The 243,793-nt window shown below is 44.8% G+C and overlaps 6 protein-coding genes across 7 annotated transcripts; 4 read left to right on the top strand and 2 right to left on the bottom strand.

The window, feature by feature from the left end:
• Window positions 1-46,142: 46,142 nt before the first annotated feature.
• On the top strand, window positions 46,143-59,037 carry DGKE (diacylglycerol kinase epsilon). The gene is made up of 11 exons (XM_067308193.1): window positions 46,143-46,579; window positions 48,014-48,173; window positions 49,664-49,783; window positions 51,152-51,295; window positions 53,162-53,319; window positions 53,616-53,667; window positions 53,819-53,932; window positions 54,692-54,763; window positions 55,323-55,450; window positions 56,401-56,512; window positions 56,844-59,037. Exons 1-11 carry the CDS (start codon window positions 46,149-46,151, stop codon window positions 57,033-57,035), a joined length of 1,683 nt encoding a protein of 560 aa, XP_067164294.1. The 5' UTR covers window positions 46,143-46,148; the 3' UTR covers window positions 57,036-59,037.
• Window positions 59,038-66,735: 7,698 nt separating this feature from the next.
• On the top strand, window positions 66,736-70,840 carry LOC106493101 (meteorin-like protein). The gene is given in 5 exon segments (XM_013953061.2): window positions 66,736-66,857; window positions 68,050-68,139; window positions 68,141-68,448; window positions 70,058-70,117; window positions 70,827-70,840. Coding segments are annotated over 5 exon segments (594 nt in total).
• A 1,825-nt stretch (window positions 70,841-72,665) lies between these two features.
• TRIM25 (tripartite motif containing 25) lies at window positions 72,666-84,246 on the bottom strand. Its single transcript, XM_013953070.2, has 9 exons — window positions 83,641-84,246; window positions 82,234-82,329; window positions 81,068-81,301; window positions 80,387-80,543; window positions 79,685-79,765; window positions 79,172-79,237; window positions 78,360-78,386; window positions 77,893-77,991; window positions 72,666-77,276 (listed from the first exon to the last, which is right to left on the bottom strand). The coding sequence occupies exons 1-9, from the start codon at window positions 84,238-84,240 to the stop codon at window positions 76,744-76,746; spliced, it is 1,893 nt and encodes a 630-aa protein (XP_013808524.2). The 5' UTR covers window positions 84,241-84,246; the 3' UTR covers window positions 72,666-76,743.
• A 3,739-nt stretch (window positions 84,247-87,985) lies between these two features.
• COIL (coilin) lies at window positions 87,986-94,530 on the bottom strand. 2 transcript variants are annotated; one of them, XM_067308373.1, is made up of 7 exons: window positions 94,270-94,530; window positions 92,871-94,071; window positions 92,439-92,525; window positions 91,326-91,373; window positions 90,652-90,721; window positions 89,607-89,695; window positions 87,986-89,143 (listed from the first exon to the last, which is right to left on the bottom strand). In XM_067308373.1, the coding sequence occupies exons 1-7, from the start codon at window positions 94,524-94,526 to the stop codon at window positions 89,054-89,056; spliced, it is 1,842 nt and encodes a 613-aa protein (XP_067164474.1). In that variant the 5' UTR covers window positions 94,527-94,530; the 3' UTR covers window positions 87,986-89,053. The 2 variants fall into 2 exon arrangements, with proteins under 2 accessions (XP_067164474.1, XP_067164475.1); XM_067308374.1 differs by having other exon boundaries at window positions 89,060-89,143; window positions 90,611-90,721.
• Window positions 94,531-94,678: 148 nt separating this feature from the next.
• Window positions 94,679-106,025, top strand: SCPEP1 (serine carboxypeptidase 1). The gene is made up of 13 exons (XM_067308433.1): window positions 94,679-94,782; window positions 95,132-95,277; window positions 96,077-96,166; window positions 97,088-97,243; window positions 97,717-97,791; window positions 97,928-98,000; window positions 99,002-99,039; window positions 99,234-99,362; window positions 100,741-100,825; window positions 101,646-101,759; window positions 102,410-102,547; window positions 104,261-104,424; window positions 104,566-106,025. Exons 1-13 carry the CDS (start codon window positions 94,722-94,724, stop codon window positions 104,629-104,631), a joined length of 1,335 nt encoding a protein of 444 aa, XP_067164534.1. The 5' UTR covers window positions 94,679-94,721; the 3' UTR covers window positions 104,632-106,025.
• Window positions 106,026-114,621: 8,596 nt separating this feature from the next.
• On the top strand, window positions 114,622-239,028 carry RAB11FIP4 (RAB11 family interacting protein 4). Its single transcript, XM_067308478.1, has 15 exons — window positions 114,622-114,765; window positions 158,641-158,728; window positions 168,659-168,747; window positions 223,713-223,936; window positions 227,613-227,804; window positions 229,339-229,473; window positions 231,022-231,057; window positions 231,981-232,080; window positions 232,508-232,611; window positions 233,144-233,284; window positions 233,820-233,901; window positions 234,180-234,317; window positions 234,780-234,938; window positions 235,310-235,453; window positions 237,161-239,028. Exons 1-15 carry the CDS (start codon window positions 114,631-114,633, stop codon window positions 237,275-237,277), a joined length of 1,884 nt encoding a protein of 627 aa, XP_067164579.1. The 5' UTR covers window positions 114,622-114,630; the 3' UTR covers window positions 237,278-239,028.
• The last annotated feature ends 4,765 nt before the right edge of the window (window positions 239,029-243,793 follow it).

A 243,793-nucleotide genomic window follows, 5' to 3' on the forward strand; every position in this document is an offset into this window, starting at 1 on the left:
TGGGCCCCGGAGGTAGTTGTTCTTTTCCCCACTGTCTGAAGTACAATTGCTTTGAGTGTTCAAGCTTATGCTCTAAATAACTAAGAGAACCAGAGAGAGGGAGAGGGAAATGACTTATGCAGGAGGTTGGAAAATAAATTCATCTCTTCGAGCAGTGGTTCCCTACCCACCAAATGGAATTTAAAACATTTTTATTTCTATGTATATTCACCTTGTTTGGAGCAGGGAACTTTAGAATCTTTCTGTTAATTCAAACGGTGTCTGTGCCCCTCTCCTTCTGCTTGCAGGTAGACAAATTAGTTGGCTTCTTCTAGCTCCTGGTATTTCTTACTGCCTTCTGGTCAGACTTCATGGTGGTACCACCTACTTTGCCTTTAAGCAATTAGTTAGCAGCCACTAGAGGGAAAGTAACAGTACCAGGCAGTTGTAGCCCGAGATACTGAAATACTCTGCGAACAGCGACCCTCATACTCCCTCTTTCAAAGAAACATAGAGGCAGAATTAGTTTAGAGCAGATTTTGTTGTGACTCATCCAAGGGCCTGTATTGAGCGAGTGGCAGATGCAGCATGAACCCAGGCTTTACCGGTCCCGTTACCCTGCACCCAGTGACCCCTCTTCTGTACAGTGGCGGTGTCCCGACCGGGTGCTGCGGGCCTGAGCTGGTAACCTCCTTATTGGGAGGAGCTCAGTAAAGCGTAGGCCCGATACTGGTGAGACCTGATCTGTGCGCTGATGGCCTACAGTGTTTCTAGTCTTTCACGCAATTTCTTCCATCTCTGTGAAAAGGGGACTTTGTCACCTCATACCCACATAAATGTAACAAAAAAGTATTGAGCACATTTGAAGGCGAGGAAAATGAAGAGCACTGCCTAAAATCTTACTTGAAAAGCTTTGGAGGGGTTGCAGTTTTAAATCAATTGCCTTTTCCCGAGTCAAGGGTTTTCATCTCCTCTTTTTTTTTTTTTCAACATGCTTTATCTTACTTTATTATTGCTCAGGTTTAACAGGGAGTTATGTAATGTGTAAGTGGCCTGAACTTTTGCTGGTGAAAATTGCTAAAAATCCCTGAAACTTAAGTAATGTCACATTGATTCACACCAGCAGGAGACTGGTTAGCGTAGCCAGAGCACAGTCCCTGCCGAATCCATTGAAGCTTCGCTCACATCAGAAGAGATTTTGGTCCAAGATGCACTATGATTTGTGCTTAAGGTGCCTGGCAATGTGGTAATGAGCAGTTTTATAAATAACTTTATATTATTATCTTTATGTCTTAGTAGTAGTATTGTTATTTTTATGGTACTGTAATGTTTATTATGGCTATTTTATGGTGTAATTTGATTAGTGTGTTACCCTGATGTCACATAGAAAAGGGGTGGGCATTCCTATCATACTTCTGAACACTAACCCCTCTGTTTTCATCTGAGGAACCCAAAGCCCTTTGGCGATCATTAATTGTCCCACACCATATAAGTAAACTCAAGCACAGAGAACTTAAATGAATCCCCCAAGCCCACACAACAAGTCGGTGGCAAAGCTGAGAGTTAGACCTCAAGAGTCCTGACTCCCTGACGTCTGTGTTAACCACTAGAAAACATTCCCGTCACAGTAACAGCAGGTATAATAGAAATGAAGATTGTCACTTTGGAGTTTTTTAGGTCAGTTGTAATGAGAACACTCAATGTTTTATAAACCCCTTAGGTTTCCTGTTTAGGACTTGATCAAACCATAAACTGCTCGTTTAAATAAGCTCCAAAAACAAAATGTACTAGAAAGCTGAGGAGTAAGGAGACAACATCCAACAGCAAACTTATGTTTATTGCTCGTTTGCTTTCCTTGCTGGGATGATGCCGTGTACTTAGATTAAATATGCAGAGCCAAACTTATCCCTAGGGTGTAATTTTTTGGACTCTGAATGACACCAGGGTGAATTTGGCACATTTACACTCAAAATTAATATGGGTTTTTACGAATATTTGGAACAGTGTCAAAATGTTGTGGGTTAAATTCTGTTCTCAGCTCCACCAGTGCTAGCCCAGGTTAACTCCGTTCTGATCTCATGCTGGATTTGCAGCAATGTAATTCTGCTGGGCCGGTGTTCAGCTGGTGTGAATTAGTTTATCTCCACTGGAATGCAAGCAGCTCAGCTGCTTTACACCAGCTCGGAGTCTGACCCATGTTTAAACAGAATCACTCCTAAAATACACGGCACATGCATGGCAATTGCAATATGAATCAGAGCCGCTGCACCCTGCGTTTGCGCCAAGGAGACGCGACAGAAGCGGGTTCTGCAGCTAGGCTGTGCAGCAGCGCGAGCTGGCTAGTGTCGCAAACCTGAACCTGACCCCATTCAGCCTGCTGATGCTTTATAAGTTTTAAAATAACACCGCAGTAAGCATTACACATGCTGCAAGTGTGTAAATCATCCCAAACTGCTGCAAATCACTGTCCATTCTCTTGTTTCAAAGCAGAGATTGGGAAGTGCTTGGTGATATTTGGGTGCAGTTCAGATATTCCGAAGCTTGGATGGATGGATTGTTTTGATTCTTTCTTTGAACTTCTTTCCCACCCCTGCTAAAAGAAACAGACAGATCTCCTCAGCTCAGCGACAGACAAGTCGGAGACAATGAGCCACTGCCCTCCCCGGTACCACCCCCCACATGCCAAATTTGCAGACATCTGCTAGCTGGAGCCCAACTCTGCGGTAATAAAGAAGTGCTGGTATTCATGTGATGTACTGCCTTCAGCATTCACAAATGACTGAAATTAACCTCTGTTCTGTGGGCCTTAACTTGGTTTACGACTGGGGGTCTTTTGTTTTATACCACTATACAGAGGTGCCTTTGCCATGCTAAAGATTTAACTAAATTATAATGAATGATCCTCACCAGCACTGTGCCCCTAATTAGAACAAGTCGCACAGACATATTGTCTCCTTGATTTCCTCTGTTACATTTCTCTCACTCTCTTTCTCTGCCTGAGACACATGGGTCCCATTAAACATTTTAGCATTTAATGTGGTTCCCTTAAATGACTTCTCAAGTTTTCAAGTTCCATTTAGAATTGTATGTTACTCTCCTGACTGTGGTTTTGATTTTGTTATGTTTCATGCGTTTAGCCAAAGCCACTGCTCCTCTTCCCCCTCTAGTGGGGAGTGTCTTAGGTCTGTGTAAGCTCCTGTGTTTAAGTAGAGCATAATATGCTCACCTATATGCCTTGTAGGCATTTGTACAAATGTCTGCGTTTGTATACAAAACAAGGCAATAGGAAAAGCTCCTAGCTGATTTATGCAAGCGTGGTTAGTGTGATGTTTCCTCAGTGCTATACAGTTAATCTGTTAAGGAAAACAAATCATCTCTTAATGCTATAATTTATTATTGGTGCAACGTATTCCCATCAAGATCTCTTCATGATAAGGGTTGTGAATATACAGAACTTCTTACTTATTTTTAGATATTTCCAACCTGAATATAAATCATTGGTAAAGTGTTTTTTGTAATATTTATGGTTATATATGTTATGGTTATATATATATGATACATATATCTCCCCATTAGATCCCCCGTTGTATGGATGGAGTGCTGAAGGACAGATTTTGTTGCTGATTGAGTTGTCTGCAGTGTATTTCCTCTGCAACAGTTACAATGAGAATAGCAAACTGTCCTTCGGTCTCTACCCCAGCTTTCTGAGAGTATCAAGTCAAGTTCAAGGTCTGGGCCCTAATCCTCAAGGTATTTTGTGGCCTTGACCCAGGGTGTCTCATAAAGCTTGTCCATGCTTGTCTCATAAGGCTTGTCTATACCACCGGAGTGATCCCACTTCAGATCTATGCCTGGATAACTATTTTGGAATAAGAATGCCTTATTTCCCCCATTTTCCCATTTAGCTTATGCTGCTTTGAAATTGGTATATATTTAAGGCATTTTTATTCCAAAATAAACTTTTTTCCAAAATAGTGCTATAACACTACAGAATATTATAACAGCATATAACTACAAAAGGTAAGTTCTGTTTAAGAGACAAGGCCTTTCCATAGTCATAGAGGGAATCTGTTACAAAACTCAGTAGTAAACCTGGATCTCCTGGCTCCTAATTACATATATGGCATCATATTGAGGACAGTTATGTTTAAAGTTATTTTCTCTGGACCAGACTGACACCATTCGCTAAAAATTCTGTTAGGATTTTGACTCCAGAAGCTTTTTCCTTCCTGTTGAGGGACTTGATACCCTAATTCTGATACCAACATCACAATATAATGGTCACTTTTGACATGCCATAATGAGAACATAAAAAATAATTTCAGTGATAAAGAGTTGGCTGCTTAGATCCCTCAGACATGAAATCAGCTAAGGTTTAATTATGGCAACTTACCAACATGTTCTTTAGATAATTAAGTTTCTGATGTATTGGCTTCCAGGTTTAAGCCACAAGAAGCTTGAGATTTATCTCTGGAGCTAAGGGTGGTGTGGTTTCCCCCCCTGCCACCAAAGATTTAGGTTTCATTAACAGTTAAGCCTTCTCCTAGAGTGCTGAAGTGTTCTGCAATGGGTAACTCTGCTTGTTAGTAACATTAGCAGATTTGTGAGTCCTCAAACACGTCTATGGATAATTGCGTTTCAACCTTGTGTTCTTTATTATAATCCGCTGCCTGATAATGGGTGACAGGGCAGATAAGGGAAGGAAATGTGCCAGTAGTTTTTGTTCAGTCTCCTACGTTCTGCCCACAGCTGTGGTTTCCTCTGAGGTGATCTGATTTGGCATCTTTTGCTTTAAAACAGAGAAAGCCACGATTGATGGCAGGCTGCTCTAATGCTTTTCTTACCAGCTGCTCACGGAGACTTTAAGATTATTGAGAAGAGATATCGCAGGTTTAGGAATTGCTTTCTGGAATCGTGCTTCTTGCAATAGTGCAAATGGACATCTTTTGCTTCTATCACAGCAACAATCACTATTTAAATTAAATATGGCTCTTTGAAATTTTTTTGACAGAGTAGTTTTCTGTTGATGAATGCAGTTTCACTAAAATTGAAATGCTTCTCCAGGGAAGGTATCCATTTTGGCAAAATTTTCCATGAGAAAAAGTTTAAGAACAGGTATCTTGGTTTTATTGAGCGGAATTTTATGAAGTTGAAATATTTTGTTTTGACTGTATCTTTTTGATTAATGTTGTTTTAGATTTTAATTTTATACTAAGATTTAGGTAGTAGATATTTAATAACACATAATTGCATTTAATACTATATTTTATGTTGTTTCTACACTATCAAAATGAAACTGGTTTTGCCTTACCTAAAATGAAGTGATTTAACGTGCCAAATGTTTAGATAGTTCTAACTTTTGGAAAGTCTTAGAAATTTTGATTCATGGGAAAACTTGGCATTTTATTTCAATTCAGAATGAAAATAAATTTAAAACAAATTTAAAATATTGGAATTTCCTAAGAAAAAGGAATTCTGGTTTCTAATTCCTGTATTGAATGCAGACATTACTAATCTCTCCAGTTGATCTTTGCTTAGTTCTTTATAGCTCTGCAGCCTTCTGAAAAAATAGTTTTTATTTCCTGAGAGCTGTTCCTTAAAAGGCTATCATGATGAATATTTGCCTTTCTGGATTAGATGCAACAGTTCTTCATCCTTCAGAACGGTAGCTCTCTTTCCCATTGTACCTTTGTCACAGTACTGATAATTTCATTTATATTAAACTAAGGCTTATTATGAGTACCTCTGCAGCCTTTGTAATATATTACTATAATTGCAACACCACTGTTGAGGTAGAGATTAATTTCATTTTATGAATTAAACAATGAGGGCAGGGAAATTAAGATCCAGATTCTCAAAGATACCAAAACACTTTTTGATGCTTTGACTCCGAATGATTTTTCCAAGATCACACAGAAGGTCTCTGACAGAGCAAGGAATTGCACTTTCCTTTTCCTGATCACTTTGTTGCAAGCTTCTAGCAGCAGCTGTGTGGCTGTCTCTGACTACAGCCCATGCCGAAAAATACTGACTCATGTAGCTTAAAGGGTTAAAAACCAAGGAGGCACACCACCACCAACAAAATGGCATGCCTTTGATTTAATAAAGAGATAATCCTCTTTCTATTAGCCACAATAATAATGACTCACCAGTAGTAAATGAAGGAATACACACAGCAATGACATCATGTGAACAGCACAGTGTCTGTGGGACTTAAAACGAAAAGGATTATTCCAATATATCAGTTCTGAGCCTAAAACTGGCAAGGATGGATCTGGGGTAAAATTTAACATGAGAAATGTTTATTGAGGCACTAACATGAGAAAGGAATTATATAACTGAAGTTATTAAAAACAATAAGCTCCTATTTCAAAAGCCTTAATTTCAGTAGAATAATATACACCCAGCTCGACATAAGGCTGTAATTCTATTGAGTCATTCCAATGACATCATGAACCACAAGAGTGGATGTGCTGTGGTTTATCGATGTCTGCAAGCCCCACTCGATCTCCTGGATGGAAGTGGAGCCGCCTGCTTACACTGGAGGCCAGATTCTGGCCTGGTTCTCAGCAGGGATGGAATTGCCCTGAAATCAACGGAGTTAGTCCTGACTGACACTGGTGCGAGGAAGAAAAGTAAATAACTCATGATTCAGGATCTCCAGGCCTCCTGCTTCTAGATGGCCCTTCCATGTGCTTTATTAGAACAGGAATTTCCATCTCCTCTCTGTGGCTCAGAGCTTAGTTTAAAAAATGATAAACTAAAGAAAACTAACATTTCATTCATAGGGTCTTAATCTGATTTTATAGACGGGGGCTTCCTTTAAAATGATTCCACTGGCCCGCATTGTCCCTAAACTCCACAAAGATTTCCTTGCTCCCATCGAGAGGGCTCTAAGGAATGGCTGGAAGTAGTCACTTAGTCTAGCTTAGGACTCTGACCTAGATGGTAGTTTTGCTATATCGTGAGCTGAGAGAGGTTCCTGTAGAGAATGATTCAGAGCAAAAGTCATTGACGATTAATGCAATTGAGAGATTTGGGCACCATAATCCTGTACTGGAAGTGGGCGGTGTGACCAACCCTTCGGTGCCCACTGCTCCAGGCTTGAAAAGGCTTCTTTTTAGCTCTGAGGCCCCACCGTAAGGGACCATAGTTGGCAGGATACACTCCTGAAGCTGGTCCCCCAAAACACAGAAGATCTAACACCCCATGGGCTGTGTTACTCTCTCTGTCAGAAAATGCAGCTAGTATCATGTGTGTTGTGTAGGTACCTAGGCTGAATACTAGTAAAGCTTTAGTCATACTAGGTTTGGATCAAACTTTTTTACTACAATAAGTAAAGAAATGCAATTTAGATCTAACAGACCAAAGTCTGCTTCTATTTACTAATCTTCTATTTACATGCTAAATCCAGAATATCTCTATTTCTAGTGAATTGGATTCCAGTTTTGTGTGTATGAAGAATAATTCAGTAGAGGTCAATGAGATTCAGCGGTGCCACCAGGGACAGGTCCAATGATCCGTCTGGAGAAAGTGAGAGTATGCCTCTGTTCATCTGCTTGATGGCTGAAGTGCTGGGGAGCTGATGTCTAATACAATCCTTACTATGCTAAGGCATCTAGGAAGACAACTTTGTTGTTTGAAATCTAAATAGAAAATGATGTATGTGATTCTGGTAAGAGAGACTAGGCAATAGAGTATTCTGCTTACAATTTTGGGATAGAAACAATTCCTTACACTTCTTCTAGAAAGAAGGAATTTTTTTATAAAAGGAATGTGTTGTCACAGTTTCCAACAGTCCTCAGCAGGTCTGTATTCCCTCTGCGCTTCTCTTGTCTCTCCCCACCCACCTCCCCTTCTCATTGAATGATAAATGTAGAAATTCTCTACTTAATTCATCTGGTTTCTTGTTTTGGATGCTGGACTTTAGTGATGATAATGTGAATCACTAAACTCCTGATTAAATTTACTCCGCTGTACTGCGGCAGATTTTGTTAGAAAGGCAAATACCGGATGAAGCCACATCAATAAAAAAGTGGATAAATAAATGAATTGGGAAGAAGACATTTTGGAGCAGAGCTCTAAAGCTTCTGAGTAGGGTCATTTTTCTAATTATAGGATGGTGAGGTTGAAGACTCCAAATGCCCAGGCAAAGATGGAAAAAAAGTATCCGACTGAATAAATAAATCTCTTAAAGAAAAAGATAGTTGTCTGCCAAGAAATTTAATACGAAATGTTGAGAGTGCAGTTCTGAAAAAGATTTAATTGGAGATATACTCCTAAGAATATGTAAATAGTCTTTCAATTTCTTAACTAAAAGGAGAAACAGATGCCAGCTCTAAGATCTGAGATCTAATATGAAAAGTACTGAGGCCTCTAAATGTCACTTTAAACGTATATAATTAGATTCTTATCTTGTTAAGAGGCTGGGCAGGGCTTTCCTGGTGGAAGGTATAAACTCTTTATATACATTCTACAGCAGAGGTTTCAACTGGTTATTTTAAATGCAGTAAAATTCAAACATCTGGTTTTTAAAATGTAATTTAAAATTTGAGATGGGCTTAAGACAAAACACTGAGATTTCAATTTTGACCAACCAACATTTTGGCTCTCATTTGTTTATACCTATTGATTAGGGATCCAATATCCACTCAGTATTTGAATATGCCAATAGTAAAGATTTCAGAGATAGCATGCGGACTTGACTTTATTTTACGTTAAAATATGACTTTAGTTATATGACAGCATGGAGGAATGAATTTGAGTAAAATAAGTAAATCCATTTTACTAATTTAAGGGCCCAGTAGTCAAAGGAATTTCTATTCTTGCATACAAAGGACAGCATTTCCATAGGGCTGGAGATCAGTCATTTAAAAAACTGTATATATTTTTGCCTTTCCTGAATTTGGCCAGGACCATTAAGGAGAGCACTGAATCGCTTAAAGTGAGTGGAAATTAATCTTAACAGAAGGGATGACTCAGTCACTGCCTGACATTGCAATTTCTTTCACTTACATGAGGACATCAGATAATTCAACAGAATTAAGACACCCTACTCTTCCTTCATCATCAGCCAACAGACTAAGACCCAGGAGTCTTCTGTTTCGTTTGTCTGGGGTTATAGCTCCGACTCCAGCTTTCCTGCAAGCCAAGACATAAAATGATTGCGGCATTGCTGATCCAGTAGGAATTCGTAGTACCAGAAACCTCAAGCAGCTTTCACTCTAAGTCACAGGCTCAGGTAGGAGACTCAGACCTGGGCTGATTTTGTTCAATTTGGAGTACTGCAGCAAATCTGACATTGAAACCAAGCTCTCCAGCACTGATTTTCCAGTGATGCCAGGCTAGATTTATGGTTCTGGGAACAAACCATACAGTTTTGCATAGAATGTGATGTTGCCATAGTGTCATAGACCTGCGAGTCTAGTGCAGTCCCTCGCCTGCCCTGAACCAACATGAACTCTACCTACAGCCTTCCTGGCAGGAGTTCCTCCAGCCCGTTCTTAAAGGGCCTGGGAATGGCCATTCTTCGGTCTCCCGAGATGTTCCCAGAAAAGCATTTATGGAATGGAAATAGCATAGGCCACCTCCCTCGTTGTTACACCTGGGGGTAGTTCGGTTGCAGTTGGCGCAGGGTGGCTGTGGCCGTGCACAGTGACCAGATCTTACTCCCCTCGAGTGTTTCCATTTCACTCTTCAAAAAATGTCACCTCAGTGAAAGTTTGTGGAAAGCTATGGGGAAATAATGGTTGAAATGAGTCTATTTCTCTTGTCTTGAGAAAAATCTTAGTTTAAAGCTTAAAAATTGGTACTTCCTAGTTTTTCCAAAGAATTGTCCAATTTTTTATGAAATTGCAACAGAAACTAAAATTCTCCAAAGCTGACATTTTCCAACAGTTCTCAGTGAAAGTTAAAAACAGTGCTTCAACTGGAATTTTATCCTGTTTTCCTTTCCCCCCCCATCCCCTCTGGAGTAGGATCTTAGAAGCTCCTCTCAAGGGACGCGGGAGGAGATGGCACGTGGCTTTCTGTGCCTGTATAGCCCAGGGGAGCCCTGTCTGTTGGCTCCCGCACACTCTGCATCAGGCCCTGTCAGGAAAATCAAAAAAAAGACCAAAGTGAAACGAAAGATGACCCCCTGCAAGTTGAGGAAAGGAGGAAGCCTGGGCAGGTAAAGGGTGTCTAATCCTCCCGCGCTCTTCTGCGTTGCCGCAAAGGCGAAGTGCAGCTCTCCTGCAAAGCGTGCCTCCCTTCGCGCAGTCAGCTGCGCAAGGCCGCTGCAACCCGCGCTGCGGTCCAGCGTGCCGCTCCATTGCTGCGCCGCCCTTCGTGGAAACAGCAGCAGAAATGTTTTCCGTGGTGGGGAGAATACCTGGGAGGGGTTGTGCTGTTGGGGGACGGCAGGGCTGGCCCTGGGGTGGGCTGTGAACGGGACGGCAGGACCGACTGGCACCGCTGCGGCGGCTGGAGGCATCTGCCTCGCCTTCGCCGCCCGCCTCAGCGGCGGGGTCTCCGCGCGGCGCTGCAGCGTGCCTCTCGCCTGCTCCCCAGCTGGCCGTGGCGGCTCTGGGAAGGTTTAATTTAGCTCTCATTGAATCCCTTTGTGCTGCCAGAAAACCTGAACTTGGGTTGCAAGCAGAGCTGAGGAGTCCTGCTTCCCGAGAGAGGGGGAAGAGCAAGGGAGGACGGGAGAAAAAGTTGCGCTCTTCAAAGGAGAGAGAAAGATGATACTAGATAAATATCTTTTTTCTTTTTAAAGGGACAGTTGTTTCGTATTCTCATCTAATTTAATGCTGGAGCATGAAAGATGCATGACCAGCTCCAAAATTTGGGGTAGCAGCGACACCCGGTGGCCAGCTGTAGCCCCCCCCCCCCCCCACGCAGGGTTTCCCCACGGCTTTTGGTGGCTCTGCCAGGGGGTGACACAATTTTCTGGCTTCCCCGTTTGCCCTGAGGAGCGCCAGCAGGGCCTGGCCCTCGCCAGCAGCTCCTGCCTTCTCCTGCCAGCAGGTTCCCACCTTCCTGCAAAACGCCAAAGCACCTCTTGCATGCTGCAGTCTTGTGCCCCAGAGCCCGCAGAAAGGGGACCAGAGACCGTTGCCTTGCCTGATGTAAACCACCATCGCTCAGCTGAAATCAGTACAGTCTGGGTAAATCTTGTCTTGTTAGCAGAAGGGTAGCGATATTTGGTGTGTTGCTTAGAGCTCCAAATCCTCTAGTCATGGGAATGCACAGGAATCTCGGCTCTCTTTTTAGAAAGCCCTTGTATTTTGAGAAGAGGCTTGGTAGTGTGACCCAAGCGCTCCCTAAAGATGCAAATATCAGGAGGCAAACTAAAAAGAAAAGATCCAATATGTATTTTCTGCTATGATTTCAAATTTTCAAAACAGTTTGATTATTCTGGAGTTTCTGATGACTGCTCTGCTAGTTGGATTGAAATGAAATTTTAACAATTTGCAGTGTCTGAGGATTTGGTCTGAAAATGTCCCTGATACAATACTGCAGATATGGAAGGAACCTTTTTTTCCTTTCTCCTAGGAGAAAGACCTGCATTACAAGCTACATATGCCAAAAAGTAACATACGCCATTTCCTGCTATTTCTCCCTTTTTAGGCTGCTTTCCACCCTTTTCAGTGACATAAGTATACATGACAACTTATGCAAAACACAGCAGCTTTGATCTTCTCAGTTGCTCAGGTAACTAGTCAAAGATTGTGAGTTTGAGGCTATTAATATAGTTTTTGGTGCCATCCCAACAATTAGACAAAGCAAGACACACTTCATGTGTGTATGTAAGCAGCAATTACACAGTGTAGCAGCCACAGGGTCTGCACTTGAAGGAAGATATTTCTACTGTGATAGGCAGTTTAACAACCAGCTGTCAGGGGAAAAAACTCTGAGACTCCTCAGAAGACCAGCAATGGGCATTTGCAATGCTCTGGCTGACCTCAGATGTCAAACTTAATCGGGTTAACACACCAAGTGGTGAGCTGCATGGAGCTGTCAGCATATTCCAACACTAACAGCCTAAGGGCCCTGTTCTGCAGCTCACTCACCAGCAAGCGGGACTACTGACACAGGAGAGGGCTGCAAGAATGGCCTCTGGGAAGTAAAACAGCAGGATTTCTCCAAAGAGTTCTGTATGAACTACTAGTGGTCATGAATTTACCAATAGCTGGAGGCTAAGGTATGATGGGAGAGGCAAGAATGAAGACAGTCAGGTCTAGAAAGAAGAGTTTCACTGTGGAAGATAGTTGTGTGCTATGGCAAGGGACACCAACATAAGTCTTCAGCCAAAGACTACAGAGTGCAGGGTGTGAGAATAGGCGCTAGTACTTGCACTGGAGATGTCAAAGGGTCTTAGGGGAGTTAGGCATCTCAATGCCAGAGGCAGCTGAGTGGTATTTGAATACATCATTCCTTTACACTCTCTCCAAAAATTCTGCAGCAGTTCTCAAAAGAATGATACTCAACATTTGAATACAACACCTCCAACTTTGTGAACTTAAATATTTTATGAAAAGGAGACTAGGAAAATAGCTTTCCTAGAGAGGGCTTCCAGGTTATCAGTTATAGCTCTTGATAGTCTAGATGCTACATAAATACCACACGTATCAGGCTTCATTAACTCCTTTTGGAGATTAATCCATGGTGGCACAGATTTCTTCAAACCTGTGCATCCTGATCCCCAGTATTCATCATGGGCCTTGCAGCTGAGGGCTGGCTGATCCCACTGTTAGGGGCTTTCTGAGCCATAGGATATAAGCTAGCCTACGGGTATGTGGGAAGGCACAGAGGTGCCACTTCTCCATTGCCTTATTCCTGATAGATCCATTTCTGCAAAGTCATTATAAATCACCATTGGTCTGATTTGGCTTGATTTTTCCATTTCATTTGCACTGCCTTGAACATACTGACTTCACGCACTGTCACTCCTGATTGATGCGAGGTAAGTAGAAGAATTGGGTTCAAATGTAGCTGAACTTTTAAATTCGTGCTGTGGGTCAGATCTTCTGCTGATACATTTCAGCAGGGATGTTACTCTACATCTGCTTGAGGATATAGCTTCTGGTTTTTGATTAGCCAGAAAATAGCTTCCAAAAACCTGGGAATATAATATGCTGAGAATTCTTCAGAGATAGTTTTTCTGTTAGACCTGGCTGCTGGCCTGCTTATGAGGCTGTCTGACATCAGGTATATCTTTCCTATGAAGTCTCCGTTATCTTATACTGTTATTTTTTTTTGTGACAGTGATTGAATTAAGCTATTCTGTTCTTATTTCAAAATGAAACCATTCTAATGTAAAAGCCATGCATGGATAATATCCTTTAATTCAGCTGGCCTAAGACACTTCCTTTTGTTTCAACCAAAATCAACCTAAAAATTGAAACAAATTTTAAATGTTAAAAAAAATCTATTCCAAGACAGCTCACAAGTTACATGAAAGAGCTGATCAGAGAGCCACCTAAAACAGTGGAAGTAAATATTGATCTCATTCACACTGATCTAAACTCAGAGTTACATGATGAAGGTCATAGGAACCACATAGATTGGCCCCTGGCTCGAGATCAAAATTGCCTGCTATCAAACAGCAGTATATTGTTACAGTTGCAAAGTAATTCTTGCATCATTCCAAGAAAGCACCATGCTCTCCTTCAACTGTGACTTCAGGAGTAAGGAGTGTTTGGGGTTTTTTCCTTACTGACCAGAGCTGAGGAGAGACTGATGAGGTGTTATGGTGAGACACCTCAACGGAACTGATTTTTGGAAATCCTCAAAGTATCAGGCTGTTCTTAAGGCTGGCTCAAGTTAGACAACCCAGAACCCAGAAGTTAGGCATGCAAAATCACTAGTCCTTTAAAAAGGTCAGTCTTCATCTGTCTGACAGGCCTATTGTGAAATCGAGCTAATGTAGAAATACTAGCTGTGAAAAGCCTTGAAAGTTCTACAGATCTTAAAAAAAAAAAAAAAAAAAAAAGGACTTATTAGTACCTCTAAAATCTCTATGTATAGTGCAGGTTTTTTCCTTTCACTAAGCAGTAGGACATGCTGTACTGTAGCTATCATACCCAAGGAACTGCTAAGGATGCTATAATTACGAATAGTTATTAGAAAAAGCTGTCTCTTGCTGTTCTGGTACTATGCCAGCCCACCTACTTGCCTTTATTCTGATATAACTGATACTGACTGGGACATGCTATTTTTAAGGATGAATTAAAGCAGAGAAGGAAATATTTTTTTGATAATGATGCAAACTTTGAAAACAATTTTGGCTCAGTTTGAAAGAATTGTGCTTTAGGTTGTTTGGGAAGCAGCTCATATCAGTTTGCACACCCACCCACGTTACCTTACCCGCATTATTCTCCAGTGTTATCTGCTAGCAGGCCTAGTTAACACCAGTGGGATAATTTATCAAATAGTTGACTTCACCTTGCAGTTGGAGACCCTGAAAATAGCAGTTCTGCTTCAAACATGTTAAGAATGACTGCAACATGTTAATATGGCTGCAGCTTACTTTCAGCCTGCTTCTAGGAACATGTAAAAGGTACTGGTAATCCACCACTGGGAACTGCACACACCTTGACACGTTCATTCGGGGTTGGATTTTTTTTTTTATTTTTCTCTCACCCCCTCCCACCATGCCTACTCCTGAACAGCATCTTGGGATTCTGAGGAGGGATGTAAAAATTAAATTAATGTGTTGGCTGTGAGAGGCAAAGTGATTTTGTCCACCTATGATGATAGTAACATTTACAAAAAACGAATGAAATGGGTGGTGTTATGATGTCAGAAGGATCGGAGCCAAAGGTGGTTTTCTGAAGGGAGACTCTGCATGAATCTCCCCAGACTGCCCAGCAGTCAAGGAGATTATATTCTCAACTGTTAAAGCTGTTTACACATACCAACCAGCACTGACTGCCTCTTTGTGGCAAGTTGTTTACATGAATTTATTTTGGGAAAATTCCATTAGACGGGACCAAGATTTCTTCATAAATCATTGAATCTAGCTTGTGTACTGATAAAATCTGGTTAGTCATTTATTCTTCTGAGCAGCGCTTCGTTATGTGTGTTCGTTATTTGTAAGGAGCGACTTACACGGGTAATACAAAAATAATGGATTGCCTATGGCTGTTTTTAGCTGCAGATGTTTTACTCTGCTGGAAAAAATGGATTAGAAAATGACCTTCCTTACCCATTTATATAATATAACAAAGGACTCATTAACTGGAGTCACAGACCTAATGTATGCTTTACATTTTGCTAATTTAGCCAGCAAAAATCTCCCAGTGAGACACTGAAACCACTTTGAAAATGGTCCTGCAGATCTGTTTGCCGAAGTCTGTGTTAGCTGTGTCCTCTGCAGCAGCAGGGATCTGGCCAGAGATACTGCTGCTGCTGCAATGCTCCGTTCTCTCTTCAGCAAAGGGGGATCAATGCTGCTGGACTCCAAAGTCCTAATTCCGTGTGTTAGCAGAGCCTGAGTTTTCACAAAGTGCCATTTACCAAATCATGGTAGGGATATACTTGACTCAGAATTTGAAAAGAAACAAAATTCATTCCCTAGTATTGGGCAGAAAGTTATTCTTTCTTTGAAATGTGATATGTGCTTGCTATGCAATTTCAGATGATCATTCAAAATGCCTAAAAAAGAACCTAATTCTTTAAATTCTATAACTTATAAAGCATCTTTCTTCTGATTTGTGACTTCTTTACTAGCATTTGTTGTAACATGTTTGTACAGAAATATATTATCACTATAAAAAAAACTATTAAAAATGGGCCCAAAAGGCAAAACTAACCCCTAGACATCAGGTTTAATACAAAGTTCTGGCATGTTCAGACCCAGAATTTTGGTTGCTCCATTTCAGGCAAATGGACCGGAGTCAGATTCTTTGTCAGTATAACTGGAATAACTTCATTACAATTAACTGTCTGCGTCAGTTTACACCAACAGGGAATTTGACAGCTTTCCATCAAATGGAAGGTGTCTTTTCATCCTCCAAATTCACATGGACATACTAATTCAATGCTGAGGTTTGGCATAATCTCTAATTTTATATAGCACGTTTCTTCTCCAAGTGCCTTACAAATATCACTTAAATGCAGCCACGTCTGGTAGGGAAGTTAGAAACATTCCACAGTGCTCACCAGAGAAGGCAACTTAACGCCTCCTTTTATTTAAAATAACATTAATTCAGAGAAGTACAGTTTCAATTGTGTTGGAAATATTCAGTCACTCAGACTAAACGGCATGAAGCTCAGTTAATGAGGTGTTTAGTTGCTCCTTCCAGAATCTGTACCTCTGCCTCAGGCAGTCTCTGTCTCTTCGATGATTATAGATCTTTACCTTGAATGAATAATTTGCACATAAGAGATCCTGTTCAGAAGATTTCTTATGGTAATATCCAGTTCCCATAAAGACAAACTGATTACACCTCATGAAAAGAAGGCAGTTCCCACTGGAGTTACATGATGGTGAACGGTTGGCAGTAGTGCTGCAGGGCTAGGGGTATTTCTTTACAGAACCTCTGATACATGACATGTTTGGTGCTGTTGCATTTCTTGTTCCATGAGGTGTTGCCTTCACCAAGAAATCTAATATGCAGGTTGTTGTGTCTACTAGTGTGTCTCTGTCCTAAATACAAAAGTCCTCTGAATAGGTTCTCTATGTGCAAATAATTCATTCAAGATGTAGATCCAGGCTGTTCTCCCAAGATAGAGGAAAAAACACAGAAACCTCCCTTCTAGATAATAGGAGCAAGCTAGCATGACATAGATGGTTCATAAGTTAGTCTCTGATGGATTCAGTCAAATAAAGTCTTCAGTGTTAAAAGCTGTAAAGGTTGGTAAGACAAACTGAAGTCTGTGGACGTTGGTTGCCTATGCAGGCAAGGGAGAAATGCAGGGAGAACAACCATAGTGCTCCCAGAAGTCTCCTTCTGTGGTACGCTGCAGATGCTGATTTCGGAGCTGCCACTCGCCTTTGCGGAGGCAGTGGCTGCTGTGAATGTCAAGGAGTGGAAAGCAAGTTCCACATGTGCAGGTCCAGGTGAGGCATTCCCCTTGCTGGATCTCAAGCTGCTGCACCATTGCTGATGTTCAGAAGGACTTCCCCTGCATGAAAGACTGCTTTATTTTACAGCTGGAGCTCTTGAAGGACTCTCAGCAACTTCTTGAGAAATGCACAGAATCACCCTGTGTCCCAGCCAGTTTGGCTCTAAACTCTGCTTGTTTGGCCCCGCTAACTTTACGTGCTGCACCAGCCACATCTAAGCATTTGAGCCTCCCTAAAGGAGTTGATGTTGCTGGAGCCAAGAACCTGGGTATGAATTGGGCCCAAAAAGAGTACACTTCCTACTTTACTTTCACTTGACACAATGTGGGAAATTCTTGAGTAGCAACAAACTTTAGGCCAAGCAGTTAGTTAGGTTTTTTTCCCCTCTCTCTGTTGATTGTTTGCTTTTAAAAAAGGCTGGCAAATTTAGTGATCATGAAAGCCCTGGACAGACCCAGATGCAGTGTGGACAGGTTTCGTGTGAGCTCTTCCACAGAGCTCTGCCAATGCACTTTTGTCCTGGCCAATTCCTTCTCTTCTGTTCCAACCCTTGGCCTCTCCAGTGCAGACACTACCAAGTCAGGAAGAACTGAGACATATTATTAGGTGGTTTTGAGTTGTGGATACTTGCCTACAAAAAATGCTTTGCTTGCTTTCTCCCTTGACCAGACACAGGGATTAGGCGAGGCTTCCAGAGGCAGAAAGTGGAGCAAGACTAAATGTGACTAATTTGGAAAGGAAATAGTGAAGAAGGGCCATATTCACAACACTCCCCAAAGTATGCCCTGTGGTGAGGGCTGTGCTGTGGGAGCTCCAGGAGATGCTGTGCTTTCTAGAGCGTTATGCAACGATGTGGCTCCAGTCTGTCTTGGGGATAGGATTCCCACTGCTGGCTGAATGTGGAGACCTCTATCTTTATTTAGGTTGTTGTGCTATGCCTATCTCCATGGTGTCCAAACCCTCCCTGGCTAAGCGTAGAACTGCAGAGTCCTTCTGCTTCCAAAGAACAAGGAAGGCCCTTGTGGGCTTCCCCAGCAGAGCTGGTTGGTTGGGGAGCTGCTGGCTGTTCTCCCCGCAGCAGTTTGCGTGCGCACATGCTGAAGGTAGACGTACTCGGGTGCTGAGGAAGGCCTGGGAGGTCGCATATCTTGTGACCACGGCACTGAAGCCCTGGTCACTGAAGCATCCTGAGAACATGGTTTCTGCCTGACTCTGCCAGATTTCTGTGTGACTTTGGGAAAAGCGCTTGGCATGTCTTTTTCTCTTCACCTTCTTTGCCTGTTATATGTTCCTTAGGGGAGGGAGCTGTCGTATAGTTGAGGGTACTGGAGGGGGCTACTGTGTTATAAATGATGAGCCATTAAAGATCATGTTCTTCATGCTGGTAAATCTCCCACTGAAATGAGGATATGCAGAAACTGGGAGGTCTTTGGTGTTTCACCTGATAGATAGCAACTTTTAACTGATTAAAATTACAAGATTAGGGGAAAACTTTAGCTTCCTAAAAAAACAGCCAGAGTAAAGATAAGTAATTAGAGGAAAGCTATCTATCAAGTGAAATACAGAACTCACAGAAAACAGTTTCCCCTATGGCTAAAAGGCATGGGCTATAAAATAGATTTTTTTCCCCCTTCACAAATCATTTAAACATAAGTAAGAAATCAGTAGCTCCCTCTTCAGAAGCACCCTAAGGAATAAAAATGCAGTGAATCATGGGTATTTTATTACTAGTCTGTGTGTCTATCTGATGGCAAGCATCAATGGCTTCCCTTACACAGGGTGCCCAGGGGGATAGAAGAATGCAGGGAATAGCTTACTAGTTTCTGTGTCTGTCTAATGGCAGAAATCCATGTTTTCTTATGGAAGACGCTGCAGTAATGCACGGGCAGCATTTCAGTGTGTACTTGGCTTTCTGGTGGCAAATCATAAAGTGGAATTGAAATTTTCCCACTCATGAAATGCCTGCTGTGCCAGCTAGGCATGATTCGTGGGCTGAGAGCCTTGCAGTAGAGGCAGAAACCTTGTCCTGCAGGTTTGTAAAGGTAGATGAGGAGGACAAGAAATAAGAGGCAGAGAATGCTGGGGCAGGGGGGAAGCCGCAGGGAGAATGTCCGCAGATTTTAATAATAGAAACAAATACCGAAATAGGAGTTTATTCCACCATGTGGAGAAGGAGCACAAGTAGAAAGCATCTTCTGAGAAAGTGATTGACATTCTGCTTAGGATGGAAGTGCTATACGGCATGAAGCTCTTTCTTATGTTAGCAGGCATCGCGTGGTCTCAAAGACAGTTGCTTCTCTGTGAATCGTTAAAGCAAAGCAAAGCAAGAGGGTAGAGCAGCCTGGCTCCCAAAGTGCTCCAAGGTAAAAGACAAAAATAGGGGTCAGGGAGGGCCGAAGGAAGCCAGTTCCAGCGGAGTTAGCTTTTCATCCGTATTGCTGAGTGATCACTGTAAGTGTTTTTATTTTGTCTGCTATGCTTTAGAGAAGGGCGGTACATCATCCAGTGATAATCTCCGCTGAGCCCATAATATCACTCTGAGCTTTACTACTTCTTGTAGAAAGTCAGTTAGGTTATATCTACACTGCAGACTACAGGGAAGAGCAAAGATACATAGGCTAGCTTGCAGTGAGCTGGTAGGGACAGAGAACAGTCTGGCTGAGCTCAGAATGGAATGATTTACCCTACCAAAAGGCAGGATAAATTGGTCCGATTAATTTGTACTGACTCTGCCTTTCTCCTGGTAGCCTCGTGCTAGTTTGCGAGCTAGATGGTTTTAAGATGGTCCTCATGTCTCTGCTTTGCATCACAGAGTGAAACACAGACATGCACCAACTCTTGATTTAAAGACTGTAAGTAACAGGAATCTTGTTCATCCCTAGATAAGGCACCACAGTGATTAATTGGCCTCATTGGTAAAACTGTGCATGTTATTAATACAGCTGCAGTCTCTGCTGTTGATATTCTGATCGTGAAGGGAGAGGGCTTCAAAAGCCGGTGGCTGGGTGCTCCTGAACCTACTGGCTGTTTCTGGAGATTGCTCTTTTCTGAGAATGAGCCCTAACTGTTCCTCAAGATCTATGAAAAAACCAGCTGTTTGCTCCTTAGTTTGGTTCGCACTTCTGATCGTCATTTCCTTATAGTAAAAAGTAATTTAAAAATCAAGCCATATAAAATTTTGCTCCTCTAGTGATTTATTTTCTTTTCACTGGGTCTGGAGACATGATGTGCTTCCTTACTCTCAGAGTGGTTATTAGCATTTTGCCTGGCTGTTTTTTTGCGGAAAATCATAAAAATATTTGGTGAGCAAAAGAGATGTTAAGTGCTTTGGTGGTCTGATCGGGGAGGATATGCTGAAAGACTGGATGTTTTGTTTTGAATTAAATAACTAGCTGTATCCTTTATGGATGGCAGGGACACACGGAATTGCAGAAGAGTTTTGTATTTCTCTTCTAAATCATTCTTTTCATTTAGAATGTTTGAATGTTTTGCGTGAAACTTTTAACGGCCATGTTTTCAGTTTAAACTACTTCTGGTGTTTTGGTGAAGGTAAATAAGCATCCTGACAAGGCAACCCTTGGAGCAGGCCAGTAGCCAAGGCCTGCTGAGATTTAATAATAGAGTTGGGAGGGAAGAATTTCCAGTGTCGCAGAAGATAGAGAGTCATGGAAAAGGGGGTCTGAGGCAAAGGAGTGGAAATGGACTTCAGCAGGCTTTGGATCAGGTGAGTAAGAGGAGCGGGTCAGCAGAGAGAGGACAGCTTCCCGGAGGAAACTTGTTAATGCTTCAGAAGCCTTTGGTTGGGGGGGGCGGGAAGCTGTAGTCAAACGTTATTAGGGCCAGAAATACCCTTTTCCCAATGTCATAATAAACATTCAGCTTTTAGACAAGCCACTTCGGTGAAAACATGCTTCCTTCATTCAGTTTTAACAAGTATGTACTCTTAGAAAACCAAATTTTACTAGATTATCAGTACTTTGGGGCTGAGCTATTATTAAGGAAAAAAAACAGTTCAATATTCTTTCCTAAATATATTGAACTTGATAAATGTGAAAGAACAAACTCAAGAAAAGCTATCACTGAAATTATATGAGACAATCTGAAGCTTAAAATATTCAGTTGCTCAAAATCAAATTAACACACTACAGAATTAAAAACAGATTCATAACAAATTATCAAAAGAGCTAAATCACTTCAGTAATATTGCAAATAAGCCATGCAAATCCTAAACAAAAATAGAAGGAGATGGCAAAAAAATAATGTGCGTTATAAACACACTGGGACATGGCCGCATTCATAATGGCATTCGGATAGTCATTTTATAAGTCGTCCTAAGTCACTTGTGGTCCAGGCATGAGACTACTGTTACCAGCATTGGTATTGATGGCATTATTGCAGTGACCAAAAATAACATTATGCCTGTTCTTGGACCCCACAGCAGCTCTTGGATCTTAGCACAGCCTGATTTATTCTGCTTCTGTGATTTCTGCGTAGATATTGTCTAAATCTGAACTGTACAGGTAATGAGTTCGGCACGCAGCCTCTCCGGGAACGGGGCTGTGGCTGACGGACCGCGCGGAGCGAGCACTCGCTGAAGGCAGCGGCAGCGCTAGGGGCCCCGTTGCGTTGGTCGTAGGGCAGAACAGCCCGGTGCCGGAAACTCTTGATGAAGTGGTCAAACTCTCATAATTCTCTGAGAAACTTCATAAAGACTCAGGTGCCAGGTCTTTTGTCGTGGCTTCCAGTGTAAGAAGATTTCGAGATGACCAGTGGAGAAGGGTTTAAATCTTAAAAGTTTGGACTCCGCAGTTCATCCATGCTCTGCTTGGGGAATATGTGGCCCTGATTAGGCGAAATTAACAGCTACCGTGTAAGTGGGTATCGGGGAGGCAGGCTTGGTAACTTCCTTTTGGAAAAGACTGGAAAAGGTATAATTTTGGAGCAGCTAACTGAATCCCCCCCTCCTTGTGTGTATTGGCAAGCGTTAGGATGACTTCTTAGGCTAATTCTCTTAGCTGAATGGGCAGGTGTTTGGCAATAAATTAATGCTATGCCTGGCATAGGAAGCATCCAGACCCATCACAGTAGCAGGAGTGATGCTTGTGAATGGATAGGGATGGTGCAAAGGGGGAAGGCTGGCATGGATAAATATTCCACAAATGTCCCTTATAGAGATTTATTTTTTCCCCTTTTTTAAGGATCTAAGTGAGTGCAGATGTGAATGTTTTTTTCAGTAACTGATTTCACAATAGGTCATGGTATCACAAGCCAGAATTTCAACTGGAAAGAATGACTGGTGGCAGTTTGGATAGTATATTGGCCCCAAGTCTTAATGCCTGGGTTTGGAATTAACCCTTGCCTCATTATAGGTCTATTGTCAGCACAAACTAATTACCAGCACTGGGTTATAAGAAGTGCCATTTATCAGGTGCAGATTTACAGGGGAGCCAAGGGAGGCAGCGTTAACCCCTACCGCTTGTCCTTGCCCAGCGCTGCCGACTCCCACGTTCCCAGAGCAGTGTTGCAGCTCTTCACGTGCCAGGTTCTCACCTACCCAGGGGTTGAATCCTGCACCAGCATGTAGTGGCATTTCTCCCAGCTTTGCCTCCAAAATAAGTTCTGTTTGCTTCAGCCATTATGAAGAAACACCACGTTGAATCACTTCCTCTTTATCCACATGTTTTGATCAGCAGTGATATGGCTAAAACTGTCGATATTTACTAGATATTTAACCCCAAGCAGCCGAGCTAACCTACCATCAAAATGAAGCAGGCTATTCTTCCATTAGACCTTTTGTTTCAGGCTGTCAGCTGATTCAGAGAAGCATTTATTCACAATTTCAAAACTGTTTCCACAAAGTGATTTGCAGGGAGAGAGAAAATTGTGTTGGGAAACTGAAATTCCAGGTTGGAAGCTCAGACCTTCCTGTATCTGCCAGTTCTTGCCCAGAAAGAAGATGTGTTAGGGAAAGTAGAAAATCTGCAAAACACAGTCAATATTTTGTCAATATTCTGTATCAGTCAATATTCTGTATCAACCCCTTCTCACTACAGTAGTTCACTAACTGTCTCTAACTAATATATTTGCACACACGTATGCACACACACGCTTTTTTATTTACCATTTCGTTTAATTCCTCTGTGCTAAGAAAAATACTAATATTTATTTCAGGACACTGTAAAGCTTTTTTGCTGCAATGACTGCCTTCTGATTCTGGGAGAACACTGTCATGTGAAAGAACCTATTCAAAATCCATTGCATTCCCGTCCTTTTAATTTATGCAGTCACATTTTTACTAAACTTCACATATCAGTTCTTGTCTGCTCTTGAATTCATTTGCTTTCACAGCAGACAGAGCTGCTAAAGTGGCCACATACACGCCAGCCTTCTCACATTGGAATGATATTGTCCCTACATGGGTTTCCTCGTAATTGCCACCGTTCCTCAAAAAAATTCTGGCAGAGTGTGGAGCACATCACAAGTTTAGCAAATGTGAGAATATCAGATGATAAAAGCTCGTTTGTGCGGCTCTTACTCAGCATGAGTAATAGCTGATTCCTCACATGCCCAAACTGAAATTAAGGGGGCTACTCAAAGAGATTGTGCTTACACGACCACTTTAGTCTGGCATAGACCTGGCTGCTGCTGAAAGGGTGGTTCCGTTCCTCCCTGCCCTTCCTCTGCACCCCGGCACTTCTCCTGCCCCCTCCTGTCTGGCACTAGTGTTTACAGGGCTGCACAACGCATTGGAGCACAGAACTGATCCGGCTGAATATCAGCCCAATAAAAAAAGCAAAGCTTACAACTATTAGTTTCTTTGGGCGGCACAGCCACGGGAACGCTTGTGTTGGCTAAGAGAGAGCAGAAATGAGTGCCTGGGGGAAGAGGGACTAGAAGAATCGCTTCAGCAGCAGCAGCCCAAAGGGCTCTTGAAGGTTGGCCTGGTTAAAATACAAGTAGCAGCGTCCAGCCCACACAAATGAAACTACCTAGGCTAGGCTGTGAGCTTCTCACATTCCTTGGTAACTCCTCTGTTCCTTTCTCATAAGCTCCTTCCCATTTCTCACAAACCACTGAACGCTTACAGTTTTCAGGCATTCTTTGCCCCGGGAATCCTCTGTCCATCTTTGCAGCAGTAAACAGACTTATCTGTGTTGCCTTCCTTCTCAGCTTGCTCAGACTTTCCTTTCTGTAATTTCTACAATCCCCCAGCAGTCCTATTCCCGCCATGTCAAATTAATTCAAAATGCCTGTTTATTCTCATTTTTTCCTCTTTACCACAATGTGCATGCCATCCTAAACTTTCCAGAGGCCACTCAACCAAAGAAAAACAAGGTATTTTTCCAAATTATCTAAACAATGAGTATTTCAGTTCCGTGACACGGCCCAAATATCCTTTCCCAGTTCAGTGAGATATTGTCCTAGTTCTGTTGGGCTTTCTTAGGGTCAACGTGCAGTATACAGTTGAGCTATCCCAACAGCAAAGTGGTGCTTCAGTTGTGGCCCCTGGGTTTCCTCCTTTCCAAAAGAAGCAATCCATGTTAGCATTGTGCTTGGCTCCAGCTGCTTTCCCCTCCTTGCCGCCTGGCTGCCTCGGTGTGCTAGGGGTGCCAAACCAAAATTCCTCAGCTCCCCTTCCCAGCCCACTTGTTCCCCACCCGTCTGCGTGGGAATGGGGAGAGCCGCCACGGGATCTGCCGCACCAGCAGCCAATATGAGAGGAAAAAGGGAAAACTCCCACTTGCAGGCTCCACTACCAGGGGAAAATTCTCATACCCGCTACTCAGACTGGGCAGGTTCAAGCCCTTGATAATGGTTTTGCGGTATCTGTGACTTTTTGTTTAATTTGATTAATATTACATATCTAGAAGAGCTCCTTGCGTGGGGCACAGCTGCAAAGACTTGAGAGCAGCAATGCACTGGCAAAACTACACATGGAGCCCAGTAACAGAACAACAACAACAACAAAAAAAAGCAGACTCCTGGAAATCTTCCAGATCGGTGTTTTGTGCCTTTGTTCATGCTCGTTTCAGTTTCGTCGCAGAGCTGATGTTAGCTCTGCTAGCTAACACGGGGTTAGCTGGACCCTTCTGAAACCATGGGCACAACACAGTTTAACAAACTCCACAGGTTTCAGCCTCTACTGGACCATGAGTTGCAAGAAACCTAAAAAGTGTGAAATCTTATTGGCCAAGAGCAACCGTTTGGGGCAAGCAAGGTATCCATGAGCTAGAATTTAGGACTGAAGGTATTAGATCAATCTATCTCAAGGTCTAACATCTCTTAATACCTGCAGTTGTGAGCTAGCTCTGATTGCCTGTTTCTAGGACGGTTTAGATGCCCACTTTCAGATGCCATCAGCCTGAAATAAGCAGAACAAATTTGTCAAAACACCACGGAATGAAAACTGGCCAATTTCATGTCGCTCTACCATTGTTTCAGTTATAATGGGCCAAATTCTGCCCAATTAATATCACTGTATTCTACAAACCACCCTTTCAGTAAGGGCAGCAGAATCTGGGTGTCCTATTTTTCCCCTGTGACATGGAGGCTGATATCTATTGATATCCATTAAGTCAGTGATCCATCCAAGTTTCAGACAAATGAGGATCTGACCATTTGGCCTAAACTTCTTTGTTGGAGAAAAATTTATCCTAAAATCAGGTTTTATTATCATGTGGAACCTCTGAAATCAGCTTGTTTCAACTTGACGCGGAGAGTAATACCATTCTACTAAAATGTGGTCTGGTGGGACTACTTGTGCTATTAGGATAAAACTTAAGGTGACAAGAAGTGATAGGCTTGCAGCTTTACTGTAACTATCCTCTGAGATAAATCATATGCATAATTTAACAAAAGATTTTTTTATGAGAGAAACTGGGGTTCCTGCAGAGAATTATCTTAACAGTTTTAATAAAACATGGGGAAAAGACACAAATCTCTCTTACTTCACAAAATTTTATAGAAGATATGCCCTTTCTTGCCTTTTTCTTTTCTTTTCTGGTAGCTTGAATTGATTTCTTATCCTCTGAATAACTCTGGTCTGTTATATTCCCTCCCTGCTCTTTGAGCTAATTTCCATTTCTTTGTCTTCAAAGATGATTATTTGTATCATCTCCAGACAGGTCATAGGAGGTGCATTGAGTACATACTGGATATGTCACACATCTGTTTTATATCCTCCTCCAATGAGCCACTTCACATCCCAAGATGCAGTATTCCTGTATCGTTGCCATATATCAAAACACAGAGAAAGAAGCACAGACAGTAGAGCTAAGTGAACGCAGCTACAGATGACGGGATCAAAGCTCTATCAATTTAAAATAGCCACTTCTCTTTTAAATGCACTTCCTGCTTGTTGAAATTCCTGCTTTTTGAGACAACAAGCTCAGTATTCTGGGTTTTCTTCCCATCAGCCTTTTTGCATTTGAGTGTAATCCTGAGAAATCCATTTCAGGGACAGAAAAAAAGAAATGCTCACTTAAATAGAATCTGTTGTGTTCTCTGATTTTTCATGATATGTACCAAAAGAGAGATTGCTATACTAGCCAGTTTTTTGAAGATAACTTCTGAGCGGTCCACAGCTCAGGGGCTTCCAACAGAGGGGATGATGTTTACCCTGTAGATGACCAAAGGACAAACTCGATGGCAATGCGGGTCCTTGGTACCTTCAGACTGACAGCATCTGCCTGCGTTCCTCGTGTGTGACAGCAAGACTCCCTCTCAACTGGCACAGGACAATAGCTCTGGCAGGGATTTGGAAGGACAATGCCAACATAATCCCTGAGGCACCGTAAGCGTGGGTCAATAGAACATAGGAAAAAGATGAAGATATGTAATTTGTGCTGCCTTTTACTTCTCTGAATCTGGCACTTAAAAAGTCTCACTGGGAAAGTCACTTGTCCAATAAGCAGGTTTGGTTTGGCCTGTTATCAGCAGCAGAAAGTTTCTTTGGGTTCATTTGTTTAGTCAAATCTGCACAACATTTCAGACCGGTGCAATGACGCAAGCCTGGAAAGGCTAGAGGCATTTGTAGGCTTGCAATTACTTGACGTGATTCTGAGGTGCTCTGGTTCCCTGATGGAAAAGGCTTATCTTAGTTACCAATTAAAAAAAAGTCTATTTTCTATTATCCAACTGCAATCATAATTTGGCATCCTATCCCCTTGTTATACTGCCGTGCTCCTCCTGGCTGGCTCCATGAAATCTGGGATGTGTGCTGCCCAAAAGAAGCTTAGAAGAAAACACATTAAGAAATGTTTTAAACTCCATTAACATAAGCATTAACCCCACTGCCTGGGCCTCAGGGCCGTCACCATCGCCTGCGTGAGCGAGCTGAAGCAGCCACACGGAGGCAGCCGTGCCGCTGGCTCCGGGGACGGAGACCAGGACAGAGACCAAACCTCATGGTGACTGCACCTGTGTGTCGTCCCACCCCGTTACCTCATGGCCAGTAAGGAAAAGCCGTTCACCAGACAGGGAGTCCCCAGCCCTTGGGGATCCTCAGCAGCCCGTGAGGTCCCACCATGGGAGGACGGGCCGCCTGGCTGTGCCCCCCGAGGGCTGACCCCGTCTTGGCTCGCAGGCCTGGCTGGTGGGTGTCAGGCTCGGCCCCACGGCGCCACCGCCCTGGGATCGCCCCAAAAGCACGGGCCGCGTCCCGCAATGGGGAGACCCGAGGGTGCCGTCACCACCATGACTCCATCGCCGCAAGTTTCACAGATGTGAGGGATTTTGTTTCAAAACGCAACGCTGTCTTTGCCCCGCTCCGGCCAGGCCTGGAGAGCGTCCCTGCGGGCCCGGGCCCTCCGTGGCGGGAAGTGGGGCTGCGCCTGTACACGGAGCGCACTGCCGGCAGACAGGGCGGTTCCCACCTGGCTAGTGGTGGGGCCTGCCGGCTGACGCGCGGATGGACTGACGGACTGACAGGTGGACGGATGGATGGATGGACGGACTGGTAGGCTTACTGACTGACAGACTGATGGACAGACTGACAGATGGACTGAGGGACTGGCTAACGAACTGACTTGTGGACTGACTGATGGACTGGCAGACTGACAAACTGATTGACAGACTGATGGACTGACTGACAGACTTATGGATGGACTAATAGACTGGCAATGGACTGACTGACTGACAGACTGACTGACAGACTGAGGCACGGGCGGGCGAGCAGACAGCTTTGCTGGGCAGCCCCAGAGTGAGCAGGTTCGTTAGAGCAGGAGAGCGAGGCTTGCGGGAGCCACCGATCCAGCACTTGGAAAGGTTTCTCCAGAAGATGGTACTGTGGCTCTCATAGTTTAAGTCTCTGTTTATATAAGGTTTTTTTTCTTTAAAAAAAAGGCCTTCTGCTAGTGAGACCTGGGTGCTGGGAGGGTGTGACGGAGACAGGGGCTGGCTCAGGCAGCCCAGAGATGCAGCACCAGTTGGCTTCTGTGTCCGTCCATCTGTCCCCCCAAACGTCGTGTACGCCTGCACATACCCACACAGTTTTACTCTAATTTGCCCAGCAATGAGTCAATCCAAAAGAACAAAGAGTAAAGGTGAGACACTCTTTCCACCCGGAGCATTGGGCAGGACCCTGTTCTCTCAGAAATCAGCCCAGCGTTGTCCCTGCTGGCCTCACCTGATTCAATCAAAACACAGCCAAAGGTCTCCGTTTCCAGCCCTAGCTCCCCCCCATCATATCCCCTCCCAGCTTTCTTCCTGCATGGACGCCTTCCAACTTCACCCCATGTTCTCCCAAATGCCAGAAAACCTAATTCCATTTTTTCTCCTCTGAGCTGGCATTAAAGCTGGAAGCAAAGACATTTCTGTCTGGTCAAAGAGAGGAAGAAGGTCTGTTCCAAAGTGTTTTTGCAATATGTGCACATTTTGAAGTGCATGTCAAACTTTATGACGCTCCTTTTAGAATAGCAGATTTTGTTTTTTCTTATACAAACTTTGGCACAGCAATTTTCCATGTCCACATGCACGCAGACTGCCCTTTTCCTGGGTTTTGAGAAGCTGGGTCTCCACTAAGTGGTGCACACAGCTTCTTAATGTAAGCTTGCATTTTTGGAAGTATTATGCCAACAATTTAGCTTAAGGTTCTTTTGAAAGTGTGGCTCTCAACAAATAACAAGAGTATATAGTTATGGAGCTTCTCAGTTAAATGCCAACTTTTAGTGCCAATTTAGGCAAAATTAAGACACTTTATCTACCAGTAAACTCAAGACTTTCAGACCCTGTAGTTCGTTATTCCACCCTAAAAATTTGAGGACAGTTTAGGTGACGTATTTATAGTTCCTAAGTACCCCAGGCTAATAACACAATCAATGTGAGCAACGGCACGCATTGTTCGTGTGATAGCAAGGGAGATCAGGACGAGAGGTTCGTGAATGAATCACGTAGTAAAATCTGGTCGTGAGGCAAGTGGAGTGAACAATGTCTGAATGCTAATGTTATGGTAAATGGTGATCGCCCGGATTTTCAGGAACCACTACAATTGCTTGCGACATCTAATCAACCCTGTCACCCCGGGGGTGAGTATAGCCATTGCAGTCTGAAGTTAGTAAGTTTGACCATGCCTAATATGTAGCAACATCATACAGGGAGCTGTTTGTACACTACTTGCCGTGATGGGACTTGAGCTTTAACTGGGTATGTCAGGCACTTCTGAAACAGAAAATCCAAAAGTAAAAAAAGGTTATCAAAAGGTGCATAAGCTAATACCTAGCATCTTTTCTAGTCCTTTTCCACTGATAATGCTCTGTAACCATGTCTTACAGGACAGAGATAGCAGAAGAGCAAAGCTGAAAATAAATGAGAGACATGTGTGGGCTTGAATTGGAACAACAGTTAAGGAAAAAGTGACCTTGCTGTCATTTCATATATTTCTTGTCTTGTTTAATTTAAGGAGGCACATTCTAAAAAAAGCATGTTTTGGTGTTTCTGTTGTCTCTGTGTTTCTCATCCTGTGCTGGTGATTTACTGTGTGCAGCCCGGTGCTGTAAGCAATTGCTCCTCTGCTCAGGCACATGTGTCCTGCTGGCACAAGGCTGGAGCCACGCATGGTGCTCGCTTTAGACCTGCTCTTCAGAGAATGGGGTTCTCTAACAGCAGAGCTATTTATGCAGGTGGAGCAGAATTCAAAGCTTGGGAGTAAATTAACCGGGTGGGCTTGAACACTTGACATGCCTGGGAAATAGGAAATAGATGAGCAACTGAAATGATGGAAGTAGCCCCCTCCTAGCCCCTTGCAGCCGTGAATTTCAGACAATGCAGGAAGAGAAAACTTTTTTGAAGCAAAACTGAAGATGCGTCAGCATTTTGGGTGTGCAAATAATGCTGCAGCCCAGTAAACCCAGTTACTGTATCATCTCTGCTAGAGCCGTGCGTCCTCGAGATGGATCCTAGCCAAAGTTACAGCAGTGCCCTCTGTTCAGTGCTGCACTTGAAATCTACTGTGAGGCTATTTGGGTTGAGGAAAACATCTACTTCTTTCTTGGCTTGGATGTAATACTGTGGATATAATACCTTTGGTGTGGGTCTCCTCCAGGTGCAGCTACAACAGTTAGTACACAGAAAGACCTGTGACAGAATTAAACAAGACAACCACAGTGTATATCCTTAGATACACTCACTATGGGGGTTAAGAAAGCTTTAGTTTCCCTCCTGATTAGTTCTTCTCCACTAGTTCTACTCCTCCCTCTCCCAGGGCCGCAGCACTGACAGCTTATGCTTCCTGCTGCTGCACAGTGCCATGTCTTCTCTCTGCTTTCTCCAAAGCTAGAGGAAACTGCAGCAGTGTTCGGCAGCTGGGAGCACTCGTGTGCACATTGCAGCCCGGCACAGCAGGGCGCTCTCACGTGGAAGCCTGCTCTTACGCAGAGAAAGAGCAAAACTCCCCCAAAAACGTCAGTGCATCTTCACCATGGCGAAGCTCCTCTGAGAGGCGCTTGCTACCAGAGTCCAAGTCACGATACTTCGCACCGGACAGACTTCGCTGCCTTATGAGGGATCATCTCCCCTTGGTGTTCATCATAGCAAGAGTCTGGAAGGCACCTGCAAAGCATGTTTATTTCTAAACAATTTCTTCTGATCCACCATAATTTTTACAGTTTTATAGTTTTACTGTGTAGTGAAATAGTATTTATACATATAAACCTCTCTTAGCAAAACATGAAAAAAGGTCTGGTGAAAAAGGAGAAGGCTCTTAATGTCCAAAACTGGCATGAGAAAAAGCAGGAGAGCTGCCATTCGCAGCTTGCGGCGCTTATGGGAGTTTGCTTGTGGGAGTTTTCTCGGAGCAAGTACTGAAGGATGTAGCTCGCAGGGTCTTTGTGCTTTGTTTCTCCAGCTGTTTCAGCCTGTTCTCATTGTTCCACTGAACTAATGCCCATGAAATATTGAACAGGTAAATGGGAACTTCAGCAAAATGATGAGCCGAGATCAGGCTCTCTTGTAGCTTCTTTATCTTTGTGTTATATATTCATAACGCTCGTTAAGTTTCACCTGTTATTCCCCCAGAAACAAGAATTGCCACTATTTTATTACTATGAGAAAACTCAGTGTGACAGCCAGTGCTGATGCTTCTGTTGTATCGCCTGTTTGCTGTGTGTCCTTACCCGCGAGTAAGGAATGGCACAGAGAGGGACTTGCAGAGGGAGAGAGCAGCTTCAGTTAGCGGAGAGAGATACAAAAGGGGACTTGGCAAAGGGAAGAGAGAATTAATTGAGGGACTATCATCATTCTTGATGATAGTAAATCATCTTGTAATGATCGTAAGTTAGTACTTTGCTGAAACTCATTGCATTGAAATGCCTCTTAAGAAATGCTTTTAGCCCCAAAGCCATATTAATATTTAAAGTGTTTTTCTCCAGCAGTGCAACAGCTGTGCAATGTGAAATAGAAGACATTTTTCTCTCTTTCCCTGGGCAGCTCTAAAGCATCAAGCGGTAAATAGAGAAGAAGGGAGGGGAAAAAAAAAAGAAAAAAGAAAAGTTTTGTTTCTGGCATGGCGCTTATCTAAAACACAGAATATTAATCCTGGCCAAAATCTCCTCCATGGCTATAGATTTTGATGTTAACAAAACTTTGTATATCACTGAAATGCACTCAAATATTCAGACCTTAAAAATAAATTACTCTAGGCAGAAAGCATTCTTGAAAACCTTCGTTTCTGCAGCTGGACCACTGAAATGCAACTCAGATCCATCCACTGTTGAAACATAAGCTGAACTTCTATCATTTAGAGTACATATAAATATCTGTAAATATATAAATATATAAAAATAGATACAAATCTATTAAGTTTATTTCTTTGTTTTGATTTGCTTTGAAATGGAGTTTGTTGCAGGGTTGTTGCCTTGAGACTAAAATTTTGTTTTTCACAATTGGAAAGTAAATGTGCCTGCATGGTTGGCAGGGGTGAATGAAAGCAAGCTATGGCCCACCATGGTGTCCCAAGGTGCCTCTTGCCCTCAGACTTTAGCCTGGTCCTTCTTAGAAACGGCAATAAATTTGAGGATTGAAAAGAACAGAGTACGCCACATGGCTTGGAACTACACCCTGAAGGCTCAGGCGGAATCTGCTATACACAATTCATATCTTAAGCTTTTCTCCGTAACCACAGGCACTGGAACCGTGTTTTCTAAATGAAAGCTGAAATTCTGGTTTCTTCATGTGGCTCTAGGAGGTGAGTGATAGCAGTTCAATCATAATCCATAGCAGACAGTATTTTTAATACCAGCTTGTTGGCCTCTTCTGTGTTATCAAGGAAGTGAAGTATAGTTATGAGTTACCCAAATTTACTTTGGTAACAATAGAAAAAAAATGTTTGAGTACCAGAACGACTTTAGTCCTGTGGAAGCCAGGAATTCACTGGATGACTTCCATGGGTAAGATTTACTCATATTTTACAGAATGGGGCCCCGAATATTTATTTTCTAATCACATATTTTTAAACAAGTTATTTTTCAGGCTCAAGGACTCTAATTATTTTGAATAAATGATATTTGGCTGTTGTGTTGTCTGAGAGTTTCCTTTTCTGTGACCTGATACATTTGAACTGAGCTTCACGCAATACTATAGAGCTGTAGCCTAAATAGTAGCAGTAGCTAGTATAGAATAGTACAATGAGGACAGTATAGAATAATCTCATATAGACTAGAATAGAATAGAATAGACTGGAATAGAATAGAAACAAATCAAACCTACAGCTGCGCAGTATGGCTGTGAACAATTCTCTGTAAGTACAGCCACAGGTTCTAGCCGGTATGTGAACAAAAGAGCAGTCTCCTGACACTCTTACTTTGTTTTCTGTGCAGAAGTCTGTCCTTATTTAACCCTAAATACCTGTGAGTTGCTTCTAGGAAGATTTTTCTTTGTGAACATAACTTTTCAGAAGTTTTTTTTTTTAAGTCATTGCAGTTTCATTTTTAGAAAGGCGAGGCACCCAACACACTCTACTCTGAGGAGGGCTCTTTGATGGATTGGGATACTGCATGAATGATAAATACGTCTGCAGACTCAGAGTAAATATTCAATGGCATGTAACTAAGGTATAAAGGAGTAAATTTTATACAAGTTGGCCACAGGCGCCTTGTCATTTCCCAGTAAATTAAAGGGTCTTCCATTGGACCCATAAATTTATCGTACTAGTATTCTTCCATGACTACAGAAACAGACTGACCCTGTTTTGTTGGCATGTTTCATTCCCTACAGATAACAAGAGTCTGGGGCTGCTCCTGTGTGTGCCACAGCGCCAATAAATTGAGCACAAACCCCATTTTTGCTGCTGTTCCTGTTGCTGCTGCTCAGTGTTAGTCTTTCTCTTTGACTGTTTTTTTTTTCCAGCACCTTGGTCAGATTCTTTGCCAGAAAAAAAGTGTTCTCATGTGCTCTGCCAATTACTTATAGACTTAGAAGCCATGTTTTGATGTTGGAAGCATTGCAGGAGGATGGAAATCTCTCTTCCATTATGAATCACATGATAGGTGATCCACAGAGGCTGTGACAACCGTCACAGTAATCATCAGGCTTTTTCTGTTGGGGTGAGTTTTGGCCAAAAGTAAAGCTGGCCACCAAAACCTAAGCAATCTGCTGGTTGAACTGGGTAAATCCTATATACTAAGACTATAAATCTTGAATAACCAGGACAAGCTGCTTGAAGTTTATCATTGACCTTGGGACTATCCCCATAAAGTATATGGGAAGGAGAAAAGTACATCCTGATTGCATTAGGTGAATTATTGGTCTTTATGGGTTTCTGGACAGCAGAAGTGCTATATATCTGATCATCCAGGGATTTTGTGGACTAGATTCTGGTCTCATTTTTATAGGCACATATTCAGTCACACCAAAAGAGTTCAAGAGTTCAAGTATATTCTGACGTTTGGAGCATTTTGCTGAATACATTTTTTGCAGCCACTCAATGGTTGCTCTTTATTCTGCAAAAATCATTCTGAAGCAATGTTCTGCTCCAGTGACTCTGTCTTTGGTCTAAGATCTCCTGTGTCTAAAGTTGTCTTACTGGCTTTGATAAAGGTATGTTTAGGATGCTTTGTTATATGCACTGTGCAAAAAGAGAGATGCCCAAATGGATCCTTAGATCCAAATCCCCCCAAATTTGGAAAAATTGTGCTTCAACTGATTGTCATTTCCTGAAATGTCCTGAAGAAAAGACAGGAACTACTGAAATGAGCCTGAGATTTGGAAAAACTCTAGTGCTTCAAACTCTTTGTTTCATGTTGAGCCTACACTGGGCTAGACATGCCTGTTTGATAGAATAAGGATAGTTGCGTTAGCTCAAAGTTCATTGAACCTTTTCTGCTTTTTACTGGTTTTCGTTTTAATACACATCTTCACCCCAAGACCTGAAAAAGGATTAAAATGCCAGAAAGGAGACAGATCACTCAGCATTTCTAATCACATACCAGAAATCTCAAGACACATAGTTCTCACAAGTTCTTCTGGTCTTTGTAGATCATAAAAGGCTCAGATAACCTTCTGAAGTCCACTCTGATCTCTTTAGTCATTAAAAATTAAAGTTTTTACTGAGAATCTAAGCTGGATTCCCACTCCAATGATCACATTCAGTCAATCCAGTTTTCCTCTGCAGTTTCAGACGATGTTATTTTTGCATTTATTCATTAAGGCAGAGTAACAGAAGTCTTCATTCAAAAGAAAATTCTAACAGGGCTCTAACTATTGCAAAAAAAATGCTGAAAACTACTGCAGGGAAATAAGTTTCCCTATACATTATTTAATTTCATATTGTCTTATAAATTTGCTTTGTTTTACTCATGTGTGTTCCCTTTTCACAAATACTTTAGAGAAGCAGTGCTGTCCTCGTGAATAGAAGAGTATACTCACCTGTTTGGGCTCCATAAGAAGCAAGCGAATACTAGATCGTCTAAACTACAAATGGGTGAATTCCATTTACTTGCATTTTCCATTACCTTCACTACTTTGAAAGTGGATTTCAAATAAAGTAAGTCACTGACCTGCTTTCAGTGACACTGCTGGAAATTCCAGTCTTAGTAAGTAAGTACTTCTCGTGCATGTTCTCCTGGAAGGTAATGTAGCCTAGTAGAAATAGACAATTAGTTAAATTGCCAGATTGCTTAGTTACGATAGTATAACTACTTCATATGCCATTTATCTGGGTTTGATCAAATCTTTTAATGTTGGCTTTGCCAAGGAAGTTGATGCTTTTGGAAATTCCAGTGCTTGTCTTTTTTCCCCTAGTTATTGCATGTTTAAATTAAAGTTGATATTATTCATCTACCCTGTTTATAGAGGGGTACTATGTTTCAGGCCCCAGGCACAGACAGCCTTCTCAGTACAGGTTCATACAGCACCTAGCACCTATTCTCCCAAGATATTAAAGATAATAAATATTATAAGATAATGGCAAGCCACAAAGAGTGATGCTTTTACCATATAGTTAGTCTGCGCCTTACAGTTTGGGGATCCTGAAGATAGCTCAAATGGGATCCATTCTGAGAGGGAAGAACTTCTGCAGATGCACAAAATCTTTCCTTAGGATCTCTGTTTGAATGATGGACAGAGTAAAGCCATAAGCTGCTACAGTTTGCTGTGTAGAGGCTTTCAAACATTTCTTTCTGGAGTAATTGGGCGCACACACATAACCAGAACCTCACTAACATCCACATTCACAGCAATCTTGGATCCAAAGGGGAAAAAATCAGCCATTGTCTATAGGTCTTTTTTTTTTTTTTTAAAGGCAACTTTATTTCAATCGTCTGAGCTGGGCATTTTAAGAAAAGGGAGTAAAATAACGAGGAGGAGCAGGAGGGATGTAGGGAGCATATTTTGAGAGGAGAGGCAAAGTTGCCATTGAGCGCTGTGATGCAATTTGTATGCAGAAACAGTGGCATCTAGTGGACACTTACTTCATTCGCAAATGCGTGTATCCACCGCTCAGGGCCCCGTTCCAATTTCCCATGAGAAGAGACAAAGTGTTATCAGACATACTGAATATAAAACAAGTCAGACAACAATAAAAGCTAGTGATATGTTTATCTCTGTCATAGACGAAAGATTTTCCTGGGCCTGTTGTAATCCGTTTATGTAAAAGCATTTGGAAATCAACTATTTTGCCAATTTTCCCATCTTCAGTAGGCAACTTTCTGAACACTTGTTCTTCCTGTTTTAATTATATTTCAGCCCTTGCATGGCTTTAATATGTAAATTCTATTTACTTAGTGTCACATAGATTAGCATAAATCTTCACCCAGTAGGGAAGCCAATGGTTTGCATGCATGTATAAGTCTAGCATTTTTCACCAAGATTTTAGACATGGGCAAAAAGAAACCTCCAACTAATCCTTGCACATGCTTATTTAGTTCAATTTTAGATAATTTCAAGCACAGAGAGGCTTTCAAAGAAAGATCCGTGTAGAGGAATAGAATAAAAACACAGTGGAGCACCCACACTGAAGAGCTTTAGAAAAAGCTTAATTATAGAATTTCTGTAGATACAGCTAAGTATGTTTATGCAGTGTTAACCTTTTATGTAAATTGATATAAGAGTTTTTCACTGCTAAGTCATTGTAAATGCTTGAGCTAATTGCATTTACACCTGACCCTAAGATCCTGTTCTTTTATAAGCCCATTGGATTACACGTAAAACACTATGTATTTTATGGACATACAGAAATAACGTATAATAAGCAGGATGAGGGGTTGCTACATCTGTGGCAATAGTCTAGAGTGGTCTCTTGCCTTCCCTCTCCCTTTAAGTTGCAGAGCTCGCTAGTGCTGAACAAGCTTTGGAAAGTCTGCTGTGATGTGGCTGCCTTCATCTTCTTTGGCCTCCTCTCCAGGTAGGGCGAAGTAAACAGTTCCTCTGTTTACCTGCAGGACCCAAATTAATTTACATGAGGGGAGTACTTGGCTTCTTAAATCTGGTGGAAGAGCTGGATGTCTGGAAACGTCTTGACTGTGTTCTTTGTCCTCACAGGTCTGCAGAGGCACTGATGTGCTTCAGTTTAGTTTTCTCTTTCTTTCTTTACCCTCATGATTTTCTGTCCTCTGTCTTTTTCTTTTTATTTTCTCCCCCCTTATTCTTTATGTTTCAAACTTTCCTATATAACATATGCTAATTTTTTCATCTCTGCAGAGAAGGAGATACTTCAATGATCAGTTCCACCATAAAACAGGAGTGTAGATACTTGTGAGAGAGTTTACTTTTGTAAAGAAGCTTAAATGTTGGAATTCTAGAAAGGCTGGTGAATTTTTTATTTGAATCTGAGTGCAAACATGGGTTGGCTCTTCAGCCTTTTGGCTAGATGAATTGGCCTGAGACAAAGGAGGGCTAAAGAATATTAACACCATGCCAAATTTTTTTTCCCCTTACAAAGTGGGAGAGAGCAGGGACCTATAAGTACTTCACCTTTCTATGTTCTTATTTTTCTCCTTGCAAACTAAAGATAATAATTCTTAACCTTTCTTTAGAGATACCTATGATATCTTCCTAATGTGGAAAAGCAAGCTTAAAAAGAATAAACAACCTCTACTCCCTGTGTTTGCACCAGGATTAGCTCAGTGTTACTGTGGTAGACCTAAAAGCTACTGGATTACCTTACTAGTTATCTAACTCATGAGTGACTATAACTAGGTGGGAGTTCTATTATTTCAGTGAAGTACTTAAACCCACTTTCACTGGATAAAACTAGGCATAATTGAGACTGGCATGAATTTTTTTGCTGAGTAAGAGAGACCAGAGCCAGGATTTCCCTTAATGACTTTAACTTCAATGGAGATATGCAAATGGAGATCTATATGGCATAGAGTATTATGAATGAAGCACACAATAGCAGCCTGATTACATTCTTTTACACTCCCAGATTTAATCTGTGATTTCATCTTGAGAGTAGTGGAAGGTAAACCTTTGATGTTTTGAGATTTAAATTATTTCCTTGGAGTCATCTAGGAAAGCTCTTACTGGAAAGAATATATACTAGGACTGTTGATCTATTTCAGCCTACCAGATGCTCTGTTACTGCAGTAGCTACCTTATATATCTTCATAAAATTGTTTTTTATTTTGCTACCTGTCATTAGGTTCTTAGAGTGACTGCAGTGGTGAACTCTGAAAGTTACTTTGGTCTGTCCATAACTAATTCTATTGCAATTACAAATCACAAAAGTCATTCAAGACCCATCAAGACCTTTCTCATGTTGTTTTGCAGATATCATATATTTATCATCTGACTTTATAAGCAATTCTGTTCCAAGGTATAAGTTATAAAGGCACACTGACAGAAAAGGGGTGGCTGGATACATGTGGCTGAGCTGGCAGAATTATAAAGGAAAGGGAGAAGTTGTGCAAAGAAACTACAAAACAATTAGATTGCACCTTCTTCCTTCCCAGTTGCTGATTCTAGTAAGTCCTCTAATGTTTCCTTGAGACTCTGCAATACTGAGCCTCACTTTGAGTGATTTTTATTAGCACATAGTATGGGAGTCCAGGGTAACAAAATCAGCTGAAAATGGATTTGAGTCAAGCGTTTATTATGAAACAATACATGAAATACTCATCAGGCAATTAAACATAGATTAGCGTTGCATAAATGTTATATCTACTAATTAAGGTTTCCTCCAAAGTCCAGAAGGGTGACATTTTCTCCATGTTTATATTTTCCAATTTTCTACAGTCCTTCCTGTTATGCTCCTTTTGCTTCAGATAGATAGTCTAAAGCTGTACCCTTAAAAAATATATTCTAATGCTTTTAGAATAACTGATTGGTGATTTATTCTTACCCATAACTCAGATCTTGGGGGAAACCTGTGATCTTTTTATTCATGCATGCAATCATTATTTTCTCTACAGGTAGAAAACATATGGTGGTGTATAATATATCTAGCCATTTATGGTTGAAAGCCTTGCTAAATCACTAGGATTGCACAGTATTCCAAAGAGGTTCAGCTCTACAGTTAGCACATAGCCAGTGCAGGAATAATCTTGTCCACCTTAACACAAAGCACATATCCTCTTAAATGCACATGAAGAGATCTGCAGAAAAAGTGGAAAATATAGTTAAAACACATAAATACATTGGCTATATTATTCACACATGAAGGGCTTCAAATCATTTAAGCACTTCTCTAACATTAATTCTTCACAATAGCCTGTGAGCAGGGTAGGACTCAGACAGCTTTCAACTGTGTCTCAGCTGGAAGATTTTTTGAAAACTGCCAACTTACCTCCTAGGGCTAAGTTTGGGAATTCTATGTTTTTGTTTTAAATAAGTTTCAGACCTACCGCCTACTGTGCATTAGCATAGCTCTATTGAAGTCTGTCCCAATATCCACATTTTCAAAATTATTCAGATATGTACAGGTACAGATAGATGCCCAGTAGGATCTTACTCAGATTAACTTTGTGACTTTCAAATCAGATCAGTCCTGACAGACGCTATCTCCATATTCTAGTGCTTACTTTTTTTTTGAAAATATGGCCCTAAATCTTCAGTTTTTATGTCACAAAGTTAACTATGAGATTGTGAATAGACTGTAAACTGATGTACTAATATATTGTTCAGTCTTTAGAGAGCCAGGACCAATGGGAAAAGGTAAATTAAGCCTGAATATAATCTCTGCTGAGTATTAAGCAGGTGGCTAATGGTGATAATTCAAACTTATCCCAGCTGAACATATCTTATCTGTTTAGAGACTGTAAGAAAAAGCCTGTTATAAAAATATACAGATGTGCATATATCTTCTCTTTTAGCATCACAGGTGGCTACGGGTAACTGGAAGAGTTTAAGAGGATCAATACTTATATTTTACAAACCTATGCCTGCCTTACCCCCAAAACATCAGTTTCTGAATGTAGTGATGAGCTGATGTAACTGCATGCAAAACCACAGAGGGAAAAAAGGATGACCATGTCACAAACCTAGTGTACATGATGTACTACTGGGATGTGTCATGTTGTCACAGATTGGCTTGTGAGTAGTACCTGCTTTCTGGGCTGCACTTTGGAGTATATTTTCCCATTGAACTCTAGCTCTATCATGCATATGATAAACAGAGGCAATAAAGCAAATTATGTTCTCTTGCACTGATGTTGAAAACCAGGAACAGAACTAATAACCCATGAAAGCACTATGGAAATGCTCTGTGTTAATGTTTACTCTACGAGCATGTGTACTAACTAAATACTGAATTCCATTTAAAAAATCAGCAGCCAGCAAACTGTTATAGCTGTGAGAATGTAAAACAAGCTCAACTCCTAACGGAATCAGGCTGTATCTGAGATATCTTAAGGATGACAACTATGAGTTTAATCCTGCCACGGTCCCACTGAGAGCTAAGTGAACAAGTACAAAAAGATGAGTTGGAAAAGGAGCACGAGCAGACAGGAAAGAATCAGGAGCAATTTCAAGGAACATTAATAATAATGTTGTGCAGTAACCAACTTATACCCATATAGCAGAGAAATGCATAACCAAATGTTTCATTAGCATGAGCAGAGCTACAGTGATGCATCTGATGTTTTAAAACACTTATGTTCCCTGCCATTGCCAGACACCTTTTCAGCCCAAGATGCTTCTTCCAGCCACTGGTGCTTCTCTCCCCTTACAGTTTGTGGCTCTATCTTTTATTAGGAAGGAAGAAATGTGCACTGTAAAAATATATAAAAATACCAATTATGGGGCAGGTAAATCCGTTAGATTGGATGGACTAAATCCCTGTTGCAGTGTGGGAAGCAATGCGGATTTAACCAGTGTTCAAGGAATTGTTCTTCTGATCTCTGCTCCAAGCGCTGGAGGTAAAGCATATGCTCCTATTCAAAGAAAATAAAACGTCATTTAATTATGTAACCATTCATGTCTGATGTCAGCTCAATGAACCAGTAGAATTTTATAGTTTATATAAAAGGACTGAATTTACCCCTGAAAATTAAGTTGAATGAAATGGGGCTGCCAATCAGTTTGCCCAAACCTCAGCGATGTTAGCAATATTTAAAGAATGACACCAACAACCAGGTTAGCCTCCACTTCTTTTCTTCCCTGAAGGGTTACTGAGAATCCCTAGGTAGTAAAACAATCTCCTTAGATGCTATAGGAATGGATAAATGCTTGGTTTTCACATTTTCTTCCCCACAGAATAGGGGTTAACGATCCTGCCTGTAGAACTTGCTGGTGATGCTCTTTGAGCTGACCAGAGGTTTGCTGGATGGCAGTGTTAGTGTCCTGCCTCTCACTGTGGGGCACTTGGCCCAAATCCCTTGGTGAGACTACATTGTGAACCTGCAGAAAATAGGCCTACGTGACTGAGATGATGCCACATGACAAAAAGCAGGGTCTTGGTCAAAGTAAGATTAAAATACATTGTTAACATAAATGACATTTTTTAAATAATAAAAGATGGCTCCTCTTGCTGTCTGTAGCTGAATAGGCTTTTTGATTCAAACTGCACCGTAGAAGTCAAACAGCATCACAAAGAATTACAAATTAAATTCTCCAGCCCAGCATGATCTGGCCTAGTTCAAACAGCTTTTGCTTAAAATAGATGAACAGAGGTAGGTTCATCCCAGCATTAATTTCGTCTTGCTACAAAGAATCCATACAAAATCAGTTTTTCTCCTTGTGCCTGTTGCAGGACTGTGCACAGGGATACAGCAGGCATGGTCCTTTATTTGGAAGGGAAAATCTCCATGTTCCACATGGGGAACAGATTTTTATCAGACGACAGTTCCTTTTCTACTGAAAACCTTGACATTTAATGAAAAAACAAGTACTCTTGTGTTTGGGTTTTCCTACACAAAGCCAGTTTTGTCAGATAAAAAAAAGAATAGGTTGGAATTTCTCATCTAAAAAAAGTCCCAAAAAAGTATTTACTACTAATCCTAGTAGTATGGAAAGTGGCCAGAACAGAGCAGCAGAGGTCAGGAATCAAATTCTTCTCTAGCCGTAGCTCCTTTTACTCCCCACCTGTATGCACGTAACTTCCTATAGCACAGGATTTAACTCAATCCAGCTTCTCTACTGTTTTATTTATGTTTAATATATTTACTATATAAAGCATCATATAATCATGGTGATATATTCTTGGTGGTATATTGAGTATAACCATGGATGGGAACTGTACTGCTAATTTGCAAAAACTTTGCAAGGCTCATTTAACAACAGTTTGGAAACTAACCTCATCCTGAATGTTGTGGTTAACAGTGAAGTCCAGGCCTACTGTTTTTTGGCTCTGTTTTACGGTCTTAATTGAACAAGGTTGTTAACAAGCATGGTGCAATATTCTTGTGACAGCTTTGATTTGTTGTGGCCATCACAGCTGACAAAGGAGAAGTGTGTACATCAGAAGTGGTGTAGGGTCAGCCACCCACAACTGCCAGGTGGATTCTTTTTGGCTGGTATACAATAACCATTGGAAAGGGAAAACCACTAGCTGTCTCCACAAGCCTGGCACACATTGAGTTCAATCCTGCAAGGTGCGTAGCCCTCTTAATGTCCTACGCAGTTCAGAAGGGTTCAGCACCTTGCTAAACTGAGCCCCTCACGTTCATCACACTTGCACAGTCTATTGTGTGTTTTCTGGCTTCTGTGGTTTTAGCCTCTTCAGAACCATGTAATTTTAGCACAGTTTATTTACTTTGGAAAGAAATATGCAGTAATTTTAAAATACCTTAAGTAGCTCTTGAGAAGTGCAGAATTATATGTTACATCTTTTCAAAGCAAGGAAAACAAAAGGCTCCTAACTTCATTTGCTTTTTCTTTTGTTGTAATGAGGTTTAGAAATCAATAAATATTAATATTAAATGCAAAAACAATGCTGTTGCATTATGCTTGCAACTAAAAACTTGTGCAATATCATAACAAACCATCCTGTCTGTAGCATTCATAAAAAAGTGAATGAAAGAAAGTGATTTTAAAAGCTGGTTGAGAAGTACCTCAATCTCCACACTGACCACTGACACCTGCATCTCCTTTCTGCCTTGAGTGCAGAATGTACTGCAAGCAGAAGACCATTTCCTGTTATTTTAATTTTTTCAGGAACAACCCAATGAACTCCGCATTTCTACAAATGAAAAGGCACTTTCTTCTCAATAATTTAATCTGCATTTTTGAACTGTGATACCTTTAGATGATAAATAATTCCACATTCTGCAAGCATACATTTCTTGAGCAATATTCAGCATTTACAGAATGCTACTTAACAGTAATTGAAGAATGCAAAGGGGTTTAAAAATATTCCACAGAAGAATTCAACTGTTTAAAAGGGTGATATTTGTAACTAATTGCACTTACTGCTTGGAATTATATTTATAAAAATCCAATATTAAGCACAAATGACACTTTTTTACTTAGTTTACTTTCAAAATAAATATCATAAATCACCCTCATTGGCTCATCAGGGAAACCAGCTTTTCTTGGTCTGTCTTCACGACGAGTTCTCAGAATCTGTTTGGCTTCCTTTTCATTCAAAATTGGTGAAGTGTCTAAAGATGCAAAAGCAGAGATTAAATATGAAATTACTGAAAAGTTAATATTTTATCTTTCAGTTGTAAAATGAAATGTCTCTACACCTGATTTCTGTCTATATACAAAGTGTTCTTTCATTACAGCCCCTTCCCAGGGGGTATTGCGTTCCAGGAGATATGAGCGGAATTTTAAACCATTTTTTATTCTTGCTCTTTCTATAGTCTAGTTCTGGCAGGATGAAGCAAACCCATCTCATTAATGTTACTGTCTAAAATGAGAAAATACGACAGCGCCATTTAACCACTGACATTAGTAACTTCCCTTTCTTTGTTCTTTTTTGTGTTGCTTTACTTTTTAAGATGATGTTTTGAAGTAATGTGTTAGACTTTTGTTGCAATAGAGAGATTGCATTGACTATTTAACTTGTGGGGTCTTGGTAAAATAGTATTAAAATTGTAAGCTCATAAAATAAGACACTTTTGTTTTGCAATAAATGACTACAGTGTGGTAATGTAGAGAGTAAAATATCTAATACATAGCATGATTGTTAAAAATCAAATCATGGAAATCCTGCAACATAATATATTTAATTCTTTATATAGTTAAGTGTTAAAAGTAAAATGCAAAGATATTAAATACAAGTGTAAAAGACCCACATTATTATAATATGCTCTGCAGCTCTACATGCATAAGCAGATTTGTTTTATATAAACTCCTACCTGTAAAAATGGCCAGAAGGACCAAAATGAAGATAAACACAAGTAACTTCTTCATTTTGATTCTGCCTCCTCTCAGTCTTTTCCAAAGTGAATAATGCTGACTGGGGCATTAGCCTACTTGAAGTAGCTACGTCAGTCACAAATGTTTGTTTATGCTTTAACTAATTTGACTTATAGTATGATTTTGAAGACATCTGGCCGGAGGTTTTGAATATGGCTATTATCTGCTCAAACATTCTCAGCATAACTCTGTTCCTGAGGGAAGGAAAACAGAAGACTGTTTTTCCACCTCAGGCTTCAGAGTTACACTGGGTATTTGAAGTTTGTGAAAATTAAACACGTTACCTCGCACTTAGCAGAGCAAGTGATGCTTCCAGTTGCCTAAAATAAATGACTGTTTTTAAAAAAAGACAATTGCTGAACACTCCTTTCAGGGCAGCCGCAGAGGGGCCTCTGTCAGCGGCTGCCGGGTCTCGCCCTCGTCACGCACAGAAGCGGGTGTTAATTTGCTTTAGCTCTAGCAAAGCCAAACTACCACTGCTGAAAAACAAAGCCGGGAGCCGCCGGTCTCAAAACACTGAGACACGAGAAACTTCAGCAAATCCAAGGGCGAGCTGAAAGCGGGACCCGCTGCTAAAGCCCCTTTCTGGAGAGACACCTCGGAGGCGCGCTGGGCGCCATTACCTGCCGTTACCCGCCGGGGGCGCCGTTAACCGCTATTAACCGCCCGGGGCGCCATTTCCCGCCGCGGGCGCCACCGCGAGGCCGGGGCAGCGGGGCAGCTCGGCTGCTCGCCGGGTTGTCTGCGAGCCTAAGCGGCCGCGGGCTGCCTCAGCGCCGCGGCGGGCGGGGGAGGGCTAGGCCGCGAAGGGAGAACGGGGACTTCCGCGGCTCTCATGTCGCATCTTGTTATGGAGCTTTTGTTGTAAACACGAGCATTTTCAAACTGTGCAATATTGTTTTGTTTTTTTCAGCATCCGTTTGAATTTGCCAGCAGCCTGGACTGCGAGGGAGGCGCAGCTCTACACGATGCCGGTCGTGTTTTGACAGCGCCGTCGCGCTGCGGCCCCGGGGCAGGGGCGGAGCGAGTCCCGCAGCGCCGGGCGCCGGCCCCGCCCGCGGTAACGCTCGCGACAAGCCGCGAGTCGGCGACAAACCGCCAATCGGCGACTGGACCGCGGTGCGCCCCGCCCCCCGCCTCCTAGCAACCGCCGCTTCCGCTTCCGCAGCGCATCGCGGCTGCGGCAGCCGCATGGCGCCCTGAGGGGAGGCGGCGGCGGTGCTGCCCGGCCGCGCGGGCTGACTGGGAGCGCGGCGGCCGGGCCGGGCTGGGCCGCTCGCTGCCCCTGCGCCGGGGGCCGCGATGGGGGCTCGGGGCTGCTTGGCGGCGGCGCCCGGCGGCTCCCCGAGCTAGGGAGCGCCGCGGGCCGGGCCGGGCCGGCGGGATGGAGGGCGCGGGGGGCGGCGCCGAGTGGCGCCTGGCGCTCTGGACGCTGTGCTCGGTGCTGCTGCCGGTGCTGATCACGCTGTGGTGCAGCCTGCAGCGCGCCCGGCGGCAGCTGCTCATCCGCGACATCTTCCGCAGCAGCAAGCACGACTGGCGCTACACGGACCTCTTCGGGCAGCCCTCCTACTGCTGCGTGTGCGGTCAGCCCGTGCTGCGCGGCGCCTTCTGCCGCTGCTGCGGGCGCCGCGCCGGCGAGGGCTGCCTCAAGCGCGCCGAGCGCCGCTTCCCCTGCAAGGAGACCGTGGCCCGGAGCGGCCGGGCGCCCGCCGCCATGCCGCACCACTGGATCCGCGGCAACGTGCCGCTCTGCAGCCACTGCTGGGTGTGCACGCAGCAGTGCGGCACCCAGCCCAAGCTCTGCGACTACAGGTACTGCGCGCCCGCGCGGGCTCCGCGGCGCGCTCGCTCCGCAGGGCTCCCGGCGCTTTCGGGGAGGCCGCTGGCAGCGCGGAGCTGCCACGCGTGCGGGCGTCCCTGCGGAACGGGCGGCTGCGCAACGTCTGGGAAACAGATGCGTGTGAAAAGATGCCTCGATTCTTCTGAGGGCCATTAATCAACTAATGGCAAGTTCTTAAAGCTGCTGCAATACAGTCCCGTGTTACCCTTGGTGGTAAGAGCGGTATAAAGCCCCAAAATGTCAAGGAACCGTTACATGGGCTTGCACTAACGTCGCTAATACTGCTTGTAAAGCAGGGAGCATGACACGCGGCGTGGGATACTATGCTAGAACATTGTGCTAATGATCCAAATCCTGCATACAGGGTAACTGTGGCTTTAACTTTTCTCAAAGGATCTCATCTTTCTAGTGTATATTTCAGCCTGCTTTTGCTTTGCCTTCTGTGTGATACTGTCAAATTGCTGTGTAAGAAGGCAGAATTCCAGAAGTGTGAATGAGAAAACCTTCAGGAATGAAACCTAGAGAGAGGAAGAGTGTGTGTGTGTGAGAGAGAGAGAGGGGAGAGGGGAGGATTTGGGGGATAAAGGCAGGGAAGGAAGAAGAGGAAAAAAGAAAGTCACAGGTAGTGTAATCCCTCTCTGCACTACATGGCAAGTATCATTGCTACTCGTTTTGTGCTGGATTAAGCAGAAGGACTCCAGAAATAGCTTTCACAGCTGCTTAAACCAAGGCTTTGGAGGGGAAAATGAGGATTAACATTCTGCAGAAGCTGGCAGTAGGTGTTACAGTATTTCCTCTTGTTCTAGTCCCTTTTCCAGGACAGCTTTTAGAATAGGTCAAAAAGCTGAGCAGTTGTGCAAAACGAAATCCCATCAGCCTCGCATAGTACTGTGCAACCTTTTAGCTTTCAAACTTAAAGCAGCGCAATCAATCTTAAAAGGAGATTTATTAACAAAATCAATGTTATTGGTAACATCTTAATTAAACTGAGCTATAGTGTCTTATCTGTGCTCTTTAAGGATGGATAGGAGTTCTGTTTCTCATACAGGTTTTCAGTGTAATGGTGTTTGTGTTGATACAATACAAGAGGGCATTTATAGCAACTCTTTCTTAGTATTAAAGAGAAAAGAATTAATTTAAAACTCTATGAATTGTTCTTTATAGAATTTGAATACGTTCCTAGACTTGAATAACCTGATCGTGTCCTTATGATTACCTGCAGCCAACACATGCATTCTCTGAAAGTTTATATGAATGTGGTTTTCTTTGTAATATGCTTAAAATACTACTCATAATGGTGCAAGTAAACATAAGTACTTTTCAGAAAGTTAGTCCCTGTAAAATAGATAAGCAACATAGCGAGCCAGTTGTTTGAAGTCTTTGTTTCTTGTTTTGTTTTTTTCCAGATGTGTGTGGTGTCAGAATACTGTACACGATGAATGCATGCAGAATTCTCTAAAGAATGAGGAGTGTACATTTGGAGAATTCAGAGACTTAATTATTCCACCGTACTACTTATCCGCTGTCAACCAGATGCGTAAAGACAAAAGAACCGATTATGAAAAGGTAACTATCTACTGCTTCTCGGTTTTATAATACATAAAAATAAAAACAGACAGTAAAACTGGAACTAAGTACATTCTCAAGCTGATAACTAAGTACACAGTCAGGTTCGTGACTGTGCTGAATGTTTCTATATGTATCAAACAGTTACTGTGTTTATTTGAAGGTGTTTGTCGTATTATTAACATCCTGGTTGAAGCTGAACACACATTTGGATTTCATTGTTCCAAAACAGCACTGAGGTTTGAGTGCCTTACTTCCTTAGGTATTCTGTGTACATCTTCCCAGTGTTGAACAGTCCTCTCTTACTTTGTGTTTTATGGTCCCCTCCCTACAGCATGCCACAGGGTTTTAATCTATGTCATCTGGATGCAAATGAATGCACTGATGTGTATGTGTGTACATAGTATTTTACTAGAGAAGTCCTAGAAGGCCAAATAGGTGATTAAAAATAAGTCTGTTGAAGAATAAAATTCCAGTGCTTAAAAATACATATTTTTAAAGAGCTGTAGCTGTCAATTAAAAACATGGTATTTGAACTGAAACATAGCGTATATAATGGTAACCGTACTTTCTGAAGTACAGTATTATGTTGTGATTGGGAGGACTTATTGTCTGGAAAGTGATGCCTATAAAAACCTTAGGAAAACGATTTAATGTGAGCTCCCCAGTGTGGCAGAAAGTTAATATGATGATGGTATAATGGAATAGTTTTGTACAGGGTGGAATGGGTAGGGAATTCTTAAATTATTTTAATTGCATGTGGAGTTAATAAGGTCTGTGGATGGCAGAGTATCCCTTGGATGCAGAGATAATAAGCTGGCAAAGTAATAGCATCACCTGGCAGTGTAGCCATTCATGTGTAAGGCTTAACTGATCCAGAGCCAAGGTGTTTCCTGCAGAACCCTTGTAGCAATGCAGTGCTCTTCCAGGTGTTCCAGAAGTGTTTGTTAGTTTGGGTAATGTAGACAAAATAGAGCCCTCTGAAAGAGGGACTGTAAACTTACTTTTAAAAAGTCAAGAATAGTAATAGAAAATAAGTTTGTTGTTGTTGTTGTTTTTTAAATCCTAAATCAACCTCTCAGATGATTTGTAGTTTGGATTTTTAAGCCTAAATCAATTTAGGCTTAAAACAGTCATCTGTCAAGGTGCTTTTCAAGAATTACTGTTGAAAATGCATCATAAACAGCTAGCTAGCAAAACAATCTATGAAAAACATAGCAGCTATTTAAACAGGTATTTAATGTTTTGTGCTTTTCTACTACTTCGTAACATCATAGGATCTGTTTTCCTAGGTACTGTAGAAACAGAAATTTTCAACTTTGAATGCTACTGATTGTAATGAATGTAAAACTGTCCTCTTAGTTGGTGTGTCAGAAGTATTTGTTTCTGTTTTTGCTATTTCAAACTAATCAGTAGCTTCCTCATTGTTTCTGCTTTAAACATTTTCACTCATGCAATATTTGTGTGACTTAATTGTTATCTTTTTGCAGATAGTACCTTACTGCAGAAAACACTGGATTCCAATAATCATACTGACAAATACTCGTAGTGGAAACAACATGGGTGAAACCTTACTAGGAGAATTTAAAATTCTACTGAACCCTGTTCAGGTAATCATGGTAGAAAGCCACAATAGTAAAATAAAAGCTGAAATCAGAATCAGCTTCACTTTGCTTACGTAATGACAGTAGGCTCTTTTGGAAGATCAGTAAAGGAAACAGATTTATGCAGGGTTTTTTGTTTGTTTGTTTGTTTTGGGGGGGGATATAGATTTATATGTAGCAATTAGAAATGCAGAGGCTTCCTTCCCCTGCCCCCCCCCCAAGTTTGATATGGCTTTACTAATATTGATGCAACTTTCTATTTATAGTAGTCTGTGCGCTAAGTGTTAATGAGAATCTTACTCTTGAAATACTGGACAATTTTTAAAAATAAAATATTTAGACCTTCTTAATTTGAAGCTTTTATTTGTTTAAATCATTGCTTGTGAAGATGGCAGTATTTACAGTTGTAACTTTGTATTGTTTCTTTCCTCTTAAACTCCACTGGGATGGCACAGGATGTTGACGTAAGACAGTTGTTCCTTGGATTTCCTGACTATACCTTAATATTCTTCCTTTGCAGTTCAAGCACAGCTTTATAATGCAGACTAATAGAAATCACTTTGTGTTTGTTTTAAATGCATCCCAATAGGTCTGTGAAGAATAAACCTCTCCATATCCTGAATGCTTTTAAAAAAAATAACAATAATTTTTATCTGAGGTCATTTATCTTTACGAAATTCATTGTAATGTTACTGGATACAGACTTTTCTTAGGACTTGGTCTGCTTCATTTATCAATGACATTTATTCCTAATGAAGCTGTAAGGGTACGGCAGGGGCAACACCTGGGCTCCCAGCAGGGACAGATACGCAAACACAAGGCACACTGTGGTCGATATTGAGCATTTATTACCTCTGCATTTGAGCGGGGCTTCGCCAACGATTTCCTGGTCAAGGCAATAATGGAGCGGGAGAGTCCCTGGCACCGCTGAGCGTTGGTCCACGGCGAGGAACACCGGGGGGGCACTACAGGAGGTTTTTATGTACAATGCACATGCGCAGTAAGCACAGGGAGCTTATTGTTCATCTCGATTCGAAGCCCAGGTGTAGCACCACGCTGGCACAGGCTCAGCCACGTGACTGTGGGTCAGCATGCCCTGTTGATGCTCCTTTTCCCACGGATTGCTCTGGCTAGCTTCCATCGCCTATCTCCTCGATGTTCTTCCGCATTTTTCCATACAGAAGCAGCTGGAGTTATTTTGTTAATTTGGGAGACTGAATCCTCCTCATAAAAGTCAAGACTGCTCATTTAGTGGTGTAATATCGTAAATGGAAAATGTCTGCTTTGCATCAGAATGAACTGCTTGAAGCTACTCGTCCGTGAGGCAAATCCTGAGACGTGTTTTCTGAACCTGCTCGTTTTCCTTTGTTCTAGGTTTTTGATCTAAGCAAAATTGCACCTGCTAAAGCACTCCAGCTTTGTACCTTGCTGCCTTGTAATGCTGTCAGGGTCCTTGTCTGCGGTGGGGATGGCACGGTGGGCTGGGTCCTGGATGCAATTGATGAAATGAAGATAAAGGTATTGTGTTTAAATTGAAACATCTCTTGTGGTGAAGTGAGTTTTGTGACTGCTGAAGTGCTAAGCCCTAACCTCTTACCTGCATTTATTTATCGTGTCAATGAATAAATCTATAGAAAATTATTCACTGAATTGCATATTCATATTGGTGGGGAGGGGGGGAACTGTTCTGTTATGAAGCCCTGTAGTTCAGGAAAAATATAAAAGCTTTATATTTTAAATGTTTATTTAAAGCTGCTCTTTTCTGTAGAACAAGAGAAGAACAATCTTCAGAACATTTTTATGTATTGTTTTTCCCTTTTCCTCTAAAGAGAGGTTTATTTTGCAATGAATAACACTGCTAATAATGGCTGTTCTGCTCTGATTGCTTATTTCTCCCAAAGCATTCAGTCTTCTATAATAACCTTCTAACTTTTGCTGACTATAGTGATTATAGTGCCAGCATGTGAATGAGTGTAATTATTTGCTTCTGCTATTTATTTTCTCCTTTAAAGATTCTTAGTCTGTAGCATCACCTGTTAACAGCACGTGAAGGAGAAAAAACATGCTATGTATTTACTGTTGATTTGAAATAGAATATATCCCAATTTACAGGATGTTAGTAAGGACTCCTGAGAAAATTAAGAATCAAGAATAATTAGCGAGGCTCTTGTCTAATGAGCTCTCTTTCCCTACTGGTTAAAGGAAGAAAGCGAGTCTTCTTACAAGAGCATTAATTTTTTTTCAGTTTCAGCCATGAATCAGGCCAATTGCTGCATTTTTAGTAGCAATTTTTCTTGCTGCTTTCTTGTTAATACCTGAAATGTTGTACTGAAGGCCTCATTACAACTGAATACATAACTGAACTTCTTTGAGAATTTTTATGTACTAATAAAGTAGAAATGCAACAAGGTATAACTATAAAGTTTAACAAATATGAATACTTGGTTTCTTGGTCTTGGACACTTGATATATTGACCCCCAGAGCCAATATAGTTGATGCAATCTGGGTTCTTGTTTGCTTCCAAGTATTCAAATTATAGTCTTAAACTTCTGAAAACTGGTTGTCAGCACTGGAATTACAAAAGTATTGACTTTCAACTCCAGGTTGCCTGGCTAATATCTCTTGTTGAAAAATAGTAGCCATAATATCACTTTTTCTTCAAGTACTTTTCATGGCTGAACTTCACAGACCATAGTAGTTGGAAATAACAGTGTACACTTTTGTGCTAAAGGGAAAGCAAAGACCTTTACTGACGTGGCTGTTTTGAGAGTCTGGCTGTGTCGCTTGCTTTGTGGTCTGCAGAGGTGATTGTCGTCTGCTGCATCTGTTGATTTGTGGGTATGCAGCATCTCTCAGGTTTAGATGCTGGTTTTCCTCCTTTGAGTCTGTGAATTTCTGTTCATGGCCGCGTACTGCAGTATTACATGTCTCTGTTTTAGACCTAACCTCGCTCCATCTTTTAAGAACCTTTCCGTGTCCTGTGGCCTTGTGTGTTCTTTCTGTCTTCTCTAGCATTTATATCGCTTCCCCAGGGGGACAAGCAGGAGTAGTAAAAGTTCAGGCTTCCACTTCCAGCTCCAAAGCATCATTGTTTTGAGGGATGCTCTGTTCAGTATTAATAACGCCTTGGTTCCACATTGGAAACACACATGTTCTTTTCTCTGCACAGTGGTTTAAGACTTCCTTCCTTTGCGTTATCCCTACCATAAGTACTTAGATGTGCCATCTGCTATGGTATTGCTGCTGGCTGCATCATTATGCAGTATGCAAGAAGATTAACGCACCCAAGATTAATGGCATTTGTCTAACCTGAACGTTTGGGGATAAAAGGGAGAAAATGAACACTGAAAAAGGAGCTAATATCCAGTGTTTCTGTGTCTCAGGGGCAAGAACGCTATATTCCACAAGTTGCAATCTTACCTCTGGGAACAGGCAACGATCTGTCTAATACCCTGGGCTGGGGTGCAGGTTATGCTGGAGAAATCTCTGTAGAACAAATCTTACGAAATGTCATGGAAGCAGATGGAATCAAGCTAGACAGGTAAGTAATAATGTAAAGATACATTCGGTAAACCAAATATTACTGTAGATCTATCGATATCCAGTTACAGCAGCATGTGTAAAGAAGCACAAGAGCTGCTGGACTAGAGAACTGTGGAATAACTGAGGTCCAAAATTACTCTTCATTTAGTTGTTTTACAGTGTTTAACTCTTTCATAACTAACTAAATCTGAATCTTGTGACTTCAGTATAGGTACGAGATTCTTAACTACAGGTTTGATGCTAAATGAGAACGGTATCTGTCATGTGTCTGAATAATGGCTTTTGTTTTTTCAGATGGAAGGTTCAGGTAACAAACAAAGGATACTACAATTTAAGGAAACCAAAGGTATGGTTGGAAGTTATAAATGTGGGTTCTGTGCAATACCTACGTGGATGTACTTTCTCTTCTGTTTACCTGCTTCTGATAAAACCCTAACTTTTAAAATCCTGATAGTATGAAATTTAATATGATCTTAACTAAAACTTCTGTCTGACAGGTGTTCACAATGAACAACTACTTTTCTATAGGACCTGATGCTCTCATGGCTTTAAATTTCCATGCTCATCGTGAGAAGACTCCCTCTCTGTTTTCCAGCAGAATTATTAATAAGGTGTGTTTGGTGTTTGACTTAAAGCTATTTCTTGAAATATTCTGCATGATTTTTTTTCCTGCATAGTGTGCTAGCAGGTCTTCCAAATAAGTCTTAGAGTTGCATCTTAATTGCTGTGTTGGATTTTCAGCCTTCAGACCCTTTTGTCAAGGAGTGCATTAGTTTGAAAAAAATACATGTCTTTAGATATTAATAAACTGTAGTGATCTGTTTTCTCTGCGCAGCTGCTCTGTTGACCCATCATTACACTGCTTTTTTTTTTTTTTCCTTCCTTCCCTGTTGTTAGCCCCAAATTTTAGTGTGGAATATGTGCTCTGATATCACACTGGGATATATTGCTTTATTCCACTACCTCCTTTTATCCCATTTTAGAAAAGTTTGAACTCATTTTTCTTAGGGAGAGGATTTCATGGATTAAACATGATTCCAGCCTGTTTCCAAGTGTTTTGTCTTGCCTCTGTTTGCTAGCTTGTTTATATTTATGCTGTCACTTGTTTAATTTTTGTTTAGAGCTTCTCGTTTGCTTTGAAATTTAATGGGCTAGGGACATCGCCCATTTCCTTTTAAAAGGGAGAACAAGGTTCTTATGGGAGTTGTAGCTTAGCTCATTAAGAGAACTTACTTGAAGGATATGCAAATATTTTATGTTATGTATGAATTTTAAATAAGGCTCACAGAACCATAACTCTACATGAGTATTTTAAATAGTCTTATGTACTATATCTTTTTCTAATAGTATTTTCTGTTCTTTTTTTATAGGCTGTTTATTTTTTCTATGGAACCAAAGACTGCTTAGTACAAGAATGTAAAGATCTTAACAAAAAAGTTGAGGTAGGTTTTTTAACTTGTCCATTTATTCTTTGGACAATCAAAGGAATGCAAAAACTTTCTCAATGAAAGGAAATGGGAAGAGCTTTGCAGTTCACGTCTACAATATAATGCCTGTGTGTAGGATGGCTCTGGACCTGCTGGGGGATTTTTGATGCTGGCTGTTTGCAACTTACTGCATGGAATTCATGCCTCTGAACTTACTGATGATTCCTAAATTCTTTTGTGGCTTTGACTCAGGTCTCTGAGTTCAAATACTGATATTCAGATAAAATTGAATTAGTACCAGAGACTTGTAAACCAGAGTTCCTTTTTATTGTTCTCCGTTAACAGAAATTGATGATCACAGCTTCAAGTATCATGTTGTGAAGTCAGAAGTTTTTTTTTTTTAATTATGTAAAGAAAACATTCTATTGTATGTCACCAGTTTTGCTCAGAGGTGTTTTTTATTTCTCATTAACTTTAGTGGAGCCCTAATAAATGCATAAAGATAACAGCTAGCATATGCTGAAGTACTGAATTTGATCCGCAGTAACTAACTTGTGTTGTGTGTCTTTTAAAGCTAGAGTTGGATGGTGAGAGAATCGAATTGCCCAACTTGGAAGGCATCATTGTTCTGAATATTGGATACTGGGGAGGTGGCTGTAGACTCTGGGAAGGAATGGGTGATGAACCTTATCCCTTGGCAAGGTATACAGTGCATCGGCTTCCCCCCCCACCCCCCCCAAGGAGTTCTTGTAGCGTAAGGAATCCCCTCCAGCAGGCTTTGTTTATGTGACCAGTCCCATGTGAAAACTGGAAGACTCCTCATGAGTAGGCTATCTTGAATTTTTATTTTCTTCATGTTAGAGACTCAAGGCCTTCAAAAAGTATAAAATATGTCCATTTTAGAATAGAAAAGAACATGTCTTGAAGTTAAAATATAAAAATATCATATATATAAATATAAAAAACAACAAGGCAAGACAGAAATTGACTTCCATGCCAAGTTGGTTGGAGCTATACTAAAGAGGAGAATTGGTGGACGCATTGGTTCTTCCCTTGTGTGATTTCCTTCTTCGGAAGTCATATATAAATATATATTTCACAGTGCTTTTGCTTGTGATTATATTACTTATGTTTATTTCATAGTGCACATTGCTTATGATGAGCCTGGATTTCTAAAAAGGTTTGGACAAGGTCCTTTACCAAAATCTAAAAGAAATCAAGTAGATGAGAGAAATCTTACCTGTAGATGAACTGGTTAAAAAGGCAGAAAAGCGGTTGTACAGGTTATGGAAGAGAAATTCGCTGAGGGCCTTAAATAATGTAAATGCACAATATGACTTGGAAAGTCCATCCATCATAGCTGCCAGAAGCTAGGAGGGTGTACCAGCTGGAGTGTTGCTCCACGCTTGCCCTGTTTTTTGTATGGCTTCCCTTGACATTATCTATTAACAACATTTGGGGGGGGTGAGATACTGGGCTAAGTAGACAGCCATTCTTGTGTGATTTGTTATTCAGCAGAAATAGATAATTTAAGCATGCTTGTAGAACAACATTCATCTTCACTATCATAGTAGTGGTAAAGGACTATAATATTTGGATTGGTATTTAGGAGCTGATGAACATCACTAAGAAAAGTGTCTTTTGATTCGTAGACATGATGATGGACTGCTGGAAGTTGTTGGAGTTTATGGTTCTTTCCACTGTGCCCAGATACAGGTGAAACTAGCAAATCCTGTTCGTCTAGGACAGGCACATACAGTGAGGGTAAGTGGTATTTATAAAATTGTTTCCCTATGTTTTTTTCAGTACACAGTATACGATTTCAAGGGCTCAACTGTCTGGTCAAGTCTTTGTTCTAAAGTTGCAATTTGCAGTTGAGCTGGATGTTTCTCTTGCTTGGTAAAAGTTAATTATGTCATAATTTATAAGCCTCTGTTGCTGTGGTTGGTGGCCAATGAGTCCAATTAATTATATACTAAGATTCTTCCTGGCAAGGCTGAAACCTTGCAGCATCAGTACATTGTAGATGTAAAAGATATCTTCAGAGCTGCTTTGAATTGCTATGACTTCTGTGTGTTCTTCTATTTAATACTAGCTGATCTTGAAGAGTTCAAAGATGCCAATGCAGGTGGATGGTGAACCGTGGGCTCAGGGACCCTGCACTGTTACCATAACTCATAAGACACATGCACTGATGTTGTATCACTCTGGTGAACAAACTGATGACGACGCTTCCAGTGTGTCTGAGCAAGAGCACGTGAGAGAGCAGACAGATGAAGATGTATAGGTTTTGCAGAACTTAACATAATACAGTGATAAACTAAAGTTTGTTAAAAACACTGAGAACATTTAATCCAGATGAAGGCTTATGCTGTAATGTTCATGCTTGTGAACAAACTAGGGTTGAGGAAAAAGCCATGCTTCAACATTCATGAAAACTTTCACAGCTGAATTACTGCAACTACTTTGCCTTTTTGATTGGTGGTGCCCAGCCCTTCCAGCTGGAGGAGTTAATTACTCCGATGGCAGGAGAGGGACAGATGCTGCAGCCTTTCCTTGCTGTGCTAGCAGATGTCGGTGCACGCACGGTATAGTGCGCAAAAGGCTTAATGCTCCCAGAAAGGGGAGCACGTGGGAGTTCAGCCTGCTTCCACCTGCCCTTTTTCCCAGGAACAGCTCCAGAACAGAAAAGCAGACCAAATAGGATGTGGGCTGATTTTTCTGACAGCAGCCTGCTCCTGGCTGCCATCTTTTCTGGGGAGTGGGGACATGCTTTTCTGAGCACCTGCTTGTGCCATATGTATCTAGTAGTCTTGACTGGAAGAGTGGAGGATTTGGGGGCCTTCTGTGAAGGAGGTAAGCAAGGAAGATGTTTTTGGAGAATGCCTCTTTCAATGGCTGTGTAAGATGTAGAGTACTCCTTAGGTCATCGGTACCCAAGATACAGCATCAAAATACTTCTACCGTGACTTGCACTGAACGGTCTTATGGCTAACTGTTGCAGTTAAGTGAGGGGTTAATTCTAGGCTTTTATAAATAAGCAGCATGTCTTAGTTCTTGAGTAGGCTTGTTGGAGGAGACCATGGACAAGGGGGCTATCTTTTTAGTTGTGTATAGTAGGACTTTAAAGAAATTATGAAGATCAGTAATGTTTTTAAAAGGCTGTTAAAGATCTTGCTTGATAATTAGCTGAAAATGATATAGCAAGTTAGTCTGTTAACCACATCAGTTGTAAGTGTAGGGGTTGAGAGCTAAGCTTGCAGAGGTTAGCAGGTTCTAGCCTTCATGTGTATAACTTGAATCTGGGGGGGGACGGGGACACAAACACTTGTTTTCTGATTGGCTCTTAAGGGGTGGAAGTTACCTTGTTGGACCTACGTCTGCATTTCCTATATAAATCTATGGCCACAAAAAAAGTTGATGGCCTATATTGATAATAAACATTAAGAACACGTAAACAGTACACACAAACTGTCAATTTGACATATCTGAAGCTTCTCAGGTTAAAAGCTTCTCAGGTGAAAACATCTTCATGATTAACAGAAGAAAAGATCTGCTTCCTTTTTTTTCTTATTTCTTATAGGTGTTTTAAGCCTGCAGCAGCTGAGAGCTACAAGTTTAAATTTTGTTGCTAAGTAATTCATTTAAGCCCAGCTGACTTATTGAAGGTGATCTGTAAGTAGGAAGTGGATTTATGCTGGATGTATACTGTATAAGCTAAGGACAGTAAGAGAATTTGAGGGGCCTTGATCTGAACATTGAATATTGCTTCTTTTTTCAAAACTCCCTATTTTTCTCTTTTTTTTTTTCTTTATGCTAACTGAAAGCGATACCATTGGGTAAAGTAGGGTGTGTTTCCAGGTTTTGTAAAATGAAACTGTTTTACAACAATCTATAAAACAAAGTTTTCATTAACAGTGAACGAACTATTTATATTTTAAAATAACTTATTGAAGCCTTGACAAAGTCAATATTTTTAAAACCTTCCATTGTAATCCTCTTTGGAGAGCATTTTTAACTCAAGGTTATTTGTTGTAGAAAGTGTATGTGCTAGATCTTAGATACTACTGATTATCAGTGAATTTATAGATGTCTGAAAATGTGATTAGAGTGTAACGAATTGTAAAGCAGAAGCCATTTGTAAATTCCATGTTCATTAGCGATATACACCTAACTTTATTTTATAATATGTAAATATGGAGAACATGAATAGTTAAATATATATAAAAGTATTTAAAATACCCCAAAACATGCAATGTTAGATAAACCCATTATCCTAATTTTTTTTTTAGTTATGAAGATAGAATTTGTATTAACTTTAAAAATCTTACTAGTTAGAAGTTATTAATTTATTTTTATGTGAATAACTTACAAACATCAGCATCCTAAAAAAATATTTAAGTTCTATGCTGTGGTTCTCATAAACTATTGTTTACAAACAAATTACAAGTCTCTGGAAAAGCAGGGTATGTGCTATGAAAAGCAGTATTTTCTCAAGAGAAATGACATTACTGGCTCCTTGGTCTAAATTATTCATAAGAGTTTGAAGAGCTGCTGAAAGTTGATCAGAGAATTATTCAAACAGTTAATGGTTCTTGGGATATAAAACAGTTCCAGAACTTCAGTTTTTGCACTCCCAGCATCTAAGGGAAAATAATAATAATAATAATTGATGTGAGGTTTTGGAAAGCCTCCCTTTTCTACAGGAGGTGAGACAGCTTCTCCACTTCTGCTTTGCCTAGGTGGGGTAACACCCAGGTGCTGTATTTATGCAGGCTAGATCCTCCCACTTACTGCAGCTTCCTAGGAATCCTGTCCTAAACTTGCGAAATAGTCTTTGGGAGCCCTAAATCCATCGTTAGTTCTGCAGAAGCATAAGAGAAGTGAAAGGAGCATCTAGTTGGGCTCTTGGCTCTTTGGGAGACCTGCCTGTAAAAGGCCTTACTCGTGTCGGACAGGCCATCCCCTTTTTGTGTGTGGTAGGAAGAAGGCTGTGTTTCATAAAATGACTCTTGGTGATTGCAGCAAATGATAAGAAGCGAACTTAGCCATTTTAGGCATGAAGAGTCTATAGTAAAATTGTATTTATGGTATGGAGAATATTCTACAAAGTTAGTGTCCAGTTCCCAATCAGACATGAGGTTGGTCATCCTTCTACTGTAACTATATGTAGTTGTCGTATGTATGACAAACTTTTTCTTTTAGACATAAACGTTAGCGCTAGAATTTGGGAAGCCTTGCTGTTTCCAGCACTGCATCCTTTGATTTAAATGTGCCCTCCTTTCCAGTGTGTTGCAAAATGAGTTAGCCCGTTTTGAATTACTCTCGTGGAATGGTTCGGTTTTAGTCCACCTGCAGGGAGTAAATGTCAGCAATGGGCTCCCAGATTCTAACGCTAATGTGAATGAAGTGGTAAAGCACTTTTCTAGTTTGTAAAAATAGCTGTAGCTGCTTGTTGTTGTGTGTGTCGTGGATGTGAAACTGCTACATGCTTTTTTAATATTGGTAAAAGGCATAAAGCACTGGTTCAAATAGCTACTATATAGTCTTACCTGAAAACTGAGATTGGAAACCTAAAAATACTGCACTGCCCTCTCCATCCAGAGGAAGGTACTGCTGGGCTGAACTTCTTATCCTGCCCTGAAGGATTCTCCCTTGCCCTCTTAGTGATTAAATGGTGAAAGGGGTGTTTCAGAAAGACAAATAATGAATCGTTTTAGCTTCTCGCAGTCTTCATGTGGTGTAACTTTGTGTAAAATGTATAGGGTGAATATTACTGTAAAAATTGTTAAGCATTCAAAAGTGAATTCACAAAGTTTATTTTGCAGTCTTATTGCAGCATACACTAGTTTAACTGAGGGTTGATCGGATTCTGATAACTTCCTTTATTGTGGGTTTGAAGTCCTGTGAAATGCACTTCAGAAAACTTAAACTTGTGTGGAAAGGCTTTCTGCGAGTGAGCTTCTTGCCTTGCCCCAACCTGGCTGGTTTACACATGCACGTTGAGAGGGGGATGCGTGTCTTCGTATGCATAGAACCTTTTGTCATAGGCTTTGTTTTTGTTTTTTCACCTTGAGCAATTCATAGCAGGGTTAAAAGAAGCTGCTTTAGATGCACTGCATTTGGGATTTTTCCTTCATGTTTGGACTCTATAAAAACTTAGATTTTTCATCTTTAAATAGAAAACAACGCAGGTGAATGGCATCCAATTTCATACTTTTCAAAGTATTTTTATAGTTCTTGATGTTTAAAGCAGCTTATGGCGTATTTAGAGCATACTTTTAAAAGTACTTTAGAATTATTGAAGTTATTAGAGAACATCATTCTGTTTTCTTTCTTGTAGAGTGCTGAGACTTCTGTTTCAAATGTGTACTTAGCTGAAAACTATGCTCAAGTTTGGACGCTTCTCAGCTACTGTTATGAATTGCATTTAATGTTCATAATGTAAAGGCAGTCTAGTTTAATTTATGCATTTGACAGTTTTCTTCAAATGGTTAATTTCACTGTTGTTCCTTGTAGTTTTTTCAGATCTTGCTTTTCTTAGGCACTGAGTAACTTGAAAATATGATTTACTTTAGTCAGAAGTATTAAGTACTTGCTCTTGGAAAACAGACCTGAGTTTCTCCTGGTTATGTAAGAAAATGCTACAGTGTTTGAACACAGCTTAGAGACTAATTCATCTTCCTGAGGCAATGCTATAGTAAGAGTAAGTTAAACTTATTCAGTATAACTTTCAGCTGATTAGGATTAAGAATTTATGTACACCTGTACATTTTGTCTTGGGAGTGTTTCAAACTGCTCAGTAAGCACTTTTTTTTCTCCTCAATCATTTAATTATGCATTTTATGCTGGCTTATTTGCCTCTAAAGGTGTCAGATGGGACAGTGTCAAAAGCCCTACTAAAGTCAGAATAGTGATACTTTATACCAGTTAGCTTGTCAGCAGAGAAAATCAGAATGGTTTTAATGCAGCTTATTCTTAGCCCAGCAGCCCACCTGTTTGGGTTTTTTAATCACCTTAATCACCAATTTACTCAACACCTGGCAAGATATTAGAATGGGCTTCTAAGATGTTATGTTCCCAGTCCCTCTTGCCTGTTTTGAAATTGTGATGTTTACTCTTCACTGTTGGCGAGGAATCTCCCCATTCTCTGCAGGTTCTCTGAACTAATAGTTAAAGTTTCTGGTATCAGTTTGGCCAGTTCCTTTTGGTTCTGCATTGCATGCGCTGAAGCTCACAGCTTTTGTTTTTTAGTGTATGTTATTATATCTAACTATAATTAAAAAAAAAAAAAAAAAAACTCAAAGCACTGTACCAGCATAACAGTATCAATGTTATAATACATACTGCTTTCTTTGGTGGTGGTGGTTTTTTGTTTCTTGTTTTGGGTTGTTTTTTTTTTACTTGGGAACAAACCACTTTTTGAAGAGCACCACTGTAGCCTAGTTAGTTAATTCATGGTTAAGAGTAGGATACTTAGCACTCTTTGCATGTGTTCTAGATGAAATACAGAACAAAAAGGGTGTTTTGAGACTTAGTATTAGCAGTTTTCTCCCTTTTTAAAAAAGAAAAAAAAATGGACCCTTCAGTTAGTAGTAAGCTAGGATATCTTTAGATTTAAAAGTACTAGTAACATCACTGATCCTGTTGAATGTGAACCCTGATTTTAAAATGCTGACTTTTGTTCTGAGAAATTATAGCTGCTTCCTGAACACAGGAATAACATAACAGAGCACCACTTCTTCATTTAACAATTAGGTATATTGAGAGAATTTACATGTGTATTTAAATTCATTCAGGCCACATTTCCAAAAGCATGATGTGATCCAAATTTCTTTACCTCAGTAAGAGTGCTAAATACCCAGTTCAGATTTTGGGGCTCTCAGGGAGAGGCTTCTAGCTGGAGTAAAGCCATACGCCTCAAGTAAACAGAGTGATTTTGTGCTGACTTACAGTAGCTGAGCGTCTGGCCCTTACTATTTCAAAGTCTGAATATATTCAAAATTTTACTTTGTTTCTCATCAGTACTGCCCTGTTTACTGTGCTTATACTTTTATTGCTGTATGTAATTCATTTTGTTGCATTTTGTTGAATTTGCAACTTGTTTGTAGATTTCAGCATAAAAATCATTGTTTTCCTTTTAAGAGGAAGTGGAAGCTAATATTGTTGAGTTTATTCCATTTTGTATCTTCAAAGTTTACATCCCTCAAAAGCCATTTTGTCTGCTACCAACTATTGTAATCCTTAGAGTACCTCCAACCATTTTCTCTTTATAAGACTTTTATAGTTAAACAGAATGGATTTTTATTTTTGTAGCTTGTAACTTCAATATGTATAGTTATTACTATTCAGTAATTAGTGATCAGAGTACTGTAAGAATGTGACTCTTAAGAGCTGTAACCTTAAATTAGTCATAACTACTTACAAGAAAATACCAGCATGTTAAGTTTAAAAAAAAAAAAAACTCATTAGTTTGGAAATACTGTGATGCTGTGATTTTTGCAATTTGTATTGAATGTGTTTATGAATATTCTAAAGTTGTACTAAATAAGAAAAAAGGAACTTAAAAATGCAAACAGCTGTTCAAAAAGTAGGATTTGCAACAACATCTTAGTTCTTGTCAACCAACAAAGATGACATTTGGGATTCAGTGTTTTTTCCTTTTTCCCCATAGAACGCTAGTGCAAAAATGATCAAGTGTACTTGACAAAACAGTAGCTTCCTTGTGTTGCATTTTAAGATAAACGTGTTAGTGTCCAAAGATCAATAAAGCCATTTGTACCATCCCAACTTATCTTTTCAGAAGACAAAAACTCAGAGCAAAATTGAATGCTCACACCTGTAAAGTATATTATTTGCAAACAAATTAACCAGTCAGCATAATGTTGAATCTCCAGTGTAAATTTTTAAAGGTAAAAGTTTTTTGCACTTTTCTTGGCATCGAGTGATGCTTGCAAATCCCAATGTTTTTTTTCCTTTGGTGTTTAAAAGAAGGTAAGCTGAAATGAGAGGAGGAGGTGGTATTCATGTAAAATTTCTACCCGTAAAAGCTGGAAAGTATGTTTTCCTATATATTTGCTGTGTGGACACAGCAAAAGTGATTCTGGAACTTCTCATAAAACTTTACGCATTGTTTGCGCCCTCATTGGCTTGATGCAACACTGCTGAAGCAAACGATATCACCCCAGGCCCCTGTAACAGTGACAAGTTTACTCGATCATTCCATGTGGGTGATGTGCACCATTTAAGAACTTGAGCCAGGTTCCGTTGATCAGAAGCCGTAACTTCAGTGAAGTTGCAGAACTCCGTCAGGTTCTGTGGCTTTACTCCACATTTACACAGGTATAACTGAGTATACAACTTCAGTCGGTTGTATCGTGGCCTGTTTCTTATGACTTAGGCATGCAGAAAGCTCTTTTGAGAAACATCTTCTCCATATTCTTAGAAGTTTGTAAATATAAGTTTTTCACAGCACTGACTCTTTCTGAATTTCTTAATGCATCTTTTTTGTTGTCTTGTTATTTGTACTGTATTTCTCTGTAAACTGAACCGTGTGGATTAAAGTATTTAAACTCATGTAATTTTTCCTGTTCCTCACGATGTAAAAAGCAAATAGGAGTCTTCATATCTGTAATAAACTTGTGATGAAGATAAGTGCCTGGCTTTTACAGGGCTGCAGTATGACACGTTTGGTTACTTAGAGAACAGAGTTGTTTTGTTGAACACTGCAACCATGCTTCTGCCTGAAAGCCTTCTGCAAAGGGCACGTGTCTCAAGCCTCAGGTACCTGGAAATAGTTCTAGACAACGTAGTAATGCCATTCACACATAAAGCTGGTACTGTTTGGTAGCATACATGGATGTCTCAGCAGCTACTTGTCCACTTTTGGTTGATCCTTCTTCCAGCTTTTTACAAGATAATCTTGTAAGTGATCTACCTTCCTCTTTATGTCATTTACAGTTTCTGAAAGATGTTACTAATTTTACTCTTTCCCCAGCTATAATAAGCTTCAGTGATGAGAGCCAACCCTATCTTCACTTGGGTGCTTGCATTTTAAAAGTGCAGGGAACTTTAACCTGTGCATCTTGTAAACTTAAGAGCTCTTACTTCACTGTGTTCTGTGCTCCCTTTCCCTTCATGCATGCTCAGCAAGCTGCCTCATTACAGTTTATTAACTGAAACATTCAGCACATAAACAGCTATAAATATTAAAATCCCTTCTGCCTGAGGGAATGCTCTAGGCTGCAAAAAGCTGAAACAGCAGCTGCTTACGTAGCATGCTTGCTTCTGGCACCTCTCCCCAGATTGTCATAACACCTTTTATACCAGCTTGGCTCATGCTTCCCTTAAAAAATAAAATAAATTGCAGGGGCATGATTTTTAAGAAACTATTACATGGACCTGGGGAAAAGCTGAGTTTATATGGCTTTTTAATAGATGTATTTAGAATGATTAAACTCCAGGTTTAAAAATCAAGATGAACTGCCTGGATTGTTTAACTGCTTTAATATCCTAAATCACTGACAACAGTGGTGAGAAGGAACAGTGATGCACACTTTTTTTAGAATTTAGCCTAAGGAGAGAATAGGTCTACAGACTTCTTGTCTTTAAAGAGCAATCTCTGAATATGAATTTTAACCAGGGAATTTTTGATGCTATCTAGTGTTAATATAAACTGGAGGGTGGGGGGGGGATTTTGAGGGCAAGTCAGCAAAGCACATACAGTGTTTTCCACAGAAAGGAAAAGCTGCTGTGGGAAGAAGTTCAGAGATCGGGTGGCTCAGTGCTTTCTCCTGATGGCAGCAGAGGGGCTAGTTTGGACCTTTGGAAGTGAATAAATCCTCCTGTGGGGCTACTTTATCATAGTGTCGGCTCCCTCCCTAAGTCCTCTCCTCTGTTCCCCTGCCTAATTTGCACAAAAGAGAAAAGCGACTCCAGCATCTTAGCTCCTGTATTATGCCACAATCAACCCTTTTAAAGGCTGTTTGCATGTTGTTTTCTATTCAGGATAGGGTCAGGTCATATATATGCAGCAAGTTTTTTTCTTAGCTGGGCAAGATGATAGTTTCACAGAGCTTTGAAGATCACTGACACGGGATGCTAATAGATGGTCTAGCATTAATGCATTTTTTAAACGTTTTTAGAGCTGTTGGAGTGAACTGCATGTACAACACCAAGTTGTGCCAGATTTTAGCCCAAAGCGGTGCAACAGGTCCCGCCTAAGGTATGTGTGGGGAGAAGGTGGGATCTTGGAACAGCGGAAGTCAAGCTGAAACTTCTGTCTCTTAATAATAAAAGTTAAAATGTGAAATGTTGGGTGAATGAAGACTCACGGTGCTTGTGTAGGGGTCCCGTAGGTCTCAAGGAGTCTCGGTTCAAACACTTGCAAGGGGAATCGTGGTTGCAAGCCTGCTGCTTTCAGGAAATCACCCTTAGTAATTACACTTATTTCTGTAACAGCGAAGCAGCCCCCGCAGCAGAAACGCAGAGGCGTGAGCTCTGCGTCTCCTTCCCGGCGCAGCCGTGCGCAACGCGGGAAGGCTCTGCTGGCCGCAAGGTAACGGCAGCCCCAGCGTCGTGGGCGGACAAAACCTGGGCCCCAGCATGTGCGGCCCGTGGTGGCAGCCCCGCCGCGAAATCCCTCGCACCGCAAGGCGGCAGCTCCCCGTGTCACCCGTGGGAAGCATGGAAGGGGCAACGCGTATGGAAATTAACTGGGGCAGGCGCAGCCCAGCAGTCAGCACGACAGTCGCACGCTTCGTGCTTTCTTGTGCACGGAAAGCAAAAGTTGAAGCTGTTGAGTTTCCATCAGTCGTTCTGTGTGCGCGTTGTGTCACCACGATTTTTGTCTGTTCCTAAGTTGCGCTGAGAAACTCTTATTCATCACCTCAGAATATTTTAAAGACACAAGGGGGGCCTGACTGTCCCTTGTTAAGCCGTACCGAGCGGCAGGATGAGGAAAAGAAAGCAGAAATGGAGCCGTGGGGATGGCAAGCTGTGGCCACCAGGCCATTCCCCCTTCTCCCTTTCTCGCGGCCCGCGGGGGAGCTCGCGGGGGCGGCGGCTCCGCGGCGGCCGGTGAAGCCGACCGCTGCAGCTGGAGGGGCAGGTAGGAGCGGCGACGGGGAACCGCCGAGCGGTCCCGTCAGCGGCTTCCCGCCCGCGGGGCCCCCTCAGAAGGGTCCCGTCAGCGGCCGTTGGCGGCGGCGCCCAGGGCCAACGGTCGCGGGCTGGGGGAGGGGGGAGCCGCTGCCCGCTCCCGTCAGCGGCTTCCCGCCCGCGGGGTCCCGTCAGCGGCCGTTGGCTCCCGCGCGCTGCCTGCCGCGGCCGCGGCGCTACGCGGCGCCCCGCGGTGTTGCCCGCTGCCGAGGCCGCCCCGCCGGGAGCCGGTGCCCGGCCGGCCCCGCTCTGGGCGCCGCGGAGCGCCCGCGCCGGCTCCCGGCCGCCCTGGGGTGCCGCCCGCTGCGCCGTTACCGAGGGTGGCAAACCGGCTGCGATTTTCCAAGCCTGCTGCTTTGACAAGTTTGGGTGTGTGCACGTGTGTGCGATTTTGATAGGAAAATACGTACTTTCCCCAAAGTTACGTCCCTTCTCTTTTTGTTATCTTTTCCTGTCTTTTGACCTCTCCAGTAATTACATATTTAAATTCAGCGAGGTGATACAAGTGGAAGTAACCTTGCCGAGGCCCATGAAACTGCACCCGTTTGAGCAGACGCTCGGGAGCAGGGCTCGCAGGGCTCCCTTTGAGGAGAAACGTTTCCCTGAAGAGTGCTAATAAGCACTAAAAATAATTTCAGAAGTTTAAGCTTTTAAATCTGATTTTCGGGTATAACATCAGCACACACTGTATGCAACTCTCAGTGCGAGTCAGCAGCTCTCACCCCTACCCGCCCACAGGTGGGTTTTTCCAAAAAGCGAAGCATCGGCCAGACCCATCGCGCAGTTTTTGCCGCTGTTCAGCAGGGAGAAGTCTCGGCTTCTCCCCCTGCATCGTTTTCCTGGAGGCCACAGGCATCCGAGTGCTGATCTGCAGGTCAGCGAAGGGGGCTGGAGCACAGCTGCATCCTGGCTCTGCTCCGGGCTGCAGGGCACCGCGTGCCCGAACGTGGCTGCCTCAGGTGGCAGCAATTCCCCTCCCTGCACCTGTGAGATTAGACAGGGAAAACAGCTGAGGGAAGCTGATTTAAGAGCCACTAGCCCAGTGGCTGAGCTGGGGCCCAGATCTCTGGGGACCTGATGCAGTACTGTTAGCTTGTGCTGTGGATATCAGTAGTGATGGATTGATGGTGTTGTCTTGGCAGTGGTTTGAGCTGGGCACCCTGTTCCTGTGCGGTGGAGCAGGCCCACCTGTGCTGCACCGAGGGCTTGCTGGAAGGGGTGTGCCCTGCACGTTGTCCTGGAGCCCAGCCTGTCCAGCGCCTGGCACGCCACTGTCTGTATCAAGCTGGCCAGCAACTTTGAGGGCACAAGCATCTATGTGGAGCGTGCTGGGCAGCTGCACCTGGGGGTAAGCGAGGCAGAAGGGGCCCGACCCCGCCACGTGTCTTGCTTCAGTGCCCACATGCCGCAGCAAGCGGCCATCCTCCTGCAGGCCTGTCCGCAGAGGGGCCTCAGCCACTGGACAGCTAGCTTCCAGTACGAGCTGCTGAGCAACCAGAGTGCTGCTGGCCCTGACTTCGGAAAGACGGCACTGGTGGAAGGTAAGAGCAGGGCCTGCCCTGGGCTCCAGCACGTAGGCAGATTCATCTGGGGTCCACTGACCTTGCCAGTGAGTCCCTATGGCAGAAGCTGTTTCAGGCACCTGGCTAAGGGGTCTCTCATTGCAAGGGAGGTTGTTTTCCCTGCTCCATGACTCTATTATGTGAGTATAGTGTAATGAGCTGCATGTGCTCAGACTTCCACTGTGAGGGGCATCCTGTAGGCACAGGAGAAGACGCTGCAATGTAAACAGAAACTCTGTCCCTCCTTTAGCAACCAGTTTAGTCCTGGATGTATGTACAGTAATCATGGTGACCCCAATCCTTGGGTGTACCATCACTAACAACACTAAAGTGGTTTAGGAACTTAAGTGCTATGTTCAGAAGACATTTAAATCCATTAGGAACCTAATGCCCCAAGACAGTCACTGGAAATGAGAATGATCTTTCTAAAACTAGATTAGACACCTAAATTGCTTGAAACTTCATTTACCTTTTTTCCTGTTCTTACACCAGCATAATCCTACACCCAGTAACGCTTATTCCATACACGTACATATATGTATTCAAGGAGCGCTGAGGTTGAAGAGGGCTCTTTTCAGTTCCAATTCTGAAGGATCAGGACCCACTTCCTGCTGCCATTGTATTCCCCCTGCCCCAATAAAGAATGCCCCAGTCAAACCTCCTGTTAACCAAGGGCAGATAAAACAGGGAGTATTCAAGCCACATTGCAGTGGCAAGCCACTGCCCTTGGAACAGAGGGAGGAAGTTAATAAAAAGAACAACCATAGCACTTTTAGTTGATCCCCTCACCTTCGTTAGCCTGTTAAGGGATCTACTTTGCATGGCTTTGCTGATTGCCAGAGCTGCATTGCAATAACTGAGGAAACAAGCTTATTTTAGGGAATGCTTGTAAAGAAACGGGTATGACTGTGCAGTACTCAGGATGCACAGGATGGAAGCTTTTGATCAAAAGCAGAGTAGAGCAAATGCGTGGAAAACAAATTATATTTATGGGGATCAGAGCCTAATTGATTAAATGAACCTACAACTTAGTGTTAGACTCATGAGGGCTTCAGATGTGGTGTGGGGCATGGGGCCTTTTATCACTAGTGTGCTGGGTGACTTATGCTGCTACCCCACACCCACAACCTGGAATAAAATTCAACCACATCCATGCAAAATTACTGTTGTTTCAGTAAGCAATAGTAGAGCTGTAGCTCCCAGCACACACGTAGATGCCTGTCTTTATTCCTGTCCTTTAGGATCCAGAAGCAACATAGGGGATTTTACTCTCTTTTTGTCAAAACAACAAAATTTGAAAAGGTTCAAAGATGACAGAGTAAATATGTGCCAGGTGCCAATATTTTCTGCTGTATCTTTTTAATGCTTGATCAGTTATCAAAAGGATTATATGCTGTCAGGCCCTGCAATCGCTCAGTGACTCTTACAAATCCTCTGTGTTTATTTCTTTGCTTCAGTTGTATTTGCATAACAAGAATTTTGTTTTGCATCTGATCATAATGCTGTTCCAGCCTGTAGGTCTGCCATATTTCCCCTCACCAGTCCCTTAGGAATTTTGTTATAAGTAACTGACTCTCTTCTTTTCTAGCTGTGTGCCGTCCTTGTGACAGCATGGAACTTCTCATGGCTATTTGCAGCAGTGATTTTGGTAAGCTGACAAAAATCATTCTGCCTTTATTTATGTATTGATTGTTTGGATTTATTTGGTTCTTTTCTTAAATAATGGCATGTCCATGCTCTCTGATCCAAGAAAGAAACTAGCTGTCTGGAAAGGAATTTGAACAGGAAAGTAAAAGTGAAATCTAAAAGCAAAAGCTTTCAAGGTCCCTCATTTTCCGTGGGCAGAAAGGTTATGACTGTGAATCTAACACTGAACTGAAAGTAATTCTCACAACCATACTGCTGGCTGTCATGCATAGCAAAGTCACATGCATGTAGGCACATGGACACGTACATGCACAGAGTATATATGTGCTTGGTACATTCCTTTTTATCCCCTTCATTTTTGTTTTCCCAGATGATGAGTATTCTTCCTCTTCCTTCACAACTGCATACTTCCTAGCTCTTTTTTTTACAGCAGTGAGCTGTTCTTAACTTGGCTAAGGGTATCAGGTGATTTAAACTTCTTTAGGGACATACTGTTTCATTTGCATGCCTTATGAGAAAACAGCACTTTAATATTCCCTAAGGTAAGAAATAATGAGAAATGTTGATTTGGTACATAAGTCTTTCATTTTCTTTACTTAATCTGGCAATATCAGTATCAGGTTTTTCTTTTTCTCTGGATCATGATTTGTTCATTTTATTGCAATAATTTTTCATACTAAAATTTGTATCTTTTTGATTATGCCCAATAGATAAAGCTGTATAACCGTCTTTCCATGTGGCCAAATTTATATTACTGTAAACGTGCCTGTGAAAAGAAATTTAACCATGAACTGTATGCACACCTATGAAATGTTAAGAAAGCTGAATAACTGCTTTCCTACTAGGGATTATAATACTTCGTACTATTCTAGATTTTTAAAAGATCACACCCTGACATCATGATGCTGTTAGAAAACCAGAGTGTAGAGCAGGCTCCCTTAAAGAGGACTCCATAGCTGGTAATTTTTCCTCTTCATTTGAATTAATTGATGCAATCCAGCCCATTGTTTCTACTTGATGGTGTTACCAGGTCCCATGCAAAGCACTCTGCCTCTGCCCTGCCTGGAGCACCAGAGTCTGACAGATGTGGAGGTCCAGGGCACACGATGGGGGGCATTTATACGTAAAGCAGCAACAGACCAGAAGAAGTAGCCTTTTGAACTGACTCTGTGGCCTGACTTCCTTGCTCTAAGCTCACAAATCACTATCATCAACTTTTTTGATTAGAGGAAAATAGCTGCTAATGAAAGTGTAAATGACACTAGGAGTGAATAGGGGCTTTATAGTTATTCTTAAGACTGAAATCTTCAGTCACTAGGTCCTGAGCAGTGCAGGAGCAACTTGGAGTACCAGGAACAAGTGCATTTGGAGTCCAATTCTGTTCTTCCTTAGGCTGTGCAAAATGGATCATAAAGCTAAATGAAGAAGAAATTATATTAACAAATAAGGAAATAGACCTTGTTATAGATTATACATAAGATGTTCTGTACACCGCAATAGCTCCATACAGGAGTAATGAGCACATTGACATCTCTGAGTTTTCAGTATGTGCCCAAGACCCAGGCTCTACTCTTGCTCAAGTTTACACAGGCTCAAAATATGTATTTGTCTTCTTTTGGAAACCTAGACCAAATTCTAGCTGATCTAATCAACCTCTTGATACCATGGGCCTCAAAGGGACAAGCAGGTAGAGAAGGAAAAATGAGGATTTTTTTGTTCTACTTTGTGTATTTAACTTCATCACTTCTTCCACCTACCTCTGCTGATCAGGCAGGGAACCATGGTCAACACTTGTCTGAACACCTTGGAAACTCTTCGGAGTGTTTTTCCCCGAAGCAGTCATCGGCTAGACTTGCTCAGGGAGAACCTGCTAGTGGCAGGATACATTCAATGATGTACATGACGAAGCTGTAGGTATAACAAACTGCTTGCATAATTTTTGTCTTGGTCTTTCTGCTAGTGGCAAAGTCAAACCAGTAAATTCTTTTGTGGATGCCTTTGTTTTGGCTAGCTATTAAAAGTCTATTGAACCCCCAGAGCAGCTCTCTGGTGAGCTTCTTTCTGTTGGACGGACACCTGGGGAGGCAGGTCTCTAACCTCAAGCCCTTTAGTTTGATTTCAGTGAATATTGTTTAGAACTCAGCATCCATTGCTGCTTCCAGACATAACTCAAGCTGGTGAATGCTGGAAACCATCTTAGTCCTTTTTAAACAATCCCATTGCACCTACTTGGAGAAACCTGAACTATTAATTACTAACTGATGGCCACTTTTTGCTTACCCCAAAAGGTCTCCAGTTTCACTTATTGGATAGGATGGTTCTCTTGTCCTTGGCTAGGATGCAGCCTTACTGATAAGGGGTGCCCTAGCTCAGATGAAGGAGACAGTTCGAGGGGGGTTTTATACTCCAAAATAATGCAGCTGTGGTTCTTTTCTCTCTCTCCCCCAGTCCTCTTATGACTCAGTGAGCTATACAGTAGGAAGCCAGTTATTTGTGTGTTATAGAATCTTTATTTTTGTATTCCTTACTTGTTACTTCAGCTTTGAGCATTGAACAAAACAGAGTTAGGGTTTACTGTGTATTTTTATTGAATTCAAAATATCACAAGTCATTCAGTTGACAAGTGAAAAAAATCAACAATAGTCAACTTCAAATAACTTCTAGGCACAACCGTAAATCAGATAACAAAATCTATGTTTATTGACCTGACAAGGATACCTAGCTGTAACATATATATGAAATGGCATGTATTACCACACTGAAGTACTAGATGGCATAGTACAATCAACAGAGCTCTGTAATTCCAGGAGTATTTATTTTTCTAGTTGCAGTATTTTACTATTATATTTATTAATAGAATAGCAGAGGATTATAATATAAGTGTATTTTCAGTGAGTGTTTCTCCAGTTATTCTCACTTGTACATCAACATACAAATCTTCTCACAGCCTCATGGCTTTAACAACACCAGAATTAGTTCTCTTTCTAGACTGAATAACTTGGGTTCTTTACAGTATTAAAAAGAGAAGTGTAATTGAGAAGCATGCTCATATCTACATTTTATCTAAAACCAGTACAGCTTTGGCATTATTACTAACAGAGTAAAAATGCTTCAGTTGCACTGAAGAGGCTTTTGAACCATTATTTATCATGCTGTAACTAATATTCTAATATGTCAGCCCCAATATTTTAACGTATCCAAGATATCTGAAGCTAATCATTGAAATAACAGTTTTCAGAAGTGCAGCAAGTCAAGTATGCATTTCTCACTTCATTTCAAATTAACAGACTCTCAGTCTACCATTTGTAATCATCTGTAGCACAAAAAAAACAAAGAGGATCACTAATATAGCAGCAGGCTTGTTTTACTGCCTGTGATAATTCAGAACATGTCTTGCAGGTCATATACCAATGTTACATTTAAAAAATCCAGCACTGTCCATCCCTCTTTCCTTCATTAGAGGATCACTTCAGACCACGGCTCAGCAGTCAGTATTGACAGCCCTTTGAAAGACAAAGAGCAATCAATAGAAGAGGGAGACTTCCTCTGCTGCACAAACCACTGGAGCACTTTTCTCCCCATGGAAGAGGGGACTGAGTGCTCCTTCAGCACACTGCTGAGTGAATCTGCTGCCCTATGGCACATCTAAGCAGCTAAAGAGATGGAGCATTTCTTCTCAGAGAAAACTGCTCCCAAGGAACATTTTAAAGTCCTGGTGGTTAAATGCTCTTGTCCCCCACAGCAGAACAACTGGAATGCTTCTTCACAGAAAGAGAGCAACCAAAATAGCTGATCATAAGTCAAGACTTAAGAGTTCAAACCCATCTCTTACTAAGTGAAAATTCAAAAACGCACTGTAGAGCCAAGAATCCTCAGCACCCAAAGCCTGTTTGGGACTTCCAAAGGCAAAAGCCCACTTGAAAATGCCTTGCAGGGAGGCAGAGTGTTTTATCAAATTAGAGTGTACAGGGAGAGAGACCCCAGAACAACCACCACTAATACAAGGCAAGAATAGGTCCAGTGCCTCTCACAGGGGAGGCGTTCCTGGAACCAAACAAGTGAGAAGCAGGGCTTTGAGGCGGGATTAGCATCTCAGAGCTCCTGGACAATGAAGCAGAGATACTGAGACTCGGCCATGGAAAGGAGTCCCTCTGTACTGCACGTTCAACGAGCTATACCACTTCAGGATCTCCACATTGTCACAACTTCACTCTCATCAGCACTTGAACCTCCCAAGTATAGCCATGATGGCTTTGTCCTGTTATTAATCTGGCTTCTGGCCCTAGTCTTCCCTTCTCTCTCTCTACTCAAAAGACAGAACAAAAGCGGAGTGAAGTTTTGCATTCACTGTTGGCTCCTAAGATGACAGTCCCACACCTTCCTTCCTCACCTTTCAAGGTGTTTTGCTTAATTTGATAGTTTTAGTACTGACTGCACTTTGGAAAGCTGGATCCCTTTAGATGGTACTACTATTCCAAAGACAACCATTGCACTATTTTTAGGTCCAACTGCAATTAAAAATCCCATTCTGGCCAAAAGAATTGAAGCGTGTCATCTGACTTGTGCTATCTTTGACAATATGCTGAAGAGTTTACAAACCAGCTGAAAATAAAGACACTAAGCCTGGATTCCCATAAGTCCTGACTTTCTCTAAAGCCCTTCAACTAATGTGAAAAGTTATCACAAAGATTCTTTTGAGCATTCTAGCAATTCTCTTTCAAACTGCCAATAGTGGCCTTGCATTTTGTTTCACAAAGCGTGCTAAGTTCCATAATGGAGAGCTTTACTAATCAAAGTCCAGTAGGTTTCTCTTGTCAGCTTCCCCATTCTTCATGGGCTAGTCCAAGAAATAAGAACTAGCATGGTAAGTCCAGAGGCATGAACAAGATACAGGCCCAGTAAGTATGAGATCCAAATACCTTGATTGCCTACTGATTGTTTTAAAGTTTTAATTAAGAAATACAGAAGTACAGAATCCTCTGTACATGGTGAAGACTTCTGGAGACATGCTATAACCCAAAGCAAAGAACACCAGAAATAAAAATCCCTTCCAGTGGGGATGGAAGCGTATTCTCCTGTGTGCTACTTCCCTGTGTGTTTCAGAAGACACTTGTCTGCCTGCAGGCTTCATGCACAGAGCAAACAGCATTCTCTGTTTATTGAGCACACAGTTTTCAAACTCTTGAAACCACAGTCTCAGTAGCATGGCCAGAATGTAGGAAATCCAGTCTCTATATACTGAACAGCAAAAGATATGTCTACAGAGAATATCCTGCTTCATAAAGAAGAAAAGCTTTATGACAGGAGACCCTGCTTTAAGTGAACAAAACATTTATGCTCCTATGCAAGCCCAAAATATACTTCCTGAACTCCTCAATACGAAGAAATACTGAAGAGCCTTCACTGTGAAGAAGTGAAGCATATTCTGGTTCAGAACAGGACAGAATGCTTCATCCCAAGAAGTATACAATCACAGGGCACACACTACTACTCTGCAGGATGTCTTCCTGCAGACACTTTTCTTTTATGTGTTCCCAGACTCTGAGTAGATGTAATTTATTTCCTGATGATATGATTTCATATCCATTGACTATCTGCATTTCTGTTCTGATGAGATCTGTCATATTGGCTTTTATAGTTTAGTGTTGTAAGACCTGAATTTACTGATTTCAATAGTTCATTCTGTACCATCTCAGGTAGTCACGCATTGAGAACATGCATATTTCAAATCCTGACTATGCACAACAGTCTGAGGGCAGAGAAAAAGATAAGGCAACACAGACCAACGTCAAAGCCTGGAACCTGAATTTGTCAAGGGATTCCTCCTATTTCTTTCTCAAAAAGGTTATTGCTTGCTGTGCAACACATCTGCAACAGAAGATGACTTCTGGAAGTCTTCTATGGGGAACTGCAGAAGTCACAGTAGCTACTGAAGCCATTTAATGTCATCATAACTTTCAGAAGGAAAATCAAGGTCTTTGCAAACCCTTTTACCTCAGGTTTTACTGTCATCAGCACTTTACTAAATCACTGTCTAAAAGCTTTAGCAGTTCAGACTAAAGAATCAAGAGATATCCCAAACTGCATAAAAGAGCTGATAATTTTTCTCTCTCAAACAGAGGATCTTTGAAGCTGCTTGAACTAAGACTATGTGGTAGGAATAATACCATTCTGTATAGTATTCTATACAGTATCATTTTTCTTTGAATTATTTCAAATTTCTTCTTTTAAAATTGCTATTAAAAAAAGCTACCTTGCATGCATTAAAAATATTTTGGACTTGAAAGAAAGTTCCCCTCCCACTTGCAACTAAATTAAAAGCTTACTAAAGATCGGGGGGGGGGGAAATCAACACAATGAAATAGCCCTTTTCTTCTAACTTTACCATGTTGCAAAAATTACTGTTTTCTTCATTCAGCATGCAGCTGTGAAACTAGAAGTTAAGGCTGAAAGTCCCTTTTTCCTTCCTCCTCCCAGAACTGAAATGGAGCAGTTTTACGTGTGCACCCAGCAAGCTAATAGGTCTCCCTGAATTCAAAGCACATGTTACAGCTACAAAGATGAGCTGCTGCAGGAGTGATTATTTGCATGTAAATACCCAGGCACGCTAAATTAAAATAAGAGACTTTACGGTTTTAGTTGACAGATGGAGAGGACAGTGCCACTGGAAAATAGCCAGAAGGCAGGATACAGCGCTTCAGTAAATTGGGTTTTGTACTTATAGATCAAGTTATGCGTTTGCCCAACAGCCAAGAAAATCACAAAGCCTCCATCGCAGTGCAGCAGCACGCCAATCCTGGTAGCCTTTGTATTGGGTAAGCACTTTTCAACGTCATTATGCCAGGCTGAAATTTTGGAATTAAACCACTCAATGCACCAAGAACTGCTGTTTCTCCCCAGGCGGCTTTCTGGCCCCTGCCGCTCCATGCTGCCGTAGCAGATGCCAATGCCACAGAAGTTGTTCTGTTGCAGTTCCACCTCCCAGTAGTGGATGCCTCTCTTGAAGCACTGGAACCCCAGCACTTGGGAGCAATAGGTGAAGCGCTGAGGGTGGTCGCTGTAATTCAGAGGGATTTCTGAGACAGACATCTTGGTATATTTCTCAGACAGAACCACTTTGTTATAAGCTGTGTTGTAATCCAGTGTGATTTTAACAGCATCTGCAAGGACATGCATCAGTTGAAGGAACCAAAGAGCAACGCACTTCCAATTATACAGGCCTGCATAGGCACTTGTTTCCTATGCTCTGTGCTACAGAGCAGACAAACAACGAGGGCAAGTTTACTTCTTCCCTGCATCCCTGTGGGATTCCTTACACCACCCAAATAAACGATGGCAGCAGAAGGGAATTGCTGATCTGGCACTGAAAGGTACACAGTGCGGTCATGGGCTTGTGTAAGAGCCTACATTTAATTTCAAAGAAAAGTCCAATGAGTTTCACTATATTTCTAGGCTCCTCTAATTCAGTCAGGGAACTGTTGGGGAATTTGTTAGGGAACCCAAAGCCATTGCTGAGAAAGCCTCATTTACCTTGTTACAAATACATGAATACTAAAGATTAATTTGATCCATCTGGCAAAAGAACCACTACTTAACAAGGTGAACCGCGTGCCCCCTTTCCCCAAAAAATCTCCTTGATTTGTAACAACTAAGTGATTACCTACTAAGTTATCTAAACCCCCACAAAAGTATCTTTGTCAGATAACTACAGAGGTCACATAACACTGGTGCAACAAGGGCAGAAAGTCCATCTGTAAGGAGTGTTGGGTTTCTTACACTGCAAAAGCTCCTCTCTGGATTTCTTCAGAAAGCTGTCAATAACATGTTTTGTTGCAACAGCAGATGCAGCTTCTGATGGTGTTCCTGTGTTTGGTGCTATGTTGACAGAAGGCAAGAGATAGAGTTTGACCAGTTGGGAAGAAACTGCACATTTAGCACAAAATCATAGAAACATTCAGGTTGGACTGGAGATCCAGAGGTTATCTATTCTAGCTTCCTGCTCCAAGCGCAACTAACTTCAACATTAGCTTAGGTTGCTCATGATCTTGTCAAGTTTTGAAAATATTCTGTTCTCTTGGGGCAACCTCTTTCAGTGCTGGATCACTCTCGTGGTGACTAGTAAGAACCTTCTCAGAGGCAACAGCTGAAATTTGCTTAATATCCCGACACTGGTGACCATCTACTTTGCATTTTAAGAGCAGTCAATGAAAATTAGAATAAGTATTTTAAAAGCTTGAACTTACCAAGTTTAACAGGTTTCTTCTTGTCTTCTGAAAAAATAAAGTCAATTGTTAGTTCCAGTAAGACAGAAAGGCTATTGACATAGATTTTATGCCAGCTGCATCACCATCATCATGTCTCTTCTGAAGCTGCAGCAGTAGAAGGCTGAGGGCCCAGCAGGTTGAAGCTAAGTACAAATTCATCCATACTGAAAAGTTACACATGTAGCACAACCTACTACTTGCCTCCTATTTCATAGGTTCACAAGCCTGAAAGGAGACTTGAGAATTCATCAAATCTCTACTCTAGGATGCAGTGTGCTAGGGCTAGTGGTAATAAGCCTATTCCCATGAGGCACATAGACTATCCCTTTTCTCTTTACAACAGAAGTTTTAGTGCAGCTGTAGGGTAACTACAAGTCCACTCAATCCACAATAGCTCCTTGTGAGTGCTCCCCACCCAGAACTCCTTTTGAATAGAAAGGACTGTGTGTCAAGAGCCCAGTGGATCATGCTAGTGTCTGTCAGCCAAGCAAAGACTTGTGCTATACTGTTCATGTCTAGTTTATCTCCAGAATATCTCTGTTCACGGGTTATTAAGAAACAAGAGTTTCTTATTATTTGGCCTTATTTCAAAAAGAAATTATGGAAGAGCTTCCAAATTCAGGCTAGAGTACCATGTTAATACCAGCAACTGGCCAAAACAGCACTGAAAGACCCCAGTATAATGTGCCACAAAGACTGTCTCCGTCACACCAGCCTTAGATTCTAAGCAAGATTTGGCCAGCAAGATATTTGAGTAAGGCTGCCACTCACTGCTACTAATCACCACTTACTGGTATCTGCCTCCTCCTGCAAGGTGGCTTCAGTCTCGTGATGGATTTTCTCTCTGTGGGTAGCCTCTTGTTAGGGGGGATAAAAAAACACCAGAATGTGAACAGCTCATAAGCAGGATTTGTTACATGCAAATCCATTAAACAAGCAAACATAGATGTTTAATACAAGTGAAACAGAAATACTGCATGGCATGGCAAGGCAGAAGGGCAGTGGAATACTCTGAGAACCAAAGGGTAGAAAGGCTTTGCTTCGCTTTGCAGCCTGCACTGACACCCCTACAAGCACCCTCACACACAGAGGCTAATGCACAGTCACATCTGCGCAGTTTGCTTCTTTACAACTCAGAAGACATCCATCACTAGAAAGCACAAAATGTTCTCTCCTTACCGTGCCAAAGTACTTATCACACGTAATCACTGCATCATCAATAGTGCAAACAGCTCTTGGGTAACAGCTTCAATTCTTGCTTAGTAGCAAAACCGTAGGAGATGGTGATGTTCCTTAGTACTTACGTGATCCAACAGGCTTTTTTCCAGAAATGGTTCTGTTTAGAGAAGCTGCTAGAGGAGGCTTAGTTTTCCCAGGTGGTTTTGCTGCAATGATAATATTTTACATTATGATTTTTATTGCCAGGAACAGTAATACAAGAGCAAGGACAGTCTTGCTTTTCAGGTGTATGATTAGAACTTAAGTGATAATTGGCAGAGATGGAAATTGCATAGAAGTTACCCATGCCCCAATCCAAAAGATACTCTTGCTTAACCCAGTAAGAAGGACTTCTACAGCACTTGTACTGTCAGCGCATTTAAGACTGGATAACCATAGTCCTATCCCTTCAAAGAGTTTTATGTCTCCCCTCAAATCCATATCCCAATCCTGGTATGTAACAAAAAGATGAATTACTGTCAGGAAGAAATGCTGACTTGTGCCAGAGGAAGGGCACAGTATCGAGATATTCAAGCTTTTCCAAGTGTAGATAACAATAAGGGCACACTGGCACATTTTGTTCTCCTATTTTAGCCCATTTTGTTCTCCTATTTTAGCCCAGACCATGACATTTTTGTCTGGAGGTGGAGAAGTTAGAAGACACAATTTAAATTAACCAGCGGTATTTGCTGCACTAGCTTTTTATGATGTTTGGGGGACAGGGTAAGACCCCTCATTTGAACTCAAAGTCAAGGCACAAAATGCCAATTCTGCTAATGATACAATACCTTCTACTTTTTTCTCCCTAGACTGAGTCACTGAAAGTTTCACAATGTCTTTAATGTTAATGGCAGACTGATAAGCGGAATGTATCAAGTTTTGGTCCATTTCAATTGGGGGCACGAAGGCATCTTTTGTTGATGTTCGTTGCAATGCAGCTGCTCTCTGAAATGAGAAATGGAAGATCTCATGCAGACCACCTTGTATAGCAGAAGTAGACAAATACAATGAAGTTACTTTAGAGGAGGGTGGGTTTTGTGCATTTATCCCAGATTTAGAGGAGCAAAGGCTACTTTCAGACACAACTCATGACAACATTTCTGCAGCAACCCATATACATTACTTCTCAATGATATCTGGAGCACTGAGAAAGATCTGCTATGCTACATCACAGCACTGACTTCACCTATGGAGATGAGTTGTCTAACTCACTAGCTCTTCTTCTTGTGGCAGAAGTAGTGTTTGAATTGCAAGGGGGAGATTACCAGACAACGGTTTGTTTCATTGATATTTGTGTACTTATCTGTACACAAATTTTAAAGAAAGTTCTTTTAAAGAAAGTTCTTGCACACAACTGTGTTACCATTTGACTAAAAGTGTCTGGAGAGCAGGACTACCACAAGCAGTTTTTCATGACTCTGCATTCTAGAAACATGAAGAATCGAATTAACATCTAAGGAACACGTTACCTTTAAAAACAGAATGTCATCACGTTCAGTCAGTGCCATCTCAGTCTGGTCCCTGATAGACTGAATTTCATTCTTCTTATTTCCCAGAACACCAAAAATATAATCAAACTTATTGCAAATTCTTTTTTCTTCATTGACAATTATTTTTAAGATCCGATTTTCTTCTTCTTCAATTAAAGCTTTAATTTCTGAAAACTCAGCTTTGATCAAATCTCTTTTTCTGGAAGCTGTCTCCTGAAGCAGACAAGAACAAATAGATGCTGGTTTCAAAAGAACAATTTGTGGGCAAAGAAGTACTACCACTACAAGAGAAAACAAAGTCTTTGAGGAACACGTAGACTTCAATTACCTGAAGCGGGCGGTAGAAGAGCTATGTATTTCTGTGTGGTTTGGAAGGAAAACTCATCTACTCCTAAGCAAAGACAGTTCTCCATCTCCAAATTCCTATTTTGCAAGGGCTCCTGGACAGAAGCCAGGCAAGCCATGCCATCTAGTGGTTAGGAATCATCTGCAAATTGGAACTCGGTTCTGCCAGTCCTGAACTTTGACACCACATACCCACTTGCGTGACTGTAGTTATTTCTGCCTCAGGGACATGCTCTGAGACAGTCCTGCTTAACACAAAGTTCTTCCTGGTCCTTCAAGAGACGTCCCAGAGGGGCACAGAAGTGCTATTCTGGCAGCTTTTGAGTTTCTTGGTCTCCACAACTCAATTCAGAAAGGATGGTACAAGTGAGGTCTACCAAGTCAAGCAGTCATCACATACAAAAACCCTAATCATCAAGCAAGAGCAAGGATTTCTGCTGACCATCTGTGTAAATTTAGGGGAAAGAGTCACCCCAAATCTCCTCACTGGTGCAGCCATTCCTGTTTATTAATCCTTTAGCTTGAGCTGCACAGACGCACACTTTCCAGTGCAACAGAAATCGATGGGCTCAAGCCCTGCTATGGCATGGGTGTGTGAGTGTAAAGCTCCCGTACAGCTAGTTGGGTTTGCTCCCATCTGCCACAGAGCTGCCTGACCCTGCCAAAAGGGCTGCTTTCTGTTCCTTCCCAATGCGGTCTCCTCCTAACTGTGCGATACGAACACTACAGCCGCTGTCACAAGGGTACAAGTATCCACAACAACCAGATAGCATTTTGAAAAGAAAGAGTTGCCCACTTACAGCAGCTTGGCTTTGGTTTGTCTTCACAATGGTCATTGCCCGAGCAGTGCTTTCACTCTGATTATGCAGCTCTGTCAGTCTCTTCTTCAGCACTAACTGCAATAGAGGAGATGAGAAAATATTTCAGTGAAGGATCAGCATGTTCTTGGTCAGGTCATGCTTTTTGGAGTGAATGTCAAATTTATAGAAAGTTTCAAATAACCACTGTAAGCGTTAAGTACTACAGATTTAAAACACACTGTTCCTTTAAACTCCCAGGACACAAAATATTCTCTGTTTGTGTGTAGTTTGGGAAGCAAGCACTTCCCACAGCTCCACACTCTCCAAATAGCAAGGCCTATGGTGTTGACTCACTCTCTTGATAAGGACTAAACACTCTTATCAGCACAGCAGTTGTCAGTGCTAAGAATGAACTTTAGGTTAGGCTGGACTTTGGGCTACAGGTTAACGCTACTGTTTAACCCTCTCATTTATAGAGAGTTTTATTGCTTGGATGTAAATTACCTATTCCTTTAATTCAGGATGCTGCTAAGCAAAATCAGGGAGGACTTCTTAGGTAAACACACTTAGGTTGTACACATCAGCTGAGGGGATGGGAGTTTGCCCACCTAAACTCAGCGAGGCGCTAGAGGCTAGTTTAGATTTTTCAAGTGTGCTTTACTCGTCTATCCCCCGATTTTCAGGAATGCTGGAAAATAGGTGGGCTGAGTTTCCTTCCCTTTCACTCCATGGAGAATGTTGCTCCTGCCACCACTGCCAGCTCCTGGTTTTATTCAGCAGGTAATAGAGCTCCCCTTGGCCACTTTTATAATTCTTCACTTTGTAAGAACAGAGGTGGAACAGTGTGTGTCTGCAGTCACTCAGTAAGCCTGCGGTAAGGCCACACAGCAAAGCCTGTGTAGCGAGTAAAACAGCAGGCTCAGAGTTACCCGTTACGCCCGTATACGACACACGGGTCAGTCACGTAACCCCTGCTGCCGACCACAGCAGCCCTTGGTGCTCCGCAGAGCACAGAGCTGAGAGCACCTGCCTTTCAGCGTGACCTCACGGGTGAGTCTGTCTGTCAGCTCTGCGATAGCATCTTCCCACACCCGAGTCCCTGAGGGCCGCTACCCCAATCTTGGAGAGAGGAGAAAAGCACAAGAAACGACTCTTAAGACATACTCAAAGCATGCACTGGAAGGCAGATAATAGTTTGGCAAGGCCAGAGGCAAGATTTATAGTGCAGGTCTTGGTCCAGGCTATCCAGCACTCTTTGCAGCCATGACCCCCAGCGCGCAGAGACCTGCCGGGCTCCAGGGGAGCCACGGCAAGCACCGCGATGGCCCTCTCTGTATTTCAGCGCGCGCCAGCACCGTGGATCAGGGCGCACTCGGACGATGCCCCGCGCCCGCCCCGCTCGCTCACCTTGGCCTCCTCTTTGGCCTGCTGCAGGGGGCTGGCGTGACACAGCTTGTGGCCGAGGAGGCAGGTGGAGCAGATGCAGGTGGCGTGCTCCCTGCAGAAGAACTCCAGGAGCTTGTTGTGGTCCCCGCACTTCCTCTGCTGCAGGTCCTGCAGGGGCGGGCACAGCTGGTGGTCGCGGAAGGCCGGGCTGTCCTGGTGGGGCCGCAGGTGCTCCAGGCAGAAGGAGGCCATGCAGGTGAGGCAGGTCTTGGCGGCAGGCGCCTGCAGGCAGCTGTCACAGGGGACGGGGCCCGCGGCCGCCCCGCAGCCCACTGCCTCCTCCTCGGCCTTGGCCGAGCCGCCCTGGAGCTGCTCCACCACCCGGCACAGCACCGTGTTCTTGTGCAACACCGGGCGGCCCGGGAAGCTGGCCCGGCACTGCGGGCAGCTGAAGCCTTGCTCCGACCTGGCCCAGACGAGCTCCAGGCAGGAGGCGCAGAAGTTGTGCCCGCAGGGCACCGTCACGGGGTTGCTGAAGAGGCAGAGGCAGATGGAGCAGGTCAGCTCATCCTCCAGCCCCGCCAGCGCCGGCTCGGACGCGGCACAGCTCTGCGCTGCCATCCCGCCTCCTCGCTGCAGCCCCGGGCAGCCACAGGAGCGACGAAACTTGAAACTCTCACCAGCACTTTCTGGGAAATCACGTGGGGCCGCCCCGGCCCGGCCCCGCGGGGCGAGGCAGCTCTGCGGCGGGGAGGCACCCGCGCTGCGCCGCGCAGGCGGCTCGGGGCGTGCGGAGCCCCGGCGGCGCCCTCCGGCCTGGCCGGCCTGCGGGGTGCCGCTGCGGGAAGCAGGCGCGGAGGGGCCCCGCGCTGCCCGTCCCATCCCGCCGTGCCGCAGCGCGATGTGCACGCCCCGGTGGGGCCGGCCACCGTCGCCTCCGCTGGAGTCGCGCTCCCCGGAGAATACCAGCGACCGACTCGTCTTTGAAAGCGAGGAATGGCATTGATGTGCTAAAAGCCAGTCTTAGAGACTGGTGATAAAACAGGGGACGAGGCAGTAGTGAACGGACTCGGTTGAGGCTGTGTGACAGATGCGGGCAGGAGCCCAATGTCCATGTTCGCTAACCCCATGAACCTTCACAGAGAAGCAACTGAGGCCTCCTGCCCCAGGCCTGTGACCTGCCGGCACCTTCCCTGCAATGACTTGGGGAGTGGTGACCAGCGCGGGGTGGAGATGGAAACACCCCAGTTATCTCCAGCCTGCCGCGGAGATCGTGAAACCGAGAGAAGCTGTTGTTGTGGTGTCCCCTGCCAGACTGAAGCCGTTGTGTCTTGGAAGGATCTTGGGGCTCAAGTTGCCCAGTCTGATTTCTAAACCAGACAAACCTGTGTCATTTTAGATGCAGACTCCCTCTTGGGCTTGCAGTGCTGCTGGGGCACGGTGTGCCGCTTCGCTGACTGCCCGGCTCCCCTGGCATTCGCTACATCACCCCACCTTGCTGCCACCGCCTTCGTTGTTCACTGCTGCCTGCAGCTGTGTGCTTGTGGGCAAGCTAAAAGTATAAGCCGTGACTAGCACTGTGCATAGGGTTGAGCTGCTGACAGCATAGGCTGCATTGCTTTGAGCTGTGGTTAATCTGATGATTCAAGATTGAGTAAACTATTGTTGATGTGGTATTTGTAAAGCACCTAAGTTACCATACTGTGCATATACAAACTGTCTCAGCGGAAGATACTTCCTCAAATTTTCCACATATTTTCCTGATACTAACTGCTGAATAGCAGCTATTTATAAGAGAGACAGTGAGTGCTGAATAACAGTGTTGAGATGTTCTTGTTTGACTAACTTCTTCCACTTCAAATTCTTACAATGGCCCCTTCTTGCACCCTCTTCTGTCCTGTTCCTGCGACTTTCTTCATCCCCTCAGTCCCTGTTCTCCACTCTCAGTGGCAGCGTGGATGAAGCAGAGCAGCTCTGAGGCTGCTCTAAGCTACTCTTGGGGAGCAGAGTGGCAAGTGCTCTACTCTCCCCTAGTGGTTTAAACAGAGCCTGATGGTCAGCAGTTGAAGAAGAAGCCATCTGGCCTCAATGCATTTCCAGTGGCCAAAGGACACCTGGTATGGAGAATTGCTGATGTTCCTTTTAATGTGGTTAAAAATGCATCAGCAGGGGGAATTGCAGATTTCGGTGTTGGCGCTGTTCCTCAGGGACTTTTACAAATGGACAGGAGTCTTATCAAGCACCGGAAAGCAGCAATGGCGTTTTGTCTGTTATGATTATGCTTTAAGGAAAATTCCTGGCCAGTTGTTTTGGGAGACTAAATTAGATCTGAATAGTCATTGTAAACATGACATCATTTGTGTTGACTTTTAACCTGCATAACTAAGCTGTAACGCTCCTTCAAGATAAACCATGGAAAAGTAGTATGTCACGGCCTCTGACTCACTGCATAGTGATTTAGAGGCAGAAGGGGCAGCAGAAGGCATTCAGAGCTGTGTTGGCTTTGGTGGAGGGGAGCACAAGTTCAGGCACCAAGTACCTAATTCGCTCAAGGGTGGAAGGGTTTCTAGGAGACGTGACACAGCTCCGCTGTTATCTACAGCATTGTTGCCAATGATTGTAAAAGCAGCATTGTTACAGAGATGCACCAGAGCTGGGACGAAAGAGCAGCCGTTAATCTTCACATTTCTTATTTTTCTGTAGGTGGAAGAAGCGCTTTTTCCTGGGCTTATCTGGAGTAGGCCACTGTCAACTTTCAAATGCTCCGCACCTTCACTTTTATTTTCGGCAGCATTCATCTGATATCTACTAACGCACATAAAGCAGGAAGGTAAATATATGCCTTTACAGTCTTTTGTTTCTGGAGCAGAACATACTTATGGGATGTTTAGAGCTCAAATGAGCAATTTAAGTTCATCTTTGTCAAAGGGGACTTGAAATTCTATTTTGAATAAGCCCTACCACTCCTGTTGTCTAAAAACAATGTTTAGCATTAAAAATTACTTAAGAATTTTACCATTTAACTATCAAAGTTATTACTCTCTTTATTTCCTTGCTATCACTTGAAACTTTCTTCATGTGATTCATAGTTAAATCTAAGCCTTTGCCCAGATATTGTGTATTGAAACTGCATTCAAACTTTGAGCATGAAGTTACAAGCAGAGCAGAACAAACTTCTTTTGTACACTTGACTGAGCAAACATCAGTTAGAAATTCTGATGCCCTCTACCACTTCTCAAAATGGTTTAGGCAATTGCGACTTCACCCATCAAAATTACAAATATCCCCAGTTTCCTATGGAGCTGACACTCACTTGATGTATTTTTGAAAGGTCTGCAGTCCAGCGGCAAACTCTAGGTCTGTTCTTACAGGAGTTGGCTGCCAGCCTCTAGCTGCAGGTGCTCATTGTGTCTGCAGTGTCCTGCCCAGTGTGCATGGCTTTAACTTGCTAGCTCAAACACACACCTTTTGAGTCATGAAATGAGTATGATCCCTATCACACGAGTGTAAAGAAAGGCACGACATAAGGAAACTGCGAGTGCAGAAGGACTATTCTACTAATCCAAAATTTTTAAGACAGAATTTTTTAAACAAACCCATAACACTAAATTGCATACAAGAGGGTGGCCAAGCATTTCACATGACTGATAGTTGGGACTGTGCCAGTAGAGGCCTGCAAAGGAGCCCAGAACTCCGGGGACAGAAAGAAACCAGCATAAAGGGTTTGTGCAGAGCATCACTGGCTCCCACTGGGATACACGTGCACATCCAGTCCTGTTCTGCATTTCTCACTCGTTAAACACCCTCAGCCCTGCCCCAGCTCCCCAGGTAGGAGGATCCTGCTGTGCAGCTCTTTCAGAGAAGGACAGTGGTGTGACAGGAAGGACAGTCAGCCTTCTCTGTCACAGATGGCCTTTACTTGATTTAAATTGTGTGTTGAAACAATACAGTTTCACATTAACTTGGTGACAGTGAACAAATAAAACTCAAGGTTTTATCTTCAAAACATCCTCTCTCTGGGGTAATTTGTTTTCAACCATGATCTGATCCTTGCAGCCAGAGGGACTTTAGATCTTAAATCTGTAGCCAAAATGCACTGTAGGCAATGGAGCAAGAGATAAATCCTCCTCTAAAACGCCACAAAATATTTGCATTTAATGTTTGCAATTTTATAAGAATTAGAAATTAACAATTTATTGTAAAAAAAAAATTGATCTATTAATCCTGTCTCAGCATGACTGTGCTGGAATAGCTGGGATTTACTTTTTGTCCAGTTTGCAAGAGCATCCATACATGAATCCAACTGTCAATTGCTTTAAAATCAATTTTTAACATAAAATAATGGCAACTAAAGAGAAATGCAACATGGAAATTAAATTTTTACTCACATAGAAGTGTTTTTCATGAACAAGACATTTTAACAGGAATAATGCAAAGGTATGTAATATTTTAATATAACCATGCATTAGCCAGAGAATATATTTTAGCTAAACCATAATGTACAATTTTCCAGGAGTTTGTATCCAGATATTTTTTCAAATCTTCTGCTTTAGAGTCAATTATCTGGGACAAGGATTATCTTAAATTGTAAGATTACATATTGGCAAAGTACAGTATCTCACGGATAAGTGTTCTAGGTACTACCTCAATGCCAATAGTTAGCAAAGATGTCAGTGCAATGCACTGCCACCACCTGGTGACCCATGCTGGTATTGGGAAGGAAAGAGGGGAGTCGGGACAGACACTTCAGCGTTGAAAGGGCAAAAAAAAGGTTTGCTGAAAACTTTCAGAGCCTACGCAAATTAATATACTGGGACGTAATTTTGCCTGGGACTCATGTTATATTCCACTGGTTCTAGATAAAGTTCTCACTTACCAATACTATTTATCAGCTCTCAAAATTACAGAAGCTTAATATCAATAAATCCTTTTTTAACATGTTCAAATGAACCCTGTATATAACTGCAAACTCACAGCATTTGTATCATGCTCTGTAGCTGTGGAGAAAGAGAAGTGCCTATCAATAATACTTCGATTTAATTTTTAATGCTGTTTTTAATTATCCTCACAGCAAGTTACCTCTGTGTAGCAGTTATACTGCTCTAGTTTGGCTAGACAAAGTGGAGCTACTGACAGTATCAGAAAGTCTTATTTTATCTCTTTGAGCAAACAGTTACAATTTTGCAACTCAGAGCCGTAGGACATAACAATTGTTATTAAGCTTCTATAAAAAAATATTTCCTATATTAAACAAAGCATTCCTGTATTAAATAAAAACATATCCTAAGAAAAAAGAAGTATTTATTTTTCTTTTGGCATAATTTCATTTAAAAAACATTTATTAAAAATATCCACCAGTGGATCTGCTGTCTTCATAACTAGAAGGTAGTACTTCACAGAACAGTCTGTACAGTTATTTACATTTGTTCATATCTTAGATTTTTCGATTTTCAAGGCTCGATCCATTAATCAGAGGCTCAACAATCAGTCTTGGCTCTATCAATGAATCCCAACTTTCAGTTATCTGGAAAAAAAAATACAGAAAATAGTTAGCATGTATAAGCTACATAGGTAGATGGGAATTTCTTCTGCATTATGCTTTGTCTGGACTTGAACAACAGCACTACTAAACAAAGGGATCTTCCTAATGACTCTCAACTCTCATATTGTATTGTTTTCTTACAAGTGTCTTTTCTTACCCAGTACATCAAGTGAGTAAGCCTGTACAAACTGATACTCTAGACATAATATTATTTATTAGTCAAAACAAAATTTGATGACTGCTTTTTGAATAACATGAAAGAAGTAATTGTTATCTTGTAATCATATGCACTCTCACTAGAAAGGAGCAATTATTTTTGTTTTTATGTATTTTCATCACATGCACTATAAAAGAAATCTCACTGAAATGAACAGCGTCATAAACCAGGGAATATATCATCTATGTGAAACACTGCAACAGACTTCAAAACGAGACACCCACATACCTTTGTATCTTGAGAAACAGCGTACTCTATCAGCTCAGCTCCATCTGCAGACTGGTAAACCAGATCGAATTTCCCTGGCTCTTTAGCCACTTAAAAGTTAAAAAAAAAAAAAAAAAAAAAAAAAAGGAAAGAAAAGAAAAGAAAAACAACACAAAACAAGATACCCCAATTCAGTTAACCATAAACAAAAAGATACACATTTTCACAATATTTAGAAAGCTAATCAAGCACAGTTTTTTAGTGATTACTTCAAATAGCTGCAAGAATTCTTGTCCCAGTGGTTTTCAGAGAATCACCTACGCTATGTTACTTTGTATTTGTGTTATGCTTTATTGTACCCCACAACATAGCATCAGCTTCTTACATTAGTAATTTATGTGGGTTGGGACTGCTCTTTAGTATCTTTTGAGTTCAAAACTTATACTACATCAATAATGTTTATAATAGTAAAGTCTTCAGACAGAACTGAATTTTACAAACCAAAATTAAGGCAATTATCTAATATCACTACAGTGCATGGAAGAAAAGCTAATCAACAATCTGCTACATAAATTTGAGAAAAATGCTCATGGGATGATGATTTATTAATGCTAGTTTAAATGGCAACTGCAGTATACACATGCATAATTTCAGGTCTTTGAAGTGTGCTTTGTCACTGTAAAGACTCAGTTCCACGTCCAGTGAAGACAGTGGCTTCACTGACTTCACAAAAACAGCATTAGGACCTAAAATTTTCTCTGTAATTCCGTATAATTATTTTAATCTTTCAGGATATGAAACAACAGTTCTACCTGGAGATGAATTACTGTTACTCATACTGACTGAACAAATTGAATTTTGCAAATACACATGAACAGCTTCAAGAAAACTAGCAAGTGTCAAATGTTCTACATTTAAACAGACTTGGGGACGGGGTGTAGGCAGTGAAAAGGAACCTGAGGAAATTGGAAATGCTCCTGAAACAGGAAGTTTGCCTCTGAACCATCATTTTCCAGGGGACGTACGTGACAAGAGGCGGTCAGCATCCTAAGGTACGTATACTTGCCTGCAGGCGATGAAAGGATCTCAAGCTCTATCTGTTTTTTATCAGCGTTCCAACTGATTATTTTCCCTTCCTTCATAAAACAACAAGAAAAGAATCAGATATGGTATACTTCAGCATGGGATAACTGTTACAACCATTATGATACTTAAGCACAATTAGAGGAAGTATGTGTTTGTTACATATTTTTATCTCAGTGCAAAAAATCTGCAAAGTATTAGAGCTCAACAGTCTACACTTATTAGCACCAGGAAACCAGAAGATTTTCATTCCCTCAGTCCTTGTAGTTAAAATCATTACTTAGCCAGAAACCAAGTTATTTGAAGTAGCTACAAAATCTACTTGCACCAGTTTGAAGAATTTGCCTTGACTTCAAACAAACAACTAAAGACTCTAGGATGGCTATATTCTTCTACTTAAAGCTCTGCATTTTTTGTCCTCTCTTTAAAATATTAATGATCAGTAGTAGTACTTGCATTTTTTTTTAATTACCACAGCTTTCAAAATTTTTTTATTAGTTGGTTTTTAGATTTTTAATTTTTACTGCAGCACCAAACAGTCTGCGGAGTCAACTGAAGGAGATGAAAAATACTGTACAACCTCAAAACTTTCAAGCTTCATCTTGTCTACGACAGTCCTGCAAGTGAATTAAGCAAAAAAGTAAAGAACAACAATACCTTATAGTCTGAAACTTCAGGACTGTAATTATCAGTTAGTTCCAAGCGCTGTTGAAAGAAACACAAATAAGAAGTAACAATTTCTCCAGATCTTTGATGATGCTACCTACACCCAGACATGGCTTCCTCAGCAAGAGAGAAGTGAGAACTGAGTCTCCCACTCCTGGATCCTGATGCCTGTCACAGTCCCAGCCAGGCTTGCAGGACTCACTGCTCCAGAGGATTTCCATTCAGGTCAGGCTGTAAAAGGAGATCGGGGAGAAGGATCCCAGTCTCCTTAGCTGCAGTGACTTCATTTTTCTTTGCTTTTTGCTTTTTTTCTTTGCTTTTTTACTTTGCAGTGAAGTATAATTACTTGTATGGGGGATTTTTTTTTTCTTTTTATAGCATCTAGTTTTAATGCTGACTTTCCTTATATGTAACAAAGAGAGGGGTAACATGCTTCTTTAGGGCATTCTTGTTTAAATGTAAATCTTGGAAATACATTTTGTGAAGGAGCAACCAGGAAAGTTCAGTTATCTGTGGAGTGACTTGTGTGCTAGGGAAGAGAGTCACTGCACAAACATATGTGGAAATTCCCACTGAAACAAAAGTGAAGACAACATTTCTCTGCTTATGTTATACAAATTTAGTAAGTTCAGAGAAAGTGCATTTCACTTAAGTGTGTGTGCTCAAAACCATTCTAAAGTCAAAGTAAAGTTGAAGCTAGACATCTCAGGCCAAAATATTTTTAAAGCCAACAACAGAAACTGTAATAGTTTCTAATATATGGGAAATTACTAGATTAGAAAGACAGTAAGAGAGGAGCGAACAATTTCAAAGATGCCTATAAACATTAGATATAATAAGAAGTCTTAGCTTCTGGACAACTTGCTTAAATTTAGAACAAAATATTGAAAAAAAAAACAAATAATCAGGACAAAGAGGACTTTATGGATTCCTAATTCTTATATTTCTAGGAAGACAGTCCCACAACAAGGCAAGCTGAAACTCTTCAGGGTAAGCTTTTGGCTGTCAGGGCTATGCTATCTGTATCATGTCCTGCAAAATTTACAGTGGCCCAAATGAAAGATTTTCAGCCCACTGACATTCTAGATTTCACAAGTTTTTTACCTTAAAGGCAATTCTTTCTCCCACTTGTGGTGGGGCAGCTAGAAGAGGTAATACACTATAGTTTCTCTTGGGGACCTCCACAGGATTCTGCAAAAGAAACAGTAAACCCACTGATTTAATTCCTGTATTAATAAAAACAGAAGACAGTGTTTGTGCTGTATGAATTATAAGAAATTCTGAGAAGGATAAGGTACAGATTTAAGTGCTTTGTATTAAGAAATACAATTTAATCATTTAAATATTACTTGATAAACACTTCCTCAGGCTGCTAAACAGAAATACTCTAAATATGAGATTTATTACATTAAGAAACTATCAGCCTTTATCCTGTTGATCTATTTCTGCTTCTATAACGATGCTTATCTTATACATTATTTTTGTATAGTTCAAACTGCAAGAGAAAGGTGACTAAAGAGTGCATAAGTCACTCACCTGCACAAGAACAGAAGTGTTTGTTACCGCTTCATTTAACTGCCTCTGTTTCTGGCCTTCACTGTCATAGTTATAGAAGAAGCCCTGGTTTTCTCCTCTCCCACGGCCGCGGCCCCTCGTCATCCCACGAAACCCGCGGCCCCTCGATCCTCTCCAGAAGTTTTCATCTCCTGTTCCTCGCCCCCTTCCGAGAACCGGGCTGGGCAGTGCTGCTTGAATGCTGGCTGGCGACTGTTTATCACCATTTCTTACTACGGAATTACTCGGTCCAGCATTTGCTTTGGGTTTTTTCATAACAAGTGTTTCTGAATCTGAACTATCAGACTCCGAAGAGGACGTCTTTGTGTTGGGAGCCTTTGGGGTACTGGTTTTTACAGCAGCTGCATTATTAGGCAGTGGCTTTTTCTTTGTGGTACTGTTTTGTGCTGTTGCCACTTTGTCATCCTCTGCGCTTGAGTCAGAATCAGAGCTGGCGGACTGGGACTTTTTAGATTTTTTACTAACTGCAGTCTTAGTGGAGTTTTCAGCTTTAGACTTTACAGTCACTTTACTAGAAACGCCAGTTTTCACATCAGAATTTGCAGCAATTTGTGATGCGTTTCTGGGAAGTGCTGCTACCACAGGTTTATGGGAAGATTTATTTTGCTTTATATTTACTTCACTGCTGTCACTGTCAGATGATGCGCTGGAGGAATCAGAATCTGAAGCTCCTGCCGTCTTGTTCCTGGATTGTGTTGTGATTTTTTTGGTGTTATTTTTACCAGAATTTAGAGGAAAGCTGTCATTCACCTGTTCTAAAATCATCTTTGCTCCAGCAGCCTTTGTGTGCTTTCCATCCTTCCTTTTTGTTGCCAACTCCTTCTCCCTCTCTGTTTTTTTAAGCTTTTTAAATTGGCCAGTAGAGCTCTCCTCCTTACCTTCTGTGAGTCTCTCTGTTCCACTAATTTCTTCCTTCCTTTTTCTTTTTTTGTACTTTTTTTGAGAGTCCCAACTATTCACAGAGGTTTCTTCCCTACAAGAGGCATACTCAGGATTGTGTTTATTCCTTTTCTTTTCCCTTTTGTGCCTGCCTTCTTCACTTCTAGAGAATCCTTCCTCTTCCAGCTTTTGCCTATGCCTTTTTTTGACCTGCCTTGACGTACAGAAGAAGCCGTTGTCTGTCTCCTCGGAGTCCTCTGCCACCACCTCTTCCAGTTTCACCCTGCAAAAAGCCAAGCACAGAGCCGCCGCTCGGCGTCACGGACACGGCAGCGCCTCTTCCCGCACGTTACCGGCCCCGCGAGCCAGGACTGCGCGGGGGGGGGGGGGGGGGCCGGTGCCGCCCCGCGCGGGCCCTGGCCTTTCTCCCCCCCCCTTTTTTCCCCCGCATTCCGGGGTTTTCCGCCCCCCCCCGCCGTACCGGAGGGAGTCGTTGTCCCGCACGAGGCGGGCGCTCTCGGTGGGGGGCAGCAGCGCCCCCTCCAGGAAGAGGCTGAGGCGGGCGCGGCGGCTGAAGCCGAAGCGGTGGCGGATGAGGCTGAGCAGGTCGGTGACGAGGCGCACCTGGCCGGGCTCCAGCAGCAGCCAGCACAGCGCGCAGCCCGGGCTGCCCGGCGGCGGGTAGTCGAAGAGCAGCCGCAGCCGCACCGGGCCCGCGCCGCCGCCGGCCGCCGCCATCTTGGGGGAGGAGGAAGGGGAGGGGGAGGAGGGAAGACGGCGGCGCGCGCGGGACAAAAGGGGCGGGAGCCGCGGCCGCGCCTCCTGCCGCCGGGCGGGGGGGGGGGGGGGCGCGCACAGCTCAGCTCCGCTCTGCTCCGCTCCAGAGCGCGCGTGGCGGCGGCGCGTGAGGCAGCGCGACCCGCCGCCGCCGGGATGGGGCCGCCGCGCGCCGCCGCGGGGCTGCTGCTGCCGCTGCTGCCGCTGCTGGCGGCTGGTAAGGCGGGCAGGGGGCTCCGGGCGCGGCTCTTCCGCGGGGTCGGGGCCGCCGCGGCGCGGGCGGCGGCTTCCTCGGGGCTGTGACAGGACTTGGCGTCCGCGGGGAGCAGGCCGGGCCGCCGGGAGGGCGCCCGGGGCGGCGGTAGCTGCGCCGTGCCCGGGGGGGGGGGGGGGGCGCGGGCCGAGCCCCGGCCGCGCGGGGGTGTCAGCACGGGCGGGCGACCGGCGGTAATCGCTTTAATGGAGGCGCCTCTAATGAGCGCGCCCGGTGGGAACGCGAGGCCGAGGGGGCCCTCCGCTCCCGCGGCGCTGGGCCGGCTCGACTCTCCCCTCTCCTCGGCTCCTAGGGGCCGTCGTGCAGCAGCGCCCGGGGCCCGGGGAGCTGTGGGGCTACGTGCAGGTGCGCGACAAGGCCCACGTGTTCTGGTGGCTCTACTACGCCGACAGCCCCGCGGCGGGCTTCGCCGAGCTGCCGCTGCTCCTGTGGCTCCAGGTGAGGCCGCGGACGGGTCCGCTCTCGCTCCCGCTCCGCGCCCGCGCAGCGCCGTGGCCGCCGCAGCTCCGCGCAGCAGCGCCGGGGGGGTCCGGCCGCGGGGCTCCTCGCCGGGAGCGCGGGGCTCGCGCCGGGGAGCAGTGACGGGCGTGCGGCCCGCGGCTGCTGCCTCCTGCCTCCTGCCGCGCCGCGGGCGCCGAGTGCGGGGTCCGGAGAGAGGAGGTGAAACGGTTACGGACCTGGAGAAATTTCCGTACGAAGGCAGGTGAGGGAGGCTGCGACTGTTTAGCGCTTGATCTCGTTCAGTTGCAGGCGATGAAAAGCAGTGGTGCGTGCTCCGCGTTCACCTCCGGCAGTACATTCGGAAGTTAAAGCTGAATATAGTCACGAACGACTCGGTCTTTCTCCTTCTGGGTTATTTCTTCAGGGTGAAATGCGTACGGTGTGCACACTGATAAAATCGGTGACTTGCAGTGATCGGCATGTAGCTGACTTCTGCGTTCAGTATTAAGGGAATAAGGGGAAGGGTTTTCAAACTGCACTTGCATGACGTGGTTCATCAGATGCTTTCACAAACGGGTGATTGCTTCCCTTAAATCTTTGCCTTCAGAAATAGCATGTGTACGCATAACGAAAGAAAATGAGGAAGAAAGCCTTCTTTGGAAATTAGCATGTAATGCAAAAGATTTTTTTTAGATTTAAAATGTGATTCTATTGGCTTGCTTTTATTATTCTCCTATCTCTCATATCCATACTGTGCTGCCTTTCCACTTATTTCTCATTTTGTATTTCCCCATAGGGAGGTCCAGGATCTTCAGGCTGTGGATTTGGGAACTTTGAAGAGATTGGTCCATTAGACAAAGAAATGAAACCAAGAAATACAACCTGGGTATAGTAAAGAGTTCAGCTTCTAATTATTGACTGAAAGGCATGCTTGTTGCTTGTGGAAGCAGGTGATTGCCAAGCAAAAATGCCCACAGAACAGTTCTCATTTTAAATTCGATAGAACTGCGATACTTCATCTTGAAATAATGTGGTTAGTAAAATGGCTTAAATTAATAGTCTTGCTAAGAACTGAAGAGTAAGTCTATTGATCTGATTTTGAGAATGTCTGGGCTTGCATAAATTTGTGAATTGCAAATGGCTGGGAAATGAAAAAGAGGGAAATTTCTAGAAAGATGTTATTTCAAATCATAACTTCACTGCATACAGGCGTATAACCAGCGGCTCTCAATTATGAGTCCAGTATGATCTTCAAGGGGCACCAAATTACAGCTGCCAGTGAAGTTAGAGGTTTGTTCACCAGAACGCTCGTGTGCTCTGAGCAACCAGTCGTCTAACGCCTGTATCGGTCTGTGGTTCCCTGGATCGTATGGGTGATATGCCTTTGGATGACTGGGAGTTTTGGGCGCCTTTCTTTTGCGGACCAGGCAAATCAAAAGATCTTATGTTGTACTTCTTTATTTATGAGCTTTTCTGCTTTGAGCCATGTTAGCGCTCTCTGTGCTGATATTTTGATTTTATTTGTATGTTTGTAACAGTACAGCTAGACATTTGCTATAGCAATTTGACAAAAGAACCCAAAAGAAAAACTCATTATTTAATATCTTACTTCACATTCTAACAGACAAAAGTCTCGCCCGTACCATTCTCTGGTGTTAGACATGCACCTCCCTTTTCTGCAAGTTTTTTCGTAATTCAATGGCTCAGTTAGACATTTATGCCATCAAAACCAAAGTTTGCACCTCCACTCTGCTGCTGTTGGTAGCTGAACTGAGGTTTCATGCAAACCTTCTCTCTGCTTGTACAGTTGCAGGCAGCGAGTATCCTGTTTGTGGATAATCCTGTGGGTACTGGATTCAGTTACGTAGATGACTGTAGCTTGTTTGCCAAAAACCTTACTACAGTAGTCTCTGATATGATGGTTTTTCTTGGAGAATTCTTCAAGTCTAGGACAGAATTCCAGGTAAGTGATTTGAATTCTTGGTTAGTCTCATGTTTTGCTTTGCTTTTAAGCAGATCTCAGAAGGAATTAGTGAAGCACTAGAAAGATGGTGTTAACAGTACCCAGCTGGTGGGAGGTACTGCAGATATAACCAGTGCCTTCTATTTCCCGCAATTCAGAAGTGGTATCTCAAATTGCTGTCTTGGGTGGCAGATGAGCAAAGGGGTGGATTATTGTGTCCTTTGTGATTGGAGGAGCATGTAGGATCAGGGTTGTTTTTAGTTCCAAAATACTGAAGTGCCTGCTTCAAAACTTCCCCCAGTAATTACACCAGGAAGTTGTGGAAATCTTATCTGCAAGTTAGAATCAGAAAATATCCAGCGTTTCATCCTGGGAGGTAAAGAGCCAGAGCCCAGGGTCTGTGGGCCGTGGGAGGTGGATAAGGGGATATGTTGTGCCCTGGGCCTAACAGGTTTATTGTCTTCTCTCTCCAGACCATCCCATTCTACATATTTTCTGAGTCTTATGGAGGTAAAATGGCTGCTGGCCTTGCTTTAGAGCTGCATGAGGTAAGTAGTTGGAGGATGTAGTTCACTTTTCCCTTAAAAATATGGTATTCTGCAAGTACTTAAGGAGAACTAAGTTCTAGAGTCATGAATATCTAAGTAAAAGCTGCTTTTTGTTTGTTTTCTCTGATTCACCAAGGCAGTTCAAAAAGGGAGCATAAAGTGCAATTTTGTTGGGGTTGCTCTTGGAGACTCATGGATTTCTCCTCTAGGTATGTTCAAAATCCTCAGACTATAGGGGGTTTTTTGCTTTTGTTTTTTTTGTTGTTTGTTTGTTGTAATCGTTCCATGGGTATCTCAAGTCAAAAATGCCAGTCATGAATTATATCTCTAGGGAGTCCAGTAAATCAAATCACCAAAAAGAAATATTTAAACACTGCAAGCTGTGACGAAAGATACCTACCTTTAGAATGCACCCAGATTATGAAAGCTCTGAGAGTAAAGTCAGCAAGGAACATACTCGCATTTGAAGTAGGGTGATGGTGAAATGTCCCTACAAATCTCTACAGCCTCTAAAGTATTTGATGTGAGAGTGCTTCACTTAAAATGTGGCCAACAAATGTTGCAAGTGAAGAGTTTGTTTTCACGAGAAGGCCTTGTACCGGGAGCTGATGTGCTCCCTGACCTGGAGGAGATAGGGTGTGTGTCTGGTGAAGGACAAAGAAACAAAGGATTCTCGGTCCTCCAGTGCGATTTGCAAGGGCAGGCTCCACAGACTGTCTGGGGCATGAGACAGTATCAGGCTAACTCCTACTTGTCTTAGAAGGATCAGCTGATCCTTGGGACTTTATAAATTATCTTTGAAAATTTGTTTTATAACTAGATTTTTTTTTTTTCCTGTAATGTTTGCAAATAGATCAGTTCAGACAATGCCCATTGCCTTGTAAAATGTATCCCCATGTTTTAGCACTGTGTGGCAGTGCTGGAGTTCAAAACACTTTGGTAAGAGCATCTGTTGCTTTAAATAAACGTCACTGATTGATGTACAGGGAGTTAATGGCATTGTGGTTGTTTTATTGGTTCTCAGGATTTGGAAAGAGCCTGCTCTGGGGTACATAAACTTTGGGCTAAACTGAGCTGACAGTACCTTTTTACTGGGTAGTTCATCTTCATAAACTTTTGTCACAATCATTCATGCCACAATAAAAGGAAAGTAAAAAGGAAAACTGTACTGCAGAAATTTAGATGTTTGAAATTTGTTGTGTTTCTCTAGATTCTGTGCTGTCTTGGGGACCCTACCTTTATAGCACCGTAAGTACCACCTTAAACTCTCCTGTTCTCTAGTCTTCACCTTAGAACTTGTACTGCCAAACAGTATAAATGGATGTTAATTTTTTTAAGGTCAGCTCCTAGCCAGTATAAAAACCCTAATGTGTGGAGATTGTTAGTGAGAAATTAACATCGAATTACAATTGAAGCTGTCCTCCTCTGTGTTTGCCTTCCAGTCTCTCCTCGATGATCAAGGTCTAGCAGAGGTGACTGCTGTTGCCAAAGAAGTAATGGTTGCAATAAACAAAAATCAGTTCGGACTGGCCACTGAGCTCTGGAGCAAGGCTGAAGGTATCATTGAAGAGGTGAGCTCTTCTTCAACCCATCTTAATAAGTAACTGGTGCTTGTGGAGGTACCCAACTTCAGGTTGCACTTTGCTGTGAGCACTGCACGGGCTTGCGTCCTCCGTGTCCCTGCCCACTCATCTCTGCCAGTACATGGTTTATGACAGTGCTGATGCAAAAGAGCTGTTTGTTCACTGCGCACCACAGTCTGGCTAAAAGTTTCAACTTAAATGAGACATCTCTCCTTGAAAGTTGTATGTTCTGAATGTTGAAAACTGCATCCAGCAAGACGTAAATTTTAAGTTAACATAGATTTCTCTATTTAAGGAAGTATAATAGGAGCATAGGATAGAAAGAACCTCGAGTAATGTCCTGTTATTGTATGTAACTGTGTCTTGTTACTCACCAAGTTCCAGCTTAAAATTGGGTATACTTTTACTCCTATTTTTCCTGTTGGAGGGTTGCTACAAAATCTCACTCTTTCTCTGTTTTAGTAAAAGTAAGGCTCTGCTTTCTTAAAACTATAAGACTAATCCCAAAACTGCTTCCTTTTCTCTCTCATTCTTTTCTCTTTTTTGTTTTTATTTTGTTTTGTGACAGTGCTTTGCACATAGTTGGTTTCACTTCTTACTGTTGAACTTTGTGGTTCCTGTTTTGCCTTTCTCTTCAAGTCTGTTTTCTTCCTTTCCCAGCTGCGATACAGCCATAAGGGTGCAGGCACTTCAGTTCCTCCAGCTATTTCAAGCTGATTTCTGACCTGTGCATCAGAACATTAAAGATTCAGACAGTGAATAAAGGGGAGCCTCGAGAATCTTGAGTAACTTGTCTAATGGCAACACCGATCACGTTTTTACCTTTGGATGCAGGCAGTCTGCTGTCTGCATCAGAGCTGCCAGTCCACAATTCTTGGACTTGTGCAGATGTCAGCAGTTCCAACGGAGGGATGACTGATACCAGTCATCGCTCTCTTGAGGAAGCGTTTGGGTTGTTGAAAATTGTAGGTTGGGAGGATGTTGAGCAACAAGCTTTATCGGGCCAGATCTAGCACAACAGAGCATCTAAGAGCATCACCTGGCACCGAAGCTCTCTGTAATGAGCAGTGAGACTCTACGGTCATTTGCAGGGTGTTGGACTTCCTGTAGCTTCATACCTGTTTCACACAGGTAAGTAGCAGCTGTGGCACTGCCAACATGTGAACAATGAAGACTTGAGAAAACCCTTCCTCACTTCTCAAAGCAAATATAGAACCAAAGTTTTTCCATAAATATCTTCCTGAGATGTAGGCGAAGAGGCAGGTCGCAGGGTCCTTACTAATTTCTCTTTTCAGAAAGGAGTCTGTTCCTCATATCTGAGAAACATTTTTGTTACAGTGTTACTGAAATTATCTTGTGCTTTCAGAACACAGACAATGTGAACTTTTATAACATCATGACTAAGGATGTTCCAGAAAACAAAGCAAATGAACAAGAAAATCTCCATCTCAGTAAGTTGTATTTAAGTACTTGAGTGAGAGAGCCCTGTGTTTGCATTCCTGTACCTTCAACTCTGATACAGCCTCAATTTAGCACATCCTTAAAATGGGGCCTTCAAATCTAAAGGCTGTTGATAATCTCCTGAACAGAACTTGCTTGCGCTTGCATAAATAGAGATAAATAGGAATGTGGAACAACCCTTCTGTAGATTACACCTCCACCTATACATCCTACATGCATTACTCTGAGGAAGTAGTTAGTATAATTGCTGAATAGTTTTATGACTTCTAAGTTACTTCCTCTTAATGTCTCTCATTTCTGTCTTCAAGCTAGGACACAATGTCTCATCCATGCAAGGAGTCTGATTAGACTCTTTTGCTCCGTGATACTTATGTATCAACATGAAAACAAACAAATTTACAGTTTCTTTTAAACTCTTGTTCTGTTTCTATTGGCTTCAGCAGAGAAGGTGAACAGCACGGTTTACTCCCAAAAGTAAACATTGCAGCTCAAAATTAGTCTGCTGAGAATGAGAAATTATCTGTGCCAAGCAGCTAAAGCAGAAGTTGATCCCCTGAAAAAAGCGCATTATTAGCCAAAACTAGAAAGGGATAGTTGAGCTCTTCCCATATTATCTTCTAAACTAAATAAGGGCTGACTTCAGTGGTTTCTACTGCTAACATTTTAAAAATAAGTAAATCTTCCTCTGTGGTGTTGCATTTTCATTAGAAAAAGAATTCAACGGATGTGACTATAACACTGAAAGTTGTTATCTAAGCAGGATGACTGTATTAAATGTGCCACTAATCAAAGCATTTTCTTTCTTTTCAGTTAGACTTTATCAACGCCATGTCAAAAATATGCATAAGGACAGCCTAAGCGATTTGATGAATGGACCTATCAGAAAGAAGCTAAAAATTATTCCAGACTGTGTGAAATGGGGAGGTACTTTCCTGTCTTCTAGCATGGATCTCCTAAGTGCTGTATTGCTTCCACAGTATTGTGATCTGTAGGAAGATACTTTGATGTCTGTAGTAAGCAGTCACATTAAATTGTCATTATCCTTGGGCCCAAGAGGAGAACGTGTGCTCAGAAATGAACGTTTAACAGGGCAGGCCTGTAGGAAGAGACATAGTTCTACTTCTCCCTGTAGTGTTTGTATCTCTTTTTAGACTAGCAGCTAAAAAAATACGGGGGGAGGAAGATGATCCCCTGTGTTTCAGCAGCCAATTTCTGTCCGTTGCTCAGCCTTGTTGAAAGAATTCCTGTCAGTCCTTCTCTGCCAGAAAGTTGGTATCATGTAGTGCTGTGTAGTGCGTGGGGAAGGGTGTAAAACAAAAGGGAAAGGTTAGGGGACTGACGCAAGCACCCCCGTGTGTGTAATGGGAGCCAGAAGTGACACTGCGATGTGGGAGCGTGGCTGGTTTCTGGTTCTCTAGTTCCTCAGACTGATGAATCGCTGGCTGTTGCTCTGCGCTAGGGTTTGCTTTTATGCAGCCATAAACCAGGACCCCTAGCTAGTTGCTTGTGTCCTGCCTTGGGTATGACATTCTTTATCAGTTAAACTGTTTTTTCTCCTTTCTGGCTCCAACTAGGTCAGTCCAAACAAGTCTTCATAAACATGGCTGAGGACTTCATGAAACCGGTCATTGATATTGTTGATCAGCTTTTGGCAGCTAATGTCAACGTTACAGTCTATAATGGGCAGCTGGATCTCATTGTTGACACCATGGGTAAGGGGCTTTTTGACTGGGGTTGGGAACAGAACGTGCAAAGAGCAGAACATGCAGTTGCCGATAACACTTTTGCCTGGATCTCTTGTGCAAATCTTCTGTCCAACCATCAATGCTGAAATACTTCAGTCATAACTGAATAACTCTTAATATATCTTTACGTCCCTCTGAGAGAGGCAATTCCTTTACCCCCATTATACAGCTGGGGAATGGATCTGCAATATCAGTAATTGCTTTGTTTCAGTGAAGCCCATAAGTAATTAGGTAGCTAATAATTCCCCTAATTCTTCAGGATAGATAAATGCGTGTATACACTCATTCATAAATGAAGCGAGAGGACAGATGAATGTGGAGACTGCCTTCTCTTCTCCTGCCCTGCCTTGAAATCCCTGTTCTCTGGGGCAAGGACCATATCCTGCTATAGATTTGTGCAGAACGCAGCTCAGCCTTCACTGAGTGGCCCGCAGCAGAAACCGTGGTGCCTGGGGAGACGCGACAGGGAGCTGGTAATTAGTCAGGCAGGGTGCGGTTGAAGAGTGAGCACGCCTGCTGCTCAATAATGTGTGTAGACGCCTGCACACCTTGGCCACTCGTGGCCTTTGTTTGTCCCTTGCTGCTTGAAAGGTGCAGACTTGATCAAGTGGCAACTGGGGGCCAGGCCAAGGGTTGCTGGAATGCCTCGTGCTGCGAGACTGCTGCGCTCGCTTCCGTTTGCCTTTTCTTGTTGATTTAATAACCTGCAGTTGCAGGCAGCACAAACATCTTCCTGTGTTATGAAAGGCTTTAGCCTTTGGATCTCTTTCCCCACTTAGATATTCAAACGCCCTTCCTGAATGACATAGCAATCAATATTTCAGGAAACAGAGCATTTAGGCTGTCAAAACAGATTAGCAGTTAGCGGTGCTCCAATTTATCATATTTTGAGCTAAAATTGAGCTGCAGTTAATGTGTAAATTCCTCTAGTAGCTCAGAGGTCAGGTAAAGATAACAACCTTTTTTCCCTTGGTGTCCTAAAATTGGTATCTTTTTGCTGTCTTGACTGCCACCTTCTCTGGGAGGCACCTGAAAACAGAGAGCCTTTCCAGGCTCTTCGTGCTGAGCAACTAGAACAAACAGAGAAGCAGTGGCCCATGTGGCAAGTCTCTTTTTTTGGTTTCCAAGAGGGAATTCAGTGTGGCTGATTCTTCTCCATGGCAGAACGTTCAAGAAATTTGAGGCATAAAGCAAGATATATCAGAATTGCTAGGGCTGCAGAGCATCTACAAGGCCTGTGTTCATCTTGGTTTCTACCCAAACCTGTTTACTGTTGGTATTAACCCAGAGCCTGAAGACAAATGCTTGTGAAACAATCCAGCTGCTGCTGAGAGCACAGCTGGATGGGGGGGGAGCAGGGCAGTGGGTTGGGACTTAGAAATAGGGAGCAGGATTTGCTTCTTCATCAAACTGTAAGAAAGCAATCACGAATCATATACGTTTTCACTGTTTGTTTTCCCCCTCTCCTTCCATTGGTTTGTTTCAGCTTGTCCTGGATTGTTCACGACCTCGGTCATTTTCTAAGCATAACAAGATTGTTTTTAAAACATGAATACCTAGAGACTTTCTACTCACCCTGCTGTGTTGGTGTCTAATACAGTAGAGATCTGACTGACTTGGGACTCCCAAGTTGCTACATCAGTACAAATATCAAACATAACTCTGTTATCTCTGACTTAGGCCAGGAAGCATGGATCCGGAAACTGAAGTGGCCTGATTTGGATCAGTTCAGCCGGCAAAGGTGGAAGGCTCTCTACGTGTCTCCAGAGTCCTCAGAGACAGCTGCTTTCCACAAGGCCTATAAGAACTTGGCTTTCTTCTGGATTCTTAAGGCTGGGCACATGGTAAGTAATAAGTTTCTTGGGGCAGAACACACTGTTATCAGCAAGAAAGGTAGCTTAAGAAAACTAAAAATACATGTATTAGTTCTTGCTGTCTGCTTCTTCGCAGCACCTGCTTACCACATGCTCTTGCTTCTGTGCTAGGTACCATCTGATCAAGGAGAGATGGCGCTGAAAATGGTCAGGATGGTGACCCAACAGGAGCACTAGGGAAGGGGAGGCCAGCTGGTATGGCTTCTTGCCGAATGCCACTGTTTTCGCAGAATGCGAGTCCAGAATGAACAAGCCGCAGGAGGAACGGTTGCTATTTGGACATGTATCCTCTCTGATCTTACTGATAATGTGCGCAAGCATTTCTGGAAAGGCCTATTTCTCCTTGAATGACTTGTTGCTTTTGAATTTGTAAGCTGTGATTTGCTGCCTTAATATTTCTCATAATGACTCTTCCAGTGGAAACTCCACTGTCATAAAAAACTTGCTTGGAGCCTTTGCCTTTGGAAGGGTGTTTTTGTGCTTTTGTATAATGCTGCCCTCCCCTGAATGCTCTCTTCTCTAAAAGCCTCTTGGCTAAAGCTAATCGGCTTCCTAACAGAGTTGCTGTTTTTCCTGTCAGAGAGCAAGCCGGTTTCATTAGGCCAGGGAACATTCCTTCCTTCGTCCTCAGGCCTCTGCTTGAGTCATCCGGCTGGATTAGAAGCTGAAGACATGGAGCTGCCAGGATAGAAGACCTGCCCTAGAGGATTTACAGTCCATCCCATCTCACTGAGGTGCCTGAGTTAGGATCCAAGACTCTTCAGGCTTCCTGAGCTATGGAGAGAGATAAGCACCCCGTAGAGGAGGATTTGAGCTTTTTCATCTGACCAACTTTTTTTTTTTTGTTCTCCTCTTTAATGACAGTCAACCAAAATTTTGCCTTTAACATTAACACCTAATAGCATATCCAGCGGGAACTCCTGCTTTTCCTTATGCTGAAGCTGAAGCCCTGTAACACCCTCTTCTCGAGCAGAAGAGAGTCCTAATGGACAAAAGCCTCTGACAAGCTTCTGAACTTAGCCTGGGGAGTGGAAAGAAGAGTATTACTTGAGCAATAGTAGCATAATTCTCAAAGACAATAGCCATGTTTAAAAGAAGATATATAAGCTAGAACCAATATCCTTATCCATATTTTTCTAGACTTTTAAGACTTGCAGAGACCTATTACTTTACAACAATTTTTTTTTTATGGTATAGTGTCAAGAGAAGACTTGGTCAGACATCATTTGACCTCTGCTGTGGAGCACGAAGTGACTGGTCTTTATCTGTGTCTATAGGAGGCACAACAGCTTGTTCCAGTTGTTGGAATCCTAAATAAATAGCAAACCTTCCAATTTCTCCAGCAACTGAAACTGTCACGAAATGTTTAATAGCGTTGGCTTAGCAAGGACTGAGTCATAATGCTATGTAAACACATATGCGATCACCCAGCAGCTGGAGTATCAGTACCTAATAATTGCCTTCCCTTTTCCTTTTCTCTGCTTGAACTGTATTCATGTGAACTTTGGCAGTGCAAATCCAGATTTATTTTTAAGACAAAATTTTCAATAAATGCAGTAGGCCTTGTTTGATTCCTCTCTCTTTGGCATCAAGTTGATTTCACTGCCTGAAAATCTCCTCTCTTCTGTCTTGGCTTTGCAATGTAAAGCCTCTGCCAATGGAAGCAGATGCAGTCACGCTTAAAAGAGGGAATGGTCCAGGATCGTGCTCTGCTGCGTGACTGCATTGCATGATGAGGAACATGTGCACTGGGGACTGGAGCCCCTCTCATTATCCCCATGGAATACACTCCTCCACAGGATGAGGAGAACACCAGAATGGCCAGACAGGATCAAAGCAGCATTTGTTTCTGTTCCTTCTGGTTGAATATTAGATGAACAAGAATGAGAAGGGTTCTAGAGGTATGGAAACATGCATTCTGGAGTATTTTAAAATAATTCGCCAAGAAAGTAAGTAAACCTGGGCAGTTTAATTGCACTGAGTCCTGATATTTTATATAGAATACCTCGCATTATGGCTAAATAATTAACACTATAGGGCTTGGTAGAGGGAAAGAATTGAGAAAACAGTTTCTGCAGAAAGCAGCATTTACTGCCATTCCTATGCTTTTCTATCAAATGGGACATTCACTCACATCGCCTAGAGCTTGTGATAGGCCTGATACACCTGTTTCTTGTACTGCTTTTTTGGTTTCTGCAGATTCTTTTGTTGGCAAAGAGACAATTTGTGGGGTGGGGGGCAGGAAGACATTTGGAGAAGGCTTGTGCTATTGACTTGTTGGTTTTAGGGGATAAGACAAATCTAAGTATATTAAAGTGCTTTGCCTGTGGGGACAGGCTTCTAAATAACATCCATTTAAATGCAAACACCAAATAAGCAGCAGTCCTTTAATATCAAGGAGAATTCCTTCCTTTTATTTCACGAAAGGCTCTCTAACTGGTCTGTCACAACTCTAGATCACCACAAAGGTAAGTCACCTGTCCAGCAGATGCTGAGGAAATATGTTGCTTTGAAAGGAATTTGAGTCCTGCTGTATATCTGATTAGCAGTGACGTACTTTGTCCGTTTTGATTTCACACAGCATGCTATTTACAGATAAGGGCTGTCACTTGGCAAATCTGTTAGACTGAATTGTGCTAAATATTAATAAGATTTTTTTTACAGATGTAGGAAAAGCCAAAAAGAAAAATGTTGTGCTGTTTTCTTTCTACAGCTGCAGGCTGATTGCCTAGGTAGCCTGAGAGCCACTGCCTTATTTTGCTCACCATCAGTTGAGGAAAATTTCCATAGAAGCACAGTCAAATTTGTTAAAAATCAATAATTCAGCACTGCCTCTCCTGTATAAACGATTTTGGTGCTCTGCACGTTTTTTGAAGCCTGGGAAAGAAACCTAAAAGCTAGCCACCATGTGGATAAACAAGTGTCCTTGTCTGCTTTGCTGGATCTGGGAGGATATAATGGGGAAGGGTCACCTGATGCAAACTCCGTCTCCCTGCACAGCCACTAGCGCGTAGAGGATATTGGATAGATGGACCTTTGGTCTGGCTGTCACAGCTGTAACCATGCAGTGCAGCTTGAGAGACTGGTGGGGACAGATGAACACAGGAGGCAAGAGACCTGGCATGTTTGCCACCACAGGGGTATCATAGGCACCATACCTATGTCGAATGCAACTCAGTTCGTATGAGATGTTTTTACTGTGGGAAGAGTGAATCACCTAAGGGAGCTTGGCACATAATGCTCATTGATTTCACGCCTTTGAAATTTGAGGCTTAATAGTGGGCAGATGTATGTTGCACTGGGTTTTTTTGTTTTGGGGGTTGTTTTTTTTTGAAGATGAAAGTTTTGAAATATTGCAACATCTGCTTATCTTGAGATTCAAAGCCACAACAAAAGAAGAAGATCTGTGTTACTGAGGCAAGATGGAAATCTTGGAGCACTTCTTCATTGTCGTGTTATGTCTATTATCCTGTAAACATCCTGCTGTATGGCAGTGTAATGTGTGTGTGTCACTTCTGAGCTCTGGGGTATGTTCATGTTTTTCCAAAGGGGATTCGGTGAAAGGAGTAGCAATTTATCTGACCTAGAGATAACAAGGGAAAGAACAGTAATAATTTGAGTAGTGCACAGTTCGTGCTTGCAAACTTTCTCTGCAAACAGTTTGGTATTTGCTGTATGATAGATTTGATAGTTAATGAGTAGCCTTAGCTCTTCTGAGGACCAAATGTACCTTCTGGCCACTGTTTGTGCGTTGGTTTTCTGTTTATTCTGTGGCTACAATGCTGTAGGAGGGCTGGGGGTCTCCGAAGGCTAAAAGCATGCAAATACCAAATGTCTTACTGTGGCTTTGCTGTTCAGTATCTCCAGCTAACATATTGCACAGATTTGAATCCAAAGTGCCCTCTCAGCCTGGCTGGGCTTTCGGACATAAAACTTGCTCATCCAAAACATTCACTTGGATGTCATTTAGGCAAAGGCAAGTGCTGATTCATAGAAAACTTGAGCAACAAGACCAGAGTGACTGTATCACAGGGAGGCAAAAACCATAGTATTGCTGACGCATTCCGGTGAAACTGATTCAAATCCAGGAGCTCATTTCTCTCCACTCCCCTAATTTTGTTCTCAATTTCCATATCAAAATTCATAGGTAGACACCATGATGAATAAGACGATGTAGATTTTAAAATGCTATCAATCATCTAAGCATAAGAGACAGCTGGAATAATTCCATGTGCAAGCTGCAGTCAATAGATTTGATAATTCCTTCCACGATCATTTTTTGAGGCAATTATAAAGGCTGCTATGACCAGCTTGATTGAGCTGCTTTTCTAAGTGCTTCTCTGTTCCTAAAATGTCCTTTTCTGGACTGTTTCTCTATAAGCGAGCCAGTTGCAGACTGTCATTGAAACAGTCAAACTGTGCTCATTGCCATTAGCCCTAAAGCTAATTTGGTCCATTGATGGTTGTAGCAGTAACAGTGCTGCACCTACATTCTCTTGCATAAATATTTTTGTGCTGTCCTTTATCTCCTATTAGTCAGCAGACTTGGACTTAGTTCATACAATCTGTTTTGAGACACAACAAGTAATCACTGTTTGGCTTTAGCATCAGTATGGTATATCATGTTCTAATTTTATTATTATGTCTCAGATCTCATTGCTAAACCCAGCAGTATATGGGAATTGCATTCCTTGTAGTCAAATATACTAAAAATCACAGATGGAACACATCTACTCAGTTGTGCAGTCTACCTTGAAAAGGGTAAAATAAGTGAAATTTTAGAAACTGGTTTTATTTGAAGCATCTTAGGAGTGAGGGATAACTTACTGAACAGTTCACATAGTGTGTGAGTGCTGTGGGTGAGTTACCTTAAGCAAAATATGCTGGCTGGTGGACTCTCAGGCATTAACAACCTCTAGGTGGCCTTCAAAATATCAGCCTTGTATTTTAATAAAACTTGTGATTGTGTGGGGAAAAGACTACAGAGTTCAATTCTGTAACACAGTGGTCTTTCACTTCAAGAGTCAGGGCTGAGCTCTGTTAATGTTCTTTGCTTGTTAGAGTCAGAGCAGAATAGTTGCATGTCTTCTGTCAGAGTTCTTTTGGGGGTAGAATTTGAAAATAAGTTGATTGTAGCAAGTACCCTAGGCCTCATTTTTACTCTGTTGAATTCTTCATATCCAGAACTATTTCTAGTCCCCTCCCAAGTTCTCAGCTATATAGAACAATTAGGAGTATTAAATATCTGGTTGTACCCAGCGTCTCCTTTGAAGAAATGAAGGCTGGAGGTCTCTCGTTGAAGCATGGAGGGACAGAATTGACCTAGTGACCTGGTGGCCATTGGATGTTTTCTTTTGGTGGTTTCTAGCATGTTTAATGATTTCAGGAGGTTGCCAGATGCCATCGCACATTGTAATTGAGGCAAATGGAAGTCATCTCCACTGCTTGGAGCTCTTCAGAGAAAAGCTGATGGCTGCTGCCCTCTCTCTAAAAGAAGGCAGCATGGAGGCTGCTGGAACATGCCAAAAACAGAGAGGTTTGGTCCCAGGGCATTTAGAAGACTGTGGGACTTCTTGGAACAGGAAGAAAACTTGCTTTATCCCATACCATTCATTCACCGCTGTTTTGCAGATGATTTTGGTACCAAACACAGTAGCCTCACCTTGCTACCCTATGGCAGCTGTCCAGCACCTGCATTCTCTTGTCTGGTGACAGAAGTGCAGTGAAGTGGGTGACCACTTGGTGGAGTAAGGAGACCTTCAAATACCATGGGAGCATGTTGGCAATAGCATCTACCTGCCAGGGCTGTCCCTTGAAATACCTGGTCAGCGCTTGGAAATGCAGGTTTGATTCTGTGAATTTAAAGTGGAAATGGTTTGATGTGAACTGGCACAGAGGATTATTATTTAATTTTTTCAGTAACTTCATGGGAACAGAGATTTGGTCCCCCATTATAATGAGGCTTCATAGTTGCAAAAAACAGCTAAATTAGCTTGTTGTTTTAACCAGACCATATAATTCCACATTGTCATGTGTATTTAGACACACTCTTCTTTTTCAAATGGCATATCCTCTGCCTATGCTTAATTTTTTTCACTAGTGTCTCTGAAGGTAGTACATGTGTTTTAAGAAGAAACACGTAAGGCATTGCAGTGTTTGCTGAGGTAACGGCAGCTAGCTGCCTAGTTGAGCTTATCTAGCCTTTGATCCTGCAGAGACTCATGCATATGCTTAAGTTCATAATCTGGTAGGAGTGCTGTTGATATCAAACAAGACAATTCATATATACTATGTAAAACTCAGTACATAAACCTTTACAAGATTAGGTCCTTTAGTGATAAGAAAATCTCCAAGGAAGACTTCTGCTTGTTGAAACATTTTCCCCAAATTTGCTGATTTTTTTTCGTTAAAGTTAACTTGTTAAAATAGAAAAAAGATTGGGGAAAATGGCAGTGAAATTCAAGTATCTTGTTTCTGTGCCATAGCTATTTAATCTAGCCTGAGAAAACTTCATTACCTCTTAGGTAATTTTTTAAATTTGCAGCCAGAATAGGAGTAGTAATAAGCTATTTCTTGTTGCCTGTTACTTGTTGTTCATGACACTTAAGATCAAAGAGAAGATCCAACTAATGAAAAGTTATAGTGATTAAAAGAGCCACTTAAAGACCAGGAGACCAAAGCATATCTGTGTGTTGCTAATCAGTCAACATTTGTTGACTGGAAACAGGACTTTATTCAAAATGTATTAAAAGTTACAATTAGAAGGCAAATATTCAGTGAGGGTGATATTATGTATATTGGAAAGAGGATTCGTGCTATGAAGCTGTACGAGAGGCTGGGTCTCGGGATGTTGCTTACTGTATGTTGGAATGCAACCAGAATTGTAGATAAGGTCATCAGCCTTGGGGAATGCAGTCCTTATGTGCTGTTTCTGACACCAGATTACAATTTGCTAAATAAGTGGAAGTGACATTGATGGAAAAGCAGCTGATTGTAATGAAATCCTGCAAATGCCATCCGTGGCCTGCGGCTTTCAACGAAATATTTCCTCTCAAACTACTCTGAACAGGCAAATATGGCAGCACCACCACAAATCATTCAAGTTCAGAAACAGGATTTACAGCATGTAAAATATTTTCTCCACATAGGTACAATTGAAATGAAGTTGTCAAGCATCTCTGATTTATTAAACAACAATTTTGATATATTGGTAAGGAAAAATAGCCCACTGGTACTAGCAGACATCCTACTGAGAACTGGAGAAGCGGAGATCAGCAAGGAGCAACAATTGTCAGCAACTACTGACAGTAATGACCTTCCCCTTGATTCAGCCTCATGCGCTGTACCTTGCCAGTGCAATTGCCCAGCAAGTGAGCGTGGCACATGTTCAGCTCCATGTCCCAAACTTAGCACGTTTTGGGCACTCCCAGCTTTCAGATCCTAGACCTTTATTGACAGCATCTCACATTCCAGTTCTCCTGTGTCACTGTCACATCATCTCCCAGCTCTCAGATCTTTGCTCATAATATTCAGCTGTCTACAATGACAGCTTCTACAGCCTCTTCAGCTCTATCAGCTTTATTCCAGAGCCCTCTGGCATTCAAGCTGTGTGTGGCAGTTCTCAGATTTCCGTACTAGCTCCCCAAACTATTGCATCTGTTCCTGAAGCTTGTTTTATTCTCTTTTTCTTACAAATAATGCAAGATGGACACAGATTTTAATGCTGGTAGGTTTGGTCCAAACCTATGTTGCCACTTACTTCCACTTACGGTCCAAGTTCCTTCTTCCTCCAGCACAACACAGATGGTCAGAATTAACTAGAGTCAATGAGACAGAGAACATGGCTCCTCTCAGGTGCAGGAATTTCTCCTCTGATCAAGACCAACAGGAAAAACTATTCCTTTTTTCTTCAGAATACTAAGTGTGACTCCACTCCCCATCTGGGACTGTACAGCTGCCCTCTGAATACAGAAGGATGAGTCAGATGGTGCCAAGGGGCAATCTAAGACAACCTGAGTGAACAAGGACAGATGTGCTCTGAAGGGGTTAAATTCCACTTCAGAGGAGATAGACTAACAGTAGCTGAGTCCATGTAGGTATGCTTTCCACAGCTCTGAGTGCTACCAGCATATAAATTTTTGAGTACTTTCAATGGGTGCCACTGCGGGGTCTCCTAAGCTCAATCCCCATATAACCTGAAGATATGTTCACCTGTCCTGAGATAAAAGCTAAATGTTCTCACATCTGAGAATCCTGCTCTAACCAGACAACTTCGCAGAGGTTTGCTGATCAAAAGCTTTGCTTCCTTTTTCTCTTTCAGATCTCCTTCATCTTCACATCTCTTCATAAATTCTTTGCTTCCCAAGGGTCTGATCTGATCTCTGCACTTTGCCGAGTTTCTTCCAGTCTGGAAAGTCCCTCTCGTACATCAGTAAGGGAACAGGAGAACTCTTCTATATTTGTTGTAAAATTAAAGGAAGGTCAAGGTGGCAGGGGCTCTGAACCTAACTCCTTATTTCTGTGACTAAGGGTGGATATGTGAGGAGCTTGTACTGCTAGTACAGCGTGTGCTTCACTGTGCTGTGGATTGACAACTGACTCACAGCCCACAGGGCTGTCAAGTCAGCCTCTTCCTGAACATTGAATTTGCACATAAAAGGGATGAGAAACGTGTATTCAAAGAAACATAACTTCCTGAGGAGAACACTACTTCTGATTCCTAGAAAAGGGAAGAATTTGACTGGCTGGCTTTAATTAGGGGATTTTCAGGGTTGCTAAGGGTCAGATTGACCTCTCATTACCAGAAGCAAATGGATGGCTACCGTCTCAGTTCAAAACCTGCACTTGACGGAACCTTTCATTGCCATTTTAGGTGGACAACTTTATCAATCAGCTACGCAGCATCACGCAGTGATGGGGTGGTCGCTTGTGCTCAGCACCCACGGTGCTACCAGGGGAAGAAGTCCTGGTGGAGGCAGCACGTACCTAAGCCTGAGCTGTGCTCCTTCCTCCACGAGGTGCTGCCCTGACGTTCCCGGACTGAGGCAGGAACCAGGCTCCTTCCTTGTCCTCTCCCTGGCAGCTCATGGCTTAAAAAGTGATCTGAGAAAGATAAGGGACAGAGCAGAGAGATCAAATTAAGACCCAGGCTTGCAACAGCGGTTGTGAAGGGTTTAATGAGAAACCGTGCGATGGCAGGGGCATCCCTTCGTTACCAGCTAGGCCTCAGGACAGCGCGGATGAGCAGCCTCTGCCCTAAGCCCAACCCAGCGGTGAGACGGCCCGTTGGGTTCTGCCCGCTCGCCTGGGTGTCAGGGAGGGGAGGAAGCTTCGCTTCTCCTCCTCCTCCTCCTCCCCAGCCGCCCCCGAGCTCTCCACGCGCTCCCCTTCTCCCCCTAGTCCAGGCCTCTTGGTGCACGGCTCTTTCTCAGGAGGGACCGTGGTGTGGCCGGTGTCTTGTTTGGGGTGGGGGGGAGGAGGACAGACTCGCACAGCAGCGAAGGGTCTGTCCCCCGTGTCCCCTCACCTCCCCCCCGTGTCCCCTCACCCCCCCGTCTCCCCTCACCCCCTCATGTCCCTCACCTTTCCCCCGTGTCCCCTCACCCCCCTGTCTCCCCTCACCCCCCTGTCTCCCCTCACCCCCCCGTGTCCCCTCTCACCCCCCTGTCTCCCCTCACCCCCCTGTCTCCCCTCACCCCTCCATGTCCCCTCGCCCCGTGTCCCCTCTCACCCCCCGTGTCCCCTCTCACCCCCCGTCTCCCCTCACACCTCCATGTCCCCTCGCCCCCCGTCTCCCCTCACCCCCCTGTCTCCCCTCACCCCCCGTCTCCCCTCACACCTCCATGTCCCCTCACACCCCCCCGTCTCCCCTCTCACCCCCCCGTCTCCCCTCGCCCCCCCGTGTCCCCTCTCACCCGCCCCCTCGCGCCGCTTCTCCCCTCAGCGCGGCGCCCCCTGGCGGCGGCCCCGCCCCGCCGGCTGCGCCCCATTGTTCTCCCTCTCCCTCGCTCCCTCCCTCGCTCCCTGCCTGCCTCCGTCTCCCTCGCCCCGCCGCCGCCCCTCTCGCCGCCGCCGCCGCTCCCGCGCTGTCGTCACGCGCCCGCTGGAGGCGCGGGCGATCATGGCTGCTGCGGCCGCGGCCGCCTCCGCCTCGCCGGCCGCCCGCTGACGCCCGCGATGGAGCCGGGCAGCCTGCTGCGCTTCCTGCGGAGGCTCAAGGAGGTCTTCGACGTGTGCGACGAGGATGCGGACGGCTTCATCCGGGTGGAGCACTTCGTCGCGCTGGGGCTGCAGTTCGGCCAAGGCGAGGAGGTGAGCGGGGCGCGACCGCCCCCCTGCCGCCGGGCCCGGCCCGACCCGACCCGCCTCCCGCTGCCCTCGGCGCGGCCCGGAGCCCCCTTCCCCGGGGCGCCTCGGGGTCCTCCCCAGGGGCGGCCCGGCCCCCTTCCCCCGGGGCCTGGAGCCCCTCAGGGCCCCCCTGCTCCCTTCCCTTAGGGGACCCGGAGCCCCCCAAGGCGGCCCCGACTCCCCCTTCCCTCAGGGGGTCTGGAGCCCCCCTAAGGCGGCCCCGACCTCCCCTTTTCCCTCAGGACCCCCGTAGCCCCCCAAGGCGGCCCCGACCCCCCCCTTCCCTCAGGAGCCCCCCAAGGCGGCCCCGACCCCCCTTCCCTCAGGGGACCCGAAGCCCCCAAGGGCCCCCCCTACCCTCAGGTGGTCCGGAGGCCCCTCAGGACCCCCCAAGGCGGCCCCGACCCCCTCCTCAGGCCCCCCCCGAGCTCCCCAAAGTGTCCCCGCCCCCCCAAGGCATCCCTGCCCCCCCTTAGGGCAGCCCAGAGCCCCCCAGGACGGCCCCAACCCCCCTTTCCCTCAGGGCCCCCAGGCTGGTCCGGCTCCCGGGTGCGTGGCCCCCTCCTGGGCCGCGACTCCCCCCCCCCCCCCCCCCCCCCCGCCAGCCCCGGAGGGAGCTTTTGGCCTCTCGGTGAGGTGTTTTTGTCCTGGCCAAGGCACGGTTTTTCTCCACCGCGGTTGGACTGCGTCCGTAGCGGGATAACGGGGTTTGTGGCTCGCTGGGAGCGAGTCCCTGGCGCTGAGGACCGCCTGAGCGCGGGGCGAGGCGCTGTCCCCGCCGTGGCCTGCTCGGCGTTGAGAACACGGGGCGCGATCAGGAGCCGCGGTGAGGCACGGCAGCGCTTTATCCCCCGAGCACCAGTCCAGACACGTAGCAAAACCTCCAGGTGATCGGCTGGAAGCCAGGACCCCATCCGGCCCGTCAGTGACACAGCGTAAATCTGTACTGGTCTCGCTGGAGCCGTTACATCGGTTGGACCACTGTAGGTCTGTGAGATCGGCGTAAACGAGAGTGGGGCTCAGGCCGGTATCTGTGAGGGCAATGACATGCATTTGGTTTGAAACGGTTCCCTTAAATGATTCAGTAAAGGGTTGTAGCTCTGACCAAATGAAGCAGCAAGAAACACTCGCTTTCCCTGGAAGACCTCTCAGGATGTTGCACTTAACTGTTTGATGCTTCACAAAATGCCTCAGCAGTTGAGGGGTCTGGATGAGAGTGGGGTTCAGAAAGCTGGTCGGAGGATTAGCAGTTCAGACCTCTTAAAGTGCAATAAAACAAAATAACGTGAGGGGCCTATAAAGAGGTAGTTTATAAAGGGATGCCAAGCAGGCAGCAACACCAGGCTGAATTCACAGTAATTGTCAGAGCAAATTACTCATTTTTGGCTCACCACTGGTAATGAAACGCAGCTTGTGAATGAAATCAGAAGACAAGGAGACAGAAGGCTTATTGCTTGCAGATAGTCACAGGTCTGTTGAACATTTTCTTAATGAGAAGCTAGAGTTACTTGTTTTAACCAGCAAAATAAGGAGGAGAAATGAGTAATAGCAGAGCGCTTTATTGATTTCTGACTTTGTCTCTTGGTAAGTTGTATAATTTTGTGTAAACTCATGGAGGGTATTTGCATCAGGATTGCTTTTTGCATTTATTTGGGGGCAGATCAGTGGTTTTCTCTCGCAGCCCTGAGGAGGGTTGGTGAAATTCCATGGGCTGTTTTGCAGCAGGACAGCTCTGATGATCATAGTAATTCTTCTTGGTCTTACAAGTCTATAACGTTTTGAGAGAAGAGCAAGTTTTGCAAGGTCTGTAGAAGGATTCGGGTGGTGGTCTCATAAGCTTAGAGTGAATTGGAGTACACTCGAAAATGCTTAAATGGAACAGGGAGGAAGAGGAAACTGGCAGTCTCGATAATGTTGGTAGTAGAAAAGAGTCAGTTGCGAGCTGTGGGATCTAGGTTTCAAGAGGGGCTTGGCTGACTGGGCAGGTGCCAGAGAAATTACCAGTGATGAGAAATTCATCCTTTTGCATTTTCTTCAGTTGTAACTGACAGTGTCGGAACAATATATTTCCACGTTAGAACATATTTGATTTCACTGAAAACCAACTGTACATTTAAACATGCTATACTTTCTGGGCCTGATCCAGCTCAACTCCCTTTACATTCAAGAGAAATCTTCCTTTGGCATCAGTGAAAGATTGATTGACCCTTACATGCAAGTTTTTTGCCCCTTCTGTTTGCGTCATTCACCTGGCCACAGGAAAGATCTATTTTGTAGCATTGTGGCCTGAATAATTTTGATACTCGTTAGCAGTAGCCCTGGGTTATGTTTATGAAATGAGAGAGTATTTGCCAGTTTAGTTGTGCCAGCCTGATACACGCAGACTTTGACCTCTTGTCTACCTTCCCAGAGCCAGAGCCATCCGAAGTTTAGAGTCTATAAATTCTTAATATTAACTTCACTTGGGCTTGTGGCTTGGGCTGTGTAGGGCATTTGGCCCTTTCTGCTTTTTCTTTCCATTTCCTTTTTTCTTCTTTTTTTGATGTGTGTGTGCACATATGTGGTCAAAGTGATGAAATTTATCATTCCTGAAAGATTAGCAACTGTCTGAAAACTGCCCTAAGGCAAAATGTTGCAGCAAGGCAGCAGCTTTCTGTCTGAGCAAAACAACCCTCACCAGCAGATTCAAAAATAATAAAAATGAACATATCTGCTTAACTTTTTTTTTACTATTTTACTTTTCTACTGCTCTAGTGGGCTTTTGAGGCCTCTGTTTCTAGTAATATGACTGCTTTGCTCTTCTTTAAGACCCCATCATCACCATTGTACCTCATTCCTATCTGCCTTTCTCATGCACACTGAAATCTTCTTGCTGCTACATGGTCACTGAGATCCTGCAGCAGAGGACCAGCATTTGTCTCAGAGCAGCTGTTCAGGTCTGTTGCTTTAGCTGTGGAAACACTTCTAGCAAGTTTGCTTTTATGCTGTAGAATTTTGTTGTTGTTGTTTTTAACATTGGGCCAACCCAAAATGGTTTTGTCTCTTTACCCACTGTCATTAAAGAGCTTGGAGTCGTGATCTTCTTGTCTGTTCAGGACTTGGTTCTTAGCACTGATTCTGCAGCAACCCCAGACTTCACCTGTGCTGATACAACCACAGAGAAAAGGAAGCCCCTGCCCTGCAGCACGTGTAGCTCAACCGGAGGCAGAAATGTCTTGGACTGTGGTAATTTGGCAGAGCCAGGAGCAGAATCAGCTCACTGGACTCCTGCTTTGGTGCCCGAAGTATCAGCAGACCAGGCCAGCCATCGAGCCCTGCTGGTCTGTGACAAGTAGTTGTGGAACGTCTCGTATTTCTAAGCATGTTGGCATTTTGGCCTGTGTTCATCCCACCTCACCTGCCTGGCTGTAGGTGCTTAACTGGCGCGTCTAAATCTTCCTCTGTTGTCACCGATGAGCAAACACACACCCAGAGGGTGTAACAGGTCCCTAGGATCAACTTCTTCCTTCAGAGGTGCCTCTATCCCTGCTGACAACAGAAGCTCCTAGCTGAGACGTTTCATTCAGTGCTTAAAAGCAGCAGGCTGGCTCGGGCCCTGCTTCCCTGCTGAATGATCTCTCTGCTGTTTGTGGGGAGATGTGGAGACGTGAAGGGCTGTTTCCTAAGCGACATGGCTGGATGGCATGTAGTCACTAGCTAAAGAAACACTTCACGTTGCGCTGGGAAATGCCAAGAGTCACTCGCCATCTGGTTCCCTTTCACTGGGAAAATAGTTGCGCTAGCAGCCAATGTGTCTCGAAGCGTTGTGAGCGACACGCTCGGCGAGCCCCAGTTCTGGCAGTGGATTGTGTGAATGTGTATTTCAGGGTAGTGCCAGTTGATGTTTCATTACACCAGATTCTATTTAAACTCTACATTCCGTTTTCAGCAATCAGTAAAATACGCTAAACATGTTGACTGCTTCTTTTTGAGAGATGTAATCGCCTTTTGGAAGGGTACAGACCATACAGGTGCTTAGACGAAAATCTTTGTCATGGTAAGATCAACAAAGCTCATCAGCTTGAAACAATATCCAATTTGAGAGAGAACCTGAGCAGCTAATGAAACCTATAGACCAACATCAACTATTCTTGTGAGTGATAATAACTCTCACTTGAAGTCAATGTTTTGCCAGTGGTGTAGAACAGAAGTAGCTGAAAATGAGTACACACATTTCGTGTGAACAAACAAAACTTTCTGGCTAAAAGAAACGATTAGATTTTAGTTGCTTCCATTTGATGGATATCCACATCCTGGGCTGTAATTAAAGGTTTTATCCTCGGATGCTGCCTAAATAATACATCGGGGCTGCTGGCTGTGTTTAAAGACAGTCCTGACACCCATGCTCCATCTGACTTGCCCTCAGATGTCTCCCAGGGACACCTGATGGAGTCAGGCTCTAAACACAGCCCTTCTGTTGGAGCCACTCCGTGACTGGCTTCTCCTGTACGGAGCAGGAGGGGTGTAATTTCACTGCGTAACAACCTGGAGTCTTTCTGAATGGTCTGGGTGAATTTCAGCTTCTCCCAGCTGTAGTGGTGCAGTTCAGAGTTGCACCACAGAGCTGAATGGACTCGCTGCAAATTTCCGTCAGTGTGTGTGATGGCAGAGATGGTTCATTGCCTCTGCTAATGTGCAGTATACCCTGGCCTTACCTGCATGCATGGAGAAAAAAAGACTTTGGCACTGAGACATTAAAGGAAGAGTTTAGACCATGAGGAAGTGATACTGCTATTCTCAGGACGGAGGCAGAAAAGAGTTATGGCTTCTTTCTTCTCTACTTTTCCTGGAAATAATTGCTGTAAGAACAAATAAAATACTTGCCTAGATGTAATGAGGATACAAAGAGAACTCCTATGTGACAGTGTTCTCTGGGAAACACCGAGGCTGCTGCACATTTATACTCCTTAAAACTAATTTGCTAATGACCCAGTTATTTCATATCATTTAGAACGACTTGGAAAAAATGCAGTTCAGAAATGGTACGGTGGGGTACTTAGGAGATTATGGATTAGTCAAGGTCCGGTTGCTGTAGCCTTCCTAATTCAATACAAACTAGCAGTGCAGTATGTTTAAAGTAACCTCTTGGTGTATCCTAAAACGAAGCATGTATTTCCAAACACCTGACATAAAGCAAGCTTATTCCTCACTGTTAATCAAACATTTTCTGCGGCATTGTTATGGAGAAGCTGTAGGTTTGTTATGCAATAGGTTTGCATTTCTATGGTAAGAGCTCTGAGAGGGGGTTACGTGTATAGTTAAGAATTGATTGTTGCTGTATTTTGGGATACAAGCCAGTGAGCAGAAATAGTGAGTTCTTGTTAAGGGCTAAAGGAAGGACAAACGATTTTAATAGCAATTCTTGGTGTTCTTATTTAAATGACCTGTGTTTTAGAGCTGCTTCGGAGTTTGCTTTTAGTATAGCTACAGTGGTATTGTGTTGTCTTACGATTAAATGCAAAAGTAAAGGAAAAAGTTGGTATGTGGATTGGGCGTAGAGGACAGTACTGCATCCTTTCTGTACAGTATTGAAGGCAGTGTACGTGATTCGTGGAGTTAAAGCATTCAGCTGCCTAGCAGGACTGGATATTTTCTATGTAAATTTTTCTCCTTTTTTTCCTCCCCATGCCTGATTCTCCATGCTGTTAAGTTGTAAAATTGGTATTCTTTGGCTGTGATATGCCTGCATGTTCTCCAGAAATTTGCTCTTGCAAATCCTGGGGAGGATTTCAGATTTCTAGCACATGCTGATTTTCTTCCTCTAATATGATTAAGCTCTGAGAAGTGAGTTATGCAAAACTGCTGCAAGGAAGGGTAAATCTTGGAAGGGAGGGACAAGCCAGTGCCTTACAGTATTTGTGGAGATGGTCCCCAATATAATTACTCCTGGTTTCTAAATTGCAGTTACCGGCAATTTAGCACAATTCACTGATACTCTGCAACAGCACTTTTATAGCAACAAAGTGGATACAAAATCAATTGCCTCATAATGTTTAGATAAGTAAATAGGATTTTGTTATTCTCTGTGCAATTGACAATATTGTTTCCTGTTAATTTTGTCTCATTCTAATGCTAAATGTTCACAAGCATTTTATAATCCTGAATTTTTACTTTGTAAGATAACCAAACTAAATCAGACTGTCTGCTCAAGAGCTAGAAATGAATTCTAACCATTCTTAAAGTACGCAGTGCTTCGGGAGGCACGCATGATCTCAGACCTAGATACCTGCATACGCTGCTGAATAAATACCCCTCAGTGCACTGAACACAGTTAACTCAGCGCAGGGTGTGATTAAGTAGATGAATGATAACCAGAAGCATCAGGCACAATCTCTAGTACAGTAACATATGGTTTTACAACAGCAGTGTGAGTGTAAACAAAGCAGTATGTAGTACATCTTCGTTCCTTTCTACTCAAGATATAATTAAAGGGCCTTACTTGGAGAGAATGCAAGTGTTTCCATGTAACTATAAATGTTGTTTTCATGTTTTGAGTGCAGTTAAAACCAAAAATAATAGGGCTCCTTCCTAAGCCTTGAGGCCTGTTCGGTTCTGCAGCATGTTCTGCCTTAAACTGAGTGACAACAGTGAACTGTGAGGTCAAAATGTTGCAGAGGAGACAGGATCAATAAACAGGACACAGACCTGGAAAAAAATGATATATTCTTTACATTTTAAAACTGCTTTGATGATTTACTTTTGGTATAGCTATGAGGGCATTATGGTGTTATGGGATCAAGTGAAAAGCTTGGAGATGCTAGAGACTGTCTCTAGGTTTCCTGAAATCTGATAGAGGGGTACCCGAACTGTCTCTTCTGGAGTAGATAGACCATTAGCCTGGTGGGATGAGGGGTTTCAACCAAAATATTGTGGTGTCGTTCCATCCACCTCCTGATGAACTGACCCCCTGATGGGATCCAGATGGCTTTGGGAATATGGGATATTCTTTCTCAATGACACTTCTGTTGTTATGATAAAAAACCTAAACACACAGATACAAACAGCTTTGTCCGTATGTTTCCAGGGTATTAATAGATTTGAGAAACTATCCCAAAATATTGTTGATTTCACTGTTTGTGTAGCAAGTGACTATACAATCAGTTGAACATATTTTACCCCATTAAACCGTATGATGTTAGGATGCAGTAGCTAATATCAAGTCAGAAGGTGAAATGCCACAAAGATGTCAACACAGAGGCATTTTGCAATGGTTGGTACTTACCCTTTTCTCCCTGTGCAGTAGTATATTCTGTTGCCATAAAGTAGTATAGAATTTTCCAGTAAAGGCACTAAGGCCACATTTTTCAGTGTTATCAACTGTTCAGAACAGGAGACAGCTGCAGGACTCTCATTATAAGAATTTCATTGCAGGAGCCTCTTGTGTGCAGGATTTGTGCGCTATTGTGTCCAAATACAATAGTGTCTGCTCGGAAGCTGGCTGCAGGCGGCCGAGGAATGCAGTGTGCTCCGAGGAGGGGGGTGCTAATGAAAGGGAAGGGGGTGTACTAAGAGAGAGATTTTGCTGTCATTCCCCACTGGGACTTCTAGCTGCATCAGTGAGAGTCGGTTTGGCAGAGTTTGGCCCAAGCAGTCCTGATGCCATTGAAATCAGGGATGCAACCATTGCTGGGAGATCAGGATTTGACCATAGGATTTGCCGCTTTCCAATTGCCAGACTCCTCTTCTTTTTATTTACATAAATGACCTCTCCAAATGTTCACATCCTTTGAACAGTGTGGGGAAGCTGGTGACATGCATGCCTTGTGCTTCTGCTATCTGTCACAGAGTAACTGGGTCACCTGTTCCCACGAGGGACCAAACGGCGATATCCCACCTCTCTGAGTAGAGCACTGAGAGCACGTGATGGGCTACATCCTAGTAGTAAAGACTAGATCCTTGCTGGTTCTTTAGTTCACTTGTTTTTGATGCCCCCATGTGACAGACCAAGCTCTGTCTTGTGGTCAGTGGTGTGGAACAGACCTTCTTTGCATCCAGCTTGGAGAAGACAGGAGCCTATAGTTGCTCCATCTAGGCATTTTGCTCTTGAGGTCCCTGGTTTGGTCACTGGGTAGGTTGGCCAAGATGGCAGCTGTTGTGTTCAGTGATGCATCTGGGCATGCAATGCAGCCATGGGATTGTTGACGGCCTCGTCAAGCTGGCCTCGCGTTGGCTGGCTGGGCCAGCGTGTTTGACCCTTTAGGGTCATGAGACTGATGTGTGAGAGTGGGAGCCAAGCAGCCTTGTATCACATAAAAATGTATTTTATGGGAGCGTAATTTTTATATAGTGCTATTTCAGGCTTTATGCAGCCTCCATAACAATCGACAGACATACAACCTTGTGCTTTCTTCCAGATCCAGGCACCGCTGGCTCCGGTTGTGCCTGGGCACAAAGTGCTAATTTGATAGACCGATTCTGTCCAAAGCAGAGTTGTGCTTAGTGAATTGAGGGACAGCCCTGAGCAGCGACTTTGACACAGGTCCCTGGACTTCAGAGGTTGATGGAGGTGCTGTACTGAGCTAGGGCCCTGACTTGGGAATTCAGTCTGAAGCATGCGTGTAATAACAATTGGATCCTGGACTTGCACTGTTCTTCAGATGTGTACACAACAACTTTAAGTGAATACACATGTTCCCGTGGTGCAGTAAATTAATGTTTGTCAGTAGTCAGCAGCTTGGATAGCTTTGCAGAACAGTAGAGGAGTTTTGCATTTGTTATTAGAGGGGGTCTCAGGGAAATATAGTGCTGAAGAGCTGCTGTACTGGCCTACTGATTTTGTTGAGGTCCTTGAATTGGGGGAAGCCTAGTGCTGCTGGGAGAGCTAAAGATAATGTGATACAGAGAGTGCTCTGGAGCAGTACGTTCACCTTGATCTAAAAAAGAGCTGCAAAGTTTGATAGCGTTTCTTCTTTTTTGAATGCCTGACTGCAGGAGTTTTGCTGCTACTTTCATTGTGAAAACCCATTGTAGACCAAGCCGTTCCAAATCAGAGTATCCTAACTCTGCCACAGATATGCTCTGTAAGCTTTGGCAACTCGTTTCACAACCCCAAACTTCTGTGTCCACTCCTGTTGTTAAAAGCATAAAATTTTTATGGTAGGAAGTATGTGAATTTTTCATGAATTTGTGCAGAAAGCTGGAGTAGTTTTCAACAGCATCATAAGAAAGAACACAAGAACTGTCTGATTTTGGCTCATGAGTGTTTGTTTCTTTGGCTATTGCTTACCACAGCCTGGGGTCAGGGTTGCCTGATCATTCCCTTAGTGCCTGGTCTTGAGCAAATGAAGTTTCTGACTGCAGTCAGACATTAGTGAAACTTGTGAATTTTAGCCTCCAGTGTGAAGAGTAAATTTGGTGTTTCATCCTTCATTTCTCTTTAGGATTGTTTGAAAATAGAAAATTGAGGAGTGATTTGGGACACATCTTGAAAGGGACTTTGAAAGTGGCAGTTTTGCTCTTCTTATTGAGCAATTACAAGTCATGGAAGTTTCCACTGAGGAAAACTGCATCCTGCCTTCTCACCTGGGACGTGCGTGTCCTTTGCCAAATGCAAGCTCTTCTGCTTGGTTGGCCATGTTTACTGGAAAGCTCTGTGATATTTGCTTTTGATCAGACAGTCCAATATGTCTTGTTTAGAGAATGAAATTGGTTTGAACAGGCTGTTGTTGAAAACTATCATTTGTGAAAGTCTTAATTTGTTTTTTGCCTCTTGCTGGCAGTGGTGTGTGAAGCAGGTAAGTGGCATATGTCATAAATTATGTATGTCAGGCACTAGAATGCAAAGTCTAACTCTTGCAGCTAAGGTGATGGACAGATGTAACCAGAAAAGTAACTAACGAATGACAAACATATTCCTCGAGAAGGACAAACTTCAGAGGGAATTAAAAAAGAAGGGAGAAAGCCCAATGGTCCACTGTTTTTAATTAGCTGGAACAAAGTTAGGCAGTGCCATTGCTGCTGGACTTTGTGGGAATCCTGCCACCTTAAATGATGTGTTTTTATTCTCCTCTTCTCAAATCCCAGTCGTACCCATCCCTGATACCGTACCAAACCATAACAAGTCAGTGTGCCACTTGCTTGAAGTGAATTCACGTGAATACATCCATATCTGACAACTCCATTATTGGGGTGACAGATTACCATCTTTATCAATAATCTGCCACCTCACAGCTGTTCCTGGTACTCAACTTGCCAGCTGACTTTACTATTAATTTAGAGGACTTCTGGATATCTGTCAGCCAGACTGGAAGAATGGCTTTAACCCAGCTTGTGATGTCTTTCAAATGGCACAGGAACGCAAAGATTGTGCAGTGAGTTTGGCATATATCAAGTTGCTGGCCTGGTGTGAATGCTGGCAGATATGTAGATCATTTGTTTCTTAATTTAGGCAATCACGCAAGTAACCTCAGCAAAAGGTAAAATATTTGTGAATTACTTTCACTTAGCCAAAAGTACAGGGCACAGATTGTTTTTTCTTTGTAAGCAGACCCATGTAATTTCTCTTACTGTATTTTTCTTGTACCACTGTAAATGAAACTTCTTTTCTCAATAATAGGTTTCTTTTCTCCATGATCTTCTCAATACATTTCCAGAAACTCGACAAGCGTGGTCTGCAGAGGCATCCCTCTGGGCACTGCTGGCTTGTGCTCAGCGTGCATGAACCATGCTCCTCTGCAAGCAGGTGCAGCGGCTGGTAGAGCTTTGTGATCTTCTGTATGAGCCATTCCTTTGGGGTGGTCACTTTGAATACTCTGTGCTTTGGCGCGTGCTGGGCCAAATTACTGTTCTCTGTCTGCTCTCTGGGGACAGGTAATGCTTATGAGGAGGAGGAGGAGCCGCGGGGCGCTGTGCAATAGGGATATTTAACACATCAAAATCAGTGATGCCTCAAGGGGCACAACGTGAATGAAGGGACTGTAATCACCACTTTCATTCTACATCACAGCTCTCCAGCCCTGTCTGGGCTGCCTGTTACTGCTGAAGACTATTTAAAGTAGTGAGTTATGCTCTAGCCTCACTATATTATCTCCCTGTTTACTCCTTCCTTCTTCTGGGACAGCTTTAGTTTGGAGCTCATCCTTGCCTGTGATTTGCGATGGGTGGCTCCAGTTAATTTAAGCGAGCATAGTCACTTAGTGGTAGTTGTGGTATAGCAAATTATCACCTTTTTGGAAGAGAATGGTGCTTTAGAGGAGTTGCTCTAAGTGGTTATAAACATGAATGATTTACACAACATTTCAGGTGGAAAGCCTGCTTGATTGATTTGAGTTGGTGGAATAATGTGGCTATAAATTACCTCTGGGATTATTGCAACTGGCTGTTGTTTTTTTTTCTCTCTTTATTAATGCCCCTGGCTTTTTAGCAATATGTTCTGTTCTGTGGCACTTCTCCTAATGCAGTGCTTGTCATTGACTGCATTTTTTTCCCCCCGTTTTAGATTGCACTATTTTGTGGCAGTGTTTCCCTAGATTTACAGTGTAGGGTGAAAAGAGTAGGAGTGTAGACTCTCCTCTCACAGAAAGAAAATGCTGTAGTGTCTGTATTTTGAGGAAGGAGTGTGAAGAGAGAAATTTCAAATACCTGTGTGTGCAGAAGGATGGCTGGCATGAGTAGTAGCTGTGAAACATTGGGTCTGTTTGGTTTTTTTTTTTCCCCCTTCTCTCTTTTACATTGTTTTATGATGAGATATGAAAACCTGGTTCGTCTTCTAGACTTATGTATGGCACAGGATATCTGCAGGGAGACCTTTGTTCACTCTGCTTGGCTTCCCCAGAGGCTATTCCTGAGCCCACAAGGACACCAAGCTGAGCATCTTCTGGAGCGCTTTCTGCAGAGGCAAAGGTGCAGAACTGGCCTGTTGTTTTGGGGATCTTATACAAAGAAGTGAGACTCCAGAAGGGGGTGTTTGGAGTCCTTGAAGGTGTCTGTGTGATCTGACCTGGTAGAGCTGGTACCTTTTTTTCCCTTTTCTCACTGTGTAACTACTTCAAAGCTCGCGGTGTTTGAAGAGCATATGTCATTTCCTGGATAGCAGGTGTGGCAGTCATGGGAGGTATTTCTCTAATTAACATAATCCCATTTCAACTTTAGTTTCTCTTTTTTTTCCTCTGTTTTCTCTCCCACTCTTGCTACCAGTCAAAACTTCTCCCTTTTACAATCAGTTAGTCATTACGCCCGCTTAACTTTGAGAATCTGTTGTCGATAATGCTGATTGTGTGCCGTCATCAACACCAAACTGTGGATCTCTGAATGAGTTGGGCAGAAGAAGAAGAAGGTTCTTTGGAAACGTACCTGTGAAACAGGACATTGGTGTTTGCACCGCGTGAATATGTATGTGTGTACGTCTTAACAATGCCCACATGCAATAACTGATTTCTAAGAGTAAACTGCCAGCCTGGAATGAAAATCGATTTTAAGACCAGAAGTGTGTGCTCAGTGCCCAGTGTAATTAGATTGTGATGGCAATTCAGCACAGGAACTAACTTTAACTAACCTTTCAAAAACTCATTCTTCCTTCAGGAGCTCATGGGACTGTATATGACATCAGCTGTGTACGCAGGGAGTGTCATAGGATATCAGATGGAAGGAGGGGAGAAGCTATCAGAAGGTTAAATTTTGATTGATTGCAATTTAAATATAAACTCCAAAACTGGTTGCTGTATTAGATGCTTATCTAATTCCACTGAAAGTCAGTGACTCCAAAAAGCCCAGGTCATTCTTAAAAATGGGATTTTATTTCCCAAGTACAGGAGAGGCTCATGAAAATTTTACTTTGGCCCTAGGAGAAAACTCGGGAGATCCTAGACCCAATAACATATTGTTCCCAACAGAGCAATTCTCCCCACTACTGGAACTGGCTGTGGTGCTTTCTGTTATTAATGAGGGAGCTATTGTTCCCTTTAGGTGAGGTTTCCATGATGTTTCCCGCTTGGCACTTCAGAGACTGTTATTAATGAACTGATTTGATTCCTATGAAGATTTTTGTGAAATCTCCATTAAATGGATCGCTACATACCAAATAAACAGTCTCAGCACCGCTTCTTGGGAACAGCAAGGAAGTCGGGCTTAGCGTGGTGCTGAGCTGTGTGTCAGTCACTGCTTGAAAGAAATGCCATGCACAATTTTTAAATATTCACCTTTGTTCAACCAGTATTATCAAAATCAAAATAAAAACCACCAGTTTTTTAGAGCTGAATTAGTAGATTTAGGTCAGAGGCTGTAAATGAGTATGACTCAACTGTGTGAATAAATCAGTTCACTTGATTGTGGGTTGAATTTACACTTCCAAAGCTTTTAATAGGTAATGAATATTCAGGGTCTGCCACATGCTAGGAGATCTGAAATGGAGGCTTGGATTCATGCAGCCTTGGCTCTCACTCAGCAAATGTTTTGTTACAAAAGCAGCGTCTTGGTGTCATAGATAGCAGCGCTGCTGTGATCCTTTTTTTGTCTTTACTGTTGCTAGTAGGAATGCAGAAGTGTGTGACGATACACTAACTGCTGCCTCTGAAGACATGTTTCATCTTGCTGTATTAATGTTCGGAGTGCGTTGTCCTCTTAACTCCATTTGTAGACACTAAATAGAGTCACACAGGTGCCAGCAAAGGGAATTTGAACTCTCCCTGTGGCTTGCAGAAGGGGGTGGGAGCAGTTTCGCACCTAAGCTCTGTAGCCAGAGGGGTAGCAGCAGACTCCTTTTTCCTTTTAGGGGGAGATGCTCACCTTTCCTGAAACTCAGTTCTCTTAGAAGCATCTTGTTCAGGACACCCAAAATTGCAAATGACTCCTGAAAAGCTTCATCCGTAAACCCAGGGTTTTGTCTCCTCTTGAGTGAAGAAAGATCTCCTGTATATGAGTCAAGTTACATGCTCTTCACGGTGAGTACAGCCTGGACTGGGTTGTACAGCTCTAGACCTTTTTGACACAAACATGAGGAAATAAGTGATAAGCTCACATTGTTTCTGGGGGAAACTGTCCACAGACAATTTTTTGCTGTCTTGTGAGAGAGATTAGCTTTAATTTGGATGAATTGCAAGGCAGTTCTCTGATCCTGAGATGTGTGCCATCACAGGAAGTGTTTGGTGGGATATTTATCGGCTGAGCTCATCCCAAAGACAACAGTTCCCCTGGCTTCTTATGATCAGATACAAGCTTTGAGGTGGTAAAAACCTTGCTGGAGTGAGAGTACTGACATTGATCTGCATGATAGAGTCCGTACTCATGCAGCAGGTGGACAAGGAATTCAGCAAACCTTCCTGAGCTCTGTTTCGTGACTCAGCAACCTGCATTAACTTCTAGACTGTCACTGCTTTTTGGAGTACTGTTCACAAGAGTGGCAGGGAGGAAAGATACTGGTGCAAGGATACCCTAGTTAAGAATAGCCTATAGCTTGGCTGAGAAGGATTTTAATTTTGTTAGTTTATTTTTGCTTGCAGTAGAGATTTCTTGCCAATATCAGTTGTGGAATTAATTTGAAAGTCTGAGTTCAAGGTATCTGGGTAAGAGAAAAGGATTTGGCAGCACTGTGGAAATCTTTAATCAAAAAGGGCCTTTACAACACCCCGGCAGAGTTCTTCTCAGTACAGCCGTTCACTGCCTTGCATGTGCCAGGACTGAATTGTAGCTGATGATAAAGTCAGAGATGGCAGGGCTAAACTGGAATATGCCTGACTTAGCTGTAAAGTGCATTAGCTTGCCACTGCAACTTATGGATGCTGATAATGGTCAACACTTACTAGAGTGGGAAAAATGTGAGAAACACGTTATTTATTGTCAAAGCTGACCTGATGATGCATGCACAGCCAGGAGTTTCAGATGTTTCACCAATATTACAGTGCTGTAATTCTGGAGTCCCTGATGCTGGTAAGTATGGTAAGAAGCCAGATTACTAGTGCTGAAAATCAGCCAGTCCAAGGTAAAACCAAAAAAGGTGTTAGGTTTCTCAAAGGAGAGGAAAATCTCTTTTACAACAGCATTGTTACAGGAAAGTCAGGTGCAACAGCTCCGGCTGTGCGCAAGTAAAGTCGGACACAGATGCCCATGGCCGGATAGCCAGGGGCAGAATTTGCACCACTGATAAAGGCAGTGAAAGAGGGGTGAAAAGTACTAGGCTTCAGCTGCACCAAACCCTTAGGCACGTGCTTGGATCCCAGTGACGTTCGTTCGGTCTGCGTGTATGAAGGTAAAAGCGTTGATGTGTTCTGCTGAACAGGAGTGGAGTTGAATAAAAGGTTCAGGTTGAGTGCATATAGCAGTGATTTGTTAAACTTAAGCCTTAATTTTTTTCAAGAAGTCCCATATGATCTGGTGGCATCCGATATCCATTTTAACAGGATTCTCTGGAAATTACTCTGAAAACACACGGGATCTAAAAATGACAGCCTTCTAATGTTTTAACTGTGCTATGGAATTCCACAGCTGAAATACATTTAATTATTAAATTCTACAAGCAGAGTAGAATTTTATTGTTTCCTTTCACTGCCACAGGGCTTTTCCAGAATTAATTTATTGTTCGATTCTGTTTTATTATCTGTAAGAAGAGCTAAGCAGTAGAAGAAGCTGCTGAGGGTAGTTGTAAAATTTTTAACGTATTTAGGGCTATACTAGACGCTGTCTGCTGGGAATGCTGAGACATTATGAAAGCAGTCTTCCCAAGCTGTAGCATGGCGTTCCCAATGAGCCGAGGACTGCCTCCTCCAGAGACACACTCTAAGCCTATACCAGGCTAGGAAATGGAAAATAGACAACCAGAAACTGCTGAGCACAGGCAGAAATTTGGAAACTGCAAAATTTTGAACCAGCAGTTAAGCACGTACTTGGCTGTGTGCATGGCTGGTCCTGACTTCAGCAGGACCGCTTGCAGCCTGTTTCTGAAAATTGTCCCATTCAGCAGTTGGGAATAGGTAAAACCTTTCGCTTGCGTACGTGCTCCGCGGCTGTGCCGAGTTGGGGCCAGGCTGCTCGGCGTTCCAGCAAAGCGAGCTACTGAATGGCAGAGCAGGGCCGGGAAGGAAATTAGCTTGCTGCTCAAGATGTTCCAAAGTTTATATTTTCAAGGCAGCTCTGAGTCAACACTTTTGAGATAAGACAGACTAAATGATGAGACAAAATATTCTGACAACCTACTTGGTCTAGAAACAAACACTATCTGTTCCTTGGCAGCGATTTCTGATAGACTGGGAGCTCTTATTGCCAGCAGCCCAGTGCTAGCCACTGTGACTCAAGCCATCGACTCCTCTTGTTTGGCGTAAAACATTCAAATATATACATAAAATAAACGCAAGTGTAAAGATAGGAGTCGTCTCTTTTTGAAAAATTTTTGAAAGTTTAAATTGCTCTTTTACTTTACCAAGGATCTCTAAAATCCACCTAAATCACTGATAGAAGTGAGAAAGCTCACATGCCACAGAATAAAATATGTAAAAGAAGCCTTTTGATACAGATACTCTCCATCTACAGTTTGCAATTAAATCTGACCTTTCAAAATAACCCAAGTGCAGAAACGGTGCTTGAGTAGATCACGCCTAAGGTGAGCTTCGTACACACTTCCTGGTTTCCTGAGAGCTCTGCTCTTTACAGCAAGGAGCAATCAGGGTAATCAAAATAACCGAGGAAAAGGAAAACATAGGCATGAATTTTCTGCTGGCTCACCCAAGTGTACAGCTTGCCTGCATTACTTTCTTTGCCCTTAAAGTCCACAAGACTTGACTGAGACCTAAGACCCTGGGTAATCCTACTGGTGTCTGTGCAACTGTTAACACGCTTAGTGAAAAACACATGCTAAACCTGTCGCTGATCTTTTCCTTCACGTTTTGTTTCCTCTCCTGTCTATTTTCTGCTCCTATTTCAGTCTCTTCTTTCTCCTTTGCTACCTACAGCCCTACTTTGAGGCCTTTGGTAGGATTTATGTGCTGTCTTTCTTGCAGAGGCAGCAGTCTTTCCAGTGGCTGTTGTCATGCTCCCTTCTGCCCCTAAATCTTTCATATCTAGTGTCCTAAAAGTGTGCCTCATTCCCTCTCAGCAGTGCTAAAGACAAGCTGCAAGGGTGCAAGTAGGAACAGGAATGTGACATCGGTATCAGAGCTGTGTTTTATACTGCAGTATTTTGGGTGGGGGAGGATGTTCTTTGTATTGACATGGGTTGTATTCAAATTAAAATGCCTTTATGTTAAAATGCTGCAGTGGCAGATTAGAAATTTTTTTCATCTGTGATTAGTATTTGACAGGTTTAATCTGAGAGAAAAAACTGCCCCACAGAAGCTGTAATGCAATAACATTTCTGCCACCTGTTAATGTCAGATGAGAAAAAGCTAGTAATAAAATATGGTAGTTGAAAAGAATCTTTCAACCAAAGAAAAATTCCATCATCATATGATGAGTTTGTTTAAAGACTGTAGACAACATGACAGAGTGTGGTTTTCAGCTAAAACCAGTGGAGCTTCACTGCGAACTGGGAGCGGGGCTGGAAGGCTTTTCCCCACCAGTCTGTTTTTGTTCCTCGAGTCCCTTTGAATATGAGGACAGCTCCGGATCAGAAAGCCAGTGCTCCTCTTGATAGCTTCAGCTAAAGCAGAACCGTCACGATTCATCAGGGCGTGCCGCTTCTGAGCTCCCAGTTCAGCGCCTGTCTCCTACTGGGTTTCAGAGGGAGTTCAGATCCTGGAGTGGAAAAGTGTGCGCAGCTTTGTTTATCCAGACCTTAAAAAAAAAAAAGATCTACCGTCTACACAGCCTTCTCCTGAATTGGGGCTGTATCTGCATGTTGGATAGTCTGTGGGTTGGGAACAAAACAGCATATGTGATTCCATCGAACTGGATTATAGTAGGAGGATTAACAATAAAATAAACAGGTTCCTATTCACTACTTGAAGGTCTGTCAACATATTTTGACATTGTATTGCAGTGATGTATTAGTCAGCACAACGGCATGTATTATGTGAAAATGTCATGTCTATATCTGCCAGGAAATTGGCCAAGTTACCTATAACTCTCATGACCCTTATTGTCTTTTTAAATAGTTTTTTTCTTATAAGTAGTTTCCCCATCCCGTCCTCTTCCTAAATCAAAGATGGGGTGTTTTAGAAGCTAGAGTCTGAGATGTGGCATCTCATTTTCTCCTGATAAAAACAGACTTAACATACAATGCTGAAGAAGCCAGAAAGTTGCCTTTTTCATTTCACTGCCTGGTCTGAGTGTTGGTGAACAGAGCTTAATCAAGTGCCTGGAAGCAGGCCTGCAATGCTGGATAAAGCTGGTGTGGTCATTCGCCACGCGCTCTTCCTCGTTCTTGTTCTTCAGCTCTCTGAGCTGCAGGCCCCTGGCAGCGCCCTGCAGTCTCTGGCCCTTCAGGTCTTTGCCTTCAGGGCTGAGAATGCCAAAGAGAGCAAAACCAACAGTTACGGGGCAGCTTCTTCAGCATCTGAAGTTGGGTTGATTAAATGGGCTGTCTTTCTCTTTCTGTCTTTTTTTTTTTTTTTTTTTTTTTTTGGATTATACCCCCCCACACACAGTCTATGATGATGTAATACATCTTTTTAAAAATATGTTTGCTACAAGTATTTTTAAGAGAAGCAGAGAGAGTCTATCAACCAGTTATTTAGATGAAAATCTTTACCAGGGCCACGCTGGGCAGAACAGAGCTAAAAATATGTGTTAGGGGAATTAATAAGCCTCAGAATTATTGGGTTAGACTGGAAGAGAATAAGGTACCCTTTCTGGCATCTGTTCAGTATGCTTGACTTTGATTTTAAAAGTATGGGACAGACTCTGAAAATGATCAGTCCTGACACTTTCAAATCAGCTAAAGGGCAGTCAGCAGAAATGCTAATAGGTGAATTGTAGTGAACCCAAAAAGGGGAAGGATGGAAATACTGTCTGAAAGGATATCGGCAAATTTCTCTGAAGTACTAAATGCAAAAGACTAATGAGCAGGGGCTGAACACGCGTGTGACCACCGCACATATTATAGATGTCTTTCTGAAGAGCTTTCCAGTTTTTACTGATGACAAGTGTGATTTGTAACCTACACAAACTGCTTAGAGACAGGCCATCTTATTCCTACTTTAATTTCTTGCTCAGGACAGGAAGAACAAAAACTTACTCCTAGCTCAGGTTTACGTTTTTACAGAAAGAGTAGATGCGGTGTCTGTGGCAGTGAAGGAAGATATAATTCTGATCTTACATGAGACTCATAATTGTCTGAACTGGGCTCAGCCAAACCTGGACCAAAATGCCTGTGAGCTCTGAATCAAAACTTTTAAATGCAGACAGAGCACTTGTTTAACTCTTCTCAGTGTCTTTGACCTTGTGGTAGGATTTCACTCATCTTTTCAAACAAAAGCAAAAGATGTTTCATCTTAGGCTGACTAACTTTGGTCTTTGCTGCTGAAAATCCCAGAAGCTTCATACTGTTTTTTGTTGGCATAAAAGAGAGAACGATGGGGAGAACCTGTCTATCCTCTGATGCTCTCGATAACACTGGAAACATAAATAAAGGAAAACAGAGGATCTAATGACTTAGTGGAAAACCACCTGGAAAAATTTACTGTTCCTTTCTGTGTGTTATTAGCTAAGCAAATTCTATTTAGGATTTTTATTCTCTTAGATCTGTCCTTCAAGGGTCTGCCTCTGTTCTCCATTACTCTAGTGCTGGTGTAACTGTCTGAGCTTTAATGAAATTCTGATTGATGCCACTCTGAGATTGGAATAGGGCCTGTAATGGTTCCATTAAAGTAAAAGGAGCTGTGCCAGTTTATGCTTAAAGCTCAGGAGCCCTATTGCCAAAGCAGTTATGTAACGTTTATACAGAAGAAACAAGGAGGTGATTAATAAATGCTCTTTTTAATATTTACAGGTTCCTTCAGATTGCTCCATAGAGATGCAGGTATGAACAGCCACTGTGAGAAATTGCCCAGTTTCTCTGTCAGACCAGGAATTTTCCCCTTTGTGCACAGGCGACAGTCAAAGAGGAGGACACCAGCCCTGCTGTGCATTGCTCTGCTGTGCAGAAGTGCTCACGCAGTCGGCTGCAGCCCCACAGGCCTGCCCAGCTCTAGTGGGAGAAGAGGCCTCAAGGAAGGGGTGTAGTAGAAGGCACTTTGTGTCAGCTGCCCTTTGGGAACCTCATTTAGGTCACCTCCTGGGACACTTTCTCTCTAACTGTGGATCCAAAGCTCCACTTCATTTGTGCTCATGGTTTTCTGGCTATGCATGGAAGTAGCAGAGCCAAAGGAGAGCAGCTCCGTGGACCATTTTTCCAAATTAGCCCAGACTGCTTCCTCCTGTGCTATGTGAGCACCAGATGCACCTTGCTAAACGCTGAGTATTTGGACTCCAGTGCTGGGGGTGGGAGGCTGATAATGCCATACTAACATCTCTTCTGAAAGAGCTTTTCCGTGCATATCCCAGCTCACTGGTTGTCCACAGACTGCTAGAAGTAAAACCAGAATGTGCTTCTCTGAGCTGTAATGGCAAATGGGAGCACTCGTGTGATTGACTCTTCGGGTAAATGTGAGGGAGCAGGAACATCTGGCTAAGGAACAGTGGCAGACAGTTAGCTGTGGTCTGTCCTTATTGGCGCAGTATTCTGACTCGCATCGGCAGTCCAGTGCTTTAGTAATATACAGCACTTCCAGGGCTGCATGTCTGTTTTTTGTTTGTTTGTCTTCCATTTTTGAGAGTGGATATTTTGCATTAGTTTCATGAGCTTGGTGTTGCTGAACCCTGTATGTGCTCAGTTTCACAGTGCCCCATGCTTAAAGACCTTTCCCTCTTTCCAAACCTTTACAGATGAGTTATTTGCACCGGATTTGCTGCTGTATATTTTCTGTTGTCAGAATTTGAAACATAGTGGCTGCGTGCTAGATGCCAATTTTCTTGGCATATTTCTTTCTTCTTTTGGCAGGTCCTGAGTTTGGTCCATTCTGTTTATGAAGTGAAATGAAAAATGATAAGCAGCATTTGCAGTGGTTTTCTCTTTTGTTAATCCGTGCTATATCTTGACATTGTGTAAATTTTGTCCTTTTGAAGAGCAGGAGTAGTACATCGGTGTGGTAGCTCTGTCACTGAGCTACACTGGCTGCAGATACTATCAGCTCAGCAGTTGGGATGTAACACAAGTTTACATCGTGGGTGGGGAAGTGGAACCAGCATTGCAATATGCTGAGAGTATCTGTTGAATGGTTCTATGCAATAGTAATGCAAAGTGGGATGTTTTATTACTGCCACATGACCCTCTGAATATTGCATTCTCCTTGGGTTCTTATGCTTCACCCTTTCATTATTTCCTCTGGATGAGCCGTGAGCTTGCAATATCCTGTGCTTCTGCTTGCCTGTGTTACTTCCAAATGCTGTAAAAAGCAAAATCCCCATCAGTGCTGAGCCCATACGCAGGGCACGCAGCTTGCGCTGGACAGTCCAGATGCTGTCTGTGGACACTGACCTAATGTTTTGGATAAGCAACTCTACCACGTGATGTGATCTTCCAGAGAGCCACTGTTGAGCACCCAATGGGATCAGAGCTCACAGGGATTTTCAGGAGCCTGTGAAATGACAGCAGAGATGTGATCAGCTGCAAGAGCAGCGTTAGTGTCTGCTGTATCATATAAGCCGTATTATGCTCAAAGAATGCCATGGTAGTATGAAATTAAACCAAACTTTGTCATGCCAGCATATCTGACTGAATCGTTCAAGGCTTCCTGTGTGTGGTTGAGCATGTTTTCTTGTGAATGGAGGAGTGCCGAGACCTGTGAATCTGAGGGGATAATCCACAAACTTCGGATCAGGAGAAGTGTAGTGCAGCTTACCCTGCACAGCCTACCCATGTTCTGGGCTGAACGAGGTGTAGATGCCATCCGCTGAGCAGATTTACTGCTGCAGCACTGACTGTGCTCTACGGCGGTAGGGTAACCACTGATTTTCTGTATGAGTCGATGACAGTAATATTGAAGGACTGAGACTAAGGCAAAAACAAGCAGAGCCTTCCCCAGTTTTGAATGGAGAGCGCAGCTTTTTTGGGTGCTTGTTGGAGCAGAAAGAAAAGCCCCTAAACCGTTCCGCTCATGCAGCGCCCTTGCTAGGGAAGAACAAGTTAATTGTACATCTGATGCAGCAGGAGTCTTTCTGGGTTGTCTTTCAAATGAGATGACAACTGATAATTATATGAAAGAGCTACAGGCCGTCTATCCTCTGCTACCCCAGCGTAGCTCTGAGTGCTTTCACTGGGAGGAAAATAACACAGGGAAACGGAGAAAACCTTTGGTAATAGGGGAGGAAATAAATTTGTTTTTTCCTGCTCTTTCCTATCCTAACTAGCCAACTGTTAACTCTAGCATTTGATGTAATTGCACGCAGTGGTGGGAGTTTTGCTGCTGTGTTTCCGATCTCAGTCTAGTGGATGGCTTGAGGAGATCTGCCCATCTAGCCTGACTCCTTTCTCTGCTGTGCTGCTCCATCAGGGCACCTTCAGGTGCAAGAGGAGGATTTGGGTGAGAAATACATCTGTGCCAGCTTTAACGAATTCTCGTGCTTAATTTACTCTTGCCGTGTTTGCCTGTCTCTCTGCAGTAACCTGAAGTCAACGTCACTGTTACAATATGAGGTAGCTGAAATAATCAGGTGAAATCTGAGTGTTATGTCTGCTTGCAGATTGTTCCCAGGTACCCTATAAATTTAGCTCTGTGACTTAGCAGAATGTGCTATATGTGCTGGGACCATTAATCTAAATAGACTAATTATATTGCTTCCATCACTTTTCCTAGTGTTTTATAGGAAGCCTTTTGCCCTTATGCAGCACCTCTTTTGCAAGAACTGGAATGTGCTGTAGTTGATTGGGAATGGGAAGTGGGCACGAATGTTTTTGCCAGTGTACCATGGACTTGTGACAGGACCCTGTGACCCAAATCTGAGCTCTGGGATAACAGACCAGCAGAGAAAGACAGCTTACATACAAGAATGTGATTTTTGCATCAGTTTCCGCAGAAAGGTTTGTCCTGGCAAAGCAGAGGACAACATGCAAGTTTTTTGTTTTTTTTTTTAATCCAATTTTACAGCTCATGTAAGAGACTTTTCTAGCTAAATGGACTGGGGACTGGGTTCTTGTTACTGAATTAGCAGCTGTGTAAGTTTGACCTGATGGCAGGGAGATGTCCTACATCAGATAACTGACAGCTAGATTTCATCTTGTGTCAGAGCTTTCTTTTGGCTGATTCATGCCCATTCCTCGCCTGTCCTTAAACCAAAATAATCACTTTGTGCATGTCATGCATGTGTATTTAGACCATGTTAAATTTCTGTAAATGGACTACCACCAATATGTTAGGGAGCGCAGGGTGGCTAACGGGGCAGTATTGTAAGCAAGTGAACGTTCCTTGGGAGCTGGGAGCCGCTACCCAGTCTCTTGGCCAGGCTGAAGAAACAATTTCTCCATCCCTCTCTCCTTCTCTTTCCCTGTGCTGGTTATTTTTAGAGTCTCTCCATCTCTGCATGTCAGTTGTTAGAGCTGTCAGTGTTGCAGTAGATGAGAGAGCAGGCCAAATAGGTACAAACCAGCCAGGCTTAGTGTTTCTAGTAGGTTTTATATAACACTGTATAAGGCACTCACTTCTTTTCATATGTCCGTGGCATGTGCCAGCTACCCACTGTAGTATTATTCCAGGCCCTGAAGCAGAATAAGATTTGATCTGATTTTTCAGTAATGAGTTTCTTTTCACTGTGGACCTATTTTAAGAATAGATCGAGGGGCAGAGAAGGACTTGCTTGATCTCTTGGAGGTTCTTGGATTGCAGTAATTGCCACAAGTACTTATTTTAATAGATACAAACCCATGCATGCACACACATACAGATTCATTGCCGTAGTGTCTACGCATTTCAGTTTCTGTGTACTTATTTTCACTGTCCTGGGGATTTGGGGAGTGGAGGCGTTTCACCCAGGTCTTCTGAAAGCTGAACTGCTCTTCCAAGAACAGAGGCTAATTTTGCATGGAAGAAGGAGCTGGGATGTGTGGGTGTGCACGCCATCCCAGACCATTTCAGCACAGAATTAGCCTTACTAATTACCTGCCCTCCTTTCTTAATCGAGTATTTACCTAACATCTGACCTCCTTTAATGTACTCATACGCTGTGAGTTGGCTTCCCCTTGGAGTTCAGCCTGCAGCTCTTTATTCAGGCAGAATTCCCTTTATACTAGTTATGCTCATGCTGGAGCAGGGCCAGCAGCTCCTATCCAGGCTAAGCCATGGCCTTTTAGACAAGAAGCAGATTTTTTTCCATCCTTGTCATTAGACATTTCATGTGCAGTTTGAGAGTTTTGCTTTAGTCAGGACAACACTATGGGATCTCAAGGGACTGTTTCAGGCCACAAAAAAGCATTATGAACAGAGGCTTTTCAAGCTGGGGAGTGTGAGACCGGAGTCTGGTTCTGGAAGGGCCTGTTTCTACAGAGTAACTATAGAGGAAGGTTGGAGATGCTGCTTTTCCTCCCCCGGAGAAAGGAGCCATCTGTGGGAGTCGGCACAAACACCCCGTTGTTTGAGTCCCCCAAGCTTCCCCCAGTTCAAATGGGTTTAAACTCACACCACACCGATGTAAAAATATCTCCTCTCCTATTTTTTCTTGCCATCTACATAGTGGATAGCAGCAGCATTCTGGAAAAATAGTCTCTTTCTGTAGATGACAGAGGTTTGTTGGTAAATCCAGCTTGGGCAAGAAGAAGAAACATCAGGATTTGTACAGGAAACTCTTACACTCTGGAGCTCCTTTTCCAGGAGCTGGGATCCCCCTGCTGTTTGGATGCTTGTCTGCTTCAGAGAGGCTGTGCTAGCGCAGATGAGATCTGACTGCAACTGCACGTTGCATTTCTGTGACTTTTAGGAAGAGCTGCCGCCGCTTCCCTTCCCATCCCTTTGCTCTGAAAGCTTCAGAGTCTCACCAGCCCTCCAGGGGCAGCTTTATGGCATTAGGTAGCTTTAGCAGTGCCAGACATCTCTTCTGAAGAGAAGTTGCTGGTGTCGCTGTAGTTGGAGTGATAAAGGAGGAAGAGCCTGGGGCAGTAAATGCCTCCGCTGTGTTTGCACGCTTCCACAGATGAGCAGTTGCTGTATGCAGCTTGAACTATCGTGAAAGGGCAACAGGAAGAGAGTGGTTTTTGGAGAACAGCATCATATTATGTTCTTCTCCAAGCAGATAATTTATTCAAGGAGTGACAGATTGTCTAGTCTGTCTGAGGCACTGGCTGGCAACTCAGGTCTAGCTGCGGCTGCCGCGGATTCCCCTTGCTGTCAATATGTAGAGTATCCATGCATAAAATGAACCGTCAGACCACATCTTAGAGGTGCTGTGTTGGGTTTGAATGGCCAGGGTGAGAAACCTTGCTGATGTCTGCACCTGATCCACAGATACTCCTAAGGCTTTGGTCTGCAAGGCTTGAATTCAGCACCTTGTGTTAGCACTAAATTTATATCTTTAAATTAAAAGTCCGTGTAGTACAAACAGCAAAATTTTATAGGCCCACATAGTGGGCTCTTCTGGAGCAAGTGTAGACATTCCTGTTTGAATCAGCTGAGTATTTGGTCCTGGAATACAGGCACAGGAGAATGCCTGAAAACCAGATGAGAAAGGCTAGAGTTTACTCTGAAAAGTCAGGTACACTAGAAAGAAAAAATTGCTTATAGAGCTAATGCAGGAACGAAACATCCTAAGAATGGAATTGTCTGTGTTATAGGGAAAGCTTTTCCAGTGCCAAGAGAAACAACACAAAATCATGAGCAAAGAAACAGTTTCTCAGAGTCTGACACTAAAAAAGTGAGTCTGCAGTTTGCAGCTTCTTCCTGATACAGGGCAAAACTTCTGGCAGAGCTCCACAGAGCTGCTGATCTCTGTCAAATCCCTTAGTAAGTCTCACTTCTCCTGCTGAGTGCTGCTGCTTGCGAGAAGCTTGGCCAAGGGTGAAAAGGGCTTGCTGTTAATTGGTTTATCCTAGCTGCTGATACTGCACGCTGACCAGAAGGTATTCGGGTCAATGGAGAGGTTCCTGGTGACTTCCTCGAGCTTTGGCCCCATGCCACGCTGGCCTGCGCGGGGCTATGCTTGTGTTGCTGTCTGTCTGTCCTGCTTCTCCTGGCTGTTTGCCTCTCTCTAGCTCTCAGGCTTCATGGATATGGTCTGTCTGCCCAATGCCCCCCAGCTGGGCAGTCAAGACTTTGGGGGGGGGATCTTAATCCATCAGAGATCTGGCTGTCTTGCCTGGTGCTGACACTGAAGGAGCTGCTGGGGTGGGCAGCACTTGCTCAGTTCCCTAACCCACAGCATCCCCCGCAGCGAGCAGACCTGCAAGGATCCCTTGGTTTTGCGCAGCCTTAGGCTGAGTTCCCTGGTGGAAGGTTTTTCAGAGAAAAACTCTGCAGCTTGCCTTGAGCTCAGCACTTATAAATCATCTTCCCGAGTCCTTTGTCCTCCCTGATTGTGTAGAATTGGTAGTAGTTAGGACACAAATATTACCTTCTAATATCTCTTCCCTTTTTATGAATGTTACCTTCTGTTTTGTTGGCATGAAGATTGACCCCTGGCTGGTGCTGGGAACCCTCCAACATTCAGTGAGCACCATGCTGCTGCTAAGATTCTTCTTTTGTTTAATTATTATTTGCTTATTTATACCCCAGACAAAGCAAGTGCCCGGGCAGCAGCCGCTAGAAGACTGCAGGCTTGCCATTGCTCTCTGCAAGCGTGGCAGTAAGTCAGTTATTGCAGCTTTCCATAATTCTCACCAGTGCAAATGAACAGGGAGCAGTGAGACACATGATAGGAGCCAGAAGCAATTTAGCCACCAGAGTTTATCATCAAGAGACAAAACACCCTAGATCAGGGGAACTGTCTCCTTTGCCAGCGCGTGGCTCTCTGAGTGCTGGCCAGAAAGACGATGCTCTGTTTTTCCTTGACAAAATACTCCTTTTCACAGAGTCTTGGTGCTTCCCCCAGTCACACTGCTGGACCCAGACTGCATCCAAGCTGTGCTGGTGTTGTTCCAGAGAGAAATGGGGCCTCCCTGTTTAGCAGGGATGGTTCAGCAGGAGACCAAGGATTTCTGCACAGACTTGTACTGGGCAGGCTCTGGCTTGTTAGCTCTATTTGAGAGGCATTTGCAAGGCTTCCCTGATGGTCCTCTTAAAAAGGGATTCCTATTACAGTGAAGGGTAAAACCATTTTTCTTTTGTACTGGTCCTGCTTAATGAGGCATTGACAAATCTGGCTCTAAAGAGGTTCGTTCTGAACCAGTGGAGGTGGGTGCGTGTCCCGTATTATAGGAAGCCCTGACTCCTGGGCCTGCCATCACCAGAGACATACCCATATCTGAATGGCAGGGGTCTCTGAAAAGCGATATCCGTCCAGAGAAGGCAAAAGTCCTGGTATGAGACAAATTTAAATCCTATATCATAATGATACCTTCTAGCATCTCTCTAGTAAGGGGCTAAGTGTTATTTGCCAAGGCTTAGAAATTTATTGCAAAAGCACATTTCGGAGTTAAACACCTCCCTGTGCTGTAGGTGATTTATAGATTTTTAAGACCATTAAGTTCGTCTAGCATGACTTTCATCATATAATATAGGACAAGTGGTTCCTGCATCCAGTCCATTGCTTCTGGCTTTGTTCAAGGTCAGATTTAGTATGGTGCTAAGGGAGCTGTTCCCCTGCTTCCCTCACCTTATTAACCCTGTCTGGTGTGATGTCAGCCCGTAACGACGCGATGGAGGAAAGGCTCTGTGGCTGCATGGTGTCTTCCCCACTGCTTTCCTACACGAGCAGTACTTGGTTACTTAATAAAAATGCATTCAATCTTGATTTGTAAGAAATCTGCCTTCACATCTAGGGTGAATGGCAAGGCTGAGCTGTCATCAGGTGTAGCTTTTCTTTGTGCCTCAACTTAGATGTATCCACTTAAATGGCAATAATATTGCCCTGTTCTAGATCATCTTTCATCTAAACTGCTCCCAAAACACCACCTAGCACCTCCAGAACCACTCCACATTTCCCACAGTTGGCAGCAGTGCAGCTCCGGCCCGCAGCGGCTTACACAGAGGACTGAGGAGGACCATCCAGCTGGTGGGAGACACAGTGCAGTTTGTCCAGGACATTGTGTTTCTGGTCCCTCCAAGAGTCAGCGTTGGCAGGGTGCCCATCTCTGTAAAATCTGTACACCTTGTCTCCAAGGTTGTTATTCCTGCTCTTACAAAAAGTACATGGGATCCTGGCCAAAAGCCCCTACCATTCAGGAACGTGGCAGCTGCTCGCTGTTTAACAGGACAGACTGCGGGGTGAGGAACTGCGGATGGGGTAAGAGTGCCTCCCTGCTGCCAAGAGGCACAGTCTCAGTTATTGAGTCACCAGCACCGTTTCTGAGTGCTTAATTTTGCAGCTTAATTTTTCTTTGGCGTTTCCCCTTAGATACTGACCAAGCTGCAGCCTTGAGGTTCCCTGCCTCCCAGAGTTAGATCCTTCATACAGATTTTGGGTCCCTTTTAAGAAGACGTGAACAAAAAGACACCCAGTGCATCAACACGTTGGAGAGAGTCGGTCCTTTAGCCCTCCCTTTGGGAAACCCTCACAGACCAGCTCCGTAGCCAGGCAATCGGCAGTGTCAGCTAGACGCTGCAGTTGCCGCGCAGATGTGGAAATGTCGGCCTTTTTAACCCGAGACGGTTACAAACCATGAAACTACCTGCTTTACTCCATAGTGGGGAAACTGATTGTTACATGTTGCTATTAAACTTGTCTAGTGAAAAGTGATCTAAGACTTCTTTTCTTCTTTCAGGCGCTCAGCATCCCACCTCGCATTGCCTTTCATGCATGTACCTTTGCTACAGAGCTTTGCTCATCCTTGTTGCTGAAGAGTGAGTTACATCCTTGTTACTGAGTTGTCTCCTGAGAACTTGCAGATAACACACACCAGAAACTGTGCCCCTCAAAATGCATAAAGAGTAGCCGGTGGTTTCTTGTGGCTGGTATGCATCTAGGTATTTGCAGTGGCCAGGCTTTCAGATCCAGCATGGTGCAGTGAAATGTGGTTGGGTGAGGGCCTTGCAGTCTACAGGTACTGTGATTTCTGCGTGCTCCCGACTCTTGGTTGTAACTCCTACAAGACAGCTTTATGCTGGAGGAAAATAGATACAAGGGCAGTTTTTAGCAGGTTAAGAGAAGGCAGCAGCAGCTCTGAGTCTTTGAGAGAAGCTGCACTGTGGGAAAGGTCTGGCAAGTAAACAGTAATCGGCTTTTGCCTATTTAGAGATTTCACAGGGGATCAATAAATTGTCAGGAGCTTTTAAACTGATAACTGTGAAGAGAAGAATAGCCCGTGAACTGAAAGGCGAAGAAGGGGTCTAATTGTCTGCTCTGGTTTTTAAAGAAACATAGCTAGATTAGCAAAAATGTTCTGCTGTACACATTATACCTGGAAGTGGGGTGAGATCACGGGGAAAAGGATAACCTGTTCCTCTCTGCCCTTGTGCAGGTGCTCCAAAGCAGAACTGCTCACGCTCTGGTTAGGAGACGGTGGGAGGGAGATGTTCTACACCCTAGATAGCAATTTGGGCTCCCATGGACAATTCTCACCTCGTTTCTGGGGGGCTGTCTCGGGAAAAGCTCTTCTGGTTCACTGTGAACACTGCCTGTTCCAGTTTTACAATGACATGGTTAGTTGGTTTAGCTTTCCAAGCAATTCGTTTTCACTGTGTGGTCTCGGTGCCGATATATTGTTGCAATACCTACAGACAACAGGTATTAGCTAGAAAAATCAAACTGGTTTTGGCGAAGTTGTTGGTTTGATTTTAGTGTGGGTGAAAACAAATTAACATACCGATACCACAGTGTCAAAACCAGTGTCAAAGTATCAATAGATACAAAAAATAAATCAACGTGTACCACTGAGAGATGATAAATATATACTCCTTAAGCAAGAGGTTAGAAAACCCAAGTTACATCCCTGCTAAAAGCTGGTTGAAAAAGGCAGCAGTGGAAATGAGCAGGACCAAAACACTAGCTTCTTAAAAGGCTTTAGAAGGAAGCAATTTCACACATGAACAGCGCTGTGGACTTCTGTGCCTGTGCATACCGGCATGAATGTACACGCGGACAGGAATGCCTCTCTAATGACTATTACCTTGGTTGATAGCTGGACTGGAAACAGTGACCGGCTTATCTGAGCCTGCGAGGTGAGATTTTCAGCTGATGGAGATCATCACAGAACCACTCTCGCCTTCCCGGTGGAGACCAAGGGGTGGCGCGAGCGCAGGGCTGATGCACAGCGGCTGACCTCCGGCTCGTGGAGTGCCGCACTGTTACTGTTTGTTATTTGCGCTGCTGTCAGCCCTCGTTTCTTTCTGTGCTAGAGAAAATGTAGACAGAGGGGTAAAAAAAATCTCTTTTCAGCTTGAGCTAAAAGCTGGGTGCTGTAGCCAGCTGGTGTCCTCGGTGGGGTGGTCCTGGGGACAGCACACCTGATGCACCTGGTAGCCAGCAGCCCAGCGTGTTGGCACGGGCACACTCGAGTACCCTGGCTCCAGGTGCAGCGATGCCACAGTACAGCTCGTATTGCTGCTCGTGAGAGTACGGTTTTCTCATTAGCTGAATCTCTGCTGCAAAATCTGCTATTCGTGCTTAGTCCCTGGGCCCAGTACTCTTTACAGTCCATCTGTTTCTGGGTAAGAAGAGGAGATGAAATCACATGCCAGCAGAGAAAATTTTCTTTGGGTCAGATATTGTCTTTCCAGTAGTGCGTGCAGTGAGCCGAGAACACTGGGCCCAGTCTCTCGCTGAGAGTCTTACAATACCGCCACTAACTGATAATAGCTGAATTGGGTGCGTTTTTAAAATACAGAAGTACAGTTCCATTATAGCTGTGCACATTTATTGCTTTTCTCTTTGTATTATGCTTTGACTTTTGCTTCCTTTCAGCCTCCCAACCATTAAGGAATATTAATATCAGCAAGCCTGGAATGGCTAATGGGGATGGGGAGTATAGGCAGTACCGTAACATAAAGCTCACTTGTACAACCTCTAAGGCTGCAAAGGGTATGCATTTCCTATGCACACGGGCTGTGTATTTCATCTATCCATTTTTACACAAAAAACCTGTCTAATTATCATTCCTTCTAATGTCTTTCCTAGTGTGGATCAAAGGGAAATGTGGACTTCCATGTGTCATTCTATACAGTGAGCGTTTCCCCCTTTGCGATTTAATGATGCATTTCTGCATGGGGGAGTCACTCATGATGTTTGGGAGAGGGAGGTCTGAGGGGGGTCTGGGCTATTACATTGTGTGGAGCTGGCCGTCACACCAGGGCGTGGGGGAGCTGGAAAAGATTAATGCTGCCGACCTTGTTAGGTTCGAGGGAAAAGGCTGATTTCCACCCGGCTGCTGCTGCGGGCAGGGAGCTGGTGCAGCAGGGACGGCCTCCTTCCGGCAGCTTTGCTCGTGCTGGGGCCGCTGCTCTGCTCTCGGCATTAGCAGTCGTGACTCGCGCACAGCCCCTGCTAGCACAGCCCGCTCGTCCACGCTTCCCTCGGCTCGACGTCAGCAGCGTCGGCTGCTCTTCCAGCCTGTCCACCGCGCTTCAGGCTGGGTAATCGTTCCGCCACAGCGGGTGGTGCTTGCTGCGCGGTGCCCCCTCTGTTCCTTTGGGGAAGGACTGGATCTCCCAGCCTCGCTCCTCTGAAAGGTTAAGCCGAGTGGAAGGTTGTTCCTTTAATCACGTCTTTCTGCCTGATATTTGTCATCTTAACTGATGTCTGTCTCCCTGTGCTGGATTCCTCCAAAACTCAGTCCTTCCAGGACTTTCAGGACTCATCAAAGCATTAATTTGCCATGAAATTTCTTTCATTCAGTTTAATTTCAGGGCTGCTGTTCAGGCGTTCGCGTTTTAGATCAGATCTCAGGGCCTACGTTTCACGCTCTGTACCTCTGGGCTTGCCAAAGGCCACGCACGTTCCCTTTTAATGGCTGGGTTTAAAAGTGACTTTAGGAGACCTGTTCTGGTTGCATATTGTTTGGACAGCTCTGCTTTGTGCAGCGAGGAGAGAAAGTAGCCATGAAAGTACCCAGTGAAGAGAAGTGGCTAAGTTTAATACTTGCTTTGTGCCTTTGAGGCTAGAAATCCAACCTGTCAGGATGTTACAAACAAAAGTGGGTAATGCGGTGTCTTGGGGGTCGAGTTTGTTGTTGCTCTGAGCTGTGGTTTTTGCGGTGTGAGTCGGAGACGAGCACACAGAGCACCGTACCGTGGCTGGCAGAGAAGCGCCTTGTTCTGGTTTGCGTTAGCCGCGCGGTCGCGAGTGACTGCTTGGGTTTCAGCGTGAGTCTGGAGCGTGCTCGCAGCAGCAGCGCTAGCGTTAGCGTCTACTTTGGGGTGTTTCTTGCAGCTTCTGCACATTTGGCTTTGGGAACCATGTTTTCACACAAGCAAGTGGAGCTGGCACAGGGGGATATGTGAGGTGCACGCCGGGACCTCCCGGTTACAGGTTAGACTTGCTCTGCTCTCGCCACCCTCTCCAGCCTCCTCCTGCTGCTCTCTGGCATTGTGCTTGTCCTTCGCATGTGACAACACTTCAGTGACGGTGCGACAGTGTGATGGCAGAGGTGTCAGCAAGGAAGGGGCTGAGAAAGTGTTGGCTGATCATCTGGCACTGTGCATCCCACCTCTCTCCCCTTTTATTTTAAAAATGATAATTATTCCTGGAGTCGATCCCACTTGGCTGATGCCTCACAACTGGAAGCCCTGAAAAGCGTTGTTCTGTGTAAATTCCCTTTATGGTCTGACAAGTATGATCACACGCACCACGAGCTGCAGAGGGGAACAATATTTTCTCTGATAATGAATCCGTGCTGCATCGCTTGTAGATAAACCTGATGTTACCTGAACGTTTCCCTCCTTGTTGTTTAAGGGCAAAGCATGCTACACCCCCCCATGACCAGTTGCCTGCTGCGTCTCTTGAGATCTGGCTGCTTTATGCTATATTTGACTTACGCTAATGAATGAAACGATAATGGGCCGTGCCTCATTTCGGCTTGTCGCAGCTTTTGCTAACAGCTTTATTTTCCAGGAAGCCTTGGTTTCGGCTCTGGGAGAAGTGGAGGAGAAGGTGTTAATGCAGCCCTGCTTATTTTAGCAGATGAGTGCATCAGTGGTTTTAGGAAAATGGTTCAACACATTAACCTGTTGTTTCCAGAGCAACACAAGAGAAAAAATCCCAGTAGAGTGAACAGATGGCAGCTGTACTCTGGCATATTTTTAGTGTTGCTCTCTGTTCCCATGGTGTTGCAGACTACGTGGGATTCCCCATAGACTGTTTTAAGACTGGTAGGCCTAGCCGAGTGCCTTGTTTTGCAACACCACAGCAGAGAAGGAGGGAAACGGACTCCTGTTCAAATCAGGTTTGTTTAAGTAACTTTAAATGAGAGGTTCTCACATACGGGTTGATGGATGGTGGAGGAGTCTCTAGAGAGGTGTTGGTCGTATGATTCTGGTGCCAGCTCATTGCCAGCTGCTACGTTTTATAAGAAGGGACAAAATAAATGAGAAAATACTGTCCTAGTGGTACTGTCCATATAAGCAATTAGTACATTTACCCTGGCGTGCCATGGAGGCCGGATCCAAAGGTGTAGATGGCAGAGGAAAAACTCGCCAGGACTTCAGTGGTCTCTGAATTGCAGATGGGATGGGGGGAAAGTAGTTTCTGAAGCTGCGAGCAGTCTCTTTGGGATGTGCGCTCTGAGGAAGCTCTGAAAGCTTCTTGATTCCAGAGTTTTATTCATTTTCATCCCACTTTCTCGTAAGAGGACAGACAATAGTACTGTTCCACACATGGTCAGATTCAGAGCTGTTTCGAAGTTTGTCAGTGATTCTCTGCGATCATAAAATGTTTTGTGCTGTAAGTGGAGAGATTAGCTAGTGAGGTATATGGTGTAAGAAGTGATTCCTTGGACCTAATAACTTCTGGGTCTCTGCTATGGTTGAAATCCAAGGATGTTAACTGCAAAATCTGGGCATATAGTGTCTCAAGAATTATATTTGTTGCTATTTCAGATTAGGTTTGTGTCATCATGTATAGTAAAAACTGCAAGCGATTTCTCAGTGGAGAACAGGAAAACAGAAGTCGTAGCGTCAATTTTCCTGGCACTGCTTGGATTTCTGTCACAAGCACACATTTACCGAGGCTCGTGGAGTATTATGTTCCCTTAATAGCTTATTTCCATATTAGAAATGTTTTGAACAAATCCATCCCTAATGTGTTCTTTCTGTGCAGTACCGTATGGCTCAATCTTTTACTGTCAGGAGATAATAAAATGCTATTCAGCAGAATAAGAAAACAAGATGATGGTAAGGATCTGCCCGGTGGGGTAAGGGAAAGCTGAGGTGCAGAGGGAGCCAGTTACTGGTAATAGCCAGCTACTGGTAAACCTGCAGTCCTGACCCCATCCCGCAGGCCCTTGGTCTCTGGACACCATCACCTTCCCCAGCAGCGAGGCTCTCCCAGTCGAGACAGTGCTGTAAACCCTCCCACCCTGGGAGCCGTGGCCTTGATCCCGTAGCTCCAGCCCTCACGGCTCCCATGAGGTGAGAAGAGGCTGTTTGCTTTCCTCCTGTCCTCTTTCTCACTTTTGGAAAGTGCTCCAAAGCCTCTATTCCCAGAGCGGGCAGTGTGGCTCGGCATGCTCGGAGCGCTCGCGGTCCTTGCTTTTCAGGTTAGGAGCTGACCTCGTGTCTGCGCTGCAGATCCGCAGTGCTCCCTGTTCCCGCTTCAGCAGCTGAACTGCGTTCCTCATCTGTCACCCACCTGAGTTGGAGTAATGCTTACTCAGGGCATTAATAACACATGAACACTGCAAGCTTTTCCTTTCCTTTGAAGGCACTCAACCACCTGCAAGGCCTCTGAAACCGCCTCTTTCTTCCCTGGGTTTATAATTCACTGGTACATTTCATGCGTTCAGCAAAATGAAGCAACATTATGGATATTTTCTCCATCTGGGTAACTGTTGGGTGTTTTTGTCCAATTGGACTGAGGCCCCCATGGACCCAATTCATATTTGGAAGAAGATTGAGTTCCATGTCCTTCCAAGGCTTGATGCCAGACCCAGGAAAGGCAGTGAATGGACTCCCTTGAAGTCAGTCAGATTTTTGCATTGGAGCCATTAGTAGATTAGGAATTTGACAGATTTAGTAATTTGCTCAAAGTCAAGGCCAAGATGGCTCAACCAGTTTCCTTACCTCATTTAGGATACTGTCCCAAGACCTGCCTTCCAGTTGGTGAATTGGGTGTCCCCAGTTAAAGCAGAAACTGAGACAAAAGTTTCTGCTTACAGAAGACTTGCAGGCAAGCCAACTTGCAGGCTTGAAGCCTGCTGATAAAGCACCAAGGGGAAATGACTGATGCTTGAAATCAAAATTCAAAGCAAGTCCAAAGCCATTGTTTCCAGCAGTGATGTATGTTCCTGCATGTTTTGGGATCAGACAGCAGCTGATGGAAATTCATGGTGCTGTTTGCAGTGGCATGAATTATTTACAGTACACAGCCTGCCAGAACAGTCTGGCAGGGGCAGGCTTCGTTTGCTGGCCTCGTGATTCCTGAGTGCTGGCCTCCCCCACCTTACAGGTGTGCCAGGAAGGCAGCCCTTCGCATGCTGGAGAGGCAGGTTCGGGGAGAGCATTGGGTCATCTGCTGGGATGGCCTGAAATGGTGAAAGCACAGCTTTTAACCCGCTTACTCCAGGTTAGGCAGATCTTCCAGATATATCTAACTGTCTTCTCAAAAGACCTCAAATGATAGCGAGCCCACCAGTTCCTTCCTCTGTTCTAATGGGTAAACACACACACTGATATAAATTTGAGCCTTATTTCTAATTTGAATTTGTTTAGTTTTAATTTGCAGCTAATGGTTCTTTATGGCTTTCCTCTGCTAGACTAGAGAGTCCTTCAGAACCTGCAATTTCCTGTTTGCAAAGGTCTTCATACCCAGTAAACAGATTACCACTTGGTCTCCCTTTTGCTAAATTAAACAAGAGGAACTCTGTAAGATTGGTTGTATAAGGCATTTTCCATAGCCCTTGAATGTTATGTCTGTTCTCTGCATCCTGTCTGGGTTTTCAGCATCTCTTTCAAAAGTGGGCACCACAACTGTAGTAGCACTGGTCTCTCCAACACAGTGTAAAATAATTTCCTTCATCCTGCTCCCCTTGTGAGAACTGCTGAACATCACGGAGAAACCTCATTCCTCTCCTCCGAATTCATAAATCCCAGCTCTCCAGAGCAGAGTCTTCCTCCCTGCATGTGCAGACTGTGTTACTTTTTTTCCTTCTTTTTTTTGTATTCTTTTTTGTTTTGTGACCTTGCATGATAGTGTTTAAAACCCATTCTCTTTGTACAGGCTTCACTTATGAAGTGATCCAGAGGAGTGTAAGACTGCCTGAGTTGTTGTTATTTATCATCCTGTCATCTGCAAATTTCATCATCATGGTTTTATATTTACTTGCAGTCTGTGGATGCAAACCTAGTACCCTAACAGCACAAAAATCAAAAAGGATGATAATATTTCAGCAAGCTGACTGCCTCTGCCTGCTTCACTGCACTTGTAAGAGTTCAGACAAAATGCCTAAATGGGGTTCAAAGAAAAATGCCCTCCTTCCCCTGCAATTTCTAGGACACTTCGAATTCAGTACCAGGTCTTTTGAAGACTTTAGATTTCAGGGCTGTGCAGCAGGTCACTCTGTCTGAAACCCCTGCTGAAGGAAATGAGCGCAGCTGATGGTATCTGCAGGCGCAAAAATAGCACAGTGCTTATTAGATTTAAAACCCTTGCAGGTAAATCTTGGAGTGACCCCCGGCCTGACTGTGGGTTTCTCCCTTGGCTCCGCTGACACCAGGATTTTGCCCCTGCTCTCCTGCGCCTGGGCTCGGCTGCCTCATGCCTTCTGGTAGCAAACGCGCAGTCCTGCAGCAGCCCAGGTCTCTAAGTATTAAGCCTTTTGACTTGATTTTTGCTCTCGCTTCTTATATGGGGAGGGTTTCATATGGCAGATTTCCCACTTGAGTCTCTATTCCCCGTTTTCAGTCTCTGTATAGGGCTGGATTGTAAATCATTTACTCATGGTGGTAGAGCTGGGAATCCAACCCTTATGGATTCATGACTTAAGTCAGTCTGGCTGCCTGGGAAGGGTATGGCAGAAGACCTCAGCCATTCACCTCTCCGTCACAGCCAGAACTTGTATTTTGAACCAGAGGATCTCTGGTGGAAGAATATCCTGTCTCACCTTATTATCCGCTGCTTTGTACTGCTAATTCCTGCTCAGTAATGTGCACCTCTGCCTTGGTCAGTTTTGATTTCAGAACTCTTCCTTCACTCTGAGCCTCATCTCTTTTCTTTAAGATAGACTTTATCTTCATTGTAGAGACTCTTTAATGCTCCTCTTGTGCTTCAGAAAGCAGCAGGAGGCAAACATCACTTTGCGACACAGTCAGTATAGCTGGGAAACACAACCGAGAGAAGGCGGATGCTTTGCCTGAAGTGACCTCGTATTACAATGGAGAAATGTGTTTGCACTGAAAGGATAATCACCCATTCATCCGAGCCGCTTAAACAATAGGGACAGAGCGCTTGATTTTCTCCAGTTGTTTCCCAAAGCAAAAATGATTTATACCCTCTCTCTGAGACTACTGGCTGTCTGCTGAAGGGTTCATTAGATAGACCCCTGCAGCTGCCAGGAAAACTGGCAGGATTATTGAGCCTCCAGCTAATTTTTTTCTGTCCTTGTCCTTCTCTTCCTACCATGAAGATGTGGTTTGCAATCCAGACCTTGCCTGTGCTGTCCCACTTGGTGGGAGGCTGCTCTGTGCAGCAGTGCAGAGAAGAGTGTCTGTCCCCAGCCCAAGACCCTGGCTCTAGCTCACCATGAGGGCTTGCGATGCGTGGCTCTGGGGCGCTTGCTGTGTTCCCTGCGCTACCAGCAGGTATCGTAACAGTCATATGGTCACCTCAGCACTGAATTTTGGCCTCAGTTGGTTTTGCAATCCTGTGCCCCCTGCAATGGGGTCAGCACAGGACGCAGATGCATCCAGGGCCAGCACAGCCTGCTTAATCCACTCATGCAGAAATGGGTGGCCTTGCCCTTTCTGTTAACAGGGCTGCGAGGCTGCTGCTTCGCTGGCTGGCAGAGCATTGCATCTGTAAGCCAGTGGGGTTGTTGACTACAAAAAAGGCTGTGATGTCATGCAGGCTGGCGGCTGGACTGAGAGGCCCTTAACCTTTCCCAGGGCAATAAATAAGCACCACAAGCTCTGATTAATTGCTGGGAGCCAGCCCCTTCAGCGAAGGAGGAGGATAGGACATTACTTTTCTACAAAGAGCAGCAGAAGGGTGATTGACAGAGTATAGACAGCGGAGAGGATTAGGGGAAGCTGGGATGGCATAGTTCAAGCCATGGCTTGAAACTGAGCTTAATTTTAAGTAGTACCTTCAGTAGTACCTTAATTCAAGTAATTAATTGAGAAGAGCTGCTTATGCCAAACATTGACTCTCACTTGTGTTACAACCCTACCAAGAAGCCTCATCTGATGGCCCCTTTTAGATGTCCCAGAAAAGGCAGTCCCTGTAGCAAAGAGCTTCATAGCCTTATACCAGCAAGTTACCGGTAAAAATGGCATGACTGAGCGCACTAGAGGCTCAAAGCTCAGTGCAAACAGAGAGGGACCCGTGTGTAGTGCATTTGTGTGTGTATTAATGCACAAACTCTTATGTAAGTACCGACCTAAATATAGTCCCAGCTGATCGAAATCCTCGTAGCTCCCCTGGCCTGTGCTGGGAGCTGGGTTGATTAGTGCTGGCTAAGATGTGAACAGCAGCAGCATAAATTCCATCAGGCTGTCTTGTAAATTCCTGATCTCTCTTGCACTGATGTCAGTTATTTGCATTAAAAAATTTAATGGAAAACCTGCGAAATTGGATTTAGGGGAACTGGAGACTGAAGCACTTTGCTCAAGGGATAATTTAATTTCCCGTTAAGACATTTCTTAAACTTAAATATGTGTATATTCTCTGTTCCTCTGTAACACACATACTCAAGCATATACAGTCTTAATTTGATTTAAAAATGTAATTGTACGTGACCGAGAAACTGGCCACTAAAATCATCGGATCGACTTTCAGAAACAAACCTACTGTGCCAAAGTCACTGGGAACACCCAGTGGCACTATTGCATTATAGCACGATATTAAATTGCGCAGAGGCTTCCCAGCTGGCTGCAGGAATCTGTACATTAAAACCTAAAACACAGTTTGATGTCTCCCAGCAATAGGCCTACAGGAGATAGGATTCTCCAAAGCAACCCTGCAAGCTTCAGAAATGGTATTTACTTAGATTGCAATGATGGGAGCTTGCTATTTGTCAGAGAGAGAGTTACAGGCTGATCTCATAACCTAAAAGACTGGTGTCTGATTAGATTTTGTTGCTGTATCTGTAAGGGAACAGATGCTCAGCTAGTGACCATGCATTTTTTCATCAAAGTCTTTGGGACCAGGCTGACTTACAGCAGCTGACACGTCTGCCGCATGTTTCGGCTACTACAATGGTCAGGAAGATTTTCAGCCATAAAATCTTGCTGCTCCAAGCCCCAGTGGCTTGTCTGATTAAGCTGTTTTGAATGCATCTAAAAATATGAGTCTGAATAAAGGAATTTCTGCTACTGCTGCTTCATCTTGCTATAACATCTGTGCTGTTTGTGAAGGTGAGCAGGGATAACAGTGACCCAGCTTTCCCGGGTCGCGGGTGTCTCTACTTAATTGGTTTCAGGAAGGATTTCCAGCCAATCTTCTATGCATTAAATCCATGCTGCAGTTTCTGGTGAACTGGCAAAGTTTTGTAAACAGGAACATATCTTCTGCTGGTATAAATCAGTGAGGCTAATCACTTATGATACCAGCTATAGGAATTTAATCGTGAGTTTTGCGATAGGTGGCAGCTGTACCATTTCAGCTCCCGTTGTAAGAAAAGCCAGAAAGGAACTGATTTGTTCAGTTCAAAAATGCCTGTATTCTGCTACCTCTTCTTCTAGCAGTACCCTTGGTTGCGTTCCTTTTTTTAGGTTCATTCCTTATTCGTCAAAGGGAGGAGGCACTTCACAGATGTGAAGTATTTTAAGCAGGGGATAGCATTTCCAGGGACTTGTGCTCTTTGCCAGTAAACTTGATTGGAACAGCAGCAGGTCTATGCACATGTCTTTGTTTGACTCGTTAATTAGTGACGTGTTTCTTAGAGCAGAGTTATGTTTGTGATTACAGGACAGGGTCTCCAGCCCAGCAGTCAGTATCCATAAGGAACTGCTCCAGGTAGGGGTCGCCTTTATTATGTTACGCAGGGGTTCTACTTGATCTCTTGTGTGTCGTGTATACTGAGAGCTGTATTTCATGTATTTGCAATATGTGATGTCAATGTAAAAATCCAGGTATTGCTTCTCGCCTGCCCAACCCAGATAACAGCCAGACCTCAAAATGCAGGAGTTTGTTCTCTCTTTTGAATGACTCTAAAATTAGAGCTAAAATCAAGCAGTGAATTAGCTAGATCAGTGGGAAGGAAGGTCCCATGACTCTTGGAATATAAAATGTGAATTTCGTCTTTTGACGATCCAGAATAAAACATGATGATGGAATTTATGTGTAGAGAAGATGATACTTAAAATCTGTATCTGAACAGAGATCAAAGTTGCTCATCAGGGATATCCTGTGGTTCTCTCCACCAGGCTAGAATAAAACATCTCAAGACTTGTAGGGAATATTGTTTTCTATCTTCCTTTCTTGCCATCTCCTATACAGTTAATTTACTGCTTTGTCAATGGTGTCCAATCTTCATCTTCGCCTGGCAAAAGCCACCAGGATTTTCTCCTTCTATTCCTGTGTTTGGATTCTTCAAGTCTTCTTTGGAGCGTTTGTTAACATAAAGCAGTTGATTGATCACATTATGATGTTACGGAGATTCTTGTAACATCGGTTTCTGCTAACACTCGCCCTTGAACTGCAGTTTCTGTTGCGTGGTGTCTGTGCAGTAATATCGCTGCTCTGTTCAGCAGACAGCTGCAGACCTGAGGCATGGGGAAGTTAAATGAATTGCACCAGGTTACCCGACAGTAAGCGGCAGAGCTGCGAAGCCTCGCTCCCAGCCTGCTGCTTTGTTGGCTCTGTCCTGTTGCCTTGTGCTCTCTTACCAGATCTTCAGCCTGAGAGCCTTGCAGAGCTGAAGCTGCTTATTAATCCTAGAAATGATACTGGCCCCATTTCACAGGAGGTAGGCAGCGACTCACACGCTCACGTCTCGCTCCAGGAGTCCTAACCTCCAGCTCTGCGCTGCACTCGCAGAACGGCTTGGGGACGCGGTCGCGGGGCGCAGCGAGCCCGGCGCGGTGGCGCCTCTCCCCCTGCTGTCCATGGTTCTGGCTCTGCCGCCCAACGGGCCGTGCTCGCCTGGTCGACGGCTTCTGCCCTAAGGAAGCTGCAGGGAGATTCCTAACTTGTCATGGGCTCCAAACTCATCCTGCAGCTCCTTATCTACCCTGCCTACATGAGATGACTTTCTAAGAAAGGGAGAGGGGAAACGATTCAGTGTAAGGGTCAAATTGTTTCTTTCTCTTTCAGCACAGAATTTTATGTGTGACTAAAAAGTTTCTCATTTTCTCATCTGTATTTGGGCCATTTGGCTTGCGGTTTCAGCACAGGACAGTATCCGTGCCCTTAGCCCAACGTATTAGAGATCTTTCTTACGCTCTGGGTCCAGCTCTCTCTGTGACTGAGGCAAATCACAGATTCTCTTCTTCCCCATCTTCCCCTCTCTGCTCCTTCTGTTGAGGAGTTTGGGACTGATGACTTTCAAATTCAGGCTAGACATATATAGATTTGTGTGACGGAGAGATTTCTTGCTTAACGTCTGCAATAAGAGGAGCTTATAGGTTTGAAACCAAGACAAGGTCTCATTAAATTCCTTAAACAGGGAGTGTCTGTCTTGCGCTGAGGTCTGCAGAACATGCTGCATGGTTACCTGAACTCTGCAACAAGCAAACTCATTCATCTGTCTGTTCACAGCTGTAGCCATTGAGGACATACGGCACTATTCAGGGTAATGCTGTTAACACTATTTCAGAGCCTTGTTTGGCTCCGAAGCCAAACATTCACTAAAGAGCTTTGCTGAACTGTGCCTTAGACGCTGCTCTGTATGGTGGTGCTGGGCCTAGAAGGAAAGAAAGGGCTCCATAGGGAGCAGGAGGTGCTGCTCCATGGAGAAGTCATGGGGAAGGGCCGTCTCACCACCCCCACACCTTTGTTGGTTCTCGGTTTGCTTGTTCTCAGTGAGGCCTTTGGGTGATTGTGGCATTTACTGGCCCTAAGCACAGAGAGAATCTGAAGGAAGAAGTGTCACACGCACACATTTGTGCATTATCTGGAGGGCTTTAAGAAACTGCTGGGTGTTTGCTAGCATGTAAAATAAATAAATAAATTTAAAAAAATTGAGAAACTGGGTCATTCGGATTCATTTGCTGCATATCCTTCCAGCTGGGCTTTTGTTGCTGCTCAGACTAACATATCTGAGGTCGCGTTGTAGTCGCCAGGATTGTGCCACATCCTACGTGCCTCTGTCCTTGCCTCCTACACTTGTTTATCCTCCAGGGTGTCTGGAGGGCCCCTCTCAAGGTCAGCGTCGTGCCGCAGCTGCCTGCGCGTGTGCCCACGAGCAGCGAGAGGCTGCCTCTGCCTCGCTACCCGCCAGATCCGATGGGCGAAGGCACAGAGGGGTGAGGGCACGTGTTCAGTGTCATGCAGCATATCTGTGACGGAGGGGACAACAGCCAGCCGGGGCGTCCCGGCACAGTGCCCACCTCACCGGACTGCTCTGCCTCTCTCCTTATTCTCCCTCTTCAGCTACTTGCTTCTGAGGTGTCCTTCTCTCTTCCCTCATTCTAGACACCACAACACACAGCAGCTTCTCCCTTCTAGAGTGCTTTTCTTCCTCAAAACCCTCCTGAAAAATCTGCCAGACCTTCTTCAAGGCAAACGCCAATTTGGTGACTGTGTTTGAATTCAGTGTAATCTCATTTTACTGTAGATAGAGTTCAGAAATGCTGAACCGTGAAGCTGCGATTGTAAGCAATGAGAATGTTGCTTGTTTGCATACCGTACTGAACGGAACCAGTCTCTCATCACATGAATCTTTTCATGTTGTTAATATTCTTGCATTTTCCTATACAAACTTGTATTCTCTATTGTGGCAAAGGAGTTTTTGTTTGATCCCAAGTGCCTAATGAATTTTCACTCCTTTAGTCTATTTTTTTCAAGGAATGCGACTACTATGTGTTGTGCAACACCTTTGTCTGTCCCTTCTTCCCCAATAACTTCTGTTAAGAGGGGTGGAGACCACAAAGGTTTAAAGTTCCTGCAGGCTGCATGTGCAACAGGTGCCCCTAGGGAAGGAGATGCTGTTAGCACCTTCTCTAAGATGAAAGGCTGTGCCACAGAGTCACCCCTTATTAAACTCCTGAGATCCACACTGGCGAATGGTATTGTGTCCCAGCTGCAGAAGTTTTGGTCAGAGCATGCGCTTTACTGAACACCGGAGAATCCAACTGTGGGACATGATTTCTCCTCGCAGAACTGTTTGTTAGCTGATTCAAATGAACATTGCAGATACTCTTTCGCCTGGGGTCTTTTGTGGAAGCTATTGAGCAGTGGAGAGTGAGCTGACCCACCAAGTTCAACAAATATTTTATGATCTTTGTTTTTTAGGTGGAAAAATTGGCAAAATACTTGGACCCAAATGATTTGGGAAGAATCAATTTTAAGGACTTCTGTCATGGAGTTTTTGCTATCAAAGGTACGTGCATATTTCTTAAAAATACCCACTGTAATTCCAGTAATGTTTCTCTGGTTGCAGGAAATGTAATGATCAAAAATAATATATTTGCGAGTAAGCAGCAATATGCTTTTCTGGTTATTTCAGTCATAAACCATTATGACCCCCACCAATCCTTCCTTGGCTCTCCTTTTTCTGTCTCTTAGGCACTAAGCAATAAAAAATCAGGAGATGGGTTTGGGTTTCTGAGTAGGGTTGCTGAGTAAGCCCTTCAGCAAGGGTTGAATGTTCCTGGCCATGTGTTGCTCTTGATTTAGCTCGTTTGTTCTTGCTTGGTGTAGCAACCTAATTATACCTGATCTGGGACAGAAAGTAACATGGCTGGACTGTCTGCTGCCTTTCTTTTGACTGTGATTATTTGCAGTGAGAGTAGGGCAACTCTGACAAGTACATTTTTGTTTCTCATGCATCTCATGTATTGATGATAAGTGATGCTAGAGTTCTTGCATCCTGGTTCTGCAGCTGTTAGAGATTCCCTGGGCTTTAGTTTCTTTACAAGAAAACTTAAGACCATTATACTCTTCTTGAGGTAGCTGCAAGGTATAGTTAATTCATGTTTTCAAAGTACTTGGGGCCTTGTATTGGACTGAAAAGGGTTAATTATAGGTTGAACATGTTAAGAAGCCTGGGAGCTAGAGTCCAACCAGATCAAACCATCTTCTTTGCAAGGAAACAAAAAGTCCCTGGCAGAAGACGGAGGTGCTGTTATGCTATTGGGCTCAGCCAACAGGTAGAGAAGCAAACAGTGAAGAGCACTTTAGCAGTTTTGCTGCTGATAAATTTTCTAGCTTCCCATAGCAAAATATTCCAGCCTGCAATTTTCCACACACCTGTGTCCTTAGCAAAGTGCCAGAGTGCCGTCACAGCCTAGAGGCTCCACTTGAGGGACAGGGTGAATGTCACCGCAGTCGTAGTGTGATTCCAGGAGTCGTCTCTGGAGAGCCTGCTACAATGAGACTATTATGAAGCCATTATGAGGCAAGAGCACGACACCACAGCAATTTTAATTAATGTTTATGGCAGCTGAGGACAGCGTATAATGACATGAAATTACAGTGAGAAGCTGCTCTCAGTCCATGTTCATGGAGACACCTTCCAAGGTGACACTGATGTATTTGAAGAGAAGGCAATGGAAAGCCCTGAAGGAAAGTTAATACACCAGTGTATAGACACTAGAGTTTATATCAGAGGCTTTCCTTGCCTGGGAAATGCTGCAGCAAACTGGATCCTGGGTTGAATAAGACACAAGCTTTGTAAATTTTCCAGTAATTCTCTGAAATTCACAGTCTAAAGATGTGCATGAATGGACAAACTAGAATCAGGAAGGGACAGGTGTCATCTAGGAGAATGTCACTTATTCTGTAAATGACTGTGTGCCCTTGTCCACGGTAAAGAGGAGGCAGTGGGCAGTCCCCTCGGTGAAGGAGGGGGCAGCTACCTTTCCTCTCCTGCGAGGGAGAGCGTGTGCGTGTCGACAGTTAGCAGAGAGCGTTGATGCCTTGGGAGTGCTCATCCTTGCTCACCTTGTGGGAACTGCTCCATGTATTCCTATCTTAGAGGTAGGATTCAGCCTGCAAAGACATGGCTGAATCAAACTCTCTGGGATACCTTGTAGTCTGTGGATATCTTAAAGCCCTTATACAGAGCATCTTACAGATCAGGGTCCAAATCATATGCTTGATGGATATTAGTGTGTATTTGTGAACAGATACAGAGACATCTTCCAGTGCTGCTGAACTCTCTTAGCACATCATCAGCATTATCGACACTTACACAGCGTCAGTGTCAAGCGTGTATAATCACAGGAGCAGCTGTATCTGTTTCTGATAAGACATTCTGCTATGCATACTTTCGCAACATCTCTTAATAACAAACTGCTTCTATTGCTTGCCTCACATCATGAAAGTTTTATTGGTCTTCAGCTACCAGCCATACTTTTATTTAAAACAAATTGCTCTTATTAAAGTTGAGAAAATGTATGTCTGCCTTGCAGAATGGGAAGCCTCCACCATATTTTTACCTCTTATTTTTCAGTGCAGCTGCACATCCCAAGAGTAGTGGCAGACTTATCAAACAGAAGCAATCTCTCTTGGCAGCAGCAGATTACAAATCTGATTCTTTGACATCTCAGCGTATTGCAATTGCTTGGGGTAATCAGATTAATAGCGCAAAATGAGCTCCTACCATAAATCCAGTGGTCTTTCAGTAATGGAGTATGAAGCTGTGTTATTCTTAGCACTTGAAGCCAAATGTTTAAATTCAAACTTTACTATCCTAATGTCTTGCCATATTTCTTATTTATGTGACTTCAAATTAAGTCGTTTCATGACAGAGCTGAGTTCTTATAGATTGTTCCCTTTATGGTATGGGCTGAAGAACGACTTTTTTTTGCTGCATGGATGTGAAATGATGTCAAGGTTTTGTTTGGAAGCTGTGTGTCTTGAGTCTGTGTTTAAAACATCTGACTTGAAGCATGTAGAACCAGAGATTCAAATCTCAGTGGCAGAGGAGTCACCTCTTATGTTGTTGATTTGACCCTTTCAGAAACAGGTGTGGATCTTAACCAAAAACTGTATGTTGGAACCTGAAAAGAATCCCAAATGGTGGAGTGCTTGATGCCTCTACTATAACTGGTTGGTAGCAGCTCTCACTGCAAGGAGAAACCACAAATCCTGGATCTAAAATCTGCAGCTTGGCCTCTCTCTTCCCTACACCAGGGCATTGTCCGCTCTGTGTGATGACAGGAAAAGTACTGTGGCCCTTTACAAGTGGACACCAAGCCTTGCCTCCTCCTCCGTACTCCTGAGCTGGGCAAACCCCATGACCTGTGAGTCACGTCCCTCTGCAGAGGCAGCAGGCACTGCCGGGCAGGAGACGAATCATCTTCTCCAGCTGCTGGTGGCTGGGTAGCAGGAGCCGTGGGGACAGATGTGCTGAGGAGTCTCACCGACTGCAGGGGCCTTCAGAGGGGATGGAGAGGACTTTGACAAGCTGAGGTATCAATGCTAGGGGGAGAAGTGTGTGTTGGAGGAACTCATTCCCACCCTATGTCTCTGAGGCGAAATTCTGGACAGGCAGGGGTGCTTTCTATATAAGGGAAGCTTTGCTTTTTGTGCTTGTCCTTTGTGGGTTAAAGCACTTCGCCTCAGCATCTGAGCTGAGTCCCTGCTGTCCAGGCTGTTTTCCCCATGCCATTAGGCTCTGCCAGAGCCAGGGACAGGCTTGCCATCAAGTTTAAAGCTTTGCAGCAGTTTCATTAGAATATCAGAATATGAAGGTTTTGCTCCCACTCTGGCTGCCTTCTCTATCTGCCCACTGCCTACCTTTATTTCTAATAACTGCATCAGTCTGAAGAGCAATTGCTGTGAAATAACACCTGTGTGCTCTTACCTAGTGGTTGTGTCAAAGCCAGAATAGTCTAAAGAAGTGACACTGCTTAGAGACTTTGAGAGCAGCCAGAACATCACCCAAAAGCCACATTCCCATTGATTTCAGCAGGGTCAGTGTGGGATCCATTACTGTTTGCTCAGTGAAGTCAATGACAGTTTTTGCTTTACTAAATTTATTCTACTGATCCAATAAATATTTGCTGCCACCTGTAATACTTAAAGGCTTGAGCGGAACTATTATTTTTAATATGTTCTGCAGGCTGGTAAGTCCTGCAGTCAGATGTGTTTGCAGGACCAGGCTCTCGGTCTATTTAGCAGGCTTCTAATTAAGTCTGACCTGTTCCTTCTATTTTAGGATTTCTGTTGTCTTTCCAATAGTCTGTCCGCTTTGATACTCCCCTTAGAAAACCCAAACCCTGACAGATGAAGGCTGAGCTCCCCCTACTGTCCTTGGTGCTGCAGCTCACAGAGATGAGAGGCTACAGCATGAATACAAATTCATGATGGATTAAAAGATAAGGGCAAATGTATTCCAACTTCCTAGCTTATTTTAACCATGAAAACAACACTGGCCACTGTATAGTAGTTGGTGAGTAATGGCTTTCGTAATGGGAGAGGCTGAGCCACGTTAGCACAGAGCATTTCTGCAGTACTGAATCTTCATGCTTTAGCAGAATCACTGTTTCTTTCAGACCAAATCCTGCAGCCTCTTTTTCTCCTGGAGAAAAAGAGTCTTTTCCCTGTCTTCTAGAAGTAATAAGGATGTTTAAGTTATGCTCTGTTATGATACTTGAAAATGCAGAGATGTGGCAGCTCCTTCGTATTTATTAACTGTGTGGAAGAAGCACAGTTGTGAATTCATACGCTTCCCCACCTGCAGCAATAGCAACCTTTGAATCTTCAAAACAGTGAGACAGATCATTATGTGCCTTCAAAAATCCATGTCTGTGCTTCCCTGGATCTTTAGGCATCTAATTACTGGAGGTGGCTGGAAAACTACTAGAAGTACTCTTTATGTGAGCAGATAAAAGTTAAAAAAAAAGTAGATACTTTTCTCCCTGAGGTCCTAGCAATTTTGATGAAAATTCCAAGAATGCAGATTTACCCAAAGCTTTAAAGAAGTGCTCAAAAAAGAATGTTGGCTGTTCTGTTAGCTCATACTGTGACAGTGTATCTGTACTATGAAACAATGTAAAATAATATAGTATGAAATTTGACAGTTTTTTGAAACAAAGTATTCCAAAGCAAAGTATTTCTGGCTTTCTGTTTCACAGTAGATTTTTTTTATTTGCTATTTTTCCTTACATTAAGATGCTTTAAACAAACAGATTTCCAAGTGCCAGTTTCCCACAGAACCAGTACTGAGCTTTGACCATCTCTGCTAGCTGTTTTCAAAATCTAGTTTGCAGTTTCTCAGCTGAGAAGAGTATTGTACCAGCCTTGCCCTGCAGATCCAGTACAGAATGAGAGAGGGACATGTTGCAGTCATGGAAGAGGAGTTTATCTTTATTTGCTGGACACCAATATTTGTAATATATGCCAATATCTAAGACCAGGACAGCTGTGCTAGCGCAAGACCTTCAGTAAAGCACAACAGAAAACCTCAAAATCTTTAAGAACCTTTTAGGCTCATAGCTATAGATCTCAAACTTCACAGTATATCACAATTAGAGATGATGTGATGAATCTGTGTGTTCCTGTAAAAATATCTTATTGACAGGAGTGGTACTTGGGATATCTGTAGGGAGAAGGACCTGTGAAGAGCTGAGCTCGCATGTTATAAGTAATACTACAGCTTTTTAATGAACTTAAGCTGGTTACTCTTAAAAGCACTTCAGAGTTTTTTAAGGCTCAACTAAATTTTACTAAATATAGCCTGAAGCCATAAATAAGTCTAATACACCATTAAAGATCCAAGGGTTGATAAAGTAAAAAGCTATTGCTCTTAGGAAAAATGCCAAGAACCAGCTCCATTCAATTAGGTAACCAGATTTGATTTCGTATAGTATTAAAATTGCTTAATTGCCCATGAAAATTGCCTGATGCAATATGAGTTAAATCTCCTTCTTGGAGCATTTGCAGGAAATCACTTTGCTGTGATTTGCAAATTGACCATTTGTTAGCATGTGAAAACTATTTATTTTTATGAAACAGAAGGTAAATTTGTAAAATTGTCTGGTAAGGAGCATCATCTTTGGCATCCAAATCAAAGGAAAAAGTTAAAGGGTCGTGTCTTCCCCTTCAATGACTTGGAATCACCTTTGTCATTCTTGCTTAGGGCTGAAGATGGTCCTGTCCTGCCTTTGGGACAGCCAGCACTGTGTATTGAGAGTTGACTATTCGTAGCAAGATATTTTCAAGAAAGGAAAAGTTTCAGCTGGGTGTTTTCACAAAAAGAAAGAAAAAAATGATCTAGTGATTATGGCACTACTTAGAATTTTTGTTCTGCAGCAGAATTCCTCTTCCCATGGACAAGTCACTTGCCATTTTACTTCATTTTGTCCCTACAAAGTGCAAATAATCCCTAGCTCATATGATTACTGCCTGACCCACTTCTGACCAAATGAGCATGTTTGCTTGTACATTTTTTATATTAGGATAAATAGTTTTTTACTCAGTTTTAACAGAACCAGATTGGAGAGTGTCTCAGTGCTTTGTCGAATGAGGAATGACATGTGTCTAGCTGTAAAGCTGTCTTCTGAGGGGCACAGAGAAGAGAGCTCTGTACTCACTCATCAGGTGTCTTTAGCCAGAGAAGAAAACTCAGCCGCTTCTGACCACTCTCCTGTTGTGATGTGGTAGTCGAGTTCTTCCTCCAGGCACGAGGTGGTTCCCAGTCTCTCTCCCAGTTTATATAATCCACAGCCCTTTAGCAGAGTGTTCCTCTGCAGAGGATACCATTTTGCAGAGCTACAACAGCAGACACCAAGGACTTGAGACAATTCTTGGGTTAGATCTTTGCCTCCCTCCCATGTCTCTCTACGATTGCAGTGCAGTAAGTCTCCTTGCCCAGTGCTGACCAAAAATGTACATTAGGAAAGATTCCCAGCCATAGCAAAGGGGAGGGAGAACAGAATTGCTGGCAGTTAGTAGGAACCATTTATATTCTTTTACTTGGAAAAACAAATGATAGTCTAAGTTAACCTCAGTTTGCCTTTCCATAGATCAAGCACAGTAAGATCTTATGATACAAGTAGGTATCCAAATGAAATAGCTCTAATCAGCCATATAAGTGGCTTTCAGTTTTACTGTTTCCTGGAAAATGAAATTATAGCAATAATGGGACATCTTAGTGCAGGAGGTCCTTAAAGTAGCCAGGAAGTTTTTCTTAGCTTATTTCCAATGTTTTTTTTTATGGACAGATTCTAGCCTTGGGTGCATATTGCTGCAGAGCTTGAAATATCCATCATGACAGTTCTGCAAGCCCAGACAAGAGTGTTTCTCCTCAAGAGAGATACTAGTAGCAGAGAGCACCATGTGTGCTAGACTAGACTACTCTCCTGTACAAATTGCTGTCCAGTGCCTTAATGTTTCCATACCAAGATTTGCCAGAGTAAACCTTGATTTTTTGTTGTTTCCTGTCTGGACTGTGACACTTTAATTTAGCTCACTGGCACTTCCCAGGCTGCAAGCCAAAGTATATTCTGGTAATAAGAAAACATATGCACAGTATTTGAGGCACTCCAGGTTAATACAGTCCTCCGTTTTTATTGTGCCCCTTGTGTAAACCTCTCAGAACTCTTGGAAAATTCAAATTATCATTCAGATAAAGGAAGTGAAAGGTGAGATGCATGAACACCATTGGAGAACGACACTGTGTAAGAAAGCTGATGAATTTCCCAACAGTGTGCCCAAACCCACCTTCCTGGTGATAAGGGGAGGGCCCAAAGAAAAGACCTGCTCCACAATCCTGTGGAGTTAAGAGATACTGGTCCTTAAGTGAGCATGGATCTGCCACAGAAAAAGGTGATGCAATTACTGTCTTTCAAGCAGTATTTTGGCAAACAGGTATGGTAAAGACTCCCACAGTAGCTCAACAGCCCAATAACTAACCTTCCAAAGTGACCCGGACGTTGCTGGGAGATCTGGTTTGTACCCTGAGAGGGGAAAACAGGATCAGAGATTTCATTCTTTAAACACATCTAACAGGAATCAAAACAGTGGCACAGTCCTAAGCTCCTTGAAGCCAGTGGGCATCTTTCCATTGATTTGATGGATGTTGGATCAAGTCCAGGTGACTGCAAAGTAGCAGTGATGTGTTTAAGTAACCCCCAAAGGAAAATGGCCTCTCAGCATTTCCTTCTCCTCTTCTCTTTTTACGGGGCATAATGACATGGAAATCTTCCCAGCAGGATGAAGAGATCAAAGCTGCCCTGGCAGCCTGTGTGCTGGGCAGATCTCTCGCACAGCGCCCTGCTGGTTGCTGCATGCACACACATGTCTTCCCACTGACAAGTCACCTTTGCAGAAGGAGACAGTCCCAGATGAGCCTACATCCTACACTGACAGACTGAGTCTGTCAGTGCCAATGGCAATTTGGCATTTGACTTCAATAAAAGCAAGATTTGGCTCTGTTTGCTGTTTTAAGCTATGTAGCTAGGTAAACAAATTGGATTAATTGCCCAGTGATGTTCTAGAGATGGATCAAATGCTCGATCAGCTTCTGTGGTTGTGGACTGAGCTACTGCTGGGACACAAAAGCCCCTGTCAAGCAGCTCTCTCGCACAGAAGTGGTCAGTGCTGCCCCCGAGTAGGGGGGAGTAGTAGTACAGAGTGGACAACACCTTTCTCCCCAGTGTTTTTACTGAACAAATCATAGGCCTGAATTTGAACGGCTGTGGGCTATCATGAAGGGGCCAGCCTTGATGGACGAGGAAAGTGAAAGAATGTGATCAGGAAGAGTCTTAGATGAGAACTGAGGAGCAAAGAGGGGACACAAGACATTGCAGCTAAAGTCTAGATTTGAGACGCTGGAGATCCAGGACTTCAGTCCTGCCCAGGAGGCAAGGCTCGCTAGCTGTAACCTCCTAAAGTCTTTGGATGCAACCAAGACCCCCCATTCCTGCATGCCTGGGCTGTGCTTCCTGCTTCAGCTTAATTAATTCTTCCCTTCTGTGGCAGTTGAGAGATTCATTTTGCTGCAAAAAGTGAGAAAGGGAAATAAGTCCTGCTGCCTGTTGTCCATGTGACACTCCTGAGATCTTAACAGTTGCTTCATCCACCATGTGATGCCTCTGTCATATGCCTGTGTGTGGGAGACAGGGACAGCATGCCATCCCCCATAGTAGGCTTTCTCCATCTGGTCGCCTTTTCTGTTCTTGGTGTACTCGTTTCCTTTGTAAGGGACTTCCCCCCATGAGCGCAGGGTATCTTCACCCCGAGAAATGTTACTCCTTTATTTTGAAAACAAGAGAGAAGATGAGCTAACAGTATAAATCTGTGCGGTTCACGCTTCCCCACATTATTCTGCTTGCCCTGGCTCACCTGCCTTGTGGCTGAGTAGCAGCCTGTTGTGTCACAGCCAAACATATTGCGTTACTTCATTAGTGATGGGGCTGAAGAGAGCAACACCACTAGGTAATTGCAGCTTCCAAGTGGAATAGTGTACAGCATGTGCTGAGAAGGTTTCATGTGGTTTAGGCCCAAGGCTGTAAGCTGGTTATTATGAGATAACCTGGCCTGATATTGCTTCCTTCTGCAGCCCAGCATGCCAAGTGCAATCACTGGTAGTTAATGGGGAATGAGGCATTTGGCAATTTCAGTTTTTCTATATTTATCTCAGGTTTTCAGATGAGGGAAGCATTGAGGCAAACACAGACGCTGAGTTTTCCAGCTGTGCTTGTTAACAAATAAGCAAATGCAGAAGCTGAAAACCTCCAAGTGCAATGCACCAACATTTGCTTGCCAAACACCATGTGCTCTGTGGCAGAGCTCTTTCTGAAGGGGAATTTGTCCTGAAGATTTTGCGAAACATTGAGCACCCAAGAAGCAGCAAGGAACCATTTCTCAATGACGTTGAGCTAGGAAAACCTTCCATCATATTTGCTTGGGAGCTGGGTGAATTAGGACATTTAGGTATTGCCCCTTCTGCTGCTTATACCAGAGAGAATCAGCAACAACTCCACTGACTTTAGTGCTTGCGCTAATGTAAAACAGAAATAGGCTCAGACAAGGCCTGCAAATCCTGTGTTTGTCTTCAAAGTTTTGGGTTGGTTAGGGGTGGGTTTCTGTCCTGCAGGACAGTTGGCCAAGCCAAGCAATATTTTGCTTTCGGTTTCATAGCAGCTCAGTGTACCTGTGCTGAGGGTCAGCATTAGTGTAAAGGCACCTACTTAAGTGCCAAAAGCAGAGCTTTGTTATGGCTATTTAAACTTATTCCAGAGTTACCTTTCAAAGCTGCGTGCGCACAGATTAACTACAAACCTGTGCTTCTCCTGCCGTTGTCCATGTAATCTCTGGGAAGGCAAACTCTCAGCCTGACCATTTTGTTTCTGCTTGCCAGGCTGTGAAGAGTTACTAAAGGATGTCCTATCTGCTGAAAACTCCGGGCCTCAACACTATGAGCCACAGTATGTGGATTACTATTACCAGGTAAGAGATGCACTGATTCTGTCTCATGTTAGTGGGCTGAGAACGCCTTGGGAATGGTGTATAGATGGTTCGGGTTGTTGTAAATGCTCTGTTGTTTTACTTAGCTTGTTGACTCTTCATTCCTAGATTCATGACTGTTGGCAAGCCTTTTATTCTGGTTTAAGTTGCGTTTAACATAGGAGTAATTTGGAGTGAGAGAATTTAGGGTTTGGTTAGCATTGTTCCTGCAAGCCTCAGTATCTGCTTGGCTGTGAAGGGAGCCGTCACGTACAAGCTCACTGGCACTGATTTGGACCTAATTACGTCAGTAAAACTTTGTAGGTGAACAAGCTGTCAGAGATCTTCTGCAGATGGTAAACAGGGACTCAACAGCTTTTGGGAAGTGGAAACAATACTCCTTTGGTAACCTTGATAGTAATTTGGCTGGTGGTTATGGCATATCCCTATGCAATTTTTCAAGCTGTTAGAGGCCTGAGTCCTTATCCCTATTTTGGCAGTTACTGTGTAGTCTGAACAATAAGGGGGACAACGTTAAGTTTTGTTTAAGCATATATTTATTCTTCCTTCATTTTGCTTTTTAATCACCTTCATCCATGTAAATTCTTAAAATTAAGGCTACAGTTAGTATTGCACATTTAGGTAAGGATTGCATAGAGATCGAATGCACTAACTCACCTGCTGAGTTGTTACATATTCTACCAAAAAAAAAAAAAATCCCCTGTCATTAATATTAGTTACAGTCTTGTAGCTTCCTCTGTCAAAAACTGTCCTGCAGTGAGGCTAGTGCAGAAGGCGCAAACAGGATGCCTGCACCTCTGCAGCAAGGCAGTGTCTCCCAAAGCAGCTCCCACGCGGTTCTTGTTCTGATGTTGGTAAGCAATATTTGTACAGGTGTCATGGTGTTTGGGGACTGAGAGTGATACTGAAATCAATATGTAAAGCATTTTACCTTCCTAGGTGACGAAGTGTGAGAACAATTCTCGTGTATTGGGGAAAGACATTTGAGAGCCTGCTGGGAGTTAATGCCATCTGTGTTCATTTAAAGGCACTTCTAGGGGAAGAATACGGGGGCATGAATGAAAGAGGTGATTAGCCAGGAAAAAGCCTAGGCTGAGACAGTGCAAAGGAAAGGGAACCTGCAGGGAACCTGCTTGCAGTAATTAAGGCCTCAGCACTGGAGATTTATAGCAGAAAGTGGCTTTAGATGTTATGAGCTGGTACAAACAACAGGGCAGTGAGAGTAAGTGCAGCTCTGCAAGGCTAGGAGCTGAGCCTGGGAGAAGGGCTGTTAAAGAACTGATAATCTGTATTCGTGTGACAGGGCTGTTATTTATTATGCTGCAGCAAATTTAGAGACCTGCAGTTCACCATCATGGCAGATCTGTTTTCAGGAACAGCTAGGTGCTGAAGGTATATTTAGTGCTCAGATGTTTCTAATTTGTTATCTGTGTGCTGTCTTACCAGGCTGGTCTTATGTTCATCTATGTTTTGGAGAAAAGTTTTCCACCCAGCTTGTTGCAAGTGGAGCTATGACAGTGTTGTGAGACAAGAGAAAACTATGTTTACCATCATCTGTGCTAGACTTACTATGACCATGGTTAGAGAACGTAGAGGGGAAAATGACAGAGGCCTGTCCAAATCATGGTTTCTGTTCCGATGTTGGTACCTTCAGGAACATTGAATTAGAAAGGTCATTTACCAGGATAAATTCAGCATAGGTGAAAGAGTGTAAAGACTTGTTGCAAGAGAAGGGTTCCTGCAAAATGGAAATCCTTACAGCAGACCTCACTGACTGCTAAACAGGAGAGAGCAAGGGCTTTGCAGTGAGTGTAGGATGCTCTGGTAGTCCCTCTCCCAGCAGAAAAGAGTAGGTTCAGCACAGCCCGGTCACTGAGCTGCTCCAAGCCTCTCAGCAGGGAAAGCACAATTGATCATTGCTGCTCCAACAACTTTAGCTGCATCCTTGGATGACAGAAATGACTTTCAAAGTAGCCAGAGAGTGGATTTCTGTGGAAACAGGATGACTGGGAAGGATAAAGTCCTGGTATGATGAGGATTTTGGTGGGGAAGAGGTTTGGGATTGAGGTCAGGTGATGAGCCTAAGCTCAATATGTACCTTGCTGGCATCATGGTTGTTGGACTATGTCCACTATGTTGGACAGTGCTATAACTGTATGTGTTTGTGTTTGTGGCCTGAGGGTGGCTTTGGCCGCAGTTCCCACAAGAAGGCTTGGCCTGCATGAGAGCTGAAGCTTGCAGTTAGCTGAAGAGTAGAGCTATGGCTTCTTGGTAATGATGCGCCCCATTTGGGGTTGAAGGTGGCCTCGAGCTGAGGCTAGGACTGGTAAGGAGTTTTATCTGGAGATGAGGTTGGAGCTGGTGGGAGGCTTTTGCAGGTGCATTCGAGGAGCCTTTCCCCAGTATGTGTAGGGAAAGCAGCAATCACTCATCTCCACCAAGATCCTGGTTTCACATTTTCCTTGCGTTTGTCCTTGAATAGCTGTGTCCAGTGCTTCGGCTTGGCTGCCAAAGCGTGTAGTGAGAGGTGAATGCCAGAGAGCCCATCCCTGGTCCACCCCGTCCCCACTGTTTCATGGTGCTCCGCAAAATGGTTTCCACTGTTCAGGCAGGCAGGAAGGATAGAGACCCTTCCTTCGCCTCGGTGTGGAGGATGTCTGCAATGGGATGGAAGGAGCCCTCTGTGACTGCAAACAGGAGGGCAGAATTTGGTCATAAACTTTTTTAACAGGAAAGATTTGTTTGGTCTTATTGGTTCTGTATGCTTGATGAAAATGGCAGGCTGGTTTAGTACCTGGGCTGTGGTGGGCTGACACTGCTATCACTCTGATGGCTTCTAAAACCTGGTGCTTTTGTAACCGATGACATAGATATCTGCAATGCTGTTGCCTGGCAACCTTAATAGGTATCATAAACCAAACTCCCTGTTTTGCAACAGATGATAGAGGCTATAAAATGGAAAGCAGGTTCTCTGCAAATGCTACGTGCTTCCTCATTGCTATGTAGACATTGCAGGCTGGTCCAGACACTGTTGGAAGGCAGACAGCATGGTCGTTTGGGGATTTTATTCTTCACTCTGGGTTTTCAGACCTGCTGTGACCCAAAGACACGCTGCAAAGGGGTGCTCGAGGACTGAACCTGTGAGATGACTGCAAACTGTACCACTCCTGCCACCTAGTAGCCAGAAGAGGCCTCAGATGGGAGTTGCACTTGCTGCTAATCCTGATAGCCACCAGCAGGTTTTCTGTTTGCGCTCTGAATTTGTGCCTCTGGGAGAGGAAAGGGGCAGAGAGTGACCCTGTCCTGTTCAGAAAGGCTTGATCTGGCAGGGCTGTGGTGGAAGCCTTGCTGGTCTGTCCTGGGTGGGACTTCTGATCTCCCCCAGCCACCCTGTATGGTCCCCTGTTTGCCCACTTGAACTGGGCTGATATGAGTTTGTGCAACCTCTGAGCAGAAGCAGGTGCTTCCCCGCCTGCCCGCAGGGCAGAAGAACTGTCCTGACCGGGAGAGGACAGGAAACGGCGCACGGTGTTTTGTGCCCCGTGCTCGTCCTCTGCGCGGCTCTGCCTTCCCGACAGAGGGTCGTTTCATCTACAGTTTCCAGGTCTTTGAGGTGCAGTTTAGAGACTGTTCGCTAGATGTCAGTTAGAGACTGGGAAAAGGTTGTGAGCAGGCTCCACACTTGCTTTAGAGATCCTCTGCTGTGGGGAGAAAGTTGGAGTTTTCGGTTTGATGAAATAAAGGAGAATTTGGGGGGCCCTGGCGGATGTGAGGTTATCACCACTGACGAGTTGTGTGCCCTGTTCCCAAGGGAGCACGTGCTGAAAACGCGTGGGCTCGTGTCGCATCTCCCAGACTTCAGTGAGCGCAGATTCCCGGTGACGCAGCCAAGCTGATGGGCAGCTCCCAGGGGCACAATGGCAGTTTCCCGTGCATCCCAGTGGGCCCTTTGATTTGCATCCCAGTGGGCCCTTTGCATGTCTAATCCTCAGGCACAGTCAGGGGAAGGAGGCAGCAGAAGGATACATCAACTTTATGGCACAAGAGAGATTTTAAAAGGGAATGCATCTCTCTTATTCCGCCCACTCACACAAAGGCAAGTACTGAGCTGGTTCAGTGTTACGCTGTGTCTGTATTCACAAAGTGGTTTGAGGGAAAGGAAAGGAAAATGAGAATTATCCTTGTCACAAGTTATTTGCCCTTCCAGTGGGGGCTTTTGCTCCCCTCCCATGTGCCCCCTCCCTATAGTGCGGCTTTCCAAAGCCCAGGCAGGGACCTGAAGAGGTGAAGGCAATGCCAAGAAGTGGGATGAGGTAAAGGCGGGAGCCAAAATGAGGCACTGAACTGATCCAGCTGTTGGTGTATGTTGAGTCAGATGGGGGAAGAAGAAACTGCCAAGCCTTCAGCCTTTAATCGCAACCAACTGGATGCAATTAATTTAAATTGATATTTAAAATCCCCAGATACCAAGGGCTTGGGGCATTTCATTTGACATTTTCTAAATGGTCTGCTTTTACTTTTTTTTCCTTTCAGTGTAAATAAGAACAAAAACTGACAAGCTTTTAATGTCTAAAAAATGTGTCCGAAAAGAAGAAAAAAATCAGATCGCCTATGCGATTTCAATGTGCAAAGACCATTTCATAGGAGGTTTCTAATGGGCCGATAATGCGAGGTTGTGTCAGTGTGATATTTCAGGCAAAAGGGAAGCTCGTCCTTTGAGCTCAGACCGGTTAAGGCGTGATACGCAGTAGAGAGCAGCACTTGATTACTGCAGGACTCTCAGATCAGTGGGAAATCTCTCATTGACTTCCATCAGCATTGAATCAGGCTGCAAAGAGTATGTTAGCTTGCACAGAGAAAGTTGGTCCAAAGACTTAAATACTGTAGGGGAAGCAAGTCTCTTCTGGAGCAAGCTCCACAAGTCGGCAGTTGTAGAGCCTCTCGGCTTCAGGACATGCAAATAAATCTGCGCCCTCTGAGCGTGAAGCAGATCTGTTGATCTGGTTAAGGTCAGTATTGTGCTTTAACTATATGAGGCACTGCTTCAGTCAAGTGCTACTTCTTAGCATAATTTCTGTCTCTTAGGGCCTTTCAAAAGGTAATAGAAATGCTCTCAATGTGCCAGAAGCCAATTGATCGACCTTGGGTTCCTTTCCCAGTGTTTGCTGCTGCGGCTTCGACTCTTGCCGTTTTGACTCTAGTCTGAAGGGAGCCAAAAGTCTCCTCTAGTCCAGCGCACGGGGTCTGGTCTGTGGCAAGCATCTGGCAGCACTTCAGAGCCCCGGATACCCCTTTGGAGATGCTCTCCAACAGAGGAAAGTCTGCAGCTGAAGTATCTCCATGAAAACCCAGACTCAGATTCAGCCAGCTCAAACAAAGCAAAGTGCCTGTGTCTAGCATTTCCGAACGGCTGGCTCCGAGCCTTCCCGGGCACCTAGCCAGCTGGGAGCCCTAGCCACCGACTGAGAGGGAATTAGGCTGGCTGCATCTGCCCCTCCCTGGCCAAGATTTGCATTCAGGCCAGAGAAGCAGTGGCCTGGGTCCAGGTGCTCCCCCGTTCGAGCACCTAAGTTTGGGGAGAGGGGAATCAGCAACAGGAGCTGGGTTTTTCACCTGTTAACCTAGCAGATTTGGGTAGGTCAGCATTAAAGGGAGCCTGAGTCTAGATCACCTGGATAGGTGATAGAAGAAGAGGTTGGATGAAAGATCTTACAGCCACTCACCACTGACAGCGGGAAGCAGGGTATCCATCTGAGCAGCTGCTTCGGAGGAGACAGACGGTGTATTTTTATATATGAGTAATTGCCTTTTCGTTTGGAATCGGTGCCCAAACGCTGTACGTGCAAACCCTGTCTGTGGAGGAGCCTCTTGCAAGACACAGTAATAGCAGGGGCTGTGTTTTAACCAGGGCTGCTGTTTCCTGCTCCTTGGTGCTGTGCTGAGTTGCGGCTGTCCATTTCTTTGCTGCTGTCATCTGTAAATAAGACAGTGGATCTGCCCCGTAACAAGGTACGGGATGATTGTGGTATGCCAACAACCGAACCGCCTTTTCAGTCCTGTGTGTGCTCGCCTGCCTGCCAAGTGATTAATTACACCGTACGAGCAGTAGAAAAATTGTTGAAACATGACAAATGAATTTGTGTTTGCCTCTGGGATGGAGCTGCAACTACTAGCGGATTTGCTTCTTTGAAAATACTTTCAGTAGCAATTAGGAATCCCCCTACTAGCTCTTGAAAAACTTTTTCCCACTAGTTGCTTGGGGGTATCTGCTGACACCTGTGTCAGAAAAGACAGGGCCCTTCTGCATGGGAAAGAGACTGTGGTCCAGATGCTTTTCCATTAGGCTGTAGAAAAATATAGCAGTTTGAGACTCTGCTGGAATAAGGAAAGGTTGAAGGGCCATTTGCATAGGTCTCCCTGTAGCAGCATGGAATTGCAGTTATTATCTCTGATTGTGCTGTCTCTTCCTATTTATTGAAAAGCAAAGCCCAGGAAAGTGTTGAATATTTTATTGGACTCAGACTTGCAGTTCTTTTCTTCCTGCTATTCCCATCTTAAACACAGCTCTCCTTTTTCTTCATTGAGGGCATCTCTTTCACCAGGCACGTTGATGGTTGCAGCACTGCTAATTCTCTAGTGACCCCAGCAACCCCCTCTGGGCTGCATCAGTAGAGAGGAGCAAGCGAAAACACCAAATCTTACCTGAGCCCAGGAAAAAATTGCCCTACCACTTCCAGTTTGCCGTAAGTCTGTTCTGCCCAGTTTTGGGTGGTGCTTGTCCACCATGTAGACAGTGAGAGTCAAGGAATAGTACTAACCTGACACCATGAGTTATCGAGATCTTTAGTAAAGAAAGCACCATGCATCCTTCAGAGCTTGCTGCTGATACATTTCTGCCTTTGGCACAGACTGGAAAGGCCGTGCACCCTTGCCGTATCACCACTTTGCCCCCTGAAAGCTGAAGCAAAGGTTCAGTGAAGGATGTCAGATCTGAGGGGCGTCTCTGAAGGGTCTGTAATCTCTTTTGTATTTTCACCTCTTATTTGCTGTGTTTTGAAGCAGTGGCTCTGCCTTGACTGTTGAGCAGACAGTGTGGGCAGTGGGCAAAATGATTGATCTCATTTGTCAGGAGGATTTTCTTGATATTTTTTTCCCCTAACATTAAACCCAGCTGTTGCCTAACTGTTAATGTAAAATACATCTCTCCTTTTGCCTTTTGTGGCAGCATTGGCAAAGACACTCCCATCTTAGCAGAGGCAAAGCAGCTAAGATGTTATTAAGTGGAAATATCTTTCCAACCGATAGTGGAGAGAAAAACACAGCCTATGTGGCAGGGAGAAGCAACATTAAACACAGCAAGCTGAAGCTTTATTTTTGCTATTTCTTATCAGCCTCCAGTTTTCTCCACCACCCACACTCTCTCTGTCGTTCTTGGCTCCCGTTGTGTTTTTGGCCTTGCAGATGCTTGGTGTCTGACTCGCGTGTGAAGACTTCCCTCCCTTTGCCTGAGACTCTTGGGGTGTTTATGCTACGCAGCAATCAGCACAGTGCGTGTTTTCAAATTGCTTCTCCTACCAACCTGCTAGCAGGCTCCTCTCTGCTCTCTGGTCCTCTGCGGGACCTGGGCTACGATTAGGGGAAGCTCGCTCTGACTGCTCGCCTCCGAAGCTGGGGGAGGGACTGCATCTTCAACCTGGGACGTGAATGTCCCCAGGACCTCAGCCGGGGAATGATCTGGCTTGGGCCTCTCCCTCGGAAGCAGAAGGTTCCCTGGTTTCTAATCTGGAAGTCTGGTTTATGTTTGATGCTCCCAAATCTGCCAGATTCTCCTTCCTCCCAGCTTCTGCTGCCCTCCCTGTGAGAGGAGTTGCACTCAGCATCTCCGGGGACAGCGGGGACTGATCCAGCCCCTGCTCAAGGCAGTAGAAAGATTCCTCCGACCCCGAGAGGAATTAGGGCAGCACCTTGAGCTGGTTCCTCAGGTGGTCATTCCCTGAGCCCCCCGCCAGAGAGATTCATGCTCAGCTCTGCCCAGCAGCTTCGCAAAGCCCAGCCGTGCGCTTGCAGGGAGAAGAGAGCCCATGTTACTCGACAGGAATATGCACAGGCAATGCGCCGTCCTCGAGGACTAGAAGTTTATTGTAACCTCTAAGGGCAACATGCTTAGCATTTCATTTTTTCTGTTTCTTCCAAGCGTCAGAAAGCAACATTAACTACAACTGCCAAGAAACCCCCAGTGAACAATTACTGAGAGCAATGAAGAGCAAGTATGCCCCCATTTGGGAATAATTTACATGGAAATTGCCTGCTTTCACCTGGCAACATTCTGAATTATATTTTTAATGTTTGTGCATACATGCAAGAATAAGTGTCCTTGGTACAAAACACCTGCATAAAAATAATCCACCTCTCTGGCTGCTCAGGCTGATTGCGAAAGGCTTCCCTGAAGAACTGCTGCAAAGAGAATGAGCAGTTTTGCACCAGGGCAATTTTTCAACAAAATAAAAGCTGATTCCTCCAAAAGCAGCCATAGAATGGGTTGTTTGAGGAGGATTTTCTTTTTCAAAATGAGTTTGAATTTTGTAATTTGGCAGAAGATCACACACCAACATTTTTAAAGGAGAACTGACTTTTCTCCTGGCTTTTTTTTTTTTTGCTTGGTTGTTGTGTAAAATACACACAAAATAATACAAATGAAATGTAACACTGACCCAGTCCAAAAATATTTCTCTCCCAAAACGTGTTTTGAATTTTCTTTTGAAAAAAATCTGAGGTTTTGACCTTCTCATCCTGAGCTGGGACAAGAAAATATTTTGAAATCTAAGAGCTCCCAGGCTGGGAGAAGTGTTTTCCCACCCAGTTCTTGCCACAACACCCCAGCGCATTGGCTCTGCTCTCTCCAAATGCGATCCCACTGTCTTTGAGGCCAGCAGGAGTCTGCCCAGGGTTGGGAGGTGACCAGATACATACATTGCTTTAGTCTCCGTAGCCCTGCATAATGTGTAGTAGTGTTTATTCAGAGAGTCCTGTCTTTTGGGGGCTGGGAAGCTGGGCTGAGTCTGTTGTATGTCTGTATTTTGCATCAGTGAACCGAGCACCGATTCTGCCTGTTAGCTGTTTAAAGTGCAAGCACCTGCTATGGTAAATGGCCTCCCGTAATAGAAGCTTAAATCAACGGAGGGAGCAAAAATTATTCAATTCACCTATGAACTTGTCTGAGTCAAAATTTGCCATTGCTTAGGGCTGCGTTGGGTTGTGTGCTTTAAACAGGTGGAATCGTGACCGCTCGGTTCAGCCGTTCTTGCTGTGAATCGCTAACTGAGATGGAGGTACAACCCCAGCATCCTTCCAGGTGTCTATAAGAGACTCACCTCATACCTCTATTTGTTTTTATCTTTGACTCTTTTTTTGAGTATTTATTTCCATTCTGCAGCCCAGGCAGGGTTTTGTATGGCATCAAAATCTTCATCATTTGGAAGCCTGTCACCTTTCTTTTTGACAGAATCTTTGTTTAATAGACATTTTTTGTCTCATCCCTATTTTTCCTTTCTGAGGCATTAGCTTCAGGCTTTTAATCTGCTGGTTTTCTGATTGAGCACAGTTTTGGGGGTGGTTTTTCTGGAATTGTCAGTTGCCATGGCAAAATATTCCTCCCATCCTCATGTCCCCATGGATGAACCAAATTAGACTGTGGCTCAGTCTTTGGGAAGAGGCTGTGAAAGGACTGAAAGCTAAAAGTTGTCTCTCTCAATCGAGGAAGCCCCAGCAAGGAAGTGCCATTGATTTAGCCTTTCAGGTAAGCATGTTTTTGTTGCTTGGTCCTTTTTGCCTTTTGTTTGCTGTACTGCAGATCTGTTCACTTAAATATGTGGTGTGTCTTAAATGCAGCATTGTTAGCAATGTAAGCAAAAGAAATATTATGGCAGCACCTACTCTGTACTGTGTTCTTGTCAAAGAAGTACAGCTGCTCGGTCAGAGGGTGGTGAGAGAGTCCTGATGCTGGTCTCTGCCCTTTGGGCAGCACCACCATGTCTGTAGTACAAGTAGCCAAGCACGAGGCAATGCATATAGGGTTCTGTGGGTTTCCTGACATTTGTGTGACGAGATGAGGATATCTTTGCCCTCCAGCTCATAAATTTTAAACTGGCATTTTCCTTCTCGCTTCTCTTTATTTTCTGTTTTGTTTCGTATCTTTTCGCATTGCTGCTTAGGGAAATTTTGCTGCGTTTGTGAAAGATAACAGGACATAGAACGTTCTTCTTTGAAGATATTCAGTGGGAAGACTGTGAAACTGAAAGATAAGCTTTTCGTGGAGTAAAAAGCATTGCTTTAAGTAGGTTTGTCTTTTTTTCTTTTTTAATCGGGAGAAAGGTCTGTGTAGAACTGTAAAAGCTGATTGATAAAGGCAAGATTCCAGGTTATTATGAAACCATGGAGAGAGAGTCAACCACGAAGAGATGTTCTAGCTAAACAAAACCAGCAAAATCCCTCATTGCACAGCATAAAAAAAGGATTTGAGTGCTTCTCATCTGCTTTTTAGGCTCTCTGATCAAACTGCAAGCAGTGTATTTCATTGGAGGCTTCTCTCATCCTTCAGAAAAAAGGAGCTGCATATATGGCTAGGAATATCCCCACTTACCTAAGAAAATTCCTCCATCAGAGAAATCCAGCAGGAATCATTTCTGTCATACAGCTCCCGATACACTGGCAGTAGTATTGTAGGCTGTAGTATTTTAGGGTTCAAATACCTGGTTCAGGAGCCTAAAGGGTTGCCATCAAAATTACCCATGGAGTTAATCTAATTGCCCAGTGCATTTCCTAGTTATGAAAGCTTCAGGACACCTTTCCCTCTCCCTTCTTATCGCGTTTCACACCCAGCCCTTGAAATGTCCAAAATACCCCCCCCCCCAAACTCTGTGGACTTTGGGCTGCCCATTTCGGTGTCTCCCATCTCCAGGCTTTCCTGCTTCCCACAGTGAGAAACCACCAATGCAAAGTGCTGCCCCGGAGTTAAATCCGACAGGAGCTACCATGAGAGCAAACGGAGCTGTTTAAAATTAGACCATCGTACTCAGCTGGGCTCACAGAGCTAAAAATTAGATCTTGATTATCTTGTCTATTTTTAGAAGCTGGAGAAGGATCCAAATGCAATTTTTATATGCTACAGTGGAGCATTTATGTGGTGGGTAGAGGCAGACTCTTCCAGCACTGCCACACAACTAGGCTATGCCAAGCAATTTGTAAGCGGAAAGGAAGAAGAAATAGGCCAGCTTACAAGAGAGTATCGAGGAACCGCTCCTGAGGGATTTGTGCTACACCGCCTCCAGCAGCTGAAATAACCGCATGAAATTGCGATTAAAAATTAAAAAGAGATATGGGCTATTTGACCTTCTTTTAATCAGGGACACAGAGGCCCTGTCTCGAGTCAGACCACCGGAGAACAGAGCTTCCGTGAAGACGCGGCGTGCCAAGAAGGGGCTGCCAAAGTGCCCCGGACTCGCTGGAACAGGGAGAGCGTTTCCGTCTGCTCAGCGCAGCCCGGCAGAGCCTGGACTGATCTCCAAGCCGTGTGAGATGCTGCTGCGGCAGTGCCAGCGTCACACACCCCCGCGTCAGGCGTTATGCAGAAGTGAAGTGAATCAGTCCTTGCTCCAGGAGTTACAGTCTCAACAGATGACAAGAAGGAAAGAAACTCTCCACCGTTAAGTTTTCTGACTTCACAGAAATTCAGGCGGGATTAAGTAGGCCCCCGAGAGGCCTGGTTAATTAGGCGTTTTGCTGTTTGGCTCACCTTTTTACGCTGGCTGTTACTGTAATCGCCCAGTTGACTGCAGTGTCGTCTGGGGAATAGGCTGTAAGATAGAGCAGCTTGTTTGGGTGGATGTGTACACTGGCTTCCAGGCCTGTTTTGGTACCTGGCAGTATGATAAGCCACTAGCAAGAAGTTGTAATAATAATGTAGCTATGGCAATGGTGATATGGAGCTGATGCAAATGCTGGTGAGCATTTTGCACTGACAGTATGAAACTGGCACCTTAGTGCCAGACCAACACGACTAGGGAGGGTTGGGGAAGGGAATGCGTAAAGCAGATACAGTAAGGTGAAAAAGGCACATCTAAGCGATTCCCGGGAGCTTTTCCCAGGGCTGCGACAACAAACAATTTGGCTTTGCCGGAGTTTTATTTCTTCTTGGCCATTAGAGGATAGTTAACCCATGCCAGAGTGTCTGCAGAAGTAAATGTGGGATTTTTTTTACAATTTCCAAGTGATTGGTCTGACACAAAAAAAAGTAGTAAGTAAATATTTTAATCCCACCTCCTAAAGGCCCATCCTGTGTCTTTCAATGCATGTAGGCTCCCAAGACTAAACAAGATATCCAATGGAGCCACACAGCCTGCAAGAAGAAATCCCTATGGCAAATGCTTTTATTTTGTTGCCTTTCCACGTTAGTCTCCGGCCACCCTGCACATGGTCTGGGGCCAAGGCTTTCTCAGCGGTGTTTGTGCAGCACCAAGCACAGCCCAAGCTGGAGAGTGGCTGGAGGAGGGAAAGGAGAAAGCTCTGTGCCCTTTGGTAGATATAGTCCAAATAACGATACCATGTAGAGGTACTGTAGAGTCATTTCTACAGAATAGTGTAATACTTATCTAAACTTTCCTGCCCCAGCAAAAATTTATTCATAACACCATATATGAAATCTGACCTCATTTAAAATGGGAGGATTTTTTCCACTGATATATACTGAATATGCTACCACCTTCCCTCGTCGACAGAGAGGACGTGTTTGTCTTGTTTGGATCACAGGCAGAGGGATAGGCAGAACTTCAAGTATTTTTGTATATCCCCTCCCAGAAGCTTCCTGTATCAGTAACTGTTTTGTATTTGTTACTGGCATGTGCATGTTCAAAAAGTTATTTCTATTTGTTGCTCCAATGATTTTTTCCCTACTGTGTCCTTGAAGGCTAATGTCATTGAGGAGGATTTGTTGAGGTAACTGGGGCATATGTCTTTCATCAGGAGAGGGACCATATGCTTAAAATGCCCTAAGGCGTGCTAATGGAAAAGTCTAGTGCATGGGAGATGTGAAGGTGTCCAGGCAGGGGTTTTTAGGGGACCATTAAGAACTGTTGGTCAGATTCTTAGATGGTGAAAATCAACCCGAGAGCATGAAAGAAATGAGCTTCTGTTCCTGCTAACTTTTCTTTTCCCACCTGGTAAACTCTGAAAACTGTTACAGTAGGAACCTGTATAGTGCCTCCTTTCAACTCTTACAGCTTCACCTTCTCCAGGGTCATCTTTGGTTTTTTATAATTTCAGAACTTAAAATGGTCTATAATATTTAGATCTCTAAAAAGAGGTTTCTGCCATAATTGATTGCATTTTAGACTAGTTTGTTTCTTTGCTCCGCAGGCTTCATGCTGCAGTCCTCAGAATATCTCAGAGACCAGTTTCATCAGCTTTTTTCTGTAGACATTGCTGCTGCTGTTTGGCCTGCTGGCTCAGAATTGTTGCAGTGTGTTCAGCCGAATTTCCACTCAGTGCATTGTACAGGGGAGCTCGTGTCCTGTGTGATCTGAGACTGAACTGGGGACTCGTGTCCTACTTTTCCTTCACCATTCATAGTGCAGAATGGTGTCTGAGCAGGGTGCACGTGCAAAACTGAGCTCTGCACACGGAGGATGCTGGTGTGCAAAGACAGCTTATCTAAAACATACAGAGAATGAGTGCAGTGACGAATGCACTGGAAAGTGAGGGGAGGGGAGTTCTTATAAATCAGAGGAAAGTAAATTTAAGGCTCCCAAAAGTTACACGGAAGAGGATAGGAAAGGTCCCTGAAAAGAGAGAAATTAAAGGTGGGGAGATTAAAGGAAAACCCACTGGGAGAAGTCTGAACGTGAATTAGGATGGCTTCTCCTTGCTCACCTGCTATTTATGGAGAATGGGTATTCTGCAAATATTTGTCTAGTGCTAGTAATCCCAAAGGATCCCATGCACCACACAACCTCCAGGCCAAATCTGGAAATCATTACTGAATTCTAAGTCTCTCCTGTGCTGAAATTGCCATCAGTAACCATGGAAGAGGAATTTCAGAGTTTGGTCTGACATATTTAAAGCCAGTGGCTAAAGTGAAAAGTAAGTGTTCTTTTTCTTCTCTTTTCTTCTCTTTTCTTCTCTTTTCTTCTCTTTTCTTCTCTTTTCTTCTCTTTTCTTCTCTTTTCTTCTCTTTTCTTCTCTTTTCTTTTTTTTTTTTTTTGCCAGTACACAATAACAAAATTGAAACCAAAATGACGATGGATAATTTGCTTCCTTTTTATGATCAGTTTTATCAGCAGCAACCCAGAAACGTTAGCCCCTCTGAGGATGCTGACTGTGTTGTTTTGGAGTCTCCAAGCCATGTTTGCAAAGTGACTTCAATCCCGCCCATAAAACCATGCATCGCTTTTTTGGGAGTGGGGGAAGCGACCCCTCCTGTCTGTCTGCCAGGCTGGCTGTGTGTCTGTGCGGTCACACACCCGTTTTAAAGGCTCTGGGCCCAGGTACAATCTACCCGCGGGCCGGGGCTGTGCGTTTCACTGCTTGTCTCCTGTCCCCAGAGCCGCAGGGTCGTCTCCTCCAGCAGCGCCACCAAGACCCTCCCAGCAGGACCCTTGCTGCCTGCCCGTGTGCTCCTCACCCCCGGGGCTGCCTGGCTGGGTAACCAGCTTCCCCTGCATCAGCAGGGGATTAAGGCTTTAAGAGTCTGTGAAAATCTCAGCTTAAACCAACAGTGTTTGCTTTGTTAAATTCTTGACTTTTTGAAATGAGCTTGCACAGATGCTTCCAAGGAGAAATTTGTAAGCTACTATAAACTCTCAGAAAAGTGCGGAAGGAGACCTAAATAATGAATGAAGTCAGTATTTCCTCATGTCTCTGAGATCTGATCTTTATGGAAATGAGACTGCACAGTATTTTGTGAGGCTAATAGGTAAATATTGCCTTTCATCAAATATTTGTTTACCTCTGAACCCTTGAGCACAAAGATCAACGACCGTGCCTTCATGAATCGTTCTCTATGGGGTTTATCTAGCTTCAGGAGCTGCCACAGGTTTCCCATGTGGGAAGCTTGTCAGTAAGTGAAAGAGTAAATCACCACCTTTGCATTTCCCCAGTATTTTGAAATTTCACTTTAAAACTTTCTGTTTGTCTCATTGCAAAACCAACTGTGAGATATTACTGGGGAATTCTGAAAGGGAGTTTTGTGCAGTGAATTCAAAAGGGTTTTCACCTGTTGGCTAGTACGTTACATCGCCTGTCGAGAGAGCCTGAGCAATGCCGCTCAGATTACCGCGCCAAGACGAAACTTTGCTGTCTGGAGACAGTACCATCCTGTGTCCTGTTGTGGCACTCAAAGGGGCCAGGGTTTGTACTCGGATCCCACCGAGCATGTCCTGCCAAGAGTGACTGATATCCTGCTGGTCTGCAAAGAAAAGCTTTAGCTGTGAAACGTACCAAATAACACTGACTTATGTGCTTAATCCAACAAAATCCTAGGGCCGGGGAAAGTCCTGGATCACATTCTTCATAATTTTTAGAACGGAATGTTTTTTCTCATGAAAATAATTGTCAGATATTTCCTGACTTCGAGCCAGGGCATCACTCACTGAGCTGCTGAGTGTCATACTTTTCCTCTAGCTAGTACATAGCCTGTTTAGATCAAAAGCCTTTGAGCAAAGAGACGATCTCTCACGGTCGTATTTGTATAGTGAGACTCTCCCTTCGCCTTCCTCCCTTGGGGAAAGGACCACTTCACCTTAGAGGGAAGACATGGAAAGGGGAAGAAACCAGCACTCTTAGCAGTGTATCAGTATTTACTGTACCAAATATTCATATTTAGTTTGATGTAGATATGTGCATTCTGCATAGACTCTGCCTTTAAGTGCAGTGTCTTCTTTCCCATGAGGGAATCTGAAATTCCAGGGAGGAAGGACTCTCCCGAATCAGCTCCCAGGAGCTGGGGTGCTGTTAGGACTCCCCGACTCCGCTCTCGACTTGTCTCTGCTCCCACAGCTCCCTGCGCCTGGCCTGCACAGGTCCACTTCAGAGGCGCAGCATCCTTTCCCGAGCGCCCGCTGCCGAGTAGGCTGGGGCTGCCTTCGCACTTCTGCCCCTTCCGCAAGAGCTAGCGGGTAACAAGAACCACATGGACCACACACGTTTCTGTTGCCTGAGGTAATTCACCATCTGTAGCTGCTTCTTAGATGATGTGGGGTCCCAAAGTCTTTCCTCACCCGCTGACAACCCACAGCCTTGCAGGAGCTCTTTTCTGATGGCATCTGAGCACTTCCATATTACCATGATTATTGAGAAGGGAGAGGTAAGCGCAGGGGTCAGCATTTAAGAACTCTTCATTATTTTAATTTTTACCAAATTATAGAAATAGAATCTGAAAGGTAACTGGAGGTGGTTTACTCTCGGCTGAAATGGTAGAGAAAGCCGTGTCATGTTTAGCACTGGGAGGCATCTTTCCGGGACCTCTTCTTCACAGCACCTGGGGCACTGCAGGCCCCTGGCCGGGCTGCCCTGTGAGTCCCTGGGTGTCTTGGTAAGACTGGTCCAGTCCTGAGAATTTCATTTATACAACTTGCCCTGTTTCAGTTGTTGAGACGAAGTAAAACATTTCTGTGTGGAGGCGGTTGTGTGGCTGCAGCGCCGAGCACTGCTCTGAGCTCTCGAGCTGTGGCTGGGGGCAGTATTCAGGTGCCGTGCCGAAGAGCGAGAGGAGTGTGGGAGCCGAGGCCGCAACGCTGGGTGCCCCCAGCGTGTCTGTGCGTGACCCTTGCCGTCACAGCCAGCCCGGGCAAACTCGTCCATCGAAAACGTAACTGGTAAATGTTACTAGCAGCATGTTCAGTCCAGGGCACTCCTGAGTAGTGACCTTCACACGTTGTGAGGGATCCCCCAAGCTCTGGGGAGAGCAGGGGTACTGTGCACAGCAGATGTGATTTGTCAAACAGAGCAATTCCCAGGCATCGTTAACCATGTAAGACGTGCAAGGGAGCCTCTTCTTCCTGCCCCAGGACACTGTGAAAGAAGCAGAAAGTTGAGTGGGGCCTGAGTCCTTCCCCAAAGCTATGTGGAAATGTGAAAACAGGAGATTTAGAGGTTAGAAGTCCATGATGGCTATATCTTACCAAAGTCAACCGAGAGCTACTGGCAGAGCCCAGGCCTGTTCTGCCGGTGTTGCAAGGTCTGGGTTTGTTCCTGTGTCTTGTATTTGGTGCGTACAGGGTGCCCCTGTAGGTGCCTAGAGCAGGAACTGGTGGCAGTGTGGTGTCACTGCAGTCATAGGAGGACATGGGGACATGTTCCCCTCACCTCTAGGCAGCGTTGTACCTTCAGCTGTTTTAACTCTCCCACCTCTTTTCACATTGCAGCCAGCTGGGACTTGGGTCATGACTGTGCCCCCTGGAAGAAGTCCTGTCTGGGTCTGTGGCACTTCCAACCCCTTGGCATGGGGGTTTCCGGCCTGCTGCAGCTAGTCTTACTACAGCTGCTGGGAGGAAATCGTCATTGGCTGCATATCCTTTTAATAATGTATAGTCAGAAATGTCTGTGCAGCACCAGGGCCATCGACAATACTGCTGATTACTTCACATCACTATTTAATTAGGATGAAAGACAAGGGATGAGCAAGCAGAGATTTTACACTTGGAGAAGAAATTGATTTCTGGAACAATCAGGCTGCTGGCTCAGGCAGGCTGCTCTTTAAAGAGGAGAGAGGTTTGGGCTGACCTAAATCAGGGAGCTTCTTGTGCAAAAATTTTCTTTTCTGCCTCTGATTGCAGAGACCCAACAATGGGGCAAAAACTGATCCTCTGTTAAATTCTGAGCAGTGCTCTGGGGAAGGAGATGGGGAAGCCCGGCCGTCTGCGAACCTGGCGTTCCCAGTGCCCCGGCGGGACAGCACTGAAAGGCCTTGCCGGGGCTGCAGCTTCTCCGATACGGAGGACCACGCTTGCTATAGCGATGAATTTCTCTTCTTTTGCCAATGTAGAATCCATTCCTTGTATAAATGTGAACATTACGTAAAAGCCATGAGAAAATCAACATAATGGCACCTCAGAAAGGTCTTAATAGCAATGCTCTTCTCAGAACTGTGCTCACACTCATGAGCTTTATTGGAGAGTTGTACGTTTCTCCTAAAGCTAGGAGTTTTCTCTGCAGCCTTCTGAAAAAGTTACGCAAATTGAAGAAGGTGTCTTGCCTCCTACAGCAGATCGGCCCCTGCTGTCTGGTGCTCTGTGTCTGGGGCCCTCGTGTCATCCAGGCTGGCGGCATCACACCCAGCTCCTGCCAGGCTGCCACCAGCCCATATGCCCGGGCTGGCCTCTGCCGTCTGAGGCGAAACGTCTCTCGGATCTTCCTCGCAGTTCAGCTGAACCAGAGGTTATGTTTTTCCTGGGAGGTCTGCACTTGTCAAGGAAGTTTCTCTATGGTTATATTTATATTCTTATCCATGGGGGGATTATAATAGAAATGAAAGGCTGTTTTCTGTGACTCTGAGCCTGCTGCTGCAGCACGTGGTGCTCAAGGAGCTCTGGTCGCGGCAAGAGCTATAGCTCAGTTGCCCTCTCTTTCACTTTCTGTAGCTGGAAAGGGGCATATTTCTGTTATTAGGATGGAGGGATTGATAAAAATACCTGGCTAATGAATATATGTCAAGCAAGGAAAACAGATTCTAACTTTCCTGTTAGTTAAAGGTGCACGTGGAGGGAACCTGTAACACTGAACACAGAACCAGGAGAGAAGGCAGCTGGATTGAATCCCCTGTTGCTACAAACCTCCTCTGATTTCGGGCGGTGCGGCTGAACGATACCCTCCATCACGCCCTATCGCCCTCCCTACCAGCAGGAGGAGGGTAAAGCTACTTGTTGTGGCTATTTGGACGGCAGGGTGGCTGGCAGAGCGCATTCCCCTGACGGTGCGCACGCTGTGCTGCGCAGAACGGCCCCCTCCTCTCTTTGCCGTCGAGCGGCTCCGGGGAACTGTGCTGCATTGACACGTTGTGCCTCCTCGGGCTGAAAGCTGCAGCCATGTCCCTCCGCAAACAACTCTGAACGGGCTCGACAGTTAAATAATTGACCCCGCCGCCTGGCTTTGAAGAAATGAAGTGAGACTTAAATGAGAGTTCAGTGAAGTTTTGATAGCCCTTCCACTCCGCTGGCATCATTCATGGCCATGGCCGGCGCTCAAGCTTCCTGTCTAATGGGGCATCTGTGTGAAGGCATCAGCTCAGAAAAAGTGTCAACAGTACCGTGGGTCAGGCAAGGACATATTATTAGGCACCTTTGAAACCGCAGTCAGGCTTCACATCTCAGCCCAGCATGCAACAATCATTAGTCACCCTGCATAATCCTCTTGACCTGTTTTTTTCTCCCATCTTTCACACTGGTCACACTTGAAAATACTGTCTAGAGTCAGCTGGGCTCACACGAAGTTGTTAATTGGGAGCTGCCTCGCTAAGGGGTAACGTGGAGGCAAAGTTCAGCTCTGTGTACTCAGCACCTGGGCTGCAACGCTGAGCGCTCCCAGAGAGGGGTGGCTGGGAGGCCTTGTGCCGCCCGTGTTCATGGGGGCTTCATTCCTATTGCTTCCAAAGGGGCTGAGCACCTGGGTGCTTTTGTTGGTCTGCACGTAAGGACTTGGCAGGATCTGGCCCCAGCAGAAGGGTGTGAACATGAGAAGTGCTGATGGCATTTGCCTGCAGCAGAAGGGAGTTGCTAGTTCAAATAGTGGATGAAGCAGCCAGGGCCTGCCCCACGTCTCCGTCCCAAAGGGCTGGCTTCGCACAGCCTTTGTCACAAGGCGATTTTTAAAGGTGCTGCCACCCGGAGTCTTCCTCCGAGGCTGGTGCAAAGGATGCGCAAAGCAGCATAGCTCAAGGACTGTGCACTGAGACTCCATCATTCACCATCGTCTTGCAGCAGCCCTGAGGCTGCTCTCAGTCATATTGGAGGGACAGGAGTAGGGTGGCCCTCACGGGTGGTGAGGTGTGGAAAGGATCTGCAAACGTTGTTTGTAAAGAGGTTTGTTACTTCTGAAATAGTTATTCTGCATACCACATACCTGTGAAATTCCTGGAGGAGGAAGCCACAGATATGTAGATGAGGTAGTTAGCATAATAACTACCTACAATACTTATTCCTTTATCATACTATCAAAGTGCTTCACAGGCTTTAATGAATTCCTCTGCATTTTGCTGGGAGCTAGGAAATTGTTAGTCATCCAAGAGCAAGGAGGTAAATTGAGCTATCCAGTGGTGAGGCCCCAGTCCGCCCAGGCAGCAGGGTCAGAGCCATTCCCAGAAGAGCTGGGTGACTACAGGCCACTGTGGTCCCCAGAGGCATCCGTCATGGAGCAGGGACTTGGACCTGTGTCTCAGCTAGTGCCCTGTCTGCTGGCCCAGCTTTTATGTCTGAGCATCTATAAAATAATAATTCAGCAGCTCTCACTCTTGCGCTTGTAGGTGGAACTAGATACTGAGGTTTGTGGGCTGATGATTTTCCAGATTGCTTTTCCCCATTCCTCTGTTCTGCCCGAAGGAAGGCCGAGCGCAAACCCGCTGCCCCAGCTCGCCAGGGCTGATGAGCCGGGCTCGGGCCGTAATGGTGCTGAAGGCATGCTCCTTCCTCGGGCTAGCTTAGGAAGCTGCTAGCCCAGCAAGATTGGTAGGTGTCAAATTTACTTCTGTTCTGCTTTATGGAAGCAGTCAGGGAGACGGCTGCGAGTTTGCTGCACCTATGTACAAACAAGCATGTTCCAGCTATCCAGGTGAGGCTATATGCTGCTAGACGGAGCTAGTGTTGTAAATCCTGCCTCTCCCTGCCTCTCCTTCCTGCCTTTTCCTGCAGTTTCAGGGGCCAGAGGTACAGAAGCTCTGCTCCTCCAGCTCCTACGGACAGCTACAGAAACCTACAGGGCTTGATTTGGAGCTGAAGGTCACAGTGTGGTGCCTGCGCGGCAGTATGCAGGGGCCAGAAATTGCTTCTCTCCCCCGTAAGGCTGTATGCTTGCGGGCAGAGGTGGTGCATTCAGTGTATTTGAAGGATGGTACAGATAAGATGTTCTTTGGTTCTTGCAGTTTGTGAATTTTTTTCCTGGTCTGTTTTTGGTCTGCAGGACTGGGCTGTGTCAGTCTGCCCCGCGTATTTCTAGCTCCATTAAACGCCAGGGTGCTGAGCGCTGCTGTCTGTGCTCTTGTGCTGTTCCTTTCTGTAGGGATTTAGGGCAGAAGTGCTTTGTGCTGTCTTCATCATCTTGTAAGGAGCAAAGAAGAAATGCAGTGTATTCCCTAGGTGCCAGGATAATCGTATCTTGACAGCATACTAATTAATCGTCTCGTAATCAGGTAATTGTTTCCCATGTAGCTGTCTAATTACCATTTAGTAGCCCAGACTGCAGCCTGCGCATAGCTAATATTTTCCAGTGAAGGCTTCAAGGAGAGGAACACAGTGGGCCACAAATCCTGCTATAACTCGGCTGTCCACCCCAAATTACTCAGGGATTCATTTGGTCTGCCAGCTCTTTTAATCTAGTGAACCACACAGCAGCCCTAATTATTGCCATATTGACAACAGGAGCAGAGTACAACCGGTTCTGTTGCTCAGTGTGATGGACTTAGTTGGTATCCCACAGCTGTTGATGTGCTCGTAAGTACACCCATATGTTGACTCCTTGTGAGCTCTTATTAACCCAGCAGATTATAAGGCCTAACGAGCTTGGGCCATACGTTTGGAATCAATATACAAGATGCTCTTAACAGTCAAGGTTATATATTAGAGCATGCTGGATCTCTCTGTGGTAGAGGAGAGATTTACTTGTAAACCAGGGAAGGCTGCAAAGATAAAAATTATGCTCTTTGGTCAAGGCTTGTTTGAAATTCATACCTTGAGTCTGTCTTCATCCCTCCCTGCAGCTAATTTACTTCTGGCTTAGTTAGGTTGCCCAGTGTCTGTGTTGTGTGTAGTGTGTGCGTGCGAGAGACCAAAGTGAGTCCCATTCCCCAACAAATTTGGATTCATTAGACAGTTTTAACCACATTTGGCAGAGTCACAGGGACCTCAGTAATATTAAACTCTTATGTTTCATAAAAATAGGCTTTTGTATGGGTATGGTTAAAGCACGACAGGCCCTCATTTGTGTGACTTTCCCAGTGTAAAGTTTATTTAATGCATTAACATGTGAAAGAAATCAAGGTAGACTTAGGTAAGGTGCTTTTGTGCTTGTGGAGCTGCCTCTAGAGCTGGTAGCATTATATAGTTAGGGGTGTTTTGAGTTGTTAAATATGTCCCGCAATATCTGTGTCCAGATTGGGAGGCTGATCCTCCAGGCATCAGCACCCGGCCCAAAGGGCGCCCATACCCCTGCCCCAGCGTTGGCACTGGCACGCACATGAGTTAATATCTCCACATTTTTTTAGAGCTGGAAACACTCTGTGGCCCTTACAAAGAGGTAACTTCACATCTCAGTGTCAGATTTACCCCAGATGAGTTGCAACAATTTTCTTATGCTTTCCAATGCCTCTGTATGTACGTGCCGCACGTTTAGGCCTTCAGCTTTGCATCTCTATTCCCACGTCCAGATCATCACACCCTTGCCCGGCCCAGCCTCCGAACGGCCTTGCAAACTCGCTGAGGAGCTGGCGTGTGTTTGGTTTTCCTTGGCTTATTTTTTCCCACTGCCAATCTTCGTCATGCTGAGGAGCGCTGCTGTTGACCTCTGAGCGCGCCGAGGGGCTTGGCGGTGCTCCGGACACCAAAGGAGGGACGATGTGCCGGCTCTAGTGTCAGCTGCCGGCCGCGCTGAGCCAAGCCTCTCCCCCGAGACGCGAGATGGAGACCACGTGAACAGCAGGGGCTCTTGGAGAATGTGTGCTGAAAGAAAAGCAGCTAAAAATAATCTTTCAGGCTAACTGTAAATTGGCTGGAAAAGTAACAAGCAGAAGTTCCTGCAAGAAAATTCTGAAAAGAAGCAGCCATGGTTTGTGAAGCAGTCGTGCAAACTAGAGGCAAGTAAAATCTTCCCGTGAGGAACGGCCACCCCAGCACCTTTCTGGGGAGACTCTGTGCACCGCCCTGCGTCGGCCCTGTCCGGCGGTGCTGGGGCTGCAGCCAAGCTCATCCTTACCGGTGCAGCTTGCAGTTAAGTCCCGCTCAGGAGACAGCTGATCCCTGGTATTTCTCTTCCTCCCTCTGGTTCCGGCAGTTCCCAGGTACCAGAAATGTGGCAAGATAGGGAGGCGTTTTACAGAGTAGTTTTCTTCCTTTGCACCCCTTCTCCCAGTGCAGACGCTGCAGCCCTCTTGGCCTCCCTTTGCCGTTCGTTCGTTGCTGGTTGCCAGTTATAATCTGCTGCTGTGGGTTACCATAGCTATTTCCAATGCAACCTTTAATCCTAAATTGAAAAGTCTTTGTGAGCTGAGGCCTCGGTGTCATGTGGTGAATATCTTAGATGCACAGAGGGATCAAGGTGGCTTCTTAGTTACTGGTGGTTAACGCAGTCCGTTGTGCTTGGTTTAATTGCCTTTTATCCATGCTTTTGTATCGCCTACTGAGAAGCGAGATCTGGAAATAAGGTAGCTTATAAATAGCAGCAGTTTTGCTGCGGCACCAGAGAAGCGGCAGCTACAGCGCTTTCTGGCAGGCGCTGAGGGGGCCGAGCGAAGCCTTTCTGCCGCGCAACGCGGGGCTGCAAAAGCAGCGGCCCCGCCGGCGGCCCTGGCTAGGCGGGAGCAGCAGATCGCAGATGCGCCCGGCGCGGCGCCCGCCCGCCCGCTCGCCCGCCGTGGCAGCCCGAGGAGCACCCCGAGGGGGTCGGCCCCACGGCCGCGCCGCTGCCCGAAGCGGCAGGGAGCAGGCGCGAGCCGGCACGCCGCGGGGGCAGAGCCGGGGGCTCCGACGCTGCTGCCGCCCGCCGCCCCTCGCCCTTGCGCTGCGGGAGCCCGGCGTGGTGGCCTCCCGGTGTCCTCCAGCGGCCCCTTCTCTGGTGGCTTTTCTGTCGGAGTGCTGAGCCCAATGACACATTTCAGCAAAACTGTTCTCTGTCAAAGTTGAAATGGCCTCAAAATAGTGATTTTGACAACCTTTCAGCTTAGGAGGAAGGAAATCACATCTAAATGTCAGAGCACCTCATGTTGACACCTTTTGGAGTGGAGTGTCTCAATTTCCTTCTGACTGGCTTTTTAACAAATTTGCTTAGTTTCATGGACACTTAAGAAATTTTAAGAAACCGATGGACCCCAATTTTTAAAAAAGTTCTTTTAGTGCGAATTTTCACGTTTTATTTTAATTCTTTTTCAGAGTGTCTGAGTTTCTCCCTCAGAATGCCTGTTTTGCAGCCTGAGGCTGGTCAAAGACTGGGCAGCTATCTAGTAGAGCAGTCTAGGAGTATAACAGGAATGATATTTCATCAGAAATTGTTCTTTTCCATTCGCGGGTGATGGTTTGCTGCTAGCTGCTAACATTGCATTTAGTTTATCCCGGCGTGTTTAGAAGAATGTGACAAGAGCCCCAAGACATCTTCCAGCAGAGAAACATATCACTTGGCATTTTTACAGCGCACTGAGGCTTTTCTGGGTTACACGTGTCAAAGCTAAGAAGTGGGTGTAACTTCCATTACCCACCAGAGAGGAAACAGAAGGAAGCAGTCTGATAAAATCATAGTGTTTTATTAGGCAAATTTTCCCATGTAAGGCTAAAAGATTTCTGCCTGCTGAATTTATTCCAGGCTTCAGGCCTGCTTTTTAAAGAGCTTAAACTGTGAAGAGATAAGGAGTTAATTTACCTTCTCAGATTTAGAGCTTCTGAAAGATTCATGGAAACGGTGAGTGCGGGAGATACATTTTTAATCATGCTCAGCTTATTTAATTGTAACCTTAGCCCGTCTCTGCTGCCGGCTGCGGAGCCATCCCTCTGCCGGTCCCCACCGCGCACCCAGGCACATCCGAACGCTGCGGAGAGCCGGCTTCTCCGCCCGCCCTGCCGTACCCCGGTGTCGGGAGAGGGACCCCGCGCCCACGGCCCGGGGCTGCCGGCAGCTCATGCTTGACGCCTGCTGAGCTAAATGCTGGAGCTGGTTAGCGCTGCGCAGCCCAGGGCTCGGCACCGCTGCAGCGCGGCGCCAGGCGCCGGCAGAGGGGCAGCTTTTTCTCTTCCTTCTTTCGTGTGCTGCCGGGGATATAAAGGAGGGGAAAACCCACGTGCAAAGCCAAAGTTATCTTCCCTTGGTACTTCCCTGACCTTATCGCCTCCTTGCCTTTCCTGCCTCCTTTACAACGCTGTTGTTTAAGCTCAGGAGCTGAGGCCCTACTGGGAAGATATATATATTTAGCCAGTTTGCTTTAGCCCCACCACACATGACACACACATGCTCTTGTACGAGGAGTTCATTTTAAATTACTTGCAGGCACATAATGATAACTCTAGGAGGAAAGAAGATGATTAAAGCGTATCTTCTCCGAAAACACTAATCTTTGAAATGCGTTTGACCTTTCTCACTTTCAGAGCAGCCCTCATCAACAAATTAAGCGTCAAAATTTTCCCTGTTGCAGAAATTTGAATGTTAGAAGTACTGGAGGTAAAATAAGCAGGGTTCAGTTATTCTTCATGTAACATTATAACACAGTCGTAAAACTGATATGCCCCTATCAAGAGCAATGGTGCCTAAATGTAGACATCTTAAGGGATATTTAATGTGATGGGAACTTATATTGTTTCAGTCTGAAGTTAAACTTCATCTAGTTTATGATTAACTAATAGGAAAAGGCAGGAAATGGCATTTCCATCCCATTAAAGATTGAAAGATATTGAAAAATGTTCCTGAGTCAAGACAAGAAATCATTCTCAGAAGCGTTTGTGATCCATAGGAAAAAAAAACCAAAAATATAGAAATAATCTGTCAGATCAGTCATTTTGATAGTTTTGAAATGTTTTGATCTGACTTCCATAATGTGCGCATTTTTATTATAGTTAGCTTACCTGTAGAAACAAAAATTAATGTCAAGTGAGAAAGCTGGAACATATTCAGAATTGGCTGTAACATAAGAGCAATGGAAAGAGGGATTCTTGAATGCCTGCTCATTTTGGGGGGGGGGGTTGCACAGGACTTTGGCTTCTGCTGCACTTGAGGCTTTTGTCTCCCTCTCATCTGGCTATTTCTTGCTCTCTGCAACTTCATATATCTCTTATTTTGGACAGTGAGGTTTTTGGGATAGCTTTTGTGTATTTGTGTGGCACCTGGCACCGTGCGACCTGACTGTCTAGGACGTGTTGCCATAACGCAAACTTTTATTCACATGCTTTACTGCAGCGGCTGATTTTATGATTTCTCTGTTTCCAGATGGCAGGAATCCTGCAAATGCAAGTCATAAAATTTTGGCATAGTTGATTCTTATGGTTGTTTAGAAATAACTGATTCCATTGCAGACTTCAGCACCAAACCTGAAGGCAGACTTCAGTCCTGCCGCGGTTTCTGCGGTCTCCTCCACACAGCTCCGAGCAGGGTGCGTGAGGGAGAAAACCAGTTTCGTCCAAAAGTGAGGCTAAAGCGAAGAGCTAGTTGCAATTCCAGCTAGAAGATGTTTTGTTAATAAGCAGTATTTCCACCTAGCGAAAGCCCTGCACGGGCAGTTCAGCGTTCCCCGCGTCCAGGAACGGAGGCGGTTGCGGAGGGGCGCGATGCCCGCTGGAAGGAGCGGTTGATTAGGAATGCCTGAGGCCGGGGGGCCGGGAGGCTTCGCAGGTGCCCCCCGTCTCTTGGCAACGCGGCCGAGGCCCTGGTCCGCCCAGGCGCGCAGGCTGCCCTCGCCCGGCTCCGCGTCCCGCCACGTCCCCCCACGCCAGGGCAGCAGGCAGAGCTGAGCTGCTAGCGGGACGGACCCCCAGACCCTGCCGTGCCCCGGACGGACCTCTGCGGCCCTTCTCGGTAAGTGCATGTTTTCAAATTGAGGGACGATGAGTTTTCCTCCCTAGGAGTTGTCTTTTGTTAAGCGTGTTGTAGATCAGGAATGTAAATCGGGCTAAAAGCCACAGTTAAAACGTACAGAAGTCTGCTTTCAATTAGTGTGAAACTGCTGTAACCGGCCATTAACTGAACAGCAGAAGACTGAAGGAGATGAGTCGCGGAAAACCTTGCAGATCGGGAAAGCGCGGCCTGACCCTTCCCCCTCTTTTCGGGAGGGAGCTGGGCGCATTGTGTGGTGAGCGCTCCTGCAGCAGCGCTGCCGGCGGGCCGGGCTCGCACAGCCTCCCCGCGGCCGGCGGGCCTTCGGGGGCCCTGCGGATCGCTCTCCTGCACTGCCCGGGGCTGCCGGGGCCCGCGAGCCCTTTCCCGTCCTCCTGCGCCGCAGGCAGGAATCGTAATAAGCAGAGTCTTCTTGGAGGTGAGAACTTCAGCTGGGGTAGGCTGTATTTGCTAAGATCTCTGCAGTTTTCTGCAGAAGGAAGAATGTCCCAGGAGCTCCTGTTCTCTCCAAAATCTGCCACTTCCTTAAGTGTTTATACTTGCTTTTAATAGAGTGAAAAGTGACTGTGGAAGCACTGGCCGTGCTGAGGTCTCCCAAAGCAGAGGAAGGACGTTGTTGGGGTTGTGTTACTGGTTCAGGCTAAGGGTGTCAGCCGTGCAGCGCTGCGGAGCGCCCGTCAGCGTCCGTCCGGGACGAGGACTCCTGCGGCCGTTGGAAGGGAGCGCGTTCGCTTGGCGGTCTGCGGTGGGCAGGGACCACTTGTGCCACCCTGCTTGCAACCGCAGCGTTCCTCTCGGCAGCTCCTCATGGGGGATGAGGCAGAGGAGTCACAGAACACAGTGAATAAAGTGTTCAGACCTGCTCCTTTGGGGTTACTGAACTCTGCGGTGGGAGGAAGAGGAGTCAGGACTCGATTTCTTGCTGCAGAATGGCTCTTTGATCGGGCAGTCATACAAATGCCTTTTGTGGGGAGGAGCGTGAGTTTAAAGAAACTTGGTTCAAAGGCTTTATGCGTCTGTGGTAACAGCTGACGGTTGGACCAGATCCTGGTAGTTTTGGTTCCTCGTTTGAAGGAGCCTGCAGTTCAAGCAGGGGCTGTCGTACCTGAACGGCAGCCGGATGAGGCTGCTGAGGACGGCACCAACTCACCTCTCCTGCTGTGAAGAGCTGCTAAGGCCAGCGTGTCCACGGAGAGCCAGCTGTGGCCAACAGTCTGTAACCGTTCTGGCTGAAAAGTGGCAAGGTTTGGCCAGCCCAGCTCTTCTCCGCTTTCAATATCATTTGGGAGATGTCAGACCAGGATTTTGCCATTTGAATCAGCAGAGCTCACTGAAGTCGCTCGTACTGGCCCAGATATCCTAGCTGAGGATCTGGCCTGTCGTTTTTAAAGAGAGAATATGACAGAGTTGGCCATAAGAGGTGTGTTTGTTCGCTCCCTCATGCAGAGGGTGGTTCAGGTGGAGCACGGGAAGCTCCTTGTGTCTCACATGTTATTGGTAGATGGTTTGGGCTTTTCAGAGCCTCTTGCCTCAGGACAGACATGGTGTCTGTGCCCTCCACCGGGATATCCATCTGGATACTCCTGATGACTCCCTTGCTGCCTCCTGTGGCAGCATCCCACTCAAAAGCAGAGCGCTGCTTGGTTTTGCATTGCTGGGCTTGTTCCTGCTGAAACCACTGGAGAATTGTCCTTTTCCCATCCTTGACTTGTGAGTTAGGCCTTTTTTGCTTTTGTCTTTGATCTGGAGTTAGGAATGTCCTTGCAAACCATCCTGTTGAGAGGCTCAGGAGCAGGGAAACTTTGCAGCAATCTGGATCCTGCCCGAAGATCCTTCCTGGAGGGCAGCACCCCGTGGTGGCTCCCACACGCGCTGAGATACTTATCACTGTCCTGACAGCCATACACCCCTCGGGTCCTCCAGCAAGAGCACCTGCTGGCAGCTCGAGGCCTGGGCACCCTGTGTCCCAGGGGCAGCCTGGAGAAGCTCAGCACACAGACTGCTTCCCATGTGGCCTAAGGCAAGTGTCACCCGAGTTGTCTGTGCACGCGAGCCAGGCTATTCCTGGCTGGGAGATGCCAGTTGCCTCTGAACTGTCTTTCTGCCATGACTGGCAGTGAATCATTCTGGGAGGGCTGCAGGATAGATCACATCCTTAGGACATCTTGGCCCAACTCACTGTAATACTTGCTTCCTCCAAGGCTGGTTAGGGATATCTAACCCATTTTGGTAACCTGACCAAGGCATCAGCCTTGGTCAACTCTAGCTTGGCGTGGTCTGCTGACTATTCAGGCCTCTCCATCTCTCCCCCACTATATTTCTGCCCCTCTTTTCTTTCTGTTCCTCCCTCTGTTCTCCACTGAAAGTGCCACCTAATTAAGTCATGGATTGTTTCAGGCTCAAAACCTTTCAGGAGGTTTTCTAGTAGCATAGGGTTTTGTTACTCAGAGCCATTTCTTCTGCCTCCCTCGCTTTCCTGCTTTGTGCCTCTCTTGACTGCTCCTAACACTGCAATATTTCTTATTCACATGGCTGTGGCAGCAAAAGAGATGTTAGCTCCATAACAAGCTGCTGCTGACTCCTCAGGGGCCTCCCAGAGGACCATTTAACTCTGAGATGGACCTGCTTCTCTGCATTTCCTACTGTTTTATTAACAGGGATGTTTGCATGAGGAGTTTCTCGCGTTGGGTGTCCTGCAGCTTGGGCTACTGTTGCCCACCCGGAGCCCCTGTGATCAGCATCCTCCTCGCACGAGCCGGTGGGCGCCGCACCTGGGTGGCTGCACGGGCACTGCTGCTTCCTGAGTGAGACTGGGCAAGCAAGGGGGTCCGCAGCAGGCATCAGGACCCTGGAATACAGCTCTTAGGTGACACAGAACAGGCCTGAACTAATGTCTGGCTGCCCCCAAATTTTGCTGAACCCAGACTCTAGGGTTTTGTTTTGCCTTCTTAGCAGCCATAAACTCCCTACAAATAACTTCCGTTAAACCATAAGGATTAATCCCAAAAGAGGTGCGGGTCTGTGTAAGTAAGGATGGCAGAACTGGGGTTTTCGTGTCTGTAAGGGAAACCTAGGAAATGCCAGTCCAATCTGCAGCCAGAAGTCTGTGGCAGGACAGGCTGCAACTAGATGCAGACCTTGCAGTGGGCATTTATAGATTTCCACCTGCTTCCCTCCAAATAAAATACAAATTATGTCTTTATCTCTAATATTAGCTTTGAAATGTGTGGTTTAATACATGGTTGCCAATGCTGGTTGTGAATTATGGTACTCCTGAATATTCTGAATATTCTTAATAGCTGTATAAATATCCAGACCTTTTTAAAAATCAGACATAAAAAGGGCTGATTAATCAGAATGAATCAGAAGACTTCAGCTTCTTCAGAGTTAATTGATAGCAAAGATTGTTGCCCCCACTCACTGCACAAATTTCAATTAGGCTGATGGCAGAGCTGGTCACAGTGGCTGAATCTGTCCTGTAACAAATTGTTAAGGGAAATCTTTCCTGTTTCAATTATTGAACCTTATTAAATCAATTCCATACAATGTTGCAGTCATTACTTTTCATTCATGCCAAACTAAAGCTGCTTTTCCCTAGCAATGAGAGGCAACAGAGCTTGCATGCTGGAAATAACAAGCCTGGCTTTGCCTGGTCAGGTACAGCATACGAGAGCATCCAGAAATTCTTATTTGGGGGTCTGCTCTATAAGAGGGGCAGGAGGTGCTCCAGCTTCCTCACCAGAACAGTGGCATTAGTTGCAAGCAAGGTGCCAGTGCCTCCAGGTGAGCTCATGGGAGCTAAGTTGGTACCTGTAGCAGGTGTTTCACCTGGGATGTTTTGTAACTCTTGTCGAAGTGAAAATCCCATGGTGGCTCCTCCACAGCCACCTGGCTGGCTTTTTTGCTATGCCATTTTTCTACATCACTTGCTAAATTTGACTTAGCATAGGAATGGAAAGATGCTGGAAGATGAAAAATCAATGAGAGAGACAAGAAGCCAACATGTAAAGGAGAAAAGAAGCAAGGGTGGGAGTTTTTCAGGCCTGTGCCGTTAGGAGACCACCAGTCTGTGCACCACTCCTGTCTCATGAAGTCTTGCAAGCTGGCTTGTTCAATAAGCTTCTTGCAGTAGTAGATAACGTGTCTAATTTTTGGTGCATTTGTGCTCAATTTTGTGTCTGTCGTCTGTTGTGCCACCTCTCATGTTTCAGAGACTCACCTCTCATTCCTTAATCACTTCAAGTGCCTGAGCCCAGTGGGAGTTTGGAGGAAGTCAAGGATTTTGAGCTCGGCCTTTCCTGCTCTCTGGGGCTGAAACAGGTCAGCATGCAGGAGCTCAGTGAGACGTCCTTTTCCAGCAGGATGTCCTGCAAGTTTAGGTGAAAATAACAATTGTCCTGATCTGTTTTTTTTTTTTAATTACTTCATCTCCGCGCTCCCAGCAGCCTGGCAGAAGCCGGGGTTCCCGCCTGACCTCCTGGAGGGAAAGGCGAGCTGCCAGGGAAGCAGCTCTCAGGTCTTTATAGAGGGAAGTGTCGCATTACCAGCTGATTAAACAGGCTCTTTCAGACCTGACATGGCATAAAGCGCCGAGTCCAAGGTTGTAATCCAATAACTGTCTTAAGAGGAGCCTGCGTAGCCGCAGGGGGAATTCCCAGCTGACGGCAGTGTCTACAGCCTGGAAGCGGAGTCCCCTGGGTCTCGCTCGTCTGCGTTCCTCTGGCTTTCAGGGGGAGAAACTTGGTTGTTGCTGTTCGACCTCTTCCCTGAAGGGGCTGAGAGGAGAATGGCTAAAGTAGGTGGGCCAGAGCGTACGCAGGTGATTAGGAAGGGTGACAGCTCTGATGGGGATGCCTTTAACTCCATCTGCACTGAGATCCTAGCAAGCCCTGCGAACCGCAGCCTGGTAGTGACATGGTGTTCGCATCTCTACACGGCACGGTGGAGTCGAGCGCCAAGTGGGACCCTGGGCTGTGGCACCTGCGGAGGCAGCGTCTCCTCTCACTGGTGTCCTCCGTCCCTCGGGTGCCCGTACCCAGACCCTCACGGTGCTGCTGCGTGAGCCTGGGTCTCCTGGAGGCGCTGTGTCCATCGGTGTGGACACCTTGAATAACGTAGGGCTTTCGAGAGCATTAAGTGTCTGTGCTCAGACTGCTGACACCAACCTGCAGTGATGCTGGACATCACACGGGAGCGACCGATCGCACAGTATCCCTCCTCGGGCAGCCGGCGCTGCTTCTGCCACCCTGGGCTGAGCCAGCGGGCAGGAGGCAGAGGGAGAGCACCTGCAGCAGGGATGATTGGCAGTGGTGGCCCGATATGGACACTGCAATTACTTCTTTCATTTTCCTTTTGTCTAACTGTAAGATGAGCGGTTGCTAGAAGGGGGACCACCTACTGTTATCCTGCAGTTTGAAAAAGCCTTTGAACTTGTTTCTCTTAAGCTTTGGTCACCCAAATGTAAAATAGAAGCAATTTTAAAGCATGGGAGAAGTGAAAAAATGTGGAAGACAGATGTGTAAGGCTGGCCTTAGCATCCCCAGAGTCAGCTCTGCAAAGAGGGTAGAAGAAAGGGAAGGAAGGTTTCTGTCTAGAGTGAAGGACACTTTCCCATTGAGATTTTTGTATGAGGCTTTATACCAGACTTGCAGTTTTCGCATCGTTTCCAGGCAGAGCAGTTGCATCTATAGAGAAGGTAATTACAGATGCAAATGCTTCTGGTAGAGCTGCCACTCAGCCTGGTTTCTGAAGGCATTTGCTCCATATCTCTGGCTATTTACAAGTGCATGAAAATGCCAAAAGGCAGAAAGGGCATTTACTCTCTGTGAGCCTGAAGGAGAAAAGCTGTCCCTGGCTTGGAGGGGTTAGTAGCACTGAGAGAGTAGTAGGGGCAAAGCAGTCTGGCAGGCACATGGTTTCCCTTCTCCTTTAAGTTTGGTGGAAGGAGGATACCAGAAGCCCCTGAGCCCTGTCTCCCAGCCGGGCAGGACATTCAGCCTGGCCGCGAGGAGCCACCGCTTACGTGCTCAGTGCTGTTCCCTGGCAAGGGAGCAATAACACCTGCCAGGGAACCAGTTCAAACCACTGGAGATGCTCACAAAGCATAGCTGGAACTCAGCATGAGCAAAGATGACTAAATGTGTCTTAAGTCAAAGGAAGGTTTGCCGGTGATGTCTGTATATTATAGATGAGGCTTTGGCAAAAGTGCTGGTGCTCATCGGTTTATTGGGGGGTGCCTCTACGTGGTGGCCAGTTTGCTTAACATATTTGCATGTCAGAGAATCGCTGCTTTTCCCAGAAGCAGAAGAGGAAAATTGGTTTCAGCTGAGGAGCTCTGTGATGTATGTTATTCAGGCCCTGGGAAGACTTTAAGTTAAGATGTTAGCTACGATTTGATGATAAAAAGCCCATATCACTTGTGAAGGAAAGACGACCAGGTCAGTCAGCCACGTGCACAAATGCCTGCTGTGCCGTGCGCTCAGGAGCCAGAGGGCTGCTGTCCCCCCAGATTGCTCCCTGCGCCGTAGTCATTTGTCTGAGCCCCAGCAAACAAAAACACAGATGTAGAAGAGCGAGTGAGGGCCATGAAATGCATCCTCTCTGCCATAGCAGAAAATTAATCATGTGAAATGCTCTCTCCCAGTAGCTGCCTGTTGCCCAGGGAGGAGGGAAGGAGGGAAGCCGAATGTGTGAGGATAATTTTAGTCCTGTGCAACATCTATCCTAGCAAGGCACTTCACCAGAGCCCTGGTGTAGCATCACAAGAGTGGGGAAATGAGGATCCGAGCCTTAACTTTGTCATGTTTTTCTTGTCTGAGCTTGGAGAAGTCACTTGGATGTAGTTTTAGGGGTGGGGACAACCTAGCCTGTGTTCCTGCTGTTTGGCAAAGCCTTTAACTGTTTCTTTGAGCTTTTATAATGCAAATATGGAGCAGAAGCAATTAAAGGGTGGGAAGTAGCTGTCTGAACACCTTTAAAAGCTACAACCTCGCCAGTCAGATTTCCCTTTGGGGAAATGACAGTAACACCTCTTCCTTTTCAGGCAGGTAGTTTGAAATTGCACTGATCCATATCCAGACCGTGATGCCGGGGAAGGTCCTGCCTTGTTCTCCCAGGTTTGCCCCACAGCTCCAGACAGTGCCTCCAAAGGTCCACAGTTTTGGGGCAAAGCTTTCCCCAGAGCATTTTGGGGAGGTGGGTGTCGCTGTTTGTTCACGAAAGAGCAGCAGTGCAGGTGAGCGGCGCAGAGCCTCCTGTGCAGGCGGGAGGAAAGTCCCCCAGCCCGGCAGGCCAGGCCCAGGCACTGCCTTCTCCGGCGGTGTTTGCTGGTAGGTTCAGCACGCGGGCAGGACGCTGTGCAAGCGCTGCTCTGGGGTATCACGTGTCCGACTGCGCCCAGCACACCACTGAGCGCAGACACAACAGCCGCTCCTTGGGAGGCCTTCAGCCCCAGCCCGGCAGTGCTCACATTCAACACGTGTCAAATACCGCTTGCTGCCTGATCGGACGCAGACCCCTCCTGCTCCTTGTTATCAGAGAAGCCTCTGCTGGGCTTTGAGCGTGTTTGGCCTTATGTCAGCATTGTAGCCTCACCTGGTTAAGCGTGTGTTGCAGAAACCTCTGAATGTTTCACATCTGTTTGACCTTTGATTCATTATACATGGCTCGGGTGATAAAAAAGATTTTTTTCTTTTCATTGATTGTCCCTATGAAGGCACCAGGGCTATCGCTAGGGTAATGAGTGTTACTCAAGTATCTGTTCTTACGCAGCTGTTTTTTGGTTCTCTTCTAACACATTGTGGATTAACTGCACTGTGCAGGGCAGAATCTACTTGACACAGAATGACTTGGTTATCAGCTTGTTTTGCATATCTTTAAGAAAAGTGTCCTTATCTACACCAGGCTTTCCAAACATGTCAGAGTGCTGATCCATGTAAGGTACTATCTTGCCTAGACAAGGCTGGTATCTCCTAACTCTGTCCAGGGTAAGTTTGGACAGTGCTGTTCTTGGAAAATGCAACACAGGTCACTGGAGAGACTTACTAAATCATGGCGGGGCCCATTCAAAAACAAAACCTAACTATCCCTCCCCCCAAACCCTATCAAGCAACACTTGCCATCCGGGGTGTCACAGCATTGGTACGTTTCTGTGGTTGATATCTGCAGCTTGGAGAAGGTAGGTGTATTGGCAAAAGAAGTTGTCCTACAAATAGTAATGAAGCCTGGTTTCCAAAGCACGGTCCTATTTCTTTTGACCTCCCTGTGCAATAACCCCAGGTGATCCCAAATCCTTTCTGGTGCTCTCAGACTAAAAAAAAAAGCTTTTATTAGAAAAATATATAGAAATATATAGAAACTACTGCAAAGATCCCAGAAGGAACCACAGACTACAAAGATGTGAAATCCTGGCTGCTTCCAATTAAAAGCAAACAATAACCCCGTCTTACGTCAGGCACCATTTGTCAAGCTGTTATCACAGTTTATGCTGACCACAGTGTTCTTCTGGGAAGCATTAGGAAGGCATGTGTAACCCAGTGAAATGGCTGCAAGAATCAGAGCTGAAGGATTTGCATTGCTTACGGCCACAGGTTTGCACACGGCAAGGTTTTTGCACCCAGTTAGGCTGTTGGAGGTGTTGGCATAGCTGTGCTGCTGCTGCTTGAGCTGGGAGGTGAAGACAAGGCAGACGTAGAAGCTGGCTGGAGTCGCTAGAGTAATTCAAGGAGAACTAAGCTGAAATCATGGAACATTGCTAAGAATATTCTTGGATGCTGGGGGTGGAATTAAGCAAGGTGGAGGGACACACACACCTTGCAGGTAGTCAGGCCCAGCACAAATGCCTACAGACCTTATTCAGGAACGGAAATACGAGCTCGGGAGGAGTTTGTCGTTGCATGTCTGCATAGTTAGACAAACGTTAGCCTCACAACCGGAGTGTAGTGCTTTTTTGTCAAAGCAGGGAATTTGACAAAAAGTGCTGGTGAAGACCAGGCTAATATTCTGGTACAGACTAAAAATACATTGCATTTGTCAGTGTGAACACTTCCACTTATTAATAGCCAATATTAAAAAAGCCCTTTGAGTCCATCTGTTACAGTTTCTGATTCAGACACTCAATGTTCAGGGTATTTGGCAGGTTTTTGAACATCTCTGCCTTGTGAAAGATGTTTTAGCTGATTTAAAAATGGCAACAGAATTTTTCTGAAAATTTTAAAATCACTTCAATGTTTAGGTCAATAATTCATGAACCAAATTCTTCTCTCTGTTCAGCCACTACGCTGAGCAGTGGCTATGGGGTCCTGGGATCAAAACTGAACACGGCTAAACAAATCTAGCTTTACATTAGCATGTGTGGGAATATAGCCGCCCTTTATCAGTAAATCAAGGACTTGCATGAAGCACACAGAGGTCGCATACCAAGGAAGTGATTAATAATACTCAATTTTTGGATTGCCATCTATGAATAGGGATAGCAAATGTATACAAGATTTATGTGCTGGGAAATCCATGAAGCAAAAGACCCTTGGGTTTTTCCATCTGATCACAGGATGTCATCACTGTGGAGCATAAATCTAAGTGACAGTGTGTTTATCTGGCTGTCAAACAATTACCTCTGTAAGAGTGATAGTTCAATATGGAATTGAAGGAGCTGTACGTTCCTGCCCCGTAGCGTGACGCAGAGCTATAGGAAGTTTCTCCACTTTCCTTGTCCCATCTCCTCTTGCGGCGAGGAGATGGGACACTTTGAGGAGCCCGCTGCTGTAGAAAGCTACCGTCACTTGCGTTGTTCCAGGCCGCGAAAGCATCTGAGGACGAGTGTCTCTTATCACTAGTTCCCATGCTAGCAGCTGGTCTGTCCTGCTGATTGACGGCTGTGATAATGAGGTTTTTGTGATGAGGCAATCAGTGCACGGAAATGTTCTTATGTCTGGTGGTCTGGGATCTTGGGCTCTTTGCGTCCCCGGAGAGGCTCTGGCTCTAGCTGGCTGGGCCAGAGCAAAGGGCAGAACATGGAGTGACTGTACAGGCAAAATCTCTGCTGCTTTCTCCTCTCTGGTTTAGGGGACCAGTTTGCCCTAACCCTTCTAGAGCAGTTTAGTATCAAGACAGAGTTTTCAACACATTTTTATGTTCCTTCAGTATGGAAATACCTAGGGAGCAAGGCAAGTGCATTGTTCCCATTCACCTGGGCAACATGTTGAGACGGCTTCAGCTTTGAAATCTTAGTGTAGCAGTTAATAAAATACTGGGGGAGGGGAGGGGAGGGGCATAACTCTGGTTGTAAGTTTGGCAAAAAAGTTTCTTTTTGTATCTTTTTTCTTTTATCCTCTGTTTTTGTCTCCCAGGAGGTCATGGAAGGTTGTTTTCCAGAGCATCCCTATCACCATAGCAAAAATCTTGGGTTTTTTTTCTCTTCCCACTGCCCCTTTTCTTACTGTGCGTCTCTGAGCTGCAAAAAAACCAGCACTGGCTGGCAATTCCTGTCTCTTAGGGAAAAAAAAATTCTCAGCGCAAGATTAAAGTTCACCAAAATGAAATGACAGGGAACATATAGAGTTGTCCTTCTGTGGCGGCAGAAAATTGACTTACTGTATATTCCTGCTCTGGTGCGGAGCTGATGGAAGTAACTGGCTTGCTTGATTTCAATATGAATAGAAATGAGTGAATAGGAGCCGCAAATCATAGAAGTAAGGGAACATGCTAGGGATGACCTGGGTTTGAGACAGATTGTTTTGATGCCTGTAGTGAGTTGCTCAGGCTAGAATACAATTCATGTTTCAGCTGATAAAACTAGCCATGTGTGAATTTTAAATTAAAATCTGTATGTTTCTTACTGAGATTGGACTTCTTTCTGTAATATCCAACCATGCCTCTGAAGTCCTTTGTAGGCATTACTCATAGAAAGTAAGGGGTTTTCCATCTGCATGTTAATGTTTTAGTGGTTGCTGTTTTTTAGCCACATTGAAGAACGAAAATTCTGCTTCCTGATGGACCTAAAGTGTGGCCAAACCCCCTCCTGACTTTCTGTATGACCCAGGATCCTAAAGGCAAAAGGAATCCTGAACTTGGCATGTACAAATTTGCAGCAGCCTTAACTTTGAGATAATTTTATTAACGTTACTGAAACATTCTTAACCTGGCAAGCCAGCTCCTCTGCTCACAAATGTTGCAGTGTCTATCAGGCAGAAGGAACTGAAAACATCTAGTTCCTCCTTTGGTGAAGAGCTGGGAACTGTCTAAAAATTAGAGATAAGGAATAGGGCTGAGTGCCGCAATGTCATTGATGTGCAGAGTCACGGGAAGTGGACGAATTCACATCTCTCTCACATCCATGGTGACCTAGAGATTGCAGATCCCTGTACAGTAGCGAAGTCCCCGGGCTCCTGATGCAGGCAGATCCTCATCAGCTTCACCTTGTGGAAGTGGTCAAGCACAGCCAACAGCTCCTGCCTGTCTATAGCCTTCTAAGCCCTCTGTCAAGCAACTTCCCACTTAGCCTTGATGGGAGTGACCGTAGACCTTAGTGCCAGGGGACCGAGTCCAGGCCACCTTGTTCCTGACAGGTTTGTTTTCCCTGATGAAAGCTAGCTCATGGTCTGGGCAGCATTTGCCTAGATGAACACCTCTGTTTAAGGAGCCCCTGTTACTAGATTTGGACTACATGGAGATGACCCCGGAGTGATAAGACAGAGAAGCTTAATGGCCTCACCTGCAACTTTCCAAACAGATAAAACTTTGATGTGCAGTTTAATTTAATTGATCTAAATCATAGACATCTTCATATGTTGCATGGTCATGTTATCAGTCTACACACTGTCCTGGATTTACAAATCTTCATAAGCACAGCAGCCTCGTTGTCCTAAGGAAAAACAAAGGGAGGTCTTGAGTGATGTCTTGTTTTATAGATGTTGCTGCTAAAAGCAAATTCTCCTCGCAAGTAAGTGCAGATTGTTTCTGTTATTGATTGTCATGGTCTCCACTTCCTTGAGACCACATGGCCCACTTTGTTTTTGTAGCTGCCTTTTATTAAAACTGACAAAGAGGTATCAGCGTTTGAAAAGATGAGTCCTGAGAGTCCCCTGGGCCGCATTTTCATGGCGTAAAGTGATACTAGCACATTTGATCCACAGATGCTTTTAACACACTAATAAAACAAAAGCCTTGTTTCCCAGGGTGGTCTTGTAGACTACAAAGCTTCCCGTATTTGTCCATGCTTAATGGGCCAGACTCCAAGGAGTGCAGAGAACCCACAAGTCCTCCTACATCAAACTGTGCTTTGTGGGATTTGGCCTGTGTTGTAAACTGGGAAGAAAAATTCCAGTGTGTATAGCTTTTTGAGATAGACTTTGCTGCTTCATTCAAGGCTTATAAAAGCATTTCTTATTCACATGGGTTAAGGGTTATGGGTTCACATGGGTATTGGGTTTCAGTGCTCCTGCGACTGGCAGGCAGAACGCTATCCATCCTCTTTCTGGTGGCCAGCATTTCCCAGTCCCAGTGCTCCTCTCCCATTTGTATAATACCAGACTTCATAAGAAGCCAGCCAGAGCTCTATTTCAACATACAAAACAGAATATTTTTGTTTTGGCATTATATTTGAAGATATATAAAAAAAAAGTCAGATCTGAGACATTTCAAATTAGGGCCTATCATGAGTGGAGATGTTTGACCTCAATCTGTCTGTGCAACAGCTCCTGATCTGTAAAATGGGGATACCAACTTCTCTCATTTGGAAGCGGCTTTATGAAGATGAATGAATTTCTGCAAAGCACTCAGATGTCAGTGATGAACGCCACAGGAGAACTTGGGAGGAAATAAACAGTTCTGCCTGCCGAGCAGGCTGTTAGTAGTAGCTGTAAATAAGATATGAACCACACTTTGATCAGGGAGACTAAAGCGGATACTGAATAGCTGCTCATAAATGGAGCATCGTCCAATCTGTGCTATGAACAAAGCCAGACCAGGAAATAGCAGATGACTGTGTAATTAAAGAGATATCTTAACGCAAACAAGCAATAGGACCAAAATGAAGTTGCACCCATGAGCTCAGTGCAGGCTTTTCATAGCTTTAGGATGCTTTATTTTGCAACTTTACTGTTAGCTGTGTGCCCATGTGAGAAACATTCACCATAGGAAGAGTAAATTATTCTTGTTCTAGTCACCTGTTTCTTTTTTCCTTTTTTTCCTTTCCTTTGCTAGCTAGTTATATTGTACAGACTAGGAGCTAAAAGCTAAAAATGCGTCATTAAAACACTCTGGGAACTGCAGTTAGCAGGAGGTGTGTCCTTTACAGCCCCGCGAAGCAGAGACCAGGGGAGCAGCGCCTGTGCCCGAGGGGCTGGAGAGCCGGCGGCCCTTCCGCAGCTGCCGGCTTCCCTCGCTCCTGCCCGCGAACCAGCCCCGGCGCCTGCGCTCGCCCCGGGCGAGTCCCCTTCTCCCCATCGCAAGGTGTCCTCGCCTGTTCTGACTGTACGGTCTCTGGGCTGGGACTACCTGCTGCCTGTGTTTCTGCAGGGACGAGCTTAACTAGAGATCGTTCCTGGTTTGTTCCGCCGTGATGAATGTGGCTAATAATGATATTGCAGTAATTCACGGCAGTCTCATTGCATGTGCTTCAAAGGAAGCACTCCAAAGTCAGATGAGAGTAGATGAGATGAAGATCCGACCAAGTGTAATTACTCGTCTGGGATATCTCATTTTCAAGCAGAGCCGTCATCTGCAGTAGTAACTTGTCCAGCTATTATTGCAGGGGAAAAAGCACACAAAAGGTAATTTTACATAAGTATTTGTGCAAAATAGCCACCAGCAGTCGCCACAGAGAGCATGATTAAAGGCCCTTGAAGCGTGATGGGAGTTGCCAGATTTCATGAGATAATGAAGACATGATTTTGCTCTATACATTTGGGTGATCTCATTAGCTTCATTATTAATTAGTCTGCGTTCTGCACATTTCAGCTCCAGTTTCCTGTCACTAGAGTGCCCGGCCCGTGGGTGACGCGCTAGGGAGATTCGGGGAAGGGTTGTGCCTCTGGGCGGTGGAGGAGGCGCCAGCCCTTGCTCAGAAGCGCTCCAAAAGCACTCCAAAAGCGGCTGCGGCACTTCGTACGGGAGCAGCAGGTCGCCCTGCCGTAAGCCCCTGCGGCAGCGCGTCCTGCGCCGGGTGCCCTGCCCGGGAGACCAAACTCGGCGGCCGCTCTGCCTCCCCATGCAGTGTGTAAGAGGTGCGGGTTTTGTCTCGGCCGCGATCAAAGCCAGCCTGCAGCAATCTCTGCTTAATCAGGCTTAGCTTTAATGAAGTGATAGATGGACCCATATTATATTTATGGTTATTGCTTAATCAAGTTTTTATACAGTCATTCCTTAATAAGAAGTGATTGTCTAAAAACCGCACATTTTCCAGGACCTTTACTAAGGAAAAATTCTATCAGGGAGACATTTACGTTTTCTTAATTATTACTGTGTAACAAGTGACAAAGCCCAGGGTAGCAGAATTAGTAACACATTCAGCTGGTATACTGAACAGTTGTACTCATATTCTTAACACCTCTCTTGTAATATTATTTTCAGCTGTTGTTGCTTTATCTGTTAAACATTTATTTTACATTTTGCTCATTGCAAGCTGCTGAAAATATATCATGTTTTCTAATCATCCTGCAAGTATCAGGATGCCTTTCACAATGTGCCATAATTCTGCCTGATCGATATAACAACACAGACACATCTTACTTGCATCTGTTGGGAATCCATAAAAAATATACTCGCAAGTAGTCATTTTAGTTATGATGTTTATTCTGCAGTGAGCCCTTGACATAAAACCATCACTTTCAAATTAAATAGTGAAAGGAAAAGGAGATTTTAGAAGCATTCCATTTAATAAGCTATGAGAGCATCTGTCCCCAGACCTGCCTTGGAAAAAGTACTTTCCCATTAATTTAGATCAATAAATAGAAAGAGATCTGGGAGGTGGTTTTGATCCCTGTTGCACCAGTGACCATCGGGGTGACTCAGTTAAACCAGGTAAGCTGCAGAAACGGCTGTGGAGGTGGAGTGAGACTCGTGTTTGTTTTAAACGCTGCTCAGAGAGACAAAAGCCATTGCAAAGAGCGTTCGTGCAGGTGTTGCCAAATTACACCTGGCGCCGTCACCCTGTGCTGCTTTTGGGAACAGCCTGACCCTTCCGCCAGCTGGCAGCAATGAAAAGACTCACTAAGAAATGAAGCGCGGCAGGGGCAGGTACTCAGGGCCTGGTTCTGTGCTGGTGGGAGCCCGAGAGGTTTCTCGGACAGCAGCTAGTTCTGTAATTGCTTTAAGCTTTGCATGAAAGAATGGAGGCTAATGAATTGCTTTTGTTTGTTTGTTTGCTTGGAACAAGCATGTTTTACACTGGGAAGTGCCTGGCTGTGAGGGGACCGAGGACAGGCTCAGGCAATATCCGGGGCACGCGACCTTAAGCCAGTCGGTGGATTTGGTAGGTCCCAGGGTAGCCCCGGCGGGTGCATAGTGTCACGCGTGTGTGCACCCAAGCCATGTGTGTCCCCCCGGTGCGTGGCCAGGGCAGCCCAGGGCTGGCGGCCGGACCGGCCCGACGTGGCCCGTGGGCATCGTGAGCCTGTGGGCTAGTCACTACCCGCTTCTGCTACTTTTCTCCTAATTGCCGTAGTCTCTTTTCCCAAGCCGTCTCAGCGCACCTCCCCTCCCCCAAAAGGACCTTGTCTTGCATATGCCACGTGCTGAAGTCCAGAGGATTTAAGGCAGTAAGTGCAAAGCACTTGCGTGATCTCCTGATCAGGGCCTGCGTATCTCTGCGTGAGCGCCGTGACTATCAGCTTTGCGTAACTGCTCTGAAATGCCCAAAGTTAACTTTAAAATTGGGTTTGGGAATGTGGCAGGGTCCAAGGGAAATAGCAGAGTGACAGGCGAGGGAGCCTTGTCTTTTCCAGCGCTTCAACTGCCGCTACCATTTGTGGGGCGGGGGGGGGGCTCTGTTTTCTGAATCCCGTGGGCATTTCTTCTGCATGTAACACGTTCCAGTGACAGCCGTGGCATCGGGCAAGGGCACAGTCCCGCTCCTCGACAGGAGTTTCATAGACAGTATTTAGTCCACTGCCGCAAACCCAAAGCAACAGGGACTGTTTCTTCAAATTGTTTTTCTTAGCACAGGCAGCGCAGTAAAAATTCTTGTGAGACATTGTGAAAAAGGAAGTTACACAACTTCCAAAAAGTGAAGTGAATTTAAACTAACCAAGTCCGCGTAGTGTTTCGTGCCTCTGTGCATTTTGCGTTTCTTTATTGCCTAACTAAAAGGGTCGGAATCGAGGACGTTGCGTGTGCGCTACTGTGGCCAGGGCAGCCAATTCACTAAGAGGTGCTGGAAACCTGAGACCAGTCTATGAAAATTCCTCTGTCCGTTTGCGTTCCAGGTGTTTTTCTTTAGGGATGTCGTTATTTCGGGGACGTGGTTGCTGACCCCCGTGTACGCACAGACCTCAGACGGGAGAGGCCAGGGGAGGTACTGGCGGCAGGGGAGGTACTGCCGCTGCCCTCGGCAAGGGTGGCGCGGTGATTTCCTCCTCGACGCGCTCTTTTGGAACAGATCTGCTGCTTTCCTAGGTTTGAATGCTGATATATCTCTATTTAGGATCGTTCGTTTTTTAAGCCACGTTTCATGTCTCAGGAAGCCAAAGTAGCCATGTTTTACTGGTTGTTTTAGGTAATTTGGTGGAAAGCACGAGGCAAAAATGAAGAGTTACCACTAAAAATACGAGTGGAGTATGAAGCGAAAATACAGCGCATATGAAAAATTTCATTACAGCAGATTTGGAGAAGAGCAATTTCTCAGAGGAGGAGCAGACTGCAAAAAGAGGGGGGAAAAAAGAAAAAAGCGTAAATTCAGCTGGTAGCAGGGCAGGCGGCAGCTCGTGCGGGCGCCGCGGCCTCGCCGCCGGGGTCTCGGCTCTGCCCGCCGCCCCCTGCCCCGGCTCGGCGCCGAACCTTCGCACCCCCGCTCTGTGACGTCACAGAGCACCGCTGCCGAGCGGATACAATGTACCGCGCGTCGCCTGGCAACCGCCGGGCGGGGGGGGGCGGGGCGGGGCGTGCGCGCTGCCAACTGTTGCCCGCGGCGGAGCGGGGCCGCGCTGCCGCCGCCGCCGCCTCCCGGTGCGGCCCCTCTGCGGGGCGGGGGCCGCGGCTGCCTCCTCCCTCCCTCCCTCCTTCCTTCTTCCCTCCTTCCTTGCCGCGGCCGCGACAGGTACCGGGGCGGGAGAGCCGGCACCTCCGTGCGGGGCGAGGTGCGGCGCAGGCGGGTCGGGCAGCGGCGGGGTCGCGGGTCGGTGCCCGGGCGGGGGCGGCGGGCGGGCAGGAGGGAAGGAGCCGGGGCCGGGGCGGCTGCTCGGGGGAGGGGGGCGGCGGGCGCTGCGGGGCCGCCCCTCGGCAGCAGGTTGCATAATTGCGCCGGCTGCGGGGCTTTGGGCTGCGCGGGGCCGCCCTCCCCGGCGGCGGCGGCGGCGGCGGCGGGCGCAGGTAGAGCCGAGCTGCTCTTTCCCCGTGTTTGCCGAGGGAGCGGCGCGGCCTGCGCCGGAGGTCGGGCCGTGCCGCCAGCGAGCTGGCAGCGGCGAGCCGGCCCCGGCCCCGGCCCCGCGGCGTGGCGTGGCGTGGCGGGCTGCGGCGCCTTTGGCAGCCCCCGGCTCCGTGCCGGGGCTTGAATCGTTGAGGGAGGAAGAGGAGGAAGGCGTGCTCCGAGGGCTAACCCCAGCCAGGGGCTCCGCGGTTGTTCCCTTTGGCGCCGGGCAGTGGGTTCGGATCGCCTCTGCTTGCTGCGGGATGTTTCTGATACCAGGCTGCGGCCGCGTTTGCAGGCTCCGGGAGGCTGGTGAGGCAGCCGGGGAGAAGCTGTCCGCGGTAGCGTGTGCTGTCGCGACAGGCTGCTCCTAGGGCTCCGCGGCAGGCGGGTAGTTAACGTGGGACCTGCGTCGTCCTGACGAGATCGTGGGGCTGGTCTGGCCTCTGATGGGCTTAACCGAGTTGTTACAGCCCGACAGCAGGAGCCGGTGTCTCAGAGGTGAGACCTTCCTCTGAAAGCTCCCGGGGGTGGGAGGCGTTCGCAGTTTCTGGTCTGGAGCGGTCTGTGGAGGCCCGAAACGGGGTCGGACAGTCGTGCGTTCCCAGGGTGCAGAGGGCAAGTCCCCGGGGTGCGAGTGCCATCCTGCCTCTGGGTGCTGTGCGGCCGCCGCTTTGTTTTGAACGGCAGTTGGATGCTGCCGCTTTAGCGGTAGCGATGATCGTTCATTCCAGCACACTTACAAGGTCGGTGGACGTTCGGATGTGAATAACAGTTAATGTGGAAAGAGCTCGTGTGGTTTTGCTGCATTATTTACTTGCATTTAGAGGGGGACAGACTGGAGAGTACTTCTGACGTGGGTTCGTTGTAACCCCCTGAACATGGCCTTGGTGGTACCTGTGTACAAGCCATTAAATCAGTGTAATTCCTCTGTGCAATAGTAGTAGAGGCACCTCTGTGGTTGTTTCTATCCTGTTTGATACGTTATTGTAGCTACAGTGGTTAAAAACAGTCTTACCGCTGTCTGCTGGCCGTGCTGAAGGTGGGATCGCTCTCTGGTTGTGAGACCTGAGTTGGCCTTTGCGAATCATTCCTTGGCTCTGGGTAAAAAGAAGGAAAATGAGAGTGTGATGAGAGTGACTCTGCCTCTGGCCCTTCGGGTTTCTGGGGAGGGGTGCCACTGCCAAGTATTTTTAGGAGCTTTGAATATTATTTGCAGAGCTGGATAAAGGCTGTGGAGTTTCTGGTGGCTGTTTGGCAGAGTGCACAAATCAAAGAAGCTTGTGCTGCTCCCATTATGAGACGTAATAGCCTCTAAGCAGCTTTAAACCCTCTTTTAATGGGCTCTTTTGACTTTGTTATTTGAAGAATTATTGCGAACATCAGTGAGTCTCCAGGAAGCCACCCGATGTGCAGATGTGCAGATGTTTCTCGGCTGTGGTTGCCTTGTTAGGGCTCTTACAGCCACGATGGTTGGAGGATCTTAGCCATGTGCAAAGGCTTCAAAACAAAACAGTCTCCATGCCAAAGCAGCCCAGGGAGTGCAATAGCTTTGCTTCAGTTATTGATTAACCAGTTCTGTTATGTGTGTGCGAGCAAACCTTGATCTTAACTCTGTCCATCTTCTGCATACAGTGTCTCAATGAAATGTTTTAAGTGGTTATCAAACTAATCATGGGTTGCTGCTGAGTTAGTTCTTATCTGAACTTCAATATTCATAAGTGCTTGCTGTGTTTAGCCAGCTGACCTCTTAAATTCTGATGTGCAGCATAATAATCTGATTCCTTTTGTGCTTCCTGTAGTTGTTAGGTTGATGGCTGCCATGAATATCGGACAGGCTCTGTAAGTGCTTCTTGACAACACAGAACAGCGCTTTGGGCACTGTGTTGCAGCTAATACTGCTGGTTAGTAGTACTGGTCTCTGGATATGACTCCGCTTTGCGTCTCATTCTCCATGTGCAAACTGATGTTGTTATAAATTGTTTCTGCTTGGTTCCTGTCTGTTTTGCCTGTGTGAGTTGAAGGAGAGAAAAATCCCATGGCTACACATACCTGTAGACTCTGCTATAAGCGATGTTTTGTTGTGTTTTACCACATAAGTGGAAAAAACACAATCTGCTGAATGTGCCAGGGTTTATGATCGCTGGGGTCTTAGTCTGCATTTGTCATGTGTCGAGTACTATGATGTGCTTGGTAGACTTCACGAAAGGTTACAGCAAAGCCCATCTACAAATGAGTCCAGTCACTTAATTGTAAGAACGTAAAAGGTGAGTCTTTTAAAAAAACAAAACAAAAACTTTAGGTGGGGAGACTGAAAACTAATTTGAAGTTCAACGCTTGCAGACTTTGGAAAAGGGCTGCAATTCCAGTTGTTCCTGCAACAAACACTCCTTAACCTGGGGTTTCCCCAGCCACCAGCTGCAGAGCAGCCAAGGTCTGAGAGCTCCTTCCTCCTCGGAAAGGAGAGAGCTTCAGAGCCGCTTCAGTATTTCTTAAGCGTGAAGCAGGTTAGTTCCTAGGCTTGTCTCTATTCGGACTGACCGGTGAGCTCTGGGAAATGTTTCCATATAAACTAAAGCCACATCCTTAATGTTTTCCCTTGACTTGCCAACATAAGCTACTCGCTGTCGAGCACAACAGGGTTTCTGAGTGTGCTGTGGGAGCTGGGGTGCGACTGCTCCTCCTGGGCTCTGAGACTGCTCCCGTTCCCCAGGTGTTCCTCCTCGCTAGCACCTGCAGCGGCGTCTAATCCACTTGGGGGGGAAGGCACAAATGTGATTTGGGAGGCAAAAAACCTTCCCTCCCCCACCTTTAAGTCTCTTTCTTTCCCTGTGTTTGCTGGAGGCCAAACTCGCAGTAGTATAGAAAAGAAATGCAAATACTACAGTTTCCAGGTTCTTTGGGGGTAAGAAGAACTTGACCAGGGCTCCTGTAAATGATCAGAGTCCGTGTGGGCAGAGCTGTCACTGCCTAGGACAGCGTGCTTCCCCCGGTCCGCACGCAGCTCGTGCTGGACATCCCTCCTGGGGGCCTTTCCCTTCTTGTCCCCCAGCAGTGGTTCGCAGCAGCGCCGAGCCTGCCGGGAGCTCTTGTCCCCAGCGCCCGCAGCACCTACAGGCAAGTGTGATGCAAGTCTTCTGCTGTTTACTGTGTACCCAGTTGGGTGACCTTGAGGCTTGTCAAGGAAAACAAGTTACCGTGTGAGCTCAGCTGCCTCCTGAGCCACAAACACTAGTTGCAAAGAGCATCCTGTAACTTGGACTTGGTTAATTAAGGAATTGAACCGAGAAGCAGATGCTAGGACTATGCCTGAATTAAGAGGCTTAAAATAAAAACACTTCTTTCCGAGCAGCCTCCAGTTCTCCTGGACGTGGTCTAGGCATTCAGTTGTAATATTGCTTTGGAATAATTTAATCTCAGCTTAACTCTGATCCTTGGTCTTAAGGCTTGTGTATACTGGGGCATCTTTGGGCTGCCTGTTTACTATGAGTTGCAAATCCGCATTTCAAGCGCGTAAGGGATGTTGTGGCATCTGGCCCCACGGTTAGCCATATGGTGCCCGGGGTACAGCGGTTTCAGAAATTTTGTCACCAACTGTTCACGCCAACGTGATGGTAAATGCTATTGCCTGTCATGTCCTAGCGCTACCTTCCCTGGCACTGTTGCTGAGAAGGGGCAGGTTTCACACGGGCCAGCTTGAGAGTTAGTCCCAGAAAATGATCCCCAATAAGAGTTTGTCGTTTTCTGCCTCTCTTCCTGTTGCTGCTGTTCTGACTTTAAAAATGGAAAGAGATTGTTTCATCTCAAGGCTAAGACTTCTCAAGAGGGTAAGTTACGTCACGTTTGTTATCTGCCATGCAGATCATCTTTTAGGCAAATATGAATAATTTTTTTCTTTTTAAGTGTATACCAGCTTTTTTTCAAACCAAGGGCTGCAACACCCGTGTGCATCTTGCAAAAGCGATGTGGAGTTGACCATAGCAGATTTCCACAGCAGCCTGTAAGCTCGGCTGCCTGACCTCGGCATGGCGCCCTGGGGAGAGGCTGGCGACTGGTCTCTGCCTGGGCAAAGCGCGGGCCGTCCCCACGGTTAGCACGGGAAGGGCTGCGGCGCCCCTTTGCAAAGCGTCTGGCAGCTTGCACAGTCCAAAGCATTTCACACTGTAGATGGTGAAAAACATGACCAGAGACTGCTCTTCTTTTTTTTCTTCAGATAATTAGGTCTCTCTCCCATTCTAGCTGGAGTGGTTACCTTAGGGGTTTCTAAGTGACATTTGTGACATCCTCACAGCGTATCAGCGTGATGTGGTGTCACTTAGCACCTTTTTTAATATGCAAAAGAGAATGGAAACTGTTTTGTGGTTCTGGAGCTAAAAGTGCTCTGAGCAATGTTGGGAGGAGGTGGCAAACGATCGGCAGGTTTTATTCTGAGCTCTGCGACTGCTGCGCTGGCCCAGTCGGCGCTGAAAGGGTAGAGAAGGCGCTGCCTGGCCCCGCGCTGCAGGCTGGGATCTTCCTCTCCTGCGAGAGGATGCTCCCTACGCTGAGCCTCCCTGAGCCTCCCGTGGTGACTGGTAACTTATTACAGCCAAACAGTGAGAAGCAGCCCAGGGAGTGATGCGATGTGACTTCAAAGCAATGGGAAGGAGACTTTCCTTTTTCTTTTACTTTCTTTGGAAGATCAAATTAGCTGTCTGCTGAAGCCTCTTGATGCTGAAAGTTTCAGATCAGGAGCAATGACCTGTGAAAAGGAGCGCTTGGATCTAGACCCTGGGCGTGATGAGGTCTGGCACGTCTATTAGGGCCAATTAAAGTGACAGGTAGCAGAGCGTAAACACTGCCGGCTCCTGCTGTTCCCGGGCTGGCTCCAGCCTGCACACCGCTTCTCTCCGTCGCGTTGGAAAAGGCACGTCAGTTTGAACCGCCTCTTCAGAGCACAAAGCAGCCTTTGAAAACCTCCGGGCCCGTCTGCTCGTGTGCTTCAGCGTGAACAGCTCAGGAGCTGAAGTTTAGTCTTACAGTCAAAACTTTGCGGTGTCCTTGAATTGCACGATTGTACGAGATACAAATGTTATCTCAGGTGCAAAACAGCGGCTGGCGGTTCGCTGCCGGGTATTCCTGCGCCTGCCCTCTGCCTGGGGACTCTTGCCAGCTTTCCCGGATGCTGTCCAGCACTTGATGCTGGATTTGGGTCTTAGGAATAAACTCGCCCCTAGGAATCCCTTCCACTACCTGCAGCGGGAGTGTGTGAAGTTTTGCCTTAAACTGAGCTTCAAATATTAGGCTTGAGTAACTAAACAGTTGGAGGAAGCTCTTGCATTGAACAAACTGTAATTTGAGGCCCTAAAATAGCTTTTTATTTGAACAGCTTAGTAAAATAACCATTCTCTGTACAGTGATCTTAAACTCATTGAGAGATTTTAAACTCTTGGCTATTTTGGGAAACTCGCTGTCCTTTTCGCGCTGAAATAGGAGACAACTAGTTTCGACAACTTCCCTCCTCTTTTCCTCCCCTCCCAACCCTCCCGAAAGCTCCTCTTCTGCCCGCGGCTACAGCCGCGGGGTGAGAGCCAGCAGCCGACGGGAGCCGTTCAGCAGCCCGCCGCACGCTGGTGCCAAGCATGGTCTTACCGAGCACTTCTGCGTTTTCCTCTGGGCATAGATCAAAGGATAGATCAGCATCTCCCTGCCTCTGCTTGAACCGAAAAGGAAATGTGTTGTGGGGAGAAGCTGTTCTTAAAAAATATATATATATATATGTATGTATATAGCCTTCTGGGTTAAAACATGTAAACTTCTGTGCAGGAGCAGTGTCCTTCTGAATCACAGTGGTGAGAAACGCTTCCCATCCTCTTCACTACTTGCTGATTAGGAGAGCGCTTGCTTTCCAGGACCGTGGCCCCCTAAATGGAGACGAGGGAGCCCAGGATTTTTTTCCCTGGTGCATGTGTAGGGATAAGTAGCATCTTCTCGGAGACCACCGAGCCCAGCATGTCTCCCTACGGCACCTCTTCTCCTCCTCTTGTGATGAGCTGATCTTTTATTTTATTTTTTCTTCCCCCTGCACTTTTGCTGGGAAGAGGCTGGCAGGGCGGGTGCCGGGACCCTAAGCTTGCCTGCATCCCACCACTAATGGATCTGGCTTGTCGAATGGGTGCAGGACTGGGGTGACTGGTGAGGGAAGTGCCGTGGTTGGCATATCTTCAGGATCGCTCCTGACCTGGGAACGCCCAGCAGGGTCACTGCAGGGCACGGCAGAGCTGCGGGCCCGCACCCACCCAACGCTGGCACCGTGTCGTGCCGCGTGGGAACCGCTCCCTCCCGGCTCCTGCGTCTGTTTGGCGGCTGTGCAAGGGCCGCCTCTGCTTACTCACCCGTCCTCAGTGCGGGTGAGGCTCCAGCCACACCGTCGCCTCTCTGGAGGAAGGGAATTCATCAGTTCCTGGGAAGTGGCCTCCATCGCTGGATGGCAGGTGCATCTACAGAGCAACCTGTTGCTGAATATTCAACAGTCGCTACACAAGCGGCTGGCCCGTTGCCTGTGAAGTGCTCGGAGATATCTTCAGCATCCGCTTCAATAAAGTGCAAAGCACTTACTGCTACCACAGCTAGGTTGTGTTGGTGGTGCTTTAACATGATATTCTCTTATTTATTTTTTTAATGGGAATCTTCAAGATCATAAGCAGCAACTTCATCTTTTTTGACTCAGCCAGCAAAGAACGGAGCAGCCTCGTAGAACTGGAAACGCAGTGATTCATATTCAGATTGTCGGAGCCTCTTTCTCTTCCTGGTTTAGGCCTATGCACGAAATGCACACTGAACACAAGTGACTCAGGATAGAAATGTCTCGTAATCTTTAACATACTGCTTAGACTCAAGAGATAGCTCTTTCAAGGCTAGCTGAATAACACTTGTCCTTGCCAGCCTCTCATTTGGTACATGCAGTACTATGGTTATCTAAACTATGAAGGAATGAATTGAAAGGTAAAGTTTTGCACTGAGTTTTTTGGGTTTTGTTTTTTGTGTTTTTGGTTTTTTGAGTTAATTCCCTGAGGTGTGGTCTGTAAGCAGCTTGTGCTGGATGGCAGCATTGGAAGTATGGTACTGCACAAAACTGTGATCGCTCTGAACAGTTACGGATCTAAATATCTTGTCGCTGCCGTCCGTGATGTATGGATGCCTGTGTGTTGTTTAGCAGTGCCGTGCCCCGGTTCTGACTTCCTGTAGTAGCTTCTTAACCTGCGTTAGTTCTTTTGAAGGGACTTTGTCTGTTTTCTTCTTCTGGCTATTTAGGCTATGCAAGGAAAACTTTCTGTGATCTGTTAAATGTGCAGTTGTGACGGTTCCACTGAAGACTCTAGCTCCACTGAGGGAGCTGGAGGGACGTGGGTGATGTTACGCAGGGCCCACGCGTTACAGCATTTCTGTGCACATCGGGGGCTTCCTTGTGGCTGCAAACACTGCGTTTTTACCAGGGATTCTTCACTCCCAAGCTCGCTCTTACAGCTTCACTGCTAAGCACGTCGTTCCCACGTACAGAAAGCAGTCCTGCAGGCTCAGCGCGGAGGCTGTCACCGGTCCTGGCTTCAGGCATCGTGCTGAAGCTGTAATCGTTAGCATGGGCTGCGGGAGGACCCTGGGCACTTTGAGCGTGCAGAACCAGCGGGTGCAGCTGCTGGAGCTGAGCCTTCCCGGCGGGGCTGCCTTTCCCGTGCTCTTGCTCCGAGAGGGCTCTTTGGGGCTGGGCGCGTGCCCGAGTGGGGGTCTTCAGCATGCAGTTTGGCTGCCCGGTGCTCGGGCAGCTGAGACGTGCTCCCCAAACGCACGACGTGTTTGCACCGGTCTCTGGGGTGGACGCCAGGCCTGCGGAGAAGAGGGGGGCCAGCAGCCCGGGACTACATGCACCGCGTGGTAGTCTGCCCTCCCGCAGGCAGAGGCCTGGAGGTGGCTGAGGGGAATGTCCTTCCTCCTCTGCTCCAAGAGCATGGGCTGGCCGAGCTCCTCCTTCTGCCCCGTCCCCTTCTGCCCCATCCCCACCAGCCCGGGGCTCCCCGCAGCACGAGGGAGGACCAGCTTCCAGGGGGACTCCAGGGCTTGCAGTGAAGAGTTACAGTAGCTGTAAAGCAGGTGTTCAGGCTCATGATGGGTCACTGCCCCAAAGAGCTCGTCTCTTTTTTTTTTTCTTTTTTTTTTCCATGGGGCTTGGAAGTGGAAGTTCAGGAGCAGAATAATGATTGCACTTCAAAAGGAGACTCCGTGGTGCTAACCAGCCCAGATGCAGTGCCTTCCGCGCTGCAGCTATAAATCAGTGCTCTGAGGTAAATATGAGAAGGTTAGGTAGCCAAAAAGTGGTAGGAAAGGAAAGTGAGCCCTTCGCCTTTAGAGATGACGATGAATATTTAATTGCTAATAGACTTTTTTTTAAAGAGCCTCTAGGCTGCTATTATTAGAAAAAGCAAATGCGTGATGTTACCTACAGGGAGCAAAAAGGGAGTTTTTCATGCTCTTCTTGACCTTTACTTTCTTGTGTTAATTTGTTTAATACCAGTGAGATTTGGCTGCTGTAAAGGCTTGCTTAAGCGCAGACTTCTCTAAGACCTCCAGAAAAGCGATGCTGATTGGGAGGTAGGGCTGGGCAGGAGCTGTTTCTTCTTTTCCCTGCTTGATTTGTGAACTCAAATCTCGGGGATCCTCCACCTGCTAATTTGGATCAGACTTCTACCAGCTAGTGCACTTCCATAGTGGCAGTCAGGGCTTAATTGCATTAAACTTTTCAGATCTCTGCTCCGAGTACGTACCTAAAGATCCAGGCACCGCTGGTAAAGTGGTCCTTTTGACTGTTTGGGTATTCATTAGTTAAATAGGTTGTGGAGGAGCAGGGGTTCTTCTGAATTCCTTAAACCTCGATACGCAAGGAATTTGCACAATCATATAAATCAGTATTTCAGGGAAAAAGTGGGAGATGAGACCTGCATTTCTAGTAGCAACTGCTGCAAATCTTAAAAAGGTGCAGCTTCTGGCTTCATGCTAAGGTGAAAAAAATACTAAGAAAAATAGCTGTCACCAGCATGGGACATTACCAGTTGTGTAAAAGGGGATCTTGTCCTCTGGGGCTCTAGCAAAGCTGTGTCTGCTGACTCCAAACTGGAGCTAGTTGCATGCTGGAGGCCACAGGGGAAGACCTGAAGCCACGCCACGTGCTGAAAGTGGTGTCTCTCCCGCAGCGTTGCCGCACGCGTGCTCACGGGACTGGGAACCTGCCGTGGCACGAGGCAGCCGGCGCCATGGGACTGCTGGGGAAGGAGGGAGGCAGGGTGACAACCGGGCCTTAACGTGAGATATTTCCGTGAGTGTAATGCTTCAGTACCCGGGCCAATAAGCTAAACCTTAAATGCATGGTTGTCTTAACTTGCTGGCAGTAGTTCCATTGGAAAAGTGCACGTGGAGGTAGCCGGTGAGGCTGGGAGGGGAGATGTGAGTCACTGCGACTGCAAGACTCGCTGTGTAGTCGCGAGTTCCCTGTGTCCCGCTGGATGGGAACCGCAGCGTTGTGTTGCCATGTATCAAACGGAGGGCAGAGAATAAGATCTTGGGCTTAATCTTTTTCAGTTAAGAATTTTTATTTGTCCCTCAGGGGCAAGAAAATAGAAAACAGCTTGACTATTGTAAATCTTCATGGGAGAAGAAGAGGGAGGCGACCAGCAGCAGCAGCGAAGTGTTGCAGTGCTGAGAATGGCATCTTAGTTTAGTCAATGCTTAATCAAGACATGTGCTTCCAGAAAGCAGGAACAGATGGCTTTGGGTTTTTTCTGCTCTCTTATATCTTTGGTTGTCACCAAGACATACCATAAATGTTTTAACACCTGCCAACTTTCTTCCCTTCCCCCTCCCCCATATAGATTTTACACACACAGACATGCACACCCTCAAAAGATCAAGTCAACTGATACACTTACATGGCTTGCTTTTATGTAATCCACAGTATTAATACATAGGGTAACTGAGAACTGGTCCTATGATTAGGTTCTTGCAAAAGATGCTCCTTTTTAGATTAAAAAAAACAGTGAGGATATTTATTACTTCCACTGCATTTGGAGAGTAAATTAGGGCAAAACTGACTATGTTTTATAATTGGGTCTTGTGTCCGTCTCCTATGGAAGAGACAGTAAGTCAGAGATGTAGTATTCAAGGCCTTATGGGAGGAGCAGGCTACCTCAGAGGCTTGCAGGATCCGGCCTTTGTAAAGCGGGCCAGGCTTTTTGTTTAATGGCTTTTATTTCATGTCAGTCATGTTTATCTGGACATCCAGAGAACTAGTTATTGCTGCTCTTGTTTTTTCTCAGCTGCCTTGGAGGATGATCTAAATTGCCTCTCAATTCTTTTTCAGGGCAGTGAAATCCAGGACTGTGCCTACTTGGACAACGAAAGCGCCTACAGCGAGTTGGAGCTCTTTCCTGATGAAGACACGATGACTCTAGCACAGCAAGAGCTTCACCATGAGTCTGACATGGACAGCGCTATTGAGAGCGCTCAGAGCTCAGAGGCCTCCGACGTATGTCGGAGCGAGGAAAAGGATGGCATGCTCGGTGGCCTCTTCCTGCCCGGTGACAAGTGAGTGGTGGTTTTGCCCCTCGGAGGCCCTATTTTGAAGCCTGTGTCAAAGGACAAGGGAGGAAGAAGTCTTTATTTGGCTAATCCCTCCTGTGGGAGGGCCTGAGGATGGCTGAAGGATTAAAAAACCTAACATCCATTTAAAATATAAGGGAGATGGATGTCCAGGTCCTGTAAGTGGCTTAGACAGTCTCAGTCCTGGCTCCTTCTGGCCCATTTGGTGAGCACCCTTGGGACTTGCATGTTATGTGTTGAAGTGAAAGTGTTGGGCTGTCCTTCCCCAAAATGGATCGCTTTATTGCCACCACCCCAAATTTAGGGTCTTTCTGTGTTCCTGAGCCCTTTATGTGCTGGGATTAAAATATTAATCTCCTGCAATGCAACACGACATGGGGAATGTTGCTTTAGCCTTTTGTCCATCAAGTTATCTGAAGATGTGGGCTCTGCTGACGTGTTTTGCTACTCCATGTGCCAAGTTAATTCTGTATGTTTCTAATTTTCCATGACGTTTAGTGTGCAGCAGTAACTTGTGCTTAACCCAGGGTGTCCTGGCATGTGTGTGTCTAACCCTGGCTTGCTATTAACACAAGAGTGTCTCTGTAACCCTAACTTTACTCTTCACGGAGTACGGGGGCAGAGGGGGTGTAGTACTGGTAAAAGCCAACCGTGGGTGGAAGGGGTCAACTTGATTTAATCCTGCTTTGAACTGAGTTAATGCCGTACCACAGGACAGAGCTCAGCTAGGCCTGCTCCATAGGCCTCTGCCCTGTCTTCCCTATTTTTGACTTCTCATCTTGGTCTGTGCCCCTTGAGCTTCTTTCCCTTGCAAAGACCGGCCTCCTTCCCTCTTCTGGGCCGCACTGGGGGCTCTCTGCCTTGTTCCCAGCCTCCTCCTGAGTTTCTCTGCCAACTGATTTCTGGCCGCCTTATCCCACCAACAATCCCAGAGACTTTATCAGGCTATTTCCTGTTTTCACCGGCTCTTTATCAAATTTGTCTCCTTACCCTGCCATTCCTGGTTTCTCTAAGCACCCATCCTCGCAGTGACTGACTTTCACTCACGTTGCTTTTGAAATGAGTATCTTTCCTCCAGCCTGAGTGATTCAGGCTCTTGCGGATGAGGGAGGGCACTGTGTGTCCTGTGCCCTCCAGCTAGGGAGCCCAGGGCCGCTAAGAGCTCTAAGTGTAGAGCAAATCTTCCTTTATTCTCCGAGGCCTACTCAGTTTTGGTAACTCTTTGGGGAACTGTTTGGGAAGCTTCATATTTTTGTACTAAAAGACGTAATACAGACTTCAACCTTGGCCAAACCAGGATACCTGCTTGTTGAAGAAGGGGGTAGGTTGTGTACCAGGCACATGTCAGCCCTCTGCAAAGTCATACTCTCAAGAACAGGAAATAGTTTTTAAGCTTCCTTCAAAAAGTGTTAGAATGGGAATAACAGCTGCTTTTGGCAACTCCCTTGAAAATGACTGAGCAATTTCTAGAAAGTTTCCAGCCTTAGGCTGGTTGTGAGTTCAGGATCCATCCTGAAACATGGACTGTTTCAACCCAAGTGCTTTAAAGTTTGGCAAAGCTTATGACTAACCACAAATTAAAAGTTCTGAGGAACATTACCAGGTGGGTTCAGCAGTGGTGATTATTTGCAGTGTAGCTGCCGTAAGAAAACATGACTTTGGCTGGACATCTTAGCAAGGTAATACATGAGAGAGCAAACTGCTGAGCCCCAGCCTGTTGGCAAGCAGTGCTGTTCCCAGGCTACACTGAACATGGGTTTTATTGACTGTGTACGTTATCACCCCGACTGAGGACCGGTCATTAGCCTCCCTCCCTTGTGGGAGTGTTGCAAGGAGCTTCTTCCTAGACTGGCTTTGTGTAACAGTATTGAGATGAACATAGCAGTTGCAGTTACACAGATCATAGCCACCCAAAATCTTCATCAGCACATAGTATGCCTGTGGCACAGCAGCTCTTTTATGAATAGGTGTTCCTGTGATACGTTTAGCTTCTCACTAATCCATCTCCCAGCCAGGGAGCCTTGTTAGATAAGTTTGATCTATTTCTAGTATGAGCATTCTTTTCTTCATCCTTTAATAATGTGCCAGGCTTGACTTGCCCTAATTTTTGTTAATGTGAATTAGATAAATGAATTGCAGGTTATAAATGGATCTCATCAAAACAGAAGAAACAAAAGAGCATACATTTGCAATGTTGGCAGGCTTCGTCTTCTACTAATTGCTTTGGAGGGAAGAGATATGCAAATAATGCTTGTGCCATCCGCCAAAGGCACACTGCTGCATCTCTTGTTTACAGCTCCCGAGCACAGTATTACAGGAAGAAGAGGAATCTTCCCATCTCTGGAAAGCACAGGGCATGGTTAAGAGGCTCAAGGTAGACTCAGAAAAGAAGCCTAAAGCATAATATTGCTGAGCCACTGAAGAACAACCTCAGTTGGGAGCTACTGCCTCACAGCTCAGCCATTGGAGTAGAAGATACAAGCATAGTGCAGTGAAGCTGAGGGATTGAAAAAGTTAGCCCAGTGTACCAAGTTTCAGCAGATCAAAGTCAGCTGCCTTGGCTGTACTGCGGAGAGTGAGGAGGGCTGGATTCTGCTCTGCAGTAGGAACAGTGTGTCAAGGAACTCCAGGGCTTCACAAAATTGAGTGTGTATTTTGGGCCTTAGACCTGTGTTTTTCGTGGGGAGTAGTTTGTATGTAAGAACTTGCATGGGCATTTACTGGCTTGTCTATGTGAATAGCTTACTGAGGTGGAAACCGAGTGGACCTGTGTGAAATGCCTGCCTCTGCAAGAAAGCACAGGACATGACTGCAGCGTCGTCTGCACTCTGAGCAGAATTACCATGCAGTCCCCTGCAGCAACCTTACTTTGTTGTGCTAGATAGGATGTGCTCAGACTGCTCTGGCAGTCTGCTTGCTGCTTTCCTAGAGTGCCCAGCCCTGCTCATCTCCTCACCTGTACATCCCCTCGCACTCCGAGGGCAGAGTCCTGCCTGTTTGCACTATCTTTAGGTATTCTTGTGGTGGTAAAGTGGCCTTTTCCTGTGGCCCATATCTCTTCTGAAAGGCTCCTTTGTGTCATGATGGAAGAAAGGGCAGGGACCCAGTCTTGGTTAGGTCACATCTACAGTGATTCTCATTTCCAGCTCATCTGGCACGTGGTGAGCTGAAGTTTGGTACTAGCCACACAAAAAGAGTGGCTGGAGCTCACAGGGTGGGGGGAGAGGGTTTGCGGGGGTTACTGGGAAACTCTGACTGCAGAACACAGTGACTGCCTCCATCTCGTATGTGTCTCTCTCACTACCCCGTGCATTTTAGAGATATCTGCGTGGTTCCTGTGTTCAGCACAAAAGTCCCGTAAGCAGTGGTATTCACCACTGTGTGGAAATGATGACTGAGGACTGTTGAGGCACACTGTGAAAAGTGAGATCGTTTGTGTTGATCCAAACCTGTCTTGCAGGTACCTTGCTCATAGGTTCTCATACTCTTGTCTTTCAAGGCACTATGTCAAACACATCAGATAAACATCACTTGAGGGTTTTTTTTGCACAAAATGGGTTACAACTTCAAACGAGGGGTCAAGCAGAAAAGGTGGAAGATCCCATGTGAGGTGAGATGCTATTAAATTTGGCCTTCCAGATGTTTTGACCTCTTGTTTCAGGTCAAGCCCTCACAACCCTTCTGCAGCATCTGACCTCTCCACCTATTCCACCGCCTCTCTGATCAGTAATGAAGAACAGTTTGAAGACTATGGGGAAGGAGATGATGTGGATTTTACTCCCAGTAGCCCATGCCCTGATGATGAGACCAGAACCAACGCCTACTCTGACCTTGGCTCATCTGTATCTTCCAGGTTGCTCCTTATTCATTAACAAACATTTCTTTTTTCCCACTTTTTTGTTCTTCTCTGAGCATGGGTGGCCATCCCAGAAATTCCACTGGTTACCTAGCCTCATCTTAAAAGCAAAATATTTTTAGTTCATGTCTTGCACTCTGTTTGACAAACTACATCTAATAATCAAGGATATCACAAATATGTTGTTTACGATAACTAGTTTTGGGTTCCACTGAAATAACTGCTTGTAGATATTTCTTTCTATTGCAAACAGTAGGTTTCACAGTTGGGGGCTAATATTAGAAATTACCTGCTGAAAGTAGGAAACCAGCTTAGCACCTTGCACTAGCCCTGGTGCAGTGCAGGAGAAGATCTGCAAGAAGGCTGTTTCTCTTTAGTGTTCTAATACTGCAAATCTTAAGTAATAACCTGTAAGACAAGGTGCTGCATATGGGCAAGGGTGTGTGTGGAACAACCACCCGTATTGACCTCGAGTGTCTTGGAGAACATAAGCGAGGGGCTGCTCTCTGTTGGGAGTTGGAAATGCCACTGCAGTCTACCAGTTCCTGGATGTGACCTGACTCTCGGTAGCTCCTGTCCTGTGACCAAGTCAGTTGCTGATCTGAAGCCCTTCCCCAAGAAGGGGATGAATGAGCTGGGTTGGGGAAGAGCCGAGCATGAAGATGCTTTAGGATTTGTCTGCTTGGATCAGTAGCATGTGAAGGTCGTTGTTAGCGCAGGGCAAGCTCACTGCATCCCTCTGTTCCGCATGCAACCCCTGTGTGCCACCCTGTGTTTCAAGCGCTCCCGCCATCCTTCCTTGCCACCTCCATCTGCATGCAGAGCCATTACCCCTCTCTGCTGCCCCCTCACGATGATGGCTTGTGTCCTTCATCCCCTGTTTCTTCAGGGCTATGCAGGCCTTTCCATTCGCATTCCTGGGGCTCTGTGCACTTCATGCCATGATTGCTCTCTTTTATTTTGGTTTATTTTCCCTTTATCATGCTAAGAGCTACTCTTATCTACTCTTTAGACCTATGTCCACTTCTGCCTTCCTCCTCATTCCCGGGTTCTCTCCACCCTCTTATCTGAGGGGGTTTGTGTCACTTCTTCCTGCTAGACTGCTCTGTTTTTCTTCATCTTCCTGTCTTTCTTTCTCTTGGAGGAAAATACTCCTTCAGGTTGCATGTGAGGCTGTAGTGGAAAGATGGGCAAGATAAGAGGGAGCAACACTGCTGAGGCGAAACATGCTAATGTAGCTGCTCCTACGTGCATCGCATGGACTCTATATATCTTGTGCTCTTCTTCCAGTCCCCCAAATTGCTTCCTTCCACTGTTACCCAGAACACTCCCTCTGTAAAGGCTCAGCTCAGGCAGGTAGACTTGCCCTAGGACTGGCATTCCCAGTCATCACCTCTGAGGTAGACCAGCTGCGGTGAGAGGCGGCATGTTCCTCAAGCCCCTCGCCTGTGACTCTGACACACAGTCAAGAGGAAAACTTGATGTGAGTTGGTTTCTATAGCCAGTAACATGTCTCCTTTCCTGCAAACAGTGCTGGCCAAACACCCCGAAAAATGAGGCATGTTTATAACAGCGAGTTACTGGATGTTTACTGCACACAGTGCTGCAAAAAGATAAATCTACTCAACGATTTGGAAGCCAGGCTGAAAAACTTGAAAGCAAACAGGTAAGCAGCCTATTGCACTGCTTTCAGCAGTCCCCCCTAGAAATGGGACTAACTAGTGGCAGGAGGAGAGGAGGGAAGCACCCTCACCCTCTCTGCATGCCGTCCTGTCTTACACACGTTGTGTCGTTCTTGCAAAACAGTAAGAAATTCAGACCTTGGCATAAAGCCCGAACCAAAGTGCTGTTCCTTATTAGCTAATAAGTATTTCTCTGACTTGGGTTTATTAATGCTGTCTGCGCCTTAAATATTTTAACCAATGAGCTCTTTGATTGCTGAGTGGGAATGCTGTATCCAGGAATTCTTCCCAGGAAGTGGGGTCTGCTGTGCTGCTTAATGCAGATCTACGGTTAGTTACTGTTTCCTCTGGTTAGGAAGGAGTGATCTGGCTTATGTATCTAAACTTAGCCAATGTGTATAACCTTATATACACCACCCATAAAGCTGTGGGTCAGCAGAGGAACTTCATTCCAGTGGGATTTTCTTTCTCCTAAAGGAAATTTGGCAAAATAATAAAACCTGGAACTAGGGCAGAAGTGATTTGGGGGGATTCTTGGCAATTTCAGGTTTTTTTTCCCTTACGTTTCTATCCCCATCACTCCAACCACTTTTAAACTGTAGAGAGTGCTCGGAAAGGATCCAGTGCTTCCAACAGTCACTGCCTAGGGTTTTCTAAAGGAAATCGTTTGCTGGGCTTCTAGCTCCCCCTAGAAACTGAATGTAAATCCTGCCTGTCTGCATGGTCCCTGGCACAGAGCACAGCTGCCACCTCCTCTCTCTTGGTGACACAGCGACATAGTACCTGCTGTGAGCAATGCTGTCGCTTCTCCTGCCCTAGCAAGGAGCCTGGTAAAACCCAGACCAAGACTGGCTACGTCTTTGGTAATTTTGTGAGTGAGGCCGTCTTTTACCTGGCTGAAAGAGAGCAGTGCTCTGATAGAGAGCTGTGTGTCTGCGTGCGCTCGGAGAGATGACATCCTCTTACCCGAGAGGTGCAACTGTTTGGTTTTTTGTTTTTTTTTTTTGATTTGGTTCTAGTGCTTTTGTCTGAAATCTGGTCCCTCCTTTGGATAATACCAGTCTTTGGCTGAGAAAGGAAACTCTAAAAATGGAAAGCATCTCTATTCCTGTGGTGAATTGGGAAGGATTATGGGGAAAGATAAACTTCCTGTTTATAAAAATCATCTAAAACCTGGGAATCCAGAATAAACATCCATCACTAACTTAGTGGCCCTTTGTGACATTTCTAATGTTAGTTTCACTCTGATTCACGTTGACAAATCTCTGCTAAATATAACAGTATTTCTAAATCCACTTGTTAATGATCACAGTAATAATGTGGCTCCACTCATGTTCATGTTCTTATTAACTTTGTAGTTTTTGATTAAGTTGTCCAAGAATATTGTTCGCAGAATCGCTTTTTTACTTCACTAAAAAAGTCAGTATTATATGTTTCACTGTGCAATTCAGCTGCAGATTAAACTGAGATTGAATCCAACATTGATCAAATAAGTGTTTAATCCCTATATCATTCCTTCTGTATCCATGTAGCCCTAACAGAAAAATATCAAGCACAGCTTTTGGAAGGTAAGAGTTTTAACTTTCTGTTCTGAATACTTGGGGTATGAGCTGTAACAATTCCTAACTGGGGGTGGGGGGAGAGAGGAGGAATAAGGTTAGCAAAACAGAAATCTGCAAACGTGAGTTTTCAAGGGAACAGTCTGTACTTGGATAGGGCTGCTACAGAATGTAAAAGTCACTGTGAGCCTTGGGGCAGGCCCCTGAACTGGAAAGGGCAGCTGTGCTAAGAGAACAGTTGCTTCCTTGTCTGTCAACTTTCTCCCTTTAAACTGCCGTTCCATCAGTCCAGGTATTGCTCCTCTCGGTCTCATAGCTTGGGCCTTTTTTCGTTGTTGCTGAAATGCAAAGGAAAGCAAGAGCATCCCTTTATAAAAGGGTGTTTGTACAAAACTATAATCTTCCTTTGACTGAGTAAAGCAGCCCTGAGCTGGGGAGGGCTATAAGTTTCAAAACTATTTTAGATATCTCCAGTCTTACGTATTCTGAAACTATTCTGTCGTGGGAGCTGCTCGAGATTTCTTTTTCTCTATTTAAAGAAAGCTCTTGATATATAATTTCCTAGCTTAACTGTACCAGCCAGCACAATGTGGTGACCTTATCTTAAATTTCTAATACAGCAAATACAACTTGGTACATTGTGTGAATAAGGCTAAGTAGTTTTTAAAATATGCTAATGCTGGTGACAAATCCTGTCAAAAGCAACAAAGAGCTCACGCCCTGGAACTAATGTCATTGATTGTGCTCGGTATGACTTCATTTAGCTACCAGTCTCTTGTAAGACTTATACTTAAGCAGTTGTAATTGTCACTGAAATGATTGCACAAATTTTAGCACAGGATGTTCAAAGTGCAAAGCCAGGGTAAGATAGTATACAGATTCTTCCTCCTCCTTCCTCATCAAGCAAAATCACTATCCTTCTGATCTTTCAGGCAGCTCTTCCACAATAGTAACTTCAGCAGCAGTAATGGCAGCACAGAAGACCTGTTCAGAGACAGTATAGACTCCTGTGATAACGATATAACTGAAAAGGTGAGGAGCTGTGTGCATTGCAATAATGTACCCAAATGAACTTCTGCTGGAGATGTGCATCTATTGATGAAGCTCTCTTGATCACAGTTACCAGTTATCTTAAGTAGCTCATTCAAAATGTCCAAGATATCCCATTAAGATCATGACTCTGCTTCACAAAAATGCCTTAGATCTGTACTTCCATGGTTCTTGCACTGTATTAATGCCTGTTTACTCTGTGTTTGCATTGATCAGCTTCAAGGAAGATGCAAGTTTTGGGGCACTTGGAATCTGAGAGCCTAATTTGTGCCCCTGGCTTTGCAGGGAAAGGTGGCTTTGCTATCCTTTAGAAAGGTTATCATAGCTAAATGCTAGCTAGAAACAGTGGAGCGGTGTGTGAAGAGAGATTCAGGCTGTCTCAATTCTTCCCTTCCACTTCCCTTTCCAGGTAACGTACCTAGAGAAAAAGGTGACTGAACTGGAGAACGATAGCCTGACAAATGGTGATCTGAAGTGCAAATTGAAACAAGAAAACACACAGCTAGTTCACAGGTAATAAAGCACAGAGCCAGTTCTCTTTATCATGTCACAGCAGAGCTAGAACCAAGCTGGGGGCAAGGAACTTCTCCATCTAAAATACGACCATGTCTTCTGCCTTAGGCTGCCAGACAAGTGAGACGGGCTTCATCTGAGAAGCCCAAATGAAATAGGGCTGCCTTGCTATATTTACAGCAAGCAGAGGCCTTCCGAGCAAGTTCCTTAGTACAGAGATGTTGGTGACTTGTGCAGATCAAGACCTTCTGTTGTAGGAGAGTTGACCCACATGTTTATTAATGTGCATAGCAAGAGCAGAAGACTGATGATTGCTGGTGGAATAGTCCAGCTTCTTGGGACTGGGAATGAAAGAATAATAGATGAACTAATGCTACTTAATTCTGTGCTCATTGGGAAGTTTCTTGCCAGGAGAGATAGTGAAAAAATACAGAATAAAGGAGTGGGGAGGAAAGAGGAAGGTAATGAAATTGTACACATTATATTAAAGTAATTTTGAAGCCATTGCTGAAATGAGACCTGGTTTCCTTAGAGTTCATGAGCTTGAAGAGCTATTGAAAGACCAAGAGACATCAGCAGAACAAACCCTGGAAGAAGAGATAAAGAGACATCGAGAAGCCTATAGCAAGTATGAAAAAGAGAAAGGCACAGAAATTGAGCTGCTAAATACAAGGTAACAAACTTGTTGGTGCCACAGAGAACAGAGCAACTGTTCTTTTCTTCCTCTTTCCTTTGCATGTAAACATAGGCTGTTCACAACCAGACAGGGCATAGATGGTTACAGCTCTACAGAGTGGCTGCACAGTTGCATGCAGCATGCATGCAATTAATGCCCCAAAGCTTGGAGAATGGTTTACATTAATGCTGTAATCCACATAGCCAATGTAGACAGCTTAGCTGGATTTTTGGCATGGATTCAAGTAGGGAGTTGTCACCAGCTGTGCCAGACACTTGTCTCTGCATTGGTTCCTTCCTACTTAATTCTCTTTAGATACCTGTTGTGATGAGCAGAAGAACCTGAGAGTCTGTGGCATTTTTGGCCTTAAAAGGACAAATAAACCATCAATAATTTACAGTAAAGATGCTAAGATTAGAAAGGTTTTCTTGTTTATTCTATCAAATGCAAGTGAAATGACTTTTCAGAGCATACTTTTTGCATGTCTTCCTTCTTAGAGACATTTGCTGTAAGACTTCCCTTTTTGACACAGGGTTCAGCAACTGGAAGAAGAAAATGGTGAGCTGAAAAGCACCGTCACACGACTGAAATCACAAACGGAGAAATTAGATGAGGTAACTAAACTCCTGAGTTCTGAACATGTTCGTGATGTCAAGTGCAGTTTGACAGCAGCTTGATTTGTTTAAAAGCAAACTCATATGGTGACTGGCCCAAATTTTTTTTAACTGGCATTCCCTAAACAGGGAATGTTAATGAAATTAGAACATTGGTCATCTTTAGCAACAAACACCCATGCTAACTTACGACCAGCCGTTTCTATATAGTTGCATTACACAACTGAGGATGACTCATGCATTTTCAAGCTAGCTGTGAAGTTCCCCATCTATTCCAGGAAAGGCAACGCATGTCAGATAGGTTGGAAGACACTAGTCTGCGGCTGAAGGATGAGATGGATTTGTACAAGAGAATGATGGACAAGCTGCGACAGAACAGACTGGAATTCAACAAGGAGAGGGAGGCCACACAGGAAGTAAGTGTGAAAAGGGATGTCAGGCAATTGCATGTTATCTGTATGGGAGCCCATCTGAAAAAGAATGGGCAGAGCCATGATCACACAGCATTCAGTTAATGTATTACTGGATTGTATTTTTATGGCAGGGGTACCCCCAGGGTGATGGATGCTGCAAGAATACCTAAAAAATGGCAGTCAGTGATACAAAGGGATTTAAACTCTTTGAAAACTTAGTCTTGAATGTGTGCCATAACATTTACCTTACTAAGTTTGCCAGGGAAATTACACCTCTCGGACACCAGGCTTGGAGATCAGAGCTGCTTCCAGCTTGTGTGATGGTTCTTAAGTGGCCTTTCCAAAGAGCAGCGAGGGCTATATTGTAGGAATTCCAGCCTTGAACAGGACCACGGTGCTCCTGTTGCAGTGTGAAGGCGCTGGTTATGCAAACTGGGGAGACATGACCTGTGTGCATCTCCACAGCTCATCGAGGACTTGCGGAAGGAACTGGAGCACCTGCAGCTGTACAAGCTGGAATGTGAGCGCCCGGGACGCGGCAGAAGCTCTTCATCCAGCGTGAGTGAATTCAATGCCAAAACCAGAGAGGTGGAGATGGAGCATGAAATAAAACGGCTGAAGCAGGTGAGCAGGGCAGGGGCCTCTCGAGCTGTGGGTGAGTCCCAGTGAACTGTGCAGAACTGCTCTGAAAAATGCCTACAACTGTGACCCCTACCACACTCCCTTTAGATTTTGTCCCCCCTCCTCCCTTAAGTGGAAGACCTGCCTTGCATTTGTCTAGGACTTCTTTGCACAAGCAGTGTAGGTTGTGCACGTAGGGAACACCTGCAGTTCAGAGGGGGAGGACTTCTCACTGGTGGTAAGAGTGTTACTTGTTGGCTTGCAGCCACTGTATGTCATCCAAGCTACCTGTGATGATATATATGTTTTTTTCTTTTTTAAATTGAATCTTGCAGATAGAACTTAAAACACAATGTCTTTTGATCCTTAAATAGGAGAATCAGAAGCTTCGTGATCAAAATGATGATCTTAATGGACAGATTTTAAGTCTTAGTCTTTATGAAGCTAAAAATCTCTTTGCAACGCAAACAAAAGCCCAGTCCCTGGCTGCTGAAATAGATTCTGCATCAAGAGATGAGGTAATGCACTGTTTTTTCATCAAGTACTGCTTCAAAAAAAAACCTAGGCTTTTCAATGCAATTAATTGTCAAGGTGAACTACCTGAAGCTGGCAAATGAGCAACAGAAAAGTCTGCTTTGTTAGGAGTTGGAGACTGTTAGAAAAATGGCTCGACAGACTGTTTTACAATGGATTTTACAATGGATTTATTTTGTGTCTTCTGTCTCACAGGGGATTGTGTGCTGTGGATCTGTCCCTTTCATATAGAAATAATTGTAGCCAGTTACTTAATTTTTTACTCTGCTGTAGATTTAGTTCTAAATTATTTCAGTAACAAGCTTTCACTTGGATCTAAGCTTGAGATAAATTCTCCCTTTGGCAGAGTCAGATTCTTGGAGAAAATATGTAGTATGCAAGTGATAAGCTGGTCAATGCTTTGGAAAATATTGTAGGAGACCCATTTGCCTGTGGGCTGGAGTCAAGCTGGTACAGTTTGAAAAGCTTCCTTCGAGCGCCAGGACAGATCATGAGATCAGGCCGATGGAGCTGTAAGAGCTCCCAGAGGAAGAGGCAGTTAGTGATGAAGGACTGTAAAATGGTTTGTTTACTTCTATGCTTTGTTTATTCTGAACAGAACTTCCCATTTCCTCTTTAAGAGGAGTCCTGAGCAAACCTTTTTACCCGGTCTGTACTTGAATGACCCCGTTAGCCTGAGCCCCTGGGCAGCCCCGTGGAGTGAAGTACATACTTGAGCTTCTCACTGAACCGGAGCGCTGTGAAGAAAACCTGTTTAATTGTTGAGCTCGGAGTAAAAGCAAATTAGGTTTTTGCTGTTGCAAGGCAAGTCTTGCCCCGCTCCCTCCCCTTTCTGAACCTTGTGGCCCTGGCTCATGCCGGGGGTACCCAGCGCTCCCCCTCTAAAGGAGGAGGGTGCCCTGCAGCTGCAGGCCAGGCTTGGTAAACCTCATAGACCAGCTCGAACCTTTTCCACTGCAGTGTTTCTCTGTATAATCAGAATGCAGGTAAGAGACTGCAGATTCGGGAGCGGACTTTGCTGAAGGCTAGTGGAAACAGATGCCCAAATCACATTAACATAAGGAGGAACTGGGACTCTAATTCTCCAGGGACACTTTGGAAGACTGGCATTAAAGATGCTGCATATAAAAAGCAAGGTGTCCACATCTTTGGGGGCACTATGAGGCCTTTCGGAGTGCAAAGGTCTAGTGAAACATGCTGTGTGTTTCCTGTAGAACTAATAACATAGAGCATAGGATATACAGGGGGTTGTTCTTGAGAATGGATTGTGGGGTTTTGGGGGGGGGGGGTGTCTTTTTCCAAAAGATAGTGTATTGCTCCCAGTCAAGAATATTGAAATCTTGTTCTGTTCACCAGCCTTCCATGCAAAGTGCTTTAGATTTCAGTAGACTCAAAACCATAAAGCTCTTACACCAGGGTGAGGAAGCCAGTGTGGATGCAGGATGGCTTGGTGTGTTAGAAGTTGAATTTTTGGTTCAAATGAGCTGCCAAAAGACTCCTGGTAGTGACTGCTCACCACCTTCCTAAATGATAAAGATCTTTAATATATATATCATTTCTAACAAATGTCAGAAAAGGGACCTGGTAATCCTAAGCAGTGCTAGTCTCTCACCTCTGTCTGAACTCAGGCCATTATGTAAACTAGTGACAATGCTGCAAGAGACGCATAACTCTGAAATGTTGTGTTTCAGCTCATGGAAGCCCTTAAAGAACAGGAGGAGATAAATTACAGATTGCGACAGTATATGGACAAGATCATTTTGGCAATCCTAGACCACAACCCGTCTATCCTGGAAATAAAAAATTGAAGGGAATGGTAAAGGAAAAGCATTAACTGCCTGATACTTCTGCACATGCCACTGGATCTAAACAACACTCTGATACTGTAAATGAATCTATAAATATATATATATTATATATATACACTACGTGTGAGTGTGGGTGCGCGGGTGTGTTTATATGATGTTTGGTACACTGTTATTTGTCATTGAATTGGCTTGGTTAGATTTTTTCCATGCACTTTCAATACCTGTAACAAGATAGATACTGTATATTAATGTAATAACAATATAACTGGATCATGCTGTTTTAGATACTGGACAAAATGACTCTACCTCTAGTTGTAAAGGTAAAAGACAATGGAAACATATGGATGTGACCCTAACTTTAAGAGCAAGAATTGTTCTTTTGTTCTTCCAGGAATTTGGGTACCACAAACCGATCAACATACCCAGGTTCAGTTCCTGACTGGTGCTGGCTGTGTAATTTCCTATTCGATTCAGCTTTATTACTTAAACCACACGTTAGGGGGAAAAAAAAACTTTGGGAGAAAAAGGAAAGACACAAAGTAAAAGAGGAGAAGAGGAAGACATTACAGAATTGTTGCTATATGTGTAAAATCACCATCCACTTGTTTGCCACTGTCAGCACAAAGTGCTTTTTATATAAGATCACTTTGGAGCCTCCTTTGGGATGCTCTGAGCCAGCCCGCTCTTCAGCGTGTGTGTGCATGTGTATGTTTTATGCCAGGGTCCCTGTAGCATTGAGGCTAAGAAGTTGTTCAAGTTCTATTCCCCTATTTTCAGGGGTTTGTCATGGGCCGTTAAAATGAATTCTGGGATCCTGCTCCTTCCCCCCCACCCCACCCCTTAGTTTTAAGTATTCCACTGAAGGAACACATTCCAGTTCTTAAAAACAAACTAAAACTGAGTGAAATAGCCCACTTCAAGGGGAGGAGGAGCCCTTTAAATCACTTGTTGACTCCTTTACCACCCCCTGTGAGATTTTGCAGGCGAGCTGTGAAGAGGACCGGCTGGGGCCTAACACAGTCTTGCAGAGAAGTCTGGTGTGAAGCATCTGGTACCTTTAGGGCAGTAAAAAGTCAGAGCTTGGTCTTGCAGAAGCTGCTGATCCAGACTGAGTACACAGGTGCACAGCTAAAGCTCTGAACGGAGAACACATCCTGATTTAGATGAGCAGTTGTGCAGGTGCTTAACTTTAAATGTGTACTGTGACTGCTTGTACAAGTCAGTGGGCCAGAACATAAGCTTTAAAGTTGAGTATAAGCTTAAATGCTGCCTTAAAGAGGGATGGGCTTCAACATGTGCCTCTGTTCTCCTGAGTTGGAGCCGTGTATTGTAGGACTAGGACCTTTTTAATTAATAATGTAACTTAAAGAAAAAGCTTATGGAATTGACTGATTGTTGAATATTAAATTTTATTCCATGCACTAGAAGTTTTTTAATTAAAAATTTCACACTTGAAACACCTTTTGATTCATGCCGACTGGTAAAGGCAGGGATAGTTACAGAAAAATGGGCCCAAGTAACTGGCTTACCCCAGTGCATAGAAATGTTTCCTCTATTTGAGTACACTCCCCAGAAGAATGTTACAGTAGCAGTGACTGTGCTTTTCTGTGTATTTCTTGCTGTTGACAGTGTCTTGCCCCTAGTATTCTCTTGATGTATCTTGGTGTGTATATGTGATGCATTTTTCCTGAATTTGAATACATAAAACGTGTATTCAGTTATGGATGTAAATATATATATATTTTTCTGCAGTCTCTGTGCTCTTGCCTTCAGTGATGTCTTACTGGAGTCATGGGAAGGGAGGGGGGAAGTGCAAAAATCAGACTTTCTTGAAGACAAGAAAATAAAAGCAATTTGTTTCTGTGTAATTGCCTTAGGCCAGTGTAATGTGACTGAAACGTCAGAGAATCGAGAGGAATAACTATGGGACTTGGTGGCCCAGCTCACAAAGACTTCTGTAGGGCTCCAGTGCTGTCGGAGAAGTGGTCGTGTTCAGACATCTCAGGGCTGGATTCCTGGGACTCAAGGGGAATCTGGAGAAGGGATTTAAAGATTACTCCTTTGTCACCTGGGGATGATATAAAATGTTCTTTGCTAAATTACAGCAGCTTCTGTCTGCAGAGGAAACAGGTGGAGCACCATGGACATCCCATGCGCATGCCTCTCCCACCCGCTGCTCCTTCTGGACCTGACACCCAACGGTTAAGCCAGCTTGGTGCTACCTACAGGAATCCTCACCTGCACGTTAGTGATGACGTTTCCGTCTGCTTGGTGCTGTCTGTGGGTTGTGCTGAGGACTTTGCTCTCTCTGTAGGCCACAGAGAACTGTTTCAACTTGCCAGGTGGCTGTTGCTAACCTGCTGTGCCCAGCAGGGCTGGGTGAGCCGGCAGCCCTGCCACCGGAGGTAGCTGTGTTTGGTAAGTCCTGCTGCTGCCCTGCTCTTGTGCAGGGCAGTTGAATGTAGGTGAACCTGGTGCAGGTCAGACCGGTAGCTGAATGTTTTCCCCCCTAAATATTTTCAGGTAAGCTGGATTCAGCTTCAGAATTTTAATTGTCTAAAACCCATCACCATTATGGTAGAGCATCAGCAAACGTTGAGGACTAGTTCGCCGAAAACTATGCTGAGCACTTGCGAAGCGGAAAGCCTCACTTGCTTAACTGAGACCACAGATCCCTTGGACTTGATCAGAGGGAGGCTTGACCGGAGTTGTAGTCAAGATTTTATGCAGATGAATATGTAAGAGGTAAATAATCACTAAATCTGGATGAAATCCTCAAAATGACACTCTAGCCAAGGGTACCCAGCAGTGAATTTTCAAAAGACTTGTGGGATTTCTTGTTTAGCTCTGCACCCAGCTGCTTTAGCCTTTAAAAGCTGTCCCTTGCTCCACACTGCTTGCACTTGAAGAGTTGTCTTACACCATGTTGGTGGTGTTTGTAGCTTTATTTTATTGCATAAAGGACAGTAACATTTCTGCTTCTGTGGAGACCCTTGGTGTAGTACTGCTTTCTGCTGCTGTTCAAAAATGTATCCAGATGCTTGCTGTGAGGTTTGAAAAACAAGAAATGTAGGTTGGGGGTGGGAGAGGCATTTCATTTGCAGATGTATGTTTTCCTCTGTTATCCACATTTAAAAATAACTAATTAGCAGTTACATTTTTAGATTGAGTCTAATAATAGCTTTCCAGTAACTAGTGACATTAGACCAGCTTGTCTTGCCACCCAAGCCATTCTGTCCCAAAAAAGAAATCATCACATTTTATGACGTGAAGTACCTTGGTAATAAGGGATCATCTTTGGTGGGTTGCTGGGGCAGGGAGAAGAGTAATCTGATACCGACCCTGGCTGAGCTCTGCGTCTCTGCAACGGCGGAGAGCTGCGTTGGCAGTGCAGGCGGGAGGCAGGGAGACACCAGTTTTGCTGCCTGCTCTCGGAGAAATTTGTTCTCCCTCTGCTGCGGCTCCCTTCCTGCTCGCAGCCCGCCTGGGGCAGCACTGCCAGCCTCTGCCTCCTCGGGCCCACGTTACTGCTGGTGGAACAGCGGCCTCCCTCCCCTGGGTGGATAACTTCAAACTCAGCACCCAGTGCCAGCGCGTTCGAGCAATACGCAAATGCAGTAAAGATTCTTCTGTTAAAATTGTGCTTCTCCTTTAACCCTGGGGGTGCAGCCACACTTCAAGGTACTCTATCTCGCTTTGTGCCTTTGTTCTTTCCCCTATAGATACTGAGATGATAAGTGATATTCTGGTCAACCTAATTGCACACCACCACGGGTATTTTTGTACAGTGAGAAAAGATGACTCGCTTCTGGCTAAAAGTTGTACTTCCTCAGACTAATCCTACACACAAGCTACTGTGGAAAAACCGCCTCTTCAAAACTTGTGTGTCAGAGTACCTGAAAATCTTGTCCCCCCAGATTCTTCTGACACGGGTTGCTGCGCTCTGGGTATCAGTCAGCAGCTGCTGCACGGTTCTGCTTTCAGAGTGCGATACTGAGTCAAAAATATACTCACATCAAAAGACTATTTTTTAGCTTTTGAATAACTTGCATTAAAGATGGGAGCTGGTTGAGAATTTGTCATGTTTTGAAGCGTGACAGTGACAAACTGTAACCATCCGATCCATTCTAAGGAGTTTTTAATACAAAAATTTGTAGCAAGTCTCAAAAAAAAAAAAATTAAACGCACTTTTGTTGCCAAATTTCCTTTTATGGTCTTGGGAGAAGTTCAAACATAGCATTATTAATCCTCGCACATACACATAGCATCAGATATTTTGCTGTCTGAATGCAGCAAGGCTCCGTTTAGTGGAGTAGCACTGCGTTACTCTCCCGGAAAGGATCTTGGCCTGCAATATTTAGGCTCCCTAATCTACTTAGTAATTGAGGGCTTGAAAGCTAATATATAAACATACATTGTGGCCTGCTCCCTCGGCCACTATTCAGCGCTCTGCATCGTAGCACTAGTGACACGCGATGAACCTAAGAGCTGGGATTTACAAATAAGTTAATACATTATTTTTCTTATTTAATGACAGTGAATATACAGTGGTTTTCTCTTCAAGCAAATACTGTACAGTGTGGTTTGAAGGATTTTTTCCAAGGAAGGAAGGAACTTGCAGTTGATCAAATAGTTGCCAAACCAGTGGCTTGGCTTATATTAATTTGAGTGAAAACTGGCTCAGACTGTAACTGAGCAGTTCCTGGGGTGGTTCTGGTGCAAGCAGCAATGCTCATATTCTTGTTACAAGTCATTTGTTGCTTGAGGAAGGTTGTCAAGAGAGTGTGACAGTGGTTATATAACACAACTGATTTTAAAGGCAAGAGTTCAACAGTTGCTGACGTTTTGTCCCTTTGCAGCGTCCTCGGGGTTTTCTCTGTGCTTTTCAATCCAAAATATTGATCGCGGCAGCCATTTGCTGCTGAAGCACGTGGCCTGTGTGGGCTTCTTGTTATTAGATGAAACTTTGCAGGTACCTTTGGGACCTGGTAGGGATTGCAGCACGTCTGGTCCGAATCCTGCACCCTCGCACGTTGTCCTGCTCTGCACAGCACCGGCGTCCTTGCTGGGGCCTCTCTGGTCATTTCCTATTTTAGGAGAGAACGTGGGTTCAGCTGAGCACTACAAACACGGTATTTTTGTAACTTAACTGAAGGCTTGTGCGTCTAGCACACCAGGAGGCAAAACTCAGGCTGTGGCTGAAGTCTGCTAAGGTTTTTATTTTACTTCATAGTGACTAGAAACAGGTCTGCAAGCCTCATTGTAAGTAGCTATATTCCTTTTAAATAAGTCAGCAAAGATACAGAGAAAATTCTTGCTTACTGTTCCCCGGCCTTTATTTTCTATGGTCACTAAAGAACGAGGAAAAAGGGAAGGAAAGGTTCTTGTTATGCTCGGAGGGGGCAAAAAAAGGAAAAACTGCAAACCTCATTTGCTGTCCCACAAAGGAACTGAAGAACCTTCCTTGGCCTCCCTTAACCAGCACTGATGACTGTATCATGTGTTTTTTTCCGCTTGAGATGTCTTTTGTGGTCATTCACCCTTCTGAATCAAAGCGAAGCAGTGGCTGGTCGAACACGGAGCAAGGAAGCTGGAGCTTGCTGAGGGTTGAGAATATGCACGAGGCCTTAGCCCAGATTAGCTCCGCTATTGCTTGCAAGCTAGAAAGCTGGTGCTTTTTGGATGTGGTCCGTCTTGGTTAGACTGGTCCCTGCTGAGCTCCGTGGCGGTCGCCCTGGGGGGACCGCAAGGCTGAGCGTGGTGGTGTACGTGGTGCACCTACAGCTGGTCACAGCAGCCAGCATCGCCTTGGTGGAGAGGCTCTCCTGACCAGCCTGGCCTGAGGGTCCAGCGCGGATAGGGCTGCCGATGCTTTTCACGGAGGTCTAGGTCAGCGTGATTTGTATTGCGCTGCGGCTGTACGTTTGCTGATAAGATTTTTGGAGAGATTAGCTGTGCCGTCCTGACCGTTTGCTTTTGAATCTCAGTCCGGCTCCACCCCGCAGCTCTGATAACCAAGGTGCCGTGAACCTGCAGCTTCGAGTCAGCCTGAATAACGTACCGGTAGCACAAGAGCAGTGTTCGTTTGTGGGATTCCCCCCGGATATCTCGTGCTGACATTTGCAGTCTCGGTCTTGTCGCTGTGCCCACTGCCACAGTGTCTCCTGTGCTCCTTCGGGCGGTGGGAGGGACGAACGCAGCATTCTTGGCTCCAGCAAGGCTTCAGCTGTTGAGACTCAAGGATTTCAGCACTGGTCTGTATCAGGCTCGTCCTGTCCATGCCTTCGGTGTGGTCCTGAAGACAAGCTGCGTCCCATCCGCATGACAAAATGTTGTAGCCGGTTCTCATGGCATTCAGACCCGCAGTGTAAATAAGCCTCAGGTCGGTGCAGGCGCGGCAGCCCTGGGACCTCCCTTCCCCTTTGCCTGGACGCCCTGCAGCGATGCCGTTGCACGCCGCAACGCTGCCCCGGGGGGCTGCCAGCACCCACGGGGGTAGAAACACCTGCCGCTGGG

Source organism: Apteryx mantelli, chromosome 19, assembly GCF_036417845.1.
Source record: "Apteryx mantelli isolate bAptMan1 chromosome 19, bAptMan1.hap1, whole genome shotgun sequence".
In the NCBI taxonomy this organism is placed as follows: domain Eukaryota; kingdom Metazoa; phylum Chordata; class Aves; order Apterygiformes; family Apterygidae; genus Apteryx; species Apteryx mantelli.

Excerpts from the sequence above, each read along its gene's own strand:
- RAB11FIP4 (XM_067308478.1), top strand. The coding sequence starts at position 114,631 with ATGGAGCCGGGCAGCCTGCTGCGCTTCCTGCGGAGGCTCAAGGAGGTC. Across the intron at positions 223,937-227,612 it reads CTCTTCCTGCCCGGTGACAA|GTCAAGCCCTCACAACCCTT; the intron begins GTGAGTGGTGGT and ends CTCTTGTTTCAG. Across the intron at positions 233,902-234,179 it reads AAACGGAGAAATTAGATGAG|GAAAGGCAACGCATGTCAGA; the intron begins GTAACTAAACTC and ends CATCTATTCCAG.
- DGKE (XM_067308193.1), top strand. The coding sequence starts at position 46,149 with ATGGAGGGCGCGGGGGGCGGCGCCGAGTGGCGCCTGGCGCTCTGGACG. Across the intron at positions 53,933-54,691 it reads CCAGCAGAATTATTAATAAG|GCTGTTTATTTTTTCTATGG; the intron begins GTGTGTTTGGTG and ends CTTTTTTTATAG. Across the intron at positions 55,451-56,400 it reads GAACCTTATCCCTTGGCAAG|ACATGATGATGGACTGCTGG; the intron begins GTATACAGTGCA and ends TTTGATTCGTAG.
- TRIM25 (XM_013953070.2), bottom strand. The coding sequence starts at position 84,240 with ATGGCAGCGCAGAGCTGTGCCGCGTCCGAGCCGGCGCTGGCGGGGCTG. Across the intron at positions 82,330-83,640 it reads AGGCCAAAGAGGAGGCCAAG|TTAGTGCTGAAGAAGAGACT; the intron begins GTGAGCGAGCGG and ends CCTCTATTGCAG. Across the intron at positions 77,992-78,359 it reads GAAGAAACCTGTTAAACTTG|CACCAAACACAGGAACACCA; the intron begins GTAAGTTCAAGC and ends CTGTCAACATAG.
- SCPEP1 (XM_067308433.1), top strand. The coding sequence starts at position 94,722 with ATGGGGCCGCCGCGCGCCGCCGCGGGGCTGCTGCTGCCGCTGCTGCCG. Across the intron at positions 97,244-97,716 it reads AGTCTAGGACAGAATTCCAG|ACCATCCCATTCTACATATT; the intron begins GTAAGTGATTTG and ends TTCTCTCTCCAG. Across the intron at positions 97,792-97,927 it reads TTGCTTTAGAGCTGCATGAG|GCAGTTCAAAAAGGGAGCAT; the intron begins GTAAGTAGTTGG and ends TGATTCACCAAG.
- COIL (XM_067308373.1), bottom strand. The coding sequence starts at position 94,526 with ATGGCGGCGGCCGGCGGCGGCGCGGGCCCGGTGCGGCTGCGGCTGCTC. Across the intron at positions 94,072-94,269 it reads CGGGACAACGACTCCCTCCG|GGTGAAACTGGAAGAGGTGG; the intron begins GTACGGCGGGGG and ends GGCTTTTTGCAG. Across the intron at positions 89,696-90,651 it reads GATCCTTTCATCGCCTGCAG|TGGCTAAAGAGCCAGGGAAA; the intron begins GCAAGTATACGT and ends TTAACTTTTAAG.